The sequence below is a fragment of the Acartia tonsa genome, chromosome 2, assembly GCF_053477335.1.
Source record: "Acartia tonsa isolate MP-2025a chromosome 2, ASM5347733v1, whole genome shotgun sequence".
NCBI lineage: Eukaryota > Metazoa > Arthropoda > Copepoda > Calanoida > Acartiidae > Acartia > Acartia tonsa.
The window spans coordinates 17,269,992-17,555,257 of NC_137261.1; the positions used below are offsets into that span (position 1 = coordinate 17,269,992).

The following is a 285,266-nucleotide window of genomic DNA, read 5'->3' on the forward strand; positions in this document are numbered from 1 at the left end:
GTAAAATTTACGACCTCTGCATTTGCCACCCAAATTTTATTTTATATTTGTTTTGCTTGTTGGTTATACATTATACCTGGAAAATACGACGAAACCCACTTTGTGTTCTATCCATGATACAAAATGAATATTAAAATTGATTTTGCTATTGTAAATATTGCTGTGTGAAAGCCAGATGATGAAATGTAAATGCAAACCCACCAACCCAGGGGGGGTTAATTCAATTAAAATAAAACTTTTGTTTAACTTTTCATTCAACTTCTTCCCTAACTGTATAATTATACATTTATACAGTGACGCGTGGCTTCGCCCCAAGATTCTGGTATCCCCCACTGGGAGAGAGGTGACATTAGGCTGTTTATTTTACTAGTCCCCAAAGTTTTGTAATAATTTTATATTGATTTGCGACACAATACAATCTGTCCCGATTTTGTATTACTTTTGCGGAACATGATTTCAGTTACGTCATATTTTTCTTTCCCGAAAAAGGGAAGGGGGAAAGAAAAAAAAGGGAAGGGGGAAGAAAAAAGAGATGGGAGAAAAGGGGGTTTTCCCCATCTCTTTTGAAGAGATTTTCTTACCCCCTTCCCTTTTTGGGGAAAGAAAAATATGACGTAACTGAAATCATGTTCCGCAAAAGTAATACAAAATCGGGACAGATTGTATTGTGTCTTGATTTGCCTTTAATTGAATTTTGATTTGTTGGTTCCTTTAGTGTCTTAAAGTCACCACGAATTGAAATGTAAAGAAGGGGTAAATTTGTGTTTCATCATTGGAGATGTACATCAATTTATCGGCCATTGTCATATCCCTTTAGATCTCTTGGTGCCCCTTCCCCCCAAATACAATCTGTTATAGAAAAAAATCAGTGAAAATTTTTGCGCAATTTCTTTGACAAATGAACGATAATACCTGTAGAGTGTCAGAACCTAAGTATAAACAAAATTTGGTAAAAAAAATTGTAAATACAGGATACTGTAATCAGGACATACTTTAATTTATAGGATATATTTTAGAGATGCTTTGCTTATAATATTTGACCTTGTTGTCCTAGGAATAATCATTTAAAAAATCAAATGAATAAGATAATTATATCATACAACAAGCTATTGTCAAAAAGTTAAAAATCGGCATGTTTTAAATGGACTTCCATGAAAGGACAATTCTAACCTGAATAAATTAAAGAAAAGAGCTATTTCTTACGTACGTAATGATCCTACTTATATAAAAACTTTGCTTTTAATAAAGTGCGCACTTAAGACATCAATTCAAATTAGGTAAAATTTCTATTCAATATATGATTCAATTTATATAATGAATAAAAATCAAATATGCAACGTAGTTAGAAGCTTACAATATGAATATTTGATTAAAATCTAAAATGCTATAGATTAAAAATCTTTTTAAAAATTGACATTTAATTTTTAAGTTCTAACTTTTCTTCATTCGTAGTCGGTCCCTATGTAACAGATAGCTCTTTTCGTTCATCCTGTAGATTACTAGCTTTGTATGATGATTCTTATAAAAATTAGGTACAATAAAGTAAAAGAAACTAATAATCGTTACCATAATGCTCTTTTGTCAATTTAAACATATTGATTTGACCTATTACCTAAATTTTTAAAGGGTCATTCCTGAGACTATATTATGGACTTTGTAATCTGCAAAGAAGTTTTATAAAAGCTTAAGTAAGTCCTAATGAATTATCCTATATCAAATTTTGCGAATTATGTTCAAGAAATCGGTCCAAGTGAAGAAGACCTTTTTCGTCTGCTAATAAATTACTTTTTGTTCTTTTGTAGCGACTTGGCTGTGTTTATATTTCCTACGGTATTGCTGATATTAAAAGACCCAATTGAAAGTCGGTACAGGGCCCCTACCCCGTGGTTAGAGTTATTTATAGCTCGTGTCCCCACTAAATTTTTATTTTGCTTTTTTGGAGTTTGTCATCCTTGTTTGATTTTAATCAGTACCAATTTATTCAAAAGTTTAAAATTTAATTTAAAATCTGTATTTATGTCGTAACAGGATGTTATTATTTTAATCTTTTCAAATCATTTTTCTAAGATTTTTATTAAAAGATTTTTTACAGATTAATTTTAATGTCCTCAACTTATCAGGGATCTAAAGGGATAAGACAATGGTCGATGAATTTTTGTATATCCCCCATGATTAGACAGAATAAAACCCCTAGGAATACGAATAAAAAAGAAATAATAAACAAAACATACAGACACACATACATTTTGTCAGATAAAACTGCAGAAAGATGGTCAGACTAATAAATAAAAACAAGGATAATCACCTTTTTTCTTAGTGTAGCTGAACTAACAATATCAGTTTTATGATAGAAAAGAAAACAGTAAAATCAGAGACGTGCAGAGGGTTATGCCAAAGAGTTGCGCATATCGCATCCGAAAATTATTTTGACACCACCCATACGATTTGACACTCCCTTTGATCAAAAAGGGTGTGTATTACAGAAAACAAGAGGGGTGTAATTGTGTAGCAAGGGTGGATAATTTTTATTGGTGTCAACTTACAATTAAATAGTCGACATCATCTAATTATAGAATAGCTATGCTACTAACAAGATATGCATGCTGTTGCTAATTGGAATAATACCAATTACTGTGTGTAGATGGGAGGGAGGGTGGTCACTCCCCCCCATAACTGATGTGTTTACATGTGTGCCTCCGGGCTAACTTTAACATTCTATACGTATGTATTTGTAGTAAAAGGATACTCTGTTTTTACTATGTTAGGTCATGATAATTAATAAATTATTTTTCTTGGATGTTACACCAGATTTTCATGTTTTTTAACAAAGTGAAGCTTGTAGCTGGCTAGAATAACGATATTCAATCCATCCCCTTAACCCCATCCCGTTCGTTTCTACTGGATGAACAAACTGACTAATTAATGACATTGGAAATAGCAATCTATTTTTTCGCTTGTCTTAATATCCACGTATATTCTACATATCATTGTTTTGATTTGGTTTAAAAATAATATTAATAACTTACTATCGGCTAAGCTCCTAGCATATTGAAGCTAGGTATTCAAAGCGATTAGCGACAACTACAAATCTAAAAATATTCTTTCAGATGGATGCCCTTCACTTTATATGGACTAGTGAATAATAGATTGTCCCTTTAAGATGGTTTATGATAAGATGTCTGTATGTGTTAACTCTATATATCTCTATATACAGGGATCTAAAGGGATAAGACAAGGTTTATGATAAGATGTCTGTATGTGTTAACTCTATATATCTCTATATACAGGGATCTAAAGGGATAAGACAAGGTTTATGATAAGATGTCTGCATGTGTTAACTCTATATATCTCTATATACAGGGATCTAAAGGGATAAGACAAGGTTTATGATAAGATGTCTGCATGTGTTAACTCTATATATCTCTATATACAGGGATCTAAAGGGATAAGACAAGGTTTATGATAAGATGTCTGTATGTGTTAACTCTATATATCTCTATATACAGGGATCTAAAGGGATAAGACAAGGTTTATGATAAGATGTCTGCATGTGTTAACTCTATATATCTCTATATACAGGGATCTAAAGGGATAAGACAAGGTTTATGATAAGATGTCTGCATGTGTTAACTCTATATATCTCTATATACAGGGATCTAAAGGGATCTAAAGGGATAAGACAAGGTTTATGATAAGATGTCTGCATGTGTTAACTCTATATATCTCTATATACAGGGATCTAAAGGGATAAGACAAGGTTTATGATAAGATGTCTGTATGTGTTAACTCTATATATCTCTATATACAGGGATCTAAAGGGATAAGACAAGGTTTATTATAAGATGTCTGCATGTGTTAACTCTATATATCTCTATATACAGGGATCTAAAGGGATAAGACAATGGACGATAAATTGATTTACATCCCCAATGAGTAAACACAAAATTACTCCTTCTTTAGATTACAATTACTTGTTGAGACGTTTTGACACTCAACTTTATTAAACTTAATTTAATAAACCAACAAAGCAACATCCTATAAAAGTCCCCAAAGTTTTTAAGACAACCTGTTTAAAAGCCTTTTTTAAAAACTTTGGGGAGTAGTTTAATAAACATCCAAATGTCCCCTCCATCCCTGCTTTATATATCTCTCTATCTATTCATCTGTTCTAAATTGCCACGGATATAGGATATACCTAACTTGATCCAATGCAATGGTATTAGATGATTTAGATTATCTATAATACAAAGTAGCTTGATGTTATATTTGTCTATCTGTCCGTCCGTCCGTCCCTTATGATCTCGTAAACCACTGAACCGATTGGATTCTACTCTTCAGGGAATATAACTACTGGTCCTGTGGTGGTTTTAGGCTATTTTCTTGGGGGTTGAGACACCCACAACCCCCCCCCCCCAAAAAAAAAAAAAAAATACCCCCCCCCAATTTTTTGGTGTTTATGGGGAAGTTAGTTCACATAAAACTACTGGCAGCACCAGTAGTAGTTAATTTTATTTTTATATTTTTTTTAATCACCTCTTTGGACAAAGCCCCTAGAGTTTAGGGGCGAAGCCGCTAGTTCTCATAATAAATTAACAAGATCTGTGTCTGAACCGATATGGTCCTTTACAATGCAGCTTCTCATAGTTCCTGGAAAGGTTTATTACTATTCAGGGGAAGGGTACCACCACCTTCCCAAGAGAAATCGCTAGAACTTACCAAAACAATATTTAAATGGGCCGCTAGGACACTTCCAACTTGCATAATCTAATGATAATAGTCATACGTACGCACCGACCTCAATTATAGAAAATTTTCTTATCCCTTTATTCGTTGTTGAGCTGAAGTCTTAATTACCAACCTAACAAACTGTTGGCTTCACATTCTAAAAGTTTTAAAACATATTTATCCTTTTTAATCATTTTTAAGCAAAACTTATTTAAGCTTCAAAAATTTCTACATTTATGTTAGGTGCGTACGTTCTTAACGAATAGCTCTTTTCGTTAATTTAGGCATGTTAGAATTGTCCTATCGATTTCAAACTTTGAATGATGATTCCTATAATAGTTAGGTACAAGTTAGAAAGTCCATACTTCCATTTACAACATTCGTTTTAAACTTTTTTTGACAACCACTTTTTTAATCATACTCATCTGATTTTTGGAAGTATCTTGGAGGTATCTCTATAATCAAGTCATAAAAATGTAAGAATGTCCTTAAACAGAATTCTGCATTTACGCAGTTTTGCAACAAGTTTAAATACTATTTTGTATTCATTTGTAAAATTCGGAGCTTCGCTTTTATGGATGTTATCATCCTTGTTTGGGTCAAACATTTACATCTAAATTGTCAGCCCAAACAACATAATTACTCAGATTAGTATAAAAACTGACACCCAGTACAGCCATAGATCTTGTGTATGTATAGAAAAAGTGACGGTATAGTAAACAAGGTACGAGCAATGGATATATTATTACTTGGATGTTGCACCAGATTTTTATGTACTCTAATAAAGTGATAATTGCAGCTAGCTAAAATATTGATACTTCCTATCACCTTCCGTTCTACTGAATGAACAAGCTTACCAATAAACAAGGTTTATATTAGCAACCTAAATTGTCGACAAACTTTTCCCTGTTAATATATCCAGGTATACTATATCCATTGTATAAGTCTAAAAATGCAACAACAAATGAAAATTATAAACCCATTCTCATGCAATCTTAGAAATAACAAGGATTATAGTAAATTAACCCTAAGCTATAATACGGATTACGGATTTTTGGATAGACCCTAGTAATGGATTGGCTGCAATTGATATACTATATACGTGAATATATTAACAGGGGAAAGTTTGACGTCAAAATAAGTTGCAAACATGGAAATCACCTATTGGTCAGTTCATTCATCCAGTAGGAGGGAAGGGGATGGGGTAAAGGGGGGAGGGTTGGATTTTGCATATCTTTATTTCAGCCAGCTTCGAGCATCTTGTTATCAGAGTGCATGAAAATCTGAAGCAACATCCAAGTAATGTTTTATCCATTGTGGTTGCACAATTAAATAATCAAGTATTCTAATTGTTTATACAAAAAAAATAAATGGAAGTTGATATCATCAAAACTTTCCCTCAAAATACCTATCAAGCACTGAATCCCCTCTTCCTTATTTATGAAATGCCTAGCCCATATGGAAAGGCCAAATACCTGCGGGGCCCATTCCAGTGCTACACAATACAGCATATAACCTAAATCTAAAGTAATCAATAAACAAAAAACTTCAGTCCAATATTTTTTTTCAAAATAAGGGAGGGGCGATTCTGCTTAACAAGACAATTTGAGGCAAAACACAGGGAACTAAAGGGACAAGACAATGGCCGATAAATTGATGTAAATCCGCAATGGTGATAGACAAAATCATCACCTCTATAGATTACAATAAGTGGTTGAAACGTTTGGACACTAAACTTAAACCAACCAATAAAAATTCGATAAAAGTCCCAATTTTGGTGAAACAACGAATAAGAAAACATTATTATTGGGGACTAGTTTAATAGGCAGCCCAATGTCCCCTCCTTCCAAGAGGAAAACGCTCTGTCATCTATTTATCTGTGTTGTAATCACGTAATATCCTCTCTCCGCATTTCATGATAATAATTCTTTTTAATTTTATTATCATTTAGTTTTATGAGTCAGGCATCTAAAGGGATAAGACAATAGTTGATAATTGTCTGTACATCCCCAATGATAAGACACAAAATTACCACTTTTGTAGTTTAAAATTGGTGGTTAAAACGTTTAGACACTCGGCTTAATGAACCAACCAATCAAAATTCGATAAAAGTCCCCAAAGTCCCCAAAGACAACGGATAAGAAAATGTTATTATAAATGGGAATAGCGTAAAAAAACAGCCAAATGTCTCCTTCCCCCATGCTATATTTTATACTTAATGCTTTCTTACTTTACATCTTATTTTCCATTGTTCTATCCCTGAAGATCCCTGGGGTATTATGGGAATTTATTAACTTCACAAAATAGCTTAAAACCTATAAACAAAGCTTCCTTAATATGTGCACAGCTTTTGATAATCTACATGCAAATTTCTGATTTGCAACTATTATCTTTTTGCTTATCCATTTCTTTACGACAGTTTACTATGGATCTAAAGGTATAGGACAATGGTTGATAAATTTATGTATATCCCCAATGAAGATACACAAAATTATCCCTTTTGTAAATTACAATTAGTGGTTAAAAAGTTTGAATATCCAACTTAATGAAGTCCCAAAGTTGATAAGACAATAAATAAGAAAACTTTATGATAAAACTTTGGGGACTAGTGCAATAAACAGGCCAATGTCCCCTCCCTCCCTGCAGTTTACGTGCTGTTCTTTTATTTATGATGATAGCGTGGTAATGAAACTAAAGAGTTCATATATCTATAAACTTTATTATGGGTAGATAAAAAAGCAAAGCCTTTCTCTCATTAGGGTCGGCCAGTCCGTACGTAAGCTCTTTTCGTTAATTTAGACATAGTCTTGTCGATTTCAAACTTTACAAGAGGCTTTTTATAACAGTTGGTTACGATGTAGGAAGCGTAGCAACTCTGTAGTTCTTACCAGAAAGTTTGTAGTCTATTTTAAACATAAACAGTGGGTTTTCTTTCCCACTCCTTCTCTCCTAATCCCTCATTTTTATGACGTCAGAATTTCTGTTGAGCGACTTTCTTCACTCACTTGGCGAAGCATCTCAATTACTAAAATTAAATCACGACCTTGTACATTAATCTTATTTTTTTGTATTTATGGATGTTGTCATCCTTGTTTGTATACACAGATATATATATATTTATTTTATAATAGCCTATATACATATATGGTAATGTAAATTTTTTTATCAACTGCTTTTATTCATGCAACCTTCACTTTAGTTATCTTAAGATATAATTTTTAAGGGTCCTGAGCCACAGTTGCTTTGAAGCAGTATATTCTTAAAATGTATCCAAAGTGATATTCTGTAATGTTTTTATAGGATGGTTTATAGCTATTTTTCTAGTCCATCTGCCTCTTAAAATACTAAGGCAAAGCCGCTAGTTATCAATAATACATTACTGCAAATAATCTTCACAAAACATTTAATTTAAAAAGCTGTATGAATATAAGCCCTAGCTCAATGGATTTATTATTACTTGGATCTTACACCAGATTATTATGTACTCTAATAAAGTGAAACTTGTAGCTGGCTAAAAAACGACTTTCCCCTTCTTCATCAATCCCTATTTAGCACTTCCTACTTCCCGCCTACTTGATGGACAAACTGACCAATAAATGATGTCCATGACAACGATTTTCCCCTTGTGATAATATTCACTTATATTCTATATCCATTCTTAGCTCTGTGGTAATCTTTAATCCTTTAATAGAATTGCTAACACACAATGGATATATAATATATGTGGATATAATGACAGGGGAAAATTTTCAATTAATGTTGCTAACATGGAACTCATTTATTGGTCAGTTCGTTCATCCAGTTAGAGGAGATGTGATGGGGTAAAGCGGTTCAATTTATTTTAGCACGCTGCTAGTTTCACTTTATTAGGGAACATGAAAGTCTGGTGTAACATCCAAGTAATATTATATCCATTAAAACACACACAAACAACATTGTAATTGCCAGATCAAGAACGAGGAAATTCAAAAAAAGTTACAAAAATGAATGTTGCCCTATTGTTTGCTTTGGAGGAGACATTGGATAGTTTTATTTTATTTATTAGCTTATTATTTTATTCCTTTATTAGCTTCAAAACTGTTGTTATTATATGATTCTCTTTATTAATTCTTGATTGGATGGTTCAAAATAATGGTGTTTAAACTTTTCTACCAATAATCATAATCTACACATTCAGGCAAAACCCTAAGTACACCAATGCTCCAATCTCTTTTGAACAAACTATGCGTGTTAAATCAGGGATCACGAGGGATAAGACAATGACTGATAAATTGATGTAATCCCCAATAATGATACAAAAATAACGCTTCTGTAGATTACAATTAGTGGTTGAAACCTTTGGACACTAAACTTAACGAACCAACCAATCAAAGTACAATAAAAGTCGAAAAAGAAAATGTTACAAAAAAACTTTGGGAACTAGAATAAAAAACGTCCCAATGTCACCTCCCTCCCTTGTGTTAAAGACTAAAATATGAATTCCTCATATGGTTAGATGAAAGAGTTGCGTAGCTTGTCACCCTTCACAATTTCATTTACAAAGATTACGCATTAGGATAGGTTGGTTCAATTTATTTTTTAAAGGGAAGCTTTTTGAAAGCAAAGCATTTCTAAAATTAGTGCCAGTCCACCCGTGAGCGAAGTATCTCTACAATTAAATCCTAAAAATGAAAGTATGTCTTTATACATTATTTACACAATTTTGCAAAAAAAATCTTGTACAATTGTTATTGTTATTGTTCGTTTATGCTTCCTTCTTTCTTATTATAGAGCTTTGCTTTTAACAAACCCTAACGTGATTTTTGTACTGCTAACAAGGAAATATAAATGTTTATAGGTGTCTGAAATTTGCAGTGATGATTCCAAATTTCAAAAAATGAAAAGCATCAGTAAATTTAAGATTCTACTCAAAACCCTGTGCTGTTTGTCAGTTATTACAATTTTATAATAACGTTTTCATATTTGTTGGCGTAACAACTTTGGGTACTTTATTGAATTATGATTGGTTGGTTCATTAGGTTGAGTGTACAAATGTTTCAACCAATAATTGTAATCTACAGAAAGGGTAGTATTGTGCATCATTATTGAGGATGTACATTGTACACCAATGATTAGGCTATTGTCTTATCCCTTTAGATTCTTGGTCCGAAACACATATTTATTAAAAACTAAAAAAAGTGTCCCAGTCTAAAAAACATGAAAGGCATAAAAGAATAAAGGGGTCTACTGTGCTTACATACTTCCCATAGAAAATTGTTACTAGAAAAAATATTTTTGATGAATATTAATTATTTTCTATCCTATTAAAAAAAGTATTAAGCTTTTTGTCAAATTGTCTGAAACTTAATATATCAATAATTACTGAACTGATTAGAAATGCCAGGGGCATTAATGTTAGTAATATGTAAGGTGTTTAGCTGCTATTCTGGTACTTTATATTCAAACTAGCAGTTACGCCCCTAGCTTGCTAGGGGCTCTAAATTAGAAGGGGTAGTAAAATGAATTTTAAAAAATAGCTTAAAACCATACTAAGACTTATATAAACCAATCCAGGACATATTTGAAGCTTTCCTAGAATGGAGAACTCAATAGGTATTTCTTTATGTAAATCATAAGCACTAGACAAAAAAACCTTACTACTATATATACATAAAAGGGTATATTATTGTTCTATGTTCTGTCTAGGGTTGTCGTTGATACATGGAGTTTAAATTGTGTACTCATGGTCCTAAATTAGCAGGTTAGCACAAACCTTCCAACATTTTTAAAGGACAATCTACAATTTCATTTTTTTTTTAATTTTATAGTTAGTTATTGCATCGTATTACAGACAGCTTTCCGTGGATATTGAAATGAAAAATTATAAGATTAAAACCAGTTTTGCGAGAGCCAAGGAGCCAAAGGCCTTGGCTAACACAACTGTTATTAGTTTTATAATTTGTATTTCAATATTTGTTGAAAATTGTCCGTAATTCGATGCTATACATGATTTTTAATATGACTGGGAACGGGTTCTATTCCAGCAGATATTGATCGGCTTCAAAGACATATTTTAATGTTAAAGAATGTCTTTCTAATCCATAGTCTTGAATGCTGCGCAAGCCTATGTAAAATAATCAATAGTCATGCAGGACAATTGGTTTATTATTACTTGGATCCTACACCAGATTATCATGTACTCTACAAAAGTAAAAATTGTAGCCGGCTATAATAAATATCCCTCATCCATCCCCTTTACACTATCCCCTCCCCTTCTACTAGAGCTGATCAATAAATGATGTCCATGTTAGCAACCTAAATTGACGATAATTTTTCCCTTGTCATAATATCCATGTATATATTATATCCATTGGCATGGCGGATATATCTTTAAACAAAGCTGAATAGTAAAGCTTGGATAACCCCAGAGAGGGAGGGGACATTGGGCTGTTTATTACTCTAGTCCCCATCATCATTGCGGAGATACGTCAGTTTATGGGCCATTGTCTCGTCCTTTTAGATCCCAGGGATAAGCATCACAAATATTAGCTTTTCTGTTATTTATTTAGATATCATATGATGTTATAAACCTATATAAAATATATAATTATATAAGCATAATGATATAGGTCAGCCTGTAGCACTAAAAAAATCATCCAGATAATTTCAGGGAGGGAGGGGACAATGGACTGCAATAATTACTCCCCTCCAAACTTTGGTAGGTTTTATTAAATCTTTATTTGGTTTACCTAGGCAATGGTTTTACTCTACCCAATGATTCCTTTTGTTTGCCATAATTGGGGAGTATTTTATTCAACATTGATAGCCCCATACTTTGAGTTCTCTTGGTTAATTTCACAGAGAGAGGGGACAATGTTCTATTTTTTACACTAGTCCCCAAAGTTTTATAATAACGTTTTTCTTATTCTATATCTTAACAACTTTGGGGACTTTAGTGAATTTTTATTTAATATTCCATAAGGTTGAGTATTCAAACATTTCAACCACTAGTCTTAATCTACAGAAGAGGTTATTTTATGTTCTTTGGAGATGTATACAAATTTATTGGCCATTGTCTTATCCCTTTAGATTCCTGGTATAATTTCCTAATTACTAAATATTTGCTTCAAGCGTTGAAAAGGTCAGAACTAATTTTAGAACTTAGGTGTTGAAATTGAAAGTGGTCATTTTTTCACCCCAAATTCTCTATAATTTATAATTCTACCCAGGATAAAAAATGCGTAACAATGCAGGGATGTAAAGGGATAAGACAATGACCGATAAATTGATGTACTTCCCCAATGATGATATTTAAAATTATACCTTGTGTAGATTATAATTAGTGGTTGAATTGTTTAGACACTTATGTAAATGATCCAACCAATACAAATTTGATACAAGTCCACAAAATGTTTAAGCAAACGAATAAAAAACGTTATTATAAAACTTTGGAGACTAGTGTAATAAACAGCCCAATGTCTCCTCCCTCAATTAATTACTATTCCAGTAACCCTGCGTAACATTAACCTAAATTTTATAGAACAAGAGCAACGAATCAGGGATTTTAAGTGATTTCAATGGCCTCTAAATTGTTGTACATCTCCAATTATACACAAAAGTAAAACTACCACTTATTTGATTACAATAAGTGGTTGAAACAATTGGATACTTAACTTAAGGAATCAACCAATCAAAATCCAAATAAAAGTCTCCAAAGTTATTAGGCTTGCGAATAAGAAAACGCTATTATAAAACTTTGGAGACTAATGTAATAAACTGCCCAATGTCCACTTCCTCCCTGGCCCCTATCCTTATATCCCTGCTTAAGAGTAAACTAAACTTTAAAGATCAAGAGCTCTGAAGGTTGGGAGGGAGGGGACATTGGACTGGTAATTACACTAGTCCGCAAAGTTTTTTAATAACGTTCGTTGGCTTAACAACTTTGGGGACTTAAGTGAATTTTAAATTGTTGGTTTGTTATTTTAAGTGTCCAAATGTTTCAAACACTAGTTGTAATCTAAATAAGGGGTAATTTTGTGTATCATCATTTTGGTTGTACATTAATTCTTAATCTTATGCCATTGTCTTATCCCTTTGATCCCTGGAGTAACCTAAACTTTAAAGATCAAGAGCTCTGAAGGTGGTAAAACTGGTAGTGCAAGTTTTTGCCGTAACACGGCGCTAATTAGCCTGACAGCTCATTATTCATACTCTGCTTCTAAACCAATACTTTCAGGGCTTGGCAGCGGCACATTTACACTGCAGCTGGTAGAACAAGTTTTGCCGTGGCATGGCGCTAATTAGCCTTACAGCTCATTATTCATACCCTGCTTATAAACCAATACTTTTTTAGGCTTGGCAGCCGCTCATTTACATCGCGGCTGGCTGCGGATTGATAATAGATATTTTTTGCTTTATATTATAGACAGCTTTCCGCGGATATTTAAATGAAAAGGCAGGGGGCCAACAAAACCAATATTAGTTTTATGATTTTTATCAGTTTTGCTAAAAAAAAAACAGTTATAATCCAGCGGACATTAATCGTTTTCGAAGCCATACCGGAAAAAACTTTAGTTGTGGCTTGTTATTATAATGGCGACTGAAAAGGCTGATAATTAATTTGACAGAACAGAAATCTTTGGGAAAAGAGTTGCCGTTGGATAAATAAAAATTTGTGTTTTAAATTTATTTTTAGGTTTCCTGTTGCCGCAAAATTGCTTAACCTTCATAGTAGATCCCAAGGCATTAACATCCTAACTATTGCAGAACACCAAACTTTTCATTGTACTACCTTTGTCTGGAAGTCCTAACTGTGGATGGTAATAAGTTGCTCCTGTTTTTGGTCATTTCATTCCCCCTACTCTTACTATTTAAGTCACGGTTTTAAGATGCGGCTTACAAAAAAAGGCGACTAAATTCTAAAGCTGCTGCCAAGCCTTGGACTAAATGTTTATGCATATATAGTAAATATATATAAATATACATACTTTTTTGACTTGCCAAGTTTTTCAATACTATAGACAAGTTTAACATCTTTATTTGTTTCGTTTTTGTGGGCGTTAAGCTTTTCAGTAATTTACAGTCACTTTTTAAACCAGATGGATTAGGTGAGGGCTTGGATTATTTGCTTACTAGCGGCTGCAATTTCAATAGTATTTTCCAAAAGGGCGACGAAACACATTGGCTCAACGTAATCCTATCATACAGAGTAGTAAGAGTTTTTGTCTTAACTATTCAACTGATTGGGTTCTCTAATTTCAGATTTAAATCTTGGGATGGTTTTAAGCTATTTTTCTAGCCCGTCTTAGTCTTAAGGGGCCTAAACGCTAGTTTAAATAGAATTCCATAGTACATTCATTTTATTTGTTATGCTTCTAAATAAATTTGACACTGATTTTATCTGTGTAAATAAAACTAGGTATAGATTTCAGATAGTCTCCAAAGTTTTATAACAGCTGGGACTAACATTCAACCACTAATTGTAATCTACTGAAGGGAAATTTTTGTGTCATCATTAGGGATGTATTGAAATTTATTGCCCATTGTCTTATCCCTTTTGAGATTTAGGTGTTAATGATAAATATCAACCTTTGTTTTTCTTATAGCAATACTTGTCGATATTTACTGTTATTGTAAATGTTCAAACAAACCTACAAATAAAATTTTAAAGGGCTTTAAAAGCGCTCATTTTTATTTTGTCCCGGAAAAAAATGTATGTCCAAAGTGGGAGCAAAGAGTATTTACCTCCATAAACCTTTGAAACCCCTCATTTTACCCCCCTCAAATTAAAAAAAATACATTAGATTACCCATTCAAACCTTTGAAACCCATTGTAAGCTGAGTCGGATGCGAATGAATTAGCTTTCTAATTACGAGCTGATTTCGAGCCCTAGTTTAGAAACCATATAATCAGTGGCGTGCAGAGGATTTTGCCAGGGGGTGCGCGAAGCGCACTCTATAATATCGACCCTCTTCATGATCCCAAATTGAGTGGGATATGTTTTTAGTGTCAGAGAGGTGGATATTAGTCAGACATTTAAAGGTTTTTAAAATAGTGTTAAAAAAATCAAAAATAGCGAATAGCTATTATCCATCTATTTCTATTTGCAGAAGAAAGATATTTAAATATACTGAGAATGTATATGATAATTATTTTTGTTATCTTTTAAACCACATTAAACACAAGAGAGAGCCCATTAAAAAAAAACTAGATTTGAGTGCCACTCTCATACACACTCTTAAAACACAAGGATAATTATGTTCTATATAAACTAAATAGCGGCTTCGCCCCTAGTCTCTAGGGGCTTCGCCCTATGAAGTAATGGGAAGTCAACCCTCCTAAATAGAAATATTCAAAAAAAAATATTCTTTGTTTAATTACTCTGTGGTAAAATTAAACCCAGGTTGTGCGTTTTATGCACAAAAATTTTAATTTGTACAATTTAAACCCAGGTTGTTTGCCGTATACACAAAAATTTCAATTCGTAAAAATTAAACCTAGGTTGTTCGCATACACAAAAATTAAAATGAAAAAAAAATATTTAAATTTTTTTTTGGGGGGGGGGGGATTCGTGGGGGCTTCGCCCATGTTGCAGTGGGGTTCCCCCACCCCAATTACTGGTTTTTGTTTACAAAAATTTTTAAAAAATAAAAATTTTGGAAGTGGGGATTTTTTTATTTTTGGGGGGGTTGGGGTGTCCCACCCCCCAAGAAAATAGCTTAAAACCACCAGAGGACCAGTAGGTATATTCCCAGAAGGGTTGAGCCCAATTTGATCAACAGTTACTGAGATTTTACAAAAAATGTAAAAAAAATCTTTGGGGGGTGTTTTTTTTTAATTTTTGGGGGGGTTGGGGGTGTCCCACCCCCCAAGAAAATAGCCTAAAACCACCACAGGACCAGTAGGTATATTCCCTGAAGAGTAGAATCCGATCGGTTCAGTGGTTACCGAGATCTTAAGGGACGGACGGACAGACGGACAGACATCAACTTTGTATTATAGATGTATCTATTAATTTTGCAAATAAATATTTAAATATATTGAGGTATGATAATTATTTTTGTTATCTTTTAAACCACTTTAAACACAAGAGATAGCCCATTAAAAAACAAGGATGACAACATCCATAAAAGCGAAGCTCTGAAACGGTAGGACAAACGGACATTAACGCTTGTTTAATGTCAGAACTGAATAATCAGAATGCGAATGTATAAGAGTTAAAGCAAAATTGTAAGTAAATTTGTTAAAAAACTGCTTGATACAGGATAATGATTATGGACATACTTATATTTTTAGGACTTGATTATAGAGTTGCTTTGCTTATAATATTGTACTTTGTTGTCCCAGGAATCAGTATACCAAAAATCAGACCAATCCAAGTAGGTCACATACAAATTTGTTGTTAAAAATGTAAAAAAAATCAACATGTTTAAAATGGACGTACGGACATTCTGGGAATGATTATAGAGTTGCTACGCTTTCTAACTCGTACCTAACTATTATAGGAATCACCATGCAAAATTTGAAATCGATAGGACAATTCTAACATGCCTAAATTAACGAAAAAAGCTATTTAAAAAAGTAAAAAAATCAACATGTTTAAAATGGACGTACGGACATTTTGGTAATGATTATAGAGTTGCTACGCTTTCTAAATCGTACCTAACTACTAAAGGAATCACCATGCAAAATTTAAAATCGATAGGACAATTCTAACATGTCTAAATTAACGAAAAAAGCTATCCGTGACGGACGGACGGACGTACGGACGGACGGACCGACGGACCGACCCAAATTATAGAAAAGCTTCGCTTTTAAAAATAGATTTGAGTGCCACTCTCATACTCTTAGAAACACAAAAATAATCATGTTCTGTAGCAGAGACGTCCAAGCTTTTCATTTTAAGGGGGTATGAAATGATGGATTTTAAAGGTTTGAGGAGGGATAATCTAATGTATTTTTAAAAAACCTTTAAGGGGGGTAAAATGAGGGTTTTCTAAGTTTGAATGGTGTTAACACCCCTTTAATCCCCTGCTTGGACGTCTATTTTCTGTAGTAACAAGAAAAAGGTTTATTTAAGTCAGTGGAGTGCTGTAGGGGGGTGTAAAGGGTCTCAACACCCCCTTACAATTTTAATTAGAAAGGTCTGCCGTCCCCTTTTTCACTCCTTAATGGTTTCATACCCCCTCCCCCCCTTGGTGAATCGCTGTTCACGCCACTGTATAGTTATACAGAGCGAGAGAGTCGATTGAAATTGTAAATCTTTGAATAGTTATTTCTCGCATCGTATTATAAACAGCTTTCCGCGGATATAGAATGTACAATTATAAGATTAAAACTATTTTTTTAGCCCCGAGGTGCCGAAGGCACCAACTAAAAAAACTGGTTTTAATCTTATGATTGTACATTTTTATATTCGTAGAAAGCTGGATATAATACGATGCTAGACATAGTTTTTTCGTATGGATGAGAACCGGTTCCTATCCACCGGATTCGAATGAATACGAGAAAAAAGTTTTCTTCAATTTCAGTAAGATATACTTTCAAAAACCTCATGATATTTTATACAAACCTTGTATATCTAGTGAAAAAAATGTCTGTAATACAATGCTATACATGATTTTTCATTATGGCTGCAAATCGGTTCTAATCTAGTGGATATTAATCGGTTTCAAAGCCATACTGAAACAAAGTTTTATCGGAATTAGTCATCTACGTACAGTAACAGACCCTAGTTTTATAGTAGCTGCGCCCCCTAGTAAATAAATGCATTGAAATTATTTGTTTGTAATAGTTATATATTTCTTTTCACAATTTAGCATCAGATAATGCACAAGGATTCTAAGGGATAAGACAATGGACGATAAATTGATGTACATTGTACATTCCTAATGATGAAACACAAAATAACCCCTTAAATCAAATTTCAATAAAAGTCCCCGAAGTTTTTAGGCCAAGGAATATGAAAACGTTATCAAAAAACTTTGGGAACTAAATTAATTTAGAGTCCATTGTCTTTTCCCTCCCTGGATGATACATTATTAAATATTAAGTTAGGACAATAAATTAAAATAATTTAGCAATAGAACAATAAATAAAACTAACTTATAAAGTTAAATAAATTAAATCATTTCGAGTAAAGCCAAAATATTGACTAGAACATAAAAAATAATAACTTAAATAATGCTTTTTTTGAGAACAAAATTCAAATGATTCTTTGGAAAATTTACTCTTTTTGTGAAATTAATAAATAAAAAAAATATCAAATACATTTTTAGTACTTTTTTTTACAAAATTACAATTTTATCACAGCTATAATATTTACATATTTTTTTTACATAACTTTTTTTACATTTAAATAAAGGCTCGGCAGCTGATTTCTAAAGTTTTTAACTGAATTAATAGGCAAGTTTTCGGCTGCCAAGCCCTTTAAATAATGGACAAGGATATACTTGGATATATTGACAGGGGAAAATTTGTCGTCAATTTTCCATTATAATTGACCCTTTTTAATGAAATTGTTTTTGTAATAAATCCTCTAAAATCACATAAAAAATCTACAAAAAATTAATAAAACATCATGATAATAACCTTATTATTGTTTTATTTAATTTTTGTATATTTTTATGCGATTTTGGAGGATTTTTTACCAGCGAGTAGCTACCCTAAATTTCAAAAAAGAATCCACCTCTGAACTTAAAAAACCTAAATGTTTTCCTTAAATAGAACATACAATGGTTGCTTAAAATATTTGGATCTTGAATTGACTTTTTTCATGACATACAAACACAAAACATTATGACATAGCAAAATTCCGAACCTCACTATATACAAGGTGTAGCAAAAAAATCTGGGTTTTAGTTTATTAGTAGCGTAGCTACTCTATTTCTCAATTTGTCAGTCAGTCTGTCAAGGAAGTGAGGGGTTATTACAATAGTCCCCCAAAATTTTATAATAATGCATTTTCATTATTGGTTTGTTCTTATAGCTGAGTGTCGTTCCCTTTCAACCACTAATTGTAATCTACAGAAGTTGTATTTTGTGCATCATCATTGGGGATGTACATAAATTTAAAATTAAATGAACAATAAATATACTAGAAGTAAATTAACTATTTCTTTACAGGGAAATAAACCCCTGAGCAGTATTTACAAATTGCTTCTGGTGAATTTAAAAGCTGTTTTTTATGGAAACCCTGTATGTTTATAAAGAATATAGATTTTAGGGTATGATAACCAGGAATATATGATAACAACCTACATAAACACTAAACAGTTATTTAGGGACACCCTGTATGTTCATAAAGAATATAGATTCTAGGGTATGATAACAACCTACATATACAGTTATTTAGGGAACCCCTGTATGTTAATAAAGAATATAGATTCCAGGGTATGATAACAACCTACATATACAGTTATTTGGGGACACCCTGTATGTTTATAAAGAATATAGATTCTAGGGTATGATAACAACCTACATATACAGTTATTTAGGGACACCCTGTATGTTCATAAAGAATATAGATTCTAGGGTTGATAACAACCTACATATACAGTTATTTAGGGACACCCTATATATTCATAAAGAATATAGATTCTAGGGTATGATAACAACCTACATATAAAGTTATTTAGGGACACCCTGTAAGTTTATAAAGAATATAGATTCTAGGGTATCATAACAACTTACATATACAGTTATTTAGGGACACCCTGTATGTTTATAAAGAATATAGATTCTAGGGTATGATAACAACCTACATATGCAGTTATTTAGGGACACCCTGTATGTTTATAAAGAATATAGATTCTAGGGTATAATAACATCCTATATATACAGTTATTTAGGGACACCCTGTATGTTTATAAAGAATATAGATTCTAGGGTATGATAACAACCTACATATGCAGTTATTTAGGGACACCCTGTATGTTTATAAAGAATATAGATTCTAGGGTATAATAACATCCTATATATACAGTTATTTAGGGACACCCTGTATGTTTATAAAGAATATAGATTCTAGGGTATGATAACAACCTACATATGCAGTTATTTAGGGACACCCTGTATGTTTATAAAGAATATAGATTCTAGGGTATAATAACATCCTATATATACAGTTATTTAGGGACACCCTGTATGTTTATAAAGAATATAGATTCTAGGGTATGATAACAACCTACATATGCAGTTATTTAGGGACACCCTGTATGTTTATAAAGAATATAGATTCTAGGGTATAATAACATCCTATATATACAGTTATTTAGGGACACCCTGTATGTTTATAAAGAATATAGATTCTAGGGTATGATAACAACCTACATATACAGTTATTTAGGGACACCCTGTATGTTTATAAAGAATATAGATTCTAGGGTATGATAACAACCTACATATACAGTTATTTAGGGACACCCTGTATGTTTATAAAGAATATAGATTCTAGGGTATGATAACAACCTACATATGCAGTTATTTAGGGACACCCTGTATGTTTATAAAGAATATAGATTCTAGGGTATAATAACATCCTATATATACAGTTATTTAGGGACACCCTGTATGTTTATAAAGAATATAGATTCTAGGGTATGATAACAACCTACATATACAGTTATTTAGGGACACCCTGTATGTTTATAAAGAATATAGATTCTAGGGTATGATAACAACCTACATATACAGTTATTTAGGGACACCCTGTATGTTTATAAAGAATATAGATTCTAGGGTATGATAACAACCTACATATACAGTTATCTAGGGACACCCTGTATGTTTATAAAGAATATAGATTCTAGGGTATGATAACAACCTACATATACAGTTATTTAAGGACACCCTGTATGTTTATAAAAAATATAGATTCTAGGGTATGATAACAACCTACATATGAAGTCTAAATCAGGATTCTATTCATGACAAAACATACATTTAAACTGGACTAATGTTCTGCTGGTTGCCTATTTCATAAACTGAGTAATATCCGCTGGATTGGAACTAAGTCATACTGAAAATCATGTATCGTATTTCAGACACTTTTCCACGAATATTAAAATAAAAATCATTAAATTAATAACAGTTTTGCTAGCCTAGGCCTTCGGCCTTACAAAACTGGTTTTCGTCTAATAACTTTTCATTTTAATATCCGCGGAAAGTTGTCTATAATACGATGCGATAAATATAATTTTAAATTTTCTACTATTAATTTGTAATTTTTGTAATATTATTTCTTATTATATAAATTATATTATTTGCAATTCTTATGTATACCCACAATTTAGATTTTTTCTTTCTCTTCATTAATCTACATACCAATAATATCAGAGATCTAAAGGGATAAGACAATAGCCGATAAATTGATGTACATCCCAAATGATGATATACAAAATTACCCCTTCTGTAGATTACAATTAGTGGTTGAAACGTTTGAACACTCAACTTAATGAACCAATTCAATAAGAGTCCCCAAGGTTGTTAAGCTAACGTTATTATAAAACTTTAGGGTCTATTGTAATAAACAGCCCAATGTCCCCTCCCTCCCTGATCAAAATAAGTAATTATAACCAAATTTAACCTAATTTAACAAAAAATTCAATCAAACTAAAATTAAAATTGAAATGTCTATAATTTTAATATTGAAACAAATGGAAACCATAATTAATCTGTATAAAGTAAAAAGGAAATGCCTAAAATCAAATCAAAATTATTCTTATAATAAAGTAACATGATCTCTGTCTGTCTGCGTGCACCGAAAGATCCCGCTAACCGCTGAACCGATATGGTTCTCCTTTACAGGATTGTTGGTGGTATCCTTCCTCTTCCAAAATAGTTATGAGCCTTTCAAGGACTTATGAGGAGCTATACTGAAAAGGAGAACCATATCAGTTAGGTGGTTAGCAAGATCCTGTTACTTTTATATAAGGGTAATTTTGTCTGTAATGAGATTTCCTAGATTATGAAAGTTACTTAACAATAATTGTTTTGCCCTGCATGATTACAATGGGTGTAGAATGTACGTGGATATTATGACAGGGGGAAAATCGTCTTTAATTTGGGTTGCTTTTTCCCTTGTCATTTATTTGCAAGTTCATTCATACAGTAAGAAGGGAAAGTATGGGGTTATATCGTTATGTTAGCCAGCTACAAGTTTCTCTTTATTAGAGTACATTATAATCTGGTGTAAGATCCAAGTAATAATAAATAAATTATGATTATTATTATTATTATTATTTAAACTTTATTATTAGAATATAAATTATAAAATGAGACATAGTGATAAAAATCAAAGCATAATACAAATACGAGTAAAATAAGATAAAAATAAATAAGGATTGGTGAATTCATTGTTTGACAAGGTTTATTGCGTCATCAATCGCCCCCTCCATAGGTTCCCTGGTGTCAGCCTCGTTTTTGGTCAGTAACCCCTTCATGGTCAGGTAACTGCTGAAAGCTGGCATCCTGGAGGGCGTGTTAGTCTGTTTTCTAGGTTTACGCTGAAGTGAACCCAGAAAGAAATTGGCGCAAGCTTTGTAGGCTGAAGGGGTCAGGTGAACCCCATCGACCAGACTGTTTTTGTCAAAATTTCTACCAAAAATGTTTTGGTACTCCAGGAATTCGCATCTCTCTGGTAGAACGAGGCTTGCCTGCAGATACTTGTTGAAAAGATTGGCATAGCCAGTCATTGAGATACGCTGGTTCTCACTGTCTAGGACAGAATGTTCCTGTAGGCCACAACATTGAGTGATGTGTCTAGGGAAGGGTCCTAGAATAAACACCCTTCCCTTGAAGTGCTGCGCCAGGAAGATTGACAGCTTATTGGTGTCTAGAATCAACTGGTCCATCTGCTGGTCTGACAGGATCATTGGGTTAGTTAAGTGGTACACTCTCTTACCATTCTGTAGCATGTCCATCCAGAAGTTGTCCTTGTTTAACATGTGGTTTCCGAGGAAATGTAAGAAAAGAACATCTTCTTCTTTCCCAGCTGCTAGGAAAGAGTGGTCTTGGTTCCAGAAGAAGCCTAGGTAATCACCTCCCTTACAACAGGAGACAACCTGAACACCCTTGGTGAGGCAGAGATCTTGTAGAAAGGGTTTGGTCTGCTGCATTATGGAGCTACCGAGTAGAAACACGATTCTGCCACTGTTAATATCCAATCTGGAGCCAGATCTGAGACCAGCAAATAAGGAATCTTTGCTTGGAGTTACAACAGCTGTTGCTGTTGGGTTCAATTCCACATGGGCTGCAGACACCGACTGTAATAAGGATACAAGGAAAGTCTCCTCAATATTCCTGGGCATTCCAAAGCTCCAGTCTCCACTGCAACCCTCTGAGAATTGGCCATCACAGCGTGCGTACATTCCCCCCACCTCCTGTACGCAAATTGGGGGGGAAGGAATGGTACAGACAGCTGCACCATGCTGTTCAAGAGTGGAGGTGAGGGGTTGCCAGAGTGAGTATTTAGCATTTTTACCTCCTGCACTGTTACCAAAATGACACACTTGCAGGTGTGAGTTCAGCTGCTTGATTGAAATTAAGCTGTCCAAGCCATAGCCAGTCGGGAATGGTGGAATAGAAGGTAATATATGCAGGTTGTAAGTTGCGGCCCACTCTGAAAAGCTCAACAGCTGAGCCCAGTATGTTGTGTGGCCAACCTTCATAAGCAGGGTGAGAAGGAGACATACACCTATTGACCCACTCTGTATCCTTAGTCCAGCCTTGAAGTGTCTAATCAGCATATTTTGTAGGTCAGTAAAAGTTCCGGACTCCACACGAATAACAGGACAGCAATCTTGTTTCAGACCAACAAGGACTGGACAGTGTTGATCACCAAGGAGAAAGACTCTTGCCGAGTTGTTTATGTTGTGACTATTACCCATAACATCACACGAGAAACATGCTCCTCCAAAGAACGTACAGGTCACCTTTGTAGTGGCTGCCAGTCCTGAGACCAAAAATTTTGGTTTGGGTAGAATCAAGCCCATTCGTTGCAGGCGATTGTCCTTGTCAAAAACAGGAAGTTTGTCGTTGGTGAACGCTTGTCTGGAAACTAGAAGTTGACCGTTGAGGTTTAATGTACAAATGTAAAAATCCTTGTCTGAGGGAAGTTGCAATTTAGAGTTCTGATTGCTGGGAGCTATTTGGCGACGTTCCTCTCCACCACTGATTTCATTACGGCGGCTACGGTTGTGTCCAGCACCTCCACCAGAACTGCGGTCACGAACACGCTCGAGGTGGCCTCCTTCTCCCACACCAGCACGCCCAAAACGCCGAGGCTGGAAATTCTCCTGGTCTCGTCTGTGCTCAGCAACTGAAATAAGAAGAGAGAGTTAATTTTTTTTTACAAAAGAAAAACACAACAATTTAAGAGGAAGAGAGTTAAGATTTAAAAAGTTTGACGAGACATTGTACAACAAGGTACTTAAAGGTAAACTACAAAGGTTAAGACAGGAGAATTATTTTTAAAATAAAAGAAAACAGTTTGTAGCAAAATTTATTTATGACTGATATTCATCCGTTCATTTAACATTGCAAATAAGAGAAGATAGATTTAGCGTAACCCCCCCCCCCCCGCCCCCATTTCCCCATGAAATCATTCCTATAGAATAAAGAAAAAGTTTAACAATAACAGGGTTTGGTGCTCTGTAACAGAAAAATTAGAGGGTGGGATTTTTCAGGGTTCAATGGACAACAATAAACTCTGAAGGAAACTGAAATCAAAGAAAATTAAAAAAACAAAACATTTTTGTTTATTAATTAGTAGCGTGGCTTCTCCAAAGCTGACCTTAGCCGTATGTACATACATTCAATATTGTAACTAAGAGATATGCAAAGTTAAGCGGAAAAAATTGTATACAATGTAGAGGGACAGGTAAAAGCTTCTGTTAAAGACATAAAGTTTTTATTTTGATTTAGATAAAGAAAATAGCTTATTTTCTCTTCACCTCCCCTCATAATCCAGCTAATAGTTTTATTAAACTAAAACCCAAATATAAATTTTAGCGCTGTTCCATCTCGCCCCACCCTTCACCCTTTCATCATTTAATTAATATATCAACCAGGGTCAAAGATTATTTTAGAAAACTTCTTACTATAACTGCCATTTTTTAAATACAGTTTCCTGTAATTAGAGATAAAACAAATAAGATTAACCATCAAGGGTGTCTTTCCTTTCCTGGCACAGCTGTAAAGAAAATAATTAAACATTAAGATTTCTATATTAAGAATAAAAATTACAAAATCTGGTAGATAAGAGGGTGCTCCTATTAAAAGATTTTCCATAGAAAAGTTAAAGTTTGTCACCTTTAAATTATTATTGAAATAATTATTTGCTAGTGAAATAGTGGTTGGGCAGTCTATAAAAAAATGTTTGATAGTTTCCCTTTGAGCAGGTAATAGATTGTATTGTACACAAAAAGTACAGTTGGGGGAGATATTATGATTTATTTTTGATAAATGACATTTATATTTATTGGTATTATTAAGATGTTTTAGGCCAAATTCTCTAATTTGAATGGGTATGAAACTATGATTCCAAACATTAAATTATGATTATACAACAAAAATAATCAACACACAAAGTGTATAAAAGTTAGTTTTGAAAATGATCATATTAATTTGAAGCGTTTTTTTGGGCAAGTGTTGTTTTGTTCAGTTTTAAAACTGCTGCTTCTAGCAGGTAGGGACGTCCAAGCTTTTTATTTGGAGGGGAATAAAATGAATTGTGGGAAGTAATTTAATGTAATTTATTACCCTTTACCCCAACTCTTGGACGTTTATTCTTTGAGGGGCGAGATGATAGTTATTTCTCGCATCGTATCATAAACAGCTATTCGTAGAAAACTGGATATAATACGATGCTAGACATAGTTTTTTTTTCATATGAATTAGAACCGGTTCTAATCTACAGGATTCGAATGAATACGAGAAAATTAAATTACTTTTTCTTACATTCTTTGAAAATACCTACTCTACTGATTGAGATAATCATATTTATATACATATAACACATTCACATGTTATATAATGTTAATGTTTTTAGCAACCAAGCTAAGCTATATTTCACAATGTCTGTCAGTTCGTCAGAAATGTAAAATTTCCAAAGTTATCCTACAACCTTATGTTTTGGTAATGATGATTCAGAGCACAATTAAACATAATGTTATAAGGCAATCTAAAGTTATAATATGCAATTTTTCTTTCGATGTGAAAACTCTGACACTTTTTATTTGTTACTGTTTTGTCCAACTGGTATGACTTCGCTTTTATGAATGTTATGTTATTCTTGTTTTTTCATCATTTCATAAGATTCTTGCAATAGGACAAAGACCAAAGTGTGTCAAAAATCACTCATGTGACGTCATAAAAAAGAGGGAGATGAGAGGAGAAGTGGGAAAGAAAACCTCTAAAAAAGAGATGGATAATCCCCCATTTTTATGTCGTCACATGGGTGATTTTTAACACAGTTTGGCCTTTGTCTTATAATAGTAATTAAGTTAAGCAGAACTAGAAAATCAATATAATTTAATTTCATAGTTTGATCTACTCGGCTACTTGTGCAAAAAACTGTTCTTGTTATGTAATTTGTGCACTGTTATTTTTTCACCTTTTCACTAAAATGGCAAGATTTTTTTGTGTGTAGAAGCTTTTAACATTAATTGACTTTTTTTCACATGATTTTCACCAGACAATAGTTGGTTGTCATGACTGATAATAGATGACTAGGTTGCCCAGTGACTTCAGGATGATGGCCATGGACATGAGGAAGACTATGAGGCCGGTCACGGAGAAGGCGATCATCTGAAAGACTCCGGTATCCTCTGGCTCACGGAACTTGGACAGTATGGCAACCTGCAAGAATAATTTAATTATTTACAATCCGTTTTTATATAGTTGTAAGTTTTTTTTTTGTCAGAATCTTAAGAAAAGTGATTTTAAAAGATTTTAAATGGACGATAACCAGATTTTCATAACTAATGATTATAATCAATACTATCCCTTAAAATCATTTGATTAAATGCCGGAACACTGAAAGTTTAACCCAACCAACCCAAGATTTAATAAAAGTTCTCAAAGTTTTTGAGCCAACGAATGAGAGACATCTATTGCTTATAAAGAAGTATAATTTACAGCCCAATGTCACCTCCTAACATGAGATTTTCAAATTTAGTAATCTTTTAACAAATTTTTACTGGTTTTTGTCAACAAGAAAATACCATTTTAACTGTTGTTACAAAACTAGAGCAAATTTTGTTGGTTTTAAATGTCAGAGCGACTGTAAACAAGTCAGATTCTATTTTAAAATTCAATGATAGTATTTTCACAGGGAGGGAGGGGGACTTTGGCTGTTTATTACACTAGTCCCAAAATTTGGATAATAACATTTTCTTATCGATGCTATTGCATCTTTAGGGACTTTTATTGAAGTTTGATGTTTGGTTCATCTAGTACTAATTGTAATTTACAGCAGGGGTAATTTAGTGTATCATCATTTGGTATGTAAATCAATTCACCGGCCATTGTCTTATCCCTTTAGATCCCTGATTTTCATCTGCAAAACAATTTAACTTTTGGCAACTTAAACCGTGAATCTTTCAATGCTTTTTTAAAAAAGCAAAGCTTTTCTTTATTCAAAGTGTGTCCGTTCGTAACTGTTGACATTGGCATGTTAAACTGCAGAGAGGGAGGAGACATTGGATTGTTTATTACACTAGTCCCCAAACTTTTTCTTATTTGTTGGCTCAACAACTTTTGACTTTTATAGATTTTTGATGGTTGTTTCATAAGGTTGAGTGTCTAAACGTGTTAACCACTTATTTTACATAAATTTATCGGCAATTGTTTTATCCCTTTAGGTCCTGTTAAAATATCCCATTGATTTTTAAAAAAATAGTATGAAATAAATTGTAAAATTACATTCTATTTTTTTTTATCATTTATAAAGACAAATAGACACCATAGCTTAGCATTTTCATTGCGCAGCATATTTACATTTTTAAATTGAAATAATGAAGTAATTTTAAAACAGATTTTTGTATATACTGTTTTTCAATCGATTTTAGAAATGTTTTCACACTATTTTTGTTAGCATTCAAAAAATATGTTTAATCTTGCTTATATCGATGTTTTTATCCTTGTTTATTTGCAAACATTGAAGTTTAGATTTGCAGAACAACGAACAATATGGATTTCAAAAGCATATTTGGCTTTGAATAGAACAAGAATAGTTTTAATCCCTTTACTCCCTTAGAATTATTAATTCCTATATCGATTAGGCATGGTGTTATAAGTGAAGCATCTCTATAATTGAGTCTTAAAAAATAGGATTGTTGATTATAAGCATTCTGTAATTTTGAGATAGAAACTTGCGAATTTCGATCATACTTTTAAAAATGTTAAAAATTAAAAGTTTTGACCATTTCATTTTGCTTTTATGGATGTTGTCATCCTTGTTTATTACACTAGTCCCCAAAGTTTTATAAAAACATTTTCTTATTCGTTAGCTTAATAATTTTACTGAATTTTGATTGGTTGGTTCCTTAAAATGAGTGACCAAACATTTCAACCACTAATTAAAATCTACAAAAAGTTTGTCAGCCTTAGTCTTATCCCTTTAGATCCCTGAAATTCATGTAGCGCAGAATACAACTGGTTAACAAAGCTATCAACTTTACGCTCCTTTTATCACACACGTATACATCAGCGATCTAAAGGGATAAGACAATGGCCTATAAATTGATGTACATCCCCAAAGATTACACACAAAACTACCCCTTCTGTAGACTACAATTAGAGGTTAATTACTACAATTAAACCGACCCAGCAAACGCCCCCAAAGATTTTGGGCCAATCAATAAGAAAAAGTTACAAAACTTTGAGGACTAGTGTAATAAACAGCCCAATGTCCCCATCCTCCCTGCATACACACACGCACTCATAAAAAAAAACTGAATGCTTTTTAGATGTCCTTGAGTAAGAGTAAGAAATGGCTGCTATAAAAAAATGTCCAACAGCGGAATAAAAACAGCCAACAAAAAACACGGTTGTGAAAGAGAGATAGCAAATGATAGAATTTGGTCATGAATATAAAGGCAGGGATCTAAAGGGATAAGACAATAACCGATGAATTGATGTACATCCCCCATTATGATTCACAAACTTACCCCTTCTGTAGATTACAATTAGTGGTTCAAACATTTGGACACTTAATATAATGAATCAACCAATCAAAATTTAAAAAAAAATACCCAAAGTTGTTAAGCTAGCAAATAAGAAAACATTATTATAAAACCTTGGGGACTAGCGTAATAAACAGTCCAATGTCCCCTCTCTCCATGATATAATGGGTACTCTCTCAACAAACAACGAGGGAGGGGACATTGGGTTGTTTTTTACACTAGTCCCCAAAGTTTTAAAATACGATTTCTTATTTGTTTGCTGATCAATTTTGGAGACTTTTATTGAATTTTGATTGGTTGGTTCCAAATGTTTCAGCCACTAATTGTAATCTACAGAAGGGGTAATTCGGTGTGGTACCATTGGATATGTACATCAATTTATCGGCCATTGTCTTATCCCTTTAGATTAGATCCCTGCTCTCAACAAGGTAGGAATAAAATAAGACGCTGTGGCATCCCGCTTAATTTTCGACAAACAGCTGAAAGCTGAAAGGCAAAATAATCACAAGAAGCTGCAAGTCTTAGCTTTAATAATACCTTAATCAAATGACAGCTCTTTTTTAGCCTTTTTACTTTTAGCAAGCACTTTTATTTGATATATGCAATTTTTGAAAAAAGCATTCTTGAAATACATATCAGTAGTCCATAAACAGCGATGCTAAATGGTCACCTTGCAAAAAAAGTGTTTGCCCAAGATTTAATAGCATTAAAAGGACATAAATAACTGGTCTGTCCCCCCCCCCCCCTCGCTGTGGACTAGCCCCTGCCAATCTCAAGCGCAATCCAAATATATATTATTGAAGGGTAGACGGGGGTAAATTATGAGAATCTAAATTATTGTACATCCCTAATGATGATACACAAAATTACCCCTTCTGTGGATTACAATTAGAGGTTGAAACGTTTGGACAATTAACTTAATGAATCAACCAATGAAAATTCAGAAAAGTTCCCAAAGTTGTTCAGGCAATGAATAAGAAAACATTATTGTAAAACTTTGGGGATTTTTGTGATAAAAAGCCCCCCCCCCCCTCTCATTTTTTTTTTCTTCAAATGACTCCAAAATATCCTTCAACCGAATTTAAAAACATTCACTTTTGTTGGACCCAATAAAACAATTTCAAAATGTTCGTGCAAATATTTTTTGCAAACCTTTGCGGAGCCCACATTTCAAGATAGGAATCTTAATAAGACATTCTGGCGCAGTTTTTGCACGCTAACCCCAACAGCTCACAATGGTCCATGTAAATAAAGTTTTTTTTCATAATTGAAAGCGAAAAGTAAAAACATACGGAAAAATTTGGAAATAAATGATTTTTTCTTTGTTTTCTTACATTACAATATCATAATGTTATCGACAAAATATTTAAAAAAATAATAGAAAAATCATGTATAGTATCGTTTTATATACAGTATTTAACAAATATTAAAAAAATAATAGAATTGAAATAAGGTAAGACTCATTCAGACTCATAATACGATTGCAATTTTGTCCATTTTAAAGTTTTCTGTCGACCCTATCCTTTTGTTGGACTGGACAATCATTATTTGAGCTGGGCTAAAAAGCATGGTAGCCTACAACGGCAAATTTAAATTCTTAGAATCAATATGTAAAGAAGTAGGGGATATTTTGCTGTTTGAAAAACTAGTCCCCAAAGTTTTGTAATAACGTTTTCTTATTCGTTGGCTTAAGAACTTTTAGGGACTAATTGAATTTTTTTGGTTGGCTTACAAGATTGATGTCTAAACATTACATCCAATAAGTGTAATCTAAAGAATAGATAATTTTGTTCGGTTTATCATCATTGGGGATGTTAATTAATTTATCAGCCAATGTCTTATCCCTGTAGATCCCTTGAATCAAATTCATGATTATTGGCTTTTATTCGCAAAAAAATAATCATTTGGATATTTTCCAAGATAAATTATAAATTGACCAATTAAATATTTCAAAGGTCAAAACACAAAAGTTATTTGCCACATCGTATTATAGACATCTTTCCGTGTATGTTAAAATGAAAATTTATAAGATTAAAACAGGTGTTAATTTGATATGTCGAAAATTTCTTTAATTCGGTGTTATACATGATTTTTCTGTATGGCTGATAACCTGTTTCGAAGCCATACTACAAAATATTGTTTCAACCTCCTCACTGTATAAAAACAAACACTTACCCAGCCACCCTGGTTTGCGATCCAATTGGCCACATCACGTTCAATAACAAGTCCCATAGCCTCAACCAGTCCATACAGATACTCTAAAATAATAGATATATTATTACTTGGATGTTGCACCAGATTTTCCCCTGTCAATATATCCACGTATATCTTATATCCATTAATCTAAAATATAATTAAGTTTGACAGACAGCTCCAAACAAACCCTCACAGATTTTATCTTTAAATATCATCTTAAAGAAAAACTTATATGAATGGTCTGTCCGTCTGTTTGATAGAACCTTGCCTGATGATTCCTAAAAAATGAGGTATATTAAAAGAAGAGTAGGAATTCAATAAACAATAGCTGTAGTTTGCTGTAGTCCCCAAAGTTTTTAAATAGATTTTTTTTGTTGACCTAACAACTTTGGGACTTTTATTGAATTTTAATTTGTTACTTCATTAAGTGTTTTAACGTTTCAACCACTAATTGTAATCTAGGATTAATTTTGTGTGTCATCATTGGCAATGTAGATCAATTTATCGGCCGTTGTCTTATCCCTTTAGATTCTTACCATCTTTATAATTTTTTAAGCCTCGCAATCGTGAATTTTGTCATCACTGTTTTTTTTAATTAACAAGGAAAAAAAAGCTGGAATATTTTTATTAGTATTTCTATTCATATAAACTAAAAAAAAAATTATAATCCTAGAAATTCATTTAGATTATAGTCACAGTCAAAAATAATGTACTTATAACTAATCCGAAACTTACAAAAGAAAATAAATTTTAAAAGAGATTATTGTTATTTCTCGCATCGTATTATAAACGGCTTTCCGCGGATATAGAATGTACAATTATGAGATTAAAACTAGTTTTTTTAGCCCCGAGGTGCCGAAGGCACCGGCTAAAAAACTGGTTTTATTCTTATGATTGTACATTTTTATATTCGTAGAAAGCTGGATATAATACGATGCTAGACATAGTTTTTTTGTATGGATGAGAACCGGTTCCTATCCACCGGATTCGAATGAATAACATGTATAACATCAAATTGAAAAATGTTCCACGAGTATTAGAATAAAAATCATACATTTTTTACCAGTTTTGTTATCCCAGAACTTCAGCCCGTTGGGGTCAACAAAGCTGGTTTTAATATTATAATTTTTCATGTAATATCCACGGAAAACTGTCTATAATACGATGCGATAAAAACTATAAATTAGTTTATATGTTCTTTTTTATAAATAAACATTATTAATTGATTTTAACCAATATATGTCATCGCCAAAATTGAAAGAAACCCTTCACAAAAAGGAATTATTGCAAGCGGATCTACACCATGGCTCACCTTATAATTTATCAGTCCAATATCCACGGAAATATTGATTCATTGGCTCAAGCAGAATTTATTTGAATTACATCGGTGATCTAAAGGCATAGAATAAGGAGGAATAGAAGTGAAAACCCAAAACATTTCTGGGAAATTAGAAGGAATCTTTGACTTGCGCAGTAAAGACAATAATGCTAAAGTACAAATCACAATGACTAGTTGGACAAAATTAGAAAAATCATGTATAAATCAGCTGTTTAAAAACATACATAAGAGCGCAACCTAGTTTTATGATATAAATACTGAGACCAATATTTTTTGTAAATTTTTTACATAACTAAATTTTTTAAGGTTTAAAATGCACATCAAATTCATTTTTAATCCATTGTGAATAGGGAAGAGAAAGCTGGAAGCTTGGCTACATGGCTTTTAGTAAATTATTGCAAAAGGAATTTATTTTGAATATTTTTTCGGAATAATTACTGAAATCATGTTATTTACTAACAGCCTTATAACCGTTTTGGTCTTTCAAATGTTCCAATTTTACTTCAGGCTAGCTAGGCAGAATCTTCTACCTGGATTCTATTCTATACTTTATCTTCTTTGTCTAAAGGGAGAAGACAATGGCCGATAAATTGATGTACATCTACAATGATGATACACAAAATTACTCATAAGATACTGCCTATTTCTTCTGTTCTATTAAATAATTATAATTTTAGCTTCACCACTTGTGCATTCTTTCACCTTTGTTTTCTATATGAATCCTTTTTTCCTTATTAATAGCGAAGCTTATATATAATTTGCTCTCTAATTTAGGTATGTTAGAATTGTCCTATTGATTTTTTTTAAAAATAATGATGGTTTCTGTAACAGTTAGGTACGATTTAGGACAACAAGGCGCATTGTTTTAAGCGAAGAAGCTTTCTAATCATCAAGTCCTTAAAATGTAAGTATATCTTTAAACATAATCATGTATTTACACAATTTAGCAACAATTTTATATACAATTATGTTTGAACCTTAAAATTAATATTCTGCTTATTATTGGTTCTACTGTTTGATTTTAGATCTGCAATTTAATGGATGTTGTCATCCTTGTTTACTTGAAAATAAGCACGTAGTCATTATGTAACTTTATTAAACAGAATTATGATGCATCAAAATTATGAAATTTGTAGGGATTCAGAATGTTTTTATTCGGAAAGGAGTTTATGAGTCTATTCGTTGCCAAAAGGAAGTATGATGATACACAAAATTACCCCTTTTGTAGATTACAAATAGTGATAGAAACGTTTGGACGCTCAACTGAATTAACCAACTACTCAAAGTTCAATAAAAGTCCACAAAGTTGTTCAGCTAATGAGTAAGAAAACATTATATAATTTTGGGGACTTGTATAATAAACATCCCAATGTCCCCTCCCTCCCTGGATATATTAGTAAAAGACCGGCACTATGTCTCAGAAATTGTACTGTACCTGGATGTCCTGCCTGTACACAGCTGTACTATTCACGATATTATAAAGTGTACTGTACCTGGATGTACTGCCTGTACACAGTCTACAGCTGTACTACTCACGATATAATAAAATGTAATGTACCTGGATGTACTGCCTGTACAGCGTACACAGTCCACAGCTGTCCCACTCACAATATTATAACGTGTACAGTACCTGGCTGTCCTGCCTGTACACAGTCCACAGCTGTACTACTCACGATATAATAAAGTTTACTGTACCTGGATGTACTGCCTGTACACAGTCTACATTTGTCCCACTCACAATATTATAAAGTGTACTGTACCTGGATGTCCTGCCTGTACACAGTCCACAGCTTACCACTCACAATATTATAAAGTGTACTGTACCTGGATGTCCTGCCTGTACACAGTCCACAGCTGTCCCACTCACAATGTTGTAAAAACTGGCAATTTTAAACCAGGTGATGTCAACTTTGAACAGTTCCAGTGCCATGGCACTCAATGCTTTGGCCACGGATTTCTCACTCGCTACGACCAGGCCCATCTGGCGACATACGCCTACAAATGAATAAATTAAGATCCAATTAAGTTTACGGTTAAATGTTCCTCGTATCGATTATCTCTAAAAATCGATTAGTGACAAATAACCATGCAAAAGCATTTTAATTACTCTCATTCATTAGTTTTCAACGATCACTTGAAATGGGTATTCATACACGAGAAGTTATAGAAATACGCGGAAATGACGTTTTTATCATGAAAGTTTAAATTTATTTTATAATTTAATTTAAACTTGCACGTCATTTATAAAAAAAAAAATTTCCCTTTTCACAATATTCATATATTAGGAAAAGTTAATTCAATTGCAAATTCTAAATAAAGTCTTGAGATTTTGTTAACTATTGATGCAAAACAAAATTGGTTAGTCCCTAACGTGAAATTTACCTAATTTTAGGGAATAGGTGCGAAATATTTTTCTGTGCTCAATTCTCAAAGAGGGTTAACATAGCTTTAATGTTCGTTTGTCTTTCCATTTCAGAGCTTTGCTTTTAAGAATGTTGTCATCCTTATTTTTATTATTGTCCAACGTAAATATATTTTACTACCTGTATACAACTTAGGATGTCTTCTCTCCATTTCAACGGCCAGTGCCTCCAGCTGGACAAAAACATCACAGACAGCTGTGTTGCCCGGCAGGTTGGCCACACTGTGCAGCCGCTGAAGGCCCAGCCGCTTGTTGAACAGGTTCCTGCGCTTCAACCAGACACGTATGTGTTGACCGCACATGCTCTTAGACTGAAATTAATAAAAGGTCTAATAAAGTAAAACTTGTAGCTGGCTTAAATAACAACCCCCCCCCCCCCATCCTTGGGTACCAGTGTAATATACGTCGAGAGGTTTCCATCAGTTTTGAAAGAATTAAAATTTAAAAAATCTAAATTATTCAGTTAATTGGTTTAATAGTTTTTTTTTGGTAATACGTCGGCTGTAAAATTATAGCATTTATCACATTTTAACTTTACACAAAAATACCATTACTGTTAACTTTTGAGTAGACATAGACAAATTTTTTCAAAGTAAAATAGACTGATTTTTACGTTTTTAGAGATTTTAGGACATAAGAAAATAGGCGATAAATTAATGTACATAGGGAACAAAGGGAACGAATAAAAGAACTTTGGGGATCTAATGGGACAAGATAATAGCCGATAAATTAATGTACATTCCAATGATAATACACAAAATTATCCCTTCAGTAGATTCAAAATATGTGGTTCAAACGTTTGGACACTCAACTTAAGGAATCAACTAAAAAAAAGTTCAATAAAAGTCCCCAAAGTTGTTGAGCCAACGAATATGAAAACGTCATTATAAAACTTTAGGGACCAGTGTAATAAAAACTCCCTCCCTCATTGATTGGTCTAAGATCATCTTACTCATCTGTAGATGCTTGGCCCGTCCGTCCAGACAAGCGCTAATATGGACGTTTAGACTAACTTTTTCTCATTTGTACTGCTTAATTTCCATTTCATAACAAAAACATTTAAGTATATCTAAAAGTATTAATCCATAAAAGATTTAAAAATGAAATCAATGAATTTATGAAAAAAAAGAAAAAAAATTGAACCCTTGTAGAGTGTCAAAACTTGATGAGCAGAATATAAACAAAATAGTTTGTAAACTTGTTGCAAAACTGCATAAATGTTTGAGGACATACTTACATTTTTATGACTTAATTATAGAGATGCTTTACTTGAAATATAGCACCCCGTGTTGTCCTAGAAATCATTGTTCCAAAAATCAGATGATTAACATAGTTATATTATAGAAAAAGGGGATTTCAAAAAAGTTAAAAAGTAGTACATACATAAATGATGTGCACATAACAAAAATAATTTTAGCGACCACCCATTCCACAGTCATGTGTATAAGTAAAGATTGATGTATGAAAATTGCATGGAAATCCAGGCATAATTATGAAAAATAGTTCTCCCCTGGTAACATGCAATCTTTATTATTTAGACAACAACAAGGTAATATACAAAGGTGTCTTTTAAAAGATGTATGAGACAATAATTTAAAGTAGCAGGAAGTCTCACTGTATGTGTGAACAATAAAATCTCGATGGAAGCAGATTATAGTGTCTCTAAAAACAAGTGGACAAATGTTCAAACGTTTGGCTAAACTTATGCCAACTTTTTTTGAATACACGTACTACAAGCTGCTTCTAGTAGGTTATCCTCCCCCTTCCACTCTCTTGAAAATGCCTCTGAAGGAATTTAGGGTCGCAGCCACTAATGCTACAGAACTTAAAAAGTCGGGTTACCCTCTGTTGAACTTTTGTGCTGTTAATATATCAACAAAAACAGGAAGGGAGGAGACATTAGACTGTTTTTATTACACTAGTACCTATAGTTTTACAATAACGTTTAATTTTGGCTTAATAATATTTGAACGTTTATTGGATTTTGTTTGGAGGTTTATTAAGTTGAGATTCCAAACTTTTCAACCACTTATTGTTATCTACACAAGGGGTAGTTGTGAGTATCATCATTGCGGATGTTACTGGATCATAACTAATATGTCGACCTGTACGTACAACCTGATTCAACTATCATCACTAGACGTGGAAAAAGTTAATGTTCCAAGATAAAAAGGTGAAGACTAAGCCATATTACGGTTTAGGGACGTCTTACCATAAATTTTACTCAAAATTTAAATGGACCCTATTTATTTTTCAATTGCAAAGTTTTCTTATTGGTTGGCTTAACATTTTGGAAACTTATTGAATTTTAAATTGGATGGTTTATAAAGTTGAGTGGTTGAGTTAAATTATAACTCGTAGTTTTACACTACAGAGGGGGTAATTTTACGGAGCACCGTTGGGAATGAACATCAATTTATCGGCCATTGTCTTATCCCTTTAGATCCCTGTGATGAAACTCTAATGTTGCAACTCCATTTTCCCTGATCCCCATGTTATGTTGCAAATTCCTGGATTTCTGCCAACTTGGCAAAAAAAATGGTTCTTCACATTTCATTATTCTGGCCAACCATAATCAACTAATTAATAAATCGTGTCAAAACTCGTAAGTGGAGTGGCAAAATTTAAGTGAGTTTCAACACACCACCGGCAAAACCCTCTGCATGGCACTGATTAAAAGACTTATTTATAGAGATGATTTGCATAAACCATTATGCCTAACCGACGACGCTAACTGTAGATAAGTTACCAAGCCCCTTAATTATTTTATTTCTAGTATGACTTATCCGCGGAAATCTGTCTATAATACGATGTGATAAATCACTAACAAACCTGTGTTACAACTTCTTGAATGCTGACAGTTCTCCAACCAATAGTTGTCGACAGTTTCCGAGATACTACGTCACTCACATTGGAAAATCTTCGGTAACCCCTATCGATATCAATATCAAACATTTTTACAAAATTATTTTTTACTATTCACTTGTTTTTAGTGTTGATATTATTAAGATACTACTTTATATATTTACTATATCTGTGGCTTTCTCATACTATTATAATCGATATATTATTACTTGGATGTTGCACCATATTTTTATGTGCTTTGATACTCGCAGCTGGCTGATATAACGAAACCAACTTTACCATATCTCTCCCCTCCTAATGAATGAAAGAACTGACCAATAAATGAGGTCCTTATTAGAAAGCTAAATTGACGATAACTTTTGCCCAGTCAATATATCTACGTATATCCTATATTCATTATTATTATTATTTACTAAATGCAAGGGGAATGAAAATAATCAATATATAGATCTACATGAACATATGTGTTAGAGGTGTGTATTGTGTGTGTATGTGTGTCTGTGTGTGTACGTTAATATGTCCTTTAATATCTTTGTCTTCTTAATATTCCCTTGATAACAAGGATGACAACATCCACAAAAGCGAAGCTCTAAAATCAAGAGGAAGGAACAATAAACGATACCTCTTGTAGTTGTTGTGAAAATAGTTAAAAATCTGAATGTTTAAAATAGACGTACGGACCTTCTGATAACGATTATAGAGTTGCTAAGCTACATAAATCGTACCTAACTGTTATAAGAATCATTGGCAAAGATTTTAATTCATGGGGCAATTCTACCATGTCTAAATTGTACTGTTTAAGAAATCATTATGACGTTAAACGATTCTAACATGTCAAAATAAACGATATGGTTTTATAGGCCAATTATATTTATAGAAAAGCCTTGCTTTTATAAAGAAACTTTAAAACAAAGGTGGGAGGGGACATTGGACTGTTTATTACACTAGTCCACAAAGTTTTATAATAACGTTTTCTTATTCGTTAACATAACAACACATTTCGTCTATTAATTGTAATCTACAGACAGGGTAATTTTGTGTACCATCATTAGGGATGTGCACCAATTCATCTTCCATTGTCTTATCCCTTTAGATCCCTGCTGTAAAACAAAGCAAAAACGTAGAAAGGTATGAATTTAAGGGGAGAACAATCAACTATTTACATTGAATCTTGGACATGTAACAATTCAACTGTATCAAGATACGCTAAATATGTATACCCACTTTTTTAAGGCTTGCTAAGATATGCTTATTTTCTAAAAAAAAAGCGAAGCTTTTCTGTTATTAGGTTCTGTATGTTAAAACATCACTTCAACTTGAATGGAAGAATCCCCCCCCCCCATTTTTAGTTTTTAAAAGGGGCATTTTTAGCTACGGACAATTTATTTTGTGGGGTTGGTGTTACCCTTCTCCAAAAAGCAATTATGCTTACTATGACCTAGGAGAAGCTACATTGTAAAGGAGAACCATATCGGTTCAGTGGTTAGCGAGACTATTCGGTACACACAGACAGATATCCTGTTACTTAGGATTGATTGTTCTAAAAAGTAGCCACTCTTGCTTGTCGTTGTTTATTTGATTTTAGAGCTTCGCTTTAATGGATATTGACATCCTTGTTTGTATATTTTTTATATGCTCTTAACAGATTACTTGTTTTGGTACGTGTAGGATTAGCTTCTTGCAGCTTTGCATTTTAAAAAATGCTTAATTGTTAGCATTTATATTTGCTTTGTGAAAAAATGCAAGTAGGGACAGCGGGCTGTTTATTACACTAGTCCCCAAATTTTTACAAGAATTTTTTCTTATTCGAATTTTTTAAACAACTTTGGGGTCTCTAATCTAATTTTGGTTGCTTGGTTCATTAAGTTTAGTGTCCAAACATTTCAACGACCAATTGTAATCTAAAGAAGAGGTAATTTTGTGCATCATCATTGGGGATGTATATCAAAAATTTTCGTCAATTTAGGTTTGTAACATTGACATCCTTTATTGTAAAGTTCGTTCATCTAGTAGGAGGGAAGTTTTTTGGGATAGTTATTTTTGCCAACTACAAGTTTCACTTTATTACAGATCCAAATATTATTAAATCCATTTATTTTAATTATCTAATGTAAAAATGAATTCCTGTTGTTATCTTGTGAATCATGTTGTCCAGGAACAGTTGTCCAAGGCTGTCCGGATGGAAATGACATCTTACGCCCCCGTGAAACCCTAAAATATAGAATATTATAGTAAATAATATTGTCCAGGAACAGTTGTCCACGGCTGTCCGGATGGAAATGACATCTTACGCCCCCGTGACACTCTAAAATTATAATTTATTAACAAATATTAGATCGGACACGAGCTATATGTAACTCAACCCACGGGGTGGGGACCCTGTGCCGACTCTCAATTAGGTCTTTTAATATCAGCCAATAGCGTCAGAAATATAAACACAGGTGAGTCGCTACAGAAAGCAATTTGCTTGAAGACAAAAAAATCCCCAGGTAGTTGTCTCGATTATACATCTATACTTATACATTTATTTAGCGAACTCTCTTAGCTAAGCTACTCTATAAATATGTTTGTTCATCTATATAAATCTCAAAAAACGCGCGGCTAGTGCTAACTACACAGTAAGAACACACTTCTGTGTAGAAAATATATTTTGCTTTATTCAAGCCTTCTCAATTCTATAAAATAATAACCACATTTGCAAAAATTCTTAAAAAACAACAAGCTTCATACTAGTTAAAATTAATATAAGTTTAACAAAAAAACAGGTTAAAAATATTAAGTACTTTGAAAAAAGGAATTTAAAACAAAATAGAATCCAAATCTTTTTACTTTGAAATATGGTGTACCTAATTGTTTGAGAGTTTATGTACAACTGAATTATTTATTGTAAAGGAAAGGGGAGGGGGGGTAAAGGGTTATTGAGATATGACGCAATCATTATGATTGAATCAAAAAGGAAGGTGGATTCACATATCTAGAAGGTGATAATTCTTTGCATATTATAAAAAAAAACATGGATGACAACATCCATAACAGCGAAGCTCTAAAATTAGATGGTAACATAATCAATTGTAGATTGTCAGAACTTAATAAGCACAATAATAATCAGATAAATCAGATAAATATATATCATAAAAAATGTTGTTTAAAAAGTAAAAATTCAGTATGTTTAAATTGGACACAAGGACTTTCAGGTATCGGTTATAGAGGTGATACGCCTAAAAAATCAAACCAAACTGTTATAGGAATCATCAGCAAAGTTTTAAACCGAAAGGACAAATCTAACCTGTGTTGCATCAGAGGACTGGTCCCCGGGTGTGGACTGACCCGCCTCCGCGGGCTCTCCAAGGATAATTTGCGCCGGGTCATTGAAGAATCCATGCCTGAAATTTTTAGTAAAAGTTATCAAATAAAAATACTTTTTTAAAAAAACTAGCGACTGCGTCCCTAGTATCTAGGGATATGAAAAGGCAGGAAAATACCTTAAAACCAAACAACTATTTTTTTATGAAAATAAAATAGCCTAAAACCATCCCAGGATCTATAAGATGCCTCACTGTAAAGGAGAACCATATCGATTCAGCGGTTAGCAAGATCCTTCGCTACAGACAAAAAAAGCTTATTACTTTATATTATAGGATAGGCTACGTTTTTATAGAAAGGAAGAACAATGAATTTAATGCACCTACTAAAGAAGCAGCTTATAGTATCTTCAAAAAAATGTACAAATGTTCCAACGTTTGGCCAAACTATGCTGATTGACGTCATATTCTCTTTTAATATGACGTCAATCGGAATTGTTCGAGCAAACATTTCTCCGCTATTTTTTGGAGACACTATAAGCTGCTATTCTTATGTGTTGGGCTTTCCTTTTTTGGGGGTTGTCTTTCTTGTTAAAATTTCTGCCTCTAAAAGTAAAAGAAAAACTGTAGAAATTCTTTAATCCTTTTCAATATTAAAGTTATATAAATTATCTAAAATCGATAAAACTTTGAAACTAAACGTGTACGCAGGGAGGAAAGGGACATAAGGCTGTTTATTACACTAGTCCCCAAAGTTAAATAACAATATTTTATGGATTAACTGTGGGGACTTTAATTGAATTTTGATTGGTTGGTTGATTAAGTTGAGGGTCTAAACGTTTCGACCACTAATTTTAATCTACAGAAGGGGTAATTTTGTGTATCATCATCGGGGGTGTACATCAATTTATAGTTATATATCTTATCTCTTTAGTTCCCTGACGTGGACGTCAATCTTCAATTTATAAAAAAACTAATTTTAAATCTATTATTAGTATTTAGATATTTTTTTATTTTTAGTAATTAACTGAATATTGTTGGAAAAGCAAGGATCACTATTAAAGATCAACAAAAAAAATAAAAGATGGTCGTTGATTAGAAGAATCTTCAAACAAAAATTTAGAGGCCTATCTTTGATAGATCCTGAGAAAAAAATCCATTTTCCAAATAAAATTTGGCTTTTCCAAAAAGCATTACAGACAGACCGAGTTATAGAGTAGATTCATATTCATTCGATCCTCAAAAAAGAACTCAGCAGGCTATCTAAAATAGCAGCGAGTAAATCAAAACTTACGAGTGGGTGTTACGGACGTTAGTTACCGAGTAGTATTGTGGTATGCGGCACCTCTGGACCATGCAGAAACCAAGACATTATAGTGATGCTACGCACCCAGCTAAATCCTGTTATTATACAATTGTAAAGCCACCTGAAAATATGTCAGATAACGGTATTGGTTTTCATCTCTCAGTTGTCCTGCAAATGGAGGGAGGGGTGTTACCCCTCCCTCTCCCATCTTAAGCACCGGAACCTTCCCCTTCAACCACCAAGTTATCAGCACCACCTCAACCCTGAGGATAAAGGATCTAAGCCTTCCCTCACCTGATAGAATCACCCCCACACAGACTGTTGTTGTCACAAGTAATCATCAAACCTTCCCTCTTTAGTACCCAGACCTACCACTCAACCCCTCTATGCTTATCTACCTATTGTGCTGTTCCATGGGCTATCCTGCCTGCCCCAGACAGGGATAGCCATCTACCTAACCATTGCAATTATCTATGTTTTACTGTATGATTTATCTTTAACTATCTTTATTCCTAATCCATATGTATTTATATTATGTTGTACAAGTTTAGTTATCCTTAGACCAGCAATAAAGAAACAACTGAATAGACTATGTTTATTATTTAGTGATTGCTAGAGAAGCGTAGCTTCTCTATAGTATAGGTGTCCACGTCTGTTCACACTGCCGTAGTCTTTATTCGAACTCTGGTGTCTGCCATTTACCCTAGGCGGATACCACAACTTTTGGTGTCAGCTGTGAGATTACGGCGAACCACAAGTGTAGAGCAGACGCGCAGCTGAGGCTAAGGTACTCCCAGCAGTGAAACTGGCAAAACTGACACAAGCAACCTGAATTACCCACCCTGGATAGCAAGGTCTAACTCTGTATCCGGCAGTTGTGGAAGCGAAACTGGCAAAACTGACACAAGCAACCTGAATTACCCACCCTGGATAGCAAGGTCTAACTCTGCATCCGGCAGTTGTGGAAGTGAAACAGCGAAACTTGACGGAGAACCGCGAGAAGCGCCGACGTCTAACGGAGAATTGAGCGCTCAAAGGGCTGAAACAGGCCTGCGGACTGGCTGAAACAAGCCAAATAAGTGCAAACGGCTGAAAATAGGCCAACATTTACTGCAAGAGATAGCAGGATCCGAACCAGCGGCGCTAGCAGGACGGGACATTCCCTGCCGCCATCAGCCGGATTTGGATAAGCGGCGCTAGCAGGACGGGACATTCCCTGCCGCCAATAGGCTGAAACACGCCACATAGCTGCAAGCGGCGCTAGCAGGACGGGACATTCCCTGCCGCCGATAGGCTGAAACACGCCACATAGCTGCGAGCTGCGAGCCAACATACGAGTGTAGTGCACCAAAGCAGAGAAAAATACGTCACCTCCAAGTATCCTGAGAGGCTACAACGCAGCCACCCATCTAGAAAAACAGATATTATATCACATTGCAGGGATTACCACCCTGGTGTGATGGTTAAACAATAGATTTATGAGCAAAGATTGGCAAACAATTTGTTGTGTTGTGATAAAACTAAAAATAGAACAGGCTTGGATTTACTGTGTATTGTGATAACAACTAAAAATAGAACAGGGTTGGTAAACAAATCTGTTATGTAATTGTGATAAGGACAAAAATAGAAGCTAGATGTAATATAACAAATGCCCTGATACACAATCTAATTACCTCAAGCCTACAGCACAACAACAATACACCCCTTATTTCAGAGGAAAGGGAGGGGCTCACTCTCCATTGAAGAGAATACAATCAAGGTGATATAAAAATAAACCTAGGATTAAGGAGAGAGGGCAACATTACCTCATTACACAGTTACCTCAACCTACGGCATTCCCCCCCTTCCTCACAGGGGGAACGGACGGATTTACCCCGTCCCCTCACGCGCTTCCCCCCTCCTACCCACACTTGACTAAGTCCGCCCATGGTGTGGAGCTAGTGACCGGGATCACAGAGCGCCATTTACGGGTAGCGCAACGGAGTGTGGAATATCATAAAATTCAACGGACAAAGCGGACCAACGAGAGAGCGAGTTGAGGGATAAGTGCGCGTTTTACCTGTGTGCGCGGATTGACGGTGCGTAAGCGCGCTGCACGGAAAGGAGATTTCACGCACACACACACACACAGGAGAGGGGCCACTCTATAGCATACAACAGAGATATTTTTTTAGGAGAAAAAAACTTGCAAGCTCCTCCCTCCCTATCTACAGTGTGATAAGGAAAATTAAACCAGTTCCTTAAACCCGCTCAGACCCTCAACATCTTCCTAGCCCTGCCAACCCTACTTCAAAGCTGAGTGGTTAGTGAAACAAATATATGTATATATAAACACCCAAGTGATAAATAGTGTTGTTTTTTTTGTATCATGGGTGCAAGTAAGTGAATACTAACCTCACCAAACAACACTGGAAACTGATATGGTAACTGAACGAAAGTACGCCCACCCTGTGGACATAGCCTGACTTGATGCCCCACACTGGGCAGTGGTGGTGTGTACCTGGACCATCGACCCTCATAGTTGTGAACTATATACAGAGGAAGCGTGATTTTTTGGAGCAAGGAGGAAAGCTAGCTAGCTCTGGGGATATTCCTATACACGTATATATATATATATATGGGCGTGTAGCCATATATATATATAGATAGCCTACCTATCCATATATCTACTAGTGGATACGCTCCTAGAGACATCTGTGGATACCTACCATATTCCCTTTACCTTTAAGCTAAGATCCGCTGGTTATCACAGAAATCAAGAGCTATACTGGAAAGGAGAACAACTCAGGCTCAACAGTTAAACAAGACGCTGGCCCCAACAGACCAACCCCCTGCTACTTATCATGGGGACGCGCCAGCCACAGAAACTCTTGAGCCAGGAGGACCGAGCCTACGGCTACGTGGACTACCACCCTAATTACACAGCTATAGTATTTATACTAGGGGTGAGCCGGCTCGAACCTCCTTGCGGCGCGGCTACTCTACTCTGCTCCTATATCTACAAGATAAGAACTTGTCAGCCCCTGGCCCGACGTGCGGCAATAGAAGACATTCCTGATTGGGCATTAACTGTGTGCCTAGGCCTGCTGCTGGCACTGTGGTGGACAGAAGTCTTCATTTGGACCAGAACCACCAACATCTGTACCCCACCACTCTCTGCTTCTTCATACAATATACTGCTTCTGTTATTACTTTGGCCTACTGTGTTGAGTACAGTGAACATCAAACACATGCCAGGTCACAGACCCCTGGTCCCTGAGATGCCCTTGTCTGGAAGGGTGACTGAATGTCCGCTGCACAGCTCCTGTTCAGTTGGTGCTCAACGCACGAGAAATAGCAATACTGGACTGGGGATTGCTGAACCTGTAGGTGTCCTCCTGGGGGTGTTGAACGATGCAACTGAGCCTAATGAGAAGGTGACAAGCTTCAGAGACTTAGTGGCCAGCCCCAAGATGGACACTACCACCAGAACTGAGACTCCAAAGGGGCCCAGCCCTAGGGCCAGTACCACCTGTTTCTGGGGTGGAAAGGTCCTACCTGGCGCTGGCCTCACCAAGCTGGAGGATGGGGAGCTGTCCCAGGGGAATAGGCTCTTCACCCAGATGCCCGACGCGTACCTGGGGGTGGGGGAGCCGCCACCCAAGCCTCCCTGGGAGCCCCCAGGCATGGAACGACTGGGGACCGGCCTAAGGATGGGAACTGGTGACCTGCTGCAGTGGAAGGCTTTACCCAGCACGGAGGGAGCAGGGTTGACCAGCAGCAGTGAGGCTGTTCCCCCACACTCCAAGACCAGATGCCTCTACTCTGTTGAACCACTGCACATGTCCCAGCCAAGTTCCCCCATGCTGCTGAAGATGGAGGCCCACCAGGATGCAGAGCTCCAACTAGGGAAGTCAACAAGAAGGCCACCCCCTGCCAAAACCAGAACCACCGCAGGGGCTCCCCACCAGCAGCTGACGGAGCCTGGCCGGGACGCAATACCAGCTGGCAACTCTGGCCCAACTCAGGTGGCTACCAACAGCCTGCTGGCAGTCCAGAATACAGTTCAGGCTACCATCAGTATGGCATCTTCTGGGCCTTGCTGGTTCAACTGTGGGTACCTGCCCACACACTGGCCACAGGTACCCCCCAGAGATCATAGCCCCCTTTCCGACTGGCACCATCAACGGCCTTTGCTACCAACTATCTGGCGTACCCAGAGGCAGGATCCCTCATGTGGAGAAGCACCTGCAGAAGCTAAGGCCGCGGCTGGCCTCGCCACCCAGGAGAGGAGAGCCGCTGTTGGATTGAAGGGACCTGTGTGTATGGGGAGGAGGCTGAATGTAACCAAGGAGCCACCACAAGCAGCCCAGCACCGCCTGACCCCTAGTAGGGGAGACCCTGTTTGTCAGCTGGTGCCCCAACTGGAGGAGGAGAGACCTGGCAGGTTGATACACCCTGGAGAAGCCGGCCTGATGGGACCCAGCTGGACGAAGGGGCGCTGCCGCTTCAACGGCCACACAGCCGCCAAGTGTAGAACCGGTTGGGACCAGGCAATGAAGAAACACCAGGCCGCCCAACAACCTGCATGCAACCAGTCTGACACCCAGGTCCACCTGGAGGGAGATGCCCAGCCGTCACCCCAACCAGCTGCCGCCGCTGGGGCCGCGGCTACCCAGGAGTCTGTGTCTCAGATTGGGACCATAGTGGCCAGGATCAACGTGCTGGGAGAAGCGGCTGAACCCAACCGGGTTGGCCTGGACCTCAGCCTCAACCACAGGGGACCGGTGTCCGTAACCCCTGTCACCCCCAGCAAGAGCCGAGGGGCGCTACCCAGCGCCACCGGGACGGTGTACGGGGAGGCCCTGGCGGCCGCCGAGTGGGAGAGGCCAGAGGCGCTAGCCAGCGAGTCTGAGTCGATGTACGGGACGCCAACCGGCGTCGCCACCTGGAAGGAACGAGAGGTGCTTCCCTGCACCACCAAGCTGATGTCTGGGGCGACAACCGTCGCCGCCACCTGTGAAGACTGGGGGGTGCTATCCAGCGCCCCACGCTGGTGCCTGGGGCGACAACCGTCGCCGCCACCGAGAGACCTGGACCCCTGTGAAGACTGGGGGGTGCTATCCAGCGCCCCCACGCTGGTGCCTGGGGCGACAACCGTCGCCGCCACCGAGATACCTGGACCCCGGAATGAGCCCGCAGCCCCAGAGGAAGGGGTGACACCCGTCACCCCCAGCCAGCCAGAGCCCCCAGCCAGCAGGGAGAGTCCAGCTGTCCCTCACCCCCAACTGCATCCAGCTGTCTACCTCCCTCAACCAAGCCAGGGTAATTGTATTGCACTGGTGTACCAGGAAGTTTGGCCTGGGCCAAACTTGCCTGCGCCCCCTGCATCTGCCCCAGGAACCAGGATATCAGCCATTACCAGCCAAACTGAAGAAGCTTTGACCGCTGCCTGGGGAGTAACTCAACTGGACGCGCCAAGTGCCGAGCCTAACCATAGAAGTAGAGGATCCCCAACAATTATGTCTACCCAAGATGGAGACGATGTGCCTGGACCCCTTCAGGCTAGGGGAGGAAATCCGGAGCCTTGTGCCTCCAGTCCACCAGCAGCAGTGGCCGTGGATGGGCCTGTCTCCCCGCCAACTAGAGCGGAGCCACCCTTGCAGATCCAAGACAGCCTCCGGCATAAGGGATGGACTGTTACCTTCCCCTACCCCGCAGGTCTGACTGCCAGGCACCACCCTGCCAATGTCCAGGATGAGCCTGAGGGAGGCAACGCTCCTACAGTATGGCAACCACCACCTGCCCGCGTTGACAGAGACCCTGGAAGCCGAATGAACCTGACCAGCCCCGAGGGCGAAGAAGCTGCGCCTGCATCCAGTAGCCAGCCTGCCAGCAGCAAGGTGACCAACACGATGGAGACCACCAGCCCAGTGGAGAAACCTGAAGAGGTGTATACCAGGCGGCTGTTGGTCCAAGCCCCCTCATGTGCTGTGCCATCCCTGGAGGTTGCCAGGGTGGCCTCAGAGGTACACATCCAACGGCCAGAACATCCAACAGGACCAGCTACTCCAGCAGATATAGCAGATTCCGTTCGACCTGGGGAGGGCTGGAGTCCACCACCGTTCAGCAGCTGGTATCCTGGCGGACCCATTCCACAAGGACAACAAACTGAAGGCCGCAACCACTGTCGGAAGTCTGGCGGTGCAGACAACCCCTCCCAGCCTTCCGAGGGGAGAGTTGTGGTATGCGGCACCTCTGGACCATGCAGAAACCAAGACATTATAGTGATGCTACGCACCCAGCTAAATCCTGTTATTATACAATTGTAAAGCCACCTGAAAATATGTCAGATAACGGTATTGGTTTTCATCTCTCAGTTGTCCTGCAAATGGAGGGAGGGGTGTTACCCCTCCCTCTCCCATCTTAAGCACCGGAACCTTCCCCTTCAACCACCAAGTTATCAGCACCACCTCAACCCTGAGGATAAAGGATCTAAGCCTTCCCTCACCTGATAGAATCACCCCCACACAGACTGTTGTTGTCACAAGTAATCATCAAACCTTCCCTCTTTAGTACCCAGACCTACCACTCAACCCCTCTATGCTTATCTACCTATTGTGCTGTTCCATGGGCTATCCTGCCTGCCCCAGACAGGGATAGCCATCTACCTAACCATTGCAATTATCTATGTTTTACTGTATGATTTATCTTTAACTATCTTTATTCCTAATCCATATGTATTTATATTATGTTGTACAAGTTTAGTTATCCTTAGACCAGCAATAAAGAAACAACTGAATAGACTATGTTTATTATTTAGTGATTGCTAGAGAAGCGTAGCTTCTCTATAGTATAGGTGTCCACGTCTGTTCACACTGCCGTAGTCTTTATTCGAACTCTGGTGTCTGCCATTTACCCTAGGCGGATACCACAGTATCGTTATTAAATATAAATATAAATATTTTCATAATTAGGATAAAGCTTGAAATATTCTGTTGGCGTGAATTCAAAAATATTGATTTTTTAAAGGTTTATTTTCCTCCCAATAGATATCGCCCCTAGAAAAAATACCCCCTTAGATTAAAAAAAAAACATTTTCTTTATTTAAAAATGGCTTGACTACAACCCCCACCCCCAATTTTTTCTAGGGGATCTAAATGTATCTAAACAATCTTGCATTCTTAAATGTCAATTTAGATATCTAGAATGGCTTTAAAATTTAGCTATACATGAAAAAAGTTGTATCTTAAACAAGTACAAGAATAATAACTTGTACGTGAACATTAATGTATTTATTATTACTTGGATGTTACACCAGATTTTCATGTTCTCTAATAAAGTAAAAAATTACGGCAGGCTAAAATAAATCCACACCCTTTACCCAATCCCCTCCCCTCATACTGGATGAAAGAACTGACCAATAAAATAGTTCCTTCTATGTTAGCAATCTAAATTGACGACAATTTTCCCCTGTCATAATATCCACGTATATTCTATATTGTATATATTTGAACATTCCATAATATTTTGACATTAATGGGTTAACATTAGGGGCTTAAAAGGCTTCATATGTGTGTGTGTGTGTGTATGTGTGTGTGTGTGTGTGTATGAGTGAGTGTGTGTGTTTGTGTGTGTGCAAATGTTACCGTCAGATATGCGAAATTATGAGCGTTATTATTACCAGGGCTCGGCAGACGCTGACGTCAGCCGCAAAGAAGCCTCAAAGTGAAAACCGTTTAAATGCTTTTATTAAATAGGGGGATTGTCATATTTGGTTTAGACTTCCAGCGAATTTTTAAATTTTCAAAGGTTTATTTCTTTAAGGCTTACCGGGTGCGAACGCGCGGATGCTGAGCCCTGGTTATACACACAAAGATTTTTTAAGAATGCAGTGTGGGATGGGACAATTCATTAAGTTATTAAATTATTATTTCATAAAATAGCTTAAGACATTGTAGGTATTCTTAAATTTTGATTGGGCTGTACAATTTAACAATGTCCAATAATAAATCAAAAAGCACAAAATTTGAGAAAAATAAATTTAAAGCTTAAACATAAATTCGAAAATCAGAAGATTATTTTAATTTGCAAATTGTGAATTAAAATTAAAGACCTTTTTAAAGGTATGCAAGATATGCAAAATTATTCTACACACTAATATTGAGTGTGTGTGTATGTGTGTGTGTGTGTGTGTGTGTGTGTGTGTGTGTGTGTGTGTGTGTGTGTGTGTACAGGGTGTCTCTATATAATACTACTAACGGTTGCACCCCTGGCATCTTGGGGCTCTAAGACAGTAAGAGGCAAAAAAGTAGCCAAAAACCATACAAAGATTTGAATCTAAAAATGGAACAGCCTATAACCATTCTAAGACCTATTATGGAAAACTTAATGAGTTCAGTAGTTATCGAAATCTTAAGCTTCAAACAAACAAAATTCACAACTTTATATTATAGGATCAGGGGGGTATGCAAATTAATTATTAAAGAAATATTGCCTAGCCACTCTGTATTTATATGTATGTAATCATGATGTGGACATTTACACTCCTTTTGCATTTTGATAGGCTATTTACATCACATACTAGCCACATTATTAAGTATATAAAAAGGATAGAGAGGCAGCCACATAAATTAATGGATGTAGAACATACATGGATATTATGACAGAAGAAAAATTGCCTTTACTTTAAGTTGCTAACATGTAACTCCTTTATTCGTCAGTTAGGAGGAGATGGGATAGGGTAAAGGATCTGGTTTTGAGGTATATTTTTATTTTAGCCCGCTGTGAGTTTCACTTTATTAGAGAGCTTATATTTCCATTAATGATAGAGAGGCGGATCATTTGATTGTGCCTGATTAAAACTATTAGAAAAAAAATTTTAGTCCCTTTATAGACTTTAAGTCTCTTTTCTAAAATCTTGTTTACTTTAAAAATGTCTTTTTTATTATATACATATGTAGACTCGAGGATACCCCCCTAGTGCACAGAGATTATAAGGGATACTTTTTTACTGTACAATATCTTCTTTTGAAGATAAAAAAAAAACATTTAGAAAATTTTCAGATTATATAAAAATCTTTGTTATTCCTTTCCTAAAGAAATTTTTACTTTCATAACATAAAATTTCATATAATATTTAATATTAAAAGAAAATTTGAAAAAGTTACAAAAGTTTCTTTAAAATTTCAATCAAAAGTCTTTACAATTTTATTTTGATAAGTTTAATTGAAAAAGTAATGAGCAATGACAATTATAAAACTATCCTCTAGTTATATCATCATGACATCAATTTAGTAGCGCAGCTACATTCATATCAAACTGTCCGTTTGTATGCAGGGAACTAAAGGGATAAGACAAAATTACAATTCCTGTATAAGGTCACAATTAGTAGTTGAAACGTTTCCCACCCTCCAAGAAAAAAGCCTAAAACCACCAAAGGACCAGTAGGTATATACCCTGAAGAGTAGAATCCAATCGGTTCAGTGGTTACCGAGATCTTAAGCTTCAGACGGACGGACGGACAGACGGACAGACATCTTTCTACTTTGTATCATAGATAGAAGCCTGAAATTTGTGTTTTACACACAAGAGTTTCTCCAAACACGGATGCTTTTATCTTGTTTCAAAAATGAATAATAAAATCATTAAAATAAATGATATTATTTTTCTTTGCAAATAGAATATACATGATATTATGACACGGGATAAATTGTCGACAATTTAGGTTGCTAACATGAAACTCAGTTATTAGTCCGAATGTTCAGTTGGTTGAGAGGGGATGAAGTAAACGGGTGTATGGGGGTTATCGTCATTTTAGCTTGCTGCAAGTTTCACTATATAAGACAAGATGAAAATCCGGTGTTAACATACAAGTGATAAAGAATTTAATTTTGGGCTTTAATAACCATATCCCCCATCCACCCCCTATACCTAATCCCCTCCCCTTCTACTGGATGAACAAACTGACCAATAAATGTGTTTCATATTAGTAAGCTAAATTGACAACAATTTTTACCCTGTCATAATATCCATGTATATTCTACATCCATTTATAGAGCATAGCAGATAGAATTAAACTTTTGTTTTGGTCACCCTGATTTTAAAACTTTTGTTTTGGCAGAGAGGAAATTAAGTGATTTAGTGCTGTTTATTACACTAGTCTTCAAACTTTTATAGAAACGTTTTTTTTTATTCGTAAACTTAACAACTTTGAGGCCTTTTATTGAATTTTGATTAGATGTCTAAACATTTCAACCACTAATTGTAATCTATAGAAGGGGTAATTTTGTGTATCATCATTGGGGATGTACATAAGTTTACCGGCCTTTGTCTTACCACCTTAGATCCCTGATTGCAGATTTAAATTTTGTTTTGGTAACTCCGATTTTAAAACTTTAGTTTTGGTCACCCTGACTTTAAATTTACAATGTGTTGAGGTCCACAAAGAATCTTATCATTCTTTAGGCCCATTTTAGGATCAAAATGCCTACAGTTGAATCAAAAACAGATAACTAGGGTTAGTATGGTTTATCATAAACAAAATGAATTATGAGCAATGAACCCTCCCCCCCCCCCCTCCATCCTCCTTATCATAGATTACAAAAAGAACAACATGTACACAAGACAATTCTTAAATGTTAAGCAATCTATGTTTTAGAGTCCGACAATAAACAAGAACGTTAATTGGTAATTATAATGTACTAGAGGTGTACTATATCTAAAAAGGCAATATCTAACTATCTCAAAGACTTAAATCTGCAAATTGAATAGCCTAAAACCATCACTGTACTACTAGAGCTGCCACTAATAATTTCAAATAATTTTTTAAAAATTAAGTACTACTAGAGCTGCCACCACTAATTTCAAATATTTGATATAGATATCGAATATTTGGATAACCCCTAATATTATTTTGGTATATGTACAGTATGTCAGGGATCTAAAGGGATAAGACAATGGCCGTTATATTTATATACATCCCCAATGATTATTCACAAACTACTCCTTCTGTAGATTACAATTAGAAGTTGAAACTTTTGGACACTCAACTTAATGAACCAACATATCAAAATTTAATTAAAGTCCCCAAAGTTGTTGAGCTAACAAATAAGAAAAAAATATTATAAAACTTTGGGGACTAGTGTAATAATAAGCCCAATGTCCCCTCTCTCCCTGACAGTATGTAGTATGGGCGGACTAAATTTGTTTGACACCTGTCTCTCAAACTATTGTCAGAACTGAGATCTTTAACAACAGATTAAATTGATTTTTATACTCTTGGCGAGTCAGCTTTTAAAGTGTATGTTAGGGTTAGCTAAAAAATAAATCTCTCTAAATTGATAAACAATAGTTATTTATTGCATCGAATCAAAGCAGCTGTCCGAGGATATTAAAATGAAAAACCATAAGATTTAAAACTAGTATTGTTAACCACGAGAGGCCGCAGCCCCGGGCTAACAAAACTGACATTAAAAGTATGATTTTTATTTAAAAATTGTCTGTAATACGAAGAATTTTTAATATGTCTGAGAACCGGTTCTAATCCAGCTGATATTATTCAGTTTCGAGGTCATACTGAAAACTGTTTTAGAGATAAGGAGAACGAAATACATAAAATTTTACACCAAGATTTGAATACTATTATATGACACTTATTTAAAACTCATAAAAGACATCAGGGGTAGGCCTAAACCCAGGGATTAAAAGGGATAAGACAATGGGCAATAAATTGATGTACATTCCTGATGATAATACACAAAATTACCCCTTCTGTTGATAACAATTGGTGGTTGAAAGATTTAAACACTCAACCAATCAATATTCAATAAAAGTCACCAAAGTTGTTAAAAAAAGATCGTATAAAACTAGGGGACTAGTGTAATAAACAGACCATTGTATTTCCTTCCTGCTAAGAACCTTCCCTTTTCCTACCTTTGTTAAATCTTGATTGGGGCTTTTGATAAGAATTTAGTAAATGCACATTATCAACACTTTGAATCTTATTCACCTCACTAACCACTCACAAATATAAGGATAGTAAAACTAATAAACAATATAAGTGGATAGACTGTATATATCACCTAATGGTCAGTTCGTTTGTCCAGTAGAAGTTGGGATAAATGGGGTGGATGTGGGAATCATTGTTTTGCCCGCTACAATTTTTCTTTTATTAGAGTACATGATAATCTGGTGTAAGATAAAAAAAAATCCATTGAAAGCTTATATTATATATTTTAATTATTTAAGGCAATTAAACATAATAAAGTCATAATATTGTGATAAATTCAATTACCATGTAAAGTTTGAAAACGATAGGATAATTCTAACATGTTAATTTAGGAAAAGATCTAACCGTTAAGGACGGACGGACTGAGCCTAAAATCAATTTACCTATTCTCTAACTAATGGAATAAATAGAAGTCTGGCTGGGCAACACTTGACTCTACTATACAAAGTTGACTAAATAAAGTATTCATTTTCTCAGATTATCAAGAAAAACATTGTTCATGAGAAACACAGCTAAATCACAAATACACTCGCAAAAGCCAGGGATCTAATGGGATAAGACAATGGCTGTAAAATTGATGCACATCTCCAATGATGATAGACAAATTACCCTTCTGTAGAAACAAATAGTAGTTGAAAAGTTTGGACTCTCAACTAAATGAACCAACCAATCAAAATTCAATAAAAGTCCTTAAGGTTAAGCCATCGAGTAAGAAAACTTTATTACAAGACTTTGGGGACTAGTGTAATAAACAGCCAAATGTCTCCTTCCTTTCAGCTGCGCAAAAGCCAAAAAACTCATGTGCAAAATAGTACAGACTGACGGACATACTTTAATTACTAAGTAGCTATGCTACTAATAAAGAAAATATCATTTCTAAATAAACTATCTTTTCCTTAAGTAAACTATTTAATTTCTAAAGAGTCTTTGATATTTAATTTCAAATTAAACAGTTTTATTTACTTTATATTCTACTATTGCAACGTTAATGTGTTTTGTGGGAGTTTATTTGCACAAGTTTTTCTGTATTCAAAGTCTGTATGTAAATTTATCATCAAGTTATTGAACATTTAGCTTTAAAAGCGGGGGGAAGGTGGGTGTTTGGTTTGTCATCACCCCCAATTTAATTGAAATTAGAAAGACATGCCATCCCCCTCTTCTTTTCTTTCCATGGAGATATACTTCCCCCTTTGAAAAGTCTGTGCATGCCATTGCATTAAGATAAATGCGTGTGAAAAGGTACTCTTTACACGTTAGTTGACTATGATTCCTATAACAGTTAGGTACGATTTAGAAAGTGTAGCAACTCTATAATAAACGTAGGAAAGTCCAACATCAATTTTTTCATCTAATTTTTGTAATAGTGATTCCTAGAACAACAAAGTACAATATTATTAGCAAGGCATCTCTATAATCAAATTGAAGGTATGTCCTTTTACTGTATCCTGTAATTACGTAATTTTGCACCAAATTTATGTACAATTTTGTTTAGACTTACAAATTAATTTTCAACCTATTCTATTCAAATTTTGCTACTTTTGTTTATTTACATTGGAGAATGGTTATTATTATGAGTGGCACGGAATGTCCAAGAAGTGCCTCTTGTAATTTTCCTACTTGTGTTTATTTACATTGGAATGGTTATTATTATGAGTAGCACAGAATGTCCAGCAAGTGCTTCTTGTAATTTCCCTACTTTTGTTTATTTTTATTGGAATGGTTATTATTATGAGTAGCACAGAATGTCCAACAAGTGCTTCTTGTAATTTCCCTACTTTTGTTTATTTACATTGGAATGGTTATTATTATGAGTAGCACAGAATGTCCAACAAGTGCTTCTTGTAATTTTCCTACTTTTGTTTATTTACACTGGAGAATGTTTATTATTATGAGTAGCACAGAATGTCCAACAAGTGCTTCTTGTAATTTTCCTACTTTTGTTTATTTACATTGGAATGGTTATTATTATGAGTAGCACAGAATGTCCAACAAGTGCTTCTTGTAATTTCCCTACTTTTGTTTATTTACATTGGAATGGTTATTATTATGAGTGGCACGGAATGTCCAAGAAGGATCAGCTGAAAATTGATTACCCATTTATTCCCTAATTTCCGAAGTTGTACGACAGATAACCCAACTATTGCAAAAGCTATTTTCAGCTACTCCGGTCAAATGTATAAACGATTTATACATTACACATTCAAAGTTTTCATTTTTCAAATGTTGATTATTTTGGGAAGTTTTAAGCTTTTTTAGCTAGTATTAAATATTGAGATTGGATGAGGAAACTATGTACACAATCAGAAACTAAGATTCAGGTGACCCCAAGAAGTGCTTCTTGTAATTTGAAATCATTCAAGATGGCATTATCTAAACTTGAAATCAGTTATTGACACACAATACAACCAGGGAGAGAGGGATCGTTTATTACACTAGTCCTCAATCTATTAATAACCTTTTCTTTTTCGTTGGCTCAACAACTTTGAGGACTTTTATTAAATTTTGATTAGTTGGTTCGCTAAGTTGAGTGTCCAAACGTTTCAACTATTAATTGTAATCTACAGAAGAGGTAATTTTGTGTATCACCATTGAGAATGTATATTAATTTATTGGTCATTGTCTTATCCCTTTAGATACCTGCAATATACTACACATAATCACGAATAAAAGTAATAGGCAACATTTAGGCTATAACTTAAGATTTCGATAACCGATTGAGTTCTCCCTTATATTGGAGCTTCATAATGGTCCCTAGTTGGTTTTAGGCTATTTAATTTTTAATATCTACTTTACTTACTCCTTGGAATACAGAGCTTCTAAATGCGGAGCGCAGCCGCTTGTTCTTAAATAAAACAATCGACAAAGTTTTTTCTCGTTACTTGTTATTTCTTCAAAATTAAACTATGGCTTTAATATACTAACTAGAATAGCTATAGGTTTTCTGTAGTAATGTCATCATAGTTGTTATGTTAGCTATAAATTTTTAAACTATTAAACTAAAGAAATTTGACACAAATACTTAAATTAAACAAGGATGACAACATCCATAAAAGCGAAGCACTGAAACTGTAGGACAAACGGACATTAACACTTGTATAGTATCTGAACTGAAAAATCGGAACATAAATGTATAAATGTCGAATCAAAATTGTAGGTAAATTTGTTGAAAAACTGCTTAAAAACGGGATAATGTTTATGGACACACTTACATTTTTGGACTTGATTATAGAGTTGCTTCGCTTATAATATTGTTCTTTGTTGTCCCAGGAATCAATATACCAAAAATCAGATCAAACAGATAATTAAAACACTTGAAAATTTGTTGTTAAAAAAGTAGAAAAATCAACATGTTTAAAATGGACGTACGGACATTCTGGTACTGATTATAGAGTTGCTGCGCTTTCTAAATCGTACCCAACTACTACAGGAATCATCATGCAAAGTTTGAAATCGATAGGACAATTCTAACATGCCTAAATTAACGAATAAAAGTTATCTATCTCGGACGGACGGACGGACGTACGGACGGACGGACGGACCGACCCTAATTATAGAAAAGCTTCGCTTTTTAAAAAGTGTAAAATGTCTTGAAATGTTAAATGCTTAATGCTCTAGATCCCTGTAATGGGTAGGCTTAAAAGAGCCAAACACACCTAATCCCTCATAAACACACACATACACACACACACACACACACACACACACACACACACACACATTATTTATAAATGTTCAAGGGCATTAAGAATGCTTTTATTACTTTGAAGTTTTGAGTGATGTATTGTTTAGAAATAGTAAAAACAAGGATGACAACATCCATAAAAGCGAAGCACTGAAACGTTAGGACAAACGGACATTAACACTTGTATAGTGTCTAAACTGAATTATCAGAATATAAAAGTATAAGCGTCGAAGCAAAATTGTAAGCAAATTTGTTGAAAAACTTCTTGATACAGGATAATGTTTAGGTATTGAGTTTATGAACATACTTACATTTTTAGAATTTGATTATAGAGTTGCTTCGCTTAAAATATTGTTCTTTGTTGTCCCAGGAATCAATATACCAAAATCCAGATCAAACGGATAATTAGATCACATAAAAATTTGCTGTTAAAAAATTAGAAAAATCAACATGTTTAAAATGGACGTACGGACATTCTGGTAATGATTATAGAGTTGCTACGCTTTCTAAATCGTACCTAACTACTACAGGAATAATCATGCAAAGTTTGAAATCGATAGGACAATTCTAACATGCCTAAATTAACGAATAAAAGCTATCTATCTCGGACGGACGGACGGACGGACGTACGGACGGACCGACCCTAATTATAGAAAAGCTTCGCTTTTAATAAAATAACAAGGATGACAACATCCATAAAGAAAGCTCTGACACGATAGAAAGGGGGACAAAATCAGCCTTGTGACGTCATAAAAACGAGGTATTATCAATCTATTATTTTCTTTCCCACTTCTCCTATTATCTCCCTAATTTGTATGACGTCACATGGCTGATTTTTGAGACACTTTGTCCCCCTACCACGATAGGACATTTAAACTTGTAGTGTCAGAACTTGTCAAAACATAAGTCCAAACAAAATTATAGAGTTGCTTCTCTTATAATATGAAATCCTCTGGGCTAACAAAACTGGTAATAATTTTATGATTTTTATTTCAATTTTAGTTGAAAATTGTCTGTAATACGATACATGATTTCTCATTATTGCTATCGGTGGATAGGAACTGGTTCTCATCCATACGAAAAAACTATGTCTATCATCGTATTATATCCAGCTTTCTACGAATATAGAAATGTACAATCATAAGATTAAAACTAGTTTTTTAGCCGGTGACTTCGTCACCTCGGGGCTAAAAAAACTAGTTTTAATCTCATAATTGTACATTCTATATCCGCGGAAAGCCGTTTATAATACGATGCGAGAAATAACTATTCTAGTATAGTGTAAAGCATATTACAAATCCTTTAATAAGTTAGCTATGAATTGTTGAATTCCTTAATATAAAGTTAGCTTTCTAGAAATTATATACTCGAAAAATTTTAAAGTTTTTTGTCAGCTGGAGGAGTTCCTTTGTAAGATTTATGAAAAAGGGGTTCACACTATAGTTCTTCTCTCCTAATTCTATTAGGGGAGGGTATAGTATAGCTAAATCTATACAGTATTTTATAAAGGGAAGGGTATAGCGAAGCAAAATAATAGGATCATGGAAAGAAAACGAAGTAAAAGGTTTCGTCGCATTTTCACAGTAGCTAATTGATAGGTTAGGTTAGATAAATATTTATGATTGCCCCGCAGGGGCTTAAAATAAGAAAAAAAAACTATTGTGAAAATACGACGAAACCAGCTACTTCGTTTTCATTCCATAATTAAGTTTCAAGTTTGAAGGGGTAATCTGATGTATTTTTGAAAATTTTGAGGGGGGTAAAATGAGAGGTTTTAAAGTTTGAGGGGGTATAAACACCCCTTTACCCCCACCCTTCGGAGAGAGTGTAAGAAAACATTTTTGTGGCTTTTGCTGTTTCAAACACAAAACCTGTGAATTTACGACATTCGCTGGTATAAACCTTCAATAATAAAATCTTTATTAAAATCATAGATTCTCTATAACATAGTCTTTAGATATTGAATAAATCATTGCAAAGATATTCATATTAAACGACATCTATTGTCGGTATTGAAGAGTTATTAACGTTTAAATTAAAACTTTTAGCATAATAATGAATGTTTTCATCCTTGTTTTTGGAAAATCGTGCATTTAAAACATTTTACTCTCCATTTAACCTTTTCATACCATCATAAAAGACCTTTCTTGGTAAAAATAGTTATCCTTTAAAAAATAATTTATACCCAAAATAAATTTTAGCTGGAACTTCTTTTACGTCTTAGATAGAATCTAGGATTTAACAAGAAACCATATTTTCTTTTAAAAGGAAAAAAACACTGTTTTAATGCTTGAAACTATTCTATAACTTACAATGTCTGTTTGTCAGTGGGAGGTCCCTAAAGTTTTTTACTAACGTTTACTTATTCGATAGCTAAACAATTTAGGGGACTTCTATTGAATTTTGATTGGTTCGTTATTTAAGTTGAGTGTCTGAATGTTTCGACTTATAACTGAAATCTACAGAAGGGTTAATTTTGTGTATCATAATTGGGGCTGTACATCAATTTATCGGCCATTGTCTTATCCTTTTAAATCCCTGATTTATGAATGTAATCAAACTTGTTTTAAAATCAAATTGATATTTATAACTTACTTTATTTTTTCTCCAAATTTGGTATTGTTTTGTTTCTGTGCTTTATTTTTAACTGTAAAAAAATCCACCAATTTTAGAATATAACTAATGATGACGTAGTAGTATAGTACAGCGGATATGAGTTAATTTACTCCTTGCTGAAACACAATGGCTGCTTCTACTACCAGATTCTCACTTTTATATCACTTCTTAGAAGCTATATTATTCACACATTATATTTTTTTACAGCTTTAGCTCACATGCATGTGTGTATTTATTTAACAAGTAACAAAAGAAGAATATTGCATTAAAATTTTGCAAAAATCTTCAATTTTGTCTCCTATTCATCTATTATTTGAATATGGTTATAATGCACAACAAGAACTCACAGAATCACATATTCAATGGTTTTGGGAGGTGGGGGACATGACATTTTTGTGGATATCCAAGCCATCCATCATTATAACAATCACTTAAACAAGGCTCAAGTTTGCTTTTTTGGCATCATATTCTCATCATTTCGTGATGGCTGTCACGATTTTAAACACTCATATATGCTTAAAAGGTATGGTTATATTTTGATGCTTATGCTTTTTTATTCTTAATATACGGAGTTCTTCATACGTTGAATGGTTTATGTAAAGCGCGGCGCGTTTGTGTTCTACGCTCTACACGGAGTGCGCGAGCGTAAATTTTGTGGCGTTAGCGCGCGGTGCGTAGGTTCTCTCCCAGACTACGGTTGGTTAGCGACTGATCTATTTCAAGCAGCGGATATGTGTGTGTGTGTGTGTGAAAGTGTGTGAACGTAAAGATAAAATGTGTGTGTGTGTGTATATAAATGTTGGTATATATAAATCGATCTATTATTACTTGGATGTTGCACCAGATTTACATGTACTCTAATAAAGTGAAACTCGCAGTTGGGTAAAATAACAATACCAGCATTTCCTCCCCCCCCTACTGCATGAACAAACTGACTAATAAATGAGGTCCATATTAGCAAGCTAAATTGACAACAATGTATCCACATATATCCTATATCCATTATGTTGGTATATATAACTCCTGCAAAGAAAAGAATTGAACTATATACAGTCATGTTATGTGTTTGGTTTTTAATTTAGTCTTGCAACAACAATATAATTGTTTTTCTTTATTACATTTGCTAATGGCTTTGTTTGCATTTATATAATACTAGCGGCTGTGCCCCCTAGAGGCCTCTAGTGGCACTTTAAATGTTTATTTTTTGGTTTAAGTATCTACGATACTTCTTTATGTTGCGATCAAGTCTCTACGATACCTCTTTAGTAACGTTCAAGTCACTCAAATATTTTTTTTAAATTTCGATTTTGTTGTGATTTCTCTTGGGAGGGTGGTGGGAGGTTGGACATCGTTCTACTTTGTATCATAGATAAGGGGCTTTTGTCGTCTGAAGCTTAGATTCTCAAAAACCACTGTACTTATTTAATTCTCTTTTTCAGGGCAAGCTTCACATAGCTTATTTGATGGTTTTTGGCCTTTTTATGTTGATATTTAATTGGAATGGTTTCAAGCTATTTCTATAGTCCCTAAAGAGGTCCTAAATTTTTACTAGAAATAAAGAAGCTAGAATAAAATTTAATAGTTAGGCCACTGATTTGGAATGGACAACCAGACAAAGTGAGTTATAGAGCAGAAGTTTAGTTCTTATAACAACGAAAAAAAGGAGAGAATATGCAAAACAAAAAAAATTACTAAACCTTTAAAGAACAACATATGCCATCGTTTAAAGCATTACCAACAGACAGATGGACAAAACAATGTAAAGATTAGATGCGCATATGTCATAGGAATCTTCACTAAAAATTTCAGATGTCAATCCTTAATATCAGCTGGAAAAATCACATTTTCCCCATAGCGTTACAAACAGACGGACAAACAAAGTGAGTTACAGAGTAGCTTCGCTACTAAAATAAAGCATTATAAAGCCCTTTTAAGGAATTAACAGTAATATCCAACCAACCTAAATATATCAACATTTCCTTTGTTCAAGTTCTAGGATACAAATATGTTTTCTATAATTTTACTGTGAAAACAAGGATGACAACATACATAAAATCCATAAAAACGAAGCTCTTAAACGATATGACAGACGAACAATAACTCTTGTAGAGTGTCAGAACTGAATATACTAAATATATTTATATATGGCAAAACTATACGTAAATTTGTTGCAAAACTTAGTAAATACAGAATATAGTATAAGGAAATACTGACATTATTGGGACTTGATTATAGATATCCTTCCCTCTGCATAAAATTGTACCTTATTGAATTAGGAATCAGAACTCCAAAAACCAGATCAATCGGATGATTATATAACATAAAAAGTAAAAATCAACATGTTTAAAATAAACTAACGGACATTCTGATAACGATTATAGAGTTGCTACACTTTCTAAATCGTACCTAACTAAAACAGGAATCATCATGGAAAGTTTGAAATCGATAGAACAATTCTAAATGCCTAAATTAACGTTACGGACGGACGTACGGACGTAAGATGCCCCGAATTAGAATCTAAAGAATTAATTATTAATGGAAAAAGTCCACAAATATTGTACAATGCTGATTGATTAAAATCTCAGAATTTCTGTCCCAATTTTGAGTGTGTCTCTCAAATAACAATAAGAACATATATAAGCTCATGGTTAGGTAACTATTAATATTTAATACCAGGAAAGGAGTGGACATTGTTTATTAAACAAGTTCTCAGAGTTTTATAAAAACGTTTTATTATAATAAAATAACGTTGGCTTAACAACTTTTGAGACTTTTATTCAATTTTAATTGGATGGTTCATTAAGTTGAGTGTCCAAACTTTTCAACCACTTGTTGTAATCTACAGAAGAGGTAATTTTGTGTATCATGAATGGGGATAAACATCATTCATCCCTTTAGATTTGATTTAATACACAAATGTAACAGGGAGAACAACAAGCCTAACAATTTTAAATGAACAGAAAAATAACACTTTTAGTATATATTGAGGAAGAAACAGAAAGTCCCAAATAAATGCTGTTCCCAAAAGTTTATGCCCTTTCGCCTTCGGAATAAAAAATTGAATAAGCAACTGATTGACTGTAATGAGTTGCTATACGAAAAAAATATAGCATATTGCTCAAGTAATCCATAAATAACGTATGGACTAACGTATAGACACATTGTTAAAGTAAAAAACAATGTTGCCCATAGTTCTCAATTTTGTAAGCCCAGATTAAACAGACCAAATCTTTATAATCCAGAGCACAGTTTAATCCATGATTATGGGTTGTGATTTTAATCTTTCTTGTTGTTATAGCTTACTATTTGTCAGGGATCTAAAGGGATAAGACAATGGCCGATATATTGATATACATCCCCAATGATGATACACAAAATTACCCCTTCTGTATATTACAATTTGTAGCTGAAACGTTTGGACACTCAAGTTAATGAACCAACAAATCAAAATTAAATAAAAGTCCCCAAAGTTGTTGAGCCAACGAATAAGAAAAAGTCATTATAAAACTTTGGGAACTAGTGTAATAAACAGTCAAATGTCCCCTATCTCGCTGACTATTTGTGGTTTATACTCAGGAATATAGGTATATTATTTCTTGTTGTTATGGTAGAAACACAGGGATATAAGGATAGGTAAATGAAAAAAAAATCTAACCTTAGTTACAATATTTAAATCAATATTTAAAACATGGATGTTTTTCCAGATTTTCATGTACTTCAATAAAGTGATACTTAGAGCTGTCTAAAATAACGTTACCCTCTTTACCCCAACCTTTCTCTTCCTGCCGAATGAACGAATTGACCAATAAATTAGGTCCATATCGGCAACCTAAGATAACGACAAATTTTCGCCTGTCAATATATCCACGTATAATATATCCAGTAATATTTTAGACAAACTGAAGTCAAAACTTTTCAACCCATACATCCTAACTTGTTTTAATGTAAGATATTAATTTAATAAAGATGTTATAGCCGTAGTATAGCTAAATAATACCAAGGGGTTTTCCCTAAATCCATAGCACCTACTTTTTTTGTAAGTATGTAGGGAGAGGCAGGTAGGGAGGGGAAATTAGGTTGTTTATACACTAGTCCCCAAAGTTTTATAATAACGTTTTCTTGTTTGTTGGCTTACAAACTTTAGGGACTTTGATTGAATTTTATGTATCATCATTGGGAATGTTCAACAATTTATTGATCATTGTCTTATTCCTTTAGGTCCCTGTTTTTTTCTTCTTTGTGTATATATGTAGGTTTATGTCTTTGGCTCGTGGCGTACAAAGGGTTTTGGAATATCACAGCTAAATAAATTTAAAACACAATTCCATTAGGGTTATTAGGGCTTAAAATTCATTTTTAGACGTAACAATATATATTTCTTTTTCAAGGCTCGGTTGTCATAGCTGCGTTATTCTTTACTAGCGGCTACCATAGAATAAGGGGCCTCTAGGGGGCATCTAGGAGGTGATGTGCTGTGTACACTTTTTTTATAACTTTATCTGTTAACCGCTGAATTATCTGCCATTAAGCCTAACTACTCTATAAATGGGCGACCGTCGGGCCCTGTTTTCGTTTACCGCCAACTAACTTACTAAAAATTAAGATTAAAAAGACATTCTTGATTTTTTTTTGTTTATCTTACTCTTTTCAAAAATTTAAGTCAAAAGTTAATTATAGACATGAAAAGATTTACTAATAATAGCAAATTAATAAATAAGCAAGTTTCTTTTCAGACGATTTATTATTAATTATATTTTAGAAAAGGTCTTAATAATCATTTTTATTTCTAAATAAATTTACAAAGAAGTTGTATCAACTTTTTTGCTTTTTATTTAAGATAGCTAGCCGGTTCTTTCAGTAAGTAGTAGATGTAAAATTTTTCATAGAATTCAGATATGCAATCGGTTTTTTTGTAGACCTCTTATTTTTTAAGTAATTTAAGTTTTTTAAAAAAATAATTAAGTCGGTTTTAAGGTACTAAAACGCAACAAAATAAAAGAAGAAAATGGCCAGTATGAACAAAAATAGTAAGATCTTTAATTTGACACCTTACTTTTAAAATTCTGTTGAGTAATTATTGAAAAAATCTATTTTTTTAACCTCGGTTTAATAAAAACTTTAGACCAATATATTTTCTCAAACAGACATAAAAAACATGGGTTCATATATACCTTTAGAATCAGAAAAATATTACGAATCTATTCTAAGCAAAATTGAAAAAGTTTTATAAAACTATTACAAAAAAAATAAGTTTATTTTAAGAATCATAATTTTCGGCTTTAAAGGGTTAGCTTGAACTAAACCTGAACTAAACCTAAACAAAAGACAATGCAATGTAGCAGATATTTTTTAAACACAAGAAACAATAATGTATTTTTAACTGCATTGTTTTGAAGTTTATAAACAGACTGATGCATATTTGTTCATAATTTTTCATTCTTTACATGTTCTTTAATATCACTATATTTATTGTAGTATCTATTGTATATATTGTATGAACGTTCTCCTTTTTTTCTGGCAATTCTATAGGTTAATTTTATAGATTAAGCTTCCTGATTTGTCAATTTTTGCGATTTGTGATTGGCTAGTTTAGTAGTTACAATTCTTAAAATAAACTTTTTATTTTTTCTATTTTTTATTACAATTTTTTTAAACTTTTTCAATTTCGCTTAGAATGGATTCATATTATTTTTCTCATTCTAATGGTATATATGAACCCATATTTTTTATGTCTGTATGAGAAAATATTTAGGTTTAATGTTTTGATTAAACCGAGGTTAAAAAAATAGATTTTTTCAACAATTACTCAACAGAATTTTAAAAGTAAGGTGTCAAATTAAAGATCTTACTATTTTTGTTCATACTGGCTATTTTCTTCTTTTATTTTGTTGCGTTTTAGTACCTTAAAACCGACTTAATTATTTTTTTAAAAAACTTAAATTACTTAAAAAATAAGAGGTCTACAAAAAAACCGATTGCATATCTGAATTCTATGAAAAATTTTACATCTACTACTTACTGAATGAACCGGCTAGCTATCTTAAATAAAAAGCAAAAAAGTTGATACAACTTCTTTACAAAATTTAAGAAATAAGCTTTTGCTATCAAACTTCAAATCCCTTTACTTTAATAGCATTACACTATTGGATTTATTATTACTTGGATCTTACACTACAATATCACTTACTATGGTAGTGTGATTCTCGCAGCTGGATGTAATGACGATACCCCATATTATCCACCCTCTCTTCCCCATTCCCTTCCCTCTTCTTGGATGAACAAACTAACTAATAAATGAGGTCCATATTAGCAAGCTAAATTGAGGACAAGTTTACCTGTGTCAATATATCCATGTATATCCTATATCCATTTATATTACCGTGTAGGTCTAAAAATAGACAAAAACACATTTAAATTGTTACCAATAAAGGATGTTATTTTTCATATCTCTCGCTCCACCACTTTAGCTCTTATTATTTTTTATTTTTCTTACCATTGCATTGATGTATATATATTTTTTAACAAGGATAACAAAATCCATAAAAGTGAAGATTTAAAATCAGAAGAAAGAACAAATGAACAATAACAATAAGCAGAAAGTTAATATCTAAGTCTAAACAAAAAAAAACTCTACATAACTTTGTTGCAAATTTGTGTAAATATAGGATACAGGGGTAATTTTGTGTATCATCATTAGAGATGTACATTTATTTGTCGGCCATTGTCTTATCACTTTAGATCCCTGAATGCAAACACATCAGACAAGTGACAAGCTACAGAATAAGAGAAAGAGTATCTTTAACTCCTTGAGAGAAAAATATGCTTCAGTATCTTGTTAAAATGGATTCATTATTACTTGGATGTTAAACCAGATGATCATCTATTTTGATAAAGTGAAACTTATAGCTGGCTAAAAAAAATGATCCCGCCATCCATCCACTCCCGTCCTTCTGGATGATCCGATGTTCTATGTTAGCAACCTAAATTGAGGACAATTTTTCCCCTGTCATAATATCCACGTATATTCTATAACCATTCTTGTTAACAAAAATATGGAGTCAATTTAAAAGCTGACATTTTTTACAGGGATAAGACAATGGTCGATAAATTGATGTACATCCCAAATGTTAATACACTAAATTAACCCTTCTGTAGATTACAATCAGTGGTTAAAATGTTTAAACACTGAACTTAATAAATAAACCAATCAAAATTAATTAAAAGTCACCAAAATTGTTAAGCCAACAAATAAGAAAACATTATTATGAAACTTTGGGGACTACTGTAAAAAACAGTCCGTTGTCCTCCCTCTCTCTGCATTTTTTATGTATTATGGAAGCGCTCAGAAGTTAATGGGTTCTCTGTTAAGAATTTAAATAAATTAGTATTACAAATTACTTGCCATTTAAATATTGAGTTAAATATCTCAACAAAAGCATATTCTAAACAAGGATAAAAATACCCATTAGTTTGAAACCTATAAAACATTTAATTGAAAAATAAATAGAAGACAAACAGTCAAAACAAACACATTTTTACGAGAATCTTCCAAAAAAATTTTAAGTGTCTATCTTCATTAGAAAATCCAATAAAATTACACTAACACCAATCAGTTAGGATAGCTAACAGATTTTTAGTCGGACTTACGGCTATTCATTGTTGAAGATAATCTCCACTAACAAAATTAGTAAACTGTTAATATTATATAAAATTGTTGAAACATTGAAGTATCTATTGTTATTTTTATTTGTTACCTATTTATATAACATTAAGCTTTCATAATGGATGTATTATTTCTTGGATGTTGCACCAGATTTTCATGTACTTACTTTTCGTGATAAAGTGATGCTCGCAAATGGCTAAAATAACAATACCCCTCGCTTCGCTTATATGGATGTATTCATCCTTGATCAATAAATAAATAGAAATAGAATATTATTTTCAATTGTTTTTTATTCAAAAATATTCAAGTACTACTCATTGTTCTATAAAATTGTCAAATATTCTACAATTGAAAATATGCTTCCATTTATGGTTACCTGGCCGCTTATATTAAACTAGCGGATACACCCATAGCTTCTAGAGGCTCTATATTCGAAGAGGTAGATAGGGGAATGAAAAAAAATAGCTTAAACCCATCCCAGGACTTAGATCTGAAAATAGTGTGGCCTAAACCATCACAGCTACGCGAAGGTTAACCAAGAAAGAGAACTCAATCGGTTCAGTAGTTACTGAGATCTTAAGCTTCAGACAAAAAAACTTACTACTTTATAAATTACATTGAGTGATCAACACAGTTTATTGAAACATGTTATGAATATCAAGTACCTATTACTAATTTTTCTATAGAATTGTTTTTATATTATTTTATATTTTTAAGATTGAAAATAAGCTTCCATTCATGGTTAAAGGGTGTTTAAAAAACAATCGCTTTACTCTTTTCAATATAAACCCTACAGGTATTAATAATCCAATGGTGTGCTGAAATGAATTGCCCCGATTCAGCGCACCTATAAACGATTTAAAGATCCAGCTCTTGCCAATTTGGCATCAAGAGACAGACCCATCAAACATTGAGACATGACTGCTCTGTCTTTAAAAAAAAAACGTCCTAAGTACTTAAAATCTTGTAGAAAGAACCCATAATGTTTAGAATTTTTGATGGAGCATGTAAAGACCTTTCTATAGACACCTTAATCAGGTTTCTAACACAATCTGAGCCATTTTGACATCAAAAAGAAAGATCTGTCAAACATCAAGAAATAGAGAGACCCATCATGTCTAAATGTTTGATGGGTCTGTCTTTTTTATGCCAAATTGGCTAGAATTGAGTTAGAAATCTGGTTAAGGCATCTATAGAAAGGTTTTAACATAGATTTACAAGATTTGAAGTACTTAAGACGATTTGTTGATTTTTAATCTCCATGTAGGGAAAACTTCTCCACAAGGGCTAGGACTCAAGCTGTAGTGCTCAGGAGAGGTTAGTAGAAATCAAAATTCAATAATGCTTTCGCATTGTTATTGCTTGGACATGATTTGGGTCATTTTTTGTTAGTTTTTGACTAAAACTGTAGGGTTTATATTGAAAAAATTGTAAATATGCTTCCATTCATGGTTAGTTGGCCGTTTTTCTTTCATAAATATCAAGTACATATAACTTATTTTTCCAAAGAATTTCCAAATTACTATTATAATTGAAAATATTTGTTCATTTATGGTTAGCTGGCTGTTCAGTTTTTTTTACGAAAAGATCAGCGAAGCAACTCTATAATTCACTTTTTTGACTAAATAATGATAAAAATACCAAATAAAGGCAGCTGGTCTATAGACAAATACTTCAGTTAAATATTAGCTAACCATTTGACATATTAGAGGCTGCTGGTCTTAAATTTGGCAGCTGTATTAATTCTGGAGACTGTGGCTGCGGCTGATAGATTATCTATCCTTATACTAAAGTAACAGGATGTTTGTTTGTCTGTGTGTCTGTGTATCTGTGTATCTCTGTGTCTGTGTGTCTGTACCAAAGAATCTCGCTAACCGCTAAACCTATCGGGTTCTCCTTAACAGGGTAGCTTCTCATAGGTCCCAGTAAGGTTTATAACTATTTTTTGGGGTGTGGGACACCCACAACCCCCCAAAAAATAAAAAATCCCCCCCCCCAAAAAAAATAAAAAAAACTTTTTACTTTTTCTTTTAAAATTTAAAATAAGAAATTGGGTTATTAAATTTGACTCTCTCTTCCTCAAGTGCCCCTAGAGTTCTCTAGGGGCGTAGCCGCTAGTAATGGATATAGTACATACGTGGATATTATGACAGAGGAAAATTTACTTGCTAAGGTGGACCTCATTTATTGGTCATGTCGTTCATCCAGTAGGAGGGGAGGACTAAGAGGGGTAAAGGGGATGGACTAGGAGTATTCGTATGTTAGCTAGCTGTGAGCATCACTTTATTGCATGAGTACATGAGTACATGAAAATCTGGTGCAACCTCCAAGTGATAATAAATCCATTATATATAAATATGAAGACATATCTGTATAAAGTAGCCCTGTCCCTAAGATTAATGACCCTAAAATATGATCACGAAGACATAAATCAAACTGTGTGATCAACTGAAATTGATTGCCCATTACTTCCCTAATTTCCGAAGTTGTACAAGAGATAACCCAACTATTGCAAAAACTATTTTCAGCTACTCCGGTCAAAGGGAAAAGCGATATAATGTATAAATGATTTAAACATTATATATTCAAAATCCTGATTTTTCAATTTTCGATTTTTTTTGGAAGTTTGAAGCTTGAAGTTTTTAGCTAGTGGTAAATATTGAGATAGGATGAGGGTGCTATGGACACAATCGGAAACTAAGATTTAGCTGACTAGCTGGGTAGTTTATCGGATCACATTTAATAGAGAGTTCCAAAGGACCTGAACATACAAAAGATTAATCATATGATAAAAAATCTCAGTTATCATACATAAAGGTAGGAAATAAAAGTCTAAAAAACGCTACCTAAACGCTTGATTTCGAATTCATATAGGGGTTTTTAAAAGCAAAGCTTTTCTATAATTAGGGTCGGTCCGTCCGTACGTCCGTCCGTCACAGAGAGTTAGCTCTTTTCGTTAATTTAAACAGGTTAGAATTGTCCTATCGATTGCAAACTTTTCATGATGATTCCTGTAGTAGTTGGGTACAATTTAGAAAGCATAGCAACTCTATAATCAATACCAGAATGTCCGTACGTCCATTTGAAACATGTCGATTTTTAACTTTTTTGACAACAAATTTTTGTATGTTAAAATTATCCGATTCTTCGGATTTTTTTAACTGATTCCTATTACAACAAGGTACAATGTCATAAGCAAAGCATCTCTATAAGCAAGTCCCAAAAATGTAAGTATGTCCTTAAACAGTATCATCTATTTATGCAGTTTTGCAACAAATTTACTAACAATATTGTTTGTACTGATGTATTAATATTCTGCTAATTCAGTTCTGACAATCTGCAAGTGTTAATGTTCGTTTGTCCTTCCATTTCAGAGCTTCGCTTTTATGGATGTTGTCATCCTTGTTTTTATAAGTTTTCTAGGGGTGATTTTTCTTGAAAGGGTGAAGATACCCTTTTCTAAATATATGTAGTTGTAAACCTTCTCTGGACCTAGAAACTTCACTGTAAAGGAAGAGAATATCAATTCAGAGACCAGTGAGATATTTCATTCAAAAAGACATCCTGTTACTTTTATATTGTGTATGCATTGTTACAACCCAGGGATAACACAATAGCCTATAAATTGATGTACATCTCCAATGATGATTCTGAAAAATATCCCTTCTGTAGATTACAATTAGAGGTCGAAACGTTTAGACACTTAACTAAATGAACTAACTAATCAAAATTCAATAAAAGTCCTCAAAAGTCCTTAACAATGTATCTCTTACGTGTCTAATATGCTGATAATCAGGGAGGGAAGGGATATTGTTAATCATACTAGTACCCAAAGTTTTATAATCAAGTTTTCTTATTCGTTGACTGAAAATCTTTGGATACTTTTATATTTTTATAGGATAGTTCATTAAGTTGAGTGTTTAAACCTTTCTATCAATAGTTTAAATCTATAGCAAGTACAATTTGCTGATCATTATTGGGGTCTTGTACCTTTTTCTGTCCATTATCTTACTGGACAAGAATTAAGTTTTATAACTATCCATATATGCAAATAGTGCAAATACGAAAATTTCAATTATCTAAATGATTACATATATTTGCTGTGAATGACGAGGGGCTCGGCAGTTGAATCTCTATCAACAAAAAAAAACTTATAAAAAGGATGCACAACAATATCAAAAGCAGTTAATAAAGCAGTCAGACCGCTATAGATTTTTATACTAAGATATTCTAAATGATATTGGAGATGCTGATAAAAAGTTTCAGCATTTTATCTTGAATAGGAACCTAGAAAGCTTGTTTTCCCCATTCCGTTTCTAACTGACAGACTGAAGAACGTACATTTTAAATTTTGGAGAAGCTTCGCTACTGAAAAAGCTAGGCCGTCTGAAATTGAAATGTAAAACACAACCGCCTTATTTTATTAATCGACTATCTAGAACTTTAATCTTTCGCTGCCGAGGAGCTTTTTTCGATCAATCCTCAGCCGCGACCAGCCGCCAGCTGCCGAGCCCTTTAATCACAACCCTACATGTACTTAACAATTTTTACAATAGGTATTCAAATTCTCGCTTTTTAAATTATCTAAATGTATTTAATTAAAATTTTGTGTGAATTGAATATTGTATAAGCGATTTTTGAGTGTTTGAATACTAAATTAATAAAATTAAATCTTTATTAGATTTTCTCGTGTTATTGATATGTCCCAAAAGTTTTACTTATTTGGTAAATGATCTTGATAAGTATAAATAGGAAAAATCGTAAGTTTATTACTCAATATCAAGGCTCTTTGTCATTCCCGGTTTTTCGAGACAGCGCAAAATGGCACCAAAAATGACGTCATACGATAAAATAACTAATGAGAGGCGAGTATCTATTTTACCATTGGTCAATTACAATGTGTACTGGCCTCTTATTAAATAACTTTATCGTATGTAGTTAATTTTTTTGTTCCATTTTGCACTGTCTCCTGTTTTTCTATTATAAATCTTCACCATTTTACTTGATACGCGAGTTTAAATATATTTAGCAGCAAAGCTACTTTATAATTTGAAATGCTCATCTGTCCTTCTGTCCGTTCTCAAAATTTTGTTAATAATAGTATTACAATTTTAGAAATCAAAGAACAATAGATGAAAATACAAGCAGCTTTTAGGATTTTTAAAACTAAATGTTAGCCCTTTTTTGTTTGATTCTAAAAATGATAAGGGTTCTAGAAGTTCTAGTTGTTTTAAGGTTTGTTTATTTTGTAAATTAGGGACAGGTTTCTTTTTGCAGTTTGAAATTTGCTTCTGAAATTATTTTAGACGATTCCTTTTATTATTAACATAAAAATTTACTCTTTTTTAATATTTTGTTGTTGACATCTTTCAATATTTTTGTGCTTCGCTACTTATGAATGTTGTCATCCTAGTTGGCATATATTTTGCTCAAGGTGAAAAAATCAAACCCTTTCGGATTTAATAAAAAGTTTACAAAATTAGATTTTTGCATGGATTTATAAAAAGGTCAGGCAATCTTTGCAAATTTGTTTAATTCTTTCACATTCTGGTACCAATTTACAGGAACCTAAAGTAAAAAGTTAATGGCCGATAAAATGATGTACATCCCCAATGATAATATAAAAATTACCCCTTCCCTAGAAAACAATTTGTAGTTGAAATGTTTGGACACTCAGCTAAATAAACATATTAAGCAAAATTCAATAAAAAGTCCCAAAAGTTCTGAAGCCAACGAATAAGTAACGTTTGGTTACTAGTGTAATAAACAGCTCAATGTCCCCTCCCACCCTGACTAATATACTAATAAAAACAAAAAAGATATTAAAGCTTTATATTTTAGTTCTGTAGTAGCAAAGGTAATCTATATTCTCTCTCTTTCTTAACTTTGTTATAACAACTAAATATTTTCACTATCTCTCACTTTGTCCCAGGGGCGTCCAAGCTTTTTATTTTGGGGGGGGTAATTCGGTTTTGGGGGGGTAAAATGGCGCGCGAAGCGCGCCGCAAAATTTTTTTACCCCCCCCAAAATTTGTACCCCGAGGGTAAAATTTGCTTGGGGGGGGTAATTACCCCCCCTGAAATCTGTTGGCAGGGGTTAGAGATTTTCTATTTTGGGGGTTATTTACCCCCCCAAAATTGTTTGGGGGGTAAATACCCCCTCCTAAATGGTTGGGGGTGACTACGGCACCCCCAGGTCAGGGGTAAATTTTAAATGAGGGGGTTAAATGAAAAAAATTTTGGGGGTAATTCGTTTGGGGGGGGTAATCGCCCCTTTACCCCCCCCCCCCCTTGGACGCCTATGTCCGTTTGTCCATTCATGATTTTTTTGTGCGAATACTCATGGATGTTGTCACTCTTTCCATATGAATATAATATTTTATTCAGCATATTCGAATTTTAATTCAAAAGAATTGGAATTTAATTTAGAAAATGTAGAACCAAAATCTCAACTATATTGAAATAAGTAAATTCTATTTTGAGTTTAGTCGCGCTCTTCGCTCCAGAGCGTAAAGTATGGACCAAAAACCAACAAGGGCATATTATGCAGTTAACACTGGTGGATTTACAAAATAAATTTAATATATATATTACAATTAAAGTCTTAAATTGTTTTCAGGGGTAGGTGTCAAGTCGCCCAAAACCGTCGACTTGGAAGGAACAGCTATATATAACAACAAAATTGTCGCCAATTTAGGTCACTAAAATGTAACCCATTTATTGAATAGGAGGGTAGGTGATGGGCTAAAAGTTGTGGATACGGGCATCTTATTTTAGCCAGCTGCGAGTATTACTTATTTTAAGACTACATAAAAATTTGGTGTAACATCAAAGTATTAATATATCGATTATTAAGTTCTTTTTTTTCATATTTAAACCACGAAAATGAATTTTTCAAAAACACTTCTAAACCTTTGGTTCAATACGCGTATTTTTCAAATGTTGAAGGCATGTTCTTTTAATCTTGTGACTCTGCGGGAGTCCAAATATAATTCTACCACAGAGCCTATCCTTAAGTGAATTGGGGCAGAGGGATGCACTGCAGGCATAAAGGGTTAGGTTTAGGATTCTCCAATCACTTTTGAAAATGGATTTGTTACTGTTGAAATTTTTAGAGAGTTATGAAATATAGTTATTGTTTTGCTTAAATAAAAGGCCAAAAAAAAGCTGTCATACATTAAATAAACCTTTTGAAACGGAAATCTCCTGTGCCTAACACCTGGAAAGTTACCTAACTAACCCTGGTGTGGGGGGGGGGGTCTCTTTCTGCAGTACATAACCTACATAACCTTAATTAACAAATGAGCAAACAAACGAAAAAAATTCTTTCTTACTTTTAATCCATTTATCAATTCTCAACAAGGCACTAACAGCTTTAGGTGAATAAAAAAAGAACAAAGTAGGTCTCATTTCTTTATCTCTGAAAAGAGTTTAATTCACAAACACACACCTAGAAGGTAAATAAATGGTTATAGAGTTAAATAGGTGTGTATGAAGTATGTATGTACTGCATACTTTAAAAAAAAATTCAAAAAGTTAGTTAAGAATCAGGTCTGAAAAGCTTATCAAAAAAGGATGACAGCATCCATAAAAGCAAAATTCTGATTTGAAAATATCAGGAAACCACTTACAGTTGCAATAACAATATTTATATAACCATGCATTCCTGATAGAGAATTTAGAGGGCAAGGGTATGGATTTATAAAAAAGTATTTTTCCTTGCAAAGTAGGGAAGGGTGGTGTGTGTTATGTCCAGGGATCCGAAAGAATAAGAAAATGGACAATAATTGGATTTATATCCCCAATAATGATAAACAAAAATACTACAATTAAAATTATTAAAAGTATTGCACCAACCAAGCAAGACTTAATAAAATGTACCCAACGTTTTTGAGCTGAACAATGACATGTTTCAAAACTTTGGGTACCTAGTGTAGAATTTACAATCCAATGTTACCTTCCACCCTGGAATATATCAGAGTGTAAGATCGGAATCGTGTTTAACAATGTTTTTGTAGCATAAATTAGGCAAATTTAACACCAGGCTTAAAAAGCAGCTTAAAAGGTCGGCAGCCGCGCACTAGCCTCAAATTTAAACCAGCAAAAAATAAAAATCTGAAAAGATAGATTGTGTTTTGAGGAACAGGTTTAGACATCCAGCTGATTTTTAAACTTAAAGTATGACGATTTTACTGAGGTTTACACGCGGCTGACGCGCGGCTGCCGAGCCATGTTAAAAAGGTTAACTTTGACATGAAAGGTTGGATGGAATATCGTTTAGAATACAGATTAGGAAGATAATTGTTTTTTTTTTATAGTATGGCTTCGAATCCGATTAATATCCGCTGGATTAGAACCAGTTCTCAACCATACCATGAGATCATATAGAGCATCGTAATACAGACAGACAATTTTTCACGTACAATAAAATCATAATCATAAAATTAATCTCCTAATTTTTTATATTAATAACCGCGGAAAGCTGTCTATAATACGATGCGATAGATAACTATTATTTCATTCAGACAAAATTTAAACCCTAAAATAAAAGTATATAATGTATTAAATTAATTTTAGAAAAGATTTAAAAATAAAAGGTCCTAAAATCAAATATTCTCCTTTGATATAATTTGCTACTTTGAATTGTTTACTACTTGTTGAAATTTAATCTTAGATTACATTTAAAATCTAGAATCTAGAAGGCTAGGTTTTGCCAGGGATCTAAAGGGATAAGACAGTAGCCTATATTCCTCAATGATGATACACAAAATTACCCCTTCAGTGGGTTACAATTAGTGATTGAAACGTTTGGAACGTTAACTTAATGAAATAACTAATAAAAATTCAATATAAGATATATAAAACTTTGGGGACTAGGGTCATAAACAGCGCAATGTCATATCCCTCCCTGAGATTTTGCACTTCAATGCAAAAAAAACAAGCATTGAATTACACATGCTGGCAGTAAGCTTTGAGATTTTTAAAAACGAGGATCTCAACATACATAAAAACGGTTGAACAAACGAACATTAACTCTTATAGAATGCAGAACTTAATCAGCAAAATATATAAAATTGTATATATGTATGTTTATTTGTTATAAAATTTAGGATACTATTTTAGAACATGCTTATATTTTTAGAGCTAAAGTACAAGAATAATCATGTCCATAAGAAGCACAGCAAAGCAAGAACAATGATAAAATTTATAAGAAAATTAAGAACATAAAATGGTAGTTAAAAACATAATTTAGTTATAGTTACACTGTTGATCTGCTTTCTAGATCGTACCTAACTGATGTAGAAATCTGTATGAAAAGTTTGAAATCGAAAGCAAGCCTGTCTAAATTAACGAAAAGAGCTAACAGTCCCGGATGAACCGACACTAATTATAGAAAAGCATCACTTGATAGTGTTAGTAATTGTTAGTAATAGCAACTATTTACATGAATGTTTTAATCAATTCATAATATCTTACTCAATCCATTATAATTAAGAATTTAAAAACAGACAGAAAGATTAAATAGAATTAATTCTAATAATGGATTTATAATATGAGTGGATATTATGACAGAAAAAAAATTGTCGTTAATTTAGGTTGATAACATGACTATGATTTATTGTTCAGTTCCTTCATTCAGTAGAAGGGGAGAAGAGGAAGGGATCGTTATTTTATCTAGCTACAAGTTTCACTTTATTTGAGTACATGATAATCTGTTGTAAGATCCAAGAAATAATAATTCCACAATTCTAATCTTATAGTTTACAGAGCATAAAAGGTCTGCTTTACATTTATAATTCTATCTCCAGGGTTGGTTGTGAATGGTGGAGGGCAAAGTTCAAACCAGAGGCGTGCAGAAAGGGTGGTGTAAGGGAGTGTTGTCTACAACCCCTGACAGAAAAAAAGTTCTGATTTACATTTATAATTCTATCTTCAGGGTTGGTTGTGAATGGTTGAGGGCAAAGTTCAAACCAGAGGCGTGCAGAAAGGGTGGTGTAAGGGAGTGTTGTCTACAACCCCTGACAGAAAAAAAAGTTCTGATTTACATTTATAATTCTATCTTCAGGGTTGGTTGTGAATGGTTGAGGGCAAAGTTCAAACCAGAGGCGTGCAGAAAGGGTGGTGTAAGGGAGTGTTGTCTACAACCCCTGACAGAAAAAAAAGTTCTGATTTACATTTATAATTCTATCTTCAGGGTTGGTTGTGAATGGTTGAGGGCAAAGTTCATACCAGAGGCGTGCAGAAAGGGTGGTGTAAGGGAGTGTTGTCTACAACCCCTGACAGAAAAAAAAGTTCTGATTTACATTTATAATTCTATCTTCAGGGTTGGTTGTGAATGGTTGAGGGCAAAGTTCAAACCAGAGTCGTGCAGAAAGGGTGGTGTAAGGGAGTGTTGTCTACAACCCCTGACAGAAAAAAAAGTTCTGATTTACATTTATAATTCTATCTTCAGGGTTGGTTGTGAATGGTTGAGGGCAAAGTTCATACCAGAGGCGTGCAGAAAGGGTGGTGTAAGGGAGTGTTGTCTACAACCCCTGACAGAAAAAAAAGTTCTGATTTACATTTATAATTCTATCTTCAGGGTTGGTTGTGAATGGTTGAGGGCAAAGTTCATACCAGAGGCGTGCAGAAAGGGTGGTGTAAGGGAGTGTTGTCTACAACCCCTGACAGAAAAAAAAGTTCTGATTTACATTTATAATTCTATCTTCAGGGTTGGTTGTGAATGGTTGAGGGCAAAGTTCAAACCAGAGGCGTGCAGAAAGGGTGGTGTAAGGGAGTGTTGTCTACAACCCCTGACAGAAAAAAAAGTTCTGATTTACATTTATAATTCTATCTTCAGGGTTGGTTGTGAATGGTTGAGGGCAAAGTTCATACCAGAGGCGTGCAGAAAGGGTGGTGTAAGGGAGTGTTGTCTACAACCCCTGACAGAAAAAAAAGTTCTGATTTACATTTATAATTCTATCTTCAGGGTTGGTGTGAATGGTTGAGGGCAAAGTTCATACCAGAGGCGTGCAGAAAGGGTGGTGTAAGGGAGTGTTGTCTACAACCCCTGACAGAAAAAAAAGTTCTGATTTACATTTATAATTCTATCTTCAGGGTTGGTTGTGAATGGTTGAGGGCAAAGTTCATACCAGAGGCGTGCAGAAAGGGTGGTGTAAGGGAGTGTTGTCTACAACCCCTGACAGAAAAAAAAGTTCTGATTTACATTTATAATTCTATCTTCAGGGTTGGTTGTGAATGGTTGAGGGCAAAGTTCATACCAGAGGCGTGCAGAAAGGGTGGTGTAAGGGAGTGTTGTCTACAACCCCTGACAGAAAAAAAAGTTCTGATTTACATTTATAATTCTATCTTCAGGGTTGGTTGTGAATGGTTGAGGGCAAAGTTCATACCAGAGGCGTGCAGAAAGGGTGGTGTAAGGGAGTGTTGTCTACAACCCCTGACAGAAAAAAAAGTTCTGATTTACATTTATAATTCTATCTTCAGGGTTGGTTGTGAATGGTTGAGGGCAAAGTTCAAACCAGAGGCGTGCAGAAAGGGTGGTGTAAGGGAGTGTTGTCTACAACCCCTGACAGAAAAAAAAGTTCTGATTTACATTTATAATTCTATCTTCAGGGTTGGTTGTGAATGGTTGAGGGCAAAGTTCATACCAGAGGCGTGCAGAAAGGGTGGTGTAAGGGAGTGTTGTCTACAACCCCTGACAGAAAAAAAAGTTCTGATTTACATTTATAATTCTATCTTCAGGGTTGGTTGTGAATGGTTGAGGGCAAAGTTCATACCAGAGGCGTGCAGAAAGGGTGGTGTAAGGGAGTGTTGTCTACAACCCCTGACAGAAAAAAAAGTTCTGATTTACATTTATAATTCTATCTTCAGGGTTGGTTGTGAATGGTTGAGGGCAAAGTTCATACCAGAGGCGTGCAGAAAGGGTGGTGTAAGGGAGTGTTGTCTACAACCCCTGACAGAAAAAAAAGTTCTGATTTACATTTATAATTCTATCTTCAGGGTTGGTTGTGAATGGTTGAGGGCAAAGTTCAAACCAGAGGCGTGCAGAAAGGGTGGTGTAAGGGAGTGTTGTCTACAACCCCTGACAGAAAAAAAAGTTCTGATTTACATTTATAATTCTATCTTCAGGGTTGGTTGTGAATGGTTGAGGGCAAAGTTCATACCAGAGGCGTGCAGAAAGGGGGTGTAATTGTAGCCACCCCCCTTATTTTGCCAGAGGGGTGGATTATCCTAAGGGATAGGACAATGGACGGAAAAAAATACATAACCCAAATTATGATCAACATAATTATACTTTCTTCATATTAAAACTATTAGTTAAAAGGTTTGGACAATTAACTTAATGAACCATCCAATTAAAATATCAATCCCTCTACACCACCCTTGAAAAAGGTCAACACTCCGTGGCCATAAAATTACACACTTCTTAATGACTCAGAAACACCTACTAAAACTCACACCCCAATTCATCCCCTCGATTTTTTTGGAGGGTGTTAAATTTTTCAGGTGCGCTTCGCGCGACCTCCTAGCAAAATTATGTGCACGCCACTAGTTCAAATCAAAGGTTGAGAAACAATCTGATTCTAAATACAATTATAATGGATTGGTTTTGTACAGTTATTTTAGAGTACTCTTTTTAATAGCGAAGCTACTCTATAATTAACATTGTCTGTCAGTCAGTCCGTTGGTATTGTTGGTTTGTATTATCCGTATGTTTATCGATCATGCTTCAAAAGATGTTTTTAAGGTTTAGTGATTTTCTTTGACTTTTTGCATATTCCCTCTTTTTAAAAGCGAAGCTTTTCTATAATTAGGGTCGGTCCGTCCGTCCGTCCGTCCGTACGTCCGTACGTCCGTACGTCCGTAACGGATAGCTTTTTTCGTTAATTTAGGCATGTTAGAATTGTCCTATCGATTTCAAATTTTGCATGGTGATTCCTTTAATAGTTAGGTACGATTTAGAAAGCGTAGCAACTCTATAATCATCACCAAAATGTCCGTACGTCCATTTTAAACATGTTGATTTTTTTTACTTTTTTAACAACAAATTTTTATGTGATCTAATCATCCGATTGATCTGATTTTTGGTATATTGATTCCTGGGACAACAAAGTATAATGTAATAAGCGAAGCAACTCTATAATCAAGTCCTAGAAATGTAAGTATGTCCATAAACATTATCCTGAATCAAGCAGTTTTTCAACACATTTTACTTACAATTTTGCTTTGACTCTTATACATTTATATTATGATTATTCAGTTCTGACACTATATAAGTGTTAATGTCCGTTTGTCCTACTGTTTAAGTGCTTCGCTTTTATGGATGTTGTCATCCTTGTTTCTTCAAATTCTGTAATGTTTGTGAACATTCATTTGTTTGAAATTTCTTATTAAATCTTCTTTTCTTTTTTCTTTTTGAAGGGAAAATTCTTTAAATAAGCATTATCAATTAGATTAAAATAGAACATTATTCATTCTCAACCTTATACAAGTTGTACAAATCTTGACTAATATAAATAATTTAATAATGTAGTATGAATTGACCGTATATCTTTAGTAGACTGTGATACAGTATACATATTTGTATCGTAACATTTTTATACAGTATACAAAAAGGGCAAAATTAATTGATTATCATATCAAGTTGGCAAATCTAAGCAGCTACCTTCTCATAATTGTTATATTCGCTACATAATTGTTATATTTATTATAATTAATTTTTGTTATACCGAAATCTGAAAAATCTCCAACTATTTTTTTGCTTTAATTCTTAAAACTAAAATTAGAAGTCGACTTAACCCCACTCGTAGAAGCCTCTTTGCTTTTTAAAGATCCGTATACTTTTTTATACAAATGTAATTAATATAAAAAAGAAATAAAGTCAATGAGATAATGAGGTAATCAATCCTTTTCTGCCATGTACCAAAACATATATGTATACGTAGAAAACAAATACTAAAGATATCCTATAATATAAAGTAGTAAGATTTCAAAAATTACTGAAAAAAAATTACTACTATTGGGTTTATATATTAGATTCATATTAGAAAAATTTTAAGGGATCAACAACAATCCTATTATATAAAGTAGTAAGCGTTTTTTGTCTGTCCCGAAGGATCTCGCTCACCGCTGAACCGATACAGTTCTCCTTTACAGTGAAGCTTCATATAGGTCCTGAGAAGGTTTTAAACTATTTTTGGAGAGGGTGTGTTCACCCCCCTAACCCCTAAAAAAATATTTTTAAAAACTCTTTTGAAACTCAAATTTAAAATGGTAGGAGGTCGACATTTCCCCCTCCTACCAGTGCCCCTAGAGGCTTCTAGGGGCGTAGCCGCTAGTAGGATATATAGTATTACCCAGGTAGGAAGGGGACAAGGGGCTGTTTATTACAGTGCCCAAGTTTTCTTAACAACTTTGGGGACTTTTATTGAAATTTGATTGGTCAGTTTATTAAGTTGAGTTTCTAAAAGCTTCAACCACTAATTATAATCTACAGATCGGGTAATTTTGTGTATCATTATTTAGGATGTACATCAATTTATCGGCCATTGCTTTATCCCTTTAGATGCCTCCCTGAGTATAACTATTGTCCTAGATTTGTATTGTTAGGACAATAATAAACAATCACAATACATAGATAAATATAATCTCTTATATGTCTTTTTTTAGCAGCGAAGCTACTGTAAAATCGAATGTCCGCCCGTCTATTCGTAAGAAAATAGTTATCGTGGCTGGTGTTCAAGATAGACGGCTGAAATATCTAATCAAAATTTATTCCATCTATCTCGGCTCCTGTTACAGTTAGAGACATAAAAAAAAATTCTGGTGGTTCATGTGCATATTTAGAGAAAATTACCTTTTCTAGTCATAGCGGTCAGACCGCTCCTTAGCCGCTTCTTAGCGGCCAGCCGCTAAATATTAAAACAGCTGTAGAGCAACCAAATTTAGAGCTAGAATCACCAAATTTTAGGTGGAACCTATATTTTTTATAACAAAAAAAAAATACTTTTTCTGACCATCGCCGAAAAACGGCAAATAACGAAAACCAATTAATATTTTTATCTGTTTCTGATCATAATAAAAGACTGCATAAAAAATTGGGTTGGTCTATAGCTGTTTTGAAATTCGGCGGCTGGCAGCTTACAAACGGCAAAATTACAGGTAGGATGAAATCGGACAAGAAGTGGTCAAACGGTCATGACCTTACTACTCACGGAAGTTTATTATTGCTCAAGGATGTACCACAAAAAAATTTAGGTCTCTAGCTGTAATAGAAGCCACGATATAATGATATAAGTCCATATTAAAAGCAGGACATAAAAATCGGTCATAAAATCGGTCAGGAAACGGTCAAACGGTCTTAACACCACTATTCTCAGATGTTCATTAATATCCCAGTATTCACCAAAAAAAATTTAGATCTCTATCTTATACACAAATGTCATAATGTAGAAATTAAGATTTATTTAGAATTTTTTCTAAATTTGGTGCCACCTAACCGACTTTGACCGGACGCCACGACCGACACAGACCAGATATCCTTAAAAGATCAACTCTTGCTGACGTATAATTACTAAACTTAAAAAGTCATGAAGTCACAAGTCTCTATCTTACCTACAAAAAAAATGACATTGAAAAAACTAGAGGGGGGGGGGTCATATAAATAACATTCTAGACGGTCAGACTACTTTTAAGCAGTGTTTTAGTCACTGCTTTTCTAATTACAACTATTTTAATTAATATTTCTCTTTAATTTTTTGATTAACTTAGGCATGTTAAAATTGTCCTATCGATTACAAACCAGGTATGTCTGTATGTCCATTTAAACCTAATGCTTTTTGCCTTTTCAAATAATGTTGTATACACTCTATAAGAGATATTGTTCGTTTGTTCTTCTTTTTGATTTTAAAGCTTCTATGAATGTTGTCATCCTTGTTTATGTACATTTTTGTCTGAGAAATTTCTCTTTGCTAAATATTTATGCAAAACCATTTTTTTAACAATTGTGTTTTCATACATTATGACCATTTGAAACCCATTAAACAATTTATGTTCCGAGTGCTTTGAATACACAACTTTTTAAATACTTATGGACAGGGAAGGAGGGGACATTGGACTGTTTATTACACTAGTCCTCAAAGTCTTTCTTATACGTTGGCTAAACAATCTTGGGGACTCTTATTAAATTTTGTTTGGTTGGTTAATTTAGTTGAGTGTCCAAACGTTTCAACAACTAATTGTAATATAGAATAGCCTAGGTATGTACATCAATTTATCGGCAATTGCCTTATCCCTTTAGATCCATGCTTATGAAGAATCCTAAAAAGGAATGATAAAGCTCTCAGTTTTAGACTTTAGAGCACCCTTTGAAGACAGGGATCTAAAGGTATAAGACAATAGCAGATAAATTGATGTAAATCCCAAATGATGATACAAAAAATTAACACTTCTATATATTAAAATTAGTGGTTGAAGCGTTTGGACACCTAATGAATCGACGAAAATTCAAGAAAAGTCCCCAAAGTTGTTAAGTCAATGAATAAGAAAACGTTTTTATAAAACTTTGGGGACTAGTGTAATAAACATCAAATGTCCTCTTCATTCCCAGCTTTCAAGAAAAGTTTTTTGATTGAAGATATAAAAAAATTACGCTCATTATGTGAAATTTTTAGTTAAATTGATAATAGTTCGAGAAGTTCATAAAATAACTAATTATAATATTTATATTCAAAATGTATTTCATATTATTAAAAAATATTTTTCTATTAAAAAACATTCTTTCTAAATCCAAATAAGATAAAATTAGATATTTTATCAGGATATTTATTAATTTTTAAATTTACGAACCTACATATTTATTTGTAAAATACATTATTTAAAATTTTACTATTTATTGATAAATATATCTGATTTTCTGAGTATTTTTGGAAATCAGAAGTTAATTAAACATAAATATATATAGAGTACCCCCAAAGAATTACTTGCTTTTAGAATGTGAGCAATCTTATTATATAAAGTAGAAAGTTTTTTGTCTTTAGCTTAGATAGAACTAATTGAGTTCTATCTTTTAGGGAAGCTTCACATTATCTCGCTATGGTTTTAGGTTACTTATTAGACCTAAACATAAGACTATTGTTCACCCCCAATCTTACACCTTTGAAGAAAGATTTCCTTATTTGTTAAAGATTTGTTGAATCCGAAGCTGGTATAGTGATGAAGAATAGTGATGATTACATATTCTAATCAGCGGACACCCTGCATTGGTTAATGATTCAGCAGACACCCTGTATATGTTAAAGATTTGTTGAAGCCTGAGCTGGTATGTTATCATGAATAGTGATGATGACATATTCTAATGATTCAGCAGACACCCTGTATTGGTTAATGATTCAGCGGACACACGGTATATGTTAAAGATTTGTTGAATATTAAGCTGGAATGTTATCATGAATAGGGATTAGGGATGATTATTTTTTTCTAATCTGCGGACATCCTGTATTTATTAATGATTCAGCGGACACCCGGTATATGTTAAAGATTTGTTGAATATTAAGCTGGAATGTTATCATGAATAGTGATGATTACATATTCTAATCAGGCAAGAATAATCTACTCCCATAATGGATATAAGATATACATGGATACATTACTTAAGCATTTATTGGTCAGTTCGTTCATCCATTAGGAGGGGAGAGAATAGTTTAAAGGGGGTGAATAAGGATGTGAGCAACACTTTATTAGATTACAAGGAAATCTGGTGCAACATCCAGGTAATAATATATCGATTACTCCCCCACCTACACTACTACACTATTTCTCCCCACAATGCCATATGCAAATTTAGAGGCGTGTGTATGAGGCTTTAAAAACGCAATCATTGCTAGCTTCTCTATAAGTCATTTTTCCATTCTTTTGTTGAAAGTTCAAATGCAGATACTAAATGCCATCAAAATCTGTATACAAAACTGATAGATAAGAACCTAGAAATAGTGTCTAACTTTTTATCTTTGTGACGTAACAAAAATCCATCTCTTTTTTAGGGGTTTCCTTTCCCACCTCCCCTCTCATCCTTCGATTTTTGTTACATCACAAAGATAAAAAGTTAGACACTATTCACGCCAGGCTACAATTGAATCAAGACAAAAAGTAAGTGCTGAGCTCTAGGACCTATGTATGGTGAAATTAGACATAAAACCATGATGATTCCAGGTAAAACTAAAATATTTCAGCGGGCTCTTTTTGAGAAAATTAGATTTGAAAATTTCAGGTTCAATTTTCACCCCCTAGGAGTTGCCATATGATCATGACAAGAAAAACAAAGATTATTAATTTTGAACAACTTTGCTTTTATGAAGTCTTTCATAAAACCTCTCTATATATGATTCATTTAAGGCTGAATGTCCGTGACCTTAGCAAAGCAACTGATAGAAATGGCCATTAATTGACTCCCTTCAGGAGTGGTTTTATGAAGAACTTTATAAAAGCAAACTTGTTCAAAATTTTAAATAAATAATTTTTGCTTTTCTTGTCATGATTATGCGGCAACTCCTAGTGGGTGAAAATTGAACTTGAAATTTTCAAATCTAATTTTCTCAAAAAGATCCCGCTGAAATATTTTGGTTTTACCTGGAATCATTATGGTTTTATGTCTTATTTCACCATACATAGGTCCCAGAGATCGGTACTTACTTTTATCTTGATTTAATTGTAGCCTGGCGTGTATTACTAGGTTCATAGATAAAGTAAATTTCAACTTGGTTGAGTAGTAAGGTATTTTTTTTTCTGTTGTATTAAGATATCACTAATCAATGAACCGATTGGGTTCTCCAATTAATAAAACCTTCATAATTGTATATATAAAGATAGCTAACTAATTAGATATATAAGTGTATCAGATAAATAGAAAAAAAAGATTGATAGATTGATAGAGAGAGAGACAGAGAGAAAGAAAGAGAGAGAGTGAGAGAGAGAGAGAGAGAGAGAGAGAGAGAGAGAGAGAGAGAGATAGAGAGAGAGAGAGAGAGAGAGAGAGAGGGAGGGAGAGAGAGAGAGAGAGAGAGAGAAAAAAAAGAGAGAGATAGATTTATACATATATATTGGTATATAGATAGAAAAAAATAGAATGATAGAAAAAGAGAGATAGATAGAGAGAGAAAATTTTTAGGATTTAGCTTAGCTTAACAAAGTACTTTATATAAAAAAAATCTATTGATTTTACTTTTCATGTAATATTAATATTTTACAAAAGAAAAGATTAAATTTTAAAATTTCACATGAAATAAAAATCCTGAAAGAATTTAACATGTTGCACAATCAGTACTTTATACAGGGAAGGAGGGCACATTGGGCTGTTTATTACACCAGTCCCCAAAGTTGTATTATAATAATGTCTTCTTATTTATGGCTTAACAACTTTGGGGACTTTTATTGATTTTGAATGGTTGGTTGATTAATTTGAGTTTCTTTACGTTTCAAGACCTAATTGTTATTTAGTGGCCCAGTATTCGATTTGAAATGGATAGGCAGAAAAATCGCCTAGATCCCTACCAAGACCTGAAATTAAAATAAAATAATTTTCTATGTTGGGGGGGGGGGGGAGGGGGAGGGAGTTATTTTTTCTAGAGGCGATTGGTACCTTCACAAAAATAGCTATAAACCTTGTCTACATTGTAAAGGAGAACCACTCGGTTTAGCGGTTAACGAGCTCCTTCGTTGCAGACTGAAAGACAGACACACACACACAAACACAGATCCTGTTACTTTATTATAATGATTGTACAATGTACATGCCTGAGTTGTAATATGAAAAGAAAGCAACTGTAATGCTTTAAATAATAATAGTATACAACAAACTTTCTGTTTAAACATATGTTTAGAAGTATATAAACAGTCTAAACAGTGAAATAGAATACTCAAAATATATAAACATGGGACCTTTTTCAAATGCGGTTTTTAGCTCTAAAGAGCTATTTGACGAGCATTCTTTAAATGAACTGAGTCTTTTGGATGGTGAACAAAGACTGGCATATGTGTATGAAAAAGTTAAAGATAACATGGAAAATATATTTAGTGAATTTTATGCAAGTATTGATAATATTGACAATGAGATGGATGACAATAACAATGATTCTGAATTAAATGAATATAAGGTAAAACTAGATTTTCTTAGAATCAAAGCTCTAAAAAAAATGATATGTCATTACTTGTTAAAAGAGAGGCATTTCTATTTTCAGGGTCGGTTAGTCCGTACGACAAACGCACTAGGGGTCAAATCATCTAGGGAGACAAACATACTAGGGGACAAATCATCTAGGGAGACAAACATACTAGGGGACAAACCCTCTAAGAGGGCAAACATACTTAGGTACTGATATACTAAGGGTATATCTCTTAAGTAAAATTCTCTAGCATTTTTCTTTATAATATAACAAATTTTAGTGGTATGTAAGGGTTAATTTTGTTTTGCTAGGTTGTATCGAGTTCGAAACCATTCTGTAAGGTAGACAGAATAGACTTTGAACAAACTGTCGGTGTACCTGTACGTACAGGTCTCATTCCTCAGTCTAAACCCGTTTGGATTCTTCCAAAAACAGGTCATATTTGGGTCAGGTTTAGACTTCCAACTGACTTTTAAAATTGTAAAATAATGATTACCCCGAGGCTTACAGGCAACTGACGCAAGGCTGCCGAGACCTTGTAAAATCCCATATACATATTATATTATACTAGCGGCTTCGCCCCTAGCCTCTAGGGGCTTCGCCTTATATAGTTTTAAGAAGTCAACCCTCCTTAATAGAAATATTCAAAAAATTATTTTTTGTTTAATTACTCTGTGGTAAAATTAAACCCAGGTTGTGCGCTTTATGCACAAAAATTTTAATTTGTACAAATTAAACCCAGGTTGTTTGCCGTATACACTAAAATTTCAATTCGTAAAAATTAGACCTAGGTAGTTCGCATACACAAAAATTAAAATTAAAAAAAAAATATTTTGATTTTTTTTTTGGGGGGGGGGAGAGATTCATGGGGGCTTCGCCCCATGTTGCAGTGGGGTTCCCCCACCCCAATTACTGCTCTTTGTTTTAAAAAAAAAAAAAAAAAAAATTGAAAGTGGGGATTTTTTTATTTTTGGGGGGGTTGGGGTGTCCCACCCCCCCAAGAAAATAGCTTAAAACCACCAGAGGACCAGTAGGTATATTCCCAGAAGGGTAGAGCCCAATTTGATCAGCAGTTACTGAGGTTTTACAAAAAATGTAAAAAAAAAAATTTGGCGGGTTAGATTTTTTTTATTTTTGGGGGGGTTGGGGGTGTCCCACCCCCCAATAAAATAGCCTAAAACCACCACAGGACCAGTAGGTATATTCCCTGAAGAGTAGAATCCGATTGGTTCAGTGGTTACCGAGATCTTAAGGGACAGACAGACAGACGGACAGACAGACAGACGGACAGACAGACGGACAGACGGTCAGACGGACAGACATCAAGCTACTTTGTATTATAGATTAATTATTCAGGAGTTATCAGAAACTGTTGAATCAAGTTTGAAGCCAGGATACAATATTTTGACTGACAAACATAATAATAAGACCAGGTAAATACTATTTATGACAAACAATGATAAAATTTACGGAAGGATGAATTATAGAAAAAAACTTATTTTCTACTTGGTTGTAGGAGGGTTATAGTTTTGATTAGCTGTAAAAAAGTGTCATAATGACAGAAAAAATACTTTTTTATATACTTTATCTCTTAGCAAATACATATATTTCGAGAGATCTAAAGTTATAAGACTGATAAATTTATGTACATCCCCAATGATGATACACAGAATTACGCTATCTGTAGAGTATAATTAGTGGTTGAAATGTTTGGACCCTCAACTTAAAGAACCGACGAATCAAAAAACAATAAAAGTCGCCAACGTTGTTATAAAAACTAAAATGAAAACGTTATTATAAAACATTGGGGACTTTTGTAATAAATAGCCCAATGTCCCCACCCTCCCCCTGTATATCAATCTTCTGGATCAAATTAATTTAATTCCCATTGATCAATTACTGTTTATAAACTAAATTAAAAAGTTCTATTCATAATTAATTTTGTTTAAATTTGGATGAATGAATTAACAAAAAAATGATTAATGCTTTGTATAATAACATCAGGGAGGAAGGGGACATTGGGCTGTATATTACACTAGACCCCAAAGTTTTACAATAACTTTTTCTTATTTGATGGATTTACAACTTTGGGGACTTTTACTGAATTTTGATTGGTTGGTTTCTCAGTTAAGTGTCTTAACGTTTCAACCACTTATTATAATCTACAGAAGGGGTAATTTTATGTTTTATCTTTGGGGATGTATATCATCTTATCGGTCATTGTCTTATCCCTTTAGATCCTTGATCAGCATCCCAAAATAGGCCCCGTCCCCTTCCTCATTGAGTTCTCAATTAAAAACCCCAAAATTAAGAATGGATATAGAATACACATGGATATTATGACAGGGGAAAAGTTCACTCAACTTAGGTTGCTAACATCGACATCAATCATTGGTCATTTCATTCATCCAGTAGGGTTAAGTAGGTTGATGGAGGGAATCGTTATTTTATCCAGTTACAAATTTAACTTTATTAGAGTTCATGATAATCTGGTGTAAGATCCAAGTAATAATAAATCCATTATGGCATCCCAAAACAGGCCTCGTCTTCTCAATTAAAAACCCCAAATTAGAAGTGATTAATTACAACAAGTCTGTCTTAAAGATATCAAAATTAATATTTAAAGTTTCAATCTTTGGATGAAATTTTTTAAAGTCAAAAAACCTTACTGCTTTATATTTGTTACTAATGGCGACGCCCCTTACATCTAGGTATTCAAAAGGGCAGAAGAATAGCTGAAAAGTGAAAACATACCAAGAATTTAATCTACAATTTAAAAAGCCTAAAACCATCCCGTGACCTATGTGAAGCTTCCTTATAAAGAAAAACCTAATCAGTTTAGAAGTTATTGGAATCTTAGATTTCAGACACAAAAAAAACATATTAATTTAATGTTTGTTTATTTTTTTTCTTGAGCTTCGCTTATAACTAGCAAATATATTGTCATTTTGAATGACTTTTTAACTAAAAATTAAGTATTCCAAATTTCAATTTTAGGAAGGGGTTTTACCACGTGCAACTGATTTTAATGCTGATTAAATATTTTTTTTGTAGTTCCAAATGCACAGAAGAAAGTATACTGTCCGACAAGGTTGAAATAAAATCCAGTCCTGGTCAGGGAAGGTTTCAGGTAAACATATTTCCAGTATGACTTTGATATCCGCCGATTTAGAACCCACTGTGGGCTAGAATTGAATCAAGACAAAAGTAAGTGCCGAGCCCTGGGGCCTATGTATAGTGAAAATAGACATAAAACCACGATGATTCCAGGTAAAACCAAAATATTTCAGCGGGGGCTTTTTGAGAAAATTAGATTTGAAAATTTCAAGTTCAATTTTCACCCCCTAGGAGTTGCCGCATAATCATGACAAGAAAAGCAAATATTATTTATTTTAAATTTTAAACAACTTTGCTTTTATAAAGTTCTTCATAAAACCACTCCTGAAGGGAGTTAATAAATGGCCATTTTTATCACTTGCTTTGCAAAGGTCACGAAAATTCAGCCTAAAATAAATCATATATAGAGAGGTTTTAAGAAGGACTTCATAAAAGCAAAGTTGTTCAAAATTTAAAATGAATAATATTGGCTTTTCTTGTCATGATTATGCGGCAACTCCTAGGGGGTGAAAATTGAACTTGAAATTTTCAAATCTCATTTTCTCAAAAAGCCCCCGCTGAAATATTTTGGTTTTACCTGGAATCATCATGGTTTTATGTCTATTTTCACCATATATAGGTCCCAGGGCTCGGCACTTACTTTTGTCTTGATTCAATTCTAGCCCACAGTGAACCCGTTCTAATCCATACTAAAAAAAATCATGTATAGCATCGTAATGCAGACAATTCTCCACGAATATCAGAATGAAAAATGAATACGAGTTTTGTTAGTCCCTAGTTTAATTTATCATTTTATCCTCGAGTAGCTGGATATAATTCGAAGATGTATACATATTTCTTTGTCGATTATGATTGGATGGATAGGCAATTGCCGAGCCCAGAAAAAAAACTTATTTTAGTTTTCATTTTAAACAAGGATGATATCCATTAAAGCGAAGCTTTAAAATCAGAAGGAATTACAAAAGAACAATAACTCTTGTAGCGTGCCTGAACTTTATTAGCAAAACATTAATTTGAAAGTCTAAACAAAATTGTACATAAATTTGATGCAAAATTGAAAAATACAGGATACAGAGCTAACCTTAACGAACATACGGTCCATAATTATAGAAAAGTTTCGCTTTGAAAAATATATTGTTAGTGTTTTAATCATAAGGATAAAAAAAACAACGCATTTTTTCATAGAATTCTATAGATCCTTTATTTTGAATAGATTTTTTTGTATTCTTTTATCAGACAAGGTTAATAGAATTAAAATATCTTTTTAAGAGGTTTTTTTATTGTTTATTCTTCAAGAATTTACAATGAAAAAAACACTTCAATAGACAATAATTAAAATAATGACTGTATAAATTTGTATTAAACAAAGAAACAAAATAAATATCAAGCATCTTTCTGTGTTTTAATTTTTGGGATCATGTAAAGAAAACAAAGTCATTCCTAATTAGGACAGAAGTCACTGGAAATTGGTCTAAGGAAGGCTACTTATGTCCTTCATCTAACAAAATCTAACTTAAGGGAGGTGACTTATGTCCTTTGTCTGACAAATTCTTACATTAGGAAGGCTGCTTATGTCCTTCATGTTGCAAAACTTATCCTTTCTGTCCTTCACATAGCAAAACCTCACAAAACATAGCATTTCTGTCCTTCACATAGCAAATTCTTGCAAAACATAGCAAATTCTTGCAAAACATAGCAAATTCTTGCAAAACATAGCATTTCTGTCCTTCACATAGCAAATTCTTGCAAAAAATAGCAAATTCTTGCAAAACATAGCAAATTCTTGCAAAACTTAGCATTTCTGTCCTTAACATAGCAAAATATTGCAAAACATAGCTTTTTGGTCCTTAACAGGAGATCAGAACTAAATCAGAACACACATAACAAGTTAGTTCTGATCTCCTGTTAGAAGAAGGTAAGAAAAACCTATGTTTTGTGGGATTTTGCTATGTAAAGGAAATTGAAACGTTTGGACACTTAACTTTATTAACCAACCAACCATTACAATAAAAGTCCCCAAAGTTATTAAGCCAAAAAATAAGAAAACGTTATTATTAAACTTTAGAGACTAGTAGAAAACAAAAGAAACTGTTTAGAGTGTCTGTCCATCCAGCCTATGCATTGATTACACCTTGTGAAAAATAATCCTTTCCCCTGGGCTATTCACGTAGTATATTATTTTTTTCAGGGTTAAGGGAATTGATACATGTTATATATAGAATATAAGTGGTTATTATGATAGGGGAAAATAGTCGTCAATTTAGGTTGCTAACATGGACAACAATTATTAGTCAGTTACTTTCCCCTGGGCTATTCATGTATTATATCATTTTTATCAGGGTTAAGGGAATAGATATATATATAGAATATAAGTGGATATTATGATAGGGGAAAATAGTCGTCATTTTAGGTTGCTAACATGGACATCAATTATTATTCAGTTCCTTTACCCTGGGCTGTTCACGGAGTATATTATTTTTATCAGGGTTAAGGGAATGGATATCCTTATAATAAAGTAACAGGATGTCTGTCTGTTTGTCTGTGTGTTTGTACTGAAGAATCTCGCTAACCGATAAACCGATCGGGTTTTCCTTAAGGTGTAAGTTGGGAATCTTTGATTTAGCCAGCTATGAGTTTCACTTTATTTGAGATCATGAAAATCTGGTGTAACATAAAGTAATTGTTAAGGGGTACGAGAAAAGGCTTATGATCAAAAAACTTAAAGTTTATTAGTATTATTAAGATAAGTCTTAATATTCCTGGCCAATAAGCATCTTCTCCACAACTCATTTTGTCGTAAAGTTAGTTTACCACGGTATACAGGACTTGAATTTCTATATCATAGACAGCTTTTCGAGGATATTAAAATGAAGAATTATAAACAGCATTGTCAGTCACGAGGGTCCGAAGGTCTGGGTTTACAAAACTGGTATTATTTTATGATTTTTATTTTGATCTTTGTGGAAAATTGTGATACTATACATGATTTTGAGTAATGCTGGTTCTAATCCAGCAGATAATAATCGGATTCGAAGCTATGATTAGACAAATACTAGTTGTTAGAAGAGAAAATATGTATTTCTACTGATTCCTTGCTACCTGGTTCATTATCTATAAAGATGTACATATGCATGATATAATAGATTGAAATGTTACCCAGCTAGAATTATTACAGTCCAGGCCAGATTAATGGATAAATTATTACTTGGATGTTGTATCAGATTCCTTGATACCTGGTTTATCTATAAAGATGTACATATGCATGGTATAATAGATTGAAATGTTACCCAGCTAGAATTATTACAGTCCAGGCCAGATTATTTGATAAATTATTACTTGGATGTTGTATCAGATTCCTTGCTACATGAATTATCTATAAAGATGTACATATGCATGGTATAATAGATTGATATGTTACCCAGCTAGAATTATTACAGCCCAGGCCAGATTAATCGATATATTAATACTTAGATGTTGTATCAGATTCCTTGCTACCTGGTTCGTTATCTATAAAGATGTACATATGCATGAATATGATATAATAGATTGAAATGTTACCCAGCTAGAATTATTACAGCCCAGGCCAGATTAATGGATATATTATTACTTGGATGTTGTACCAGATTTTCATGTAAGAAAGTGAACATTATAGTTGGCTAATATAACGATACCCAACATCAACCCACTTTACCCCATCTGTTATCCTCATACTGGATGAACGAACTGACCAAAAAATTAGGTCCATGTTAGCAACCTGAATATACGATAATTTTTCCCCTGTCATAATATCCACGTATATTCTATATCCATTTGCCAGATTCATGAGGAAAATCAGAGATTAAAATGAATAGAATATTTTTCTTTATATAAAATTAGTCAAATTTTAAAAGGCTTAACAACCCTAGCCTCAATCAGCCTAAACCCCCTTATTTAGGTTATCGAAGCTGTCCATTTATGAGCGGCTATATTCTATATCCATTGATCAGATTCATGAGCAAAATCAGAGATTAAGATAAATAGAACATTTTTTCTGTATATTAAATTATTTAAATTATAAAGGACTCAGCAGCCTCAGCCTGACATAAGCCTTCAGCCTTATTCAACCTTTTTGAGTTCTAAGGCTGTTTGTTCATAAGCGGCAGTTTATATAAGCTGCTGGACCTATAAACTGGTGCGGATGCGGCTGATAAAGGGCGCAGTAAAAAAAAACCGCTAAATTTCTACGATAAAAAGAGGATTAATTCTAGAGTAAATTTTCTATGTTATTATAAACATGCCACTTATCTATGGAACTATGGAGAATTTGACCAGGGAGGGAGTGGACTGTTATTCCAATAGTCCCCAAAGTTTCATGAAAACGTTTTCTCATTCGTTGGATCTTTTTTGGACTTTCAATTAATTGAAATTGGTGGTTTGATTAAGTTGAGTTCACACGTTTCACCCACAAATTGTTATCTACAGAAGGGGTAATATTGTGTATCATTATTAGGGATGTATATCAATTATCGGCCATCTTCTTATCCCTTTAGATCCCTGAATTTGACTGAAAGAGACATACGAAGAAAAAAAGAGTAAAGGGGAAAGATATATTTTTCAGGAATCTAAAGGGACAAGAAAATGGCCGATAAATTTATGTACATCCCAAATAATGATAAACATAGATTATAATTAGTGGTTAACACTCAACCTAATAAACAAACCAATCATAAATCAGTAAAAGTCCTCAAGGTTGTTAAGCCAACGAATAAGAAAGCGGTATTATAATACTTTGGGGACGAGTGTAATAAACAGCCCAATGTCCCCTCCCTTCCTGTATATTTTTAGTTGATAGCGTAATCAAGAGATAATAAGGCATACCAAGGATAAATTTCTAGGCTCTCTGTTGTTGAATAAATATGGCTTCATGCGGAGATATAAATAGAAGGTGTCTATTCCTCTAAATTCAGGGCTGTAGCAAAGATTGCAGAGAATTTTGTAAGATAAATTACTCATGTTTTTAGGTCTATTATTAAAGGCGAAGCTTTTCTATACTTAGGGCCGGCCCGTCCGTACGTCTGTATGTAAGGGTTAGTTCTTTTCGTTTATTTAGACATGTTTGAATTGGCCTATCGATTTCAAACTTTGCATAATGATTTATTAAGTTAAGTAAGTAAAGGTAGCAAAGCAACTCTATAATCATTTCCAGAAAGTCCGCAGATTTTCACTTTTTATATGATATAATCATCCTATTCATCTGTGTTTTGGAATATTGATTCCTATAATAACAAAGTACAGAGTTATATTCAAAGCACCTCTATAATCAAGTCCTTCAAAAAGTTAACATGTCCTAAAACAGTATATTGTTTTTAACAAGTTTTGCAATAAATTTAGACTTACATTTATGTTCTGCGTATTCAGTTCTGACATTCTATGTATGGATCTTCGTGTAATGTCCTACCTTTTCAGAGCTTCGCTTTTATGGATGTTGTCATCCTTTTTAGGTCTATTATTTTACAAGATATTATCATTTTAGAGATTGTATACATAACGGACTAATATAATATGTAATTTAGACCGCACATTATACAAATTTAAGCAAACAGCACATGTAACAAACTTGCATTGGAGAAGCGAAGCTGCTATATAAGTAACTTTGTCTGTCGGTAAGTCAATAAGGCTATCGGGGAAATGTGATTTTCCCAGCTACAATTTAAGATAAACGACTGATTTATTTGTGAAGAGTCCCTATACTAATAAACATCAAGTATGTATTGTACTTTGTCTGTCGGCCTATCAGTCATGCTTTAAAAGATAAATATTAAATATACAAAAACAATTTAGGAAAGGTTTTGTGATTTTATTCTATTATATTTTTCTATTCTTGATTTTAATAAATGCTTTTCCATGATTTTTTGTGCTTTGTTAATTATTGATGTTGTCATCCTTGTTATATTTATATTTTGTTGTTTAGGTAGCTAAAGAGTTGATACCTAAGGGAGAAATAGTCGCACTTGAGAGTCCAGCTGTAAAATTTTCAATTTCTAGGTAAATTCAACAATTTATAGATCACGAAATCATTGTTCATTATTTTTTGGATACTACTAGTGGCTACTGCTCTGGAGGCCTCTGGGACCTTTTGAGGTATGTTATTCCCTAATTCAAATAAAAGTTTATAAAATGTAAAAAAAAATTGGGGTGTCATTTGTTTGCATTTTTCTAGGGAGAGTGTTAGGGTGGTGGTTCCCACCCCCAAAATAAGCCATAACCTTTACAGGAGAAGCTATATTTTAAAGGAGAACCATATCGGTTTGCAGTTTGCAAGAAAGATCCCTTGGTGGAAACAAACCGACACAGATACTTTTACTTTATTATTATCTGTTTCAGAGAAAGTGAGGGGATGTGTGACAGCTGTGGCAAATTTATTCCTCTTAATGAAGAACAGACATCACAAAGAATTCAGTGTCATGACTGCGCCCAGGGTTAGAATAAGGACAATATTCTTTTTTTAGAAAATAAGAATGACAACATTCGTAAGTGGTGAATTTAAATGATTTAGCACAGCTAAATAGAACAACGGGCAACTTTAGTCATTGCTTTAATGTCATGGGAATTTTGAGAAGAAATTATAACTAATCAGGATTGAATATAACAAGGTGTCCACCCCACTACATCCCACCTTAAAAAGGGCCTATTTACAACCCCGTAATACATCCACCTAATACAGCTTATGCAAATCTTAACAATAAATTTGTATGGTCTATCTCCTATAGCAGCTGAGATCTCAAAAATTACTTTTACTTTCTATAAAAAAAACGACATTTTAAAAGATATAACTTATTAATCATTTTGTCCAAAACTAAAAAAACTTAGTTTGTTGGTGTTCATCAAAATGTAAAGAGCAAGCCATATCTTCACATCACAAGTAAGTTTTAATTTTGGTAGGTAAGATTTTTTATAGTCTTAGTTGTTAGTTCGTCGATCAGGGACGTCCAAGCTTTTTTTTATTTCTTTTTCTTTAAAATATATCATTTAAAAAAATATTAATAATTTCTTCAATTATTATAAATATTCATTATAAAGGCTAATAAACTTTGATATAATCAGCCAATAGTATATCAGTTTTTTGTTTCCTTAGACATCGGCAGCCGCGCGTCAGCCGCCTGTAAGCCCTAGAGAAAACAATTGTTTACAATTTTTAAAATCAGCTAGAAGTCTAAACCAGAGCATAATATAGCAATCCCTCATTTCCAAAAGGTTTTTCAAAGCATCCAAACGGGTTTAAATCGTGGCTGACACGGGGCTGCCGAACCCTGGTATTATATTCTTTGTTTTCTTTTCTGTAGAATTTAATTTTAGGTTTGAATGTAAGATTAGATTATCACAAGTTATGAGAAGGGAGCATCCCTCTCTGGGGAAACTTTTCTTAGTTTTCAGGTGAATTTTTGGCCAGTGGCGTGCAGAGGGGTGGTGTAATCACCTCCATGGCAAAATTAAGCGGGTGCTTCAATTTACCAATTTAGAAACGATTTTGTCACCTTTTGAGTGAGAGATGGACACCCAAGTTGATTTTGCCGGGGGGTTGTACACACCCACTAATAGATCCCTCTTGTTGTCTGAAATACCCCCCCTCTCCCCCAAAACTAACGCGCTTCTTGATTTTGGTTTAAGGGGGGGTGTCAAAATCCCCCCCCTGGCAAAAGCCTCTGCACGCCACTTAACATTCATTAATATTCATGTAATAGAAATACTAAGTGTATAATTCTATAATTGGTTAGATTGTAAAACAGTATCGGAACAAGTCAAACTTATTGATCAAAAAGTGTACACATTTTGGTTCAAAATGACAGTTTTTTTCCTCATCTCATTTATATAGATAGTTGAATTTCTGAGGAGTTTTTCGTCTAAAATTTTCCCAGCTTGTATCGTCGGATTGAATCATGTACAAGTAAACAGGGAGGGAGGGGCATTAAACTTTTTATGAAACTAGTCCCCACAGTTTTATGATAATGTATTCTTATTCTTTGGCATAACTATTATTGAATTTTGATTAAGTTGAGTATCCAAACGTTTCAACCATTAATTTTTCTTTACCGAAGTGGTAATTTTTTGTATTATCATTGGGCATGTACATCAATGTTTATCAGCATTGGCTTATCCCTTTAGATCCCTGACTAGTAAATATAATAAAAAATCGAAGTCTGCTTTAGATTCTAAGTGTTCCATGTTATTTTGTCTGATTGACCATCTAATGGGTAATGGATCTATTATTCATAGGGAAACACAATTAATAATTTAATACGCACTAAATATTAATATGCGCTTTTCCAGTATGGCTTCCAATCTGATTAATATCTGCTGGATAAATACCGGTTCTAATCTATACTTTAAAAAATCATTTCATCGTATTGCAGAACATTTTCTACAAATATTGAAATAAAATTAATACCAATTTTAATAGTATAATTTTACATTTTAATGTTCACGGAAAGCTGTCTATAATACGATGTGATAAATAACTATTATGGCTTCTATAAATCTGTTTAAATGTATTTCTTAGGTGTAAATTTTTTTCTCTTGTATCTATTCCACTTTATAATTCATTCATTTTCAGACATTTGACAATTTTCCCCCACGTATGGCTTCGAAACCTAATATCATTCGCTGGAGTTGAACCGGTTCGCAGTATTACAGACAATTTTTAATGTTATCATTTACCGCAAAGCTTTCTATAATACATTGCAATAAATAACTATTAAACCTCTTGATGCAGTAGGCATTTTATGAGAAAAGAAGTTTTTTAGATAGGTGTTTTTTTAGATGGGCATTTTTTGAGATAGGTGTTTTTTGAGATGGGCGTTTTTTTGAGATATGCGTTTTCTGAGATAGGCGTTTTTAAGATGACCCGAACGAGGACATAAGGTTACAAGGTTTTGTGATTTTTATATCAATGCTGTTGCTTTAAAGATGAAGGAGCAATGCCTTTGGTCAATAAAAAGCCAAAAAAATTTGGCAAGCACGGATGGGACATAAAAAGTCCATAAATAAATAATCTTCCAGTGACCAATACCAGATTCCCTGATAAAATTCAGCATTTAGAGTTATCTATCGCATCGTATTATAAAATTAAAATGAAAAATTTTAAGATTAAAAATCAGTTTTGTTAGCCCCGAGAGGCCAAAGTCCTGGACTAACAAAACTAATATTGATTTTATGATTTTTATTATATGAAAAAGTGTTTGTAATACGATGCTATACATGATTTTTCATTATGGCTGATCACCTGTTGTAATCCAACTGATATTGATCGGTTTCGAGGCCATACTAGAATATTAACATATATTATTTCAGAATATTTACACAGAAGAATTGTAAATTTTTCCTGCATCATTATTCAAATTTGATTGAGATACATGCATCCGGTAATCAGGTATAATTATTAAAGGTGTTGAGGCCTCTTGTGGAGGGGGAGTCGAATTCGATAACCCATTTTTTTATTTAAATTTTAAAAGAAATTTTTTTAGAAATTTAAATTTTAGTTTTTAAAAATTTAGGGACGTGAGAATTTTTTTCTAGATGAAATTTATCTTGTGCGGGTGTTGGTACCCTCCTCCAAAATAGTTATAAATCTTCCCAGAACCTATGAGAAGCTACCCTGTAAAGGTGAACCATATTGGTTCGGCGGTTAGCGAGATCCTTCGGAACAGACAGACAGACATATTACATACAGACAAAGGTCCTGTTACTTGATACAAATTTCCTTTTAGAACTCTATTAGAGAGTAAGAAAAAAAACCTAAATATACAATTATTTGTCCAAACACGTATAAGAAAAATATGAAAAACAAGACAGGTGTCAAAAACACAATTTTCTTTCCAGTCATATACAAATACAAAATGAATGTCCATTTACTTGATAACTATGTAATAGTTAAAAATTCTTTACAGTTAGCAACAAGGTATTAATTTTTTATTCGTGTTTTAATTAAAATGTATCAAAATAACTGCACAGTTACATATTGTTTAATGACCAATTTTACAGGGATCTGAAGTGATAAGACAATGGCTGATAAATTGATAGACATCCCAAATTAAAATAAACAATATTAGCCCTTTTGTAGATTACAATTAAAAATTTCAGGGCAATTTTGATATTCCGCATGATATACAGAGGCTGTTCTGTTTGGTTGGTCATCCTGTCACCTCTCCAGCTCAAATTCTGGAGCTCAACCTGGTGGCCATAGCATTTATCAGGTATAGTTTGGTTGGTCATCCTGTCACCTCTCCAGCTCAAATTCTGGAGCTCAACCTGGTGGCCATAGCATTTATCAGGTATAGTTTGGCTGGTCATCCTGTCACCTCTCCAGCTCAAATTCTGGAGCTCAACCTGGTGGCCATAGCATTTATCAGGTATAGTTTGGCTGGTCATCCTGTCACCTCTCCAGCTCAAATTCTGGAGCTCAACCTGGTGGCCATAGCATTTATCAGGTATAGTTTGGCTGGTCATCCTGTCACCTCTCCAGCTCAAATTCTGGAGCTCAACCTGGTGGCCATAGCATTTATCAGGTATAGTTTGGCTGGTCATCCTGTCACCTCTCCAGCTCAAATTCTGGAGCTCAACCTGGTGGCCATAGCATTTATCAGGTATAGTTTGGCTGGTCATCCTGTCACCTCTCCAGCTCAAATTCTGGAGCTCAACCTGGTGGCCATAGCATTTATCAGGTATAGTTTGGCTGGTCATCCTGTCACCTCTCCAGCTCAAATTCTGGAGCTCAACCTGGTGGCCATAGCATTTATCAGGTATAGTTTGGCTGGTCATCCTGTCACCTCTCCAGCTCAAATTCTGGAGCTCAACCTGGTGGCCATAGCATTTATCAGGTATAGTTTGGCTGGTCATCCTGTCACCTCTCCAGCTCAAATTCTGGAGCTCAACCTGGTGGCCATAGCATTTATCAGGTATAGTTTGGCTGGTCATCCTGTCACCTCTCCAGCTCAAATTCTGGAGCTCAATTTGGTGGCCATAACATTTATCAGGTATAGTTGCAATCTCGTCTGGGTGCTTAGTACCAGGGATCTAAAGGGATAAGACAATGACCGAGGATTTGATGTACATCCCTTCAATTTGTGGTTGAAACGTTTGAACACTGAACTTAATGAACAAACCAATCAAAATTTGATGAAAGTCCCCAAGGTTGATAAGCCAACTAAAAAGAAAACGTTATTGTAATTGTAATTGTAATACTTTGAGGACTAAACTAGTCCTTAAAGTATTACTAGTGAAATAAACAGCTTGTATGTATGTATGTAGCCTTGATTCTCTGAAGTTAGGATTCAGATGCACGAGGAGATTTGAGGTGAGAATCCTTTGGCCAATCCTAGATTGGTAAGCTTCGCGCACAGCTGGGTGTATATTTTATGTTACATTACAAGCTGACCCGCAATTCTCGTGGAAGCTACTCAATTATTACATCACCCTGGCCTAGAGTTTTGGCAGGTGTTCCATATTAAGCCACCCTAATTAATGGCACTCTCATATGAATGAGGAGCATGGACGAGGGAAAGCACGATTACAGTTGCTTGATAGGTAGGATCCTAACTTCCTACAAACCTCCCTCCTTACAACCTAAGGGCATCTCAGGGAAGGTTGCGTGATTATATTATGACAAATTGCAACAGCATTTGTCATCCAAATGCAATATCTATGAGGGGCTTGAACTCGGATTTTCCCAACCACAGCGTAGTGCGCTAACCACTACTCTATGGGACACCCAGCTTGCAAACAGCTTGTCCGCTTCCTCCCCGTTTCAATCTAGTTTGAGTGCTTTTTAGTTTGGCTTCAAAACGAATTAATATCCGCTCGATTAGAACCAGTTCTCATCCATACTGAAAAATCTTATCGTATTTCAGACAATTTTCCACGAATAATTAAATTAATACTAGTATTATTCTAAATTCTATAAATATTTGACTAGTACTAGAAAGTCTTAGTATAAAATTTTATAAATTCCATATTTTATGCATAATTTTACATTGCATAAGTTCAGTTGCAATATGATAATATTTTAGCAATGGATATAGGATAAAAGTGAATATATTGTCAGGGGAAAATTTCTCGTCAATTTAGCTTGCTAATATGGACCTCATGTATTGGTCAGATCGTTCATTCAGTAGAAGGGGTTGGGATGTTGTAAAAGCTGTGTTGTAAAGGGGGGTAACGTTATGTTAGCCAGCTAAAAGCATTAATTTATCAGAGTAAATGAAAATTTGGTGCAACATCCAAGTAATAATATATCAGTTATTTAAGCACGTTTTTCCAAATCCACATTTCTTTTATTTAGAGGAAAATTATAATTACTGCAATAGAAATATAAGAATAGAAGCATATTCTGAACCCTTTTTTCGTCAAATCTAAGAAGGAACATTTCTAGCAGACAAAAGTATTGTTTACTTTCGACTCAAGCTGATGTGGATTCTTAACAAATGAAGACTCGCTACTCAATAGTGAGGCAAAATAATTTTTGTAAAAAAAATCGTCCAAAAGTACATTAAAAATCTACAAAAATTAAACAAAATCATATGTATATAACCCTTTTATGATTTTATTTAATTTTGGTAAATTTTTTTATTCAATTTTGGAGGATTTTTCACAAAATGATTTTGCCTCACCAGCGAGTTGCCAGCCTAACTTATTTTTTAAGAATCCACCTCTGTTTGAAGCTTTCAAATTTAAGACGAAATTTTTGGGCAATTAATTCTGATTCCGCAAAGCTTTCTACTAAGAAAATATACTGTTTACAGCTGACTTTTATCTATGTATGAAATGAAAAAATACATGCGTTCGTAACAAAATGTGTACACAATTTCAACCAACGAGATTAAATGTATGTACTGATGCGATTCTCCTATTGGCTCAATCAGACATTACCTCTCTTTCTTAGTACCTTTATTATTACTGCACACAAAAGGTTTCTGATATTACACTGTCAGCAATACTAATCAGGCATCTAAAGGGATAAGACAATAGCCGATAAATTGATGTACATCCTCAATGATGATTCTAAAAAAATACCACTTCCATAGTTTACAATTAGTGGTTGAAACATTTGAACACTAAACTTAATGAACCAACCAATTAATATTTAAGTCTCTAAAGTTGTTAAGCCAACAAATAAGAAAGCGTTATTATAAAACCTTATGGACTTAGTGCAATAAACAGCCCAATGTCCCCTCCCTCCCTAAATCATAATACATATATTGATAGACACATCTTAAGAAAGAAAATTTATAATATTTCATTTATTATACATAAAATATTGGTTATTGTTGGTTCTTAAATCTTCATTTCATAGGGACAAGTCATGCTTTATGCTATCTATTTTAACATAATAATATAGTTACAAAACAATTATAGAATTGGTTGAATATTTTTAATATTTTAGGTTACTGCGTCAAGCTGATTATTTCAGTGATGTAACTATGAACAAACAAGAACTTTCAAAATCAGAAATTGCAATAGGTAGGCTATAAAAGATAAAAGCGGCTAAAAAGATGTTTAAAAGCGGCCAGACCGCCATAGATGTTATAAACATAAATGTATGCTCCATAATGATGGGAATGTTGACAAGTAAATCAGAGGTCTACCTTGAATAGCAGCTGAGTAAATCACACTTCATTTATAGAGTTACGGACAGACGGAAATACAAAATAAATTTTAAAGTAGCTTTAAAAAGTATCATAAAAAAGTAAAAAATCAGCATGTTTTAAATGGAGTTACGGACTTTCTAGTAACGATTATAAAGTTACTACGGTTTCTAAATCGTTCTATTATAGGAATTATAATGCATGGTTTGAATTCAATGATAGGCCAATATACATTGTAATTGACCTCTAGAAAATTGTATACTAGCCTTTTATTGGTCATTTTTTATCGAACATATAATTGTACATTCTATATCCGCGGAAATCTGTTTATAATACGATGCAATAAATAACTATTTTTTGTCCAGGTGTTCTGAGTGCAATTTTAATTCCAGTAATCAATATAAAAACACATTCAATTGAATTGACGTACAGACTTTCTGGTAACGGTTATAGAGTTGCTACTCTTCTTAAATCGTACCTAACTTTAATATGAACAATCTTGCAAAGTTTGAATTCAATAGAACAATTCTAACATGTTTGTTTTGTGCAGGTGTTCTGAGTACAATTTTAATTCCAGTAATCAATGTAAACACACATCCAATTTATCATACAGCTAAAGATCTCGAACAGGTATAATTTTTTGTAGGGTCCGGTTGGGCCGGATACTTTTTTGGCCGGATACCGGATATCCACTTGACTTATAATGTCGGATTTCCGGTATCCGGCCTGATATCCGGCAAATTACCGGATAACCGGATATCTGGCATTACAAATCAGCCGGATATCCCATATCCGGATTGTTTTAGTATCCAGTATCCGGCCCAAACCTACTTTTTTGTAAAGTAGGAAAATTCTTTTTAAACTTCTTTTAAAAATTTTCTACTGAACCGATTGAGTTCTCAATTTAAGGGAAGCTTCACATATTTCACATAGGTTTTAGGATATTTTATGTTACATTTAATCCGTGGGATGGTCGTAGGCTGTATTATTGCTCTATATCTATTCCTTTGAATACAGAGCCCTTTAGATGCTAGGGGCACAGCCCCTAGTTAGTTTATAATTCAAACAAAAGCAAGCTACAATTGTTTAAAATAATCAAAAAACTAAATAAATTGAATATGTTTAATTTCGAAGCTACTCTATAATTGAAGTCAGTTCGTCAAGCTATGGAGGAAATGTAAGTTTCTCAAGCTGCGATTAAAGATAGACAGCAGAAATTTTTAGAGAAGATTCCTATAACATATGTGCATCAAATCTTTGCATTGTTTTCTCCGTCTGTTGGTCAGTCATGCTTCAAAGTACATAAACCTTATTTGTTGAAGGTTTCTTGATATTCTATTTCTATTTTCATCTGTTCTATAATTTACTATGTCCGTTTGTTCATTACATAAATTTTAATGCTTAACAATTTAGGTATGTTGTCATACTTGTTATTTTTAAGATTAGTACTTTTGCTGCCATATATCCTGTGATAGCCTCGAGCCTCAACCATTCCTGTCATCCCAACCTTGTCAGAGTTTCTGCTATGGATAAACTTGTTCTTGTGGCAGCCAGAAATATTCAAAAAGGTAAGAGCTACAGTTATCCGTATAAAAAAAGTAACAGGATCTCTGTATGTTAGTAACAAAAGATCTCGCTATCCGCTGAATCGCTCAACCATTCCTGCAATCCCAATTGGTTAACCTTGTCAGAGTTTCTGCTTTGGATAAACTTGTTCTGGTGGCTGCCAGAAATATTCAAATAGGTAAGAGCTACATTTCCAGTATGTCTTCGAAACCGAATGATATCCGCTGGATTAGAAACGGATCCAAACCACACTGAAAAATCATGTATAGCATTGTATTACAAACAATTTCCCACGAATATCAAATTAAAAACCATAAAACTAATACTACTCGGGGCTAACGAAACATCTTCACCACTCTTTTAGACATTTTTGTCAATGTATTTCTTCAACCTTCAACATTTCTTACAAAAAAAAAACAATTTTGTTTTTATTCCTTATAATAAATATTTTTTTCAAAAGAAAATAGTTAATTACAAAATTCTAATGAAATATTATTTGTCAATTAATAGAAAAAATACTTGTATCGCAAGTGAAAACTTCCCCCACTCACAAGGTCGTCCATATGAGAGGGGGGGCCGGGGCATTTAACTTTTTGTTTTTAGGGGGTAATACATCCCCCCTCAACCCCAAGCCCTACCCCCCCCAAAAAAAAGGGGGTTAGATAAAGGCTAGTTGGGTGGTTGTAGGGAAGCCTGCTCGTGATAAAAAGATTTTGACACCATTTTTTATTAATTATGATAAATTAATTAAAGGCGAAGAATTAACTGACATGTACACTGTTCATTGGGCTGAGTATGATACGGAGCAAAGAAAACAATATCTCAAGGTAAGATAGGAAGCGTAGCAACTATATAATGTACTGTTCATTGGGCTGAATATGATACGGATCCATGTGTCGCCGCGACTAAGCCTTAAATTTTAGCCCGTTTTGAAGATTTGAAATATCTTTATGAAAGAGTGATTGTCTTAATTAGATTTAGACTTCTAGCTGATTTTTAAAATTGTAATAGGTTGATTTGACTTATTAAACCCACTTTTCAGAAACTAATCATAAATATCTTAATTTCCAGTATGAATTCGAAACCTATTTATATCTACTGGGTTTGAACCGATTCTTAGCTATACGGAAAAATTTTATTACAGCCAATTTTCCACATATAATAAAATAAAAATCAATGTAGAAAAGAAGATATTTATTATTAATTTCTGACAGGGGAAAGTGGGTTAAATTAACCAACAATTTTAATTTAATAAAAAAAACACTGTATTATATTCATTTACTTTTTTACATTCAAATATTTATATAGTTTATTCAATATTCATGTTTTAATGAAAAATAACGTCAAAATATGTTTTTGTGACGTTAAAACATTAAATATTTTTTTACATTAATAAAATATCCGGAACCATTTATAAAGAAACTGTCTATTCAGTATGAAACAAGAATAACAATATCCATAAGAAGTTCAATAAAAGATAAAAATCTTCTGGAAGTGTGTTGTTAACCCTGAACAGTCCCGTTGGTGGTGATGGCGAGGGGGGGGGGGGAGATTTTATCTCATTTTCTTTTAGTGAAAGATAGAGGGCTATAACTAACTCACTTTTTAAATATGGGGATGAAACAAAACTAAGAGTTATTTTGTTTTTAATATCTCTATCCCGGCGGGCACAGGATGCCAGTAAACCTGGCAGGTCCTTCCAGGATATGAGTAAAAATACTTTTTGACTGAAACAAAGCAGTTTATGTTACTAAAATATCCAATATTAGTAAATCCTAATAGGAAACATGGACGTTCAAGTCAGGTTCCAGGTATAATCCTGCATGTCTTTATCCTTCAGGTCTCAAACAATCTGTAAATTGCTTCTGTGACCGCAATCTTTGACTTAGAGACTCAAAATTTTAAACATAAGCTTTTTAGATTATAGATTAGCTGCGCTAGGATTGAACCCAAATCAAAATATTTACAGCTTTTTTAATCAATTAATTTTTGGTAGTGCAGCTACTTTATGTTTGTTTTCTTTACTGTCAACCATAGTTATATTGTAATAACTTATAGCAATATCATAATTTGTGATTTATTGACCATTTTTAAATACGATAGGTTTTATTTGATTTAACTGTATGATAATTCTCTACATATAATTTGCTTAAAATTGAATTGCAATGGATTTAGTATACGTGGATATATTGACATGGGAAAATATGTCGTCAATTTTAGGTTTATAATATGTTTCTCATTTATTGGCAAGTTCGTTCATCCAGTTGGAGGGGCGGAAATGGGGTATCATTATTTTGGCCAGCTACGAGTATAATTTTATTAGAGTATTATGAAAATCTGGTGCAATATCCAAGTAATAATATGTCTGTTTTTTAAAAGCGAAGCTTTTCTATAAGTAGGGTCGGTCCGTCCGTCAGAGACGGATAACTTTTTTCTTTAATTTAGGCATGTTAGAATTGTCCTATCGATTTCAAACTTTGCATGGTGATTTCTGTAGTAGTTAGGTACGATTTAGAAAGCGTAGCAACTCTAGAATCATTACCAGAATGTCCGTACGTTTATTTTAAACTTGTTAATGTTTTACTTTTTTAACAACAAATTTTTATGTGATCTAATTATCCGATTGTTCTGATTTTTGGTATACTGATTGCTGGGACAACAAAGTACAATATTATAAGCAAAGCAACTCTATAATCAAGTTCTAAAAATTTAAGTAAGTCCATAAACATTATCATGTATCGAGAAGTTTTCCAACAAATTTACTCACAATTTTGCTTTGACTCTTATCTATTTATATTCTGATTATATTAAGTTCAGACACTATACAAGTGTTAATGTCCGTTTGTCCTACCGTTTCAGAGCTTCGCTTTTATGGATGTTGTCATCCTTGTTAATGCAAAGAATCCTTTCAATATAAGGTAATCTATGAAAAGGAAGGATTAATTAATTCAAACTTTTTCTGGCAAAACTAAAAAGAATAAGTTGTTTTTCAGTAAAATTTTGTTTTGGCTCAATTCTGATTGAAATTTATAAAAAATATCAAATGATCCAAAAATAAGAATGATTACTAATATAAGAAGTTATTTTGTTATTTTTAGTGTTTTATCATAGGTTAAGTCATTTTGGGTACATTGTATGTAGCCCTAAGGGTTTGGCCACCTCCGGTAAAATTCTTGCAGTGTTATTTGCTTGCTGGGGTTAGGGGTTCATTAAGATACTATTTTATACCTTTAATAGTTAATATGCATAAGTGTATGTGTTATAATCGCATGCTCTCTTTTTAATTCTAATTTTGAATAATTTTTTTTTTAATTTTTAGAAGAATTTCCACTTTGACTGTGTCTGCTGTGCTTGCAAAAAAGATTGGAATAATATTGAAGATAATCCTCTTAAAACGGTAATATATTAAATTTTTTTCCAACACGACTACGGAAAACCTTTTCTGGTTTCTTTTGGAAAGTGTACGTTTCTGGCAATTAATTCTATATGAAATTGCCAAAAATTAAACATCGTACAGTTTTTTCATGTAGCTGAAGGGAAATGGGTAAGAAGGGTGGGGGGTAATAAGTGCAGAGGGTTGTGGGGAAAATTGTCACTTAGAATTGTTTATCTGAGTCACATTCCCTAGCCCCTGCTGGCACGTAAAAAAACTGATTTTAATGTACTGTGATAAATTGATACTCGCAGCTGGCAAATTCAAAATTTCTTTGAAGCTGGCTAATTTAGGAAATAAAAGGCGACTTTACAATTAAAAGTTTAAATGTAACACAAACAAAATTGTGTCTCTGATTAGATTACCACCGCTAGTTACATTAAACCAGGGAGGGAGGGGACATTGGGCTGTTTATTACACTAGTCTCCAAAGCTTTATAATAATATTTTCTTATTCGTTGGCATAACAACTTTAGGGACTTCAATTGACATTGATCAATTAAGTTAGTTAAGTGTCCATCATATAAACCACTATTTTGTGAATAATCATTGGGAAAATACATAAATTTATCGGCCATTGTCTTATCCCTTTAGACCCCTGATAAAAAAACAGTACAGTAAGTATAAGAAATATCTTTGCCCTGCAGAAAAAAAAGTATTGTTTATATTGATGAAAAGTTATATTTGCCCAATTTTCTCTTTCATTGTTAGTAGCGCAGCTACTCTAAGATTATATCATGTCAGCAGGAACATCCAAGCTTTTTTATTTATGGGGGTAAAAATGAGGGGTTCCAAAATTTGAGGTGGGTAATCTAATTTATTTTGAAAAATTTTGAGGGGGGTAAAATTTAGGGGTTTTAAAGAATGAGGGGGGGGGGTAAACACCGCCTTACCCAATACCCTTGGACGTCTATGCATGTCCGTTTGTTACTCTGTTAAACTATTTCATGTGTTATAAATAATTTTAAAACTAACCCTTACCATATACAACCATTTAAATCGTTGACATAGTTGAACCATAGTGACGCTTTATGTTCGTTTCTCATAGTTACTTTGTTACTTATCAACTACCTCATATAGGTGAGTCTATCCATGTCCATGACACTTTAACGTCAGGTCTAACAACCCAACAGCCGAATCTCACGAACTTTGTCTTGTTGGGACAAGGCTTTCTCCCTAATCTGTCTATTAAAGTCACGCATCTGACATAGCAGCAGTAGAAATATCTGACATAATTGTACTTGTTATTTAGAATGAAGATGAGAGAAAGGTGCCATGGAACCAATACATGGAAAGAAATCACACAGAACAAATAGTTCTTAGTAAATTATTTGAAAGAAATTAAAAATAACCTCAACAACATCCTTAAGTGTCACAGTTTATAAGTAAAACAAGAATGAAAACATTCATGAAAGCGAAGCTCCAAAATCAGAAGGAAGGACAAACGAACAATAACTCTTTTAGAGTGTCAGAACATTAATTTGTAAGTCTAAACAAAACAGTACATAAATTTGTTACAAAATTGATCAAATACAGTAAGGATTTAATAATAGAGATACCTTGTTTATAATATTGTACCTTGTTGTTCTCGGCACTATTATATAAAAGGTCATATGAATAGGATAATTATATCCTATAAAATACATTTGAAAGATAAAAATTAGCATGTTTCTGGTAATGATTTTAGAGTTGCTACGCTTCCTAAATTGTACCTAACTATTATAAGAATCATCATCCAGAGTTTAAAATCGATAGGAGAATTCTAACATCAGACATTTCTACATGAAAGTAAAGAGCTAATGTTACGAAAGGACGTACGGACGTAACGTCCTTAATTATAGAAAATCAATAACAATATTTCCAAGATTTGGACAATATATTGAACAGCTTCGAAACTATAAAAATATTTCCAGTATTGCTTCGAATCCGATTAACAACCACTGGATTAGAACCTATTCTCAGTCATACTGAAAAATCATGTATAGCATCATATTATGGACAATTTTCCACGAATATTAAATTTAAAATGAATGATAAGGAATTTATTATTGAAATATTTTAACATAATTCAACATTCAACATAATAATAACTACATAATTGTGAAAAATTTACTTATTATGAACATTGATGATGAAAATATATCATTGTAAAAATTTAAGTTTATTCAATATTTGTTTTTAAAAATCTAATGTAGTTAAAATAAAATTGATATATAAAAAGAAAAAATCTATCTAAACCTTATAATAATTATATTTCCAGTTTGGCTTCAAAACCGATTTATATTCGCTGGATTAGAACCGGTTCTCAGCCATACTAAAAAATCTTCTATAGCAAGCATCGTATTACAGAAAATTTTCCAAGAATATCGAAATAAAAGCCATAAAATTAATACCAGTTGCGCTAGCCCGCGCCTAAAACCGGTTTTAATCTTATACGTTTTGATTATATCTTCCGCAGAAAGCTGTTTATAATACATGCACTAAATAACTATAGAACCTCTTTAACGAGGATATTAGGTTACAAGGTTTTGTGATTTTCATTTGACTAGAGCTAAGATTTTATAATTGATGAATATATAAAAAAGATTCTCAAAGATAAATACATTTATACAATCTCACTCATAATGACTAAGTTTTTATCAAGGCTTAGCAGCCGAGCCTCAGCCGCGAATAAGCCTCTTGTGTGCAAAACATTTCTAAAAGACGGATTGTCTGTTTAGAAAAAGGTTTAGACATCCAGCTGAATTTTAAAGATATATATTATGATGATTTCACTGAGGCTTAGTCGCGGCTGCCGAGCCCTTAGTTTTATATTTCAGTAAATTTAGTAATATATTTAAATATTTCTTAGCAAAATGGATGAATTTTTCAATGTTTTTTCCAGCTTTTATTTTAAAAAATAGGCAAAATAAGTTTTGCCATCGTAAAAATGTAACACCTCATAATTGTCCTTCTTTATAAAGTGAGATCACGAAAAAAGTTTTTTTTTCTTCATAAAAATGCAGTAATTGGAATTAGGGTTAAAAAATAGTGTTAAGAATTAAAGATTTATCAGAATAAAAGTTTCTTTTTTTCTCATATTACCTTGCACACACATTCATTTATCAATCCATTACAATATTTATGATAATTATAACAATAATAAGTTTGAAAATCAACAAATTTGCTCACAATTTATACATTATTTTTTTAAAAAATTTATTTAATATGATTGAGAGTTAATTTTATAGAACTTTTTTTTTTACAAATTTTAGTTGCTTGTGCAAATAAAGCTTTTTATTTAAAATTTAATACTTAGAAATATAGATTTTTTTGTATTTTTGTTTTGACAATCAGACTAGAACACTCATTTTGACAAAATATTTAGATTTCTTTAAATACCTTAAAATAGTTCATTAATTATACATTTATATTTTTGTTTCATCTTTTGTTTTCACTTCTTCCTTGGGTTGTTGTTCATTACTAGACAGTCTAGCTGCTACTGAATCAGCTGACTGATCACGTGGCATAACAACAGCTGACTGATCACGTGACATAACAACAGCTGATTGATCATGTGATTGAGCAGCTGTTGTTGTTGTGGTTTGGTTGCCAGGTGTTTGTTGGGCTGGGGGTGTTGCTGTTGTCAGTGTTGTGGCGATTGTGACGTCATTGGATGTTTCTATTGCTGGGGTGGTTGGAGTAGATTCAACTTCATTTTCCTCTCTGAAATAACAAACAATTATTAGATCTAGTGCAGTTTACGGTAAAATGTTCCTGGGAACGATTTTAATAAAAACTCTAGGTAAAATAATGATGTTTGATGAATATAAGTTGGAAAGAAACAATAAGCTGACACTTTTAAAGTAAAAAAGTACACTGTAGTATAGAAATAGTTTTCAGAATGTGTCTATTTTAGACCAGGGATCTTAAGGATAAGACAATAGAGTATAGATTCTTATGTTTCCATCCTATCTAAAAAATTTTTTTTACTTAACCGTGAAATTGCTTTTTTTGTAAGAAATAGCTCTAATTTTAGATTTAAAAATTAGCTTAGTAGCCTTAATATTGAAATTATGCGATTACCTTAAAACAGCCAACTTTTCATCTGACAGTATCCCCGGGTATGGAGGGGGTGGATCATAGACCGGGGGGTCCTCTGAGGGGTAGGGGGGCGGAGAGTCGGGCAGGTTGACCACAATATCCTCGCTGTGGGGATGGTGGGGTGTGGGAAAGCTGACACATCTGGCGCTGTCGTGTGCGTCAACATGGTTGGAATAGCTCGATCCGGCGCTTGATCTACAAAAAAAAAATAGTTATTTACATCATTTTTCATCAAAAATTATCAGTTAAATTGATCAATATTCTAGTTAAGCAATGTACTAGTTTTAAAATAACCAGTCAAATTTTAGTAAAAAAGCCTAACGTTTTTGGCCTAACGAATAAGATTGCGTGTGATTATAAAGCGTTGGTTACCCTTCCAGTTCATAATCGGTTGGGGAGGGATGGGAGACATTGAACGCTATTATCTACCTCTATTAGATATCATACCTGGAAACTGATTGACTTGATTACCTATATTTTACCTTCAGAAAGGTTTCAAAACTCGTAAATGTAGTGTCATAATTCAACTTTCGATTGCCTTAAATGCATTGTACCTGCCACTTATAGATCCAGCTGGGTTCTCATTTAGTTTCAGATAATTTGAGATAACAATCATACAGTATATAAAATAGTATTGTACCTGCCACTTCTAGATCCAGCTGGGTTCTCATTTAGTTTCTGATAATATGAGATGACACACATCATGCAGTAGACAACTATGGCCGTGGTAAACAGGTCTGGTATGGTTGTCGTTGTCTGAAAATAAAATGGATTTATTATTACTTGAATCCTACACAAATAAAGTGGAACTTGTAGCCGGCTAAAACAATAATCCCCCATCCCCTCCTCTCCTGCTTGATTAAACTGACCAATAAATTATGTCCATATAAACAACTTAAATCGACGACAATTTTTCCTCTGTCATAATATCCACGTATATTCTTCATCCTTTGAAAATATTAACATCCATGGAAATAAGCTTTTATACATATATTCTTTTTTTGCTAAAAGATAATCTACATGAAAACGACAACTATTCTTGAACGAACGAACGAATTAACAAATAAGAAACAGGATTAAATACACAGCTAATTCTTAAAGTTAAAATTTTTTCGGCTTACAGAATACAGATGGCTTATCATATTTGAGACAATTTACTACGAATAATAAAATGCAAATGGTAAGATTAATATATTTGGACTGGCCCCTTAGTTCTAACAAAACTGGAATTACTTACCCTGTCAGGGGCATAGAGTACCACAGCCTGTGATATGACCAGGTTCAGAGCTGTCCAGATTATCCAGGGGAGCAACAACCATTTCTTATCCTGTAATAGATAGATATAGGTAGATAGATAGATATAGATAGATAGATAGATAGATATAGATAGATAGATAGATAGATAGATAGATAGATAGATAGATAGATATAGATAGTTAGATGTGATATGACCAGGTTCAGAGCTGTCCAGATTATCCAGGGGAGCAACAACCATTTCTTATCCTGTAATAGATAGATATAGGTAGATAGATAGATAGATATAGATAGATAGATAGATAGATAGATAGATAGATAGATAGATATAGATAGATAGATAGATAGATATAGATAGATAGATAGATAGATAGATAGATAGATAGATAGATAGATAGATAGATAGATAGATAGATAGATAGATAGATAGATAGATAGATAGATAGATAAAGAGTTAATGTTTGTCTGTGATACTGTTTCAGAGCTTTGCTTTCATGAATGTTGTCATCCTTGTTATATATGTATTTCCATTTTAAAAATAGAATAATATTATCTTTGCTACATATATAAATTAAATACATTTTTCCACGGAAAATATATTATATTTTACTTTGGATAAAATTTCTCAAGTAATTAAATTATTTTACTGGCTTTAGAAAATTAATTAATGAAACTTTCCACTTGAAATTTTTATTTCGTTCTACATGTTATTTCATTTTATTTCAATTTTGATTCTACTATAACTATCGTATATTTTGTGAAAATAATCCATGAAAAAGGAAACTAAAAATCATAGAATTAAACGGCTATAACTATTATATTAGAGAAATTAATGTTTTGTTCAAATTTTGAAGGCTACCCATTTGGCTTCGCCCTTATCATCTGGCAAGGGTAAAAGCCAAAAGGGTCCTTTTCAAAAGAAACAGGGTCAGTTTTGTTGTTCAAAAGCTTCCCTGAAAATTACTGTCAAACATATTTTATTTATAATAACAAAATATTATTGATATCAAACAAACCAACACACAATTACATAGACAAACATCCAGTTACTTTGACTGTTAAGTATAATAATCATGGCTCGGCAGCCTCGCTTCAGCCGCCTGTAAGCCTCGGGAAAATCAACCGTTTTATAATTTTAAAAAATCAGCTGAAGAGTTAACCTGAACCAAATACGACAATCCCTTTTTTCAAAAAAAAGTTTCAAAGCATCAAAACTGTCTAAGTTTGAGGCTTAGTCGCGGCTGACGCACGGCGGCCGAGCCCTGTTAATAATGCAGTTACCATTTTCACGGCCAGTAGTAGAGCTAGTGAGACTAGAAATGTGATGGAAACTGACACAGCATATAGGGTCATCAACTCTTCCATCTCTGAAAACAATGGATATATTACTACTTGGATGTTACGCCAGATTATCATGTACTGTAATAAAGTAATACTCTCAGCTGACTAAAATACCCCCATTCCATCCCCGTTACCCCATCCCCTCCTATCCTAATGGATGAACAAAGTGATCAATAAGTGTAGTCTTTGTTAGCAAGCTAAATTGACGACAAATTTTCCCCTGTCAATATATCCACGTAAATCCTATATCCATGATGTAGTAATTTAATGTTAGTATTTGATCAAGCTCAGCTACTCTATAAAAACGTAGTGTCTGTCTGTCTGCCTTCGACTGTGCACAACATCAAAATCCTTATAATAAAGTAAAAGGGTGTGTGTTTGACTGTTTGTCTGTCTGTTTCTTTGTGCCGAAAGATCTCGCTTACCGCTGAACTCATAGGCCCAGGAAAGGTTTATAACTATTTTGGGGGAGGGTACAACCATCCTTTCCAGAGAAATCGACAAAAATATTTTTAAAAATAAAACGCCCTGCGGACAAATTTGCATTTGGCTAAAACATAACTAAGACCATCTATCGGCGAAAAATATATTTTGGCAACTAGCTGATTTTAAAATAGATTGAAAAGAAACAATTTTACGTGTCTCTAGAGGCCTCTAGTAATGCGTATAAGAGGTTAAAATATCTTATTATACTTTTTCTAGTAAATAAAAATAATTAATATTTATTTGGATAAGAGGGCTTATGATCATGATAAGAGTATTTGTAAGATTATCATTATTTATACCAATGGATATATTATTACTTGGATCTTACACGAGATTTTCATGTTCTCTAATAAAGTGAAAAGTACAGCGGACTAAATTAACGAGTTCCACCTTCCACCCCCTTTATCCCATTCCCTGCTCACTGGACGAACGAACTGATTAATAAACGAGTTCCATGTCAGCAAGCTAAATTGACGACAATTTTTTTCCTGTCATAATATCCACGTATATTCTAAATCCTTTTTTATTCCATTTCTATTAGAAGCGAAGATTTTCTACAATAAGGATGGGTACGTCCGTTTGTACATAACGAAAAATACAATAATTAATTTTGGAATACATGGTAGTAGCCTTTGACAACATCATTTTACATTCAATAATTATATTTTGATTATTTTTTATGATTCTTTTTGGCTTTTTGGCAGATTTACATTGATATTTTTTTTCAAAATCGGACATTTGTCAAGTGGTAATGTTAGTTTGTTTTATTGGTTGCGCTTCAATTATGGATGTTGTCATCCTGGTTATTATATGCAAGGAAAAGAAAAAAAGATGAATAAATATATTTTGATTACATGTCACATAGATCAGTGTATACCAGGGTGGGAGGGGACATTGGGCTGTTTATTACACTAGTCCTCAAAGTTTTATAATACATTTTCTTATTCGTTAGCTCAACAACTTCGGGGACTTTTATTGCATTTTGATTGATGCATTTAGTTGAGTATCAAAGCGTTTCTTCCACTAATTGTAATCTACAGAAGGGGTAATTGTGTGTATGATCAATGGGTATGTGCATTAATTTATCGGACATTGTCTTATCCCTTTAGATCCTTGGTATACAGTTATGATTGAATTATGTTGTTGTAAACAAGGTTAAGGTCAAAAAGTAAATTAATTACTTTTCGCTCTACGTGTTTTTTTTATTATATTTTTAAGTAGAGACAGCGTAAAGTGGCATCAAGAATGACGTCATACAATAAAATTGACCAATGAGAGGCTAGTATACAATTTAATTGACCAATGATAAAAATTTTTTATCGCATGACGTCATTTTATATAGGCACTTCGTTCTTTAAATCAGAGGCGTGTGCTAGGGGGGTGTAACCAACCCCCCGGCAAAATTTATGGTCGTGTATACAACCCCCTAGGTGTTCATCCGGTCACTCACAAGTAAAAAATCGGAAAATAACGCGCAAAGAGAGCAAATTTTATTTAACACTCCCTTTAAATTTAAGGGGGGTTCCACGACAAATGCAGGAGTCCCAAACGTCGGAGTGGACAAACGCAGGAGTGTTAAAATATTAATTTAGGTAAATATTTCCATACAGGTTAGGTTAGGTTAAGATATGAATATACAAATAAGCCCCCCGCAGGGGTTAGGAATAGGCATTTGAAAAACCTAAAAAATTGTTTAAAATAGGTTAGGTTAGGTTAAGGGTCCACTACCGCGTTTGTCCACTCCGACGTTTGGGACTCCTGCGTTTGTCCTAGGACCTTTAAGGGAGTGTGGCTAATTTACCTTTACACCCCCCTTAGCTGTATTAAGGGTTGTATCATCAGGGGATTGTAGACTGCATTTCTAAACCTCTCTGATGTAAAGAAAGACAGAACTTAATTGTTTGAAAGCTATGCTTAAAACAATATTTATTTGTCTCGACTATCTATTTTGAAACACCTGCTGTTTCAGTATTCTAAAAATAAAATAAAATAAAATAGCGGGACAAAATGCATCAAAAATCAGCCATGTGACGTCATAAAACTGAGGGAGATGAGAGGAGAAATGGGAAAGAAAACCAATAAGAAAGAGATGGAATATCCCTTATTTTTATCACGTCACATAGCTGATTTTTGAGACACTTTGTCCCGATACAAAATATAAAAATAAACTTACTTTTAAATTTTTCCATTTCAATTTGTTTGTGTATGCTAATGTCTGTATCTGTGGGAGTCTCCATAAATATTTCAGGTGGCTTCTACAAATATTTTAAAACATTAAACAATTTTTTTTTTAAAGATCTAAGTATTTGTATTTTTTTGTTGTATAATATTTGAATATATTGACAGGGTAAAATTTGTCGTCAATTTAGTTGTTTGCTAATATGGACCTCATGTCAACTCGTTCATCAATATTTATCGACTCTTAGCCTAATAGGAATAAATTTAACCTTTTTCCTCCATTTAAAAAAAGCTTTTAAGTAGTAAGACCAAATATTTTTAACAGATAATTGTTATTTCTTTCATCGTATTATAAACAGATTTCCGCGGATATAGAATGTACAATTATAAGATTGAAACCAGTTTTCTTAGCCCCGAGGTGCCGAAGGCACGGGCTACAAAAAACTGGTTTTAATCTTATGATTGAACATTTTTATTTTCGTAGAAAGCTGGATATAATACGATGCTAGCCATAGTTTTGTCGTATGGATGAGATCCGGTTTCTATCCACCGGATTCGAATGAGTACGAGAATAGTTATTTCTCGCATCGTATTATAAACGGCTTTCCGCGGATATAGAATGTACAATTATAAGATTGAAACCAGTTTTCTTATACCCGAGCTACAAAAAAAACTGGTTTTCATCTTAAGATTGTACATTTTTTTATTCGTAGAAAGCTGGATATAATACGATGCTAGACATAGTTTTTTCGTATGGATGAGAACAGGTTCCTATCCACCGGATTCAAATGAATACGAAAAAAAAAGATTTTTTTCAAGAGCTAAATTTAGTATTCTGATTTAAATTTAACAGAATCTTTATTTTGTTTTTGTAATATTGAATATAGATAGAATAGAGATAGAAAAGGAATATATAGAAGGGCTCGGCAGCCGTGTGTATGCCTTAATGAAATCAACTTATAATACATATCTTTAGCTGCCGAGCCCTGTGATATAGAAATTAAAGTTACCCTGATTTCCTGGAATCCTGTTGGTCTCCTAGACTCTTCCAGGTGTTCTCTGTACAGTATTTCCTTTCCATAGTTGAATGTTCCAACAGCCAGCAGTCCAAACACGGAATACATCTGAATTAAATATTATATTTATCATTCTATTATTTTCAAGCAAAGCCCTTTTAGTCAGAGAGGGGACAATGGCAGTTTATTTCACTAGTCCCCAAAGTTTTACAATAAAGTTTTCTTATTCGTTGGCTTGATCAGTTAGTGACTGATTGTTCTGTTAATTTCAGTGATCAAACTTTTCAACAACTAATTTTAATATACAGAAGGGGTAATTTTGTGTCTCATCATTGGGAATGTATATGAATTTATCGGCCATTGTCTTATCCCATAAGCAAGGAGCTACTCTATAACTCAGTTTTTCTGTCTGTCCGACCATCATTAAAGAATGCTATGGGGAAAATATGACTGGGACTGCTATTTAAAATGATCGGCTGAACTTTAACGAAAAATCACTACACATACATTCTCTATATCTATCTATCTATCTATCTATCAATATTGCTGTACAATTATTGTATAATCCGCCGCCACATGACTTTCGGATAGCCGTGCGTCAGCCGCGACGAAGCCTCAAAGTGAGAGTCATATATTTATATCAGAGTTAGACTTCTAGCTGATTTATAAAATTGTAAAAGATCGATTTCCGATTAAGCCCCGAAACCATTGTATAACAAAAAATATATTTTGACTCCAGATTAGAATATAAATACATTTTATTTTTAGTTCTCAATTAAAACATAAGTAGGAAAAATAAAAAGTCAGGATGGAAAATTTTTTTTCATGAATAAAAAATATATTTCATTTATTCTTCATAAATGTCAAGAGAGTTATTTTTAAACATTTTATCAATTATCAATTTTTAGGAAGAGAGTAGTTATTTATCATATCGGATTATAGACATCTTTCCGCGGATATTAAAGTGAAAAATCAAAAGATGAAAACTAGATTTATGATTTTATTTTGATATTAGTGGAAAATTCTCTGTAATACGATGTTATTCATGATTTTTTTAGTATGAATGAGAACCAGTTCTAATCCAGTGAATATTTCGAAGCCATACTGAAAAATATTAATATATTTTTATTGGAAATAGGTTTTTCAATAGAAATATTATTTAGCTCTTCACCAAAGTGAAAAAATAAGTTTTATATCATTTTCTTAAGAAATTCTTAAGGTTTACCTATGCTAGTTTAAAACACAAATTTAAAAAAAGAAGAGATTTTATTTAATTTACACAAACCTTTCATCCATAAAAAAAACTAGGCAGGGAGATGACTGTGACAATAAAGCTAAATTATTTTATTACTGCCAAAAATTAATCTTCAAGTTCTCTATCCCTGGATTTCAGAACAAGCTAGAAGAATTTTCTAGACAAGACACGAAACCAGGGAGGGAGGGGACATTGGCATATTTATTACACTAGTACACAAATGTTCATAATAACGTTTTCTTATTTGTTAGCTTTACAAATTTTGGGACTTCATTGAATTTTGATTGAAATATTTTCATAAAATTGTAATCTGCGAAAGAAATATCTATGTTACATCAATTTATCGGCCATTGTCTTATCCCTTTAGATCCATGCAGGAAACAAAAAAAAGAAAGGAAACCATGGATTTCCTGACTAAAGCAACAAACTTTATATAATACCAATGGATATAGAATATACATGGAGATATTGACAAGGGAAAAATTGTCGTCAATATACATTTATTGGTAAGTTTGTTAATTCAGCAGTAGGGGGTGGGGTAAAGGGGATAGATGGGGGGTATCGTTATTGTTGCCAGCTGCAAGTTTCCTTTTATTTAAAGCTAAAGGACATGAAAATCTGATGTAATATCCAAGTAATAATATATGTATTGTTTTATATAATATCTCAAGTTTCACAACTGTCCAAACTTTTATTTTGTCATTCTTTGCTTTGATGTTCAGTTCAGACATTTTCATAATCAATTAGTAGGTTAGGTATTAGATTAAAGAAAAAGAATAAGAGGAGGTACGAACTTTATTCAATTATACCATTTGTGGCGAGGACCCTGTGCCGACTCTATATTGTGACTTTGTAAACAGCTAATAGAGTCAGAAATGTAAACACATCTAAGATGCTACAAAGAAGCAAAAAACAATGCAGATTTAGTCTTTTGATAAAAAATATTGACGTCTAAAGTCTATTTAATTCTTATTTTAACATTACAATAAATAGTACATCACTGAAAATCATCTAAAAACATGATTATCGTTTCACTAGAATTATGTAATTTTCCCGAATAATATTTTTGTGTTTTCTTCAAGTCAAATAATAGAGGGAAAATAATTGTTGTTTACTTCTATCAATTCACCACAGATTCACGTAATATCTATTGGTAATTTTCCTGACGTTTTTAGGACATTGTACCTTGTTGTAATAGGAATCAGTGCTCCAAAAATCAGATCAACCGGATTAATATATAAAAATTATATAAAAATTTGTTGTTAAAAAAGTTAAAAATCAACTTGTTTAAAATGAACGTAAGGACATTCTGGTAACGATTATAGAGTTGCTACTCTTTCCAAGTCGTACCTAACTACTACAGGAATCATCATGCAAAGTTTAAAATCGATTGGACAATTTAAAATATGCCTAAATTAACGAAAAAAGCTATCCGTACCATAATTATAGAAAAGCTTCGCTTTTAAAAAATTGTTAGCGCGTAAAACACGGTTTCAATAACCTCTTGGGGGCTAGGTACTTTATAACACACCGTAGTGGAGCGCAATAATGTGTTTTAAATAGGTAACTTCCAACAGACAACCAACTATTTGATTGCACGACCTTTGTATGGAAGTCATAACTGTGCAATTGCATGGTAATAGGTTGCGCCTGTTTTGGGCCAAAACATTCCCTCTTTACTAAATGTATGTCGCACATCGGACATAGCAGCAGTAGGAACTGTCATCTTCTTTAGTTTCATCGCGGCGTTGAGCCGAAAATATATCCCATCACCTCCCCGACGACGAGCGGAGGCGCTACATATTAAAATATTTCCGTTGGTACAATACTATTTCAATACCTTTTATGCTTATTAAATGTAACTTTAAATTTAACAAAGCGTTTGATGATTTAAAAAATAAATATCCCGCTAACCAGGAGAGGGGTTCCCCTGAATTGTAGCTGACAACTTAAAATGATGCATTTAATGACTAAAATCTTACCAAGCTAAGTACAGCAATTGCTTTAGTGCCACTGCGCACACTAAAACCACAACAGCATGACGTTAACCAAGGCATTTTTAATTTTCTTTTTTATATGATTTTTCACTAAATTATATTTTCATAAATTTCTGAAAATAAAACAAGAATATTACATTATAACAGTTGTTTTAATAAGTTTATTGCTATTCATATTTCTTAATTCTATTAGTCATGTTCGAATTCTACTGGATTGTCGGACATTCGTTCAAACAATTCTTTTCCATTATGGCTTCGAAATCAATTAATATCCGCTGGATTAAAACCGTTTCATAGCCTCACTGAATAGAATCGTATTACAGACAATTTTCCACGAATATTAAAATATTTTCATAAAATTTATACCAGCTTTGTTAGCCCAGACATTCGGCCCCTAGGGGTTAACAAAATTGGTTTCAATCTTATACTTATTCATTTTAAAGTCCGCGGAAAGCTGTCTATAATAAAAATTTCATGCTATAATGATCAAATGCTAAAGTAAAATAAAGATTGTATTTTAACTCTTTTATTTAAGCTACATCTAAACTTAATTAATCACTTTTTATCTGAGGTTTCAAATTTCAATGCGTAATACAATGTAAAAACTTTATATTTTATGTTCATTTTCTTCAAATACAATCTTAGTTCAAATTATTCGTTATAAGGTTTTTAGTCTGAAGCTTAAGATTATATAATAGCTACTGAACTGGTTAAGATCTTTCAAGTTAAGCTAAAAATTTGTTTTTAGATTTTAAGATGGTTTTAGGTTATTTTTCGCCCCCATTTAAATACAAAGCCCCTAGATGATAAAATATGAATATCTCTTTACAATATATTATAAGCGGCGAAGCTTTTGTAAGCTGCGCTTAATTGCGGCTACGGCTGTCGAATCCTAATAACAACTATTTGTATACATACTTTAAAGCTTCTTTTTTAGGGTGGTATAATGAGGGGTTTCACGGGGGGTAATCTAATGTATATTTAAAATTTTAAATGGAGTAAAATAAAAGTTTTCAATGTTTGAGGGGGATACACACCTCTTTACCCCCAACCTTAGACGTCTATGCTTTTGTAACAATTATCTTACATCATCTTAAAAATTCAGATTCTAACTATCATAATCTATAGTTATAAAACCAAACAAAATAAACAAAGTATGAAAAAACTTTTGCGCAATAGATGGAAAACTGTTTTAATATCGATCCAATTTACATTTTTAATGTGTTGCAGAAAAAACTAAAAATGCATTTAATTATGGGAAAAAAATGTAATACTTATTTATCGCAACGTATTATAGACAGCTATCTGCGTATATTAAATTGAAAAATTATAGGGTTGATACCAGTTTTTTTCTGGGCTAATAGAACTGTGTTAATTTTATGAATTTTGATTTTAATATTCGTCGAAAATTGTCTGTGATAAGATGCTATAAATAAAATTTCAGTATGGCTAAGAACCGGTTCTAATCCAGCGGATATTAATCGGATTCGAGGCCATACTTGAAAAATTATACTTCAATTGTGATTTATGTGTTGACTAACTAACACAGGACAAAATAAGTTTGTTGTTAAGTTGAAGGCAAATATACAAATATAGACACACAATCAACATACAAACAACAAATCTAAAGATCTTATGACAAATACCTTTTGTATTTGATTTAAAAACGTATATTCATATACAGATTATACTAAAAATAATTTAATTAATTGATCTTATTAAAAGAAATATATTACAGTTCACATAAATTTAACAGGATATACTTTAAACTAACTTTCGTTTGTTAAAATATCAATTGTTTAACAAGGATTTGTAATCAACACAGACTGAAACTAAACTGTAAATATTGATAGAATTCTTCAGCCCAACCTCCCCGACCCCCACCCCCTCCTCAACCTCCCCGAATTCCCCTTTTCTCTATCATAACAATGGATATAGGATATACATGGATGTATTGACATAGGGAAAATTGTTGTCAATTTAGCTTACTAATATTGACCTCATTTATTGGTCAGTTGGTTCATTAAGTAGGAGCGGAGGTGTTGTTATCTAGCCAGCTGTAAGCATCACTTTATCAGAGTACATGAAAATCTGGTGCAACATCCAAGTAATAATAGATCGATTATAACAACTTCCCCCTTTATATTAGTGCATCCTCCTTTTTACCTTCCCTTTTCACCATGATTCTGTAAAATATTCCCCAAATTTGAGAGGTGCACACACACACTCACACATACACACACACCCACACACACACAATGTACATTCTGAATTTGCTTTCTTATTATTCTCTGAGAGTCGAGGAGAAAGAAAATAGGAGTTGCAAATAATAGAGAAAAAGAGGGGAAAAAAGAGACGTTCTGCCTTTCTTTTTCTGTATTCTTTTGAAACAATGGATTTAGAATATATGTAGATATTATGACAGGGCAAAAATTGTCGTTAACTTAAGTTGCTAACATGGCAGCACTTATTGGTCAGTTCGTTCATACCGTAGGAAAGGAAAAGATGGTGTAAATGAGGTATCTTTAGCCAGCTACAAGTTTCCTGTTGTTAGATTATATGATAATCTGGCGTAAGATCCAAGTAATAATAAACCCATTGTAGGAACTATTGTTGTAAAAGTAAATGCAGGTGGTAACCAACGAATTTAACCCATTTTCTAGCTAACTAACTAGGGCTACATTTCAATATATAATTCAGGAAGGTAAAGGACATTGGGCTGTTTATTATACTAGTCCCCAAAGTCTTATAATAACGTAATATTATTAGTAAGCTCAAAAAACTTTGGGGACTATTTTCAAATTTCGATCTATTGGTCTATTAAGTTAAGTGTTCAAACGTTTCAACCAATAATTGAAATCTAAACAAGGGAAAATTTTATTGTATATTATCGGCCATTGTCTTATCCCTTTAGATCCCTGAATACAACTACAATTAAATTAATCGTTTGACAGGAAATTTCTAGACTCATTTGGAAATTTAAATGGATATTTAGTTTTGTTAAATTGTAATTGTTTTCGTAATTGGTACAATAATCTTCAAAAGCTGGGAAATTCAAGTTTACCTTTAAAAGTTTCTAACAAGCGGACAAACGAATATTCCGAATTATTTAGTAGCTTCGCTAATAAAAATATATCAAATCAAACCAATTCAACATTGATTTGTCCCATTTATTTCTAATTTGTAGGTTAAATGTTTTGGTAAAGTCAAGAATACAAAATAAATAACTTTATTAAAGTGAATAGAATGTATATCAATTATTCAAACCCGCGACCGTGGCTCAACACGTAGCGTATCCGCTCGTCGTCGGGAAGGTGATAGGTTCGAATCTCGGTCCGACACCGCGTCATAACTAAAGACGTTAAAAACTGTTCCCACTGCTACTATGTCAGATGCGCGACGTAAATAAGAGTGGGGGGAATGCCTTGGCCCAAAACAGGCGCAACTCGCTACCGTGCACAGTTGGGACTTCTCAGACAAAGGTCGTGCATCTCAGAGAGTTGGTTGTCTGATGGGTGATTGGACGCTTTACACCGCAATCATTGCAATTGCAAGTATGTTCCAAGGTGCGTGGAGATATAGGTCTTAAATCAATTATTCAAAGAAGGATGACAACATCCATCCATAAAAGCGAAGCTCTAAATCAGAAGGAAGGACAAACAAAAAATAACTAGTGTAAATACTTAAAAAACAAAACATTCTAAGTTTGAACAAGTTTGTTGCAAAAATGCTTAATTACAGGATACAGTAAAAGGAGCTACTTTCATATTAAATTTTGATTATAGAGATGCCTCGCTTAAAATATTATTAACTTGTCCTAGGAATCATTATTACAAAAATTAGATGAATAGGATAATCATATCATACAAAAAGTTATTGTCAAAGAGGTAAAAATGGACGTACGGACTTTATTTAACGATAATAGAGTTGCTCGTTAATAATAAGAATCACCATACAAAGTTTGAAATCATAGGACAATTCTGATATATCTAAATTAACAAAAAAGCTTATCATCATGGACGGACGTACTGACCCTAATATAGAAATATTGAAAAGCTTCGCTTTCACAAAATCTAGGAAAAAAGACCAGTTGAATTAGAAATAAAAAATATTTAGTTCTCACGTGTTTAAAAACTTCAAATGTATGGCTTCAAACTTTCATTCAAACTCCTGTCATCTTAATCTAAATGGAATATCTTACTGTTAAAAGCGAAGCTTTTCTATATTTAGTCCATACGTCAGTTTCACTCTGTAACGGATAGCTCTTAGTTATTTTGAAATGTTAGAATTGTCCAATCGATTTCAAACTTAGAATTGGGATCCCTGTAGTAGATAAGTACGATTTAGGAAGGGTAGTAACTCTATAATAATTATCAGACTGTCCGTAGATCAATTTAAAACATTTTGACACAACTCTAATAAGTACAAATTCAGATATCGTAAGGGATATGAAACTGGACAAGGGGGGGGGGGGGAGTTCTGACACTTTTGCGTAAACAGTGATTATAGGCTTTGTCTTTGGAGATAATGGACAGGTTATTTGGCAAAAAAGTTTCCTTTTGGGATGTAGTTTTCCTATGTTCAAAAAAATTTTGGATTCGGCCTCCAGGTTCCGGTACTCCAGGCCTCCAGGTGGATTCTGGACAGGTAAAAAAAAAATTCAAGATAGAACAAAACTTATTTAACAAAAGTTTGTACTTTATGGATGGTATGAACTAATTTGAAGAAATTTTTGAAATCGGGCTCCAGGTTCTGGTACTGCAGGCCTCCAGGAGGATCCTGGACAGGTAAAAATTGAAAATTTTTAATTTCAAAGTTAGAACAAAACTTATTTAACAAAAGTTGGTACTTTATGGATAGTATGAACTAATTTAAAGAAATTTTTGGATTCGGCCTCCAGGTTCCGGTACTCCAGGCCTCCAGGTGGATTCTGGACAGGTAAAAATTGAAAATTCAAGATAAAACAAAACTTACTTAACAAAAGTTTGTACTTTATGGATGGTATGAACTAATTTGAAGAAATTTTTGAAATCGGGCTCCAGGTTCAGGTAAAAATTGAAAATTCAAGATAGAACAAAACTTACTTAACAAAAGTTTGTACTTTATGGATGGTATGAACTAATTTGACGAAATTTTTGAAATCGGGCTCCAGGTTCAGGTGCTGCAGGCCTCCAGGTGGATCCTGGACAGGTAAAAATTGAAAATTTTTACTTCAAAAGTTAGAACAAAACTTATTTAACAAAAGTTGCTACTTTATGGATGGTATGATCTAATTTGAAGAAATTTTTGAAATCGGGCTCCAGGTTCTGGTACTGCAGGCCTCCAGGTGGATCCTGGACAGGTAAAAATTGAAAATTTTCAATTTAAAAGTTAGAACAAAACTTATTTGACAAAAGTGGCTTCTTTATAGATAGTATTAACTAATTTAAAGAAAAATTTTGAAATCGGGCTCCAGGTTTAGGTACTGCAGGCCTTCAGGTGGATCCTGGACAGGTAAAAACTGAAATCTTTACTTTAAAAGTTAAAACAAAACTTATTTAACAAAAGTGGCTTCTTTATAGATGGTATTAACTAATCTGAAAAAATTTTGAAATCGAGCTCCAGGTTCAGGTAAAAATTTCAATTTTTACTTTAAAAGTTAGAACAAAACTTATTTAACAAAAGTGGCTTCTTTATAGATGGTAGGAAGTAATTTGAAAAAAATTTTGAAATCGGGCGCCAGGTTCAGGTACTGCAGGCCTCCAGGTGGATCCTGGACAGGTAAAAATTAAAAATTTTTACCTTAAAAGATAAAACAAAACTTATTTGACAAAAATGGCTTCTTTAAAGATGGTAGTTAATACCATCCATAAAGTATCAATTTTTGTAAAATAAGTTTTGATCTAACTTTTAAAGTGAAAAAATTCAATTTTTACATGTCCAGGATCTACCTGGAGGCCTGCAGTACCTGAACCTGGAGCCCAATTTCAAATTTTTCTTTAAAGTATTTAATACCATCCATAAAGTATCAACTTTTGTTCAATAAGTTTTGTTCTAACTTTAATAGAAAAAAATTTTAGTTTTTACCTGTACAGGATCCACCTGGAGGCCTGCAGTACCTGAACCTGAAGCCCGATTTCAAAATTTTCTTCAAAATAGTTCATACCATCTATAAAGAAGCCACTTTTTTTAAATAAGTTTTTTTCTAACTTTTAAAGTAAAAAATTACTGTTTATCTGTCCAGGATCCACCTGGAGGCCTGCAGTACCTGAACCTGGAGCTCGATTTCAAAATTTTCTTCAGATTAGTTAAAACCATCTATAAAGAAGCCACTTTTGTAAAAATAAGTTTTGTTTTAACTTTTAAAGTAAAAATTTTTTACTTTTACCTGTCCAGGATCCACCTGGAGGCCTGCAGCACCTGAACCTGGAGCCCGATATCAAAATTTTCTTCAGATTAGTTAATACCATCTATAAAGAAGCCACTTTTGTAAAAATAAGTTTTGTTCAAACTTTTAAAGTAAAAATTATCAATTTTTACCCGTCCAGGATCCACCTGGAGACCTGCAGTACCTGAACCTGGAGCCCGATATCAAAATTTTCTTCAAATTAGTTCATACAATCCATAAAGAAGCCACTTTTTTTAAATAAGTTTTGTTCTAACTTTTAAATTAAAAATTTTCAATTTTTACCTGTCCAAGATCCACTTGGAGGCCTGCAGCACCTGAACCTGGAGCCCGATTTTCTTCAAATTAGTTCAGGGGTGTATATTCTGCATAAGATTTATTTTTTTTCCCCGGCTACAAATTTTTTTTATTTTTTTCCCCCCCTAGTTTTTTCTCTCCAAGTAGGGCGGAAAATGAAAAAATATTTAAAGAACTCTATATTTTATTTATTTTATCCCTCATACCACACATTATTTTAGTTTTTTTCTTCAAGGAGGGGGGGAAATGGAAAAAATATTTTCAGTTTTCTTAATTTTTACATTTTTTCCCCCTCCAACCACTTATTTTTTATTTCCCCCCCCCCCCCCCTTAGCCGGGGATCCCATGCAGAATATACACCCCTGAATTAGTTCTTACCATCTATAAAGAAGCCACTTTTGTTAAATAAGTTTTGTTCTAACTTTAAAATTAAAAATTTTCAATTTTTACCTGTCCAGGATCCACCTGGAGGCCTGCAGTACCAGAACCTGGAGCCCGATTTCAAAAATTTCTTCAAATTAGTTCATACCATCCATAAAGTACAAACTTTTGTTAAATAAGTTTTGTTCTATCTTGAATTTTCAATTTTTACCTTTCCAGAATCCACCTGGAGGCCTGGAGTACCGGAACCTGGAGGCCGAATCCAAAATTTTTTTAAAAATAGGAAAACTACATCCCAAAAGGAAACTTTTTTGCCAAATAACCTATCCATTATCTCCAAAGACAAAGCCTATAATCACTGTTTACGCAAAAGTGTCAGAACTTCCCCCCCCCCCTTAATTGAAACTTCGGTGTTAAACAATAAAATTTCATAATTGGTATAAAAAAGTAAAAATAAACAATAAACTAAGATTCTCTTTTTTATTTAAATGATCATCATTACAATATAAATCACAGAAATCAACACAAAATAAATCAAAATCATAAAACATTTTTTATATAAATTATTAAACAATAGGTCCTCTTAACTTACATTTTTGCAAACTATATTAAAATTAAGATACTTTTGATACATTTCAATGTTGTTTGAATCTTTGGAATTATATTTTTTTAATTTAGGTTTCTAAAAATGCATAATTTAAGTACTCATAAATTTTAACAGAAATAACTAAACTTTTAAGCCTTAACCACAATTTTTTTTTAACTTTAACAATCAAAAGTATCAATCAAAACAATATAAAATTGAAGTACATTTCATATTAATATTTTTAACTTTTTAGCAAATTAAGCAAAGAGACACACAAGATGCAGGGATCTAAAGGGATAAGACAATGGGCGATAAATTATTGTACATGACAATAAGTGGTTGAAACGTTTGGACACTCACCTTAATGGACCAACCTAAATTCAATAATTCCCTAAAGATGTTAAGCCAACGAATAAGAAAACTTTGGAGACAAGTGTAATAAACAGTCCAATGTTCCCTTCCTCCCTGCAAAAGTTGACAAGATTTTCTTTAATACATATTCTTAAAAACATAAGGTCAGATTTTATATAAAATTATTTTTAAAACAAACTAGAAATCATAACTGGGATAATTTAGAACTAAAATAGAATTTGAAATATTTAACTTTAATTAACAAGAATAATAATAATATCTATAAGTAGCGTAGCAAGAACATTACAAAAATAAACATCTATAATAGTTATTTATCGCATCGTATTATAGACAGCTTTCCGCAGATATTTAAATATTTTTTTTTTATATATTTATGATTTTTATTTTAATATTCGTGGAAAATTGTCTGTAATACGACGCTATACGTTATTTTTTAGTATGGCTAAGAACCGTTTCTAATCCATCTGAAATTAATCGGTTTTTAAGCTATACTGGAAAAAGATACTTCTGTCTATATTTTTCTTATTGAATAAAATGACTTAGAGAACTAGTACAAAAAGGATGAAGGGCGTTAATTTAGATGATTGGACAGACAGAGCATACGGATAGACTTTTGTTAGAGAGTAGCTGCAATACAAATAATAATAACTCACCAGATAACTTTTTTTTATAAATTATTATGTTCAATTTAATTGTCATGCAAACAGATTACAGGTTCTTATGTTTCATTATGGCGATGTAAACTTAAATAGTTGTCAGGGATTTAAAGGGATAAGACAATGGCCGATAAATTACATCCCCAATGATAATAATCAAAATTTTGTTGGTTGCATTTAGTAGTTGAAACGTTTGGACACTCAACTTAATGAACCAACTAACCAATCAAAATTCAATATAAGTACCTACCTAAAGTTGTTAAGCCAACGAATAAAACGTTACAATTTAACTTTGGGGAGTAGTGTAATAAACAGCCCAATGTACTTTCCCTCCCATATTAGTTGTAAAAGAGGTCATTTTTGACCTCCACATAAAATATATCAAGGTCTATGTATATTAGTGTGTTTAATAAAAATTAAAAATTAAAATTCATAAAATTGAACTAAAATTTTGCAGATGCCTAAAACTTTTGAAACTTGTTTGTATTTTAAAAAAAGGGGTGGGGGGGGGGGGGGTTACAAAAAAATAAAATATAGCCGGTAAAAAAATGAACTAAAGATAGTTATGTATCGCATCGTATTATTCCGCAGGTATTGAATTGAAAAAGTATTGATTTGATATTTTTTTTTATCATTCACGGAAAATTTGTTGTAATACGATGCTAAATGTTCTTTCAGTTTTGCTGAGAACCAGTTTTGATCTAGCGGATATTAATCGGTTTCCAAACCATACTGTTAAAGTAAATTTTTTCAATTTAGATCAGCATAACGGCAAAAGTTCTTTATAATAGATAAAATTTCAAATTCTAAATTTTGGAAGGATTATTATAATTTCTATGGTCTGGAAGCAACTTTGGTGAATCTACATAGTCTGGACCATGTTGTAGCAGAACACGTACACTAGCGTACAGAACACCTGAAAATAATATTAAAATAAAAAGAAGAATCGTACAACTTTTGTGAATCTATATAGTCTGGTCCATGCTGCTGCAGGAGAACACGTACAATAGCGTACAGAACACCTGAAAATAATATTAAAATAAAAAGAAGTATCGTAAAACTTTGGTGAATCTACATAGTCTGGTCCATGCTGCTGTAGCAGAACACCTGAACATAATAAGAATAATCGTACAACTTTGGTGAATCTACATAGTCTGGCCCATGCTGCAGGAGAACTCGTACACTAGCGTACAGAACTCCTAAAATTAATATTAAAATAAAAAGAAATATCGTACAACTTTGGTGAATCTACATAGTCTGGCCCATGCTGCAGGAGAACACGTACACTAGCGTACAGAACTCCTGAAAATAATATCAAAATAAAATAGCGTTAAGTATTTAAGGTAGATTGTTGAGTTAGTTTGGATGCTCAATAGTCATGTACATGATATAAGCTTGAATGTTGTGCTTGAGCTGGCCCTAGTGGCTATACATAAGTGTTTAAATCTACTCCAAAACGACTTAGGTCCACACAAAAAATAAATCTGGCTAATATAAAGAATTTAAATAGAACATTACCTGCCCAGAAGAGCAGAGCTAAGAGAACTTGAGTTGTATATTCAGCTGGAACCACAAGGGTCAACACTAACATGGCCAGAGACAACAGGACAGCTAGAGGTATAGCCAGGTATCTATAATATAATTATATATTATGTATATTCAGCTGGAACCACAAGGGTCAACACTAACATGGCCAGAGACAACAGGACAGCTAGAGGTATAGCCAGGTATCTATAATATAATTATATATTATGTATATTCAGCTGGAACCACAAGGGTCAACACTAACATGGCCAGAGACAACAGGACAGCTAGAGGTATAGCCAGGTATCTATAATATAATTATATATTATGTATATTCAGCTGGAACCACAAGGGTCAACACTAACATGGCCAGAGACAACAGGACAGCTAGAGGTATAGCCAGGTATCTATAATATAATTATATATTATGTATATTCAGCTGGAACCACAAGGGTCAACACTAACATGGCCAGAGACAACAGGACAGCTAGAGGTATAGCCAGGTATCTATAATATAATTATATATTATGTATATTCAGCTGGAACCACAAGGGTCAACACTAACATGGCCAGAGACAACAGGACAGCTAGAGGTATAGCCAGGTATCTATAATGTAATTATATATTATGTATATTCAGCTGGAACCACAAGGGTCAACACTAACATGGCCAGAGACAACAGGACAGCTAGAGGTATAGCCAGGTATCTATAATATAATTATATATTATGTATATTCAGCTGGAACCACAAGGGTCAACACTAACATGGCCAGAGACAACAGGACAGCTAGAGGTATAGCCAGGTATCTATAATATATAATAATAATTATAATAAGTATCTAATATAATAATGGATATATTATTACTTGGATGTTACACCAGATTATCATGTACTCTAATAAAGTAAACTTGTAGCTGGTTGTAATAACGGGCTTTCCGGCGGCTGCAAAAATCTTTCAATTTTGAATCAAAATCTTCAAAAATTTTCTTGATTTATTTTAAATGAATTTTGAAAGAATAGTACACATTTAGACTTGGGTTCTTTTTGTTTTGTTAAAACAGGAGAATATTGCGTCACACCCTCGGTGGGGGACACCTCATAGTTACCCACAAATAGAAGTACAACTTACTTGGGTTTTTTTTTTAACAGTAAAATCATGCGTCACACCCTCGGTGGGGGACACCTCGTAGTTACCCACAAATAGAAATACAACTTACTTGGGTTCTTTCTGTTAAGTTAGAACAGGAGAATCATGTGTCACACCCTCGGTGGGGGACACCTCGTAGTTACCCACAAATAGAAATACAACTTACTTGGGTTCTTTCTGTTAAGTTAGAACAGGAGAATCATGTGTCACACCCTCGGTGGGGGACACCTCGTAGTTACCAACAAATAGAAGTACAACTTACTTGGGTTCTTTTTGCTTGATTAGAACAGGAGAATCATGTGTCACACCCTCGGTGGGGGACACCTCGTAGTTACCAACAAATAGAAGTACAACTTACTTGGGTTCTTTTTGCTTGATTAGAACAGGAGAGTCATGCGTCACACCCTCGGTGGGGGACACCTCGTAGTTGCCCACAAATAGATCCAGAGAATCCTAAAAATGGATTTATCATTACTTGGATATTACACTAGATTTTCATGTTCTTCAAAAAATTGAAACTCGCAGCTGGTTAATATAACGATACCCCCATCCACCCCTTACACTGAATCCCTATAAAAAGATATATATATTTTTTAAAAATTGGAGCTCTAGAGTCTACCTGTCTAAAGCCATCAGCAAAGTTATTCTTGACATATCTAATTGCTGATCTCCTGCCATCCTCCAAGAGGCCGCTCTTGGTCCGCTTTCCAGTCCTGGTAAAGTCCGTTTTCAAGGCTCCTGGAGGACAAAATTAATTAGAAGTTTTTATGTAAGAAATGTATTAACCGCTGAACTTTTTGGGTTTAATTTTTTAGGTGAGATGGGTTGTTCAACCCCCCCCCCCTTTCTAAGCGACAGGAAATATTTTTTCTTTAAATTCTTATTACTAAAACTTAAATCAAAGGTGGTAATGGGTAATCCCTTAAAATATGCGCACCTTTTAGTAATTTTAATTGTTATTATCATAAAAGGTTTAAGTACATATTTTTAAAGGGATCTAAAGGGATAAGACAATGGCCGATAAATTGATGTACATATCCAATGATGATATACAATATTTTCCCTTCTGTAGATTAGTTAAAACGTTTGGATATTCAAGTTTAATAAAAGTCCCCAAGTTATAAGCCAACGAATAAGAATAAAAATTGGTATATAACTTAGGGACTAATGTAATAAACAGCCTATTGTCCCGTCCCTCCCTGGATTTTTTACCTGTTCCCGTATATTGAATGCTGATCATATCCGCATGATCCGCCCAGATGGTTTTAAAAAGCTTCTCCACAGATATCTGATTCTCTATCCTAAAATAGGAAAATTTCAGAAATAGAGATATAATCTGGAGACATACTCTCTAAATCAGCCATTAGGAGTGGAGTAACAACCGGTAAAACTATCTATATTACAAAGTAGAACGATGTCTGTTTGTTTGTCTGTCTGTCTGTTTGTTTGTAGAGACGGATCTCGCTAACCGCTGAATATTTCCGCCGCATAGTGTCGCTAGCGTAGTCGCGCTGCGTAGAGACATGAATTTAATAGCTGATAACATAGACAAATTATTTCTAAAATTAGATATTTAAAATAACAAAAAAAAACATTTAAATGCCACTAGAGGCCTCTAGGAGCGTAGCCGCTAATGGGTTAGAAAGTGTACAGATTTTAGTGAGAAAGGGCAGTTATTTTTTCATTTCATTTGCATGTCGTGTCGTAAATAGTAAGAGATATGTGAGTAAAAAAAAGTAGATAATCATTGATAAATATTTACTGGGGTTCAAAGTCTATAACAAAGCAGCCATTTAAACCTATTTTTACTATTGTTCTACGACTGATAAAGTTAGTTGAATGACAATCATCTAAGGATTTATGTCTGTCTAATCTATATTTGATTTTCTGCTAACATATTGTGAACATCTGCCCAATTTTTAGATAAAGGACATGTGAGGGAATTCACTCTCCCCTGCGGGGTAAAGCCCCATAGAGGATTGAGTCGAGACCAGAAGTTAAATGTTATTGTAGGGCCTACTACAAATAAAAAGAGAAACAAACCTGGGAATCTCTGGAAGAATTCCAAGGCCCACCAGAACAACCTGCAGATTTCTACGCAAGTGCCTCTAGAGACTAGCCGCTAGTCATTAATAAAAAGAAAAAACGCACCTAGCAGTCTCCGGAAGAATTCCCAGGCCCACCAGAACAACCTGCAGATTTCTACGTGCCAGCATTGATTGTACTGAAAAAGAAAAACAGATTAAATTTGAATAATTTTGGGGTTTAAAGTTTTTGTTCAGTTGTGAAAAGTAAGTATTGTAATATAATCATTCATTAATACTTTTTAGTCCCGAGAGGCCTAAAGCCCAGGGTAACAAAACTTAATGATTATTATTTTAATATTCGTGTAAAATTGTCTTTAATACAGTGCTATTCATGATTCTTCAGTATGGCTGATAACCAGTTCTAATCCAGCGGATATTAATCGGGTTTACAGACACACTGAAAAAATTGTAAACTTACCGACATTAGTTCTGTCCAGACAGTCTATGCAATTAGTTCTGAAGACGCCAACCTACACAAAAAATATTTGGATCATGGAAAGAAAACGAAATTTCGGATTTCATCACATTTTCACCGTAGCTTTTCTCCTATTTCTAGCCCCTGTGAGGGGCTCTAACACTGCGGGGCATTCATTAACACTTACATAACTTAACCTATCCTAAAATAACCGTTCAAAAGCTACTGTGAAAATGCGTAACTTATGTTGTAACTTGTTGTAGAAAAACTTCAAAAAAACAGATGAATAGGATAATTATACAAAGTAGCTTGATGTCTGTCCGTCCGTCTGTCTATCTGTCCGTCCGTTTGACCCTTAAGATCTCGGTAACCGCTGAACCGATCGGATTCTACTCTTCAGGGTATATACCTATTGGTCCTGTGGTGGTTTTAAGCTATTTTCTTGGGGGTGGGACACGCCTAACCCCCCCCAAAAAAACAAAAAATTCCCCCCCCATTTTTTTTTAAATTTTGAATTTGATACTGGGGCAGATCTAAAATTTTTTTTTTTTAACTCTTGGGGCAAAGCGAAGCCGCTAGTATAATATCAGGAATAAGGTATAACCAACAAGCAATATAAATCTAATATAATATTTGGGGGGCAAATGGAGAGGTCGTCAAATTTACGAAGTGCTGCCCTGCGTAAAATAACATGTCAAATGTATGTTTATGATCTAGGAGCAATACCGAGGAGGAGATGGACAAGATCATCAACTACATCAACAACCAAACCAATTTTATCCTGTATAAATATTTGATTATTATGTGCCTTTATGATAACTGCCTTATTGCATTTATTATGCTTACTGATATGAACATTTGTAATTCCAGAGAAGCCCTGGGGTTTTTTAATATTTACTTCTGTGGCAGCTAAGTTTATGTGAATCTCGTTTTACAGATCCTAGGAGGATGGGAGCTTAGACGTTGCATTGTGTGTGTCCGCCTGCATTAAGCCCAGGTAGTGGTTTTATGCTATTTTCTCAATGGTAGCATTGTCAAAAGTGGGAAAAAGATCTATGGACCATTTAATCAGTAAGGAAAAGTAGGAGCACACAATACAACACCTAATCAAGCATAAGTGGAAGATATGCAAACGTATACTAGCGGAAAGTATACAGGATTTTTTTTTTTTGTTAGCAGTAAATTTATAAGCGGGATATAGATTAGTTACACTGGCGGAATAGTGTATTTATGTTTTATACCAGTTATAACATAAAAATAGAAACATAAAAATAAAGACTTTATATCAGCCTAAGTCATATATATTTTTGTGTGTTCATAATTTATACTGTTTGAACTTATACCAGCTTTGTTTAATCAGAATAAATAAATTACTTTCTATTCAGATAAAAATAAATAAAATAAAGAATATGTGTGTTCATTTATTTTAGTTTCTTTTATTTTTTTCTTTTCAGATAACAAGAGTAACAATTTTAAAGATTGTACTTTTGTGTATTTTTTTTCAGACAACAAAAAGTTTTTTTTTAGAGTCATTTTTTATTCAGATAAAAATTAAACCCCAGGCAATTAACTAAAAATGAGCGACGAGGAGGATAGGTATAGGTCTTTTAGTAGGATGAATAATCAACATCGAACTAGACATCACACGTCCATGCCTATACCATACTTGGATGATTGTGATACATTTGAAGAGTATAAGGAACTAGTAGATTTGTGGGAACTATGTACAGATATAGATGAAAATCGTAGGGCTCCAATGCTTTTTTCAACCATACCGATTGATTCCAAAAAGTTTGGGGGAAATTTAAGGAAGAAGTTGATGAAAGTAGTAAAACCAACATCTTTAGCAAATGATAGTGAGGGGGTAAAGAAAATTATGGATTTCTTAGAAGAAAAGATTGGTAAAAGTGAGCACTGTAGACAATTAGAAGTATTCACACAATTCTATGATTATGTAAAGACAGTAAGTATGTCTATATCAGAATACATTTCAGGATTTGAGGAAGTTATACAACTAGCGGCGGCAAATGAAATTGAATTTAAGGATAATGTTACAGCCTATATGCTTTTAAAGAAAGCAAAATTATCAGATATAGATTACAAGATGGTAATGACAGGGGTAAATATTAAGAAAAATTTCGAAGCAAACACACTCTACAAGGAGATTAAAGACAGAATGACAGACGTTTTATGTAATGCAATGGGACATGTTAGCAGTCAGAATGATGCATTTCTATCTACACATGACCATGACGTTTTAGTAGCAAACGGATGGCGTCCACCAAGGAAAGGCAATAGAAAAACATACCAGAAACTGCCTAGCAGGGACAACAGCCGTGATAGAGATTTAAATCCAATAGGTGCTACAGGTACAAGGCTTAAATGTCATCGTTGTGGAAGCAATAAGCACTTGCTTGCCAACTGTCCAGACTCGCATGAGAATAGGAATAGACAAGATAGAAATGATAGACATGATAGACAAGACAGACGAGGTAAGGAATATGACAAGAAGAATAAGAGATACAAAGAGAAAAGATCAGGGACAAGGGATACTTACATGGCAGAGAGAAAGAAAGAATCATCAGAAGAATCTCTTGTAGAGTCATCAAGTGGAAGTGAAGAAGAAGACAGAAGCCGTGGACATAATAGGAGATACGAAGATAGTCCAAGAAGACACAGGGATGACAGGGATAGCTCAAGAGAAAGCCGTAGGTCCAGAAACACGCAATCGGTTCATCTGACCACGAATAAAGTTGAACTAAGCAAGTTTACAGCAGAGACAATAAACTGTGCTGCAATGGACACATGCTGTACGGCAAATGTTGCTGGAAAGAAGTGGACAGATATATTCATAAACTCAATGACGGACAGCATGAGAAAGAGAATAGAGGGACCGTACAAGAGTGAAACAGCCTTTAGGTTTGGAAACCAAGGAGAGTTGTCATCTATTGGCTTCTATAGACTTCCAGTGAAGATTGGAGGTGAGGATTACAAGATAGAAGTGGATATCATTGATTCAGATATTCCACTACTACTATCTAAGAACGAGATGAGAAGATTAGGGATAGGTATTGACATGAAAAGAGATAGAGTGACAATCAACGATAAACCCTTAGTAGTTAACACGACATCTGCAGGACATTATATCATAGACTTACTAGACAAAGGGGTAATATATGACATGCAACAAGTCCTTATGGTAGATATCAAAAGAGCTGACTCAAAGGAACAAAAGAAAGTTCTTGAGAAGCTTCATGCCCAGTTTGGACATAGAAGTAAGCAGTCCTTTGTCAATCTACTAAAAGCAGCAGATAAGTGGGATGATAGTTTTTCCAAGATCATTGATAAAATCATTGATGGATGTGAGGGTTGTGTGTTAAGACAAAAAACTCCAGATAGACCAGTTGTAGCAATGAATATGGCAAACGATTTCAACCAAGTAGTGTCAATTGATTTGAAGGTATGGGAAGACAAGTATATACTCTATATGGTTGATGTCTTCACAAGATTCACAGTAGGGGAAGTGATCAAGGATAAGAAGCCTGAAACGATTGTGGATAAGATCATGCGACATTGGATCAAGTATTTTGGAAAAATGGAAGGAATAATCTCTGACAATGGGGGAGAATTTGTGTCGCATCTCATGAGTGATGTGACAAGTCTGTTAGGAGTAGCGCATTATACCACAGGTGCAGAAGCCAGTTGGCAGAACGGCACATGTGAGAAGAACCACCATGTATGTGATGGTATGCTAGGTGGAGTGAAAGATGAACATCCTGACATGCCTTTGGATACAGCCTTAGCTTGGGCGTGTACAGCAAAGAACACACTAGCGAATGTCTATGGATACAGCCCCTATCAGCTTGTGTTAGGAAAGAATCCTAGGCTACCCAACATACTTGAGGATCAACCACCAGCATGGGAAGTCAAATCAATGAGCAAGAAATTGACTGAACATCTGACTGCACTTCATGCTACAAGAAAGGAGTTCGTGAAGACAGAGAGCTGTGAAAAGATCAAGAAAGCGTTGAAACACAGAATCAGAACAAGTGACACTGTATATCAGTATGGTGACATAGTGTACTACAAAAGGGAGAACGAAGACAGATGGAAGGGCCCGGCAACAGTGATGTTTCAGGATGGTAAAGTTATCTATGTTAGACATGGAAGCTTTGGCATAAGAGTAAGTGCAAATAGACTCGTGAAAGCAAAGGATGAGCTGGTAGAGAAGATAAAACAAAAGAATGGAGATTTTTCAATCACAGTTCAAAGAACAGCCAGTGAGAAAAGTGATGATAAAACAAAGAATGAGACAAAAGAAAAAGAGACTCACAAAGATAAGGTGAAAGAGAAGGATGAGGCTGAACAAAAGTATGTTCCAGAACTGTATGCTGAAGAAAGAACAAAAAGAGAAAAGAGAAGAGAACAGACAATGGAAGAGAACACAAATCATCACACAAGCACTCCTAAGAGAACAGCAGAGTTTCCTGAAACAGATGAGGATGAAGAGCAACAGATAACAAGTAGACCATCAATACCTACACGTACACAATCTAGGAGTAGAACAATCACTAAGAAAAAGAAGACGCAAGAGCATGGTTTCAAGAAAAATGACAGGATAGAATGGAAGATCGGGGATAAATGGTACCCAGGTATAGTAACAGGAAAAGCAGGCAAAGCAACAGGAACTGTCGCTAATTGGATGAATATACAATTGGATGATGGAACAAAACCTTTCAGTACAGATGTAATGGATAATGAGCATATTAGGAAAGAAGAGATGGGAGAAGGTCTAGTAGACAATACAGAGGAAAGAAAGAGGCAAATTGAAGAGGTAAATTGGGTAACAGTAAAGTTGGACAATGGATCAAAAGCATTTTCAACACATGTAGAAGATCAAAAGATCAGAAAAATGCTGCCAGAGGATGTCCTGTACAATTGGGCTCATGAGGAAGTCCTTGCTGTAATGTTACCAAAAGAAAGAAGGAATACTCCAGAATGTCTGGCTGCAAAAGATGCTGAGCTGGAGAAGCTTAAAAGCTTTGATACTTATAAAGTAGTAGCAGACAAAGGTCAAGAACATATTACCACAACATGGGTTCTTACCGAGAAAGGTGATGAAATTAGAGCAAGGTTGACAGCTAGAGGGTATGAGGAAACACAGGAATTCCCAAAAGATTCACCTACGATGCAGAAGTCATCGTTAAGACTACTGCTGACACTGACAACACTGTTTGGATGGGTAATTCAGACCATAGATGTAGCTAGTGCATTCCTCCAAGGTAACAAACTAGATCGTGAGGTGTATGTCAAACCACCTAAAGAGGCAAATGTAGTCGGAAAGCTATGGAAGCTACTAAAATGCCTATACGGTCTCAAGGATGCAAGCAGAAAATGGTATGATAAAATTGAAAACAGGTTACTTGCATTAGGTTTCAAGAAAAGCAAGTACGATCCTGGTCTATTTTATTATATACATGGAGGTGAACTTATAGGAATGATAGGGATTCATGTAGACGATTTCTTACAAGGAGGCACAGAGTATTTTAACAAGCATATAATGCCTGAAGTACTCAAGTCCTTCAAGATTGGAAAGAGTGAGATTAAAGAGTTTATATATACTGGGTTCAATATCAAGCAGGATAACTCAGGAATAACTCTTGATCAATCTGGATTTGTTAAGAATATTCAGATTCCAAGTGTTGAAGCATCAAGACTGAAGGAAAAGGACAAAGAGATGACGCAAGAAGAGCTCTCAATGTTGAGACAAATGGTAGGCTCTTTGAATTGGGCTGTGAGAGCAACACGTCCTGATTTATGCTTTGAAATGATAGACCTATCTACAAAATTCAAAGGTGGATATGTCAGGGACTTGTGCCAAGCTCAAAAGACTTTGGCCAATCTACAAAGGAATCTAGCAACTGTCAGATTCTCAAATGTTCAGAACATAAGAGACTGTCAGATATGGTGTTTTTCAGATTCAGCATTTAGGAACCTAATTGACAAAGAAGATTCGGCAGGAGGTTTTGTGATTCTCTTGGTTAACATCAAAACAGGGAAATGTTCACCCTTAGATTGGAAAGCAAACAAGATCAAGAGAAAAGTAGCGTCAACATTAGCAGCAGAAGCAATTAGTCTGGGAACAGCGCTGGATGCAGCTATAGCATTAAGAGATATGCTACTGGAGATAACGAATGCAAAGATTGATCTTCAGATCAAAGCGATAGTTGATAACAAGTCAACCAGAGATGCAGTTTACTCATCAACATGCGTAGATGAAAGGAGACTAAGAGCTGAAATTGCGATGATCAAAGAACTAAGACAAGAGAAGATAGTGTCAGAAGTGAAATGGGTGCGCGGACAACATATGTTGGCGGATGTGATGACAAAGAGAGGGGTAAATCCACTAAAAAACTAAAAAAGTTTTTTTAATTGATTTGTCTTATCTTATCTTATTTTTTTTTAGTGATAGGTTATAACATCGTCAAGTATCTCTCATCATCAAAAATTGAATAATTTTGTTTTTTTTAGGAAACAAATTTCACTGGCAAAGTTCAGTTTAAGTTTAAAAATTATTTTTTTACATTAGGCAAAAATCGTTTTTTTATATAACAAAAATCATCCCTTATCCCTGAATCATAAATAATTAGAAAGTCATCGTCTAATCTAAAGAAGGCAGAAGCAGAAAACAAAAATTCGCGGCATTTTTTGAAGTAATCTGCGCATTGTAAACAGAGAAACGTGCCGTAGGCATGTGAAAGTTAAAATTGCCTATTTTTACACAATTTTCACAGTGAAACGAGTATTTTTTTAGATTATTCGTTACGTGTCGAAAAATTTTATTCATTTTTTGTCTTAGTATAACGCTTATTTTATTCATTTTTTTAACTATTATATCGTATTCAAATTTATTTTTTTAGTTATGGTTTGGTTCACGATTGTGGATAATATTATTTTTTTAGGAATCAGATAGAAATAAGTTTTAAATTTTTGTGTTGCATAGCATCAGAAAAATTTAATGCATACAATTTTTAATTCTTATCAGAAATCAAGGACATTTCTCGATCGAATGTTTTTTTTTTTTACAAGGCATTTCTTTATCTTAACAATCAATATATTTTTTTATCTTTTTCTATTAAAACATTTAGAATTTGTAAATTTATTATTTCTAGACAGCTATGGAAGAAAGGCTCTGTTGTAAAAATTTTTTCTTTAGGGTTATTTTTTTTACATATCAGAAAACAGTTGCCAATTATTTTTTTTTTCTTTCAGAGTAGAATAATGGCTAGTTTTCAGGAGGTGAAAGGGGATGTGTCAATGGAAGAGCAGTTATCACCGCCAGGTGATGATGAGTATTATGTTGAAGACAAGGGTTGCCAAACTGAAAGCATTGAAGGAGAAATGGAGGTATGCACCAAGGATGACGTGCAACAGATAACGGGGACTCGAGAGAATCTGAAAACTGCGGACAAGATAAATATTGAGCCGAGTATTATAATTATTGCGCCATTTTCCATGCCTCAATCAGTTTTGGACACAAGAGAAGTAGGAATACAGTGGATAGGAACGCCTAGAGTTAGTATTGACTCTGTCACCAATAAAATTCTGGCAGAACTGAAGGGGAAAGATCCGAAATGGATAACGGTGACGGCTTATCAACAATTCTTGTCGACTCATGATAGTGCTACAATTGAAAAACACCTTTCCAAGATAACAAGAGCAGCAGTGGATTCAAAAATTCACAAGATTTCTCTAGGTACCTTCTTTCATGTGCCTGAGGAGGAGAAGATATGGGACAAGGTTTCCATGTTGAACCAACATTTGCGTTTACTCAATCTGGACATGGGAATGACCCCCAACAATGTGCACAAAAGTTTAACTTACTCCTTCAACCAGGGTAAAGTGAGCTATGTTAGATACAACGTTTGGGTAGAACGGATGAATTCATCAGGGGTAGGCGCCACCTTAAATTTTGAGGGGCTCACAAGATACAAAAATTACCTCCTCAAATACATTCATCAAGGAGGCTTCAAGGAACAACAAGGACCGATGGTCAGAGCCATTGGAGGTGATGGGTCTCCTGCTCCGCTGTGCCATACAAGAGGTTACAAAGGTAATGAAAAGATGTTGGAGATCATGAAGGCTAAAGGGTTGAGGGTACCGGTGAAGCCAATGGGTGATAACAGGTCAGATCTACAGAAAAAGATGGACAAGGCTAGGGCAACTGCTAAAAAGTTTGCAGAAGAGAGCAAGGCAAGATACGGCGACAATTTTGAAGAGAGGGGAGAGAAAGAAAAACAGCCAAAGAAAGGAGGAAAAGAAAATGGAATGAAGAGCGGTAAAGAAAGATTAGAAGCTAGAGACAAGAAAAGAAAAGAAGACAAGGAGCATCAACTCACCCTGGAGGTTAGCAAACTGAAGTTGGAGAGTCTGAGAGCAAGGAGTAGAAGCAAGACAAAGTATGAAGAATTTGAACGTGAGATTGATCGGCTGAAGGACAAGCTAAAGGAGAAAGAAAGATTAGTCTCAGAGCTAGGAGGGATTTGGCTAGAGCGGAGGTAGATTGTGAAGAATGGCGAGAGATAGCAGACAGAGCAAGGGTTTTTAACAAGGGGCCTAAACGTGCCAGAAGATACTAAGCTGTTAAGAAAAAGATGATCAAAAAGATTAAAATATAATGAATGCGTAAAATAACATGTCAAATGTATGTTTATGATCTAGGAGCAATACCGAGGAGGAGATGGACAAGATCATCAACTACATCAACAACCAAACCAATTTTATCCTGTATAAATATTTGATTATTATGTGCCTTTATGATAACTGCCTTATTGCATTTATTATGCTTACTGATATGAACATTTGTAATTCCAGAGAAGCCCTGGGGTTTTTTAATATTTACTTCTGTGGCAGCTAAGTTTATGTGAATCTCGTTTTACAGATCCTAGGAGGATGGGAGCTTAGACGTTGCATTGTGTGTGTCCGCCTGCATTAAGCCCAGGTAGTGGTTTTATGCTATTTTCTCATGCCCCCCAACGACAGCTGAAAAACACGTATAGTTTTCGTGATTTTTTCCCGAATTAATTTCGTTATTGGTATAAGCTGGTATAATACAAAACGTTGTTGTAAATATTATTGGAATCATCATGCAAATTTGAAATCACTAGTACAATTCTAACATATCTAAATTAACGTAATAGCTAAAATTTTCATTCCAACCTGTTTTTTAATGGCGACTCCTTGTTTCGCATGAAAGAACTGGAATTGTTCTTCATAAGGATTTAATCTGTTCATCAGGATGCTCAGCCGATCCCATCTATAAGTAGAAATGGATATAGAATATGTGGAGTGGATATATTGAAAGAAGAAAATTTGTCAATTTGGCTTGCTAACATTGAACTCGTTTATTGGCTAATGATCAGCTCGGTCATCCAGAAGGGGAGGAGATGGAGTAAAGGGGGTCAGACAAGAATCGTTATTTTAGCCCGCTGCATGTTTCACTTTATTAGAGAACATGAAAAACTGGTGCAACATCCAAAAAAATTATATAACGATTAAAGTAATATTACATATGTTTAATTTTATTCAGATGTAGTGCAATGAAAAAAACTCGTAATATTTATAATTTACAACAGTAAATTATAATACAGCAAATAAAACAATCAAAATTACCTCATTTTGCTGCACTCCTTGTGGAAATCAAATGCTTCATAAAACACATCTTTGTTCTGGGACTGAAATACATTTACTTGGTGATAAAAATCATAAAAACTTAAGTAGCTGGGTGTTTGTGTAATGTTCATTTGTATCTCCAATTCATTTAGACGATAAGTTTGGTAATGCATTACTTTTAAGAGTGCCTGCCAAGGGACCCTGGCAGGTAGGGGACATTGACCTGTTTATAACAATAGTCCCCAAAGTATTTAAATGTTTCAACCTCTAAATGTAATCTACAGATGGGGTAATTTTGTGTATCATCACTGGGGATTTACATCTATTGTCTTATCCCTTTAGATACCTAAGTATGACAATTCTTTAATCATGATTAAACACAATGAAAGATGATTTAACATGATTTAGACAGGGAATGAAAGAAACAAAATACTTAGATTTGTAAAAATCATTCTGTGGTTGTTGATTGTCTGCTTGAAAGATTTCCTAACGCTAATCTTTCTCCAAGAAAAATAATCAACCGACCATCAAAGGCCTCGAGAAAGTCAAAGTAACACTAAGTGAATAATATATTATAAAGTCAAGAAACCTTTACTAAGCCTCACAAAGCCTTTGTGCAAATAAGAGACACATAAACCTACATTTTAGGATGGCGCTTATTTCTTTTATTTGTCTAATGTATGTATAAACTGATGTATTATGAAGATCGCAATTATGTTGATGCTTTTAGAACAAACTTTTTAAAATGACCGGTTATTGTCTTATTTGTGTTAAGAAAGACCTAGGTAATAATCATCTTACCTGTTGATGGAAACCCTTGAAACTTTGTTCCAGCCTTCCCTCATCCTTCTTTTGATCCACGAGGTTCACAATCACTTGCTTACCATATCTTCCAACCTTAAAGATATGGTAAACATTTGGGTTGGGCCAGATATCCGGCCATTTTCAATATTTGGCCGGATACCAGATATTGAAGCTATCCGTATAACGGATATCCGGCTGATTTCTAAAGCCGGATATCAGGTTGTCCGGTTAATTGCCGGATATCCGGCCTGAACCGAATATCCAGCATTACAAATCAGCCGGATATCCGGTACATTGTCAAAAAACTATCCGGTCAAACCCTAGTGAACATAAAACAGGTTTTTTAAATATCGAGGCTACTCTATAATTCCAAATGCCTGTCTGTATGTCTGTAAGAAACTATTTGGGGGAAACATCACATGCTTACCATACCTTCCAACCTTAAAGACACGGTAAACATGATAACTGTTTTTTCTACTAGAGCATAATCATTCCTTTGGGGTTGATGTGTCACGTGCTCTACTTAACAGCAAGATAGAATTCCAATTACTTTACAAAAAGATTTGAATTTATTTTATAATGCTAATATGAGAAAAATAAAACATTTGTAGACCTTAAAGATACGGTGAACATAGGAACAGTTTTTTTTATGTTTTGGAGTATAATCATTATTTTCTAAGGCTGAATTGAACATAAAAACAGGTTTTCTTACCGGAGCATAATTAGCATTTTTTAGAGCAGGGTGAGTGTGTCACGTGCCCTACTTAACAAATAAACTTCCAATTACTGCACATTCACAAAAAGATTTGAATCAATTTAATTCATCATGCTTCTACAATATGAGAAAAAAACACATTTGGAGACCTTAAAGATACGGTGAACATGAAAATAGTTTTTTTTACCGGAGCATAATCACTATTTTCCAATTCTGGGGTTAGTATATATTAACGCGTAAAAAGACAAAGATGCACAAAATATTATTTCAAAATTTACCTGGGCTTCAAAATGCTTGTTGAACGCGTTGAGGTGGGGTTTGTGTGGCTCCAAAGTTGGCGGGGGTTTGTACTTGAGGTTAGGACGCTGCTGCCAGAACAGGGGAATACTTCCCCTTGTCTGAACATAGCTGCACACATCACTACCACACTAGGATAGATAGATAGATAAGTTTATACTTGAGGTTGGGACGCTGCAGCCAGAACAGGGGAATACTTCCCCTTGTCTGAACATAGCAGCACACTTCACTACCACACTAGTATAGATTTGGATAAAGAACAACGTGGATATTTTGTCAGTGGAAAATTGTCGTCACATAGCTTTTAAATATGGGCCTCATTTATTGGTCAGTTAGTTCATTCAGTATGAAGGGAAGGAATGGGGTAAAGATTAATCTTGTGCAATATCCAAGTGTAAATATTTCTATTTTAGAAACTCACCTCAATAATCTGTTCAGTCTCAACAAAATTGGCCACACACCCGTCAGAGTCAATTCCTCGCGTAAACAACCGAGTTCCAACCCTTTCAGTGTTTCTCCTTAAAATGAATACAATAAACGTGGATATTATGGCTAAATTTTATCGTCAATCTAGGTTGCTACTTGCGAACTCATTTATTGTTAATTACCTACTTTCCTCTATTAGTAGGAGAGGGAATAAATAAAAGTGGTGGATGTGGAGGGGGAGGTATAATCATATTAGCCAGCTGTGGAATGACCATTTTATTAAATAAAGGGGTTTTTAAGCTTTAAGGGAGTCAATCTAATGTATTTTTAAATTTTGATGGGGTTAAAATGAGGGGTTTCAAAATAAATACCCCTTTACCCCCATTCTTGGATGTCTATGATCTAGTACCAAGAAATAATACCTACCTAAATATGATAGACCATAAACTTGTGTCCTGATATTGTGCAAGGATTGCTAGATACAAATACCTACCTTAAGAAAACAATACCTACCTAAATATGATAGACCATATAAACTTGTGTCCTGATATTGTGCAAAGATTGCTAGATACAAAGTCAAATACCTACCTAGTCTTAAGAAAACAATACCTACCTAGATATAATAGACCATATAAACTTGTGTCCTGATATTGTGCAAGGATTGCTGGATACAAAGCCATGGATCACTGGAAGAGCATAGCAATGCATCTAAAAAAATAAAAATTGTTGAAAGACAATTTATCCATCAAGTTTTGTAATATAATTCTATCATGAAGGAAGAGATATCTATAATACAAAGTAGAACACTGTCTGTCTGTCTATTTGTTTGTAGCGAAGAATCTTGCTAACCGCTGAACCGACCAGGTTCTCCTTTACAGGGTAGCTTCTCATAGGTCCCGGGAAGGTTTATAACTATTTTCGTGGAGGGTGGGACACTCCCAACCCCCCCTCAAAAAAATTTTCCCCTCCCAAATTTATTTTTTTAAATTTTTCTTTTAAATCTAAAATACGAAAAATTGGTTTGATCAAACCTCTTGGGGCAAAGCCCCTAAAGGCTAGGGGCGAAGCCGCTAGTAGAATATATGTGGATATGATGACAGGTAAAAATTTGAGGTCAATTTAGGTTGCTAACATGGAACTTGTTTATTGGTCAGTTCATTCATCCAGTAAGAGGAGAGAGTAAAATAAAGGGAGTGATTTTAGCCAGCCGCGAGCAACACTTTATCAAAGAACATGGAAATCTAATGCAACATCTAAGTAAAAATATATCAATCATTACTCAACTCATTACCTTGCTATCATTAAGGAAAGGTTTGAGCAGATGTTTGTTCCATACAAATCTTTTGTCAGACCGGTCAAACATGGAGCCCTGAAATTCAAAGTAATATTACACATCGAAATATTAGTAAATGTAAACATACCTCCTGTAAAAGCAGGGATCTAAAGGGATAAGAAATCAGGGGTGTATATTCTACATGGGATCCCCTGCTCAGGGGGGGGGGGGGGAATAAAAAATAAGTGGTTGGAGGGAAAGAAAATGTAAAAATTAAGAAAACTGAAAACATTTTTTTCATTCCCCCCCCCCCCCTCCTTTGTGAAAAAAACCAAAAAAATATGTGGTAGGAGGGATAAAATAAATAAAATATAGAGTTCTTTAAATATTTTTCCATTTTCCCCCCTACTTGGTGAGAAAAAACTAGGCGGGGGGGGGGGAGGGAATAAAAAAATTTGTAGAAGGGGAAAAAAAATCAATCTTGTGCAGAATATACACTCCTGTTAAAGAAATTAAAAGATAAATTGATGTACAAAACATCTCCAAAGATGATCCCAAAATCACCCCTTCTGTAGATTACACTTACTGGTTAAAACGCTTAGACTCAACTTAATGAACCAACAAATAGCCAATGAATAAGAAAACATTATTAAACATTCGGGACTATTGTAATAAACAGTCCAATATCCCCTCCCTCACATTAGAAAAATACTGAAAATTATACCTCATGAGACCAGGAATCTTTCCTCTGTCTGGTGTGTGTAATATCATGGGTGTAAGAGAAGTAGAAGTAAGGTGTTGATAGTACTTGTTTCATCATACCAGTGTATCTAAAATACAGGATATAGGTTGCTAAAATTAATCTCTTTTATTGGTCAGTTCGTTCTTCCAGTAGGAGGTGAGGGAATGGGGTAGATGGGGTTGATGGGGAGTTTTGTTTTCTAGCCAGGTATGAGCATCATTTTATAAGAGTAAATGAACTAACCAATCAAATTTAATGAAAGTTTTTAAGCCAACGAATAAGAAAATGGTATCATAAAACTTTGGAGACTAGAATATAAACAGCGCAATGTCCCCTCCTTTCCTGGATATTTTTGTAGAGATACTAACCTTGTATTTGCCTCCTTCTGTGACTCTGTGAGGTGATGATCTGATCTGGAAAAGGAAATAATCTCGGTCTCTAGAACTCGCCATACCTGAATTATGGATGTACAATATATGTGGATATTATGAGAGGTCATCAATTTAGGTTGCTAACATGGCCACCATTAATTGGTTAGTTCTTGGGAGGGGAGGGTATGAGCGAGGGAAGGGTATGGGATAAGGAAATGGGGTAAAAGGGGCGGATGAGGGGATCGTTATTTTAGCCAGCTTCAAGCTTTTACTTTGTTAGAGTGCATGATAATCTGGTGTAAGGTCCAAGAAATAATAAATTACCTGCTAAAAAGAAGTCTGACCGCCATGGATGTTTTAAAGTTAATTATGCTCAATAATAATGGGACTATTGACGAGAAATTTCAGCTTTATATCTTAATGGGCAACTGAGAAAATTATTTTCCCCAACCATAGCGTTTCGAATTGACTGATAGACATGCATAGTGAATTATAGAGTAGCTTCGCTTCTAAATTTTTCTTACGGTGGTCGTTTCGTTTTCCTCAAAACTAGCATAAATAATCAAATAGCGCGAAGCTTCCAGAAAAATTAAATTAGTCTCACCTCTGCTCCACATATGACCCCTTGAAGAATTTTCTTAGTAACTACTATCAGGTACGGACCTAAATATTAATATGTTAAAACAAGGATGACAACATCATAAAAGCAAAGCTTTAAGATCAGGTCAATATTTCTTGTAGTGTCAGAAATCAAATTTGTAAATGAAAACAAAATTGTTCACCAAGAAACCAAAAATCTAAAAATCCGAATATTAGGATAGTTATATCAAACAAAAAGTTAAGAATCAGCATGATTTAAATGGACATACGGACTTTATGGTAATGGTTATTGAGTGGCTACGTTCCTAATTGGGGCGTAGCCACTATTTGACTATAAAGCCTACCTGAGATCAAATTTATAATTCCAAGAATTCCATGGATAGGTTTTCTGGAGGCTACGGGTGGAACCTGGTTTTTATTTGGCTGCAGGCTCAACTCATGGCTTATGCGGTCAATAACAAGCAACACCTGCAAATATTTTGGATTAGTTTAGTTATCTTAAAAACTAAATAGATCTTTTTTAACACTTAACTTAATAAACCACCAATCAAAAATCAATAAAAGTCCTCCAGTTCGTTAAGCCAACGAATAAGAAAACGTTGTCAAAATACTTAAGGACTAGAGTAAAACAGCCCAATGTCCTCTCTCTCTTTCCACATATCTAGAGTTTTCTAACCTGCTGTTCTGAAAAGGACTCAATAAAGAACTTATCCGTGGTTATGTGCAATATCAAGTCCCCCTCCCCCACTACTTCAGCAGGGGGCCTCTAGGGGCATAGCCGCTAGTAGATAATAAATAATCTTAATTTAAAATCTAACCTGATGCTCTGAATAGGACTCAATAAAGAACTTGTCCGTGGTTATGTGCAATATTAAGTCCCCCTCCCCCACTACTTCAGCAGGGGGCCTCTAGGGGCATAGCCGCTAGTAGATAATAAATAATCTTAATATAAAATCTAACCTGCTGCTCTGAAAAGGACTCAATAAAGAACTTGTCCGTGGTTATGTGCAATATCAAGTCATCATACACTCGATTCATCTTCTCTGAAAAGCAAAACTAGAAAGTTCAGATCCCTATCTGGATAGGGTAACGCGGGGTAAATGCGGTAGGGGGGTCTAATTCCGGTCACTCGACTAACTTTTTTAAAACCGTTTTTTAACGGTGTTCTAAACGTTTGCGAGAGATCTTCAGAAAAGCAAAGTTGTAGTTTATTGCCTATACTTTCATTTCTTACTTCAGCAAATTTTTGTCAGATCACTCCTTCTATGATTTTTTTGCCCTCAAAAAGTTGCAAAAAATTTGCAAAAAAAAAATTTCAAAATAGGCCATGTTCAACCTCAAATTGTGAAAAAATGGTAAGTCCTATTGACCCGCGGGTTTTTGTAAAATGAAAGATATGGCATTGATTTATCGTTTGCAATTGGAGGCGTTGTTCTAACTTGATTTTTTCATAATTTTTTTTTCGTCTCAAAAATATGGTCTATTCCGGTCACTTTTTTTACTTTTTTTTTATTACTGTATTTATAAATTTATAATACCCTAACTTTTTTTTCAGGTGATCTGGAAGCATGAACAACCTCAATGCATGACAAAGGCTTTAACCTTCCCTTGCCTGTTGTTAGATGTACATTATTAGTCATTTTACTGCTTGTATTATGTCATGTTTTGTTGCCTAAGCTTTTCAAATTGTAAAGACATTTAAAATTTTTCAGACACATTTTTATAGTAATGGGAAGAGTATATCACCCAAAGGAACGCCTTAAATATTTGCCTGAAGATGTATCAGCTGCATTGGCTCATGTAAGAAGGGGTATGTCTAATAGAAAGACCGCTAGAAGATTTTAAATTCCATATGAAACTCTTACATCTTTTTCGTATAAGAGGGTGTTCGCGATTTTTGCGCGGTTTGGATTTTTTATGTCAAATCGGCTAGGATTAAGCTAGAAAGGTGTTTAAGGTGTCTATAGAAAGCTCTTTGCATGTCCTAACAAAAACTCCCCAGGATATGGGTTCTATCTCCAAGATTTAGAGTACATATTCAAAATTTTGCATTTTCAAAATTCCTGTTGCATAAAATGTGTTGAAATATTAGAGTTAGACCCCATATCATTTCGAGTTAATTGTCAGGCATGTAATTTTGCATCTTTAGACACCTTAACCACCCTTGTAGGTCAATCCTAGCCAATTTGAGACAAGAAAAATTGTATCAAAAACTGCTGTCAAAACTGGCAGGATTTTTAAAATTAAAATTTTTTTTGGAAAAAATCACTTTTTTCAAGAAATTCCAAGACCTGCGAATCAGAAATTGCCTCTAATTTATGTATAAAGCTTAAAAAAACCTAATCATATAATAAAAAGTATGATTTTTTTAAAAAAGTTTGCATGAAAAAAATTGATGTTTTTTTTGCGATTTTACCGACTTTTTTAAAATGGGGAAAATGTTGTCAAAAAATTGTCTGATCTGCATGCGACTAGTACTGTTAGAAAGCTAATGACCTCAGCTTTCTACTCATAGTTTAAAATTAAAAAAAAAATACTTTAAGGGGGTGTTCCACCCCCCCAAAGTCAACTGACCGAAATAGCCCCACCGGTGGGGCTATTCCGGTATAGGCCAACCGCCGCCCTTTAAACCGATTTTTGACCGACTTCTAGTTGCGAGATCTTAATGGGACCAAGACAGGCTTCTTCGTTATTGCCATATCGTTCATTTGCACTCTTAAAAACCGGAAAAAGTTTTTGGGAAGTATGTTTTTTTTTAAGTTGAAGAAAAAAATTGACCGGAATTACCCCGCGTTACCCTAAGTATTTGACAACAGGGATCTACAGGGATCTAGGATAAGACATTGCTAATTGTGTATATCTTCGATACCCAAAATTACCCTTTGGTAGATTACAATTAGTGGTTGAAACGATTGGACACTTATCTTGTACCAATTAAAAATTTAAAATTTAATAAAAGTCCCCATAGTTGTTAATCTAAAAAACTTCATTATAAACATTGTGGACAAGAATAATAAACAGCCCAATGTCCCCTCCCTCCCTGATTTGACAAAGTAAATTTAAATTATTAAGACATTACAGTGACAATATCTAAATAACTGGAAAATATAGGGATCTTAAGAAAAAGAAAGTGGATGATAAATTGATATAAATCCTCAATGATGATAAATGAAATTACACCTTCTGTAGATCAAAATTATTTGGAACTTATACTTTTGAACAGACCAATAAAAATTCAATTAAAGTATCCAAATTCAGTAATTTCCAGTCAAATGTCCCCTCCCTCTCTGTAAAAAATAAGATTTGTAGATTTTTTATTTTGAAACTTTCCTTTGTCTAAAAATATTTTAAAACAATACATAAACACAGTATGAAACAATTAAATTGTGAGAAGTAAAAATAAAGAAAATTGAGTGTATCTTTCTATCTTCTCTTCCATGTGTAGGCTTTTCTGGCTTTAACTTTACCAAACTTCTTCCTCTCTTTCACACGAATATCCTAAAACAAAAGTAATCATTAATCACGGATCTAAGGGATAAGACAATGACCAATGAATGACAATGATGGTACACAAAATAACCCCTTCGGGAAATAACAATTAGTGGTAATGTTAAGTTTGGACACTCAACATAATGTACCAATTCAATAAAAATCCCCTAGGTTGTTAAACCAACAAATAAGAAACTTTGGGGACTTCCACACGTATATCCTAAAAGCAGTGTTGCGGATCCGCATTGATTGTATGCGGATCCGGATCATTGACAATAAAAATAAAATCACCAAATTTTTTTTAAAATATTTATTCCTTAATCTCGAAGTCAAAAATACTTTTAATTTTTAAGTCTGAACCTAAACCTTAAAGATTGGCTCTCATCACGAGAATGTCTTTGTAAGTGACTATTTTATATAAATTTAGGTATATTTTTCCATAAATTTATCGGATCCGCATTTTTTTGCGGATCCACAACTCTGCCTAAAAGTAAAACAAAATTAAGTATTAATCAGGGATCTGAAGGGACAAGACAATGACCGATAAATTGATATACATCCCCAAGGATGACACACGAAATTATCCCTTTTTAAAATAACAATTAGTGGTAAAGTTTGGACACTACATAATGTACCAATTCAATAAAAATCCCCTAGGTTGTTAAACTAACGAATAAGAAAACGTTTTTATTAGGGTTGGCAATCCGGAATCCGGATCCGGAATCCGCCCAATTTTTGGGCCAATCTTGGAATCCGAATCCGGAATCCGTTTTTTATTAGCGGATTCCGGATTCTTAATTGGTATGCTAAAATTAGCGTCTTGAGTTTTTTCTTTCAACTATCACTTTTTGAAGGCAAAGATTATCATCATTACATATAAAATTTTTCAAAATCTGGTTCGATTCTCGGAAGTGAATTATAGAGAACACCAAGAACATTAATTTTTAGGACATATGTAGCACTTAATTTTTTAATTTTTTTTAAAACGCCTTTAAAAATACTGCTAGAATCCGGAATCCGAATCCGGAATCCGTCAAAAATAAGAATCCGGAATCCGCAAGGAATCCGCCACTCTTTTTGACGGATTCTTTTAAGAATCCGGAATCCGAATCCGGCCCAAAAATTCGACGGATTGCCATCACTAGTTTTTATAAAACTTTGTAAAACCAGCCCAATGTCCACTCCCTCTCTGAATATTAATTCTTATAATTGCTTTAAAGTAATGTAATTATTAATATCATCAAACAAATAGCTATATTTGTAATATAGTTATATTAACAACATAAAAAAGTTTGACTATGGATTTAACTGAAAACAAACTTTGAAATGTTAAGCGATTTTTGACGAAATATCATCAAATGTTTTGTTGAGTTTAAAGTGCTTGCAATATGTCAACTTTTAAATTTAAATTCTCAATCTTTACTAAAACACTGCCATCTTGCTGTACAATTTTATATCTGGCAACCAATAAATCCAAAGAAATCTAAGTAATTTTTGTAAACTTTAGGTTTAAAAATTTCTAGATAGGAAAAACAAATATTAATAGGTATTTCATAATTCTTTACAAGTTTGCTTTAAAAGTTTACAGTGCATGGACTAGTTAAGATTTGGAATTTCAAACTAATTTTTACGGTGATGAACTGTTACTAGATTGTGACCACTTTAAAAAAAAATGTTTGAATTATTAATTACCTGTGTTAATAGACCATTTACTTTCATATCATCAACCATGGATTTATCAACAAAAGACCTAAATAAATTTTTTTGTAAGTGTTTAAGACAAATATATTCAAAAATTGCGCAGCTGCAATAAGCTTCTTGCATCTGGACAGTAAAAGTGTGTGAATCAGTTACATGGAATACATTAATAGAGCATTATACTTTGTAAAAAAGGATAATTTATCATTTTTTAAAAGCAAATAAAACAAACTTAAACAGACAAACGAACATACACGTGGTTTTTAGAAAGTGTTTTTTAGTAGCGAAGTTACTCTATAATTCACTTTGTCAGTCCGTGACTCTATTAGGAAAATGTGACTTTCTTGGCTGTTTTTTAAGATTGGGCATATAAAACTTTTAGTGAAGATTCCGTGATTTTCTTGGAGTTTTTGCATATTTTTTCTTTTGTTATGAGAACTGAATATCTGCTCTATATAACTCACTTTGTCTGTTTGACTATTCGATAATTTTTTGTTCTTTACTTTGGATGTTGTCATTCTTGTTAAGTTCGTTATTACCTTAGGCACATAGAGGTAGCATATCTGATGGCTCCAGCCTGGGCAGAAGAACCTGAACCTGACACTTTTACTTCCAGATCCACAAGACCAAGTAACTACAAAAAATTAAACATTGAAAACGTGTCAAAGATAGAATTTATTGTCAGTTGGTTTAAACAAATAACAGTATCTAAGCTTTTCAAAATTTAAATCTGCATCCTTTTATAAAAATAACATGATCTCTGTCTGTGTGTCTGTCTCTTGGAGGATCTCGCAACGGCTGAACCGAATTGGTTCTCCTTTAGCTACTGGTACAATGTAGTTTCTCTAAGGTCCTTGGAAGGTTCGTAACTATTTTAAGGTAAGGTACCTCCAACCCCACCCTCTCTCTCAAGTGCCCCTAGAGGCATCTTGTGGATAAATAGGAGTTTGACCTTTTATTGTATTTTTTTCTTCATTTATTTTCTATTTACCTTTGTAAATTGTAGAGGGTAAATAATTTGTAACCGATCTTTGAGTGAAAAGAAATATCCAATATCCATTACGTAATGAGGATATTCTTCGTTGATTATCACCATTTCTCCAGTTCCTAAACAATAATGGATATTTAGAATCTACTTGGATATTATGACAGGGGAAATATCCAATATCCATGACGTAATGAGGATATTCTTCATTGATAATCACCATTTCTCCAGTGCCTAAACATAATGGATATAGAATACACGTGGATATTGACGTGGATAATATTAATGACTTAGTTGATAATAACCCGTTCCTAAAAAAGTAATACCTAAAACTGTAATTTAAAAACTCCCTCGCAAAAAACGACATGGTTAAAAACGTCATCATTAAAAAGCCATCGTAAAAAAATGCTAGGTATATCATAATATTGTTGATTATATTGTCAACAGAGAATACCTTTATTTTTGTCATATATCATATCATTTATCCTTATAATAAAGTAACAGGATCTCTATGTGTCTGTCTGTATTTTCCTGATTGATTGGTTAAAACTAGCAAAGTAAAACTTTTCATCTTAAAACTCTTTTTATCATCATTGTTGAAGTAAATCAATTTACTGTAAATTGTCTTATCCCTTAAGATCCTTATAAAAGTTCTGAAAAAAAATAAATCTTTACCTGGCTTGGTCACTTTAACAGTCGCCTGGGAGGTCTTCCTTCTGCCCTCAAACTCTACAAAGGCCTTTCCCTTAAATTAGATTAGATTATTTTTGGGTGTACACATACATAAAGAGAACAACAATAATAAATGAATATTATAAAATATAAATATTTATATTGTATAAAGTAAAATTTTTTGATATGGATATTTCATATAAAAATTTTACCAAATGGCAAATCCCTAGAAGGTAAGAAGTGTGTAGCAATGTGTATTTACTAGAGTTAGGACAAATATCCGGCCGGTTACCGGATATTAAAATTATCCGGTTACCGAATATCCGGCTGATTTTTAATGCAGGATATCCGATTATCCAGCCGGATATCTGGTAATTTGCCGAATATCGATCGTTATCCAGATAGAACCGGATATCCGACATTAGAAATCAGCCGGATATCAAGCATCCGGCCCTAGTATTTACACATTGTTTTCATACAGGCCATACCTCGTCATTATATTGGGGAGTAAGAAATGTTTGTGTGTTCTGGGAGGTGGCATCTGTTATTCTGTACTTGAATATTTCATCCTTGACTCTAAAAACAATGGAAATAGATTATAGAATATACAGGGTGCGCCACATAAATCCGGACTTTTTTAAAACGACCATAGCGCCAAAACTACTTGACCAATCAGGACGTTTGACCCCACTATAAAAAGCTTAGGTAATGACCTTTTTGCCCATGAAAATCTTTGGACGATGGAGGACGTGTACGCCGAGCTGGCCGCGCATATGTTCAACAAGGCAGATTCGAATTGCGCAGATAGTTTACCGTATATTTATGACTTGAGCCTACTAAATCTGATCTCAGCCCATCTGTAGGTGAGATGGACTAATGAAACTTGCCGGAGATACTATCAGATACCTAGTGAAAACACCAGAAAAGACTAGAGCTCTCTATCCCAGCTGACTTGGCTGAAGTACTCCGACAAAGTGGATCGTGGTAGATTTTAAGATGTCAAAAACGTCAAAAATCTTGAAAATTTCTCGGTTCTTGACTTCAGGGGCCCATATGGAACCTTGAAACTCGTTTTAGACTATGTATTGCGCTAATAACCCTATCTTAATCTGCATGCCATTTTTAAAAAGGTATAAAACGTTGTTCTAGCTTAACTGTGGCCCAAATGAGAGCCACCGTGTCAAAGGGTAGCTTTAAAGATGGGTTAATTTGGATCCTGCGGTTACTCACGTCCTTAAGGAGATGTGGCCTCCCAGCAGCCCCGATCTAATCCAATAGACTTTTGGGCCGGGAGCGCCATTAAAGCATGAACCAATAGACATGCCCATACCAAAAAGACCTCTCTCATTGCTCCTATCATGGAGAACTTCGCCTGCTTGAACAGGTACATGGTGACCAGGGTCGGTGGGCGGTTCAGGGGGCGGGTAGAGGCGGTGATTGAGGCTGGCGGCGATTTTATTAAATAATCTAATAGTCATATACCTAGGTTGCTTCCCAGTTTTTAAAATTCAATAAAATCTTTATAATTGACGATTTTATGTTTATTTGTTTAAAAATAAGAAAAAGTCCGGATTTATGTGGTGCACCCTGTACGTGGATGTTAGGACAGGGAAAAATTTGTCGTCAATTCAGCTTGATAATATGGACCTCATTTATTTGTCAGTTCGTTCATCCAGTTGTAGGAGGGGAAAGAGGTATCGTTAATTTAGCCAGCTTCATTTTAAATATATAATAGATTCTAAAAACAAAACAAATTAGTTTGTATGAAAACTTATGCCTTTTTGAAAAGAAAAAAGTGGTTAGCGATAACCTTCAGTACAGACAGACACAGATTCTTTTACTTTAACATAAGGATTACCTGTATGAGAACGGGAGTTCAATTAATCTGTTGAGTGTATAAATAAAATCCTCATATTCTTTGTCACTGATAATTTCCACACACATATTCTCCAGCTCTCGTTTGTTCAACCATCTGGAATCAGCTATCTTACTGATGTCAAGCACCTAAATATCAACAATAGAGTAGCAGCGCTTATTCTCCAGATCTGGTTTGTTCAACTATCTGGAGTCAGCTATTTTACTAATATCAAGCACCTTAAAATTAAAATGGACGTCGTAGCTCGGTTAAAATAACATCTAACATTAAATCTATATTTACCTACTTAATTTTTTAAAAATGAAACCTACTTACAAAAATAGGTTACAAATTGTATACAACAATTCAGGGTATACTTGGCTTTGTAGATAATTTAGAACCGGTTCTTGGCCAATGAAAAATCATGTATAGCATCGTATTACAGACAATTTTCCACGAATATGAAATCATAAAATTAATACCAGTATTGTTTACTAAGGTCTTCGGCCTCTCGAAGCTTATAAAACTGGTTGTAATCTTGTAAGTTTTCATTTTAATATCCGCGGAAAGCTGTACATAATAAGACACGATAATTTACCTGATTAGAATCTGCTCTTTTGCCTTGTTTAATCAGCCTGTCACCAAAAATGGTCACAGCCTCGATGCAGTCTCGCAACTCAAACTGCTTTTGGTTCAGATTTGGTTTTAGGGTGTAGAAAAAGCTCTGGAAGGGCCGACCATCCACGTCAAATTCTGCCTCCTTTTGCCTGAGGAAAGTTATTTTTTTATGGTTGCAGGTTTTTAAGAACTGAATCTTGTACCCAAATTTGCGTAACTTCATGGTTCTGTTCAAGGACATACTTACATCTTTGGGACTTGATTATAATGATGCTTCGTTTATAATATTGTACCTTGTTGTCATAGGATTCAAACATCCAAGAATCAGATGAATAGAATGATTATATCATACTAAAAGTTGTAGTCTAAAATGTACCCAAATATTACAGGAATCATCATCGATAGTATAATTCCCACATGCATAAATAAAGAGCTAAGTACCCATTACGTACGGACCACAGCGGTCTAAGGCCGGACATTTCGCCAAAATTCAACATTGGAGTTCCTCTAAATTAAAAAATTATTTTGAAAATATATACCCTATCTCATATAAAACCGAAGAGATTTTGTCTTTTTAACTATTGGTTGATGAATTATGAACTTTGAAACATGAAGGTTAAGGATTATTTTCACGTCATGAATTTTAACTTTTGAATTTTCACCATCTCTGGAAAAAATAATTATTTTCAGTGTTACTTTGATACAATGAAGTTTCTTCACCTATTTATATTTAAAATACTACATGAACTATTAGGAAACTGGAGGTTTGAATTTTTTGTTTTACTTTTTTCATCCTTTTTTTGTTGTATTTGAAAAATTTTCATGTCATTTCTTAAATATTTTTACAAAAATTTTTGGCAATAATTTTCAGTTTTTTAAGTTTTTCACCAAAAACCGGGCCCCGCAACATACCAAACCATATATTATTCTTAATATACAGGTATAATGCCATAGTTTGATGCTTAGTTTAGGTTGTTGCAGGGCCCGGTTTCTTTAAAATTTTAGCTTTAATTTTAGGGGCAAAACTCTAAAATTGCATTAGAAGAAAAAATCTTTTTTACAATTTTTTTCATTTCTCTTTCAATTTTAATTTCTGATGAATTTAAACTGCCAACAAAGAGCCTACAACAAATTAAGAGACTTTAAGAGATTTAAAATGAATGTTTTAATCTTTTTAGGGGGGGGGGGGGCGGGGGGGGGGTTATTGTATCCTTTTTGTAATCAATTCGCAAAAGGCACTTAAAACCCGAATTTCTTATGAAACTTTGCATAAGTATTCCTTGGTAGGTCTATTTTATATAAATAACACAAAAAGTTGGAAAAGAAATGGCTAACGGCTGGCGGCTCAGCCGTTTAGCCGTTTTTTTGCCATTTTCAGGGCAAATCCATCATTTATTACGTAGGAATCAACTTCTTAATACATAATTTTCCTTTAATTCATGTTAAATGTTACCCATAACCATTTTAAAAGTTTCTTGTACTAGCCGCTTAACGGCTAGAACCAGCTGAAAACGGCTGGGAGTGGCCAAGAGTATGATGTGTAGATAGGGCTTGTGGCATGTCTAGTGGTAGGTTTTTATGGGTACTGAGCTCAAAAATGCTATCAAAAACAGTGGGGGCCCATTCATATGGCAGCTGGGTAACGGCTGCTGCTCAGCTGTTAGCCATTTTATAAGACTATTTAATGATATTTTAACATTAGATATTTCAGTAGAATTTAACTTCTTCAATTAATATTTCTAATTCATTTTATTGGATATATTAGGTAATATTTTTTTTCTTCAATTTCTAGATTTAGCTGTTAAACAGCTGAAAACATTACTAGATTAAGTATTATTACTTATCTAAGAGAAAATGACTTCGTTAATAAATTTGAAGAATCTTCAATTAGTTGTATCAAATGTATGTTGCACAACGTTTGATGATTGACCATTTACCTTTATATGATCATTGCTACAGTAATATTTATTAATTCTTCAAGGTTTTTAAATGTTTTCATTGCTTTAAAACATCGAATTTAGGCTCTCTACCATTTAAGAAAAAATTATGAAAATATGAAATTTTAGCTAAGTTTCTAAGTATTTTCTAGACCAGTTGGCTTTTGTTTTTCTTCTCTAGATGCACATACGAGTTGTATTGGGCAATAATAAGGCGCATGTTTTTTATTTTGAACGATCTTATCAACTAGAAGCTGATAAAATTGACTTTGAGTAGAGGTAGGTGAAATGTCCACCAAAAGGCCAAAATAGACCACTGTGCGGACGTACGAACCCTAATTGTAAAAAAGCTTCGCTTTTTAAAGCAAAAATAAGAAACTTACTTTGGAAAAATTTGAGCTGGAGGTTTCATAATTGGTCTGGCCTCTGGCAGTAATCCAGACGGAAACAGGTATTCTATACTTTTGTCTATATCCTCCTACAAATATATTTTTAGTATGGCTTCCAAACCGATCAATATCCGCTGACTAAAACCAGTTCTAAGCCATACTGAAGTAAACCAGAGGGGAACAGGTATTTTATACGTTTATCTATATCCTCCTACAAATATATATACAGTATGGCTTTGAAACCGATCAATATCCACTGAATTAGAACCGGTTCTAAGCCATACTGAAGAAATCCAGAGGGAAATAAGTATTCTATACTTACTTTTATCTAAGTCCTAACTACAAATATTTACAATATGGCTACGAAACCGTTTAATATCCGTTGGTTAGAACCGGTTCTATGCCAAACAGAAATATCGTGTTGTGTTATAGCCACATTTCTACTAATATTAAAAACAATTTAATACCAGTTTTGTTAGAGTTAGTTAAGGACAACTTGTGTATTAGAGTAAATTATCGGGGAGAAAGGGGACATTTGGCTGTTTATTACACTAGTTCCCAAAGTTTTACAACATTTTCTAACCACTAATTGAAATCTACTGAAGGGGTAATTTTGTAAATCATCATTGGGAATGTTGTTGATCAATTAACTTAAGTGTCCAAACGTTACAACCAATAGTTGTAATATACAGAAGATGGAATTTTATCCCTCTAGATCCCTGGTATTTGTTAATGCTTTATGTTATACCTGAGTCATAGATTGATAGTCCAGCCCCATCATATTGGCCAGATGCTGTTTTCCCATCTCAAACTCTGCCTCCTCCCTGGCTATGAACATGTCATGTTCTCGTTTCCTCTGTAGGTAGAGTCGCATGGCTGTTGACATATTTCTTTCCTGTATTAATCAAAACTTATAAAAAAATCAATAACGAATTTATAAATAGAACAAGGATGACAACAACGATAAGCACCGACGCATAAAACTAAAAACTTCTGGAAAATTCAGACCAAAAACTTAAGCATTAAACTACTTGAACTTTCATCTATAGATAAAAAAAATCCCTTAAAACGCTGGGAAATTTTAAATTATTAAAGATATACCTATGAAAAATTAAAAATGAAACTACTTGTTCTTTTATTATAAGACAAAAAATATCGAGTCAAGTTTTAACGTGCTTGAACTAGCCCTAGTGGTTATACAATTGTCTTAACCTACTCAATGACGACTTAAGTAAAAACACTAAAGCTATGACCAACCAATCAATTAACCAATTTTCTGACTGCAAACATATACCTTGATTTTTTCAGCAACCAACTCTTTATTAGTAAGCTCCTTCTTTTCAGCAGGTTCTGTCGAGTAGTTGGCCGCATGCAGCTTGTACAAGCTCAAACTAGCTGGTTGTCTTATGGGAGTTGACAGGGAGAATCGCTGGATACAGCGGCAAACTGCTCCCGCCATTTTGTTTTAAATATTTTTCTCAAATTTTGATTTATTGATGTCTAAAACATTTGATATTTCTGGAATAGTGAATAGTTTATAGGCAGCTTTCTACGGATTTTGAAATTTAAAATCATAAGATTGAAACCAGTTTTGTTAGCCCAGAGGGCCCGGGTAACAAAACTGGTATTATTTCATGATTCGTAGATGCTTTACATAATATTTCAGTATGGCTGAAAGAACCTGTTCTAATCCAGCGGATATTAATCGGTTTCATAGCCATACTGGAAAAAAAAACATTTTTAAATTTAAACTGAACTTAGTAAATCAATCAGGTACAAAACAAATAATAAGCGTAATAATTTCATTAAATATCACAATATTTTAACTGGATTACATTCTTTTTTAACAGATTAAAAGGGACTATCCACGAACAAGAGCAAGTCTAAGCACTTCCAGCGGTGATTCTGAGTGTTTTTGTGGTGAATATACTAGGGTTATGTTTACCTAATATCTTTATATTAATTCAAAAAAACAAGTTTCATCATGGAATTATATGAAAAAAAAAACTTTGAAATGGTAGGCATTTTTTGGCTCATCAAATGTTTTTCTGAGTTCAAACTTCTGTGACACAAAAGTAAACTTTTCAAATGAAAAATGTTAATTTAGAGACATGGATGGTAACTTGTAATATTGATAACAGTTTTATTTACAGCATTTGGATATGTTTTGGCGTGTTATTCTATTTGAACTTTTGAACTTTAATGATATTTTATCAAAAAATGATTAACATTTTAAAGTTTTATTCTTAGAAAACCATGGTAAAACTTTTTTTTTATAGTTGGTATAACTATATAAAACATAAGCCTAGTATATTCACAAGAAAATATCTAGTATCACTACTGAAAGGTGCTTAGAATCACTTGCCCTCGTTTGTGCATAGTCCCCTTTAATAAAAACAAAATTTAAAATCCACCCCAATTTTATTTAACTGCAAAAAAAGGAGTTGAATAACTCCTCAATACATAGGATTATAATCAGTAGTCTCAGTCAGAGGACCAGAGGAGTTGAACATCTCCTCGTCCTCCTCCTCCTCAACCTCCATGTCGTAGATCCTCAACCTCTTCCTGCTCGTGAACAGCATCACAGACACGTTCCTGGCGCGATAAAGTTACTTTAAATGATTCCTGTCTAATTGATAATAAATAGTATTATAAAAACAGAATAGAACCAAGAACACTACCCTGTGGGACTCCATAACTTTTGATATATATTTATCAAAAAACAAGAAAGCCATTTGATCCCCAACTTTTGTCAGGATGTCCTAAATATGTATGGTGTTAAGTTTGCTTAATTTAGTTCAGACGAATTAGTTTTTTTTATTCTATTATATAAAGTAGTTGGTAGGTTTTAAGCTATTTTAAAATGGTGGAATCTTTCAAAGTATGATTCCTAGTGCCAGAAACGGAAAAGCTGGAGGCACGGATGTTCTCCAGGTCACGACAGGACGCCCTACCTCCAACCTTAACATTAAAAAATAAATATTACTTTTCAATGAAGAATTAGAAATGTCACCTGAATGCAAATAAGACTAAGTTTAAATAGGTTCCATTATTATGTAATGTGTATTATACGGGCACTGCGTCATGATAAAGACAAACCAAAATCCAGGGATCTAAAGGGATAAGACAATTGGCCAATAAATTGATGTACATCCTAAGTGATGATGCACAAAAGTCTCCAAAGTTGTTAAGCCAACGAAAAAGAAACATGGCGTTATCCTCTTATAAATTTTTTTACTTTAATTTTGAAAATTTGAGTACCTACCCTCTCCCCCGACAGGGAACAACTATTTTAGGTTAGGTTATAGGCTAGGGAGCCGAGCGCTGCTGCTAGGCATGCTAGGTAGCCGATCGCTGCGGCCAGAGTTCATAGTTCAAATTTTGAGGATTATTGTAACAGCCCAATGTCTCCTCCCTCTCTGCAAAAATGACTTACTTCAATTATATCATTAGAATTGAGTGTATCCTGAGGCACAGTGGAAGACTGAAGCATCAAAGGTTTGAGACTACTCTGAAGATTGGGTAGGGGTAGTTGTACCAGGGTCTGAACATCACCAGTTTCAAGCAGTATTGACAGGATTTCCTAAAATAAATGGATATAGGATATACGTGGATATTATGACAGGGGACAGATTGACGTCAATTTTAGTTGCTTTCTGTCTTTTTTTTTGGACAATTCGTTCTTCCAGTATTAAGGGAGGGGAAGGAGTAAAGAGGGTGGATGGAAGGATCGTTATTTTAGCCAACTGCGAGCATCACTTTATTAGAGAATCTGGTGCAACATCCAAGTATTAATAAATCCATTCCTAAATATTTTAAACTCAAAAGTTTTTCTGTTGATCAATACCAGGGATCTTAAAGGATAAGACAATGGACAATAAATTGATGTACAATCCAAATAATAATAAACAAGATTTACCTTTTAGTCAAGGAGGGAGAGAACTTTTAACTGTTCATTACAATAAAATTCGTTGGATCAACAAAATTGGGGACTTTTTATTATAATAACCACTAATTGTTATCTACAGAAGGGGATATTATGTGTATCATCAATGGAGATATACATCAATTTATAGGCCATTGTCTTAGTATAAAAATAATGGAGGTATTATGGGCTCCAGATTCCAGCCAGGTAGCTACAAACTTACCTTAGTATAAAAATTAAAATCTACAATAGAGGTGTTATGGACTCCAGGTTCCAGCCAGGTAGCTACAAACTTACTTTAGTATAAAAATTGAAATCTGCAATGGAGGTATTATGAGCTCCAGGTTCCAGCCAGGTAGCTACAAACTTACTTTAGTATAAAAATTTAAATCTACAATAGAGGTATTATGGGCTCCGGGTTCCAGCCAGGTAGCTACAAACTTACTTTAGTATAAAAATTAAAATCTGCAATGGAGGTATTATGGGCTCCAGGTTCCAGCCAGGTAGCTCCTAACTTACTTTAGTATAAAAATTTAAATCTACAATAGAGGTATTATGGGCTCCAGGTTCCAGCCAGGTAGCTACAAACTTACCTTGGTATAAAAATTGAAATCTACAATGGAGGTATTATGAGCTCCAGGTACAAGCCAGGTAGCTACAAACTTACTTTAGTATAAAAATTCAAATCAACAATAGAGGTACTATGGGCTCCAGGTTCCAGCCAGGTAGCTACAAACTTACTTTAGTATAAAAATTGAAATCTACAATAGAGGTATTTTGGGCTCCGGGTTCCAGCCAGGTAGCTACAAACTTACTTTAGTATAAAAATTTAAATCTGCAATGGAGGTATTATGAGCTCCAGGTTCCAGCCAGGTAGCTACAAACTTACTTTAGTATAAAAATTTAAATCTACAATAGAGGTATTATGGGCTCCAGGTTCCAGCCAGGTAGCTAAAAACTTACTAATTTACTTTAGTATAAAAATTTAAATCTACAATAGAGGTATTATGGGCTCCAGGTTCCAGCCAGGTAGCTACAAACTTACTTTAGTATAAAAATTTAAATCTTCAATAGAGGTATTATGGGCTCCAGGTTCCAGCCAGGTAGCTACAAACTTACTTTAGTATAAAAATTTAAATCTACAATAGAGGTATTATGGGCTCCAGGTTCCAGCCAGGTAGCTACAAACTTACTTTAGTATAAAAATTTAAATCTACAATAGAGGTATTATGGGCTCCAGGTTCCAGCCAGGTAGCTACAAACTTACTTTAGTATAAAAATTTAAATCTACAATAGAGGTATTATGGGCTCCAGGTTCCAGCCAGGTAGCTACAAACTTACCTTGGTATAAAAATTGAAATCTACAATGGAGGTATTATGTGTTCCAGGTTCCAGCCAGGTAGCAACAAATTTGTCCTCCTCCCCCAGTTCCCAGTATAATATTCTTTTTCTATCCCAACTTGCTCCACCTTGACAACACCTAAACAAAAACATCCATAAGAGCGAAGGACAAACGAACAATAAATCTTGGAAAGTATCAGTACAAATTTGCTTTACTACAGGATAGAGTAAAAAAACATACTTTCATTTTGAAGATCATCATGCAAAGTTTGAAAATTAATATGTTGTACCTTTCTAAAGATTTATTTAAATTGCGCTCTCCATACATGTTGTTATTATTAGTAGGTTGGTCATCAACTAGCTGAGCAGATAGTAACCCAATGTCATCATTGTTTTGTTCCTCATTCTCTGCTGAACTAAACATACATGTTATTAATATTGGTAGGTTGATCATCAACTAGCTGAGCAGATAGTAAACCAATATCATCATTGTTTTGTTCCTCATTGTCTGCTGAACTAAACATACATGTTATTAATATTGGTAGGTTGATCATCAACTAGCTGAGCAGATAGTAAACCAATGGCATCATTGTTTTGTTCTTCATTATCTGATGAACTAAACAATTGGATTTATTATTACTGCATGTTACATTGTTGTCCTAGGAATCATTATTCCAAAATTGAGAAGAATGGGCTAATTATAGCATACAAAACGTTGTAGCCAAAAGTATAACTTTCTGGTAACGAATATAAAGTTGCTACGTTTCCTAATAGGAATCATCATGCAAGGTTTGAAATTGATAGGCCAAATCTAACATGTCTAAATGAATAAAATAGCTATCCGTTACGGACAGACGGACCTACCCTAACTATAGAAAAACTTTGCTTTTTCAACTCGTACCTGGAAGCAGAAGGTAAAGGTTCATCATTGATTAGACATAGTTCTAGATTTAATTTGGCGCGAGTTTGATTTGTTATGTCAATATTCATTCCACTAAAGATCTAAATTAAAAATCAAAATTTAATAAAATGTATAGGTACTTTAACGACATTAACATATTTTAAAAATATGATTTTTTTTAAAAACATGAATGTATTTTGTATATTCCAGTATGGCTTTGATTAATGGATATAGATTACGTGGATATATTGACAGGAAAAAATTAGTTGTTAATTTCAATTGGCTAATATGGACACTATTTATTGGTAAGTTCGTTCATCCAGTAGGAAGGTAAGGAAATAGGTAAAGGGGGTTATTGGGGGGGGGGGGGGGTATCGTTATTTTAACCAGCTGCATAGTATATAGTGCATGAAAATCTGGTGCAACATCCAAGTAATGATATATTAATTCTTCGAATACAATCGATTTGCGCTTGATTAGAACCGGTTCTGAGCCATTTTGAAACTTGACTATTGCCTTATTTACATCAGAATCAAGTTTATTAAACAGAGTGATAGCTTAACTTTTATTTTTTTCAATACAATAGATTTCCGCTGGATTAGAACCGGTTATTTAAGACATTGCAAAAAAAACAACGATTACCTTATTAACAGCGGAATCAAGTTTGTTAAACTGAGTGATGGCTGAGCTCTTATTATCTGGTGGCAGGATAAAGGGGACACTAGGCAGTTCCGGCAATTCTTCTGAACAAATCATATCCAGGTAAAAAATAAGAAACTTAAAGAATATTCTCTACTAATAATCTCAAAATATCAGGGTTTTACTTACTTGATACTTGGCTTGTTAATCTTCATTTTCTACTGGTGTAGCGAGTTGAAGATGTTGGTACTGATAATTTTGTTATCTTTTGCTAGTTCATATATTTTTTCAGTTTTGATCTAAAGCTAGCCACTGATGTGGCATGTTTGATATCACTTGGTAAACTATTCCATGGGTCAACAATTCTGAAGGAATAGAAGTTTAGTCTGATGTCAGAATTAGCCCTTCCTTTCTTTTTAATTTAATTTAATCAGGATAATGTTCAGCTCCACTGTGGTAGAATTTTGAACATGTCAGCATTTTCATCTTCTTTCTGGTTCGGGTTGTATTTCTCGCCATATCCAACGGTCATACAGATTTTTAAACAGGTTCAGGTTACTAGCAGACTTTATATTGTGGGGAAGAGAGTTCCATTTATCAATAACTCTAATTGAAAAAAAGTTTTTGCGAAAATCTGAATTAAATCTGGGCTTCTTCAGATTCAAATTGTCAGCTCCAAGTCTTGTTTGGTGGGCAGGTTGTTGAAACTTGTGGAAAAACATTTCTGCATTGACATTGTCATAGTTTGATAATATTTTCCACACTTGGATCATGTCTCCACGCTCACGTCTGTCTTCTAGTGACTGTAACTTTAGTTCTTTAAGCCTAGCTTCATAAGAGTTACCTTGAAGTCCAGAGACCATTTTAACGGCTTTTTCTTGTACTTTTTCTAATATTTTTTTGTCTTGTTCAAGCCAGGGTGACCATGCTTGAACACAGTATTCAAGGTGAAGACGCACATATTGCTTGTAAAGCTTTATCCAGGTAACTCTGTCTCTATATGAAACTGCTCTAGACATCTGTCCTAAAACTGAACTGGCTTTGTTGGCAGCTTTTTGACACTGAACTGATGGTTTCAGAGAGTTTGATATCCAAACACCAACATCTTTTTCTTCGTTGACATTTTCAAGGACAGTACCAGAGGGTGCATAGCCATTCATGGTATAATGTGTTTTATTGTTACTTCTACCAAAATGAAGAACTTTACACTTGTCAGGATTAAACTGCATTTGCCATGTATCAGCCCAAATTAGTAAATTGTTTAGATCATTTTGAAGTTGAGCAGTTGATTCTTCATTCACAATTTTTTTTCCACACTTTGTATCATCTGCAAACTTGTACAAAATGGAATTGGTTTCATCTAATGACTGATCAAGATCATTAATAAAAATAATGAATAGGAGAGGGCCAAGTACCGAGCCCTGTGGAACTCCAGAGATCATCAGGATCCATTCTGACATTTCACCATTTAGTACAACTCTTTGCATACGTTTATCCAGCCAATTTTTTATCCAGTTAACAGTTTTTTCATTTATTCCTGCAGCTTTAATCTTCAACCAAAGTCGTTTTATTGGTACCTTATCAAACGCTTTAGAAAAGTCAAGGTACACCATATCTATATTTTGCCCAGAGTCAACAGCTTTTGTTAGATTCTCGAGATATTCAAGTAGATTTGTCAAGCAGGATCTTTTCTTCCTGAAGCCATGTTGAGAATTTTTTATTATTTTGTTGCTTTCCAAATATTCTGTCATGTCATCCTTAATAATTGATTCCATCAGCTTGCATACAATAGAAGTTAGGGAAACTGGACGATAATTAGATGCTTTGCATTTTTTCCCTTTTTTAAAAATAGGAGTAACATTGGCATTCTTCCAATCAGAGGGGGTTTCTCCAGTGTTGTAAGATTTTTGAAATAGCAAGCTAAGTGGAAGTGAAAGTTCATCAACAAATGTAATTAATGTTTTTGCAGTTATGCCATCCGGTCCAGGAGCAGAAAAGGGTTTTAAATTTTTTATTTTCACTTTGACCTTTTCTGGTGTAAAAGTAACATCTGCCATTTGAACTCCAACTTGAACAGGTTCTGGGTTCGGTATATTTTCAGAATTTTCTTCGGTGAAAACAGACCCAAAGAAACTGTTTAATGTTTTAGCCATGTCAATATCTTCAGTAATTTCCTTTCCAGAATCATCCTTAAGTGGGCCAACAGTTTCTTTGTTCGAAGTTTTAGTTTTCATGTAGGAATAAAACTTCTTAGGATTTTTGGTGGATTCTCCAGCCAGTCTTCTTTCAAAGTTTTTTTTTGAATTCCTAATTTTATTTTTCAGTTTCTTTTCTGCTTCTTCATATCTGGCATAGTCATTCAAGTTCTTAGAAGCTTTGTATTTTTTCCATAGCCGCTGTTTCCTTTTATAAAAAGCAGCAGTTTCTTTGTCAAACCATTGAGGGTTTCTCGTATTTTTAAGCTGTTTTGTAGGAACATACTTTTCTTTTAGGTTTGATAACACATTTTTAAATTTATTCCAGGCTTCTTCAGTAGAAACTTGACTAAAATTCTCGTTCCAATCATAATTTCTAAGCTCAGTCTTCATTGTTATAAGATCAGCTTTACTCCAGTCATCCACATATCTTGGTTTATCTTTTTGTTTAACACCTGTCATAACTTCAACTTTAATGGCTTTGTGGTCACTTTTTCCAATAAATCCGCAGTCTTCAATATCAGCTATAAGGTTGGCATTGGATGTTAAAACTAAATCCAGAGTAGAGCCAGATGAATGTGTCGGAAAATTGACCATTTGAGTAAAAAAATTATCATTTGCAGCATCTAGGAATAATTTTGCTTGATCCCCTTTGGCTGATAAATTCTTCCAGTCAATATCTCTGTAATTGAAATCACCAATAAAAATTGAGTGACCATTTGCTGAGCTTAATAGATTAATCAAACTATCATTATTTAACTTTACATTATCACAGTTATAGAGTTTATGTGGTCTGTAAACTAGGTATAAATTAGTATCACAAACATTTTTTTCATTTTTCACTTTTACATGAATGTACTGATTGAAATTGCAAGAGTTTTGAACTTCACATACTGTAAGACTAGTTTTAGCATATACAAGTAGTCCTCCACCAATTCCAGCACTGGTGTCAGCTCTGTCATATCTTGATAAAATTTGGTAGTTGTCAATAACAATTTAATTGTTTGAAATGGCGTCATTTATCCAAGTTTCAGTTATCATAATAAAATCTGGTTTGTCACATGAAGCAATAACTCTTATATCATTTAACTTGCTTAATAATCCTCTAACATTACTGTAGAAAATCTGAAGCCTCCCCATTGTCCTTTTCTGTTGTTTATCAGCGCTGAGTTTTGGGCCTGCTTTCTTGGCTTGAATGTTTTGGCCGCTCGAACCCACTGATTCAAATTTGGAGGACTTGGGGTAGAAGCTGTTTCCTGACATTTTATTATTTTTTTGCTTCCCTTCCTGCCAACAGCTCGAAATATAAAGTTTAAAGATTCCTCAGCAGTTCTTTCACCATTCAGTTTCTCCACTTCTTCATGTATATTCTGATCATGTTTCCTCTGATTAGCTGTTAAATCAGGTGAGATTTTAACTTCCTGCCAATAGTCCAATCTATCAGCCAACTGTTTGCTGTTTGCAAGAACTCTATCTCGAAGGTTGGGGTTTTTAAAAACAACTAATAATGGTCTGGTTTTATCTTTTCTGCCCAATCTTTTAATAGCTGCAAAACTTTCCTCTCCAACTTTAACACCAATTGTGTTAAATAGTTTGATAGATATGTCAAGATCATCCTTTTTTCTGTTTTCAGCATTCAAATTACAGGACTCAGGAATATTGTGACAGATAACATTGCAACGTCTAGCTTCTTGATCACTCAACTCTTTCATCATGTTTTGAACATTTGAAGATTCTGAATCATCAGTTACAGCTACAGGATCTTTCACATTATTTTTGAAGGATTCAAACTGAGTTTGGAGATCAGACACATCCTTTTGAAGTTTCAAAATCTCCTCGTCTTTCTTCTTCAGTTTCTTTTCAAGGCCATCAATTTTGTTATCCATTATTTTCATATTTTTGCTCATCTTCACAGAAAATGCGCGACATGGTTCACACACCCAAAACGCTGATTGCATTTCCTTTTTCTGTAACTCACAGAACTTGAATATTTCTTCAGTTATTCCACAACCTTTGTGTGCCCATAGTTCGCAAAGAATGCACTGCAGAGCATGCGAGTTATTTGTTGACTTTCTACAAAGCATGCATGGATAAGCAGGGGGTGCCATTTTAAAGGGATAGTTTCACGAAGTGCATTTATAAAAAAAATAGTGAACTGTAAGTTTTTTCTATTTTAAATAACGTAGTAGTGCATAATAAAAAGTTATTGATTAAAATTAAAAGATTTGACCATGGATTTTCCTTAAAAAATGAGTTTTTCATTTTTATTTTCAACTTCGTTGCATGTTATATTTGGCAAAAACTTTATTGTCATAAATACAACTTTAGATAGCATTTACTAGTTAATAGAACTTCAAACTTTTTATACAACAAAATACACATAACAACAAAGAATGACAAATAAAATATTTAGTATAGTACTTAGAGTAGTGATCTTTTTATATGTCTTAGTAAAATATATTAGGCATTGGATAGATATGATTGTGATAAAGAATTTTAACATTGACCTGACCGAACTTTTTTTATTTGACAATATCTAAAAAAGTTATTGATTTGCAACATAAATTACATGAGAATGGTCTTTATATATATATATATGTTGTATGGTTAGTTGGTATTTCCGCGTGAGATAATGTGTATATTGTAAGTAAACCAGACGGTTTTCTTTATTTTTTTTAAAAAGAATCTATAGAAAACCTGTCCTATAATGAACCGGACGTTATTTTTTATGTTTTTAAGTAACTTGTCCCAAGGGGAACCCCTGTTCAATTTTTTTATAACTCTTGTGAAATATGTGAAAAAAGATTCTCTAATATTGGTGCTTTGGCTATACATATTTGGAAAAAAATAGACCATTCTCATGTAATTTATGTGGCAAATCACTTTAACTTTTTTCGATATTGTCAAATAAAAAAAGTTTGGTCTGGTCAATGTTAAAAATTCTTTAACATATAATCATATCTATCCAATGCCTAATATATACTACTAAGACATATAAAAGTTCACTACTCTAAGTACCTTAACTCTTTAAATACACTTCGTAGAACTATCCCTTTGACCTTGAACAATGTTTAAGTTATGCTACAATATTTGCTCTACCCTCCTCCAAGACGAAGACTTTAAAAGTCTTATAGGAGAGGCTCATCCAGAAAACCGTGAGGGAGAACAATTTATTAATACTAATGGAATGCTATTTTACTTTACTTTACTTAGGTACAACTTTTTTTAATTTTGTTTTTTTGTTCTTTTTTTTATCTTTTTTTTATCTTTTTTTTGTTCTTTTTTTTCTTTTTTTTTTTTGGTTCTTTTTTTTATCTTTTTTTTTGTTCTTTTTTTTGTTTTTGTTTTATCTTTTTTGTTTTATCTTTTTTTCAATTATTTTTCTTTGTTTGTACCAATAATAGCATACCAATAGTTTACAATAGTTAAAATTATCAATAAAATTTGGTTATCATGGGATAGGTTCCCAAGGGACCGATTATTAGGTGATTCAAAAAAAAAGGGGGATATCAGAGCTTCCCAAAACGCTCCCGGGATATTAGCTTCCCAGACGCTTCACTTGAATCACAAATAAAATTTTTTAAAGTCTTTATCCAGGCTGTGTAGCCTCCTGGAACGCATCACAAAATTGTAGCAATCAATTTTGTGTATCACTCAGGTTTCATCTGCTGTGTCATTTTTTTTGCCTAGCCAATACATTTTATTCACAATTTAAAAGATAACTATTCTCTGGAACAAGGCTTTCGGCTTCTGAAACATGAGAGGCTTGATCCACCTCTCTCTCTCTCTCTTGTAGAAGTGAATCAAGCAATATTAGCTTGGTGGTTTTAGTTTAGGTTGAGAATATCAGAGGTTTGTCTTGTTGTGACTCTGTTTTGAGCAACATTTACAGTTTCAAGTCCACATTTAACGTTTCCAATGTTATGAAGAATTTTGTAGCACTGGACAAGATCAGCAAATTTTCTCCTTTTTTCAAGAGTCCATAAATCAAGCTCTTTTAAACGTTCATCACGGATGGACCCTCAGATGTCAAAACTTTATTTTAGTGTTTGGCCAAAATGACTTAGCAATTGTATCTGTAAGTACGTCTAATAACACCCTTTGCTATTTTTAAAATCCTAGAAAATTTTTTTTGCAAGAAAATTGCATAAATTCGCAACCTATTTTAGAACCACTACATAACTCGAGTTTTAAAACTTTTTATATAAAATCCTTTTTACAAAAAATATCAATAATTACTTAAAATTAAACCTGAAAGAAAAAAATCTCATTACACGTGTTAATTTGCATGTTTTAGGTCTTTTTTTGAGGAAAGTATAACTTCCACATTTTTGACAATAATATATTTTTTTAACATTTCAAAGTAAAATATAATAAAACTTAAACGATTTTTCTTGAATTATCAGTTGAAAATTTCATCAAACATGCAATTTAAGTGATGAAAATTTAATAAAATCATTTTTTGAATGTTTAGAATTACCAATTTTCTACATTTAAAACAAAATGTTAACAAAATTTAAAAACATTCTAATATATAACTTTAAAAATCAATAACATTTTATAAAATGATGTTTTAAAAAATAAATCATTAAAAGGTATTAAAATGCATTTTAAGTTGCTTAAAATTAAAACGAGAATATCTTTTTACACTTTATTCTTTGTAATAGAGATTAATCGTCATTTGCTGAAAATGAAACATTTAATAAACTAATTGAATCTTTTTGTGACCATGTCTAAACTTTTTAATTTTTACACTAAGGTGTTTTTTAATGAAAATCTTTGTTGAATTCTCTTTTGCGACAAAAAAAGAAAGGGATTTTTTTACTATTTCTAGGTTATCTTATGTACTTTAAACTATATAATATGAAATAATTTTTAATTGTCTTTCTTTTGAGCCACAAAACACTGTAAAATGTAACATATATGCAAAAATAACAATTTTTTTAATGAATATTATAATATCCTTATATGACATTGCGTCAGAGCTTATTCTTTAGATCATATGTTCATGAAAAGTAGTCATAAACTTGGAGGGTTGCGCTATTTATTAGAATATTAAATAAACTTGAATGGTAAAAATATTAGCATAGCCTTTGTCAATTCAAATGCTTTAGGTATATTATTCGGAAAGTTAGTTAAAAAAGAGAGAATTTGTTGTGTATACTGTTAAAAGACTTTCAAAAATGTAAATTACAAAGCAATCCTAAAAGATCGGGTCATAGGCGAGTCTTAGTCGGGGGTTTTCTGATAGCAAATATTGCGTTATTGGTATACAATGTAAAAAAAAAACATTTTAAAGAAATTCTTTAAATAAAACCCAACGTGTATTTGCAGTACAAACATCTTAATGCTAGCAGACATATGTTTATCAACATTTGCAGAAAACTATTTCCACAAGAAAAATTATTCAGGTTTCTACTTCACAATTTTAAATATTTCTTTCTGATAAAATGTTTGACATATATCGTATAATCATTTACCCAAAAAAATATTTTGATAATTTAGATTTCAGAGAAGATTAATCCTTTCAAAAAACTAAGACGACATTTTGCATCTTCTGTCATGACATTTTAGAAAAAATATAAAAAAACAAAATTTAGTATGAAAACTATTTTCATCGATTTTTCTGAAGGTATTATCGTATTCTGTGGCTTTGTTATTATCATTTACTTATATTGAAAGTGCCAAACATTGTACCCTAACTTATTCATTTAATAAAAAAAACAACCGTGTCATGTTAATCTTGTGATTTCAGACCAGAGACCATTTTAACTGCTTTGATTTGGACAGCTTCGATGTTTTTAATGTCTGTAAGGTTCCAGGGGTTCCAGACAGATGAAGAAAACTCCAGATGTGGTCTCACATATTGTTTGTACAGCCTTATAAAAACATGTTTATCTCTGTAGTGAAATGACCTTGATATTTGATTTAAAACAGCTTTAGCTTTGTTGACAATTTCATTACAGTGGCTTGATGGCTTAAGGTTGGAAGTTATTCTTGTTCCAATATCTCGTTCAGACTCAACTGTTCCAAGTTTAATATTATCCATGTAATATTCATTTTTTGGGTTATTCCTGCCACAATGGAGAATTTTGCATTTGTCAATATTAAATAACATTCCCCAAGTTTTGCTCCAATCAAGAAGCTTATTTAATGAAATTTGGAACGAGTCTGCATCTGCTTGGTTTCTTATCTTGTTTGCTTGCTTGGTATCATCAGCAAACTTTCTTAAAATGTCAATTATGATATCATCGTCAAGGTCATTGATATATATTACAAAGAGAACTGGCCCAAGTATACTACCTTGTGGGACACCTGACCTGACCTTACCTGGCCTTGACTTCGCTCCTTGTATTTCAACCCACTGAGTTCTGTCTTTAAGCCAAGATTTTATCCATTCTTGTACAGATCCAGTTATTCCATGGGCTTCCAGTTTCTGTATTAGCTTGTTGTGTGGAACTTTGTCAAAGGCGCGACTAAAGTCCAGATAAACAATATCAACAGAGTTTCCTTCATCAATCAATTCAAAAATTTTGTCTAAAAATTCCAATAGATTTGTTTGACAGGATCTCTTGGGCATAAATCCATGTTGAGAGGGTTTGATTAGGTTGTTAATTATTAGGTGATCTATCATGTGATCACGAATAATAGATTCATTAAGTTTGCATACCTGGCTGGTGAGAGATATCTGTCTATAATTGCCTGGCTTCCCTCGTGATCCTTTTTTAAATACAGCAGCTACTTTTGCATCTTTCCATTGTTGTGGAACTTTGCCTGTATTTATTGAAGCTTGAAAAAGTTTTTGCAATGGTTGGGCGATATGATTCTTAGTTTTCTTTAAGAATTCTGCAGATATCTTGTCAGGACCTGGGGCTTTGCCAGTTTTAAGTTCATCAATTTTTTAACATTTATATGAGATAATTCACTATTCATGTTTAGTTTTGGTATGTTTGGTCCATTGTCATTGTCATCATTAAAGGAACTACAAAAATGATCATTTAGTGTTTAGGCCATTTCAGCATTATCTGTGATAATCTTATCATCTTGGACAAGAGGGCCAACACTTGGTTTACAGGACATTTTATTTTTCACATAACTATTGAATTTTCTTTGACCACTGTTTCCACTACTTTTTGATATTTTTACTTCAAGTTTTTTTTTAGAACTTTTAATCTTTTTTTTACATTCTTTGGAAAGTTTGGTAAAGCGTTCTTTGTCACTAGGATTTTTGGTTCTTTTCCATTTCTTGTATGCCCGATTTTTTTTTCTGCCAAGTGTTATAATTTCTTTGGTCATCCATCGTGGTTTGTTGGTTTTAATGGTTTTGTTTGGGACATATTTACAAATTAATTCATCAATCACCTTGGATAGTTGTCTCCAGCTCATTTCTACATCATTAGATACAATCCTGTCCCAGTCAATTTTCTCTAAATCTTCATTGATTTTTTGGTAGTCAGCTTTTCCCCAATCTAGGATTTCTTGTTGAGTGTTTTCTGGTAAGATAGAATGGTCTGTAACAATTTTAATACAGGTATGATCACTATTACAAAGAGGACCTAAATCACTTACTTCAAGTATAGAATCATTATTAGAAAGAACCAAGTCAAGAACATTGTTTTTTACATGTGTTGGGAAGGTCACAAATTGGTTAAAATTGTTCTCGTTACAAGTGTCCAGAAATTTCTGGCTTGCAGTGTCAGCAGCAATATTTTCACTCCAGTTGATTTTTGGGTAGTTGAAATCACCAATAACAATTGAATTATCTGGCATAGATGAGATTAATTCTGTTAGTTTATCATTATTATAGTTACTACAGTTTGGGGATTTATATACAAGAAAAATGTTGGTGGTTTCATTATTTGTTTTCACACTAAGATGTAGATATTGGTTAAAGTCAATTGTGCAGTCATGGGATAAAACCGTGTGTCCTTTTTTTATATACACTAACAATCCACCTCCAATTCCTTCTCTTGTATCACTACGATCTTTTCTTAGTTCTGGTATTATTTCATAGTTTTTGATATTTAATACACTATTCACTATGTTTTCATTGCACCAGGTTTCGGTTAGAAGTATAATATCAGGTTTTTGTTTATGTGTAAGTAACTCAAGTGCAGAAAGTTTACTTATTATACTCCTTGCATTGGTGTATATTATGTTGAGTTTACAGGGGGCAGACTCTTTGTTTCACTTCCCTTTTTGTGGCCTACCCCCATCACTATTTATTCTCTGTTCTCCTCCTCCTCTGTCATTGATGGTCGTGTTCATTTGTCTGTTGTTATACTTTCTGGAGTCCTCTGTCTCTTGGATCCTCCTCCCCTCCTGGTCCATGTTGCGCTGTTTCTCCTTCCCCACCTTTCTGTTTGATCTGTGGATTTTTTCGCCCAAATCAGTCTTTTTTGGCCTTTGGGTCCTACCACCTTCCATTCGGAGTTTAAAGCCTGGTCTTCAGTTAGCTCAGAGTTACGCTTATGCATTTCAAGAATGAGGTTGTCCTCCTCTTTCCTTTGCTGGAGGGTAAGGTCAGGTACAAGGTAGACCCCATCCCAGAATTCATTGTCAGCAAGAGATCTGCAGTTTTTCATAATTTCAGATTTGGTATCAGTGTTGTGAACTTATGCTGTCAACTTTTTTTCCCCAAGGCGTCTAATAAACTTGATATCTTTATCAGGGTTTATCTTAACTTCTAGGGTGTCAGCCACCAGTCCAGTCCAATTAATATCAAGTTCTTTCTTTTTTAACCCTGGCCAGGAATCATCAGTAACTTCAGGGATACCATGAATTATCAAATTATTTTTCTTCTCCTCTCTGTCTCTTAATTCTTGAAAGACATTTTTTTCAACATTAGATTTTAACTGTTCTTGTTTGTTATCATTCTCGTTACAGCGTGTTTCTAGTTTGCTTACTCTAGTATTTGTATCATCTTTGTCTTTTTGTAGCTGGCTAATATCATTTTTTATATCTTGGATATCCTTGAACATGGCAGCTACCTTATTTGATAGGAGTTCACTAGCCACACTACATGCTTCGCAACACCAATTAATGGAGAAACCTTGTCTATTTTCCTTGACAAGATATTTGTAAAGCTCTGATGCAATTTTGGAACAATCAGTATGGGTCCATCTTTGGCATACATGGCACATGACACATGCTTGCGTTTTGGTGATTTTATTTGTGCAGACTAAGCAGGGTGGGCTTTTGGCAAAGTCCTGTACTCATCTTGACAGCAATTTTTTTGGTATCTTATTTGTTTTTTTTGGTATCTTTTCTTTAGTATTTTATTTGTTATATTTTTTGTGTCTTTACTTTAGTATCTTTTTTGGTATTTTTTTTGGTATTTTTTTTGGTATTTTTTTTTGGTTTTTTTTTGGTATTTTTTTAGTATTTTTTTGGTATTTTTTTGGTTTTTTTTTTTGGGGTTTCTTACTTTTGGTATCTTTTTTTTTTTGGTATCTTTTTGGTAACTGTTTGGTATCTTTTTGGTATCTTTTTGGTATCTTTTTGGTATCTTTTTGGTATCTTTTGTGGTATTTATTCTTGGTATATTTTTGTTATTGAGTCACTCGACACAGCTAGTTTTGCTTTATACACTTCAACAAGCAAACTTCACAACTCCCAACTGTTTCTCCAAATCTCAATCATTTCTCGACATTTTTTCCGGCAGCCGCCGGGGAAGACATTTTTATATGAAAAACCTCTTGTAGAAGTGAATCAAGCGATATTAGCTTGGTCGTTTAGACAAAGAAAAGTAAATTGATTTACATGTTTATGATGATAAACAAAGTAACTCCTTTTCAAAATTTAAATTAGTGGTTGAAAAGTTGGAACACTATGATTTTGCAACCAACTAATAAACTCAATGAAAGTACCCTAAGTTTTTGACTTAGCAAATAAGATACCTATCGTAGTTTTAAAACGCTTGTAATTTACAACCAATAATATTGTTTGTAATTTACGGATTGACTGGCGGACAGACGGACAAAGTGAATTATAGAGTAGCTTCGCTACAAAAAAAAACTTACCGAGTAGTTGGTTCCAGATTATATATTGTTTGCGAGGTCAGGTGCCTGTTTTCTGACCGACGGACGTACGGACATACAGACAAAGTGAATTATAAAAACTTACTGAGTAGTTGGTTTCAGATATTGATTGTGAGGTAAGGTGCCTGTTTTCTGACTTACGGATGGACGGACGACATACAGACTGAAAGTGAATTATGAAGTAAAAACTTACTGAGTAGTTGGTTCCAGATATTGTTTGTGAGGTCAGGTGCCTGTTTTAGATCTTCATCCTTCAGGTACTGTCCAACTTTCTCCAGATACACAGGGCTACATCAAATAAAAATTATAAAGTGAGTATAAAATAAATAAAAAATACATTTACTGCGGTTTCGTGATTTTCTTGGAGTTTTTGCAAATACATACTCTCTCTCTCTTTTTAAAATGTTATGAGAACTGAATATCTGCACAATAACTCACAATATTTGTTCGTCGATTTTATGACTTTTTGTGCTTCGCTGCTTATGGATGTTACCATCTTTTGAAAACAATTACACCTACCTGTCCCCAGAAGCATTTGTATTATCCAATCTCTTGATAAACTCTGCAATAAACAAGACATCGTGCTGCGACATTCGCTTCAGTTCTTCAGGAATCTCACGTCCGTCCTAGTAATGTGAATATATTATTACTTTGATGTTGCACTATATTTTCAAGTACTCTAATAAAGGACATTGTAGCTGGCAATAACGACCCCCCCCCCCATTCATCCCCTTTAAACTATCTTCTTACCTCCTTGTTCCTACTGGATGAACGAAATGACCAATAAATAAGTTTCATGTTAGCTAGCTATATTGACGACTATTTTTACCCTGTCAATATATCCACGTATGTCATATAACATTTGTCATAGAATTGGAATAAACCTTATGAACACTTTTATTATATTTATCTATCTCGCGACTTTCTGTCCGTCTGTCAGTAATGTTGTGAAACAAAAAGGATAATACTTGTCTGATATAAAATATTATATAAGATCGTCTTTTACCTTTTTTTTAGTGAATATTCCCTTGCCCAATAAGGCCTATAAGTCAACTTTTCCATAACTAACTATGCCTGTCCATCTGCTTGCTATGTTTACCTTTCTTAATATCTCTGTGTTAAGCCACCGGAAGAAAAGCTTGAAATTCTTTCTAGATTCGTCAATAACCTAATAATAGATATATTATTAAAGAAAGCAAAAGGTTACCTACCTACCTAATTAAGAATCACAAATAAATTTTTTTATGAAATTTACTAATTCTGGCCCCATTGAATTTGAAATTAGATTAAAAACAGAAAAGATATGAAAAAAAGCATACAGAGAGACATACAGACACCTATTTTTATCAGCCTATGATATGCCGAGAATTAAATGCGGATAAACACGTCTCACAGGCATACAAATTATTTGGGGGCCACTATTTAAAGATGTTAGGGATCATACAAGAACGCATATTTTTCTTATTTGTGGAAGATTAAAACAATCTTAGCAAACTTTCACCTGCTGTAACTCGACAGTTTTTGACCACATGAGTCCTGAGGCTTGGATGGCATTCAAAACAACCTCTTCATCCACTCCTTAAAAAGTAAACATTTTGACCACATGAGTCCTGAGGCTTGTATGGTATTCAAAACAACCTCTTCATCTACTCCTTAAGAAATAAATATTTTGACCACATGATTCCTGAGGCTTGGATGGCATTCAAAACAACCTCTTCATCTACTCCTTAAAAAAATCAATATTTTCTTAACTTTATAGTAATCATCTATTATAGGTAGGTAATCTATAAAACAAACAAGAACGATGTCTGTCTGAAGCTTAATATCTCAGTAACCACTGAACCGATTGGGCTCTACTCTTCAGGGAATATACCTACTGATTCTGTGATGGTTTAAGCTATTTTCTTGGGGGGTAGGATAAACCTAACCTCTCCCCCTTCTCTTAATTGCTCCTAAAGGCCTCTAGGGGGCGTAGCCGCAACTAGTATTATATAAAGTACAAGGATGTCTGCTATATTACCTAGACTTTATATACATGTAATCTCGCAAATCAAATTTAAAGGAATATTATACCTACTTCTACTTAAAGCTATTTTCCAGGAAGGTGCGACAACCCCTCCCATCTATAAAAAAAATTACCCCTTCCAAAATTGGTAATACAATTTGACATTAAAGTAGGTAAACTTTTTGAAAATAAATAAAATATCTATTTTGATACAACATACCTATGACAGAGTATCTGTGGCTGGCTCTAGCGAGTCCCAGAAGTTCACCTAGTTGGAAATGTAAACTTTGACACACAGGATGAAGATATCTGATCACCAGCCGTTGAATATTGGAGTAGCTCAGCTCTATAGATTCTCTCATCCTTCACACAAAAATAATTTTCAAATCAGGGATCTAAAGGGATAAGTTAGTGGCCGATAAATTGATGTACACCCTCAATGATGATAAACAGAATTACCCCTTCTGTAGATTACAATGAATGGTTGAAACTTAATAAACCAACCAAAGAAAATTTACTAAAAGTCTCCAAAGTTGATAGGCCAAAAAATAAGAAAACGTTATACTATAAAACTTTGCGGACTAGTGTAATAAACAGCCCAATGTCCCCTCCCTTAGGTACTGACTTAAAATAATTGCTTTAATTTTTTTTTACCTTTTTAATCCTTTATCAGTCAGTTCATTAAGGAACATTTCCAACTGTGGAGTAAAAGTTCCAAATAACAGAAGTTCCATCAAATCTGCGGCCACAGTTCCTATATTAAAAAATAAATAAAACCTCTTAATGATGATACACAAAATTAACCCTTCTGCACATTACAATTAGTAGTTGAAACGTTTAAACACTCAATTTAATGAACCAACTAATCAAATTAGTAAGTTGTTAAGCCAACGAAACGGAAAACGTAATTATAAAACTTTGGAACTAGTGTGACTAACAGCCCAATGTCCCCTCCCTCCATGGAATAATCAATGATACAACATTTTACCTGGAGGGTTTGGTTTGGCATAGCTGGCTAGTTTTGTATCCATTTCCAGGAGAATATTTTCCCAACTTTCCCTAAGAAAACAAAATATATTACCTAATTGGACATTAAGCAATTAATTAGGAATAAGTCAATGTTATAATCAAGAAACTTTAGTCTCAAAATTTTTTTTACTTAAAATTCTAAAAAATAGGTAGGAGGTATGGTTTAAGTAAAAAATCGTTTGAGAGTTTCTTTACAACTAAAACAAACGAAACTTAGTACAATAAAAGAGTAAAACCCTAATCTTTGACTTACCCAATACGTTTGATAGTATCCTCCATGTAATGAATAGTTCCTTGGATTATGTTGAATTTAGTTGCAAGTAAACAAAGTTCTGACTTACCTAATGCGTTTGATAGTATCCTCCATGTAATGAATAGTTCCTTGGATTATGTTGAATTTAGTGGCCAGAACACAGAGTTCTGACTGGCAGGTTGCTATGATTGGACTTTCCAACGACACTAGCCTGCAAAATTATGTTCATTATTAGTTAGAGATTGAAAGGGATAAGACAATGGCCTATAAATTGATGTAAATCCCCAATGATGATACACACAATTACCCCTTCTGTAGATTACAATTTACAATTATTGGTTGAAACGTTTGCACACTCAAGTTAATGTACCAACCAATCAAGTTTAAATACTTTTCTTCTCTTTTCAAAACATTATAGCGCTCCTAGATGCTTCGGGTGCAGCCGCTTGTATCATATAATATAATAAATGAAAATTTTAATCAAACTGCACCTGTAAGAATCTTGTTGTTTGACAATACAATTGAAGGTTTTTAAATCTGAGGCAACCACTGCGTTCACTATTTCACAAGGAGCACCAAATAAATCAGCCACTGATAACCTAGACAATGGACCTCCTTTATTGGTCAGTTCGTCCATTCAGTATAAGGGTAGGGAATAAGGAAAAGGGGGTAGGTGGAGTTATCGTTAATATAGCCAGCTGCAAGTATCACTTTATTAAGAGTAAATGGAAATCTGGTACAACATCCAAGTAATAATAAACCCATTGATAACTTTGAAATAATTCAGAACTTAATACACAAATGGATTACAGATTGCCATTCCTGATTAAATAATCCTTATATTTAAGTAACAGGATCTGTGTTTGCATCTGTCTTACTGTACTGAAGGATCTCGCTAACCGCTGAACCGATATGGTTCTCCTTTACAATGTAGATTTTCATAAATCCTAGGAAGGATTCTGGAGGAGTTTACCACTACTATCCCAAGATAAATTGCCCTCCAAAAGAAATACCCAAAAAAGTGCCACCAGGCAGCGCCACCGTATGACATAGGTCCTGGGACGTTTTATAACTATTTTGGGGGAGAGCACCACTACCCTCAAAAGAAAAAAACTAGATTATTAAAACTGAAATTAAACTATAACTTTTAGAAATTAAAATAAAAAATTCAACCCCCTCCACAACAAATGCCTCAAGAGGCTTCTATGGGCGTAAAAAAAATGATTACCTTGCACACATAAGAAACCCAGAGATGAGTAGATAGATAGAACCGGTTTGTGTACCAACTAATAATATACTTGGGGGGCCACTATCATCTAACTTCCTACAAGAATATAAAAATTGTTTGATTTGGATTACTTTAAAAAGCGAAATTTTTCTATAAGGTACAATTTTATAAGCAAAGCATCTCTATAATCAAGTCCTTAAAATGCAAGTATGACCTTAAACAATATTTTGTATTTAAACAGTTTTGCAACAAATTTACTCACAATTTAGCTTAGACTACCTAATACATTTTTAATCTGCTTAGTCAGTTTTGTCACATTACGAAGTAATAATATTTGTTTGTCCTAACATTTCAGAGCTTCGCTTTTAAGGATGTTGTCATCCTTGTTTATATATCTTGTATTCTTTACTGCCATTTTAAAAGAAAGAAAAAGTGTATAGGCCAATGGGCCTTAAATTGATTTTTGAAGTTTTCTAAAAGTCTCCTACCTACAATCCTGCAGTTCCTCTTCATTAGAATCATTATAGCTGTAGATCATATCCAGACTAGGTAACTTTGTCATCAGGTCCCAGCTATTCTCTGTCAAGGGACTGTACAAGTCGTCTCCCCGGTTTACAAAGCTCTAAATTATAGATTAACACTTTGATCTGTTGCATTTTTAGTACAACAGATATGAAACTTGGCAAAATTGATTATAATGGAAATTGCATGGATCTAAAGGGATAAGACATTGAAAGTTAAATTGATGTTAAGTACAAAGAAGTTGCAGAAAATTACCCCTTCTGTAGTTAAATTGATGTTAAGTACAAAGAAGTTGCAGAAAATTACCCCTTCTGTAAATTAAAAATAATGATTTAAACGTTTGGGGAAACCAAACTTAATAAACCAACAAATAAAAATTTCCAAAGTCTCAAAAATTGTAAAGCCAAGGAATAAGAACTCGTTATTTGTGGACTAGTGTAATAACAGTCCAATGATCCCCTCCTCCCAGCAAAAAGGGGGCTAAAAGTCCGTTTGTTATGTAAATAAAATGGCTTCAAACCTGTGGAACATTTTGCCAAGAAATCCAGGTAATCTTGGAGTCTAAATTTTCCACGTGTATAGAATCTTTAGATTCAATATGGCGGATGCTCAGAAGGCCTGTTGTGTACCCCGCTGCCAGTAGTTTGCCATCTGGCCGCCAACACAGCGCACTTACACCAGCGCCTGATCTCTCATTGGCTGGGCCAGTTGCGGCATCCTTGTGTGATACTGTGTCCTCATTGGCTGATGCCACCCAGACACGATTCCATTGTAGGCGGTATAGGCAAAGGTCGCCATTATCAAAAGCTAAAACGAAAACATGAAATTATTACTCATAGACAAAACAAAAAGTTATTATGAAACAGGACATAATGTAATACAACATCAAAATTTTCAGAGATCTAAAGGGGTAAGCCAATGGCTGATAGATTGATGTATATCCCCAATGATGATACACAAAATCAACCCTTCTGTAGATTACAATTAGTGGTTGAAATGTTTGGACACTCAACTAAATGTACCAACTGTTCAAAATTCACCCAACGTTGTTAAACTAAAGAATAAGAAAAAAGTTATTATAATACTTGGTACTATTGTAATAAACAGCCCAACGTCCCATCCCTGCCTGGTATCTATTTCCTAACCTGTTGCTAAAATATCCATTTTAGGAGACCAGAGGAGTAGTGAGACCTCTTGACTGATCTGTCTCTCGTCCATTTGTCTCATCACAAGATTTTGTGACATTTTTCAAGGATTTTTTACTATATCCTCTCTGAAAATTTAGAAAAGTTGAAACAAATAACTTCAGGTACATATATATAAGTCAAAATTTTCCAGTGTGGCTTTTAAGCCGATTAATATCCGCTGGATTAGAACCGGTTCTCACATCCATACAGATAAATCATGTATAGCATCGTATTAGTTACAAAAATTTTCATAAAATTAATACCTGTTTTGTAAGCCCGGGCCTTCGGCATCTCAGGGTTAACAAAACTAGTTATATTCTTATTATTTTTCTTTTTAATATCCGTGGAAAGTTGTCTATAATACGATGCGATAAATAACTATAAGTGGTTTTTCAGTTTTTGATTATAAACATTATTTTCAATGGCCAAAAAAAAGGAGGAAAGCTTTTTTGTCAATCACTCATTAATTATGATTTAAAATAATATCTTGTAGATAAAGTTTATCATTTCTATAAGTCGGAGAACCTAGAATACGTTTTCCCTTTAGCTGAACAGAATAGGGAAGAAACGGATCCCGCACCGAGATCCCCTTGCCTCCAGGAGTATAGGCCAGGAAGGTGGACTGTTCGCTGCGCTTAGCTGTGACCATGACCCAGCCGGCACTACTCAGAACTATATCCTTACATCCAATATTGAACAGTTTTCCTTTGGTTGTTATTTCTTTGCCCAGTAGCTTAGGAAATTCTCTCATTCTGTCCACAGTTCCTACAAAAAAATTAGGATGTAAAGAGCAATTGAAACATCCAATAATGGTTTTATTATTACTTGGATCTTACACTAGATTTTCGTGTATTCTACTAAAGTGAATTTTGTAGCTGGCTAAATTACCGATCCCTCCCTCCCTTCCCTTTTTACCTCATCCTCTCCCCTCCTATTGGATGAATAACCAGACAAATAAGTAATATTGTCCATGTTAGCAATATAAATTGACGAAAAATTTTCCCCTGTCATAATATCCACAAATATTATATATCCATTGTATCTACCCTATCAATATCTATAATACTAAGTGGAACGATGTCTGTCTGTCTGTCCAAAGCTTAAGATTTCAGTAACCACTGAACCAATTGGGCTCTACTCTTTAGGAAACATACCTACTGGTCCTGTGATGGTTTTAAGCTATTTCCTTTGGGGGTGGGACACCCCCCAAAAGAAAACATTGAAAAAAAAATTTTTAAAACTAAAATTTAAAATAAGGGAGGTCGACTACACCTCCCTCTCACCCAAATTTATTTTTGCTTTTTCTTTTTAAAACTAACCTAAAAATATTGGATTGATCAAACGTAATTCATTATCGCTTGGGGCAAAGCCCCTAGAGGATCGATCATACCTGAAGGAACCTGTGTTATCTTCCATGCCAGAGGATTTGCCAGGAACTGCTCAACACCCTGGGTCTCCATGACACAGATGGGCAGCTTGGCCGAGCAGAAGACAGTGAGGTGGATTGGCTCCAGCGGATGCTTTACGATGCCCATAAATTTGACCCCAGATATGTAGTCTAGTCGTGCCAGACCACCTACAAAAAGATTTGATGATATCCATATAATAAAGTAACAGGATCTGTGTGTGTTTCTGTCTGTGTGTACCGTAGGATCTCGCTAACCACTCAACCGATAATGTAGCTTCTTATTACTGGAATGTTTATAACTATTTTGTGGGAAGATACCCCACCACCCTCCCAAAAGAAATCACCCCTATAAATTTTTTAAAAGATACAATTGTAAGTGGAGGGTCGACTTCACCCTCTCCCCAGGCCCTCAAAGGCCCCATGAGGCCTCTAGGGGCGTAACAACTAGTATAATGAAAATAAAAAACCCTTAGTTAACCTAAAAATAGTAAAGCACTGTCCACCTACCTAATAATAATGAATGTCCTTGTTTGAGTAGAAATGTTCTTGGAATAAGGGGAGACACAGGTAGAGTCTTATCAATCTCCTCAGCGGTTAGTGTGTTGATTATTTGATCATGGGATACGGTGCCTGGCGTGTCATAGCACCATTTTCCTTGCCTAAACAATGAAAATGAGTTTAATTAGTTTTGCAAAAAATTTTATCTCAAATCTCTTAAAAATCGGCTTTACGTCGACCCTTTTTAAATGCTACAAGTCCCAATTAGCTTAATAAATATTTTTTAAGCAGACCAAATTGTAAGGGATCTTTCAGAAAAAGAAAAAAAAGCTAAGTTGGTCTCAAAAAAGGATATATTATTACTTGGATCTTCAACAGATTTCCAATGTTATCTAACAAAGTGAAACACGCAGCGGACTAAGATAAAGCAATCCCCTCTTCCAACCCGTTTACGCCATCCCCTCCTACTGTATGAACGAACTTACCAATTAAATGAGTTCCATTTTAGCAAGCTAAATTTTTCATAATATTTACGTATATTCTAAATCCATTGTCTCAAAGGTTAAATAAAATTGGGGGGGGGGGGGGGGGGGGGGGGTAATGCAACCATCTCGTAATCAATGTAAAAATGACACATAGAATTCGAATTTCGATCTGAAATTTTGCATGAGTATAATCCTTGGTAGGTCTATTTTCCCTAAATCGAATTCTAAGTGCTATTTATACATTGATTACGAGATGCATGGTTGCATTAACCCCCCCCCCCCCCTCCCCTTCTTAACTGACACCTGATAAAGCTTTTGCCTGTCTTCCTATAGATTAATAATCTAAGCAAAAATAGAAGGTTAACCTACTTAAAATATTGACTGTCAGGATCCAAAACTTCTGGAACATCTTTTTTCTTTTCAACTTCCATTGCTGGTAAATAAGTGCTTTCTGGTTGCCTTTCTAAAAAATAAAATCACATGTTAATATAGCAGCTTCTCTACAATTACATTAATATTATTATCCATATTTGTCTGTAGGTATGTCAATAAAGATCGCGTAAAAGACTGTACTTAACGTTCCAAAATGATAAGGTATTGATCATAGGCAAGTTTTTGAATATTTCAGAGTAAGGGGGGTTACGTGGATTTCCCTTGGATATAAAAAAACAAAACAAAATTTTTGTAACAAAAAAAAATAACCCAACCTTCCCTTCCTCTCCCAGTTCCCTTTTCTTAAAAACCCACTGGTGAATAAAAATTTTTAAAAAATATTCTTTATTTATCGCATCATAATATAGACAGCTAACAGCTTTCCGCGGATATTATAATCAGAAAATATATGATTAAAACCAATTTTATTAGCTCTTAGTAGCCGAAAGCGCTGGCTAAGAAAACGGTTATTGATTTTATGATTTTTAATTTTATTATTCGTGGAAAATTGTCTTTAATACGATAATAGACATGGTTTTTTAGTATTGCTGGAAACCAGTTCTTAACAACCGGATGTTAATCGAAGCAATACTGGAAAATGATTTATATTACCTTTTAATGCATTTTTAAGAGTATGTACTACTGAAAAATGTGCAGGAATCGCATATTCTATCTTCTTGAACTTTTGTAATTTTTCCAACCGCTCTGAAATAAAATTTATTAGGTTTAATTCATAAAAATATATATATGAACATAGACGTCCAAGGGGGGGGGGGGGGTTAATGGGGTGATTACCCCCCCCTAAATAAAAAAAATGCCTCTATGAAATAAAGATTACCCCCCCCCAAAATGAGCTTGGGGGTGCCATTTTTATTTTCAAAATTTTACCCCCCCCCCCCAAACAAAAAAGCTTGGACGCCCCTGTATATGAAATATATCTTTCATTAGGGTAAATATTTAAAGGTTCGAAAAAGGGACGTCCAAGCTTTTTATTTTCAAATGTCTGAGATAGATATCTACTTGATTTTTTTAGAAGCTGTGATTCAACAAATTAATTCCATTTGAAATTGCTGAAAATTTTGATACTAAGTGGAGTATTGTTGGCGTAAAACTTGTTTTGTGGTATAACTGAAGGGAAGTGGATATGGACGGAAGGGGGGGGGGGGGTGGAAGGAACTAGGTCCGTGGGGAAATTGTCACTTAAATTTTTTTGTCATAATCCCGTTCCAATGTCATTAGATTTTCAAAATTTTTCAGGGGAGAATATCATGTGAAGTCAAAGTTTGAATGGGCGAAACAGCTTTTTACCCCCACTCTTGGACGTCTATGATCTTTCAACTTACCTCTTTCTTCAGCATTAAAAGCAGATTTAAACTGTCTCAATCTCTTTGCCCTGTCGTTAATAAAATGTGGTTCCGGCCTGGAGAAATGGATATATTATACGTGGATATATTGACACGAAAAAATTTGTCGTCAATTTAGATTGCTAACATAGACCTCATTTATTGGTAAGTTCGTTCATCCAGTTGGAGGGGATGGGGTAAAGTGGGTGTATGAGCATATGGTTATTTTTGCCATCTGCGAGTATAAGTTTATTAGAGTACATGAAAATCTTGTGCAACATCCAAGTAATAATGTATCCATTGCCTGGAGATTGGAAATTTGAGAAGGTTGAGTGTTGTACCAGGTACCGGACTTGTCATGGCCCGCGAGACTATATCAATTGCCCGGATCTGTATCATGGCTTTATTTTATTTGTTTCAACTTTCATCTTAATCCTATGTAAAAGTATGTCTGTCTGTACTCAAGAATCTCTGTAACCTTTGAACCGATATGGTTCTTCTTTACAGTGTAGTTTCTATTAGGTCCTGGGAAGGTTTATTGCTATTTTTAGGGAGGTACCAACAACCTCCCAGGGGAAATCGCCCATAGAAAAAAGTGACCCCTCCCAAAAAAAAACAAGCAATAACAACTAAATAAGTACCTACACTTTTGTCTGGAAACAAGAACAAAGGAAAGAAGCACTACTGAAAAAATCAAAACAAATAAAACTTAAAGCCTTTCCTTACAAAGATCTGAGCTAATTAAAGAATTAAAGATGGAGGATTTCCCAACATTAGTACAACCTAAACATTACATCATTAGTTATAATTTCTTAGTTGCTAGGGAGGGATAAGACATTTTGCTATTTATTACAGAGTCCCCAACGTTTTATAATAGGTTTTCTTATTCGTTGGCTAAACAATTTTGGGGACTTTTATTGAATAATGATTGATCAGTTCATTAAGTTGAATGTCCTAACAGTTCATTTCACCACGAATTGTAATCTCAAGAAGGGGTAATATTGTGTATCATAGGGGATATTCATCAATTTTTCAGCCCTTGTCTTATCCCTTTTGATCCCTGGTATAACCTGTAACTTTAAAATTGAATTTGTAAAAAACTATTTTACCTACAATATAAATATCTCCTGGTAAAGATTGGTTATTCCATCTCCAATAACGAAATATTTTATCGATCAGAACCTAAATATAACAATGATTAAACAAGGATGACATTTTAAGGACTTGATTATAGAGTTGCTTCGCTTTTAATATTGTATCTTATTGTAATAGACATCAGTAATCCAAAACTCAGATCAATCGGATGATTATATCTCATAAAAATTGTTGTTAAAAAAATCAACATGTTGAAAATGGACGTAAGGACATTCTGGTAATGAATATAAAGTTGCTACGCTTTCTAAATCGTACCTAACTACAACAGGAATCACCATGTAGAAATCGAAAAGACAATTCCAACATGCCTAAATTAACGAAAAAGGCTATCCGTCTCGGACGGACGAACCGACCCTATTTATAGAAAAGCTTCGCTTTTAAAAATCTTTCAAGTCAGGAATTAAAAATGGGTTAGGTATTCCTAGGTATTAAATATTTATAAATTCGGAATTTGCAAAACAATAGGCAGTCAAGTTATACAAAAAAAATAATTGCAAAATTTTTACACAATATAATAATGGGGGTTTAGGGAAACACTCCCCCCCCCCCCCCCCTCCATATCCCTATAGAAAGAAAGAAAGACCCACCTCAATATTATGTCCAGTGCGGGCACTAACACACATTAGCACTAACTAGGTACAGGAAACTCCCCCACCCCTTCCCTCCTATCCCTATAGAAAGAAAGACCCACCTCAATATTATGTCCAGTGCGGGCACTGACACACATAGCACTTACTAGGTAGGGGAAACACCCCCCCCCCCCCATATCCCTATAGAAAGAAAGAAAGACCCACCTCAATATTATGTCCAGTGCGGGCACTGACACACATAGCACTTACTAGGTAGGGGAAACACCCCCCCCCCCCCCATATCCCTATAGAAAGAAAGAAAGACCCACCTCAATATTATGTCCAGTGCGGGCACTGACACACATAGCACTTACTAGGTAGGGGAAACACCCCCCCCCCCCCCACCATATCCCTATAGAAAGAAAGAAAGACCAACCTCAATATTATGTCCAGTGCGGGCACTAACACACATAGCACTTACTAGGTAGGGGAAACATCCCCCCCCCCCCCATATCCCTATAGAAAGAAAGAAAGACCCACCTCAATATTATGTCCAGTGCGGGCACTAACACACATAGCACTTACTAGGTATGGGAAAACATTCCCCCCCTCCTCACTAGATTGACACTTAGACAAAAACTCGTCCTTCATGACTTGTGTGATATTCTTTATGTAGTTCTTCTGATCTGGAAGGATTAAATCCAACTGAAAAGAAATAAATCTGTGAAATAAAGTGCCACAAATGAAGGAAGATAATTTTTTTCATTAAAATATTTCTAAAGCTAAATTAAAGAATAAAGATTATCCCCCCCCCCCCTTTTTCTGTGAGATAAACATGATAAAATACTTGAAATGGACACTATGACAGGGGAAAAATTGTCGTCAATTAAGCCTTCTAAAATGGAGATCATGTATTGGTCAGTTCGTTCATCCAGTAAGAGGGAAGTAATGGGGTAAAGGAAATGGTTGGTGGGAATCAATATTTTAGCAAGCTGCACGCATTACTTTATAAGAGTACATGAAAATCTGGTGCAACATCCAAGTAAAAATCTTTCGATTGTCTTACCTTATTTCCAACAAGTAAAATTTTTTTGTTTTTCCCCAGGAGGTCTAGGACATTTGGCCACACGGAGCCTGGAAAATCTGTTAGATCCACAACTAAGATAATTAATGCTTCTTTATCCTAGTAGTAAGAGTTGTGAGTTTTATGTAATCCTATTGTATTAAGTAGGTACCTAGTAATTTTTTTGTCTGTAGCTTAAGATTTTTATAACTACTTAGGGAATTGTTTAGGGTTTCCACGATAGGAAAGGTTTAAATAGGTTCTTGGATGGTTTTAAGCTATTCTATTTTTAGATTTTAATATTGGGTTGGTTTCAGGGTTGTCGAATTGGGCACTTTTTTTGATATTGGGCGGCCCAATTGCCCAAAAGGGTTTTGGGCGCCCAAAAGTGGTTTTGGGCTCCCTTTTTGGGCAAATGTCGTAAAAAGGATATAAAATAGCCTAAAACCATACCTAAACTTATTATTAGAAATAAAATAGCCTAAAACCATCTCAGGACCTATAAAAGCTCCACTGGAAAGGAGAACCATATCGGTTCAGCAGTTAGTAAAATCCTTCTCTAGATACAAAAAAGCTTACCAATTTATATAGTTAACTAGCGGCTACGGCCCTAGGGGCCTCTATGTGCACTTGAGGAGGGGAGAGTCAAATTTGATAATCCAATTATTATACCTATTAGATTTGAAAAGAAAAAGTAAAAAAAAATTTGGGGGGGGGAGGGGGTTTCCTCCCCCCATTTTTATTTTTAGTTAAAACAATTTTTAAAAAGTTTTTGGGGGAGTGTAATTTTTTTTCTAGGGGCGATTTCTCTTAGGAGGGTGTTGGTACCCTCCCCCAAAATAGTTATAAACCTTCCCAGAACCTATGAGAAGCTACCCTGTTAAGGAGAACCCGATCGGTTCAGCGGTTAGCGAGATCCTTCGGTACAAACACACAGACACATAAACAAACAGACACACATCCTGTTACTTTAGTATAAGGACTAATGACTTCTCCCCTAGCCTCTAGGGGCTTTGCCCCAAGAGGTTTGATCAAACTAATTTTTCGTGTTTTAGATTGGGGGGGGGGGGGGTAGTCGACCCCACTATTTTAATTTTAGTTTAAAAAAGAATTTTTTTTTGGGGGGGGGGTTCATTTTTGGGGGGTAAGGGGTGTCCCACCCATCAAGAAAATAGTTATAAACCTTCACGGGACCTATGAGTTTAGCGAGATCCTTCGCTATAAACAGACAGACAGACAAACAGTCAAAGACATCGTTCTACTTTCACCCAAAAAATAGCCCCCCCTCCTCTTTTTAACCCCCTCCCCTTTTTTTCTCCCCCTAAAAGGGGGGTGCCCAAAACTGCCCAAAATGACCTTATATTGGGCGGCCCAAAACCGCCCGCCCAAAACTGCCCGCCCAAAAGCGCCCGCCCAAAATGACAACCCTGGTTGGTTTGAGATTATTTTTCTTTTTACAAATATGTAACTACAACGATATCGTCTAAAGGTAGGTAGCTAAGCAAATTTTTAAACAAGAAGACTCAAGGGCAAAACGTTTAAGTACTTACATATCATATGAAGAATGTAAAAGTGGGAGGGTAAAAATATCATTTTTAGAAACCTCAATACAGGCGAGTTGCCCATCAAAAAAACTCTCAAAGCACAATCTTGATATTGATTTTCATTTTTTTTTTGCTATGTCCTTTAATGTTGGTTTTGATTACCGTAGCAGAAATTAAAATTACTTTTAAATTTTAAAGCTAATATATTACATAAAATTCCTTAATATGTTCTATAGTTTTGGGATAATCTTCGGGGGCCACGTTAACCTAAATATATAGAAAATTAAACAAAAAAACTTGGTAGGTATTTATGTAGGTACCTAGAAATATAATAATAATTTTTTCTAATAGGGCATCAAAACTGACAAATCTCCGCTGGATTAGAACCAGTTCTCAGCATACAATTTATTACAGACAATTTTCCACGAATAATAAAATAAAATACTAAGCAAGTCAAGCGTACCTTTAAAGCTATATTGTATTCTTTAATAAAATAACATCTCTGGCACAAAGTTGCCATTAGTTCTTCTGTAGTAGATTTACTTTCAATAACTTCGCTTGGTAAATAACCTGGCATCTTTTCGTCCCTGTTAAAAATAAACTCATTAGTACATGTTTAGAAGCCATACCGATTAATATCCTCTTGATTGAACCGGTTCTCAGCCATACTGAAATATGTATAGCATAGTATTACAGACAATTTTCCACGAATATTAAAACATATGTCTATGATGCGATAAATAACTATTATAGTCTTTAAGGAGGAATTTACATTTATCGTCCATTGTCGCATCCCTTCATACATTAGTATTGGAATTAATGACGTATTGGCTACAGCTCTTTGCTTAGATCTTACGCCAGATTTTCATGTACTCTACTAAAGTGAAACCTGTAACTGGCTAAAACAAACATTACCCCCCCCCCCCAAAAAAAAAAACCCTTTAATTTCCTCCCACTGGATGAAAGAACTGACTAATAAGTATTTTTAATGTTTGCAACCTAAATTGACGGCAATTTTTCCCCTGTCATAATATCCACGTATATTCTATATTAATTTCCTTACTTGGCATTAAGTTCAGCTCCGCATCCCCCGCACGCAATGCCAGTGCTCTTCATCTCTGGATTAGGAGTTCCATACTTGAACAGATGGTCCTCACTGAACACTTTGCGGATTTCAGGATTAAGAAAATCATTGCCGATGACGTCGAAATCTGGAACTTTTTCGAGCTTGTTTTCTTCCTGTTTCATTATAAAAATATCCTACCTAATGGATATATTAATACTTGGATCTTACACCAGATTATCATGTACTTTAATAAATTGAAACTTGTATCTGGCTAAAAAATGACCTCCCCACTTTACCCCTTCTTCTCCCCTCCTACTGGACGAACGAACTGACCAATGAATGATGGCTATGTTAGGAACCTAAATTTACGACAATTTTCCTCCATCATAATTATATATATTCTACATCCATTCATATAATAAAGAAAATATTTTAATTTTACTAGGTAGGTAGGTATGTTGTCAGCTGTTTTCAGCCGTCTTATTTAGCAAGCAGCAATCAGCCAACCATTCATGCAAATTGGCCACCAAACCGTGAAAAAAAATTCACAAGTAGCACTAATGGTACTTTCCCACAAGTTGCTAGTTGCCGAATAATTACATACCCCATTGTTATGATATACATTGAAGATTTGTCGTCAATTTAGATTGCTAAAATGGACCTTATCAAATGGTCACTTCGTTCATCCAGTAGGAGGGGAGAGGATGGGGTAAAGAGGGTTAGTGGAAGGTATCGTTATTTTAGCCAGCTGCGAGTATCAATTTATTAGAGTACATGAAAATCTGGTGCTTTTTCAAGTAATAAAATATATATTACTACAAAAATTACCTAGTTCAATAATAAACTTAAATGAAGATGTTTTGCATAAAAGTTCAGTAGGTATGATATTCCCTGAAGATTATTAATTCTTCTCCTCTGTCTTCCTGTCCCTCTACCCCTTCTTCGAGTTTGAGGCTCAGATAATTCTTCACTTTCTACAACAACAAAAAATTAATAAGTTCTTTCCATTATGGCTCTGAATTAGATTTTTTTGCTAGATCATAACCGGATCCATATGATATCAAACTCACAATTTTCTATTTGTAGATAGATAAGTAATAGGAACTATACCAGGAATCTAAAGGGATAGGACAATAGCCAATAAATTTATGTACATCCGCAATGATGACTCAAAAATTACTACTCTTTAGATTACAATTAGTGGTTGAAACGTTTGGACACTTAACTTAATGAACCAACCAATCAAAGTTCAATAAAAGTCCCCAATTTGATAAGCCAACAAAGAAGATGAATGTAAAACTTACAGGACTAGTGAAATAAACAGCCCAATGTCCCCTGAATACAATAGAAGAACCTTGATAGAAAACAAACCTGTTTTTTCCGGCTGAGGAAGTTTAAGCAGAGGTTCTTGAATATTTTTATAAACACTATACGGATATTCCTTTCTTCTCACATCAACATTACTTTTGTCAAACAATTCTTCATAATCATATTTCTCAGTTGTTTCACTATCTTTAATTTCACTTTCTAAGTATGGTGATGTATGTGCTTCTATTATTTCATCCTCTATTGGATCATCCCTCTGAACAATGTTGGATCCACCGTACAAATATTCTAATGCCACTGGGATGGCCTCTTTGGTTGAGGCTAGATGTCTGTCTCGCAATTCTCTAAAACATTTTTATATTTAACAATTTTGGCCTCCTATGAATCATTTCATTATATCAAAAATCTTATTAATAGGATGATGTTTTAAATGGACTTACGGAGTTATGCCAAGTTTAAAAATACCCGGTTTTTTTCCAACCCTGGCAAGAATGTACAAATTACCTTTCCACAGCCATTTTTCTTGCATGAACTCGTTCCAGCCAGATTTTGCCTCGTTTTACTGTTTGAAATACATCCAACTCTGAACTGCGAATAGAGATAGTTAGAAATACTTTCATTATATACCTAATACAGGAATTTACAGAAAGGGAGAGGACATTAAGCTGTTCATTACACTAGTCCCTAAAGTTTTATTGAAAGTTTTCTTATTCGTTTGCTCAAAACTTTTGCGACTTTGATTGAAGTTTGATTGGTTTGTTTATTAAATTAAGTGTCCAAACGTTTCAACCAATTATAGTAATATAGCAGAAAGGGTATTTTGTCTATCATTTTTGGGTATGTGAATCAATTTATCGGCCATTGTCTTATCCCTTTGGATCCATGGGAATTTTAATACTTCTGTACTAATAAGAAATTAATATACCTATAAAGTAAATGTTCATAAACAGGATTAGTCATATTTTGTGTTTGAGACCAATGTTTATTACATACCATATTTCAATACTAATGTACAAATCAATAAGAAATAAATATACCTGTAAAGTAAATGTTCGTAAACAGGATTAGAACATTGGTCATACTTTGTATTAATCACAACCTCTTTCTTCTCTTTCTCCTTCTTTTCAACTTTATAACTCTAAAAATAAATGTATTAAGTATATATGTATAACCTTGACAACTACCTGGATCTAGTGTTGGGGACCTTTTTCGTCTGCTAGCAAATTGCTTTCTGCTATTTGTAGCCTCTTGGCTGTGTTAATATTTACGACGATATTGGCTAATATTCAAACTTCCAATGGAAAGTCGGCACATGTTCTACCTAATATAGTAGGGCAAACAGATATTTTATTTCTTCACCCTTTATTGTTTAACTCTAATACTCTAAACAAATGAAACTTAACTTAATTTTGAAGTGGTCATTTAGAGAAGCCAGCTCATCATGGGCTTGTTATGGAATGCGATACTCTTACACCCAAGGATATTAGGTTAACTAACATCCAATAGACAAAACCAACCCTTTTTATTGCACGACCTTTGACTGAAAGTCCTAACTGCCAGCATGGTAATGTGTTTTGTTTGTTTACTCACACTATTAGTGTCACGCTCCAGACATAGAAGCAGAAGGAACAATTTTTAACGTCTCTAGTATTGTATGAAATGTAAAAATGGCAAATTAAAGAAATATTTTAGATGACAGTTGTCCTGTAACTTAAGTGCTAGGTGTCATTTAAAAAAGTGTTTTAGACTTGCAAATCTTTACCTGGGTTTCCTTGACAGTTATGCCAGTAGCTGCCAGGGGACTGCTGTTGGCTGGATTATATTTTGTTCTTACTAAAACCGGTTTAAAGCAAGACGGCCTCAAGTCCAAGGCTCTTTTGAGATGGCTACCATACCCATACTTTGAAAGTTGCGCTAATGAATACATGTTTATTCTTGTTCAGTTTTGGATTCTTTGTTTAACTTTCTTTGTCTATCTTTACGCTCTGTATTGCATCTAAATCAAAAGAATGAATTTATTTTAAATTGGATCTTGCACTAGATTATCATGTACTCTAATAAAGTGAAACTTGTAACTGCCTAAAATAACACCATCCACCTTCTTTACCCCATACCTTACCTCCTACTAGACAAACGAACTTACCAATACAAGAATTAATTAAAGTTGGAAATCGATATCAATTATATATATATTATATAACAAGCGTAAACAAATTCTAACCTATTAGAACAAGCAGTGATTTGATCCCAATCTTTTTCCCACTTTTTCCTCCAATTAAAAGATCGGTTACAGATGACACAAATCTTGGTGGGAAGATTTTCTTTCTTAACTCCTCTTGGCATTATAATTAGGCATGTCTTAATACAAAAATTAATAAATGTTAGCCCTATTTATATTACAAATCTGAAAAAAATGTGTTTACAAAAATATAGGGATCTAAAGGGATAAGACAATGGCCAATAAATAGGTGTACTACATCCTAAAAATTAATCCTTAAATTTATCTAAATTACAATAAGTGGTTGAAATGTTTTGAACACTTAAAGAAATTAATGAATCAACCTATCAAAATCCAATTAAAGTCCCCAAGGTTGTTGAGCTAACAAAAAAGAAAACGTTATAACAGGGGTGTATATTCTGCACAAGATTTATTTTTTTCCCCTGCTACAATTTTTTTTATTTTTCTTCCCCCCCTAGTTTTTTTCACCAAGTAGGGGGAAAATGGAAAATATTTACCTAAAGAACTATATATTTTATTTATTTTATCCCTCCTACCACACAGTTTTAAAAGTTTTTTTCACCAAGGAGGGGGTGGAAATGGAATTTTTTTTCAGTTTTCTTAATTTTTACATTTTTTTCCCTCCAACCACTTATTTTTTATTTTTTTCCCCCTCCTGAGCAGGGGATCCCATGTAGAATATACACCCCTGCGTTATAATTAAAGAGACTATGGGGTCTATTGTAATAAACGGCCAAATGTCCCCTCCTAAAAATAGTAGAAGTAAAAGGATCTGTATGTGTGTGTCTGTCTTCACCGAAGGATCTTCATAACCGATATGGTTCTCCTTTCCAGAGTTTCTTCTCATAGATCCTGGATAGGTTTATAATTTTTTGGGGGGGAGGTAGTTAAGTAAAAATTAATTAAGTTGTTGTGTTAAGGATCGAATATTTTAGAGAACTCAAGGTTCATTCATATCAGATGTTTTATAATACTATTAGATCGCAAATATCAAACATTAAATAAATTTTCAATTAAAGGTTTCATTAACAAAGAGTAAGTAATAAATATGATTTTACAATTATCACCAGGAGACTTGAGTTTTCATACATAACACCCCCTCCCCCCTTATTTTAAGGGAAGTATGGAAAAAAATATGCGCTCTTCGCATACCACTTATCAATAAAGGGACACTTTTTGGAGTTTTGTCAGTGTGTTGACACAAAAAAAACACCCCTCTTGTTGTCTTTAAAATACAAACTCCTTAAACACCCCCGTCCCCAATTATAGTTTAAGGAAAGTTTCAAAATTTTCGCTCCCTTGGCATAATCTCTAATTATTAAAGTTATCAGTTAAAAATTTCATTTTCTAATTGCTTTGGATATTTTTCAAAATCCTTAATATTTTTGCTGCCTCGAAATGTGTTGTTTCGTATTTGTCTGCTGGCGATTTCACAGAGTAGCCAACAAGTTTTCCACGATTAAGAAAATAAAGACCATAGGGTCCTGATTACAGTTATAAACACTATGACGTACAGAAAGTTACAATAATAGAGTAGCTTCGCTTATAAAAAATACTATCTATAATGCTAGAAATAGCACAAATAAAAAGTTTTAAAAAAGGAAATAAAAAGTTGTATACTCTGTAAATGCGCATAATGCCGCGTCAAATTTCGAATAATTTCCTTATGTCAAATATTAATTTGGACATGATCAGAGATCTGAAGGGATAAGACAATGACCTATCAGTTAATATACGTCCTTAATAATAAATAGTTACAAATCATAATAATATGTTTTTTTTTCAATTTTGTTATTTATTTACATTTGGTAATGACGACATTTAAATATTTGTATAAAAGCGCGGCATTCTGGATTTAGGTTCCCGACAGCGTTGCCAAACTTCCGTCCTTGATAAGTTGATTCCAAAATTATAAACATAGGCAGTAACAAATCCTTAAAATGAAGTAACAGGATATCTATATGTCTGTACCGTAGTATCTCTCTAACCGCTAAACCGATCGGGTTCTCCTCTTCAGGGTATCTTCCTCAGGTCTTCTGGGAGGTGTGGGGTAAGGGGTCAACTACCTCCCCTCGCCTTATGGGGCCATCTAGAGGCCTCTAGGGGCGAGCAGCTATTACAGCTATAATAGACAATTGCCTAACTGGTTTGTTATATTTTTCCTTTAACGACAAAAACATCAGAGCTCCCATTTACACGGTAGTTACAACTGTAAATATTTCAATTTTTTAGAAAATCCATTGTGTTTAACTTATAAGAAACTGGAAAGCATAAAAATATAGAATTCTGGCATTTATAGCAGCAATTATTAAATTAAGTAGTTTAACATTTATAAAAATTGACAACCCTGATTCCAGTTGTGTATGAAATTATGAATTAAAGAATCAAACAACAAATATATTTTTTTGAAAGTTATGAGATTATTATACATGATTTTTATGTTTAAATATAAAGCTTTAGATAATTTATCAATCTATTTTTGTTTTAAAGATAATAGAGAAATATTATTTAAAAGAAAAATGATTCGAATTGCAACTTTAGAAGATGCGAAGCAAATTTGTGACCTCTACAATTATTATATCAGTAACTCAACATCAACCTTTGAAGAAACTCCTCTTGGTAAATAGCTTAAAACTACCACGGGAGAAGAATATTTCCTGAATATTGGAGCCCAACCGGTTCGACAGCTAATTACCGAGATCTTTAGCGCGCGCTCTTATATATTTTTCATTGTTTTGATCGAGGATCGAGTGCATTTTTCATTTGTTTGGGATGTTCCCTTGCAGTTTCATTTTAGGTTATACAGATTTTTTAGAAGAGGGGGGGAGTATTTTTAGGAGGGAGAAAATATCGGTTTAGCGATTAGTGAGATCCTTCGCTAGGTACAGACTAAAAAGCTTACTACTTTGTATATAAGTGGATAGTATAAATATGAAATATTTTCTTATTTTAACACAGCCCCCCTCATTTAAATAAAAATAAACAATCTTGACTATTACTAAACATCCTAAAAGTGTAATGTTTTTTAGAATATAGAGAGATGAAAGAAAGAATGACGAAAGTGTTAGAATCTTTTCCTTGGATTGTTTATGAAAAAGAATCTAGAATTCAGGAAGGAAAGAAAATAAAAAAAAATTTTACACTTTCAGCATCTACCTAATATAAATAAAGTTGATGTTTAGTTTTTTTTTCTTTTCTTGTGTAAAGTTTTTATAGACTAGCGGCTACGCCCCCTAGAGGTCTTTAGGAGCACTTAAGGAGTTAAATTCGACAAAGCAATTTGTTATTGGATTATTTTTGGAGGGTGGTGGTATCCGAAAAGAGTTACAAACCTTCCCAGGACCTATGAGAAGCTACCTTGTTATGGAGAACCATATCGGTTTAGCGGTTAGCGAGATCCTCTGGTACAAACAGACAGACAAACATCCTTTTACTTTATAGTACGGATTATATATGACAGAAGTCACAAAAATATATTTACCTAACTAGTAATTACTAATTAGATGAATAAATTATATAGCTTTTCTTTCCTAAATAAGGGTTACGCCTATGCTAATGAGTTTAAAGCAAGGAAATTGATATTAATTTTCAGAAAGCTAATCATTAAATTGAATAAGTGAAGAAAGTTGGTATGTTTTTGTCTGGAGTAAAAGATCTCCAAAACAAGTTTATAAGTTGGGTTTTAGGCTATTTCCCGGCAACACAGTCCCTTAAAAGCAAACGGCCTAGTATTGGGGCGAAACCACTAGTGGTATCTTAAAGTTTTTCTTCTTCATATTTCACTAGCGGATACGCCTTTTAGAGAGGCTTCTAAGGGTACGTAAAATGTTTTCTTTTCAATCTATGTTAAGATCAGCAGTGCACCAAAAATATTTTTTCGCTGGGGTTAGATATCATGTTTTTTTTGTGATTTCTCTTGGTTGTACCCTCATTCAAAATATCTTTATATCTTCACAGGACTTATGAGAAGCTGCACTGTAAAGGAGAACCATATCGGTTTAGCGGTTTGCGAGATCCTTCGGTACACACATAGATCTTTTTACTTTATTAGAGGGATGGTTTAAATATCAATGCTCCAGGAGCGCCTATAGACACACAGTAGAAACAACTGTTTATGTTGACAAGGATCATTATTGCCAGGGAATAGGACAAACACTTTATTCAAAATTGATGGACATCTTAATAGAAAAAGATTTTCATGTTGCTATTGGAATTATCACTTATCCCAATGATTCAAGCATCAGGCAAGTTTTTTTCTATCTTTTTATTGGCTCTTTCGGGCTTAAAACTTTAATATAGAAGAAAAATAGCCTAACACCATCCCGGAGGCTATGTAAAGCTTACCTAAAATTGAAATTGGTTCAGTGGTTAGCAAGATTGATAGAAATCTTTTTTTACTTCTGGGCTTATGATAAAAGGAAAAGACAATGGCCGATAAAATGATGTACAATGTACATCTCCAATGATGATACACAAAATTTCAACTTCCATAGATTAAAAGTAGTGGTTGAAATGTTTGAACACTTAACTTAATGAAACAACGATTCAAAATTCACCTAAGCCCCATAGTTTAAAGCCAACGAATAATTAAACGTTATTTTAACACCTTGGGGACTAGTGTCATAAACAGCCCTTCGCTCTGGTATCAAATATGGACAGACATCCAATTTATATATTCGCTACTTCGGTTAGTTTTCACCCTTTTTATCATAATTGTCCTTGTGAATTACTTTTAATTTTCAGACTTCACAAAAAGCTTGGATTTGAGCAAGTCGGACATCTGAAGAAAGTTGGCCTTAAATTTGGCAAGAAAATCGATATTCAAATGTGGCAAAAAAATTTAAAATGAATGCTTTTTATAACATTTGTTCCTAGTCTTTTTTAGTAATTTTTTACTTTTTTATTGAAAAAATTTGCATTTATTATTAGTATCTATATTTTTATATAAATTTCAGATAAAAATGCCATATCCTAAATATTCCAACAATCAACCCTCCAGAGGGTCCCACCAATCCCAGCAAAGGTAACAGATAATATTTTGGTCAATTAAAGGCAAATCTTTTTCACCATAGAAAAGAACATTTTTTTGCTGCTGTAAAACTTTTAATTAATACAAAAAAAAATTCTAATGTTAATTACCTAGGTACTTAATATGACATGATATGAGTGTTTTAAAATTTATAAAAGGAAACTGAAAATATGCACTTTTTTTCCTTCCTTCACTTTTACAAAACCACATATCATAGTGCCATATGAAATTAACTGCCATGCCAAATTCCAAGAAATGTAACTCTGTTTGTTTCTTAATGTTTAAGGTCTGATTACAAATTCGCACACACGTCTCACACATCCCCTCCCCCTCCCTCTGATAAATAATGAAAAGTATATATTTACTTCTATGGTTTGGCTCATAATATTTTGTAATTAGGGGAGCTCCACTGAACCCCTGGGATAATGGCGCGGCAATGATGAATAATCCCATGGCCCTGGTTAACAATCTCGTGGGAGCTCTCATGCAACAGAATATTGTTCCGGTAGGTTTACAATTTTTCATTCAACAGGATTATCAAATGTAATGGTGAAGTTTTTATTTAATTTCAAATATTTAGCTACCTATGTCTTTAGTTAGGTAGTTTACTCAAGAGTCAAAGTTAAAAAAACAATTAAGATCAAACTTTATTTCCAAGGAGGGAGGGGACATTGGGCTGTTTATTACACTAGTCCCGAAAGTTTTATAATAACCATTTCTTATTGGTTGACTCAACAACTTTGGAGACTTTTAATGAATTTTGAATGGTTTGTTCTTTTTTGTCCAAAAGTTCCAACCACTAATTTTAATCTACAGAAGGGATAATTTTGTGCATCCTTATTGGGGAATGGGGATGTGCATCAATTTATCGACCATTATCTTATCCCTTTAGATCCCTGGTTAATTTTTATTCTTGTTTTAGCAAGCTGGACCCATGATGGGGGGAAGGATGAGTAGAGATACTGATCAAAGGGTAAGTAAATATTAGAATGAGAATGTACACTGTGATAAAGGCAGAGAGGGGACAATGGGCTGTTTATTACACTAGTCCCTAAAGTTTTACAATAATGTTTTCTTACTTTTAGCCTAACAATTTTGGGGTCACTTCTAAATTTTTATTGTTTGGCTTTTAAGTTGAGTGTTCTAACGCTTCAAACTCTCATTTTAATCTATATAAGGGGTTATTTTATGTGCCATCATTCGAAATGTACATCAATTTATCGGCCATTAAAGGATAATTAGTATTGAAAATACTTTTCAAATTATAATGATACTAAATGAATAAATGATTATCTTTTGGGTGGTAACAAAGGGAAAGTTATTATTTAAAGTTGAAAATCTTCTCATGTGTTTATTTGTCCTCATTTACAACAACAGATGAAAATCCTGCATTTCCCGTATTTAGCGTCGTCGTAGCAGATCTCCCCCGAGGCGACGTCCCCGCACCAGGTCTCGATCCCGTGGCCGCATGGTTAGAGGCAGAGCAGTTTCTCCACCAGCTAAGCGGAGGCGTTCACCTCCCCCCGACAGGAAAACAATTCTATTCATCAATTATCATTAATTTTCCAGGATTTTTAAAAAAGGAAGTTTCAAGATATAAAAAAGTGCCAGAATTTTACTTAAAGGTTTAGGTATTTGTTTTTTGAAAAAGAAATTTTTGTCTTTGCAAGAACGTCAGGTAAAAAAAGAAGTTAAGCCCTTGTTTTCTTTTAATACTTCACCATTTCTTCATGTAAGATTGATTAGATTTATAGATCTCTAATTAATCTTGATGCAAATCTTCATTTTAACAAGTTACCATCTAGTCACAGAAGTTTACACGGTGACTCAGGAAGTACTGTTTCTTCTAGTTTTGAGAAACAACCAGAAAAAGTATGGAAATATATAAATTAGGTTTAGTTCTGGTGATTTTCAATATCTCTAAAAATGTGGCGGCTCTGATATGTTTAATGTATACCTATGTTAATTTGTTAAAACTGCGATAAAAATTAACTTGTAGTAACATATAATCTATTTTGTATTTACTACCTATGAAAGTAACAAAAGGTTAAATTAACGTCTCCAAGTATATTGTTTGATACGCTTTTAAATACAAACAGTGGATTGAAAATGATTCCTAAAGTTGTAATATATATCTTTATGTATTAGAATAGTGTAGGTTGAAAAACATTCTAATTTTAGGAAAAGCTTTTTTTAATAGATAATATGAACCTATTATTGTTTTAGTCATACTCCTTTGGTTGTTTCCCAAAACCGGAATATATAGTTTTTTTAGACACCGTGTAGGTCTATAATCTTCATTTCAGGTTCTTTTCAGAGCTCTTTGTCAGAAACTTCATGATTTTTTTTAGACAATATCATCTTGAAAATATGTTTTTCCTTTAAAAGATACCAAAGTAGGAAGACTGTATCTTCAATATTTTTTATTGAAATATGAATGTTTGCACGGCGGCCCCAGGCCTGATCATGAAATCTACATTGGCAACTATCCTGCCAACTATTCCGAGGCTCAGCTCAGAAGTCTTTTTGAATTGCACAACATTGAAGTGAAGCAGATCAGGATGAAGTGTGATGGTCACAAAGTGTAAGTTTTAGCAGCAATCTGGAATATGAAAAACAAATAGATAGGATAATTTAAATATAAAAAAAAATCAAGACATTTTTTAAAATACCTTTTATAGGTATTGACATTCATTTCCTGAAATCTTTGTTCTAATCCAATTATATAAAGTAGTAAGATATTTTTGTCTGTAGGGAAGAATCTCGCTAACCGCTGAACCGATATGGTTCTCCATTACTTTGAAGTCCCTTTAGGTCCTAAGATGGCTTTAGGATATTTTCTGCCCTTTCACATCCCTTCGTTTAGATGCTAGGTGCGCAGCTGCTAGTTGGGTAATAAAATGATCTTTCTTCAAAGATTATTTTCTGTTCTGATATTTGTTTTTCATAATCTAATTCAGTTTATTTTCCATCTTCAAACAATTTTCCTACATTTTTTTTATCTTCTGAACCTTCTCATCTTAGCACAAATCATCTGTTCTTCAAATGATGACATTTAGATCAAAATGAAAATTTATTTTTAATCAATATATCAATATCAATCAAATGCACAGTTTAGGTTTGAGTATCCATGCATTTTTAGGTTATTTTTGGCCTTTTTAGATTAATTGTAGGTCATGTTGTGTCATTTTTAATGATTTTTTAACCCTCCCTCTAATGCAGAAAGCTGTTTGTCTGTTTAAGCAGCTTTTTAAGGCTCTCTTCGTTTTTCTGACTTGATGTGATGATCTGGTGAGCTCATTGGCAGGGAGGGATGGGACATTGGGCTGTTTATTACACTAGTCCCCGGAGTTTTATAATAACGTTTTTTTTTCATTTCTTGGTTTAACAACTTTGAGAACTGTAATTGAATTTTGATTTGTTGGTCATTAAGTTGAGTGTCCAAACGTTTCAACCACTAATTGTAATCTACAGAATGTCGCCTCTCCACTACACCGTTTTTTAGTTTAATTGCAACCTAATAACTTTAATTTATAATTGCTAGATTTGCATTTGCTGAAGCAGCTAACGCGGACATCGTGAAGAAAGCAATTGAGTTTATGGATGAGAAAGAAATTGATGGCAGAATAATGCGAGTAAGGGGATCTAAGGTAATTAGAACATTTTTGATTATTGGTAAAATCTTTTCCACTATGGCGTTGAAACCGATAAATATTTGCTGGATTAGAGCCCGTATTATTCAGCCATTCTGAAATTTCAAGTATAGCATCGTATTACAGACAATTTTCCACGAATATTAAAATAAAACTACAAGATTTATACCATAAAACTAGTTTTAATCTTATAATATTTCAGTTTCATATGATATCCACGGAAAGCTGTCTAAAATACGATGCGATAAATGACTAGGTGTTAGTTTAACTAAACCAAAAGAAAAGTCGCAAGTCCCCAAAGTTTTATAATAAATAAAGTTTTCTTATTCGTCATCTTAACAACTTTGGGGTCTTGATTTGAGTTTTGATTGGTTGGTTTTTTAAGTTGAAAACGTTCAAACGTTTCAACTAATAATTTACGTTTTGGGGATGTACTTTGATTTATCGAGCATTTGTCTTATCCCTTTAGATCCCTGATAAATATGATTGTTATAAAAGTTGTATTACAAAAGCAACAAACATAAATATGATAAAACTTTGTTTATAAGGCAGCAATTCATATTCAATTTATGGTCGCTATTATTTCATGGATAGGTATAGGTATATAGTTTTACTTTAGTAATTTTATTTATCCTTCAACATTTTACATATTTATAACCTTACAAAAACCAAGAATGTCATATGTTTCCTTTAATACAGGGTCTAACTCGTTCAGTGATCTATAAAAACAAACAGATTTACCTATAGATTTATATTATTAAGTATTAAATAGGCATCCGTAAATACTTTCAAGGACAAAAGGGGGGGGTCCGTAATGACATCTATTCGTAAACCGTGAGCAAAATGGTCTAAATATTTAGCTAGACCCTTCAAACTTGGTATATAAGCCTAGTCCTATAGGTATTACATCTAAATGGCAAAAAAATCCAAAATTTTTTATTTTAAGGTAAGGTTAGGTAAGAAAAACCCTGCGGAAATGGGGTTTTTAGGCTTTTTTTAGTCTATTTTGATGTGGAAACTTACCTTAAGTTATTTTTTCTTAGGGTTTTAACTTAAATACACTGTGTCTATTCATATGTACATTACTTAAGATGATTCAGCAAGTCTTGGACCGACCCCAGGGGGCTAGGTGGGTGGCCCGCAGGGGTTAAGTGCATTTTTCCCAATATATATGTTGTGATACATCAAATTATAGGTTTTTTAGGTCAAGGAACTCAAATTCAGAGCTAAAATAAGCATTAGACTAATCTGAAGCTAGCCCCAGCGGGCTAGGTTGGTGGCCCGCAGGGGCTAAGTGCATTTTTTCCAATATATATCTTGTTATATATCAAAATATAGGTTTTTTAGGTCAAGAAACTCAAATTCTCAGCGAAATTAGCATTAGACTAACCTGAAGCTAACCCCCCCGGGCTAGGTTGGTTTTCTGCAGGCCTCAAGCGCATTTATCTAACCTAACCTAGAAACTTACTTATATTTTTACAGGTTTTTTTTCTTGAATAAACTATGTCTATTAATGAGGACTTTATTTAAGATGATCCAGCAAGTCGGGGACTGACCCCCAGCGGGCTAGGTGGGTGGCCCGCAGGGGTTAAGTGCATTTTTCCCGATATATATGTTGTGAAACATCAAATTATAAGTTTTTTAGGTCAGTAACTCAAATTCAGAGCTAGAATTAACATAAGATTAATCTGAGCTAGCCCCAGCGGGCTAGGTCGGTGGCCCGCAGGGGTTAAATGCATTATTTTCCAATATATACCTTGTTATATATCAAAATATAGGTTTTTAAGGTCAAGAAACTCAAATTCAGAGCTAAAATTGGCATAAGACTTACCTGAAGCTACCCCCAGCGGGCTAGGTAGATTTTCCGCAGGGCTTATGTGCATTTTACCTAACCTAACCTAGAAAATTACTTATTCTTTTGGTTTTTTCCTTGAATAAACAGTGTCTATTAATGAAGACATTATTTTAGATAATCCAGCAAGTTGGGGACCGACCCCAGTGGGCTAGGTGGGTGGCCCACAGGGGTGTAGTGCATTTTTTCTAAAGTATGTGTTGTCATACATCAAATTATACCTAGGCTTTTTAGGTCAAGAAACTCAAATTTTTTTATCTCAAATCATCGGAATCTGAAAAATCTTATTTTAGCTTCTTGACCTAACTAAAACTGTAGTTTGATGCAGTAAATACTTTTGAAAAATTTTAATTAACCCCCTGCGGGCCTTTCTTCTAGCCTCCTTGGGTCAGCCTCCTGTATGAAGAATCTTTTAAATGATGGCTTTAGGAATGAACACTGTGTATCTAAGTAAAACCTAGCCCGCCTGGGTCAGTCCCCGACTTGCTGGATCATCTTAAATAATGTTCTCATGAATAGACACAGTTTATTCAATTAAAAAACCTTTTAAAAAGTAAGATTCTAGGTTAGGTTAGATAAAATGCATTTAAGCCTTGCAGGCAACCCCTCTAGCCCACAGGTGCTAGCTTCAGATTAGTCTGATTCTATTATTAGCTCTAAATTTGAATTTCTGGACCTAAAAACCTATAATTTTATGTATGACAACACATACTTTTTAAAAATGCACTTAACCCCTGCGGGTCACCCACTTAGCCCACTGGGGTCGGTCCCCAACTTGCTGGATTATCTAAAATAATGTCTTCATTAATAGACACTGTTTATTCAAGGAAAAAACCAAAAGAATAAGTAAGTTTCTAGGTTAGGTTAGGTAAAATGCACATAAGCCCTGCGGAAAATCTACCTAGCCCGCGGGGGGTAGCTTCAGGTAAGTCTTATGCCAATTTTAGCTCTGAATTTGAGTTTCTTGACCTTAAAAACCTATATTTTGATATATAACAAGGTATATATTAGAAAATAATGCATTTAACCCCTGCGGGCCACCGACCTAGCCCGCTGGGGCTAGCTTCAGATTAATCTTATGCTAATTCTAGCTCTGAATTTGAGTTACTGACCTAAAAAACTTATAATTTGATGTATCACAACATATATATCGGGAAAAATGCACTTAACCCCTGCGGGCCACCCACCTAGCCCGCTGGGGGTCAGTCCCCGACTTGCTGGATCATCTTAAATAAAGTCCTCATTAATAGACACAGTTTATTCAAGAAAAAAAACCTGTAAAAATATAAGTAAGTTTTTAGGTTAGGTTAGATAAATTCTCTTAAGGCCTGCAGAAAACCAACCTAGCCCGGGGGGGTTAGCTTCAGGTTAGTCTAATGCTAATTTCGCTGAGAATTTGAGTTTCTTGACCTAAAAAACCTATATTTTGATATATAACAAGATATATATTGGAAAAAATGCACTTAACCCCTGCGGGCCACCAACCTAGCCTGCTGGGGCTAGCTTCAGATTAGTCTAATGCTTATTTTAGCTCTGAATTTGAGGACTAGGCTTATATACCAAGTTTGAAGGGTCTAGCTAAATATTTAGACCATTTTGCTCACGGTTTACGAATAGATGTCATTACGGACCCCCCCCTTACATAAGAATTATCCAACTAGATTTTTAATTCGTTGCTTTGGATTTACTTAGGACACCTGCCATTAACTGTCAGGATTAGGTAATAATGTATAATCTTGTCTGGGAATCATTCAGTTTTGATATATGCTCTTGAACGCTCTTTTATACAACTAGAGGCTACACCCTTTGGTGGTAATTTGACCATCCACTATCAATTTTAGTTGCAAAAAGCTGAAAGAATCACTGACAAATGGACATGCTGTCAATTGCATTTAAAAATAGTTATCGCATCATATTATAAACAACTTACCGCGGATATAAAATGTACAATTATAAGATTAAAATCCTTTTGCCATCTCTGGGCTAAAAAATGGGTTTAATCTTCTGATTGTACATTTTTATGGTTGTAGAAACTGAATATAATACGATGGTATGTAGGTATAATTTGTCAGTATAGCTGAGAACCGGTTCTAAATAAAAATAATCATACCTAAATGAATGAAATAATGTTAATACCTGAAATCTTGAAGAAACTTTGCACAATTACAAAATATTTTGCTTCAAAGTTTGACTGGCTTTAACTTTTATACACAGAACTTTCATATTCAAATAAATTAGTCAGGAATATGTATGGGATAGGTGAGAAAATATGAAAAAATTGTAAGCGTAATATACAAAGTTGCTTTATCAATCTTTCGTCTTGGATGGGTAAACCAGTGTTTCTTTGCGTGACAAGCACGAGTGTCGGAACACAACAGACCTACGTTACTCAGTGTAATTATGGAGAAGATTCGCTTCAATCCCCAATAAAACAGAGATTCTGTATACAAGTTTATTTATACAGAGACAAAACAATACTTGATTCACAGAATTAGGATGGGTTAAATAGGATAATAATATATTCCTTCCTTTTGTACATATATTTTGGGGGAAGGAATCACAAATACAAATGATAATACAAAGTAATTTTTATTATTTACCTAAAACAGATTTAATTCAAGGACATTATAATTATGAGGCGCGCAGCTATTCTCAAAACAAGCCTGTCCTCTACATTTCCTTAAGAAATTCTCTGTTTCTTTGGGTTTGCTATAAATGGCTTTGCTATAAAATGAATGTTTGTGATAGATTACTTTTTCCTAATTTAATAATATATTCTTTAAAACTAAAAACTCTATATTCATTATTCATAGTCTTCCATTCATAGTGTTTTCGGATTGATTTTCCTAATTTAAAAAAAAATAAACCAACGCATCTTTTACTCCTTGCATATTCTTGAGAAACTAAAGTTTAGCGTAAATTTTCACAAAACTTGAGCCAACAATAGAAAAGAGGAAAATTAAATTTTCTCAATGAAATGTCTTTCTGTATTTCATATTTACCTAGGTAGTTATTTTAAATACAAAGAATACAATTTCCAGTATGGCTTTGAAACTGATTAATATCCGCGGTTCTAAGCCATACTGAAAAATTATGTATGTATAGACTCGTATTATACCCAGTTTTCTACAAACAACAAAATTACAATCAAAAGATTGATACCTAACAGTTTTGTTAGCCCGTGCCTTCGGCATCTCGGGGTAACAAAACTGGTTTTAATTTTATATCAGAGGAAAGCTGATTATAATACGATGAGATAAATAAAGAGTAGGTATTAACAATGCAATTTAAGAAATAATTTCTCTATCTTTGTATTAAGTGGTTTCGCCTAAGATTTTCCCTTGATTAATTCTAATACACTAGCGGCTTCGCCTTTAGCCTGCAGGGGCTTTGCCCCAAGAGGTTTGATCAAACTAATTTTTCGTGTTTTAGATTTTAAAGAAATTTTTTTTTTAAATATTTTTTTTTGGGGGGGGGAATTTTTTGACGGGGGATATTCGACCCCTCTATTTTAATTTTAGTTTTGAAAAGAAAAAAACTATTTTTTTTTGGGGGGGGAGGGATTTTTCATATTTTGGGGGGTTAGGGGTGTCCCACCCCCCGGGACCTATAAGAAGCTACCCTGTAAAGGAGAACCCGATCGGTTTAGCGGTTAGCGAGATCCTTCACTACAAACAAACAGACAGACATCGTTCTACTTTGCATATAGATTGTATAATGTATATAAATCCTTTACCTACTTTTTTTAGGACAATGATAAGAAGGCGAAACGCGAGGACAAACGAGAACCAGCGAGAGACAGAGACAGGAGTAATAGAGACAGATCTAGGGATAGACCTAGGGCTAGAGACAGGTATTTATCAAGAGAGAGACAGAGACAGGAGTAATAGAGACAGATCTAGAGATAGACCTAGGGCTAGAGACAGGTATTTATCAAGAGAGAGACAGAGACAGGAGTAATAGAGACAGATCTAGGGATAGACCTAGGGCTAGAGACAGGTATTTATCAAGAGAGAGACAGAGACAGGAGCAATAGAGACAGATCTAGAGATAGACCTAGGGCTAGAGACAGGTATTTATCAAGAGAGAGACAGAGACAGGAGTAATAGAGACAGATCTAGAGATAGACCTAGGGCTAGAGACAGGTATTTATCAAGAGAGAGACAGAGACAGGAGCAATAGAGACAGATCTAGAGATAGACCTAGGGCTAGAGACAGGTATTTATCAAGAGAGAGACAGAGACAGGAGTAATAGAGACAGATCTAGAGATAGACCTAGGGCTAGAGACAGGTATTTATCCAGAGAGAGACAGAGACAGGAGCAATAGAGACAGATCTAGAGATAGACCTAGGGCTAGAGACAGGTATTTATCAAGAGAGAGACAGAGACAGGAGTAATAGAGACAGATCTAGAGATAGACCTAGGGCTAGAGACAGGTATTTATCAAGAGAGAGACAGAGACAGGAGCAATAGAGACAGATCAAGAGATAGACCTAGGGCTAGAGACAGGTATTTATCCAGAGAGAGACAGAGACAGGAGCAATAGAGACAGATCTAGAGATAGACCTAGGGCTAGAGACAGGTATTTATCAAGAGAGAGACAGAGACAGGAGCAATAGAGACAGATCTAGAGATAGACCTAGGGCTAGAGACAGGTATTTATCAAGAGAGAGACAGAGACAGGAGTAATAGAGACAGATCTAGAGATAGACCTAGGGCTAGAGACAGGTATTTATCCAGAGAGAGACAGAGACAGGAGCAATAGAGACAGATCTAGAGATAGACCTAGGGCTAGAGACAGGTATTTATCAAGAGAGAGACAGAGACAGGAGTAATAGAGACAGATCTAGGGATAGACCTAGGGCTAGAGACAGGTATTTATCAAGAGAGAGACAGAGACAGGAGTAATAGAGACAGATCTAGAGATAGACCTAGGGCTAGAGACAGGTATTTATCCAGAGAGAGACAGAGACAGGAGCAATAGAGACAGATCTAGAGATAGACCTAGGGCTAGAGACAGGTATTTATCAAGAGAGAGACAGAGACAGGAGTAATAGAGACAGATCTAGAGATAGACCTAGGGCTAGAGACAGGTATTTATCAAGAGAGAGACAGAGACAGGAGCAATAGAGACAGATCTAGAGATAGACCTAGGGCTAGAGACAGGTATTTATCAAGAGAGAGACAGAGACAGGAGTAATAGAGACAGATCTAGAGATAGACCTAGGGCTAGAGACAGGTATTTATCCAGAGAGAGACAGAGACAGGAGTAATAGAGACAGATCTAGAGATAGACCTAGGGCTAGAGACAGGTATTTATCCAGAGAGAGACAGAGACAGGAGCAATAGAGACAGATCTAGAGATAGACCTAGGGCTAGAGACAGGTATTTATCAAGAGAGAGACAGAGACAGGAGCAATAGAGACAGATCTAGAGATAGACCTAGGGCTAGAGACAGGTATTTATCAAGAGAGAGACAGAGACAGGAGTAATAGAGACAGATCTAGAGATAGACCTAGGGCTAGAGACAGGTATTTATCAAGAGAGAGACAGAGACAGGAGCAATAGAGACAGATCTAGAGATAGACCTAGGGCTAGAGAAGGTATTTATCAAGAGAGAGACAGAGACAGGAGTAATAGAGACAGATCTAGAGATAGACCTAGGGCTAGAGACAGGTATTTATCCAGAGAGAGACAGAGACAGGAGCAATAGAGACAGATCTAGAGATAGACCTAGGGCTAGAGACAGGTATTTATCAAGAGAGAGACAGAGACAGGAGTAATAGAGACAGATCTAGAGATAGACCTAGGGCTAGAGACAGGTATTTATCAAGAGAGAGACAGAGACAGGAGCAATAGAGACAGATCTAGAGATAGACCTAGGGCTAGAGACAGGTATTTATCCAGAGAGAGACAGAGACAGGAGCAATAGAGACAGATCTAGAGATAGACCTAGGGCTAGAGACAGGTATTTATCAAGAGAGAGACAGAGACAGGAGCAATAGAGACAGATCTAGAGATAGACCTAGGGCTAGAGACAGGTATTTATCAAGAGAGAGACAGAGACAGGAGTAATAGAGACAGATCTAGAGATAGACCTAGGGCTAGAGACAGGTATTTATCCAGAGAGAGACAGAGACAGGAGCAATAGAGACAGATCTAGAGATACACCTAGGGCTAGAGACAGGTATTTATCAAGAGAGAGACAGAGACAGGAGTAATAGAGACAGATCTAGGGATAGACCTAGGGCTAGAGACAGGTATTTATCAAGAGAGAGACAGAGACAGGAGTAATAGAGACAGATCTAGAGATAGACCTAGGGCTAGAGACAGGTATTTATCCAGAGAGAGACAGAGACAGGAGCAATAGAGACAGATCTAGAGATAGACCTAGGGCTAGAGACAGGTATTTATCTAGAGAGAGACAGAGACAGGAGCAATAGAGACAGATCTAGAGATAGACCTAGGGCTAGAGACAGGTATTTATCAAGAGAGAGAAAGAGACAGGAGCAATAGAGACAGATCTAGAGATAGACCTAGGGCTAGAGACAGGTATTTATCAAGAGAGAGACAGAGACAGGAGCAATAGAGACAGATCTAGAGATAGACCTAGGGCTAGAGACAGGTATTTATCAAGAGAGAGACAGAGACAGGAGCAATAGAGACAGATCTAGAGATAGACCTAGGGCTAGAGACAGGTATTTATCAAGAGAGAGACAGAGACAGGAGCAATAGAGACAGATCTAGAGATAGACCTAGGGCTAGAGACAGGTATTTATCAAGAGAGAGACAGAGACAGGAGCAATAGAGACAGATCTAGAGATAGACCTAGGGCTAGAGACAGGTATTTATCCAGAGAGAGAGACAGAGACAGGAGCAATAGAGACAGATCTAGGGATAGACCTAGGGCTAGAGACAGGTATTTATCAAGAGAGAGACAGAGACAGGAGTAATAGAGACAGATCTAGAGATAGACCTAGGGCTAGAGACAGGTATTTATCAAGAGAGAGACAGAGACAGGAGCAATAGAGACAGATCTAGAGATAGACCTAGGGCTAGAGACAGGTATTTATCAAGAGAGAGACAGAGACAGGAGTAATAGAGACAGATCTAGAGATAGACCTAGGGCTAGAGACAGGTATTTATCCAGAGAGAGACAGAGACAGGAGCAATAGAGACAGATCTAGAGATAGACCTAGGGCTAGAGACAGGTATTTATCCAGAGAGAGACAGAGACAGGAGCAATAGAGACAGATCTAGAGATAGACCTAGGGCTAGAGACAGGTATTTATCAAGAGAGAGACAGAGACAGGAGTAATAGAGACAGATCTAGAGATAGACCTAGGGCTAGAGACAGGTATTTATCAAGAGAGAGACAGAGACAGGAGCAATAGAGACAGATCTAGAGATAGACCTAGGGCTAGAGACAGGTATTTATCAAGAGAGAGACAGAGACAGGAGCAATAGAGACAGATCTAGAGATAGACCTAGGGCTAGAGACAGGTATTTATCAAGAGAGAGACAGAGACAGGAGCAATAGAGACAGATCTAGAGATAGACCTAGGGCTAGAGACAGGTATTTATCAAGAGAGAGACAGAGACAGGAGCAATAGAGACAGATCTAGAGATAGACCTAGGGCTAGAGACAGGTATTTATCCAGAGAGAGACAGAGACAGGAGCAATAGAGACAGATCTAGAGATAGACCTAGGGCTAGAGACAGGTATTTATCAAGAGAGAGACAGAGACAGGAGTAATAGAGACAGATCTAGAGATAGACCTAGGGCTAGAGACAGGTATTTATCAAGAGAGAGACAGAGACAGGAGCAATAGAGACAGATCTAGAGATAGACCTAGGGCTAGAGACAGGTATTTATCAAGAGAGAGACAGAGACAGGAGTAATAGAGACAGATCTAGAGATAGACCTAGGGCTAGAGACAGGTATTTATCCAGAGAGAGACAGAGACAGGAGCAATAGAGACAGATCTAGAGATAGACCTAGGGCTAGAGACAGGTATTTATCAAGACGAAGACAGAGACAGGAGTAATAGAGACAGATCTAGAGATAGACCTAGGGCTAGAGACAGGTATTTATCAAGAGAGAGACAGAGACAGGAGTAATAGAGACAGATCTAGAGATAGACCTAGGGCTAGAGACAGGTATTTATCAAGAGAGAGACAGAGACAGGAGTAATAGAGACAGATCTAGGGATAGACCTAGGGCTAGAGACAGGTATTTATCAAGAGAGAGACAGAGACAGGAGTAATAGAGACAGATCTAGAGATAGACCTAGGGCTAGAGACAGGTATTTATCAAGAGAGAGACAGAGACAGGAGTAATAGAGACAGATCTAGGGATAGACCTAGGGCTAGAGACAGGTATTTATCAAGAGAGAGACAGAGACAGGAGCAATAGAGACAGATCTAGAGATAGACCTAGGGCTAGAGACAGGTATTTATCAAGAGAGAGACAGAGACAGGAGTAATAGAGACAGATCTAGGGATAGACCTAGGGCTAGAGACAGGTATTTATCAAGAGAGAGACAGAGACAGGAGCAATAGAGACAGATCTAGAGATAGACCTAGGGCTAGAGACAGGTATTTATCAAGAGAGAGACAGAGACAGGAGCAATAGAGACAGATCTAGGGATAGACCTAGGGCTAGAGACAGGTATTTATCAAGAGAGAGACAGAGACAGGAGCAATAGAGACAGATCTAGAGATAGACCTAGGGCTAGAGACAGGTATTTATCAAGAGAGAGACAGAGACAGGAGCAATAGAGACAGATCTAGAGATAGACCTAGGGCTAGAGACAGGTATTTATCAAGAGAGAGACAGAGACAGGAGCAATAGAGACAGATCTAGAGATAGACCTAGGGCTAGAGACAGGTATTTATCAAGAGAGAGACAGAGACAGGAGCAATAGAGACAGATCTAGAGATAGACCTAGGGCTAGAGACAGGTATTTATCCAGAGAGAGAGACAGAGACAGGAGCAATAGAGACAGATCTAGGGATAGACCTAGGGCTAGAGACAGGTATTTATCAAGAGAGAGACAGAGACAGGAGTAATAGAGACAGATCTAGAGATAGACCTAGGGCTAGAGACAGGTATTTATCAAGAGAGAGACAGAGACAGGAGCAATAGAGACAGATCTAGAGATAGACCTAGGGCTAGAGACAGGTATTTATCAAGAGAGAGACAGAGACAGGAGTAATAGAGACAGATCTAGAGATAGACCTAGGGCTAGAGACAGGTATTTATCCAGAGAGAGACAGAGACAGGAGCAATAGAGACAGATCTAGAGATAGACCTAGGGCTAGAGACAGGTATTTATCCAGAGAGAGACAGAGACAGGAGCAATAGAGACAGATCTAGAGATAGACCTAGGGCTAGAGACAGGTATTTATCAAGAGAGAGACAGAGACAGGAGTAATAGAGACAGATCTAGAGATAGACCTAGGGCTAGAGACAGGTATTTATCAAGAGAGAGACAGAGACAGGAGCAATAGAGACAGATCTAGAGATAGACCTAGGGCTAGAGACAGGTATTTATCAAGAGAGAGACAGAGACAGGAGCAATAGAGACAGATCTAGAGATAGACCTAGGGCTAGAGACAGGTATTTATCAAGAGAGAGACAGAGACAGGAGCAATAGAGACAGATCTAGAGATAGACCTAGGGCTAGAGACAGGTATTTATCAAGAGAGAGACAGAGACAGGAGCAATAGAGACAGATCTAGAGATAGACCTAGGGCTAGAGACAGGTATTTATCCAGAGAGAGACAGAGACAGGAGCAATAGAGACAGATCTAGAGATAGACCTAGGGCTAGAGACAGGTATTTATCAAGAGAGAGACAGAGACAGGAGTAATAGAGACAGATCTAGAGATAGACCTAGGGCTAGAGACAGGTATTTATCAAGAGAGAGACAGAGACAGGAGCAATAGAGACAGATCTAGAGATAGACCTAGGGCTAGAGACAGGTATTTATCAAGAGAGAGACAGAGACAGGAGTAATAGAGACAGATCTAGAGATAGACCTAGGGCTAGAGACAGGTATTTATCCAGAGAGAGACAGAGACAGGAGCAATAGAGACAGATCTAGAGATAGACCTAGGGCTAGAGACAGGTATTTATCAAGACGAAGACAGAGACAGGAGTAATAGAGACAGATCTAGAGATAGACCTAGGGCTAGAGACAGGTATTTATCAAGAGAGAGACAGAGACAGGAGTAATAGAGACAGATCTAGAGATAGACCTAGGGCTAGAGACAGGTATTTATCAAGAGAGAGACAGAGACAGGAGTAATAGAGACAGATCTAGGGATAGACCTAGGGCTAGAGACAGGTATTTATCAAGAGAGAGACAGAGACAGGAGTAATAGAGACAGATCTAGAGATAGACCTAGGGCTAGAGACAGGTATTTATCAAGAGAGAGACAGAGACAGGAGTAATAGAGACAGATCTAGGGATAGACCTAGGGCTAGAGACAGGTATTTATCAAGAGAGAGACAGAGACAGGAGCAATAGAGACAGATCTAGAGATAGACCTAGGGCTAGAGACAGGTATTTATCAAGAGAGAGACAGAGACAGGAGTAATAGAGACAGATCTAGGGATAGACCTAGGGCTAGAGACAGGTATTTATCAAGAGAGAGACAGAGACAGGAGCAATAGAGACAGATCTAGAGATAGACCTAGGGCTAGAGACAGGTATTTATCAAGAGAGAGACAGAGACAGGAGCAATAGAGACAGATCTAGGGATAGACCTAGGGCTAGAGACAGGTATTTATCAAGAGAGAGACAGAGACAGGAGCAATAGAGACAGATCTAGAGATAGACCTAGGGCTAGAGACAGGTATTTATCAAGAGAGAGACAGAGACAGGAGCAATAGAGACAGATCTAGAGATAGACCTAGGGCTAGAGACAGGTATTTATCAAGAGAGAGACAGAGACAGGAGCAATAGAGACAGATCTAGAGATAGACCTAGGGCTAGAGACAGGTATTTATCAAGAGAGAGACAGAGACAGGAGCAATAGAGACAGATCTAGAGATAGACCTAGGGCTAGAGACAGGTATTTATCAAGAGAGAGACAGAGACAGGAGCAATAGAGACAGATCTAGAGATAGACCTAGGGCTAGAGACAGGTATTTATCAAGAGAGAGACAGAGACAGGAGCAATAGAGACAGATCTAGGGATAGACCTAGGGCTAGAGACAGGTATTTATCAAGAGAGAGACAGAGACAGGAGCAATAGAGACAGATCTAGAGATAGACCTAGGGCTAGAGACAGGTATTTATCAAGAGAGAGACAGAGACAGGAGCAATAGAGACAGATCTAGGGATAGACCTAGGGCTAGAGACAGGTATTTATCAAGAGAGAGACAGAGACAGGAGCAATAGAGACAGATCTAGAGATAGACCTAGGGTTAGAGACAGGTATTTATCAAGAGAGAGACAGAGACAGGAGCAATAGAGACAGATCTAGAGATAGACCTAGGGCTAGGGACAGGTATTCATCAAGTCTTACTTTTTCTATATAGTACCAACTTGCAGCGTTGCGGAGCAGTTTGATTTTGGTGCGGCTCAGGTTCTGGCTCCGCGGAGCCGTCTGTGATAATGGCGGCTCCGGCTTCAGCTCCGGATTTGGCTCCGGCTCCGACCTAAAATCAAGAAAACTCGACATATTTTTTTTCTCATGTCTATTTTTGACTTTTGAAGGTTTTAAAAGTTTATTTGTGGATGAAATGGACTTCAAAAACTTAAAAAGGGCATTTGCACATACAAAACAGAGTTCCAAAATTATAATTTATAAAAAATCTCTTTATTTATCTAGTCCGGAGCCGGAGCCGTTTTTAACAAAAATTTCGGCTCCAGCAAAATATCACGGCTCCCGGCTCCGGCTCCGCAACACTGGTACCAAGAATTTAAGAAATAATGTTGTGACTGTTTGTTAACAGGGATTTTTGTTGTATAATATAAAGGATTATATTGCCGGATATCCGGCCGGATATTGAAAATTGCTGGATATCCGGCCAAACCCTAAAGGGGGGGGGGGGGCGAAAGTGACACTTTTTGAAACCAAAACTAAAAGTCAACAAAGGAACTGAACTAAAAAAAGGGTTACAGGTCTGAGATTTTGCATGGCAGTTGCTTTATAGGGGTACAATATGGAACTGTGAAGAAACACCGGCGCAACCGCCGAAAACCGCCGTTTCCCGCCGTAATTTTTGTTGCCTTTTCTCGGCGGTTTTCGGCGGTTGCGCCGCCGTTTTTTCACAGTTCCATATTGTACCCCTATAAAGCAACTGCCATGCAAAATGTCAGACCTGTAACACTTTTTTTAGTTGAGTTCCTTTGACTTTTAGTTTTGGTTTCAAAAAGTGTCACTTTCGCCCCCCCCCCTTTTAAAATACTGATTCCTACTACCATAAGCAGGGCGACCACTGCATACTATATATACTATTTATACTATATAGGATGAATTTGGATACTATATCATACTATATGACCAAAATTTACTATATATACTATATATTATTACCTTTACTTGACCAAAATTTACTATATATACTATATAATATTACATTTATATAACAAAAAACGAATATTGTCAGTTTTGTGACAACGCCTCTTAAGGAGCATTTTGTCTCATTTTCACAGTAGGTCTTCTCCTATTTCTAGCCCCTGCGGGGGGCTCAAAAGATACTGTGATACGACAAAAATGCATAAAGCTCTAGCTACAGTAAAAAAGAGATGAAGAAAATCCTTAAAAATATATTTTTGTTTGTGATTATGATTTAAATATCAGTTATTTTTCATAGAATTAACTTAAGGGTGAGGGGGAAGTTTTACCACTTTCGCTTACTCCGTGATTATTAGGCTAGGTATCAATGTGAGACTATAAGTTATTTGGGATAAAAGATTACTTTTAGGTAGTTGTTCACTTATATTTAATAATTTTTTTGGATATTCCAGGTTCAGGTGCTGCAGGCTAAAAGGTGGTTTCTGGACAGGTAAAAAAATTTGTAAAATTTAGAGATCAACTTATTAAACAGAATATGCATCTTTCAGGATGTTATTAACATATCTGAAAAAAAATAATTAAAATTGGCCTCACAAGTTCTGGTCCTGCAGGCCACCAGGTCCACTCTGTTTAAAAATTCAAATTTTTAGTTTGAAGAGTTAGAGGTCAACCTATAAAACAGAATATGCATCGTTTTGGATGTTATTAACATATCTGAAAAAAATTGAAAATTAGCCCCCAGGGTCAAGCACTGCAGGCCTCCAGGTCCACTCTGGACAGGTAAAAAATCAAATTTCTTATTTAAGAGTTAGAGGTTAACTTATAAAACAGAATATGTATTTTTTTGGATCTTATTAACATATCTGAAGAAAATATATAAATCCGCCTCCAAGTTCAGGTCCTGCAGGCCTTTAGGTCCACTCTGAACAGGTAAACAATCAAATTTCTTATATGAAGAGTTAGAGGTCTATTTATATAACAGAATATGCATTTTCTTGGATAATATTAACATATCGGGATCCAAGTTCAGGTTCATTCAGGACAGGTAAAAGTCTCAAATTTCTTATTTGAAGAGTTCAAGTTTAGGCCTCCAGGTTTTCTCTGTACAGAGTCTACATGGAAGCCTGAAGCACCTGGACCTGGAGGTCAATTGTATTTTTTCTTTAGATATGTAAATAACATCTAAAAAGATGCTTATGGTGTTTTATAAACTAACCTCTAACTACTTAAATAAGAAATTTTGATTTTTACCTGTCCAGAGTCCTCCTGGAGGCCTGCAGCATCAAAACCTGGAGGTCGGTTGTCATTTTTTCTTTAAACATATAAATAGCATCTACAAAGATGCTTATGTTGTTTAATAAACCTCTAACTCCTTAAATTAAAATTTTTTATTTTATTCGTGTACAGAGTCCACTTGGAGGCCTGCAGCTCCTAAACCTGAAGGCCAATTTTATTTTTCCTTCAAATATATAAAGAACATCCAAATATAAGCTCATTTTGTTTAACAAATATACCATTAACTGTTCAATTGAGGGAAGTTTGATTTTTACCTGTCCAGAGTCTGCAGGACCAGAACTTAGAGGTCGATTTAAATTTTTTTCTTCAGTTATGTTATGTTAATCCAAAAAGATGCTTATTCTTTTTTATAAGTTGACCTCTAACTCTTTAAATAAGAAATTTAATTTTTTACCTGTCCAGAGTGGACATGGAGGCCTACAGGACCAGAACTTGGAGGCCGATTTAAATTTTTTCTTTAGATATGTTATTAGCATTCAAAAAGATGCATATTCTGTTTTATTAGTTGGCCTCTAACTCTTCAAATAAAAAAAATATCTAACCTGTCCAGAGTGGACCTGGAGGTCTGCAAGTTTAGAACTTGGAGGCCTATTTTAATTTTTTCTTCATTTATGTTAATAACATCCAAAAAGATGCATATTTTGTTTTATAAGTTGATCTCTAATTCTTCAAACAGAAATTGAAATTATTTTACTTGTCCAGAAACCACCATCCAGATAGCCTGCAGCATCTGAACCTAAGACCTATCCAAAAAATGATTAAATATATGTGAAATACTAACCAAAAGTAAACTTTTATCCTAAATAACCTATAGTCTCACCAGTGGCGTGCGAAGCACTTTGTCTAGGGGGGGGCATTTTGAAGATTTTGTAAAATTTTACCCCCCCCTTAGGGGGGGGGGCATTTTGATTATATATACTAATTTTAAATAAGGGCGTTTTAAGGGGTGGGATTTTCTTATTATGGGCCTTCTAGTCCTTATTCCTTCTTCCCCATCCCTATTTCCCATTTCTATCCCCCATCTCCCCCCCCCCTCCTTTACCCCCCCCCCCATCTCTTCTCCCACATCCCTTTCCCCCACCCTGCAATGACCGAAGGGAAGGGAGCTAAAAAGCATTTTCGAAAAAAAAGTATAGAAGATAATTTAACCTCCCCCCCCCCCCCCCCCCCACCCCCAACCACAAAATATTTTTTATGGATGAAAGAGGATGTTATAAAATCTTAGCAAGAAGGATGTATAACCCTATTAAAAAAAATAGGGATGGGGGGAGATAAAAACACTCATTTTGGAAATAATTTACCAAAAATTTATCTAATATGTAAAACTGATTTTAAATATTTCTTTATTGTATGACAACAAGGATGACAACTTCTATAAGTAGCAAAGCACAAAAAAAAAAAAAAAATATATGTCCTTTCGTCTACAGATATAAAAATCTCTTAGAAATATGGAAAACTTTGGGGTATAGTCTCTTTCATGGCAACGCCTCTTAAGGGGCATTTCGTCGTATTTTCACAGTAGCTTTTAATAGGTTATTCTAGGTTAAGTTAGGTCAGGTGATTTTCCCGCAGGGTTAGGCAATAGGCCCCGCAGGAGCTATACATAGGGGAAAAGCTACTGTGAAAATACGATGAAACGCCCCTTAAGAGGCAATGTCACGAGAGGTACCCGAAATTTGATTTTGATAACCTTAGCTACAATAATTTTGTAAATTGGACCCAGGGATAAGGGATGGGAAACGTAGGAAAATATTATTTCAGGCCTATTTCAAGCCTAGGCCTAATAAACCAGTTTTGGGATGACGCAGTGGTTCGTCCTAAACGCTAATAAAAAAGCTGTGTGTGTGTGTGTAGATAAAGTATAGAATCAAATTCAGGTAGCTAGTTTAAAGTAAAAAACATAACTTTTTATAAACCTATATATTAATGGCTTTTGTTAAAATGAAGTTTTTTCTCTCCCAAAATTTTTTATCTTTTACTTTGGTAATTTGAACTGTCAGAAAGCTATCGTTGGGTTTCCCTCAGACAGATTTTAGTTTGTATTATTTGCATTTTTATTAATGAGTAAAAATTTTATTTCAAAATTTCATTGCTAATTAAAATTCAAAATAAATAAATAAATATGCACTTGGGTAACATTCTATCAAGTTCTTTGGATACCATAATGTAATGATATATCTATACTGTGTTGTATTGTACAAAAATTATGGTTAAGGTGTTGTATCAATTCCGTACTAAATTTTTAAAATTCAAAATACAACATCTAATTTAAAAACTACCAAATGAAAATTTGTAGCTACCTTCTTTCCAAAAAAATAATCCCGTTATTTTTGTTTTTTCTATATGGCCCTTTTTTAATGTTTAACTCTAAGCAGATTTAATAATTAAACTAATGTGATCTAACATCATTTATATTTATTTTTTCGTAGCAGATGAAATCATTATTTTTTCTAGAATTGTCTGCTTCTAAAATTTCCGCCATCTGTGATTTGGGCTTGTTTTGTATCAACCAATCACCTATTGGCGCCGCCAATTGGTGATTGGTTGATACAAAACAAGCCCAAATCACAGAACACTATTGGTTTAGAGCGGTAGCCAATATGAGCCGTCCGCCAGTAAGGTCATTAAATTAGGCAAATGGTAAAAGTTGCATGATCCCTTTCAAAACCAGGCCGAGACCTAATTTATGGCCAGGTTTCCTATCCCTTATCCCTGATTGGACCAAACAATGGGGGAATTTTGAAAGATACAAGAAAGAAAAAAAAACAAAAGAACACAGTAATAGTGTCTGACTGATTATGACGTAACAAAAAAAATTAGCCAATGAGAGGCCGTTATTGACCAATGGTAAAATTTATAGTGGCCTCTCATTGGCTAATTTTTTTTTGTTACGTCATAATCAGTCAAACACTATTACTGTGTTCAAACCAAAAACGTCCTGAAAAGCAGTCCGACCTCCATGAATTTTTAATAGTTATTAGTTATACTCCATAATGATGGGAATGTTAACATTAAGTTTTAGCCTTCTATCTTTAATTGCAGTTGAGAAAATCACATTTCCCCCTTAGCATTACGAACTGACAGCCGTAGTGAATTAAAGAGAAGCTAAAAAGTTATATCAACATCCTACCCTCTTCAAATGGCACTTTAAAAATCTGTCAATTTTTCATGAAGTGGTGTTTTCAAGGATTTATTAGGGCGGTGCGCGAAGTGCACCTAAAAATGTTTACTCCCCCTTTGAACTAAAATCAATTAAAGACAACAAGAGTGGCGTATTTTATCAAGTTAGGAATATAGAGTGTAGTTAGTTTTAAGGGTCTTTAATGAAAATTGCCATAAAAAAACATGTCTTTTTGTAAGGGTATGTACACAAAAAAAAATGATAAACTTATCCTGAAAATCATATGACATCAAATATAGTTATTCATTTAGACAGACATACAGTGTTGAGAAAAAGGCTTAGATAAATATCAACGCTTTTTCTTTTTTATATGAAATAATTTTTTGATTAAATATTTGATGTTTACAAATTTTTTTATAGTAATAACAACAAAATATACATGCAACGTGATGAAAAGCAGAAACCATTTGGAAGGGCGCGAAGCGCAAATTTTTTTCTTCAAATATGCAGGGAGGGAGGGGTTTTGGGGCTATTTATTACACTAGTCCCCAATATTTCATATAAAATTTTCTTATTTGTTGGCTCAACAACTTTGGGGACTTTAATAGAATTTTGATTGGTTGGTTAATTAAATTCAGTTTCCATACATTTCATCCACTAATTGTAATCTATATAAGGGGTAATTTTGTGTATCATCAATGGGAATGTACAAAATTTCTTTAGTAAAAAGTTTATATTATACAAAATATAATACTGCCTATTACCTGGTTTGTTATGTTCAGTGAAAAGAGATTTTAACCTAATTTGCACACTAATTAAAAAATTTGGTAAAGTTAAATGAATAGTAACTGACTGTTTGGCGCGAAGCGCCAAAAAATTTTTTTAGTATTTCTTGATCTTTTTTTTTGGAAACTGGGATAGTTTTGCTTTTTGTAGGGTAGGGGGCAAAAAGGGGCATTTTTGAGGACCAGGGGGGGGGCAAAACGGGGCATTTTTCAACATTTAGGGGGGGGGGCAGGGGGGGCGTTGGCTAGGGGGGGGCAGGGGGGGGCGTTTTGGTCGCTAGGGGGGGGGGGCGATTGCCCCAAATGCCCCCTTCGGTTCGCACGCCACTGAGTCTCACATTAATACCTAGCCTAATAATCACAGAGTAAGCACCTTATATGTGAAATTGCTTTGATAACAGCTATGCTTTGAGTTATTATTGATGATGTATATACTATGTATTACTTAATAATTCTAAGTCCGATACTATATCATACTATATGAGTTTAAAAAAATATACTATATATACTATATAGATTTTAAAAATATACTATAAAAATACTATATTTTTTTTGTTTTGGAGTGGTCGCCATGCATAAGGTACAATGTTATACGTGAAACATTTCTATAATCAATTCCGAAAAATGTAAGTATGTCCTTAATCAATATCCTGTATTTAAGAAGTTTTGAATTTTGATACAAGTTTTCTAAAAATTTTATTTATAGGTACTTATGCATTATTCTGTTCTGACACTCTACTATAAGTGTTAATGTTCGTTTGTTCTATTATTGTAGAGATTCGCTATTATGCATGTTGTCATCCTTGTTTATTTGTTTTTTTGTAGGTCAAGAGAGAAGAAAAGTTCTTGGATACCAAAAGTTGAGGACAGCAAGCTCCATCTAGTCAATGCATTCTTACAGTTCCTCAACAGGTTTGAAACAAAAAAAATATTGACATTTTCCCCAGAAACCCTGCCCCCCATATCTTATGTGCTATTAAATGTTTTTACAGCTTCGCTTTGTTTTTATTTGGATCTTGGAAAAAGTAGCTTCGGACAAAGTAGCTTCAGGACAAAGTAGCTTTAGGACATTTACTTAAGAAAAGTAGCTTCCTAAGAAAAATAGTCTTCAATAGTAATAAAGGTGATGGCCGGTGCGCTCGGCCCCCTGGCCTGCCTAGCCGCGGGCCCTCAGCCCCCTAGCCTATAACCTAACCTAACCTATGTTAGCCTCAGAACATTTATTTTAAAAAAATATCATCAACTGATAATACGTGGTTTAGAATTTCGTGGATTTTGCAAGTTAGGTTATAGGCTAGGGGGCCGAGCGCTGCGGCCATGACCTTTATTAACAGTGGAGGCTACTTTCCTTAGGAGGATACTTTGTCCTGAAGCTACTTTGTCCGAAGCTACTTAGTCTAATATCCTTTCATTTACTTTATTAAAATGAAGTAATGACCCTATCCCCACTCACTCAGTTTCAACTGTAGAGAAGCTGTGCTTCAATCCCCAATAACAGAGATTATGTACACAAGATTATTAATACACAAACAAAACAATACCTACTGATTTAAATATTTACAGAATTAGGATGAGTTAAATAGGATAACCATTTATACCTTCCCTTTATATTTTATTCAGTTTTTTTTTTCACTGCAAACTCAGAATTGGCAATCCATACAAAACAACAAATGTAACAATGTTTTTTTAGAGAGAAAGAAAAAGCAGATCAGCCAGAAGAACTGGTGAGCAGTCTCGAAGCTGTCATTACATCGCTGACAGCTGCTTATAAGCTGCCACAGGATGATACACTGAATGTCAACAGAAATATTGAGGATATTTTCTTCAGAGCTGTAAGGTAATCACAATAATATAATATATGTCTGTTTGTTTACTGGGTAGCTTCTCACAGTTCCTGGGAGGATTTATAACTATTTTAGGAGAGGGTACCACCAACCCTCCCAAAAGAAATCGCTCCTAAAAAGATTACTCCCTCCCCCCCCCCCCGGTATCCCCCACCCTCCCAAAAATTAGAAGGGCGATAAATTTTTTTTTATGTTTTTTTTATTTGAAAATTTTGGGTATAATTGAGAAGGTTTGAATAAAGCGAAATATATATTTTACTAGCGGTTGCGCTCCTAGCATCTAGGGACTCTGTATTTGATTGGTTAGTGAAAATCTGAAAAATAGCCTAAAACCAACTTAACATCTAAAACAAAACTAGAATAAACCATTCTGGTACTTATGTGGAGCTCCCTCAACCGGCTTAGAAATTTTTGAGAATAATCAAGTACATTTGAGGGCATACATTCATTTATTTTTACAGACTTGATCTGAAGGCGCCTGAAGAAGCCACCAAAAATGACAAAACAAAAGAAAATGGAAAAGTTGAGGTTAAAGCTGAAACTTCTAAGGAAGAAAAGTCTGAGGTATACAGTAAGATATACATTTTCAAACATTGTTAAAAGTAAAGCTTATCTATAATTAGGGTCGGTCCGTCCTTACGTTCGTTCGTAACGGTTAGCTATTTTCGTTAATTTAGACATATTAGAATTTTCCTATCGATTTCAAACTTTGCATGATGATTCCTATAATAGTTAGGTATTATTTAGAAAGCAACTCTATAATCGCTGCCAGAGTATCATGTTCTGTACTTTCGTTTAAATAATGTTCATTTTAGAATATTGATTTCTTGGACATCAAATTATAAGCAAAGCATCTCTATAATCAGGTCCTAAAAATGTAAGTATGTCCTTTGGACAGTATCCTGTATTTAACAGTTTTGCAACAAATTACCGTTTGAGGGCTTTGCTTTTATGGATTTTGACATCCTTGTCAACTCCAGGTACATCTAAATAAGATTGAAATGTGACAAAGAAAAATTATATTATAATCATTGATTTTTTTTTATTTGTAACACAATACATTTTTTTGTATGCCTCCATTTTACGCAGTGATTGGTAGAATATGATTGTCGCTTCATAGAACGGTTTTTCCAGTATGGCTTCGAAACCAAGGGGGGGGGGGGGAGTTTTGACACATTTGCGTAAACCTAGTACCTAGGCTTTATCTTTGGTCTGAGAGGATAGGTTATTAATGATAAAATCATTCTTATATGATTTTATCTCTAATAACCTATCTTCTCAGTTCAAAGATAAAGCCTAGGTACCAGGTTTACGAAAATGTGTCAAAACTTCCCCCCCCCCCCTTAATATCCACTGGATTAGAACCGGTTTTCAGCTATACTGAAAGATTATGAATAGCATCGTATTAAATCCAGTTCTCTACAATTATAAAATTGTAAAATCATAAGATTAAAACCAGTTTTATTAGCCAGTGCTTTCGTCATTTCGGGGCTAAAAACATATTTTAATCATATATTTGTACAATTTTATAAGGCTGTTTGTAATACTATACAACAAATAACTAACTATTATTTAATCTTCAAATTTATTTATACGGAAATTTTTACTTAGGTAAAACAAAACGGCAAAGAAACTGAAGAAACCAAAGCTGGCGATGAATGCGCAGCAAATGAAAACACATCTGAATCAACAGCTAAAGAAAAATATAATCCTGATAATGTGACTCAAGAGGTAAGCAACAAGAACCTAATTTGATAGGATAGAAGAAAATCCAAGTTTTAAGTGACAATTCAAGTGATATTTAATAAATCAGCGGATGCGCTCTTTATACGGAATTTAATCGGTTTGGAAGCCTTACTGAAAAAATTAATCTCTACCAATAGTTGTAGATGTAATAATGTTTTAGGAAGATGATGTAGTAATTGAAGAGGAATCCGAGATCAAAGCCGCCCAAGTTGATGATGACGTCACACCAGCTGATCAGAATGCTGATGACGTCATAGAAGACCCTTCTGATGACCTGATGGGGGATGAAGATATTCTTGATGACTTGGAGAATTGTTTGGCTGAAGCAGAGAATGACGTCATCGAGACTATTGAAGATAAAGAAGAAGAAATTAAAGGTGAGAATACTAGAGTAATAATAGAGGGGGAAGGGTTTAAACAAAAGTATGTCCCCTCCCAAGGACCCGGGGTCGACTTTCAATTAGGTCTTTGAAAATCAACGATTAGCGTTGGCAATATTAACACAGCCTTGTCGCTACAAAAGAGCAGAAAGCAATTTGCTATCAGACAAAAAAGGTCCTTAACGGGGGGATCCAGGTAGATGTTTGGCATCTATTCTATAAATATATTGTGAAAATCCTAGTTTGAAAGGGATATGTCAATGGAATATTTCTGATCTTCAGTAGAAATATGATTGGATCGATTATAAGAAAAACGGATCATGGAAAATTAAGTAAGTAGCGGGCTTCTTACTTTTTCCACAGTTGCTTTTCTCCTATTTCTGAACTCTGCGGAGCAAACATTAACATTTACCTAAAATAACCTATCAAAAGCTACTGTGAAAATTCGACGAAACCCGCCGCTACTTCGTTTCCTTTCCAAGATCCGAAAAAAACTTGTTGCCCCTGACTTTAAACTTAAAAAAACATCAAACACGCGTATTTTTATTTAATAAAAGTCATTTGTGTTTAAAAAAAATACTGTCGAAAATTTCAAAGGTATGTAGAAAGCCACCCACATCCCTTTTCCGTGTCTAAATACATAACCCCCCCCCCCCCCCTATTTAGTTTTTAGAATTAGCAGGGCCAGGGGAGGGTTTTTAATGGAGTCATGACTTGATTTTAAGTGATTCACAAATATTCTTATGTAACTTAATGTAGTAAATTTTTTTTTTATTTCATTCAATCTTCATCTAGAAACTAAATTTAAATTTGAACATGTAGAAATGCATTCAAATGGTCAAATTTACAGAGAGAGAAGGGACAATGGGCTGTTTATTTCAGTAGTCCCCAAAGTTTTTAAATAACGTTTTCTTATTCGTTGGCTTAACAACTTAATTGTAATCTGATGATAATTTTGTGTATCATCATTGGGGTTGTACATCAATTTATCGGTCATTGTCTTAACCCTGTTGATCCCTTTTTTTTATTGATTGTAAAAGTAACATTATAAATTACGTTCAAGATTAAATGACCAAACAGAGGACTCATTTCATAAGATGTTAATCATGTTGCCTGCTTTTTAGTCATTATTTAACCTTCCTTTTTTAAAACAAGGAAGACAATATCCATAAAATCGAAGCTCTGAAATGAACAAACGAACATTAACACTGAACTGAATAAGCAGAATATAAATGTTTAAGTTTAAACAAAATTATAAATACATTTGTTGCAAAACTGCTTAAATGTAGTATCGTGTTTAAGGACATACTTACATATTTATGACTTGATAATAGAGATGCTTTGCCAATTTCAATGTTTCAAAAGCATTAAGATAAAAAAATTTCGAACTGAAAAACATTGAGAGAAAAAAATCTTCCAATGAAAACATTCAATAATGATAATGCTAATTAATTCTTTCTAATACCCCAGGTAAAAAAATATACCTATTCAAATTGAAAAGTTTTATAATAACTATATTCTGTTAAATTTCAGTAGAACCAGAGCCAGTAAAGAAATCTGTTGGGACCCCCTCTAGAGGAAGGGGTAGAAGAGGGGGCAGGAAATAAACAAACACAAGAAAAGAATGAAATCAGAAGAAAAAAATAAAATAATGGATCATGAAAAGAAAAGTAGTGGGCTTCGTCCCGTCGTATCTCATATTAGCCTTTCTTTTTTTTAGCCCCTGCGGGGCCAATTTCCTAACCCTGAGGGCAATCTAAAATGACCTATCAAAAAATACTGTGAAAATACGACAAAATCCGCTAATATGTTTTCTTTCCATGATCCAAAATTATTATAAATCTTAAAATTACTCTTACATTTCACAAATAAAATAAGTTTGGGGAAAAAATTCAACTTTAAAATGGTAACAAGGTTAATTAATGATTTTACTTCCAGCTGTTCTTTCTTTTGTTTGGACTTTTTTAAAAAGCGGGTGGCGTACTATATATAACTTTAATTATTCCTGACCTAAAATATTCTTTTTCCTGTTATAAAATACATATTATTATAAAATACTACATATATTCTTTTGTATCTATTGTCACAAATAACCAGGATAAGGGAGGCTAAACCTAGCAAAGCTACTTTATAATTCACATTGTTTGTTCACACGCACAAATTTTAACCGACAAAAGAAGGTCTACAAATAATAGCCATTACTCAATAATGCACACTGCACAGTTATTTCGTAGTGCACATAAATGTGCAAAAAAGACTTTTTTTAAGTAAAGCATTTTCTTTTCCCTATTGGAACTTGACTATTCCAGATTATCTATAGGCCTTTTTGTGCCGACTAAAACGGCATGCGGGCATGGCATGTATGTTCAGCCGTTTGGCAGCTAGCAGCTACCTTTAAAGTTCATAGATTTATAAAGAAGATCGTTACCAGGAATATTATACCGTGAAGTGCAATTGATTTTTAATAAAGGTTTTGTGATTTTCTCTCATTCTTAATGTCCTCTATTCTAATGCTCAGATTTTTTTTCTCATTTTTATGACCACTGGACATCTGCTTGATTCACTCTGTCCGTTTGTCAATCCATGTTTTTTATGCTTCGCTGCTTATGGATGATATCATCCATGTTTTATTAATATATCAGCTTTACCTCTCTTAATCCTTGCACAAATAATAAAGTTATTTTGCAGTATGGATTCGTAACCGATTAATATCCGCTTGATTAGAACCGGTTCTCAGCCATACTAAAAAATCATGTATAGCATAGATTACAAACTATTTTTCATTAATATTAAAATAAAAATCATTAGATTAATACCAGTTTGTTAGCCCGGGCCTTCGCCATAACCCCCTCTGGTTTTAATCTTATATTTTTTATTTCAATGTCCGCGGATAACTGTCTATAATACGATGCGATTAATGATTATTCCACAGAGACATGTAAATAAATATTATATTGTGTAAGTATATTGTACCACTTATTATTAATTACAGAGAAACTAAGGGGAAAAGAAACCATTATATATATAATTTTTAGACCATAATTGTAATTTCATTTTATAGATATTTTTTTACCTAATTGATTTAGAAATAAGATTAAGATGATATTGAAAAAATGAATAACTGAAAATGTTATTTATCGCATCGTTTTATAGACAGCTATCCGTGGACATTAAAATAAAAAATTATAAGATAAAAACCATTTTTGTTAGCCCCGAGGGGGTGAAGGCCCGGGCTACCAAATCGGGCTTTAATTTTAAAATTTTTATTTATTCGTAAAAATTGTTTGTAATTCGATGCTATATACATAATTTTTCTGTATGGCTTAGAACCGGTTCTAATCCTTTGGATATTCATCGGTTACAAAACCACACTGCAAATGTTATTCTTATATTTTAGTATCAATAATCTTCTTTTTTTCCTGTAAGGACAATGTAAATAATAAAGGCAATCTTATGGCATTATGCGCATTTGTATTTTTATTTTCTTGCATGATGGATTTCAATTGTTATTCGTACCAATACCATTGTTACTTATGTTTATGTAGCTAAAAGTGTTAAAATCATGTAAATAAAAAATATGAATATAATCAGAAGCTAAATCTTTTAAAGTTGTACGATGTCCGTCTGTCTGCCAAGAAAATATCGTGAGATAGTTGTAATTATCAGTGAAGATTCCTATTCTTCCTAGGATGATTTTATTTGATATTGTGGTATCCGCCTTGGTTAAATGGCAGACACCCGAGTTCAAATGACTACGGCAGTGCGAACAGACGTGGACACATATATTATAGAGAAGCTATGCTTCTCTAGCAATCACTAAGTAACAAACAGAGTCTATTCAGTTGTTCCTTTATTCAGGGTCTAAGGTTTACTAAAGTTATATACAACAAACAATAAATACACAGATTGGAATAAGTAATCATAAACAGAATCAATATAATACATATACAATAATCAGTTTGGGCAATAATGATCCCCCATCCCTGGAAAGGGTGGGGGGAATTAACAATACAGCTTAACCATAATAAGGCTGTCAAAATCTATCATTAATTTTAGGCATAGGGAGGGGGTCGGCTGACCCCTTCCCCAGGACTCGGGGGAGGGCCCTCGGCCCTTCTCCGAACCCAGGTCAGGGTTGCCATAGACATGGCTCACGGTTGCTGAATACCACAACTCTCCCCTCGGAAGGCTGGGAGGGGATTTCCCTGCCAGACTTCCGACAGTGGTTGAGGCCTTCAGCCCGCTCCTTAGGGCTAATTTATATATACAAGCGATAATGATTCAATGGAATCCTAGTGGTGATTTTCAGGGCTGATGGGCCCCCAACGTGGGATAGAAGGTAGAGGCTGGCTTTTGTTGGACACGTAGCTCGGCGCCAGCAGGTGTCAGTTTGGCGTGGGGCACAGCCGCTGCGGGACCGGTCAGTAACGGGGCATTCTGGTTGTTGTTGGCAGCGGCTGGGGCACTGGCTACCAGGTTGACCGTCTGGGCGACAGCCTGGCCTCCCGAGGGGCCGCGGGGCTTTCCAGAGTGTGGCCCCGGCCTACCTGGGCGGTCATTTCCACTATCGGCTGATTGCATGGATACCATTTCCTCGGCTGCTTCCTGGCCGATAGGAATGGCATCCCAGTCTACTGAAAAGTCCCGGGACTTGGCATGGGTGAGCCTGGCTCTGGCCAAGGCCTTGCGATACAAGGTTGGGTGGTACAGGAATACTTGTGACATCGCGTTCATGGCGGCTCGTACACCTCCTTGTGCGGCTGCCAGGGAAATGATGGTTAAGTCTCCCAGCAGCTTGAGGATCAACAACAGCAGACACAGTATGGCTGCGCCATCTCCCCACTCGTGAATAGCCTGTCTGAACCCAGCCCAGACATCCAGGGTTGCTTCTCCTTCCTCCGCCAGTCGGTCAATATCGTAGGACACGATCCCATGGTCTCCGGTGGCTGAACAGCTACCTTGCTGGACGCATGAGCCATACGACAGGCCGGTCAGCATGGCGGCCTTATACGCTGGGAACGCTAGCAGCTGCTGCCAGTCGTTCAGCTCAGCCTGCGAATACAATCCTCCCGAGCTGAAGTCATCCAAGGGCTCGGTCAGCAGCTGCTTGGGTGTATCCAGCGGGGGCGGCCTCTTCTTAGGTGCGGGGGTTAGCTCTATCCATCCTTCCTCAGCGTGTACAGTTAGGGGGTAGGTGGAGGAGCAGGGAATTTTGGTGGCGTGGCCGCTATACACCTTTGTCATGGCATCTACAAATCCTGTGGGCTCCACCGGCACCTTGTCCCAACATTCATTGCTCTCCCTGACCACGTACTTATTACGTTGGCAGGTAAGCTGGAGCAATACATCTCCCCTCAACACAGAGAACGTGCTCCCCTGGACGCGCACCGGATGGGCCGGGTCTAGCTGCTGGAGCTTCCAGCAATTGGCCGCTACTTCTTCTGCTGCGGCGCTTCTCATTCGAGTTTCCAGGGTAAATCCGATGTAACCTGCATGTATCTGGGCCTGCAGGGGGACATCCACGTCCCTGGCCGATACTCTGGGCAGCGCTGCCGCGGCCGGGTCGGCTGCCACGAACAATGCTGGGTGGTTGGTGGCATGGGCCTCAAAGTCGCAGTTCACTATTGAGGTGGGGGTAGTCATGTTGATGAAGAATTGGGCTTGATGGTCAACCAGGAACGCATCCATCACCAGGCTGGGCTGGAGGCTGCGGATCAGCCTCAAGGGGCAATCTCTCCCCAGGTGGTCCCACACGTAGGTGGCCTCTCCAGTGATACAGGACAGCTCGGAATGGGGACACTCTAGGGTCAGGTGGTCAGACTGGGACTCCACCCGTCCATTCTCGACTACGTAGGTCTCTTCCTTGACCAGCAGCCGTCGCTCCTGGAGCACTAATTCATTGCGGTACAGCTGGCCTTCAAAATGGACGTCCTCCCCTTCACAACCCACCCCCTCGGGGCTGTTGACCAAGGCACCCACCATATCGAGGGTAAAGAACAGGGGGTGGTTCAGCTGAAACGTCAATGGCTGGGTCTTGCCTGGCAGAGTGTAGACTCGGTTCCTGGCCAGGTCTCGGCACGTTTCTGGATCAATCTTGGTTGGCCGCATGAGGGTGGGGACCGAGGTCACCTTGAGGTGGCCCCAGACTCCACACCTAAATGTCCACTGGGACACTGCGAGTTGACAGCTATATCCCGTGGTCTCCCTAATCTTGACTTGCTGCAGGACATGTATCTCATGGCCCAAGGGCACTTCCTGGTGTAGCGGCTCCTTGCTACACATCTGCTCCTTGTTGTAGGCGGTGACATGGGTGGGGTTGGCACAGTCCCACCCTACCAAGACATAGCTAGTTGTAGGCCACACAGCTGCGAGCAGTAGGCCCCACAGGACCATCCACCAGTGTGAGAATCTACCAGACAGCCATCGACCTCGCGCACGCATCTGGGGATCCTCGGCTCGGGCCACAACTGCTTCTTGGGGCTGGACACTGCTGGGCTGCTCCTGGCTAGATATAAATTTCCATTGAGCGTTATCTTTGGACGCCCGGGGCGTCCCGATACCCTCCCCAATGACAGACTGACAGGCGACTGGCGCCTGCCTGGGTGTCGGCTCCCCTAGCTCCAAGGGGTCCCTTCCCTTGTCCATGGCATGCCCAGTGGCATGGGGCTGGAGTGCGTGTGGCACAGGCTCGCCCTGTATTACATCCCTCCCCTGCCCTAGGAACTCAGGTGCATGTGGCACAGGCAAGTCCTTATAACCCCAAATCTCAATCTCCCCAGCCTCTGGTGCGGGAGGCACAGGCAAGGCTGGAGGGTTACAATACTTTGGATACAATACATTTGTCAATTTTAACTTATCCTGGCTCAGTTGAGAATGGTGAACAGCTGGACTCTCTCTGCTGGCAGGGGGCGCTGGATGGTGTATGGCTGGGCTCTCCCTGCTGGCTGGTGGCGCTGGATGATGGATAGCTGGACCCTCCCTGCTGGCTGGTGGCGCGGGCTGACTGGGGGTGACGGATGTCACCCCTCCCTCTGGGGCTGCTGGCTCGTTCCAGGATCCAGGTATCTCGGTGGCGGCGATGGTTGTTGCCCCAGGCACCAGTGTGGGGGCGCTGGATAGCACCCCCCAGTCCTCGCAGGTGGCGGCGGTGGTTGCCGCCCCAGACATCAGCTTGGGGGTGCGGGGGCGCAAATCTCGTCCTTCCCACGTGGCGGCGCCGGATGGCGCCCCATACATCGACTCCAATGCGCTGGCTAGCGCCTCTTGCCTCTCTCGCTCAGCGGCCGCCAGGGCCTCCCCGTACACTGTCTCGGTGGCGCTGGGTAGCGCCCCTCCACTCTTGCTGGGTAGACTCGGTCTGGCAGGCCCCATCATGTTGAGGCTGAAGGGTTGAGGCCTCAGGACTTCTGGCTCTGCAATGTTGGTTGGCTGCACGAACTCCGGTCCCAAGTGGTTGAGGCTGAAGCCCAGGCCAAGCCGGTTGGGTTCAGCCGCTCCTCCCAGCACATTAATCCTAGCTGGGACGGTTCCAAACTGCGGCATTCCTTCGGATCGGCCCGCTGCGCTGGGGGCGGCTGCTTGCTGGAGTGTTGCTGGGGGCGCGCTCCCTTCCATGTTGGCTACTCTGCTGGGCTTTCCTGAGGGAGCGCCCTTGTCAGCGATGCGTCTCCGGCCGGCTACCTGGTCCCAGTCAGCCTTGCACTCGGCTGCCGTATGGCCTGCGTAATGGCAACGTTCACATTTGGCAGGACGGTCACGGCGTGGCTGGGTGCGTCTCTCTTCTAGGCTGACCTCCATAGGCGTAGGACAATCTCTGACTCGGTGGCCCTTCCCATGGCAGCGATAGCAGCGGCCTGGAATCATGTCATCTGGGGCAACCTTCCCCATCTGGTGGAGACCCGGAGCCAAGGCGCCAATCTCCATTGGCTCCGACTCATCATATTGGGGCAACTGGACGCTGGCCGATCCCGTGAGCCCGTCGGTGGCGTCCACTAGGCACACACCCTCCTTCAGCTGCTTGGTGATCATGGTCACGGTAAACATGGCTCGCCTCGTGTACTCATGTACCGAGGCGATCTCATGACCCATCATAACACGTTTCACATTAGCGTTACGAATGCCGCGATTTAATTCGTCTATCAATAACTCAAGGTCCTCGTGGCTATAGGCCTCCCTATACAGCGCACACTTTGTGGATATGTAGGCTTGTATAGGTTCTGTCGAGTGCTGCCTGTAGTCTCTGAAGGCTTGCTTCAGGGTCTGAGACTCATAGGCTGGACGAAATAACATTTCACACTCGGTCTTGACTTGTTCGTATGTCAAGGCTTGGCCTGCCTCGCCAAACAGATGAGAGGCCATCTCCGCCGCTTGCCCCGCCAGGGATAGTAAGAGGGCCTTGCGGCGATTCAGTGTGTCATGGGGGGGCACACGGTAAGCCGCCCATGACATTTCTAATCTCCGTATGTGGGAATTCCAGGATTGCTTGGGCGGTCCTCGGTACTCCGGCAGGTTACTCAGCATCAGCTTGCGGTACTCGGCTGGAGCCGGCTGGGGATCGTCCTGGAGCCATCCTTGGAGCTGGTCGCCTCCTTGCGCTTGTGGCTGCTCCATCGGGTCAAAGGTTCAGCGGCGGGACACTAAGTTTTAAGTCAATACTATAGGTGGTTTACACTTATGGCTTCCTAGCCTAGCAGCCAACACTGTTTATCACTAGGTTGGTAGTTTAAACTACAAAGATCTAAAATAGTTGTACACTAGAGTACTTGTCACTAGCTTCTGAGTTGTAGAGTAGGCTGGTAGGTGTAGATAGTTGTTGAGGGTCTGAACTGCTGTCAGGAACTGATTTGGTTTTCCTTATCACACTATAGATAGGAGGGAGGAGCTTGCAAGTCTTTTTTTTTCTAAAAATATCTCTGTTGTATGCTATGGAGTAGCTCCGCTCCTGTGTGTGTGTGTGTGCGTGGAATCTCCTTTCCTTGCAACGCGCCTACGCGCCGTCAGATTTGCGCACACAGGTAAAACGCGCACCTATCCCTCAATCTGCTCTCTCATTGGTCCGCTTTATCTCATTCGTCCGTTGAATTTTTTGTTGCGTCCCAAGCTCTGCTGCGCGACCCGTAATTGGCGCTCTGTTCTCCCGGTCGCTATCTCCGCACCGTGGACGGACTTATTCAAGTGTGGGTAGAAGGGGGAGCGCGTGAGGGGACGGGGTAAAACCGTCCGTTCCCCCCTATGGGGAGGGGGGTGCTGCAGGTTTGAAGTAACTGGGTGGTGAGGTAATTGTGCCTTTTCCTTAATCCTGAGCTTATTGTTATGTCACCTCAATTGTATTTGCTTCAATTTATGGTGGGCCCCTCCCCTTCCGTTGGGATAAGGGGGTGTATTTGTCGTGCTGAAGGCTTGGGGTCAGATTGTTTATCAATGCATTGTTATATTACATCTAGGTTCTATTTTTGGCTTTATCACAATACACAACAAATTTGTTTACCAAGCCTTGCCCATAAATCTATTGTTCAGCTTTCACACTAGGGTGGTAATCCCTAAAATCTGATATAATATCTGTTTTTCTAGATGGGTGGCTGCGCTGTAGCCTCTCAGGATACTTGGAGTTAACGTAGTTTTTCTTCTGCTTGGTACACTACACTCGTATTTTCGCTCACAGCTCGCAGCTATTTGGCTTGTTTCAGCCCGTCGGCGGCAGGGAATGTCCCGTCCTGCAGCGCCGTGTATCCGAATCCGGCTGGTGGCGGCAGGGAATGTCCCTTCCTGCAGCGCCGCTGGTTCGGATCCTGCTATCTCTTGCAGTAAATGTTGGCCTATTTTCGGCCGTTTGCACTTATTTGGCCTGTTTCAGCCCGTCCGCAGGCCTGTTTCAGCCCTTGAGCGCTCAATCCTCCGTTAGATGTTGGCGCTTCTCGCGGTTCTCCGTCAAGTTTCGCTGCTCTCCGCAGTCTCTCGTCCGATTTCGCTACTCTCCGCAGCTCGGGTTCCGCCACACTTAGTGGTCTTTCGCTAGGTTTCGCTTCCACAACTGCCGGATACAGAGTTAGACCTTGCTATCCAGGGTGGGTAATTCAGGTTGCTTGTGTCAGTTTTGCCAGTTTCACTGCTGGGAGTACCTTAGCCTCAGCTGCGCGTCTGCTCTACACTTGTGGTTTGCCGTAATCTCACACAGCTGTCACTAAAAGTTGTGGTATCCGCCTTGGTTAAATGGCAGACACCCAAGTTCAAATGACTACGGCAGTGCGAACAGACGTAGACACATATATTATAGAGAAGCTATGCTTCTCTAGCAATCACTAAGTAACAAACAGAGTCTATTCAGTTGTTCCTTTATTCAGGGTCTAAGGTTTACTAAAGTTATATACAACAAACAATAAATACAAAGATTGGAATAAGTAATCATAAACAGAATCAATATAATACATATACAATAATCAGTTTGGGCAATAATGATCCCCCATCCCTGGAAAGGGTGGGGGGAATTAACAATACAGCTTAACCATAATAAGGCTGTCAAAATCTATCATTAATTTTAGGCATAGGGAGGGGGTCGGCTGACCCCTTCCCCAGGACTCGGGGGAGGGCCCTCGGCCCTTCTCCGAACCCAGGTCAGGGTTGCCATAGACATGGCTCACGGTTGCCGAATACCACAATATGTCTATTTTACGTGTTGTGCACAAACTATTTTGTACTGTTTTCTGTGTTGATAATGATAACAGCAGTATATTTGAACTATTCTGAACAATTTCAGGGATCTAAAGGAATTAGACAATGGCCGTTAAACTGATGCAAATCCCTAATGATGACTAAAGTAGATTAAAATTAGTGGTTGAAACGTTTGGACACTGAACTTAATTTGCGAAACAATCAAAATTCACTACAGTCCCCAAAGTTGTTAAGCTAACTAATAAGAAAACGTTATTATAAAATTATGGAGACTAGTGTAACAAACAGCACGTTGTCCCCTCTCTGCAAGATTTTGCATTTTAAGACATGTTTTTGTCAATTTTGTAGCGGCTTTGCTACTACCATCTTAAAGCTTCGAAGCTTAACCTTTATCATTATCTCTTACGAGAAAAAAGTTATTATCCGTGGTCCTAAATGAAAACTCCTTTTTTTGATGAATTTTCGTGACAAAATGGTAAGATGGCTCAACCTAAGTCTAGTTATTGGTGAGTTCTACAAAAAAAAATTCTCAGATCGCATGTAGCACGTCATAGCATTTATAAAAAGCAAAACGAAAAGGGTTGGCAATCCGAATCCGGAATCCGTTTTTAATAGCGGATTCGGATTCTTAATTGGTAGGCTAAAATTAGCGTTTTGAGTTTTTTCTTTCAACTCTCCCTTTTTAAAGGCAAAGATTATCATTATTATTTATAAAATCTTTTAAAATCTGGTTCGATTCTCGGAAGTGAATTATAGAGAACACCAAGAGCAATAATTTTTAGTACATATATAGCACTTTAATTTTTTTAAAAAGCCTTTTAAAATATTGCTAGAATCCGAATCCACCAAAAATAAGAATCCGCCATTTTTTTTGGACGGATTCCTATAAGAATCCGAATCCGGGCCAAAGATTTGACGGATTACCATCCCTAAAAACGAACCTTGTTTTATAGCTTAGGAACCGTTTAATATAATAAAAATATATAACCTTTACCTACATTTAAAAGATTTTCGATAGAAATTTTGAAGGAAATGTTAAATGGAACTATAAAATTAGATGGGTGTCATTACATATCTACAAATATTTAAATCAGAAATTAATCTTTTATCTTTACAAAAGATGTACAGGTATTTGAAATAATGTTCTCAAAGAATTTTATCGTAGTTGAAGGACTTCCAAGCTTTTTTTGAGAGGTCTCTACCTCTTCATCCCATAAACAAAACAATTACCTGTTTGAATCAATTCTTAATCTATAATACAAAGTAGAACGATGTCTGTCTGTCCGTCTGAAGCTTAAGATCTCGGTAACAGGTGAACAGAATGGGCTCTACTCTTTCGGGAATATACCTACTGGTCCTGTCGTCGCTTTAAGCTATTTTCTAGGGGGGTGGGACATCCCCCCCCCAAAAAAAATTATTTGAAAAACGTTATTAATAAAAATAAGCACCAAAATATGTTTTTTTCTTAATATGTTCGAAAAAAGTGGTTGCATCTCCAATTTTTTTTTAATTACCTCTTGGGGCGGAGCCCCTAGAGGCTAGGGGCGAAGCCGCTAGTAGCGAATAGGATATAATCTTGCTTTCAAAGTTTCCTAACTAGATGAGAAAAAGTGGGTCATGTTTTTCGCATAATTCGGTAAAGTTGGGTGATGGGTTGTTTGTACAACAGATCTATAGTATCTATAATACAAAGTAGCTTGATGTCTGTCCGTCCGTCTAAAGCTTAAGATCTCGGTAACCACTGAACCGATTGGATTCTACTCTTCAGGGTATATACCTATTGGTCCTGTGGTGGTTTTAAGCTATTTTCTTGAGGGGTGGGACATCCCCAACCCCCCAAAAAACAAAAAAAATCCCCCCCATTTTTTTTTTTTTTTTGTAACCTTTGTGGAAGATTTCCACACTTTTTTTTACCATCTCTTGGGGCAAAGCCCCTAGAGGCTAGGGGCGAAGCCGCTAGTAGATGTATATACAGACAACTACCTCTCTTTCTTTTTCAGAGACCTCTTTCGTCTGCTTTTAAATAATTTTTAGCTACTTAGCTGTGTTAATATAAGCGACACCATTGGTTGATTTTCAATTACCCAATAGAAATGTTGCACAAGATAATGCTTGTAGTCAAACTATTCATAATTATGAACCATTTTATGTATATACACTAGCGGCTTCGCCCCTAGCCCCAAGAGGTTTAATTAACCTATTTTTGTGTTATTGAAATTTTTTTTTTAATTTTTGGGGGGGAATATTTTTTTTTTTTCAGGGGGATATTTTTCATTTTTTGGGGTGGTTCGGGGTGTCCCACCCCCAAGAAAATAGCCTAAAACCATCACAGGACCAGTAGGTATATTCCCTGAAGAGTAGAGCCCAATCGGTTCAGTGGTTACTGAAATCTTAAGCTTCAGTCAGACAGACATCGTACTACTTTGTATTATAGATTAGTTTATAATTAAGAACACTTTGACTTACTAAGAGCATTTGACTACAATTTAGCTTACGGAATTACGCGAAAAATAGGGTCCTCTTATATATCTATAATACAAAGTAAAATTATACCCGTCCGTCTGTCTGTCCGTCCCTTAAGATCTCGGTAACCACTGAACTGATCGGATCTACTTTTCTGGGGTGGTTTTATGCTATTTTCTTGGGGCGTGAGACAGCCCCCCCTATTTTTTTAAGGCAGTTTATTTAAAATTATTGGTGGCAGCACCAGAGTTAATTATTTTTTTTTAAAATTACCCGTTAATGCAAAGTCCCTAGAGGCTAGGGGCGAAGCCGCTAGTACTATTGATGGTTATTGGTCTATCACTTGATACTGTTGAAAACAAGGGTACATTTTATTAGTACTTTATCATTTTACTAATATTTTATGCTCTTTTGGTATCACACCGAAAAGATTTGTTAAAATGAGAGAAAAGAGAAAAATAATTCTCCGTTTTTTCTCTCACCCCTCCTCCCTCTTTCTATCTCCCTCTCTCTTATTTTCTCTCTCTCTCTCTCACACACTCTTTCTTTTCCCTCTATCTCATTATTCCGTCTCTTATTCTCTATCTTCTAACATGCGAACCTCGCACTTCAAGTTTTCAGTAACGCTCTCAACCATTCACAAAACGTATTCTGTAGTAGGTTTTTTATATTATGTATTTTTTTATGTTTAATATTATTATTTTTACATAAATTTTATGGTTTGTTACAGTAATATATTTGCATAATAAAGTTATCTCTTTCTGTTCATAGTATTTTTTTTACGTTTTAATAAAATACTGGATAAATGTTAATTGATTTTAGCTGTAAAAAATGTTATCAAATATAATGGGTATAGTCCTTTCCATGACATCGCTCCATATGGGGCGATGATTTTAATTGATCGCCTCTTATGACATGGGGCGATGTAATGGCTCCTTGAAAGGAGCGATTTAATAGCCCCTTATAACAAGAGGCGATGTTATGACTCCTTGAAAGGAGCGATTTAATAGCCCCTTGCCCTAAGAGGCGATTAAATGATCCTTTATCGCTCCTTTATCGCCCCTTCTAAAGAGGAGATGATATGTCCTCTTATCCCAAGGGGCTATTTAATTAAATATCGCCTCTTCATGGCCCCTTCACTATTATATATATCTTAGTCCCTTGATGGCCCCTACATCGCTCCTACATCGCCCCTTCATCGCTCCTCCATCGCTCCTCCATCGCTCCTTCTCCAAATTTATATTACATTGTACTTTGATGGCCCCTACATCGCCCCTCCATCGCTCCTACATCACCCCTTCATCGCTCCTTCTTCAAATTTATATTACATTGTACTTTGATGGCCCCTACATCGCCCCTCCATCGCTCCTACATCGCCCCTTCATCGCTCCTTCTTCAAATTTATATTACATTGTACTGTGATGGCCCCTACATCGCTCCTACATCGCTCCTTCATCGCTCCTACATCGCCCCTTCTCCAAATTTATATTACATTGCAACTTGATGGCCCCTACATCGCTCCTACATCGCTCCTCCATCGCCCCTTCAAAAGACTTAGGTTTCGTGATAATCTTTGAGTAATAGCATATTCTCTTAAAGTCTGCTCTATAACTTACTTTGTCTGTTTGTCCATTATATGATCCTTATTCAATATTCTATTTAACTAAAAAATTTCATTCTCTTAGTTTATTTTTTTTCTTTATTTCATTATGTTATTATATTATTTATATTTATTTTATTAATTCATTATATTTTCATTATAATTTTCCTTTTTAAATGCGAAACTTTTCTATAGTAAGGATTGGTTTGTCCGTACGTCCAAACGGTTAGACGACATTTTCTTTAATTTAGACATGTTATAAATATCCTATCGATTTCAAACTTTGCAGAATGATTTCTATAACAGTTGGGTACAATACTATATTCATTACTAGAAAGTATGTACGTCCATTTTTTTGTATAATATCATTGTCCCATTCATCTGGGTTTTGGAGTAATGTTTCTTAGGACAACAAGGTTTAGTATTATAATCAAATACTAAAAATAAAATTATGCCCTTTTACTATATTCTATACTAGCAGATTCGCCCCTAGCCTCAGGGGCTTTGCCCCAAGATGTGATAAAATTTTTTTTTGGCGAAATTCGTAATAGGACCAAGAAAATCTTCAGCAAAAAAAAAATGGGGGGGGATTTTTTTGTTTTTGGGGGGGTTGGGGGTATCCCACCCCCCAAGAAAATAGCCTAAAACCACCACAGGACCAGTAGGTATATTCCCTGAATAGTAGAATATAATCGGTCCAGTGGTTACCGAGATCTTAAGGGACTGACAGACGGACAGACAGACGGACAGACAGACGGACAGACAGACGGACAGACAGACGGACAGACAGACAGACGGATGGACAGACATCATTCTACTTTGTATTATAGATTTACGCTAATTTTAACAAAATTTATGTTTGACCTCCTGATTTTAGAGCTTTGCTTTTGTGAATGTTGTTATCCTTGTTATCTTGCTTTTTTTTCCTTTTTCATAACCTATTATATAAAGTAGTAATCTTTTTTTTGTCTGTAGAAAAGCTAACCGCTGAACCTATATGGTTCTCCTTTACAGTGAAGCTTCTTTTAAGTTCATAGAGGGTTTATAATTATTTCGAGAGAGGGTATCTCCACCCTCCCAGAAAATTCACCCCAAGAAAAATATTACCCCATCCCCTCAAAAAATCTTTTAAACTTTTTAAAAGCAAAGCTTTTCTATATTAAGGATCAGTCCGTACGTCCGTAACGGTTAGCTATTTTCGTTAATTTAGGCATGTGATTCCTGTAGTAGAAAGGTACGATTTAGAAAGTCTATAATCATTATCAGAATATCCATACGTCCATTTTAAGCATACTAATTATTAACTTACAACAAATTTTTATGTATCAAAATTATCCGATTAATCTGATTTCTGGGATACTGATTCCTAGGACAACAAAATAGAATGTTATAAGCGAATCATATCTATAATCAAGTCCAAAAAATGTGAGTACGTCCTTAAGCATTTTCCTGCATGTTAGCAATTTCTCAATAAATTTACTTACAATTTTGTTTCGAATTTTAAATTTATGTTCTGACTATTCAGTTCTGACACTCTACATTATTAATGTTCATTAAAGGACGCCTGCAAGAAATAACACGCTTTAACTGCTAAAAGACTGCCACAAGAAGACCCAATACCCCAAATTATAAGCCTTCAGCTTCAATAACAAAAAAGTTCTAGGCATTTCAAAATAGCATTTTATGTACAATGGAATTTTTGAAAGATTTCCAATGCTCATAAAAGAAAAAACAATATTAAATTACGTTGCCTAGACATAAAATTATAACCTTATCTTTGTCAGAAACTTAGATTGCCTGTAACTGATTACATTTTTACAATAAAAACACCACATTTCATAGTCAAAATCTATGAAAAAAAATCGATTTAAATTGCATTTTTAAACGAAAATCATAGCGGAAACAAAGGGGTAAACTAATACAAGCTTAGCTGTGATTGGTTGTTAAGCTGATTCAGCCTTCTGATTGGCTACAGTACATTCGGTACAACGCAAGTAAAACTTATTTTTTTTTAATGATTTTGACTATAAAAATGGGTATTTTTATTGTAAAAATATAATTAGTTACTGGAAACCTAAATTTATGACAAAAATAAGCTTATAATTTCGTTTCTAGGCCACGTAGTTTAATTTTAAAGTTTTCAACATGAGCATTGCAATTCTTTCAAAATTTCCATTGTACATAAAATGTCATTTTAAAATGCCTAGAACTTTTTTGTTATAGAAGCTGAAGGCTTCAAATTTGGGGTATTTGGTCTACTTGTGGCAGTCTTTCAGCAGTTAAAGCGTGGTATTTCTTGCAGGCTTCCTTTAAACTTTTTTCTACCGTTTCAGAGCTTTGCTTTTATAAATGTTGTCATCCTTGTCATCCTTTTAAAACTTAAATTTAAAACTGTAGAGGGTCACATTCCTTCCTTACCTTAATGCCCTACCTTCTATAATGAAGGGGCAATACAATTACAGAGGCTGTACAGGAGCCATAAAGGGCCTATGTTATATAAATTAAGGTAAGGGGCGATGAAGAGGCTATGAAGGGGCTATGTTATATAAATTAAGGTAAGAGGCTATTAAGGGGCGATGGAGAGGCTATGTAGGGGCTATGTTATATAATTAAGGTAAGGGGCTATTAAGGGGCGATGGAGATGCTTTGTAGGGCCTATGTTATATAAATTAAGGTAAGAGGCTATTAAGGGGCGATGGAGAGGCTATGTAGGGGCTATGTTATATAAATTAGGGTAAGGGGCTATTTAGGGGCGATGGAGAGGCTATGTAGGGGCTATGTTATATATATTAAGGTAAGGATTATATAAATTAAGGTAAGAGGCTATTAAGGGGCGATGGAGAGGCTATGTAGGGGCTATGCTATATAAATTAAGGTAAGGGGCTATTAAGGGGCGATTGAGAGGCTATGTAGGGGCTATGTTACATAATTAAGGTAAGGGGCTATTAAGGGGCGATGGAGAGGCTATGTAGAGGCTATGTTATATAAATTAAGGTAAGGGGCTATTAAGGGGCGATGGAGAGGCTATGTAGGGGCTATGTTATATAAATTAAGGTAAGGAGCTATTAAGGGGCGATGGAGAGGCTATGTAGGGGCTATGTTATATAAATTAGGGTAAGGGGCTATTCAGGGGCGATGGAGAGGCTATGTAGGGGCTATGTTATATATATTAAGGTAAGGATTATATAAATTAAGGTAAGAGGCTATTAAGGGGCGATGGAGAGGCTATGTAGGGGCTATGTTATATAAATTAAGGTAAGGAGCTATTAAGGGGCGATGGAGAGGCTATGTAGGGGCTATGTTATATAAATTAGGGTAAGGGGCTATTCAGGGGCGATGGAGAGGCTATGTAGGGGCTATGTTATATATATTAAGGTAAGGATTATATAAATTAAGGTAAGAGGCTATTAAGGGGCGATGGAGAGGCTATGTAGGGGCTATGCTATATAAATTAAGGTAAGGGGCTATTAAGGGGCGATGGAGAGGCTATGTAGGGCTATGTTATATAAATTAAGGTAAGGGGCTATTAAGGGGCGATGGAGAGGCTATGTAGAGGCTATGTTATATAAATTAAGGTAAGGGGCTATTAAGGGGCGATGGAGAGGCTATGTAGGGGCTATGTTATATAAATTAGGGTAAGGGGCTATTTAGGGGCGATGGAGAGGCTATGTAGGGGCTATGTTATATATATTAAGGTAAAGATTATATAAATTAAGGTAAGAGGCTATTAAGGGGCGATGGAGAGGCTATGTAGGGGCTATGCTATATAAATTAAGGTAAGGGGCTATTAAGGGGCGATGGAGAGGCTATGTAGGGCTATGTTATATAAATTAAGGTAAGGGGCTATTAAGGGGCGATGGAGAGGCTATATAGGGGCTATGTTATATAAATTAAGGTAAGAGGCTATTAAGGGGCGATTGAGAGGCTATGTAGGGGCTATGTTACATAATTAAGGTAAGGGGCTATTAAGGGGCGATGGAGAGGCTATATAGGAGCTTTGTTATATAAATTTAGGTAAGGGGCTATTAAGGGGCGATGGAGAGGCTATGTAGGGGCAATGTTATATAATTAAATTAAGTGGCTATTAAGGGGCGATAGAGAGGCCATATAGGAGCTTTGTTATATAAATTAAGGTAAGGGGCTATTAAGGGGCGATGGAGGAGCGATGTAGGGGCCATCAAGTTGCAATGTAATATAAATTTGGAGAAGGAGCGATGAAGGGGCGATGTAGGAGCGATGAAGGAGCGATGGAGGAGCGATGGAGGAGCTATGTAGGAGCGATGTAGGGGCCATCAAGTTGCAATGTAATATAAATTTGGAGAAGGAGCGATGAAGGGGCGATGTAGGAGCAATGAAGGAGCGATGTAGGAGCGATGTAGGGGCCATCACAGTACAATTTAATATAAATTTGAAGAAGGAGCGATGAAGGGGCGATGTAGGAGCGATGGAGGGGCGATGTAGGGGCTATGTTATATAAATTAAGGTAAGGGGCGATGGAGAGGCTATGTAGGGGCTATGTTATATAAATTAGGGTAAGGGGCTATTCAGGGGCGATGGAGAGGCTATGTAGGGGCTATGTTATATATATTAAGGTAAGGATTATATAAATTAAGGTAAGAGGCTATTAAGGGGCGATGGAGAGGCTATGTAGGGGCTATGCTATATAAATTAAGGTAAGGGGCTATTAAGGGGCGATGGAGAGGCTATGTAGGGCTATGTTATATAAATTAAGGTAAGGGGCTATTAAGGGGCGATGGAGAGGCTATGTAGGGGCTATGTTATATAAATTAAGGTAAGGAGCTATTAAGGGGCGATGGAGAGGCTATGTAGGGGCTATGTTATATAAATTAGGGTAAGGGGCTATTTAGGGGCGATGGAGAGGCTATGTAGGGGCTATGTTACATAATTAAGGTAAGAGGCTATTATGGGGCGATGGAGAGGCTATGTAGGAGCTTTGTTATATAGATTAAGGTAAGGGGCTATTAAGGGGCGATGGAGAGGCTTTGTAGGGGCTATGTTATATAGATTAGGGTAAGGGGCTATTAAGGGGCGATGGAGAGGCTATATAGGGGCTATGTTATATAAATTAAGGTAAGAGGCTATTAAGGGGCGATTGAGAGGCTATGTAGGGGCTATGTTACATAATTAAGGTAAGGGGCTATTAAGGGGCGATGGAGAGGCTATATAGGAGCTTTGTTATATAAATTTAGGTAAGGGGCTATTAAGGGGCGATGGAGAGGCTATGTAGGGGCAATGTTATATAATTAAATTAAGTGGCTATTAAGGGGCGATAGAGAGGCCATATAGGAGCTTTGTTATATAAATTAAGGTAAGGGGCTATTAAGGGGCGATGGAGGAGCGATGTAGGGGCCATCAAGTTGCAATGTAATATAAATTTGGAGAAGGAGCGATGAAGGGGCGATGTAGGAGCGATGAAGGAGCGATGGAGGAGCGATGGAGGAGCTATGTAGGAGCGATGTAGGGGCCATCAAGTTGCAATGTAATATAAATTTGGAGAAGGAGCGATGAAGGGGCGATGTAGGAGCAATGAAGGAGCGATGTAGGAGCGATGTAGGGGCCATCACAGTACAATTTAATATAAATTTGGAGAAGGAGCGATGTAGGAGCGATGGAGGGGCGATGTAGGAGCGATGGAGGGGCGATGTAGGAGCCATCAAAGTACAATGTAATATAAATTTGGAGAAGGAGCGATGAAGGAGCAATGGAGGGGCGATGTAGGAGCGATGGAGGGGCAATGGAGGGGCGATGTAGGGGCCATCAAAGTACAATGTAATATAAATTTGGAGAAGGAGCGATGAAGGGGCGATGTAGGAGCGATGAAGGAGCGATGTAGGAGCGATGTAGGGGCCATCACAGTACAATTTAATATAAATTTGGAGAAGGAGCGATGTAGGAGCGATGGAGGGGCGATGTAGGAGCGATGAAGGAGCGATGTAGCAGCGATGTAGGGGCCATCAAGTTGCAATGTAATATAAATTTGGAGAAGGAGCGATGAAGGGGCGATGTAGGAGCGATGAAGGAGCGATGTAGGAGCGATGTAGGGGCCATCACAGTACAATTTAATATAAATTTGGAGAAGGAGCGATGTAGGAGCGATGTAGGGGCCATCACAGTACAATTTAATATAAATTTGGAGAAGGAGCGATGAAGGAGCGATGTAGGAGCGATGTAGGGGCGATGTAGGAGCGATGTAGGGGCCATCAAAGTACAATGTAATATAAATTTGGAGAAGGGGCGATGGAGGAGCGATGTAGGGGCCATCAAGTGGGTTGTTATATAAATTAAGGTAAGGGACTACGGAGGGGCGATGGAGAGGCTATGAAGGAGCCATCATGGGGCTATAGCATAGCCTCTTATCATAAGAGGCGATATTAACGCCCCTTCAAAGGAGCTATTAAGAGGCCATGAAGGAGCTATAGCATAGCCTCTTATCATAAGAGGCGATATGAACGCTCCTTAAAAGGGGCTATCACATCGCTCCATATGATAAGAGGCTATGCTATAGCTCCTTGAAGGAGCTATAGAAAATCATCGCCCCATATGGAGCGATGTCATGGAAAGGACTATACCCAATATAATTGCTGTTGAGATTTTTATCCTGTCGTGGAAAAAAAACATTAGACATTGAATATTGTGACACCAGGTTTTTGAAAATTAGATTTTTCTTATTTTTTTCGCGATATTCCGTTAAGTTGGGTGTTGGGTTGTAGTCAAATGCTCTTATTAAGTCAAACTGTTCTTAATTATAACCAAATGTATAAATATGAAATTACAAATAAATAAGAACACGTACGTACAAGTAGTATTTTGATTTAAGCCTAATAATTGAATTCGTGTACCTTATAGCTTTCATCATATGATATTGTACAACAAATTTTGACTAGCTTAATCAAAGTTTGTATATATTTAATATGTGGTAGGGAGGGGACAATGGGCTGTTAATTACACTAGTCCCCAAAGTTTAAAATTACGTTTTCTTATTCATTGACTTAACATCTTTGGGGACTTTCATCAAATTTAAATTGGTTCGTTTAATAAATTGAGTGTCCAAACGTTACAACTTATAATTGTGAGCTGCAGAAGGGTTAATTTTTTATATCATCATTGGGGATGTATATTAATTTATCGGCCATTGTTTTATCCCTGGTTTAATATACATTTAATAAAATAATAGAAAAAATTTAGAGACATACTCTCTAAATCAGCCAATAAGAGATCAGTGGAGGTACATTCCAGACATGTCATTGGTTAAAATTGTGTACAGATTTTGGTAGGAAAGGGAAGCAAATGACAAAGCCTATACTAAGTTTTCTATGAATATTTGAATTCCTTATGATAAAGTAAGCTTTCTAGATATTAAATCCTCGAAAAATTTTGTCGCTTGTTTAACTTGAATGCAAAAAATAAACCAGGGTGTTTGTCTGCTATGGAATTACTTTTAAGTTTGGCGAATTTTTGGATGAGATGTACCATCTTGATATAATACATATATCCCTTTAATGTATCTTCTTACCAAAGGATAATTTAATTAGTTTCGTGTGTTTCATAAAGGCTTTTATTACAGGGATCTAAAGGGATAAGACAATGGCAGATTTATGACCCCTTCTGTAGATTAAAAATAGTGGTTGGAACATTAAACACTCAATTTAATGAGCTAACCAATCAAAATTTACTGAAGTCTCCATAGTAGTTAAGGCAACGAATAAGAAAACGTTTTTATAAAACTTTGTGGTCTACTGTAAAAAACAGCCCATTGTCTTCTCCCTCTCTCTCTCTCTGATAAAATTATTTCCTTAGTTTACGGATTGTACCATTTCTTCTGGTGTATCTTCACTTCCGCTTATTAATACATCCGTAATAAGTATTGGTGAGTTATACTTAACAGGGTAAATAAATAAAAACTTTCATATATAAATGGGGATGGCAGAAATGGAACCAGCTTTCAAGGTATATTCTAACAGGTAGGGAGGGGACAATGGGCTGTTTATTACACTAGTCCCCAAAGTTTTATTATAACGTTTTATTATTCGTAGTATTAACAAATTTGAAGATTTTGAAGTGGTTGAGAGTCCAAACGTTTCAACTACTAATTGTAATCTACAGAAGGAGTAATTTGGTGTAGTATTATTGGGGATGTACATCAATTTATCGGCCATTGTCTTATCCCTTTAGATCTTTGAGCTTAATAGGTGAAATTTTATTGTATTTCTGTTTAAACATTTTTGTATCTTGTTTTGGCAGGGCATAAATGTTTCTTTTAACCCAGGGATCTAAAGGGATAAGACAATAATCGATAAATTGACGTACATCCCCAAAAAATTGCCCCTTCGGTAGATTAAAATTAGTGATTGAAACTTTTGTACACTCAACTTAATGAACCAACGAATCAAAATTTAACAAAAATATTTAAGCCGACGAATATGAGAACGTAATTACAAAACTTTGTGTGTAATAAGCATTCCAATGTCCCCTCCCTCCCTGCTTTTAACTAAAGGTTTATTGGATTTGTGGTTAATGTATTTCTAATGGTCAAAAAACATTTATAGTTTTTATCTTTTTTATGGTTTTCGTGTTTGTTTTGGTGATTTTTCTAAAACATTTGTAATTAAACAAGGATGACAACATTCATGATAGCGAAGCTCCACTCCACAATCAGAAAGGAGGACAATCAAACAATAGCTCTTGCTGAGTGTCAGACCTTAATAAACAGAACAGTAGTTTACAGGATACAGGATACTGTAAAAGGACATACTTACATTTTTAAGACTTAGTACAAAGATGTTTCGCTTATAATATTTTACCTTGTTGTCTTAGGAATTATTATTAAAAAAATTACATAAATTGGGTAATTATATCATAAAAAGATTGTTGCTAAAAAGGTTAAAAATCATCATTTTTTTAATAGACGTACGGACTTTCTGGTAACTATTATAGAGTTGCTACGCTTCCTAAATCGTACCTAATTGATCTTCATTTAGGATGACCATTAATTTATCGAACATTGTCTTATCCCTTTAGATCCCTGTATTAAATTCGAGTAAATGAGTAAATAAAATCTAAAATGTTAAATTTTAAATTTATCTGGTTCTGACAGCATAGTACATTCTTTGTTAAAACACAAATATATAACTTTTAAAGTAAAATTCAATTTTGTCTTAAACTTCAACTTTATATAAGTCTAACAAAGTGTAAATTTTAAAAATTAACCTTTTCTATGATTTGATTATTCGGGACAGTTAGCTCTCTTTGTTAATTTAGACATGTTAAAAATGTCCTATCGATTTAAAACTTTGCATGATGATTCCCAAAACAGTTAGTTACGATTTGGGAAGCATATCAACTTTATAATCGTTACCAGAATGTCCGTAAGTCTATTTAAAACATGTTGATTTTAACATTTTGACAACAATTTTGTATTTGATGTAATTATTATTTTTATCTGAATTTGGAATACTATGATATTTCATTTTACTGTTTGTGGAAAATTGTCTGTAAAACGATGCTATACCTGATTTTTCAGTATGGCTGAGAGCCAGTTCAAATCCAGCGGATATTAATCGGTTTCGAAGCCATACTGGAATAAATATTAGAAAAGCAGGAATACAATAAAAGTTATGAAATACAAAATTTAAAATAATAAAGCTACATCATATATGTAATTGGGTGTGCACACATTACAGCTGAAAAAACTCAGCTAATGATATACCTATGCCTAAGGGTAAAGCTCGTCTCAAAGTCAACCCTATCGTTAAGTGATTATTTATCCTGTTATATAAAGTAGCATGTTTTTCTTCTATAACTTATTATTTTGATAATCACAGAACCGATTGAGTTTTCCAATCTTCACTTAGTTTCCATGGATGGTTTTTGGCCAATTAATTATTAGGTTCAAGCCTTGGCGCACCCGAAATTTTTGACACCACACAACCACCAAATTATAGATGGTCGTATTTTTAGTGTTAGGGGTGGGTTGTATCACGGGGGTGTAGAGTCTAGACCCTTGCTAAGAGAATTGTATCCACCCCACTTAATTTTGCCATGGGTTGGATTACATAGCTCCTAGAGGCGTATTATATTTGAAAGAACGTGTCCTAAATTTTGTGATTTTTCTTTAACTCATTCGTGACGAGCTCCCAAAGTTCATAGCTTAAATCATCCTTGTTCGACAAAATAGATTATTTCAATAATTACTCAACAGATTGCATATCTAAATTCTATGGATAATTTTACATCTACTATTTACCAAAAGCAACGACTAGATATTTTTTTTTAAATCACAAAAGTTAGGACACGTTCTTTATTTATATTTTTGATATTAGGAAATGTTACTTAGTTAATATCTTGTCCTCAAAATATAAAACTATCAATTAATTTCTACAGTAAGTGTTTATAGCCCATTAATATCTTTTTTTGTATTTTTATCTGTATACTGTAGTAAATTGAATTCTTTTGAGAAACAAATTATGGGAAAGAGGGATGGGAGTTGCCCAAAAAAAATGTTACCTCCAAAAATAATTATCTTGAGAGATATAATTTATTAAATTGGATCTAAGGGGGCGGGGGGGGGGGGGGGTGGTCGATTTTAGATTTTGCTGACTTTCCGTAGTAAGATGCTCCATTCTATATTTACTAAACTAGCGGCTACGCCCCTATAGGCCTCTAGTGGCACTTTAAATGTTTTTTGTTTGTTCAAGTCTCTACGATACCTTTATTTTGCGTTCAAGTCTCTCAAATATTAAATTTTTTTCTCGATTTTTTGTGATTACTCTTGGGAGGGTGGTGGTACCCTCAACCAAAATAGTTAGAAACCTTCCTGAGACCTATGAGAAGCTACCCTGTTCAGCGGTTAGCGAGATCATTCGGTACAGACAGACACACAGACAAACACGCATCCTGTTACTTTATTATAAGAATTAATTTTCTAAAACTTTTAAAAAAAGATTTCTTATATTAGGATACTTTTGAATGTTTTCAAAACCGATCAATATCCGCTGGATTAAAACTGGTTCTCAGTAATACCGAAAATCAAGTATCGTAGTGTTGACAATTTTCCATAAATAATAGAAAAAAATCCTTGATGTTATACCAATAATTTTACCTTCTGTGGAAAACTGTCTATAGTTAGATGCGAAAAATAAATATTTCTAAGCATTATATTTTTCTACGAATCTCTGCATTAAATTATACTTGTTCTTTGTGCAATTTGTAGAAAATAAAGCAGATAACTAAAATAAGTTCTACTTTTTTATCTTTTTATATTGATAGACGAGAAATGACATTTGTTAAAAAAATTGGGATAATCCCTTTGACATTGAGGGGATCACCATTTGTTTTAGAGCGCTAAATTTGTTATTCAATGTATATTATTTCTTTGTTGTTGATCTATGTATGCTAACTAAAGAAAACTGTAAATAAATGTTGCCATAACAACTTTTGACTATGACCAAAGACGAAGAAAGTCCCTCAAAAACAATTCTGACGTCATAAAAATGATGGATGAGGAGAGGAGGAGTGGGAAAGAAAACCCCTAAAGAGATGAATAATCCCTCGTTTTTATGACGTAACATGCTGATTTTTCGAGGGACTTCCTTCGTCTTCCCATGACCTCTAGGGGGCTTGGAGTCACTTCGGATGCTAGACCTCTCCACGCACCTTGAAACATACTCCGCGTCTTATAATTGCAGTGTAAAGTGTCCATTCGTGCCCAACAGACAAACAACCCTTTGATTGCACGACCTCTGTATGGAAGTCCTAACTGTGCAAGGTAATGAGTTGCGCCAGTTTATTGGACAAGGCATTCTATGACACAATGATGCTCTAAAGAAATTTCTGTCATACTTAATTTAAAGAACTTTTGTAGAAAGAAAGTATTTTTTATTTGTTTTCAAACTCTATGATCAAAGCAATGAAAAAAGTCGGTTACATAAACAGATAAAGGCAAAAAAAAACATAGAATTTCTGCATTTTGTGTGAAAATAGAAATTGGATTGTGGGGATAAGCCTATCAAAGAATAACTTTAATTATTTTGATGTGAGTGTGTGTGTGTATGTGTGTGTGTGTGTTCAGGGACAAAGGGATCTAGTAATAAAAGATAATTCCGTCCACCGCATGCCTGATAAAGTTTTCCTTTACAGTAGGGTTGGGCCAGATACTTATTTGGCCGGATATCCGGCTGATTTATAATGCCGGATAACAAGTGCAGCTGCCGCCGCAAAAAAAATCATGTTTTGAGATTTTGAATATAAAATTTTCATATAAATAAACTTTTTCTGAAAAACAAATTTTCATCTAGCTTCAAAAATAAGGAAATTACAGCAAATAAACAAATAGGAATTTTTGATGTAAAATATAAAAGATTGTTCTGCCGAATATCCAGCCGGATAGTTTTAATATCCGGTATCCGGCTGGACAAAAAATGACGGATTTCCGTCCCAACTCTACTTTACAGATAAACTTCTTGTATGTCCACTGTAGATCTTTTCATGAAAATACCCTTTCTCGAATTTCATTCTTCTGCTAACCTAAAAAGTTACTTTAGGGGCCTAGAAATACATGTACAAAATTTCAGCTCTTTATCTCTACTGGCGACCTAGCGCCAGGCATGTAAAATATCAACAGATAACGGTAGCACGGCGGTTTTAACAATATCTCAGTAATGTGCAGGTTTTAAGCTCTTCTGCATATTTCAATTTAAACACATAAGGCCAAAGATATTATATCCAAAAAATCTTTTGTCAAAGTCTACTCTACACCTAGCGCCAGTCAGTTTTCTAAAATCATGCATTTTATACCTGTGAAAAATGAAATCGCCAGCGCTAGGTGTACAGTAGACTTTGACAAAAGATTTTTGGGATATCATATCTTAGGCCTTATGTGTTTAAGTTGAAATATGCAGAACACCTAAATTCACCTTCCAAGCCATTCTCTATGCATTTTAAATTTTTTAATGAAATAACGGGATTTCAAAACTGCCTTTTGAAAAGGCCTAAAAAGTATCTTTTTTTGTCCCTTTTTTCACTGTTTATAGTTACAACTTATTAAGATATTATTCTCAGTTAAAAAAAAATTGGCGCTTCCAGCACCAAAACCGGCAAAAACAAGCAGTTAAACTTCTGTACCCCTACTTAACCCCCTAACAGACCCCCCCTCTATCTCGGTTCCTGTTACAGATAGAGACGTAAAACTTTTTTTCTGGTGGTTATGTGTATTTTTAGAGAAAATTACTTTTCTAGTCATAGCGGTCAGACCACTCCTTATCCGCTTTTTAGTGGCCAGCCACTAAATATTAAAACTGCTGTAGAGCAGCCAATTTTAAAGCTAAGAAAACCAAATTTTATGAAACAACTATTATTTTTTATAACAAAAAAATACCTTTTCTGACCATCGCCGAAAAACAACAAATAACGGAAACCGCCAATTTTGGCGGTAAAATGGCAGTTGGCTGCGCTAAATAATATTTTTATCTGTTTATAGTTACAATTTATTAAGATATTATTCTCAGTTAAAAAAAAATTGGCGCTTCCAGCACCAAAACCGGCAAAAACAGGCAGTTAAACTTCTGTAGCCCTACTTAACCCCCTAACAGACCCCCCCCCCCCCCCTCTCTATCTTGACTCCTGTTACAGATAGAGACGTAATACTTTTTTTCTGGTGGTTCATGTTTATTTTTAGAGAAAATTACTTTTTCTAGTCATAGCGGTCAGACCGCTCCTTATCCGCTTTTTAGCAGCCAGCCGCTAAATATTAAAACTGCTGTAGAGCAGCCAATTTTAAAGCTAAGAAAACCAAATTTTACAACGAACTATTATTTTTTATAACAAAAAAATACCTTTTCTGACCATCGACAAAAAACGACAAATAACGGAAACCACCAATTTTGGCATTAAAATGGCGGTTGGCGGCGCTAATTAATATTTTTATCTGTTTATGATCACAATAAAAGACTTCATACAAAAATTAGCTGATTAAGGTCCAGAAAGGGGCAACACAGTTAATTGTTGAAACTAATGTAATAGATTTTTATTTTAGTTAGATGCCAGACGCTAATTTGCTAGGTTTTGCAAGAATTTGCAATGTTTTGCAAGAATTTGCTATGTGTTGCAAGAATTTGATATGTTTTGCAAGAATTTGCTATGTTTTGCAAGAATTTGCTATGTTTTGCAAGAATTTGCTATGTTTTGTAAGAATTTGCTATGTTTTGCAAGAATTTGCTATGTGAAGGACAGAAAAGCTAAGTTTTCTAAGAATTTGCTATGTTTTGCAAGAATTTGCTATGTTTTGTAAAAATTTGCTATGTTTTGCAAGAATTTGCTATGTTTTGTAAGAATTTGCTATGTTTTGCAAGAATTTGCTATGTTTTGTAAGAATTTGCTATGTTTTGCAAGAATTAGCTATGTGAAGGACAGAAAAGCTAAGTTTTCCAATATTTTGCTATGTGATGGACCAAAAACCAACTTTATGCAAGATTTTGCTATGTGAAGGATCAAAAAGCTAGGTTTTGTGAGGTGAAGGGAGGCTACTTATGTCCTCAATCTTGCAAAATCTTTGTTAAGGGAGGCATGTTATGCCCTTCATCTAACAAATTCTCACATAAGGAAGGCTACTTATGTCCTTCCTAGGAAGGTAACTTCTGTCCTAATTTAGGAATGACTTTGTTTTCTTTCCATGATCCTAGAAATATTATCAATTTGTCTAAAATTTGGTTTTCTTAGCTTTAAAATTGGCTGCTCTACAGCAGTTTTAATATTCAGTGGCTGGCCGCTAAAAAGCGGATAAGGAGCGGTCTGACCGCTATGACTAGAAAAGTAATTTTCTCTAAAAATACACATAACCACCAGAAAAAAGTTTTACGTCTCTATCTGTAACAGGAGCCAAGATAGAGGGGGGGGGGTCTGTTAGGGGGTTAAGTAGGGGTTCAGAAGTTTAACTGCCTGTTTTTGCCGGTTTTGGTGCTAGAAGCGCCAATTTTTTTTTAACTGAGAATAATATCTTAATAAGTTGTAACTATAAACAGTGAAAAAAGGGACAAAAAAGATATTTTTTAGGCCTTTTCAAAAAGCAGTTTTGAAATCCCGTTATTTCATTAAAAAATTTAAAATGCATAGAGAATGGCTTGGAAGGTGAATTTAGGTGTTCTGCATATTTCAACTTAAACACATAAGGCCTAAGATATGATATCCCAAAAATCTTTTGTCAAAGTCTACTGTACACCTAGCGCTGGCGATTTCATTTTTCACAGGTATAAAATGCATGATTTTAGAAAACTGACTGGCGCTAGGTGTAGAGTAGACTTTGACAAAAGATTTTTTGGATATAATATCTTTGGCCTTATGTGTTTAAATTGAAATATGCAGAAGAGCTTAAAACCTGCACATTACTGAGATATTGTTAAAACCGCCGTGCTACCGTTATCTGTTGATATTTTACATGCCTGGCGCTAGGTCGCCAGTAGAGATAAAGAGCTGAAATTTTGTACATGTATTTCTATGCCCCCAAAGTAACTTTTTAGGTTAGCAGAAGAATGAAATTCGAGAATGGGTATTTTCATGAAAAGATCTAATGTCCAGGGAAGGTTTTGGGTGAGAAAAATACCTTCCCCCCTACAAAGCAAAAAATGGACCTATATAAAAAGGTTTTTTTTTGTCTGAAGCTTGAGATCTCATTAACTACTCAACTAATTGGGTTCTCTATTTCAGAAAACCTTCACATTGATCCTGTTATATTTTAGGCTATTCAAATTTTAGATTAAAGTCTAGGGATAGTGTTAAGCTATTTTTTTAGCCTCTAGATGCTAGAGGCGTATCCCGTTAATCCTATAATATAAAGTAGTAAGGTATTTTTTTTGTCTGTAGCTAAAGATCTCGGAAATGACTGATCCGATTGGGTAATTCTTTTTAGGGTAGGTTTATATATGTATTGGGTTGGTTTAGGCTATTTTCCTGAAAATCTTGCGCCCCTAGAGGCTAGGGGCGCAGCAACTAGTTGTAATATAATGCAACAATAAATGTTAAATGAAAATGTTAAGAGAGCAATTAGTGGTGGCAAAGTGGTGGTAATTTAGACAATTTATACAATACACAATTAACATAACAAAAGTGTAAGAGATACAATTCAGGACGGAAGGGGACAATGGGCTTTTTATTACACTAGTCCCCAAAGTTTTATAATAACGTTTTCTTATTCGTTGGCTTAACAACTTTGGAGACTTTCATTGAATTTGACTTTTTGGTTTATTAAGTTTAGTATCCAAACGTTTCACCACTCATTGTATTTACATAAGAGGATCATCATTGGAGATATACATCAATTTATCGGCAATTGTCTTATCCCTTTAGATCCCTGGTAAGAGAACATTTACATACATACAACATTTACAGGGATCTAAAGGGATAAGATAATGATCGATTAATTGATGTACATCCCCAATGGTGATACACACAATTACCCTTCTGTAGATTACAATTAGTGGTTGAAACGTTTGGGCACTCAACTACCTGAACCAACCAATCAAAATGCAATAAAAATCCCAAGGTTGTTAAGCCAACGAATAAGAAAACTTCATTTAGACTTTGGGGACAAGTGTAATAAACAGCCCAATATCCCCTCCCTCCTTGCAACATTTAGCTTTCATTTACCTTATGGAAACAAGGATGGGTTGCTTATTTAGCGTACGAAGCGTGAGCAGCGGACACGACGGACGGATTCACTAATGTATAAGTTGTAGAAAAGCTTCACTTCAATCCTCAATCACACATAGTCTCTATACAAGTTTATTTAGAGGCAAAGAATACTAATTTGAATATTAGGATGGGTTAAACAGAATAATCATGATTCCTTGCCGGAATGGAAAATACAAAAGTTTAATAAACATATTTAAGTCAAAGCTAATAATATACAAGAACATTATCATTGATAGGAACATAGCTATTCTATAAGTTTGAATGTAGTTCGTGTAACTTAATACCTTAGGACCGGACGTAAAGTCCCAATTTGAAGCCTTGCAATTATATTTGACGACCCATGCAATTAACGAGCCTGCTTACTGTCGGTGAGATGTCGGGTTCGAGACTGGATCACACTGCGTCATACTAGAGACTTTAAAATGGTACTTATTAATAGTGGGAATACCTTGGCCTTAATAGAGGCGCAACTAGGACTTCCTTACAAAGGTCTTGCAATCAAAGAGTATCGCTTCCAATTATATTATATTTTAATTCGAATATTGTTTCTAATTTTAGATATATTTGAAATGTAAAGATAATTGTTTCCTTATGGAGGCGTTGGATATGTCCATGCTAGGTAAGATAGATAGATAGATATATAGATAGATAGATAGATAGATAAATGTCCATACTAGGTAATATAGATAGATAGATGTCCATGCTAGGTAAGGTAGATAGATAGATGTCTATGCTAGGTAAGATAGATAGTTAGATAGATGTGTATGCTAGGTATGATAGATAGATAAATAGATGCCCATGCTAGGTAAAGTAGATAGATAGATAGATAAATATCCATGCTAGGTAAGATAGATAGATAGATAATGATATATACTTAGAAAATCAGAACAGAGATCTAAAGTATAAAACAATGTCTGATAAAATGATGTTCAACCCCAATGATGATACACAAAATTCACCTTTTGTAGTTTAAAATCAGTGGTTGAAACGTGGGGACTTAAATTCAAATAATAGTGTCCAAAGTTGTTAAGCCAACATATAAGACTTTGGGGAACTAGTAAAATAACCAGCTCAATGTCCCCTCCCTCCCTGTATCAAAATCGTATAGAAATGTTAATCAAGGAGATGAGAGCTTAACTTTCCTCGTTTTAAAGTTTACATTAAAACTAACTTTATAGATGAGTCCTTGGGAATTTCCTTCAAAAACTGCTATTTTTTGGTTTCCAAGATTTTTTATCTTCCTAGTTTAATTAACAGATCTAATGATAAATTTTGATGAAGCTTTTTAACATGCCTATTAATAAAATGCCTATAATGACGTCATACTGGCCTAACATTGGTCAATTAAGATGTATACTATGGCACTATAAAGAGCTTCAATTTCAAAATTGGAAGTTTAAATTTACCTTTAAAACTTGATTGTAGAGTTGTATGACATTATGCTTTATGGTCCTAGGAGTCCATATTTTAGTCAAATGCGCTTATTAAGTCAAACTGTTCCTCATTATGGCCATTTCATACATTTATCTAATTAGCTATTTTTAGCCTAGCTGTTAAGAAGAAATATTCATTATTATAAATGATTTTCTTAATCAAACTTAAAACAAACTTACTTTTAAATACAAAATTAATACAAAATGTACATTCAATAAACTTTATTTCTCCTTTACTTAATGCTAAAAAGCAAAGCTTGTTAGCATTTACTAGGTTCGTTCCTAATTTTATAAGAAACTTTGGGAACTAGTGTAATAAACAACCTATTGTCCTTCCTCTCTCTAATTAAATTTCAACTTCGGGAAAAAACACTTAAAAACTGTAAATTTGGAAAGTAATGAGGAAAACCAATGTTTATACAGAGATTTGTTTATATGGTGAAATCCCTTATTTTACTATTAGATCACATATTTATACCAGAGAGAGAGAGAGTAAAGTTTTACAGTAACGCTTTTTTATTGGGTGAATTTGATTGGTTGATCCTTAAAGTTGACTTTTTAAACGTTTAAACCACTAATTTAAATCTATTTTAAATTTTGTGTATCTTTGGGGATGAACAACAATTTATAGGTCATTGTCTTATCAATTAGATCACACATACAATATACATTCCTTAATTTTGTAAAGAAATTAAATTTTCCTGCTAAAATTGGGTGGATGATAGGTTTCTTTTACATCCACTGACAGAAAAAAGGGATATTTGTGTAAATATAATTGAACATTTAGAATCCAACATCTGATTTAACTAAATATTCAAGGTTACTTTACTACAAGCTCAACATCTGATTTTATTAAATATTCAAGGTTACTTTACTACAAGCCCATCATCTGATTTAATTAAATATTTAAGATTACTTTACTACAAGCCACAGTAATAATGATTTAATTAAATATGCAAGGTTACTTTACTACAAGCCCCAGTTACTACTTCATACATTTACAGTAAACTTTATAGCGCAGTTAAAAGAATGCAGTTCCAAGGACGCATTCGGTCGATTATAGAGCAAGTCATTTTCTATTTCTGTTTTTGGCTTCAAAACCGATAAATATCCGCTGGATTAGAACCGGTTCTCAGTAATAATGAAAAATCGATCATGTATAGCATTGAATTACATTTTTTCACGAATATTAAATCAGTTTTGTTAGCCCGGGACTTCGGCCCCTCGGGACTCTCAAAGCTGTCTATAATGCGATGCGATAGATAACTATTAAACTTTACAAGAACCTTTACAATGTTCAACTTATTTTGGCTTTTAATTCTAAAGTCAATTTCTATTTTTTTTAAATTAAAAAAAGACTTTTTTTATGATGCATATTGTAATGTATGAGAGGTGTAGTTTCGAATTTTACAGAAATGAGTAAAATTGTAAAATTTCCTAACAGAAAATAACTATGTATCTAACTATCTATATAGTAACATCAGTGTTATTGTTTCTGCTGCCTATATCTCTATCTTTGTAACTATATATCTATCTATTATCTTTCTATCTATTAAGTAACATCAGTATTGTTGTTTCTGATGCCTATATCTTTAACTATCTATCTATATATATTTATATCTATCTAACTAACTATCTATCTATCAATCTATCTATCTATCTATCTATCTATCTATCTATCTATCTATCTATCTATCTATCTATCTATCTATCTATCTATCTATCTATCTATCTATTTAGTAACATCAGTATTGTTGTTTCTGCTGCCTATATCTCTAACTATCTATCTATCTATCTAACTAACTGTCTATCTATCTATCTAACTATCTATATATCTATCTATCTATTTAGTAACATCAGTATTGTTGTTTCTGCTGCCTATATCTCTAACAGTTCTGATAGCCATCACTTTAGTCTTTATTTGTCATTCAAGGTGAGTTACATTTTTATTAGTAGAGAAGCTACTCTATAATTCCAAATGTTAGTCTGGCTGCCCGTCAGTTCGTGACGCTATTTTCTCGGCTCTTATAAAAGATAGAAGGCTGAAACTTTTTGACAACATTCACATCATTAAGGAGCATAATCAACTATAAAAACACCCATTTTGGTCGGACTACTTTTTAGCAGGTTTATGACAATGTTTTTTTATGTTTCTGGTCCGATTTTCAAAACTTACTTAATACAATTACAATAGTGTAGTTCTTACTTTAATACAAGAGGCTGTATGTGTATTAGTCAAAGGTTTTTTTTCAGATGGAAAAATATAAGTTTAACAGGATGGAACACTAGTCCCAAAAGTTTTATAATAACGGTTTCTTATACGTTGGCTAAACAACTTTAGGAACTTTTATTGAAATTTGATTAGTTGGTTCATTATGCTGAATGTGGTAACGTCTCAACCACTAATCTTAATCTACAGAAGGGGTAATATTGTGTATCATCATTGGAAAAACATAATAATTTATAGGCCATTGTCTTATCCCTTTAGATCCTTGTAAGTGTAGAGTAAGTAATTTTTCAGTAGTCATCAAATGCTTTGTTGTAGTCTAAGTGTCACAAAGTTATGTTTTTTATTTCTTGAATATGAATAAAATATATTTTTTTCTATCACATTTTATATAATCTGTTGTAATTAGTATAATTCATATGTCATTTGTTTGGCTAAACAATGGTTGTTTCTTATTTGAGAATTGGCCTATATTCAAAATTTTTAAATGAATAAGAAAAATAGAAATTTTTACCCCTTCTGTAGATTACAAGTAGTGGTTGAATGTTAGGACACTTAATTTAATGAATCAACCAATCACAATTCAATAAAGGTTTCCAAAGTTATTAGGACAACCAATAAGAAAACGTAAATATAAAATTTTAGGGAATGGTGTAATAAAATCCCAATGTTTCCTCCCTCCCTGAACAGGAATAGCTTCAGCACACCTAAAGAATAGGGAAAAACACACATCCTACTATTTTTATAAAGACGATAATTTATGGAATGAATGTTATTTTGTTTGTATATTGTTTTACGCGATTGTTTAAAACTTTTTTTTCTATAATAACAAATAACAAGAAAAGTAATTGAAAGTTTTTACGTACTCTTGTGGTTGCATCTTGGAGGCAGGGATAGTCTCTTACTTTCATCTGAAGAGGGTTATTTGTTCCACTAGGAACTTTAGGTATAGTCCCTAGTCATATTTTCACAGTAGCTTTTAATAGGTTAGGTCAGGTTAAGTAAAGTTAGGTGATTGCCCCGCAGGGTTAGGCAATTGGCCCCGTGAGAAATAATAGAAAAGCTACTGTGAATATACGACGAAATGCCCCTTTAGAAGCTTTGGTAGGTTTATTTATTCCTTTATTTTATGGATACATGTGCATCGTATCAATTTATACAGAATCAATTGAAGCATAGATAATGAAAAGGCACGTGGTTAAGTAGTTCTATATACTATAGTAAAAGGTTGGTAGCTGTCTATAGTGCCCCAGCAAAATGAGGATAGATGTCACTGCTTTTGGTCTACCTATTCTATAGACGTCAGTAAATACCTTATACCCTATCTCTTTTCTAGAGGGTTTCTTTCCCCATTTCCTTTCTCTTTCCCTCTACTATGAAGTCAATGGAATAGGTAGGCCAAAAGCGGTGACATCTATCCCCATTTTTCAGGGGGACTAAACACAAGTTACCAAAGGTTGTCTAAGACTCAATCAAGAGGAAAATTACCATTGTTCCAATAACGACTAACTTACATTCTAGACGCAGTAAGAGAAACAATCTTTAAAAATATCTATCTTTGGTGGGTGTATTTTATTTTTGTAAGGGGGGGAGGGGAGGGGGGCTGTTTTTTTCTAGTAGCGATTTCTCTTGGGAAGATGGACAATCACATACTTTCCCCAAAAAGTTATAAACTTTCCCTACACTGTAAATAAACCCCATTTCTGTTTAGCGGTTAGTGAGATCCTTCACTACAGATAAAAACTTACTACTATTATAATAGGATATTTATAAATAGAAAACAATTCTAAAAAATCATGTCATGGATATAAAATAAGTTTTTCAGCCTTTCAATTTAAATTTAATAGAATGGTAGGATTTTAGGGCTCGACAGCCGCGCGTCAGTCTCAAATTAAAACCCATTAGGATGTCATTTTTTTATGTTTGAAAGAAAATTGCTATATTTTGGACACGTTTAGACGCCAGGCTGATTTATATTTATTTTGAAAGATTGTCTTTCCTAAGGCTTACATGCGGGTGACGTGCGGCTGCCGAGCCTTGTTAGATTTCTTGATATACAAGAACAAACATTTAAATAGTAGCGAAACCAGATTGTATATTAGAATAAGGATAGTTATAAAACATGGTTTTTATACCTATATTTTGCTTTCTTCTGTTCAATGGTACTATAAAAATATGTTTTTCTATACTATAATAATTACATGACGGTCGAAGTACTACTTGCGAGGTATCTTTGCATTAGAAATAGATCAGAGAGTGAGGGGACAATGGGCTGTTTATTACACTAGTCTCCAAACTTTTAAATATCGTTTTCTTATTCGTTGGCTTAACAACTTTGGGAAATTAAGTGACTTTTTATTGGTTGGTTTATTAAGTTGAGTTTTTAAACGTTCCAACTACTAGTTTTAATCTACAAAAGGGTTAATTTGAGTATCATTATAGGGGATGTTCATTGTACATCAATATATCGGCCATTGTCTTATCCCTTTAGATCCATGAAAATAGATTGAAAGTGGCCAGTGAAGCTCAAGATTTTTCATTGAACCAAATAATTTAAAAATGTTTATGTAAGAAGAAAATATAAAAATGTCTGTCACATGTTTCAAACATTCCTTTTTTAAAAGCGAAGCTTTTCTATAATTAGGGTCGGTCCGTATGTCCGTAACGGATAGCTTTTTTCGTTAATTTAGGCATGTTAGAATTGTCCTATTGATTTCAAATTTTATGTGATCTTATCATCGGATTGATCTGATTTTTAGTATATTGATTCTTGGGACAATAAAGTATAATGTAATAAGCGAAGCAACTCTATGAAAAATGTAAGCATGTCCATAAACATTATCCTGTATCAAGCAGTTTTTCAACAAATTTACTTACAATTTTGCTTTGACTCTTATACATTTATATTATGTTTAATCAGTTCTGACACTATACAAGTGTTAATGTCCGTTTGTCCTCCCGTTTCAGTGCTTCGCTTTTATGGATGTTGTCATCCTTGTTTAAACTATCATGCATACTAGAGTAACAGGATGTCTTTCTGTAGTTTAGTATATGTCCATGGCGGGATTAAGGCTATCAAAAGAGGATCGTCCTATATCCCTTTACATGGTCTCACTCTCAAGAAAGAAAAAAATATCGAGGGCAACAACTAACAGCCGCTTGTGGCTCATACACAAGTATTTAAAAATGTAATAGAACGAAATTTAAAAGGCGAATAATGGTCTAAAAGGCACGATAGAATCATCCTATTAATTTCAAAACTTGCATGAAGATTCCTGTAACTTTAAGGTATAATATAAAATGATATTACCAGTAAGTCCTTTTTTACGTTTTTGACACAAAATTTGACACAGATAAAAAAAATGATTTTGAAGTACATCTCGACCAAAAGTTATTTCAAAATATTCGATGTTATCATCAATTTATCTTCAATTTTATCCGTGATATTTTACCAACTTGGAATATCAAAAAAAAATTTCGCTGATTCAAATAAACGAGAATCACAGGGTCAAGTATTCAATAAAAGTTTCTAACAATAATACAGAGGAATTACTAATTACTAATCTTCTATTATACTTAAGATATTTGTTGAATGAATTATTATGGCTTCGTAACTGATTAATATCCGCTGGATTAGAACCGGTTCCCAGCCATATTGGAAAATAATGTACCGTATCGTATTTTAGAAAGTTTTCTACAAATAGTACATTAAGAATAATAATATTAAATTCCAGTTTTGTTAGCCCTTCAGCCACTGGGGTTTGGTTTTGATAATTTTTCATTTCAATATCTGCGGAAAGCTGTCTATAATACGATACTATAAATAACTACTCTATATATTTGTCTCTATTTGAACACGACGCATTTTGCAGGATGAAATATTGATTGTTCAGCAATCTTTCTCTCACATACAACTTTTTATATATTTAATTTTCCCTATAGTAAAATTGACACTTTTCTTAGTATTAGTTATGTATCGCATCGTATTATAGACAGGTTTTTCATGGAAATGTAAAATGATGATTTTACATTTTATATAATACGATACGATATATGACTTTTCAGTATGGCTTAGAGCCGGTTTTTAGTTTTAGCGTGGCCGAGAACCGGTTCTTATACACCTGATTAATCGATTTCGAAGCCATTTCGGAAATGTATTTTCTGAAACAGCATAATATTTTCATTTTGCTTTTTGGGAAACTTTATTTTAATCAACCCTTTAAAACAATTGAAAAAATATACTTAGATTTTGTTTTAAAATGGTTTGGTGCCGGGGAGGAAGGGGACATTTTGCTGATTATTACACGAGTCCCCAATGTTTTATTATAACGTTTTCTCATTTGTTTGCTTAACAACTTAGAAGACTTTTTAAAAATTTTGATTGGTCGGTTCATTAAGTTGAGTGTCCAAACGTTTCAACCACTAATTGTATTCTACAAGAGGTGTAATTTTGTGTATCATCATTGGGGATTATCCCCAAAAAAACATAGGGACTTTGCAGGAAAAGATAATCCCCTCCCCTACAAAGGCACATACCCCACTAGAGCATCACTGTGCACGCCACTGAACTAACAATATCAAAGTTTCCCTATATATAATCTAAAGATAATGAGAAGATTATAAAGAATTATCTCGATATCTACACCTCTAATAAGAATAGTAATTTATTGCACTATATTATAGACAGATTTCCGCGGATATTAAAATTAAAAATTATAAAAATAAAACCTTTTTTTAGCCTTGTGAGATCGCAGATCCAGGCGAACAAAAATTGTATAAATTTTATGATTTTTATTTTAATATTCGTGGAAAATTATCTGTAATTCTATGCTGTACATGATTTTTTAGTATGGCTGCGAACCGGTTAGAATCCAGCAGATATTAATTGGTTTTGAAGCCATACTGGACAAGCTTGTATATTGATTTGCTCGGCATTGTAAACTTTTTCATTAATTAAAGACCCTATATACCCTTTATACGTACATACTAAAAGATCCTACCATAATGAAAATACAAAGAAATTTTTTTATTAAAAAATTCTTTTTCAGCCTGAGCTGTGCATTCCGATGTTGTTGTAACCCCGAGGGGGCGGAGCTTATGCAAGAACAATACCTTAAAAGAAAAGAGGCGGGTTATGAAGTCAAAAATGAACAAAATAAGGTAATATTCTCTACATATCAACACGCGTCTTTGGCGTTTTCATAACTAAAGGCGTTAAAAATGGTCACCACTGCTGCTATTTTAGGTGCGAGACATAAATAGTTAGGGGAATACCTTGGCCCAAAACAGGCGCAACTCATTAACCTGAACAGTTAGGACTTCTAGTCAAAGGTCATGCAATCAAAGAGTTGGCTGTTATCTTACTTAACTCTGGGCGATTACACTGCAATTCAAAACGCAGAGGATGTTCAAAGTGGCGTGGATAGCCCCAAATAATGATAAGAATTTTTCATTATCTTTGCTACATAAGTCGTATAATAGCTACATTTTTCCAGAAAAAATGTTATATATTAACTTTAAAAAATATGCATTTGTATTTATGCAGTTTTTGAAACTTAAAAGAAAAATCTGCACCATAAAATGCGTATTTTATTTTTAACTCAATTTATGTTCTTTAAAACGTAAAAAGTTGAATGTTTTGTTAATAGAACTGCGTATAAAAGTTAAAAATAATTTTAAATTCTTGTACTTTGGTATCTTTTTGTATTTGAGCATTCTCTATGTTAGTATTCTGGTTTTTTTTTCTTAAAATTTTCTGTCCTTAGTAGCGAAATAGCTTTATAATTTAAAAAAAAACTATGAAGTAAGTTGCTTTTCTCGGCTACTTAAAATCGCATTGTTTTATAGACATTATAGACAAATAGACATTAAAATATGAAAATGAAAAATTGTAGGACCAATTTCTTTCTTAAGACACAACTTGTTTTAAACCAGAGGAAATTAATTTGATTTGGGCCATTCTGTAAAAATTCGCATAGAGATTATACATACTTTATATTTATAACTTGCTCTGTCCGCCAAAAAAAAAAAAAAAAAAATATGGGGGGGTTCTTTTTTCTTGGGGCTATTTCTCAAGGGAGATTGGTTGTATCCTACCCCTAAAACAGGTGTAAACTATCCCAGGATCTATGAGAAGCTACACTGTAAAGGAGAACCATATCGGTTCAGCGGTTAGCTAGATTCTTCGGTACAGACAGTTACACAGATTCGTTACTTTTATTATAAAAAATACGAGTTTCACTACTTATGGATGTTGCCATGCTTGTTTATTATGTTTTCTTCAAAATTTTATTAGATATTTTATTGCAGCAATATTTTATTTCATTTCAGGAAAGTTATTATGAAGTATAAGAAGGCAAAAATAAAAAGAAAATTCGGCTGAAAAAGTTTCTTAACATTGTAAAGATAATGTACAAAATAACAATCATAAAACAAAAACTCAAAAGCATTTACAAAAATAATTTTTTTCCTAAAAATTGATATTTTTTTCAATTAAATGTATACATATTATTATAATAAAGGCATGAACTACATATATAAAACTTGTAAATATAATCATGTTTTTCAATAAATTATATATAGAATGTTTTTTATTATTTTAAAACTGTTATTTTTAAAAGCGAAGCTTTTCCATAATTAGAGTCGGAACAGTTAGCTTTTTTAAATTTAGACATATTAGAATTGTCCTATCGGTTAAAAACTTTTCATAATGATTCCTATAAAAGTAAAGTATTTTGGGAAACATAGCAACTCTGTAATCTTTATCAGAATGTATGTCTTTTAACAGTATCCTGTATTTAAGCAGTTTTGCAACAAATTTAAAGACTTTTTTTTCGACTTCTACATTTATATTCTGCTTTTTCAGTTCTAATACTCTACAAGTGTTAATCAGGGATAAGGGATAGGAAACCTGGCCATTAATTAGGTCCCGGCCTAGATTCTAAAGGGATATTGCAACTATTACAAATTCCTATCAAACTGGCGGACGCTCCCAAGTAGCTATCGCTCTAAACCAATAAGAATCGGCCTGTTTTTAACAACCAATCACCAATTGGCGAAAATTTTAGAAGCAGACAATTCTAGAAAAAATAATGATTTCGTCTGCTACTAAAAAATAAATATAAATGGTGTTAGATCACATTAGCTTAATTATTAAATCTGCTTAGAGTTAAACATTAAAAAAGGGCCATATAGAAAAAACAAAAATAACGGGATTATTTTTTGGAAAGAAGGTAGCTACGAATTTTCATTTGGTAGTTTATAAATTAGATGTTGTATTTTGAATTTTAAAATTTAATATGGAATTGATACAACACCTTAATCCTAATATATGTACAATACAACACAGTACAAATTTATCACTACATAATAGTATCCAAAGAACTTGATAGAATGTTACCCAAGTGCATATTAATTTATTTATTTTGAATTTTAATTAGCAATGCAATTTTCAAATAAAACTTTTACTCATTAATAAAAATGCAAATAATACAAACTAAAATCTGTCTGAGGGAAACCCAACGATAGCTTTCTGACAGTTCAAATTACCAAAGTAAAAGATAAAAAAAATTTGGGAGAGAAAAAACTTCATTTTAACAAAAGCCATTAATATATAGGTTTATAAAAAGTTATGTTTTTTACTTTAAACTAGCTACCTGAATTTGATTCTATACTTTATCTACACACACACACACAGCTTTTTCATTAGCGTTTTATACGAACCACTGCGCCATCCCAAAAATGGTTTATTAGGCTAGAAATAGGCCTAGGCTTGAAATAGGCCTGAAATAATATTTTCCTACGTTTCCCATCCCTTATCCCTGGTGTTAATGTTCGTTTGTCCCACAGTTTCATAGCTTTGCATTTATGGATGTTGTCATCCTTGTTTCGTTATGAGTAATGATATGGCACCCAAGTTAAACTATTTTGCCTGCAACTTATTCTCAGTAATATTATACTTAAAGATATTGTGAATTACTTTCTTTCCTATTATACAAAAGTAATTAGATTTTTGTTAGTAACTTAAGATTTGAGTACTGAATTAATTGAGTTCTACATTTAAGGTAAGCCTCATTTAGGTCCCTGGGTGGTGTTAGGCTATTATAACCTTACATTTTAGTCTTGGGATGGTTTGAAGCTATTTTTATGCTGTTACCTACCACTTTGAATACAGATCCCCTAGATGCTAAGGTCGCTTACGTTAGCTCTAAATATATAGAAAACAACAACAACATGCAATTGTTCATTGAAACGAAGATGCCCTTAAAAGGTTATGTTTCTTTTAAAGGTTTAAGTAGGTATAGGTAGTAGGTCTGTCAATATTTATGTATTTTATTACTCGTTTAGAGTTATTATTAGTTTTAGATATTCATAATATAAGAAAACTTGTAAGTAGTCATGATTCAATGAAAATAGTTACCTAAAGAATACACAATAATTTTAAATTGAATCATAAAATACAAATAGTTGGTGTTTATTTTAAAATTTCTGGAAAATAGGAACATATGTATTAGAAATATCTGGAAAACAATATTTTATGTTTACTGCTTATGGGAATAAAGCTCTAGAGGCTAGATGCGAACCCACCAGAGTAAGTTAGTAACTAAAACAGCATTTATTAGAAATAAATAATTCTATCAATGCACTACCTAAATATTTCATATTATATTAAATGAAAACATGCCTAATCCTATTGTATATCATATCTGAAAGGATTTTAAAATTAATATGAGATAAAAATAGGGGATCTAAAGGAATAAGACAATGGCCCATAAGTAGATGAACAATAACATCTCCAACGATGATACACAAAATAACCCCTTCTGTAGATTACAATTTGTGGTTGAAATGCTGGACACTCAACTTAATGAACCAACCATTCAAAATTAAATGAAAGTCCCCAAAGTCGTTAGGCCAACGTATAAGACAACTTTATAATAAAACTTTGGGGACTAGTGTAATAAATAACCCTATGTCCCCTCCGCTCCCTGGGTAGAAATCATATTTACCCATTCCTGTTTTCCTAAAGTTATGAAAATAGAGAAACATAACAAGATAAATATTTAATCATATTTACCCAGAGCAACAATTCAAATCACAAAATACAAACCAAATATTAATATTTAATGTTAAAGGTAAAAAAGTACTGAGGTGGATTCTTAAAAAAACTTTTTGGCTCACTGCCTCACTAAAATTGGTGAGACTCGCTAAATGTTTTGTTAAAATCCTCCAAAATCTCATTAAAAATCTACAAAAATTAAACAAAACCTTATGTTAATAACCCTTTTATGATTTTATCGTATTTTCGTAGATTTTTTATGCGATTTTGGAGGATTTTTCATAAAAATGTTTGGCGAGCCTCACTAATATTGGTGAGACAGTGAGCCAAAAAGTTTTTTAAGAATCCACCTCTGGTTTAATAAACAATTCTCTCCTCAGTTGGCTTAAGACATTTGAATATTGTAATTAATCATTTGGTTTAAACCAGCAGTATCCAAACTTTTAAACCAAATAATATCAATCTGCATAAGGGGTAATTGTGTTTATTATCATTTGGAAGTGCATAAATTAATTTTTCTATCGCTTAATATTCCTGACTATTAGGACCTTTATTGTCTTCGAGATTTTTTTTTCATACAAATTCATAAAATCCTTATGTTAAAGTAACAGTATGTCTCTTTGTTTGTACCGAAGTATCTCGCTAACCGCTGAACCGATTGGGTTCTCCTTAACAGGGTATCACCACCCTCACAAGAGAAATCGCCCCTAGAAAAAATGAATCCCCTCCCCCCAAAAAAACCAAATAAAAGTTTTTAAAAACTAAAATAGCTGCTAGTAGGTAATATACTAAACCTAAGTACACTGCAGATGAAATTTAAATAAATAAGAGACAATTCAGAGTTTTTTGCAGATGTTTCAATTATTACAATATTATTTTTACATTTGTTAGAAGTATAAGATTAATTAAAAGCACGACTTCATATACATTTAAAGGCAGATCCACAAATAAAATATAGTGCCTATAAAAATGACGTCATACAATACAAATGACCAATGATAGGCAAATACACAGACTAAATTACCAATGGCAGGCCAGTATACATTTCAATTGACCAATGGTAGACCAATATGACGTAAATTTTCACTATAAGCAGCTTCCTGAGAGTAAGATTTATTTGAATTTTTGAGGAAAAAAATCTAGCTTTATTTATTCAGTTCTTGTCATACTAGACATGTATGTTCTATTAAACTATAGTAACAGGATGTCTATTTGTTTGTTTGTTTGTGTGTCTGTTTGTCTGTATCGAAGGATCTCGCTAACCGCTGAACCGATCGGATTCTATTCAACAGGGTAGCCTCTCATAGGTCCCGGAAAGGTTTATAACTATTTTGGTGAGGGTACCACAACCCTCCCCAGAGAAATAAACAAAATTTAAAAAACGCCGCCCTGCGGACATTTGGCAATTAGCTAAAAACATGAATAACACCATCTTTCAGCGAAAAAAATATTTTTGGTTTATAGTTGATTTTAAAATAAATTAAAAGAAACAATTTTACGTGTCCCTAGAGGCCTCTAGAGTCGTAGCCGCTAGTATTACATAATTGAAAATGCTGGTTAAATTCTAAGTTTTGACAAATATGAGATTCTAAGAATTTATTTAATGAAAAATATTTCTCGTGATATTAGTTTTTCTTGACCTCATTTTAACAGAAACAAGGATTACGCCATTCATAACTAGGTGCATTTTGATCAATTGCCTTTTAAATTTTGTTATTTACACATTAGAGTAATACAGGGGAAAGAGGTTAGATAACTGTATATCCCAATCCCGAGGACAATGTGCCGACGTTCAATTGGATCTTTTAAAATCAACCAATTACAGTCGCAGAAATCAATTTGCTTGCGGAGAAAAAGGTCCCCAACAGAGGGATTCAGGTAGTTGTCTGGTTATACATATTAACAACTACTAATTACTTCACCCCCCGAAATGTATTTACCCCCCTGCAAGAAACAAGTTTGGATGAAATAATTTTTTAATTTTTTATATATTTATGGCGGCTACAGACTGCCAAATAATATTGCTAAGCCATCCAGTTACAGTAAAAAATCTATGACTTTACCAAAGCAGTAAATGCTGACATATTACTTAAATATCATATAATACAACAAAAAATAGTTCTAAAATGTTCCTGCAGTTCTTGATCTTCCAGGTTTCCAAGAGTTATTAGTTTTTGTGAAAAAAATTAATCCTAGTCTTAATAGAAAGAAAAAGTGAACATAAAGTAGATACCAAACTTTCAGCAGTCCATCTTTAAAAACACCATAGAAAAACAACATATTTTCTACAAAACAAATATGTGTTTATAGCCAAACTGACTGAATCTCTTGAGTTTTTCCTTAAAATATAATTCTTTATATGTCATGTGTTAATATATGTACATATATTTTTGTATTCTAAAAAAAAACTTATGACTCAGAGGCGTGTAAAGGAGGTGGAAACACACCCATAAATGTCCACCTTACTCGACCAACCCTCCACTACAACTCCCTTAACAAGGGTCTACACCCCCCTGATTCACCCTGCAATAAAGCCACGGGTGGTGTCAAGTAAAAAATGTGTTCCCCCCCCCCCCTTAAATTTAAGGGGGATGTGAAAAAATTTGCGCGCCTACTTCCTGGCAAAGGATATTTGTTTGACTATTGAGTATGATAATTTAAAGGGGTGGATATCTAGGGACAACATTGTTATCATTTATTCATAAATTTCGGATGCACGCCACTGCTTAAGAGTAGCTTTGCTTCTAAATGCGAAATATTAATCTAACGATTTCTTGTTAAAAGTTCTTATTTAATTTAGATAATGATTTTCATATTTGCAAATTTGAAGCTTTATATACAAACTGACAAAATAATCCTCATAATAAAGTAAAAGGATCTCTTTGCGTCTGTCTGTGTGCTGAATTATCTCGCTAACCACTGAGCCGATATGGTTCTCTTTTACAGGGTAGCTTCTCTAAGGTCCTGGGAAGGTTCATTTCTATTTTTGGGGAAGGTACCACAAACCTACCAAGGGAAATAGCTCCTCGAACCCCCCCCCTTAAAATTCTTTTTAAAAAACTATTATTAAACTTAGGGGGGGGGGGGGAAGGGTTGTCGCCCCCCCCCAAAAAAATTCCCTAAATTATCTTTTCTTTTTCAATGTAAAATAAAAAATTTGGTTATCAAATTCAAGTTTCCTCCTCCCACTAGTATACATATTATAAACCAATATCTTATTTAAATTTTTTCTAAATAATTTATATTACCTTTGTATTTGTGATAAAAGTTTTCATCCTTGTTTTTACAAGATTGGATTAAAACAAGGATGACAACATCCATAAAAGCGAAGCTTGAAACAGTAGGACAAATGAACATTAACACACGTAGAGTGTCAGAACTAAATAATCAGAACATTAATGCAAAAAAATAGGAAGAAAATTTTTTTTTTGAAAAACTTAATAAATACCGGATAATGTTTAGGGACATACTTACAATTTTAGGACTTGATTATAGAGATGCTTTGCTTATAACATTGGACAAAAACCAGATGAAAAGCATAAATATATCACATACTAAATTGCTTTTATAAAAGTAAAAAAGATTTAAGTGGACGTACGGACTTTCTGGTAACGATATTATAGTTCCTACGCTTCCAAAATAGTTATAACCATGCAAAATTGAAACATTCTAAATTTCTTACGAAAAGAGATAACCATTACGGACGGATGGGCCGACCCTAATTATATAAAAGCTTCGCTTTTGAAAATGTATATAAAATATCAAAGTTCATAGATGTGGTATTTACTTTCAGTATTCCATTAAAAGATTAAAAATTTGAAGGCTTTGATATTTGTAATGTACACATTTACTGAAATCATACATTACAATATTAGGTTTATTCAATTAAAAGGATATACATGTATATACATGAAAGACTAATCAGGTCCTAGGACAAACGTATGAGTGACGAACGTGAGAGTGGGCACTTAACACCACCTTACCTAATTTATACCGTCTTATAGGTTTTTAAATACCTAATCTCTGCGAGGGTTTATTTGTAAATCTTAATATCTTAACCTAACCTAACCTGTATAGAAATACTTAACTAACTCAATATTTTAGACACTCCTGCTTTTGTTCACTCCGACGTTTGTCACTCCAGCGATCGTCCTGAGCCATAAACCATTCTTTCTGAGGATTTTAAACGTAATCACACAAAATGTTTTACGTTATTTATTTCTGTTTATCTTGAATATGGGCCGAGAAAATCACGTTTCCCCCTTTCCGTTCGAATGAAAATTGTTTAAAACGTAATTACCTTACTTCGTAAGGCCGGGATCTTCCTTTTTTTTTTTTTTTTTAAGTGATTATCTAGGGATTCCAAAACATCATCCGCTTGTAGTGGGATGTGATACTCTAACACCAACTCTTTGATTTCACCACCTTTATCTGAGATTTTCTAACTGTGTATGGTAATTATTTACACCTCTTTATGGGCCAAGACAATCCCCTTACTTTAAATATTTATGTTGTGTACCTGAAATAGCACCAGTAGGAACATTTTTAACGTCGTTAGTTATGGCAGGGTGTCGGGCCGAGATTCGAACCTATCACCTCCCCGACGACGTGAGGACGCGCTACGTGTTGAGCCACGGTCACGAGGACCTATAAAACGTCATTCATAGAATTGAAACAAAGCTATGATGTCATTTCTCTGAAATTTTATTATTACAATAGAAATAGATATAAAACTTAAATTCAATAAAATTAAATTTGAAATTTAGTTCCGAATAACTAAATCATTACGTAAATCATAAATCACATTTTATATCATGAGCTATTTAAAAGTAAATATAGAATTAAGTTTTAGATGATTCTATTAAAAAACATAACAAGGTTTTTTTTGTCTTTAGTTTAAGATATCCATAACTAAAGAACTCTTCAGTGCCTCTAGATTATTCTAGGGGCGTAGTCGCTAGTCTATAATACAAAGTAGCTTAATGTCTGTCCGTCTCTCTGGCTGAAGCTTAAGATCTCAGTAACCACTTAACTGATTGGGCTCTACTCTTCAGGAAATATACCTACTGGTCCTGTGATGGTTTTAAGCTATTTTCTTTGGGGATTGGACACCCATACTCCCCCCAAAAAATGATAAATACCCCCCCTAATTTTTTTTAAAAGGGTTGTCGACTAGCCTCTCCCCCCCCCTTAATTTTTTTTTTAAAATGCGAAAATTAGGTCGATCAAACCTCAAGGGTCAAAGCCCCTAGAGGCTAGGGGCGTAGCCGCTACTATGATATAAAGTAGTAAGATTTTCGTTTGTGTGTAAAAATCTCGCCAACAACTGAACCGATTGAGTTAACCTTTTGAGAAAGTTTTTCATTGGTACTGTGATGGTTTTAGGCTATTATATTTTAGATTCAATCCTTTACGCTTTGGCATGGTTTAAGGCTATTTACTTTCCACTTTTTGCCATTTGAGCTACTAGATGTTATGGGCGAATAATATATTTTTGATTAAAAGCAGAAAGGGAGGGGACATTGAGCTGTTTATTACACTAGTCCCCAAAGTTTTATTATAATTATTAGTTGGATTAACTACTTTGGAGACTTCGTTTAATTTTAATTGGTTGTTTCATTAACTTGATTGTCCAGATTTTTCTACGGAAGGGGCAATTTTGTTTATCATTATTGGAAATGTACATCAATTTATCGGCCATTGTCTTATCCCATTAGATCTCTGGGTTTTAAATTGTTTGTGTAAATTGTAAAGTTGATGAAAACTATCAACCAAATATCACACACATTTAGTGACAATATCCTTCATTTTTGCATCCTGAGTCCCACCAGCAACCTTTTATTCTTTTATATGAATACTTGGTATTTGAACCGAAAAATTGCATAAAGCCATACCAATGCTGAAATATGAAAATAAAATAGCTTACATGACCGTTGTTAACCTTTACTATAAGGAATAACTAAAAAAGTTCTGTAGTTATCAAAATATTTAGCTTCAGACAAAAAAAACTTACTAATTCATATAATACTAGCAGCTTCGCCCCTAGCCTCTAGGGGCTTTGCCCCAAGAGGTTTGATCAAACCAATTTTTCGTATTTTAGATTTAAAAGAAAAATTTTAAAAAATAAATTTTCTTTGGGGGGGGGGGGGGAGGTAGTCGACCCCACTATTTTAATTTTAGTTTTAAAAAGAAATTTTTTTGATGCTGTGAGTATTGGTGCAAAAAATATGACGTAACAAAAAAAATTAGCCAATGAGAGGCCACTATAAATTTTACCATTGGTCAATAACGGCCTCTCATTGGCTAATTTTTTTTGTT

At 34.7% G+C, this 285,266-nt stretch overlaps 8 protein-coding genes and 1 long non-coding RNA gene across 26 annotated transcripts; 3 read left to right on the forward strand and 6 right to left on the reverse strand.

Moving 5' to 3' along the window:
• Positions 1-25,260: 25,260 nt before the first annotated feature.
• LOC145312729 (bcl-2-related ovarian killer protein homolog B-like) lies at positions 25,261-41,098 on the reverse strand. Its single transcript, XM_080151983.1, has 7 exons — positions 40,999-41,098; positions 39,836-39,923; positions 37,680-37,778; positions 34,969-35,158; positions 34,250-34,420; positions 31,066-31,148; positions 25,261-26,563 (listed from the first exon to the last, which is right to left on the reverse strand). Exons 1-7 carry the CDS (start codon positions 41,091-41,093, stop codon positions 26,414-26,416), a joined length of 876 nt encoding a protein of 291 aa, XP_080008109.1. The 5' UTR covers positions 41,094-41,098; the 3' UTR covers positions 25,261-26,413.
• Positions 41,099-88,151: 47,053 nt separating this feature from the next.
• LOC145305897 (SET and MYND domain-containing protein DDB_G0273589-like) lies at positions 88,152-112,387 on the forward strand. The gene is made up of 15 exons (XM_080147757.1): positions 88,152-88,420; positions 89,786-89,862; positions 91,484-91,559; positions 97,497-97,570; positions 97,910-98,004; positions 98,396-98,447; positions 98,882-98,959; positions 100,874-100,952; positions 101,663-101,775; positions 104,961-105,037; positions 105,713-105,792; positions 106,604-106,730; positions 107,482-107,555; positions 110,048-110,125; positions 111,413-112,387. Exons 1-15 carry the CDS (start codon positions 88,199-88,201, stop codon positions 111,503-111,505), a joined length of 1,395 nt encoding a protein of 464 aa, XP_080003883.1. The 5' UTR covers positions 88,152-88,198; the 3' UTR covers positions 111,506-112,387.
• LOC145305909 (uncharacterized) lies at positions 112,192-176,982 on the reverse strand. The gene is made up of 9 exons (XM_080147781.1): positions 176,952-176,982; positions 123,756-123,882; positions 120,513-120,626; positions 119,498-119,579; positions 116,779-116,864; positions 115,481-115,570; positions 114,884-114,999; positions 114,226-114,438; positions 112,192-113,865 (listed from the first exon to the last, which is right to left on the reverse strand). The coding sequence occupies exons 2-9, from the start codon at positions 123,828-123,830 to the stop codon at positions 113,568-113,570; spliced, it is 1,074 nt and encodes a 357-aa protein (XP_080003907.1). The 5' UTR covers positions 123,831-123,882; positions 176,952-176,982; the 3' UTR covers positions 112,192-113,567.
• On the reverse strand, positions 131,300-176,996 carry Sac1 (phosphatidylinositol-3-phosphatase SAC1). Of its 8 annotated transcripts, none has more exons than XR_013874763.1 (21): positions 176,950-176,996; positions 153,482-153,561; positions 152,866-152,989; positions 152,526-152,584; positions 151,919-152,004; positions 151,533-151,638; positions 150,827-150,904; positions 150,149-150,243; positions 149,531-149,627; positions 149,091-149,240; positions 148,095-148,190; positions 147,294-147,355; positions 146,841-146,937; positions 137,625-137,676; positions 137,271-137,343; positions 136,332-136,420; positions 135,739-135,857; positions 135,478-135,572; positions 133,966-134,078; positions 132,445-133,363; positions 131,300-132,022 (listed from the first exon to the last, which is right to left on the reverse strand). XR_013874763.1 is itself a non-coding variant. In XM_080147744.1 (21 exons), exons 2-21 carry the CDS (start codon positions 153,557-153,559, stop codon positions 133,254-133,256), a joined length of 1,779 nt encoding a protein of 592 aa, XP_080003870.1. In that variant the 5' UTR covers positions 153,560-153,561; positions 176,950-176,996; the 3' UTR covers positions 131,300-133,253. The 8 variants fall into 8 exon arrangements, 6 of the variants coding, with proteins under 6 accessions (XP_080003870.1, XP_080003856.1, XP_080003845.1 ...); XR_013874762.1 differs by having other exon boundaries at positions 131,300-132,050; XM_080147744.1 differs by adding an exon at positions 135,382-135,443 and having other exon boundaries at positions 131,300-133,363; positions 135,540-135,572.
• mRpS9 (mitochondrial ribosomal protein S9) lies at positions 155,053-182,895 on the reverse strand. The gene is made up of 12 exons (XM_080147769.1): positions 182,861-182,895; positions 165,459-165,682; positions 164,913-165,059; positions 164,159-164,253; positions 161,819-161,987; positions 161,224-161,369; positions 159,854-159,941; positions 159,369-159,438; positions 158,700-158,815; positions 158,248-158,342; positions 157,703-157,760; positions 155,053-156,019 (listed from the first exon to the last, which is right to left on the reverse strand). The coding sequence occupies exons 2-12, from the start codon at positions 165,621-165,623 to the stop codon at positions 155,945-155,947; spliced, it is 1,224 nt and encodes a 407-aa protein (XP_080003895.1). The 5' UTR covers positions 165,624-165,682; positions 182,861-182,895; the 3' UTR covers positions 155,053-155,944.
• APC4 (anaphase-promoting complex subunit 4) lies at positions 166,597-189,540 on the reverse strand. Its single transcript, XM_080147699.1, has 20 exons — positions 189,388-189,540; positions 188,763-189,049; positions 188,209-188,342; positions 187,721-187,816; positions 186,984-187,091; positions 186,581-186,703; positions 186,199-186,269; positions 185,865-185,964; positions 185,431-185,573; positions 184,707-184,783; positions 184,305-184,373; positions 183,725-183,831; positions 183,399-183,493; positions 170,974-171,074; positions 170,332-170,432; positions 169,721-169,846; positions 169,431-169,569; positions 167,601-167,747; positions 167,052-167,125; positions 166,597-166,756 (listed from the first exon to the last, which is right to left on the reverse strand). The coding sequence occupies exons 1-20, from the start codon at positions 189,485-189,487 to the stop codon at positions 166,621-166,623; spliced, it is 2,334 nt and encodes a 777-aa protein (XP_080003825.1). The 5' UTR covers positions 189,488-189,540; the 3' UTR covers positions 166,597-166,620.
• LOC145305853 (nitric oxide-associated protein 1) lies at positions 189,515-202,760 on the reverse strand. Of its 2 annotated transcripts, XM_080147680.1 has the most exons (20): positions 202,540-202,760; positions 202,081-202,314; positions 201,356-201,456; positions 200,823-200,906; positions 200,364-200,662; positions 199,883-199,966; positions 198,990-199,164; positions 198,390-198,513; positions 198,144-198,193; positions 196,386-196,500; positions 195,860-196,024; positions 194,705-194,777; positions 194,317-194,378; positions 193,900-193,985; positions 193,596-193,672; positions 192,865-192,957; positions 192,190-192,283; positions 191,345-191,496; positions 190,820-191,005; positions 189,515-190,194 (listed from the first exon to the last, which is right to left on the reverse strand). In XM_080147680.1, the coding sequence occupies exons 2-20, from the start codon at positions 202,243-202,245 to the stop codon at positions 189,893-189,895; spliced, it is 2,487 nt and encodes an 828-aa protein (XP_080003806.1). In that variant the 5' UTR covers positions 202,246-202,314; positions 202,540-202,760; the 3' UTR covers positions 189,515-189,892. The 2 variants fall into 2 exon arrangements, with proteins under 2 accessions (XP_080003806.1, XP_080003813.1); XM_080147687.1 differs by lacking the exons at positions 201,356-201,456; positions 202,081-202,314; positions 202,540-202,760 and adding an exon at positions 201,244-201,266.
• Positions 202,761-206,609: 3,849 nt separating this feature from the next.
• On the forward strand, positions 206,610-238,388 carry LOC145305817 (uncharacterized). 10 transcript variants are annotated; one of them, XR_013874744.1, is made up of 16 exons: positions 206,611-206,801; positions 207,301-207,580; positions 207,986-208,091; positions 208,509-208,559; positions 208,992-209,113; positions 210,042-210,170; positions 211,131-211,236; positions 216,841-216,944; positions 231,654-231,740; positions 232,519-232,665; positions 233,134-233,236; positions 234,284-234,403; positions 234,579-234,795; positions 236,332-236,712; positions 237,441-237,485; positions 238,196-238,388. XR_013874744.1 is itself a non-coding variant. In XM_080147668.1 (14 exons), the coding sequence occupies exons 2-14, from the start codon at positions 207,519-207,521 to the stop codon at positions 236,403-236,405; spliced, it is 1,425 nt and encodes a 474-aa protein (XP_080003794.1). In that variant the 5' UTR covers positions 206,610-206,801; positions 207,301-207,518; the 3' UTR covers positions 236,406-238,388. The 10 variants fall into 10 exon arrangements, 2 of the variants coding, with proteins under 2 accessions (XP_080003794.1, XP_080003769.1); XR_013874746.1 differs by having other exon boundaries at positions 236,332-236,704; XR_013874718.1 differs by having other exon boundaries at positions 236,332-237,485.
• A 28,370-nt stretch (positions 238,389-266,758) lies between these two features.
• On the forward strand, positions 266,759-276,474 carry LOC145312731 (uncharacterized). The gene is made up of 4 exons (XR_013877094.1): positions 266,759-266,849; positions 269,515-269,596; positions 274,939-275,050; positions 276,221-276,474. It is a non-coding gene; the product is annotated as an uncharacterized LOC145312731 (long non-coding RNA).
• The last annotated feature ends 8,792 nt before the right edge of the window (positions 276,475-285,266 follow it).

Bases quoted from the DNA above. Each gene is read 5' to 3' on its own strand.
- LOC145305897 (XM_080147757.1), top strand. From the start codon at position 88,199: ATGGGACCTTTTTCAAATGCGGTTTTTAGCTCTAAAGAGCTATTTGAC. The intron at 97,571-97,909 runs GTAAATTCAACA...TATCTGTTTCAG, and splicing joins GTAAAATTTTCAATTTCTAG to AGAAAGTGAGGGGATGTGTG. The intron at 106,731-107,481 runs GTAAGAGCTACA...AATTAATTAAAG, and splicing joins AGCCAGAAATATTCAAAAAG to GCGAAGAATTAACTGACATG.
- APC4 (XM_080147699.1), bottom strand. From the start codon at position 189,487: ATGTCACAAAATCTTGTGATGAGACAAATGGACGAGAGACAGATCAGT. The intron at 189,050-189,387 runs GTTAGGAAATAG...TTTTCGTTTTAG, and splicing joins AATGGATATTTTAGCAACAG to CTTTTGATAATGGCGACCTT. The intron at 186,270-186,580 runs GTAAGTCAGAAC...TTGTTTTCTTAG, and splicing joins GATACTATCAAACGCATTAG to GGAAAGTTGGGAAAATATTC.
- LOC145305909 (XM_080147781.1), bottom strand. From the start codon at position 123,830: ATGCCTTGGTTAACGTCATGCTGTTGTGGTTTTAGTGTGCGCAGTGGC. The intron at 116,865-119,497 runs GTAAGTTTATTT...CATTGTTTTCAG, and splicing joins TGAAATGGAAAAATTTAAAA to AGATGGAAGAGTTGATGACC. The intron at 113,866-114,225 runs GTAATCGCATAA...TTGTTATTTCAG, and splicing joins GAAAAGTTGGCTGTTTTAAG to AGAGGAAAATGAAGTTGAAT.
- LOC145305817 (XM_080147643.1), top strand. From the start codon at position 207,519: ATGCCATATCCTAAATATTCCAACAATCAACCCTCCAGAGGGTCCCAC. The intron at 207,581-207,985 runs GTAACAGATAAT...TTTTGTAATTAG, and splicing joins TCCCACCAATCCCAGCAAAG to GGGAGCTCCACTGAACCCCT. The intron at 208,560-208,991 runs GTAAGTAAATAT...TCCCGTATTTAG, and splicing joins GTAGAGATACTGATCAAAGG to CGTCGTCGTAGCAGATCTCC.
- LOC145312729 (XM_080151983.1), bottom strand. From the start codon at position 41,093: ATGGATTCTTCAATGACCCGGCGCAAATTATCCTTGGAGAGCCCGCGG. The intron at 39,924-40,998 runs GTTAGATTTGTC...TCTATATTTTAG, and splicing joins AGTCCTCTGATGCAACACAG to GGTTTCACGGGGGCGTAAGA. The intron at 37,779-39,835 runs AATTCATTTTTA...GATATCGATAGG, and splicing joins ATTCACAAGATAACAACAGG to GGTTACCGAAGATTTTCCAA.
- Sac1 (XM_080147719.1), bottom strand. From the start codon at position 153,559: ATGAATCGAGTGTATGATGACTTGATATTGCACATAACCACGGACAAG. The intron at 152,005-152,525 runs GTGAGACTAATT...TCCATAATTCAG, and splicing joins GGGTCATATGTGGAGCAGAG to GTATGGCGAGTTCTAGAGAC. The intron at 151,639-151,918 runs GTTAGTATCTCT...CCTGTATTTTAG, and splicing joins CAGAAGGAGGCAAATACAAG to ATACACTGGTATGATGAAAC.
- mRpS9 (XM_080147769.1), bottom strand. From the start codon at position 165,623: ATGGCGGGAGCAGTTTGCCGCTGTATCCAGCGATTCTCCCTGTCAACT. The intron at 165,060-165,458 runs GTATATGTTTGC...TGATTAATACAG, and splicing joins TGGTTGCTGAAAAAATCAAG to GAAAGAAATATGTCAACAGC. The intron at 161,988-164,158 runs GTAAGTTTCTTA...AACTTTCCTCAG, and splicing joins CCAGCTCAAATTTTTCCAAA to GCAAAAGGAGGCAGAATTTG.
- LOC145305853 (XM_080147680.1), bottom strand. From the start codon at position 202,245: ATGTATTCATTAGCGCAACTTTCAAAGTATGGGTATGGTAGCCATCTC. The intron at 192,284-192,864 runs GTAATATAAATC...TTTATTTTTTAG, and splicing joins TCTTAAAAATGCATTAAAAG to AAAGGCAACCAGAAAGCACT. The intron at 190,195-190,819 runs GTATGATCGATC...ATTTTTTTGTAG, and splicing joins GATAACACAGGTTCCTTCAG to GAACTGTGGACAGAATGAGA.